Below are 234,253 nucleotides of genomic sequence, written 5' to 3'. Positions count from 1 at the left end.
GGGAGGGTGGGGAGGAGTGGGTGAGGGAGGGGGTGGTGAAGAGTGAGGGGAGAGAGAAAGAGGGGGAGGTGAGAGACAGAGGGATGTAGCCCGTTTTAACGGGCTTAACGGCTTGTGTTAATATAATATACATAGAAACATAGAAGTGACGGCAGAGGAAGACCAAACGGCCCATCCAATCTGTATTCAGCTTGGAGAAGAGACGGCTGAGGGGGAATATGATAGAGGTCTTTAAGATCATGAGAGGTCTTGAATGGGTAAATGTGAATTGGTTATTTACACTTTCGAATAATAGAAGGACTAGGGGGCACTCCATGAAGTTAGCAAGTAGCACATTTAAGACTAATCGGAGAAAATTCTTTTTCACTCAACGCACAATAAAGCTCTGGAATTTGTTGCCAGAGGATGTGGTTGGTGCAGTTAGTGTAGCTGGGTTCAAAAAAGGTTTGGATAAATTCTTGGAGGAGAAGTCCATTAACGGCTATTAATCAAATTTTCTTAAGGAATAGCCACTGCTATTAATTGCATCAGTGGCATGGGATCTTCTTAGTGTTTGGGTAATTGCCAGGTTCTTGTGGCCTGGTTTGGCCTCTGTTGGAAACGGGATGCTGGGTTTGATGGACCCTTGGTCTGACCCAGCATGGCAATTTCTTATGTTCTTATGACATATAAATGTATCTAATAGATCCAATTAATCATGAGTTTATTTAAATGTTATAACTGATAAGCCTGTGTAAATAAATAGACCTTTAGCATTTTCCTAAAATTAATTGACTGTTTCTTTTTTTTAACTTTTAGATAATGCATTCTACAATTTTGGTCCCTGAATATAAAAAAGACGATCCCTAGATTCTTCTAGACGATCACATTTAAAAGAAGGAACATCTAGGTTCAACTGGGATCCTGACCGGAATGTTCAGTTTGGGTAATATATCTTAAGAACAGTATTCATACCGGGCCAGATTTTAGTATCTACGCGAGGGCATAGATTTGTGCGCGCACTAATCTACGACCGATTTTATAACATGCGCGCGCAGCCGCGCGGATATTATAAAGTCCGGGGTCGGCACGCGCAAGGAGGGCGCATACTTATGCACCTTGAGCACGCCGAGCCCTAGGGGAGCCCCGATGGCTTTCCCCGTTCCCTCTGAAGCCGCTCCAAAATCGGAGCGGCCTCGAAGGGAACTTTCCTTCCGCTCCCCCCCACCTTCCCCCCTTCCCTATCTAACCCACCCCCCAGCCCTACCTAAATCCACCCCCCCCCCACCTTTATTGTCTTATTTACGCCTGCTTCTGGCCTTTTAAAATCTGCCCATGAGGTGCAATGCCTTTCACTCCTTTGTATACTATCATTATAACTCTAAATTTAATCCACCAGCCCACAGGAAGTCAATGGTGTTTTAATAGATATGGGGTAATGTGAAAATAAGAGAGAATTGACTCTGTTATTCTTATGGCAGAATTTTGGGCATATTGTAAAGCTCGAATGGTATTTTTTGGAATACCCAAATAAAGAGCACTACAATAATCAATGGTGGACAAGGCTATTGAGTAATCATCATTTTTAAGTCAGAAACATCCAAAAAGGGTCAAATTACTAAGTATTCGTAGCTTAAAAGTATGAAGTTTGTACTACCTTTTTTATGTGAGGACGAAGTGATAGCTTGGTATCCTTATAAAACCCAGATTTTTCACCTTATCACTTACTAGCTGTACCCTGCCACGCGTTGCTGTGACTGAGCCTGGTTAAGTTGAAAAAACAGAACAGAGCCAGGGGATATCTGTAATATGTTTAATTTTGCAATGCTTGTGGGTATACGACATTTTTATTGTTCCATCGTTAGTGCAGATATACAAATTGTCAGGTTTGCCTACTCGTGAACATGCAACATACAATTGTCCATGTGAGAAGCAATCGGTTTGTAGATGTAAACCGCAGAGGTGTAAAGATTGTCCTTGAGCTTTGTTGATGGTTATTGCAAATGCCAATGTCATTGGGAAATGCAATCTTTTAAATTGAAATGGCATATCTGTTGGAATGATAGGGATGCGAGGAATGAGTACATCTTCACCTTTGAAAGGTCCTGTCAAGATTGTAGCTTCTATGATATTGGTCCTTAAATTTTTGATAGCAACACATCCCCTTTGTTTCTCCCAGAAATTTCATAGCCTTGCAGTATGGACACACGTGTGTCATAGAGCCAATGAGAAAATGCCGTATGAAAATATAATCCTGATGTGGGTTGTATCGGAAAGCAAGTCAATTATAATGTTTGGCCAGTTGATGTGGGATCCATGGCTGACGTTGAGGTGCTGTCGGTGTTAGAGGGATTTCAGCCACTGTCAGCGTTTCATGGGCATGGTGTTGTGAACGAAGGAGATTGTGAACAGCGGAACGTGCTTGCCGTGATCACAAGCGTGCCTCTAGCAGTCTGGATGCACGTTGCTCGGCCGCTTCCTGCTGTCTTCCTACAGCTATTCTTTCCTTGTTGTGCTGTTTTTTTGCTGCCCGTTCCTCCTCCGTGCGCCTAGTTCTAAGGCGTTGTGCCGCTAGCGCAGCACGAGTACGCTGACGTAAGTTAGATTTTCTGCGAGGCATCAATTTGGTGAATTGCAAGAGATGTATGAATGGTGTGTAAAAGGATCAAGGGAAATGGGACTGTAATGTCCGAAGAGCAAGAGAAATGCACAGGGCAAAAATGAATGCCTTCTTAGGTAAGAGGATCCAGACCTTAAAAAGCAGTTACGACGCTGATAGATAAGAAATGAATTAGTGTGTATAAACGTGGTCAGTCAGTGGGAGGTTAAGAACATAAGAACATAAGAAAATGCCATACTGGGTCAGACCAAGGGTCCATCAAGCCCAGCATCCTGTTTCCAACAGTGGCCAATCCAGGCCATAAGAACCTGGCAAGTACCCAAAAACTAAGTCTATTCCATGTAACCATTGCTAATGGCAGTGGCTATTCTCTAAGGGGCGGATTTTCAGACTCCGCGAATAGGCCTACTTTTGTTTGCGCTCCAGGCACAAACAAAAGTACGCTGGACTTTAGTAGATACGCGCGGAGCCGCGCGTATCTGCTAAAAACCTGGATCGGCGCGCGCAAGGCTATCGATTTTGTATAGCCGGCGCGCGCCGAGCCGCGCAGCCTACCCCCGTTCCCTCCAAGGCCGCTCCGAAATCAGAGTGGCCTCGGAGGGAACTTCCTTTTGCCCTCCCCTCACCTTCCCCTCCCTTCCCCTACCTAACCCACCCACCCGGCCCTGTCTAAGCCCCCCCTTACCTTTGTTGGGGGATTTACGCCTCCCAGAGGGAGGCGTAAATCCCCGCGCGTCAGCGGGCCTCCTGCGCGCCGGGACGCGTCCTGGGGGCGGGTCCGGAGGGCGCGGCCACGCCCCCGGGCCGCCCTGGGCCGTAACCACGCCTCCGGGTCCGCCCCCGAAACGCTCCCGGCACGCCCCCTAAACGCCGCGCGGTTCGGGCCCGCCCCCCGACACGCCCCTGACACGCCCCCCTCGGAGAACCCCGGGACTTACGCGAGTCCCGGGGCTCTGCGCGCGCCGGTGAGCCTATGTAAAATAGGCTCCCCGGCGCGCAGGGCCCTGCTCGCCTAAATCCGCCCGGTTTTGGGCGGATTTAGGCGAGCAGGGCTCTGAAAATCCGCCCCTAAGTGAACTTAATAGCAGGTAATGGACTTCTCCTCCAAGAACTTATCCAATCCTTTTTTAAACACAGCTATACTAACTGCACGAACCACATTCACTGGCAACAAATTCCAGAGTTTAATTGTGCGTTGAGTAAAAAAGAACTTTCTCCGATTAGTTTTAAATGTGCCCCATGCTAACTTCATGGAGTGCCCCCTAGTCTTTCTACTATCCGAAAGAGTAAATAACCGATTCACATCTACCCGTTCTAGACCTCTCATGATTTTAAACACCTCTATCATATCCCCCCTCAGTTGTCTCTTCTCCAAGCTGAAAAGTCCTAACCTCTTTAGTCTTTCCTCATAGGGGAGTTGTTCCATTCCCCTTATCATTTTGGTAGCCCTTCTCTGTACCTTCTCCATCGCAATTATATCTTTTTTGAGATGCGGCGACCAGAATTGTACACAGTATTCAAGGTGCGGTCTCACCATGGAGCGATACGGAGGTATTATGACATTTTCCGTTTTATTCCTCATTCCTTTTCTAATAATTCCCAACATTCTGTTTGCTTTTTTGACTGCCGCAGCACACTGAGCCGATCCTTAAGGATAAAAATAGGGGAGTGCCTAATCCACCTAGTAATGTGTCTGTAGAGAAGTTTCTTTTGGAGGGCTAATCCGCTAGCTTTCAGAGATCAGTAAAGGTTATAGTTTGTGTGTTTTTGTTTTTTTTTTTACCCCAAATGAACAGCACCAGCAAAGAATAGTTTAAATATGCAAGCACGCCTTCCTGGCCCCCCCCCCCCCAACCCGGCGAAATAGAGCAACCCACGCTACAGCCCCCCTCTCGGGAGATGTGGAGAATGAGTGCCCCCCCCCTGTGAAAAACATGCGGCGGAAAATGAAAACGGTCCCCCACCGTGCTCCTCCCCGGCTATCTGTGTAAACTGCCAGCCGGTGGCGAGGGTGTGTGCTGGGGTTTGTTCCGCCGGCTGCCATGTCGCAAAACTTCACCGGTGAAAGTGGTGCGTCAGGATTCCTGACCTAGTAAGGGCAAATGTCCGCTGAGGATATGGCGCCGACGGGCTGTTGCCCTTACTATGTCACATGGTGTACCGACGTCATTGTTGTCTCCGTATAGCATAGTAAGGGCAAGGTTCGCGGAAGCCATTTTAGTTGCTGGCATCCGACGGCCCTACTGAATGCGATGTGTCCCGGACCATTCCTGTGGTGCCAGCGGAGAAGCACGGACTTGTTTCAGGTGTAGTGTGTGATCGGAGTGCAGTGCGTGGGTGGGTGGAAGAGGGTACTTTAATTTAAAATCAGAGGGTGTGTGAAATGCGTGGCTTCCCAATGTAGCAGCCAGGAATTCGTGTTTTGGTGTGTTTTGGGAGGGTGGGTGAAGTAAGTGACATTGGCAGGCGTGTGGGTGGGGGTGTGTGGTGTGATGAGTGTGGATTTCTGTGTGTTATGAGGGAGTGTGAATGAAAGACAATAGCCCTGTGTGGGGGTGGGGTGTGGTGTGTGAGTGTGTGAGAAAGGTTTAAGAGGTTGCGCTTGTGCCGACGGCCACCAGATGTTGCTGTTTTGTGTAAGCAATTTTTAAACTTGTATTACCTGTCACAGGTGTGACCTATATGTAATGTAAGTGTATAAGATCCTTCCCGTATGGGAAGTGAATGTTGTGTGCAAATTTGAATGCATTCGGTTAAGCGGTTGGCGAGATTAGCGACGACGTACAAACTATTTAACATTTTTATTTATATAGATATTAATTGATGTCTCATCAATGTCTAAATTCCTTAGAAAATCCCATGTGGGATATCTTACAAGGTACAAAATTTCTGTTTTTGACATATTCAAGACAAGTTTGTTCTTTGTCAACCACTGATTCAAACACTTTAAGCAAAAATAAACTTTCTGCAGGGCTTTGTCTTTGGTCCTACTCACATGTACAAAGAACTGTATGTCGTCAGAGAAAATTCGATACCCAACTTCCAGATCAGCAAGGGCTTGACCAATAGGGGCTAAATAGATATTAAATAAAATATTAGCAACCCCACCCAGTAACCCCCTGAACCAGGTCATGTGTTCCACTCAGGACTAGATATAAAATAGCTGTTTCTCTCATTGGTTCTAGAACCAGCTGTTCCATTTTATTTTATTTATTTATTTAGAGATTCTTATATACCGTGGTACGTATAGATATACATCACCTCGGTTTACAGTAAACATTAATATTAGCAACAGGCTTTACATAAAACGGGTTAAACAGTAAGTAAACAATAAGTTAACAATAAGGAATAAGCAATGGGCTTTACATATAACAGTTTCAAGAGTAATTAAACAAATAATAGCTTAAGGCTATTATTTGTTTAATTACTCTTGAAACTGAATGTCTGGATGTCATAAATGATCCATGAAGTATCATTTATGACATCCAGAAACTAACGTCCAAATTTTAAAAGGCCCGCACGGGTAAAAATCGGGGGTTATGTGCATGGCTGGGCCTTACGCACGTAACCATCGATACACGCACAAGTGCCGGGCCTGCTGAAAGGGAAGGGCAGGGGTCAGGGTCTGGGCAGGAAGGAGTGGAGCAGGAGGCTGGCCAGGACAGCGCTATTACACACTGTCCCAGGGAAGTGTGCGCCGGCAGCGGGCTGGCACTCGGGGATTACTTCTGCTCCAGTGGAGCAATAACTACAAAAATAAGAAATTAGGGATAGGGGTCAGGGAGGAAAGGGGAAGAGGCAGGAAGGATAGGGTTAGGGATAAGGAAGTTCCTGTCTACTCCTTTATTGGAGCGGACTGGGAGGGAACTGGGGTAGCCCTACTCGTGTTGTGTGCGTATTATTCTAAAATTCCTTCCCCCACACACAAGGAGCAGACAACCTGTCCCCACGTGTGTGCAGACATGAAAATCCGGCACGACTGTGTGCACAGGAAATGTATTTTATAACATGCATACACACCTTTTTTAAATTGACCCCTTAAACCTTTCTAGCACGTCTGGATAAGACATTGACACAGTCAATATTGAGAAAATTGAAATCTCACATTATTAAAGTGTTGCCAAATTAATTTGATTTTTTAATTTCAGCTAACATTTCAATGTCTATTGATTCATTTTGGCCAGGTAGACAGTAGTATACACCCACTGTTGTACCCTTACTATCCATAAGGATTTCACAGTGCATTTTGTTTCCTGTAGAATTTTTATCATGCTTGACATTTTTTACATACAGTGCCATCCCTCCAATAATTTGATCTGTTCTATGACATGGATATAATTTATACCTGGTATCACAGTGTCCCATTAGTTATCCTCCTTCCACCACATATCTGAAATGCCTGTAATGTCTATATCCTCGTATAATGCTATATATTCTGACCAATCTTACTGTTCATATTTCTGGCATTCACATGCAGATATTTCAAAGTACATTTTTTATTTGTACTTTGTAAGTGTGTAGTTAAATATCATGGAGTTAAATTATTTTTTGATCCCTCCCAATTGACTGTTTTTCCTAATGATAGACTCCCGCAGGAATCTGCTTCCCCTGCCATAAGTTAGATGCTCTCCTATGATATTGGCGTCAACAATTATTTGAGGGCTCCTTCCTTTCCATTCATTGTATCATTCTAGTTTATATTATTATTTCTTCTCACTATTTCTGACTTGGAATTCCCTTTCATTTGTGGACTGACAGAGTATGAGAGATCCAGTTATATTTACTTATAATGATGTTTCCTATTGTTTGAGGATCTCTATGTGCTGTTTCTGTACAAGTTTATTTTTGCTTGGATTATTTGAAAATTCTACTAATAAATATATTTTAAAAAGGATGTTTTTTATTTGAACTTTGATTTCTTTTTGGTTTCACAAACTGCTTGTTAGCAAATGATAAAGGCAGTTTTGATTCATTCACATTTGGGTACTCTTTGTCTAAGTCTGTTGGGCTACTTCCCTGTTTTCCAAGTATCTTTAGAAGAGATATCCCATTTGCCATTTGCCACTGTGCCGGGGAAGCTCGCGCCGGCAAGTTACTACTGCTCCAAAGGAACAGCAACTTGAAAAATTAAAAAAATAAGGTAGGGAGGGTTTAGGGGGTAGGGAGGAAAGGGGAAGGAGAAGGAAGGTTAGATGGGGGGGTAGGGAAGTTCCCTCCCAGTCCGTTCCAGCAGACTGGGAGGGAATTGCAGAAGGTCAGGATGCGTCCCGCATGGGAATTTCCTAAATCTTCCGTCCACACATGTGCACGCAGATTACAAAATCCAGTGCATATGTGTGCTTGGCATGATTATATAACATGCGCGCCAGGTAGCGTGCGCACATGGACTCGCGTGCACTTCTTTAAAAATCTACCCCTAAATTAATAAATGTTCATAAGTCACTGATTTACAATAAACTAGGCAGCACCAGGTCATCGGTGATATGCACTACCAGTCCTGGTTTTATCCCACTGAATCTCTAGACATTTAGTTCCAATTTTTCTAAGGAAAGCAGGTGCTTCTAATCTCTAGATGCAATAGGGTAAAACCAGGACTGGCTCAGCTGTTTCCTGATGACATGGAGTTACCTGATCACTTTCAGTCTACCTGCCAAATTACCTGGCTTAGACAGCCAGCAGAGCAGAAATCTGGCAAGCATGCACAGGGGGGTGAGTTGCCAATTTTCTATTTAATGTTTCCAATTTTGTGCATTCTGTTATAAATCCAAAGCCAAGGCATTCACTGATGTGTTGTATTGCAGGACATCTCAGTCAAAGGAGGAGAATAGGGATAAGGTACAGCTGAATAATGAGTTCTTGAATTCATGGGTTCCCTTCTCAATCCGATCTTGTATAAACAGTGCCACATGAGGAGAAAACCTGTGCTGGGGATACTGTTGGTATCCCATGGAGTACACAGCTCCTAAGGCACAGCATTCATGTAGAATATCTTTAGCGTGGGCGCACACAAAGCAGATAAGGGCGTGGTGCATTGCCTGAACTCAGACCTGAGCTGAGGTCAATGTCCTTTGGCTCCTTTGTAGTCGTCAGAGTGAGGTTCTGCAGGATGGTAGTGATGATCAGGAAGAGCTCCATGCGGGCCAGGCCTTCCCCGAGGCAGATCCGCTTTCCTGGGAAAGGACATCAGACATGGATAAGGTGCTTGGCATAGTGTAAAATCACTGAGCACAGGATCATGCATTGTATTATCACATTAGATTACTCCTGCAAAGACTTTCTGCATGAGGGAGGAGAAGATGTTATGAAGCAATGATGCTCAAATCAGTCTTTGTGCCCCTGTAAACGGGTTTTTAGAATATCCCTCATGAATTTGCATGATATACATTTGAATCAGAACCTCCAATATATTTCTTTCATATTCATTAGGAACAGCGTAAAATCCCAACTGACTAGGGGGGTCAGAGGACAGTTTGAGCAGCTAAGTGCCTAGCTTTTTTACCCCACCTTAAATCTGCCCCCATAGCCACCCATTTTTTAGGACCCTAAATGTAGTCGCCTAGTGAAACTAGGCACCTAAATTTAGGAAGTCAGCCCTAGCAAACTTTTAAAAGGGCCAATTTAGGAGTCCAACTTAAAGTTAGGAATCTAATGTTATGCCCGTCGGTCGCAGACGGCTGTGACCATGTCTACCTACATCCTGCACCGTTCTCCTGCCCTCCCCGGGTCTGCTCGTGGCGCAGGCCAGTCTCCACTGCCACATTCCCCATGGTTCCTCATGGCGGCCAAGATGCCGCCGCCACCCACATTGACGCTGGGCCTTCAAAGGCATGCGCATGCGTGCCACCGGGTCCTTCTTTGAAGCCTCTTCGGCGGGAACCTCGGGGCGTCCCTGATTGATAAGGTCATCGGATCAAGGTACTTAAGCTCCACCTTCGCCCCCAGCTAGCCGACTTGGCAACGAGTTCCATTCGTCTCTACAAGCTCCTGTCTCTGTGTTCCTTGGTCTTTGGACTTTGTCTGGTACCTGCTCCTCGGGGGCCAGTGTGCGCACTCTATGGGGACTTGGTCTCCTGGCCTTCCCTGCTCCTCGGGCTGGCCCTGCGCCTCCTGAGGTCCTACCCTGCAAGGCTCCCCGCTCCTCGGGGCTGCCCTGGAACACCTTTACCACTCGTGAGTTCTACCTCAGTGCTTCCCTGCTCCTCGGGGCTGCGCCTATGTGCCATACTAGAGACTGTCAGTGCTTCCCACTCCTCGGGATCTAGCACACGTCATCATTGGAGATCTGACTCGAGCTTCCCTGCTCCACGGGGTTGGCGTATGTCATTGCATCAGCACCTCCTTCGCTGCGCAGCTCCGCCCCTCGGGGTTGCCTCTCCGGAATACCTCCTGCAGGGCCAGTCTCACGTCTCCCGCTGTGTGGCCTGCTTAGCACCTTCCCCCTCAGGGTCTCTGCCCAGGTATTATCTCCAGCTTGTCTGCCTACTGTGGGAATCCCTCCTGGCTCCTCGGGACCTCTCCACTTCTCACCCAGAGCTCCCTGCTGTGCCTGACCTCACCTCCCGATGGTGTGGATCTATGGGGGTCCTCCCCACAGGTGGTAACAACTCTGATCTCGGGCCAAGGGTCCACATACCCACAAACCATAACACCTAAACCCTTTGAAAATCGGTCCCCTAATTTCACTAACTGAATAGGTCAATAATGGGGGGAGTCTGCTTTTGCCAGGCTTTTCTCACCGCCCCTCCAATGGGTCTAGGTTTTCAAAGAGAGAATGAGCAAGTGCTGGGTTTTCCCTCATTGCATCTATGGATATGAAATTGAGAAGTATTACATTTAAAAAATAGACAGGAACTATAATTCCATAAATGCAATGGATGTAAACAAACTGACTTAGTTTGTTCCTGATAACTTGTAGCGCTCTTCCCTAGGGTCCTCTATGATGAAAAACCACATAAAGATTCCTTTATTTCCCTGCATGAATCTCAGAAGGTCATAGCTTCTGCTGCTCCACCCATCCAATCCAGCCATGGAACACTAAAGATGGGGAAATGCCCCAAAATATCTGTCTTGGGAGCAGGCACAGATTTCCCACTAGGTAGAGTAGGCAGCTGTCTGGAGGTGCAGTGCTGAAAAAGGCTCCTCCTCCTCTATCCCACTAGCAGTTTCTGAGAAGCTCTGCTCAGTATTGTCCCATCAGCCCCCCCCCCCCCCCCTTAAAGGGGCAGTGGCTTATGGACCAATCATATTCCAAGCATTGTAAAATGGAATCACCACCAGGCCAACCCTGCACCATTAAGCATGCCTGAGAGCATGGCACACCCAGGCTGAGCATTGTCTGTGAGAAAGTGCCACCAGTACAGAGGAGGAAAGCCTCTCTCACCGAGGTGGCAAATGTTTGGTAGGGTTGAAAGGTTTAAAAAATATATTTTTTAGGTCGCCGCTGTCTTAGATAGTGGCGGGAGTTGGGTGAGAGTCTCCAAAGACACACTGGGAGAATTTTATCACTTTGAGAAAGAGAGGTGATTTTAGGGACTTGGGCCCTTTAACGTGATGGCAGCCCCATTTCACCATGGGATTTTTGAAGTGCGTTTGTCTGGTGAAAAAAAAGTTTGCTGCAATATTTTCTTGGGGAGGAGCTAAATATCTCAGGGATCCCCTCCTTGCAATTATTTACCTCTCCCAAATAAAAAATCACGGCTTAATAAATCTCCCCGTTAGCTGGATAAATTAATCAGCTAACTTTACTCCAACCTTGAAATCACCCTGAATGCTTCTGACTTATCCAGCTAACTTTTATCCAGCTAGAAGTTAGTCAGATAAATTGGAGGCTGTCAAAGCGATGGGAAATTTAAAACCAGCAGTTTGTCCTGCTTAAGTCCCACACATACAAGCCAATGCAATACCGACTCGCTAAAAATGCGCGCATAATATCCTCTTCTGAGCGCTCGATGCAATACGTAAATGGGCCCCCATGCTAAAGGATGCGCTAGGGATAAATTGAGCGACACTAGTGCGTCCATGGCATCAAGCGCCTAGGAGACGTGGCAGGTGCACAGGTTAGGAAAATGGATGCCGAGTGTCTCTATTCCTAAACTGACCGCTTTAAAGACCTTTTTTTTTTTGCTGCTTTTGTTTATTTATTTATTTTATTTAAAAACTTTTCTATACCGTCGTATAGTAGAGCACCATCACAACGGTTTACAGTTAGGCACAAATATGTCGTTTCTAATTTATCCAAGGGTGCCATTATTATACGGTTACATAGTTCGATAATATACTTAATTTGTGAGAGGGTGTGGTTACCATTTACTATTAACTGTCTTTATAATTTAATACTTAGATTGTAAGAAAATAACAAAAGTAGGCAATACTGCTTTATCTTGGCGATTTCCTATTTTGTGCATTTGTTATTCCGTTACCTCACTGTGAAATGCTTTTTTGAAGAGCCAAGTTTTTAAGCCTTTTTTGAAGAGTTTTATTTCTTTCATTAGTCTTAATTCTAGTGGTAATGTGTTCCATAGTACTGGTCCTACCAAAGACAGTGCTCTCTCTCTAACTTGGGTCAACTTTGCTGTTTTGACTGAGGGTATGGTTAGTAGAGCTTTATTGGCCGATCTGAGATTTCTTTGGGGGACATGTAATCGTAATTCGGTGTTTAGCCAGTTTGAGTTTTCGTCGTTAATTAGCTTATGAACTGTGCATAGTGCTTTATATTGAATTCTCTGTTCTATTGGGAGCCAGTGCAAATCTGCAAGTGTTTGGGTGATATGATCTCTTCTGCCTTTACCAGTAAGTATTCTGGCAGCCGAGTTCTGTAGTATTTGCAGTGGCCTGATAGGGGTGTATGGCAGTCCTAGGAAGAGTGTGTTGCAGTAGTCCGTGCTGGCAAATATTAAAGCTTGTAGTACTGTACGAAACTGTTCCTGATTTAATAATGGTTTTAGTCTTCTAAGGATCATAAGTTTGGCGTAGCCTTCTCTTGTTTTTATTGATATGTGTTGCTTAAGGCTCAGTTCCGTGTCTATAATTACTCCTAGGTTTCTAGCTTTATCAGTTAAGTCTACTGATTTGTCATTTTTAAGTCTAATGGGATTTTGAATTCTTTCGATGTTTTTTCGCTCTAGATGTATAAATTCCGTTTTTTCAATGTTGATTACAAGTTCCATTTGGTTTAATAGTTGTTTAATTATGTCTAGGTATAGCATTGCAAAGTTTAGTGTTTTTTCAATTGATTCTTCAATTGGTAGAATCAATTGAATGTCGTCAGCATAAATGTAGTGTATCGCAGCAATATTAAGTCAGAGGAACCACAGAAAAAAAGTATTTCTGCGTTTCTTTGCATGGCTTGGGGGCGACTCAAAAATTAACAGCAGCTTTGGGGCTGGCGTTAATTTTTGAGCGTAAAAACGTTCGCCTCCTTTTTACATTGAGTGTACTATCTAATAGCCTTAAGGACATACATTTTACATCTGATGAGCATTGTTAGCTACACACTGTTTTGGACACACTAATCCCAGTATTGCATTGGGCGTAAGTATAGCACGGCCAACCGCACGTTCAGCTGCGCCCTGACCTTAGTGCCCAATATTGCATCGGCCTGTTAGTCAGACAAACTTGTGTAATGAATCCCCGCCTCATCCCCCCTCCCAGTGTTTAAATACAAGTAATGGCAGACTCTGAAGAGCAGGAAATGCCTCCCAGCTTTTTCATGTTGTGTATCTCGGTGTGGATTTCCCTTTTACCCATTTCTCGCTCTGGCTTTTCCAGAGAACTACCTGCTGAAAAGGGCATGAAGGCGTCATTCTTCTTAAAAGCACCGTTCTCATCCAAGAAGTGTCCAGGGTCAAAGCTGTAGGGGTTCTTGAACCACTTGGGATCCTTTAGAACTGTAGTCAATGCAGGGAAGACCATAGTGCCCTGGAGACAAGAATTTGAGACATAACAGATCAACCAACTGTGTCAGTGGCAAAGCTAGATATAGCTGCACCTGGATTTCCACTCCCCCTCACCCTTCCCAACCAGGTTTCCTTCCCATTATGCTAATGCCACCTTCCCTCACCTTGCAGCTCTTAAACTGGGCCTGGCTGTAGCAGTAACAATCAGGGAATGCCAGGACTGAGCCAGCGCACACTCACAAGCCCCAGGACCCCTTCCCCTCTCCCCTATTAACTATAACAGCTTCATGGCCTTAAGGGAGCTCTGAACGTGGTGGCTGCGCTGCTCTCTCCATCCTTCTTATCTCACTGTCTAAAGTAGCTATTTACTAGTTCAGCCTGAACCCAGAATCAGGCCGATTCAGTAAAATCCGCGGGAGAGAGGGCGATGGCACGCGCATAGGCCACTCGCCTATGAGCGCGATACAGTATTTAAATGAGGCTCGGTGGCTGTCAGTGGGTTTGACAGCCGATGCTCAATTTTGCTGGCGTCGGTTCTCAAGCCCACTGACAGCCACTGGCTCGGAAACCGGACGCCGGCAAAATTGAGCGTCCGGTTTTCGACTCGACAGCCGCCGGCCGACTTCCAATTTTTTTTTTCATTTTTTTACTCTTCGGGACCTCCGTCTTAATATCGCCATGATATTAAGTGGGAGGGTGCACAGAAAAGCAGTTTTTACTGCTTTTCTGTGCACTTTCCCGGTGCCGGAAGAAATTAGCACATTTTACTTTCTCAATCGCGTGCGAATACCTAATAGGGCCATCAACATGCATTTGCATGTTGAGGGCGCTATTAGGTTCGGCAGGTTGGACGCACGTTTTCCGCCCCTTACTGAATAAGGGGTAAGGGAAAATGCGCGTCCAATGGTAGGTTAACAGTGTACTCCGTCGGAGCGCATTGTACTAAATCGGCCTGTTTGTGCTTTATAACTAGCTGCCTCCTACAAGCTACTCCATGTCTGCTTCAGGCTCTCTATCTGTGTTTATTCTAGTGCACATTAGTGAACTGAGAGAGAAAGTGGATCAAGAACTAGTGGATAATCCATATATAACTCTCTTAAAATGATACTTATTTGCAGGGTTGGGGGGAGAGGGTCTTGATGACAGTGGAATTCAATAATTATTAGCAAGCCTCAGGATTGTTCCGCCATGCAGCTGACCTTGGGGATGGTGTAGCCACGGAACTCAATGTCTTGGGTGACTTCATGGGGTGCGCCCAAGGGAGCAATATCTGCAAAGCGCTGGACCTCATGGATGACAGCATCTGTGTATGGCATCTTGCTCCGATCCTCCACTGCTGGAGCCCTTTCCTGTCCAATCACAAGGTCAATTTCCCGCACTACATTTTCTGTAAAATATATATATATATATATATCTGCATATAGCTAGGAGAGAGAAATATAGAAAAGTGTGTTTCTGTACAGGCTGCCTCTATTCTTATTTAACCATAGGCCCAACAACTATTCATATTCCCATATCTCATCATATTCCCACATCTCAAAAAAGATATAGTCGCGATGGAGAAGGTACAGAGAAAGGCAACCAAAATGATAAAGCAGATGGAACAGCTCCCCTATGAGGAAAGACTAAAGAGGTTAGGACTTTTCAGCTTGGAGAAGAGACGGATGAGGGGGGATATGATAGAGGTGTTTAAAATCATGAGAGGTCTAGAATGGCTAAATGTGAATCGGTTATTTACTCTTTCGGATATAGAAGGACTAGGGGGTACTCCATGAAATTAGCATGTGGCACATTTAAAACTAATCGGAGAAAGTTGTTTTTCACTCAACGCACAATTAAACTCTGGAATTTGTTGCCAGGGGATGTGGTTAGTGCAGTTAGTGTATCTGGGTTTAAAAAAGGATTGGATAAGTTCTTGGAGGAGAAGTCCATTACCTGCTATTAATTAAGTCGACTTAGAAAATAGCCATTGCTATTACTAGCAAAAGTAGCATGGAATAGACTTAGCTTTTTGGTACTTGCCAGGTTCTTATGACCTGGATTGGCCACTACTGGAAAAAGGATGCTGGGCTTGATGGACCCTTGGTCTGACCCAGTATGGCATGTTCTTATGTTCTTATTCTTCCTTTTTTTTGAGCCTCCCAAATTTCCCTCCCTCTGACACATTTTTGATGAGCATTCAGATCTATCACCTCCTCTCTCAAAGGGCTCTCAGTCTCAAACATTGACATGGATCGCTCCCCTCCCTAGCCAATGACTGAAAGTTGAGCCTTTGAAACTGAACTTCTCAGTGCTGCTTGCATAAATCATCCTTAGTCCCCCCCATCCTTGATCTCCCCTGCCGCATAACTCATCTGTGGTCCCCCCATCCCAGGATCTAGTAGGTGAGGGAAGTATGAGTATGACACATCCCAGACCTCGGTGGCCCCACTGAACCGGAGACTTAAACCGATGTTATCCTAAGCAATGGCATCTCTCAGAAACATCTCTGAAGTTAGACCCTGTGGTGGTTGGGTCCACAGTGTAATTGGACATTCTGAGAGAAGGATCCAGAATCTTTCCTCAGAGAGGGTGGAGAGGGGAAGAGACTAATCAGTATGGGTTGCTGATTAACTGCCTTGCAGAACTGCCTCAGGCTTCAGGGGATGATGGTACCACCTCAATGAAGAACTTTTGTGTTTTGGAAGGCATATTACATGTCTATGAACCAGGAGAGGTGCATTTCAGGAGTTCAGAGGCAGCAAACACTTGATAAAGGTCAAAGTATGAACTAAGACTTCCTAAGGGTTGAAAGGAGTAGTAAGGAATCTGAGTCAAATGCTCAAAGATATCATAATTAGTGCTGATGTGTGAAATACAGATGGTGATAACTCCGCTCAATCGTTTTTACTAGAGGGGAATCATCCTTCTGCAAATGATGGAGGAGGACTTTTGTGAATAATGTAAAAAAAGGTTGCAGGTTGCAAATGGAAGTGCTCTACCAACAAATCCCATTACACACGGAGTGAATTTTCAAAGTAGATATGCATGTAAAAGTACCATATATCAAAGCAATTTTCAAGTGCCCATTTATAGTAACATAGTAAAACATAGAAAAAGACCAAAATGGTCCATCTAGTCTGCCCAGCAAGCTTCCCAAGGTAGTAAGTTCCACTCCATGCAGTTTACCCCATTTTTCTGTTAAGGGTAGTAACTGCTGCTCCGTGCAGGTTACCCCCAAGCTTTTTTTATTTATTCCCATCCTCTAGCCTTTAGGGATCCACAGTGTTTATCCCATGCTCCTTTGAAATCCTTCACAGTTATGTATGTAAAATCTTTGAAAATTCAGTAAAAGTAGCAATTTTCTAAAGTCCGTAGGTCACGCAGTTTTATGTGCAAAAATCCATTGGAAAATGACCTCCATAGTAATTAAAAGCATCCAAGCTGGGAACATGATCACTGCCTAGTTTGCATTTTTGGAAAAGTATGTCAGGATCTGAATACATCTTCTTCCTCAGGAAGGTGCACTTTGTGTTTTCCCTGCCACCTGCATTACTTCACCAGCATGACCTCATGATTTAAAGACTCACATAGCCATGTCTGAGGTTCTGCCACTGGATGACAATGCCCAGATCTCTTCTTCCATAAAACTCATACAGGACCAACCAAACAAGTTGTAAATTTGAAAAGCAAACTCAAATGACAATAGGTAAATAATTCTAAGGCCTATCCAATCTCTGCTCATTCTTTCTTCCTGCTGCAATACTGCTAACATTACTTGCTACCACGACTGAAGATCCTCTGTGTCTATCCCAGGCTTTATCCTTCACTCCACTACTGCAGAGGGTTCTCTGTGTCAGTCCTAAGCTTTACACATCTCTCCCCTGCCATTACAGATACTCTGCACCAATACCAGACTTTATCTCTCACTCCCCCATCAGTGAGAATCCTCTGTGCCCTTCTCAGGCTTTACCCCTTTCTCTCCCATTACTGAGGATCCTCTGTTACTGTCCCAGGATTTACTCTTTACTTCCCTATCACTGTGCCCATCCCATGAATTTTTTAATTTTGATACTATTTTTGCATCACCATCTCTGCTAGGCGTCTGTTCCATGTATTGCCTGCCTTTGCTGTGAATATATTTTGGCTTTTCACCTGTAATTTCGGGATATTTCAGGAGAATCAGGAAGGCATATCTCAGGGTTGCGCTGGTAGTCTCAGACCCTGCGAAGAACAGATTTAAGGTGCTCATCACCAGATTATCATCATTGAACTCAGAAGCCGGGTTCTGCTTTTCCTGTGGAAAGGTAGGGGACAGCAAATATTTCCAGGTAAGAAAAGACTAATTTTTTATACAAAACTCAGCGATGCTGAAGATTTATCATTGACCAAAATTCAAAGTGGAGCCTCTACAATTTTCCCAACAAAGTATGAATCTGAGGCTGGGCTACATTTCATTATTTGCTTTCTTGGCCTTTGTAAATCTACTGTCCTGGGTCACCTTAACTCCTCTGAGAACTTAACTAGGAGATGACTTTAGTTGCTTGCTGTACTGTCAATGTTGTGTTATTTCTGGGCTAATACATTTACTAATGCAACTTAGTGACTTAGGTGCATATATTAATTTAAAATGTTTTTTTCCTCAGCATAGTTAAGGTATAATTTAAGTAATTAAGGAAGCGGTTTCTATCCATTTCTTTTGATGTCACAAAATGCCTAAGGGTAGAAAACAGCACATTTTCTTTTGAAAGACAAAAGAAGAGTAATCAATTCATGTTTATGATGGGCTATTGAGGCTTTGAAGTTTCTGGGAAAGGGACTTTGGTCCTAGCACAGGGTCCTATTGGCTGGAAGCCAGTGCTGTGCAATTTGCTGGCCAAAACTGCTACTATGAGGATTATAGCAAACCTTTTTTGGTCAGCCCATCAGACATTGTTTAATTTTAAACTGGTTAATTGCAGGCTTTTGCATCAGAGCTTAAGTAAGCGATACATTAAGTATTCATCCCTGGAGCCAATAAAAGGGATTGAATAGTAATTAAACATCTTAACTAATTACATATAAAAGAATAGGTCTCCTTTGTTTAGTAAAAAGAAAGGGGGCAAAGAAGTAAATCCTGTATCTCAGCCTTTTTGGCTAAATTAAGAAAAAATGGAAAAGGAGAAAGGGGGTTCATTTTTGTTGCAGGAAGTTTGCTGTTTGGTTGCTCTCTTATTCAGTCAGCTGAAATATGCATAACCTTTTTGCTGGTATTTTTTAAAACAAAGGTTATTAAAGTGATTTTTAGATAAAGTTTAGTTTATTTTCCAGTTTCCTTAAGTATTAATGTGGTCCTTACACCCTATTAGTTTTAGGGATAATGATTTTATTCAGAATAGAGAGGAAATTTTTATTTCATTTGATGAGGTTTTGGACATTTCTTCCATGATGCAAAATTTAGAGCATAAAATATAAGAATTACCATACTTGGTCATATCAAAGACCCATCAAGTCCAGCTTCCTGTTTCCAAGAATGGTCAATCCAGGTCACAAGTATCTTGCAGGATACTAAATAGTTATACATTCCATGCTGCTTATACGCAGAAACAAGCAGTAGTTTTCCTAAGTTTACCTCTACTTGGATAAATATGGTTTATGGATTTTCCCACCAGGTACTCATCCAAACCTTTTAAACCCAGCTATGCTAACTGCCTTTACCATATCATCTCGTAATGAATTCCAAAGCTTCATTATACATTGAATGAAAAAATATTTTCTCTGATTTGATTTTAATGTAAAACTTAGTAACTTAAGTAACTTCATGGAGTGTCCACTAGTCTTTTTATTTGTTGAAAGAGCAAATAACTGATTTGCATTAACCCATTCCATTCCCTTCATAATTTTATACACCTCAGCCGTCTCTTCTTCAACCTGAAGAGCCCTAAACTCTTTAGCCTCTCCTCATTGGGGAGCTGTACCATTCCCTTTATCAGTTCTGTTGCCCTTCTCTGTACCTTTTCCACGTCCGCTATATCTTTTTGAGATGCAGTGACCAGAATTGCACACAGTACACTAGGGGGTAGATTTTAAAAATTTGCGCGATCGCGTACTTTTCTTCGCGCACCAGGCGCGAACAAAAGTACGCTGGATTTTATAAGATACGCACGTAGCCGCGCATATCTTATAAAATCCGGGGTCGGCGCGCGCAAGGGGGTGTACATTTGTGCAACCTGCGTGCGCCGAGCCCAGCGCGCACTGCCTGTTCCCTCCAAGGCCGCTCCAATTTCAGAGCGGCCTCGGAGGGAACTTTCCTTCGCCCTCCCCCCACCTTCCCCTCCCTTCCCCTACCTAACCCACCCCCCCCCCGGCCCTATCTAAACCCCCCCCTTACCTTTGTTGGCAGATTTACGCCTGCTAAAAGCAGACGTAAAGCTGGGCGTGCCAGCGGGCTGCTGGCGCGCCATCACCCGACCCGGGGGCTGGTCCGGAGGCCTCGACCACGCCCCCGGGCCGGCACCACACCCCCGGGCCCGCCCCCGAAACGCCATGTCACGCCCCCAAAACGCCGCGTCGCTCCGGGCACGCCCCCCCCCAACACGCCCCCTCCCCGCCCCTTTTACAAAGCCCCAGGACTTACACACATCCCGGGGCTCTGCGCGCGCGCCGGGATGTCTATGCAAAATAGGCTCACCGGCGTGCGAGGGCCCTGCGCGTGTAAATCCGGCCGGATTTACGCGCACAGGGCATTTAAAATCTGCCCCTAGATGTGGTCACACCATGGAGCAATACAGAGATAATATGATTCTCTATTTTACTTTCCTTTCCTTCCCTAATAATTTCTAACAGTAGGTATCCTAAAGCCATTGAGATGGATAACTCACTAGTTATCCATCTAAATGTTTAGTGCGGCATATTTAGCCACTTATCTGGTTAAATTATAGCCGGATAACTACTTAAGCTGTGGTGACTTACTCTTCTGAGGATAATTTATGCTTCCAGCTCTACTTCAACAAACAGAGCAATGGATTGTCCTTGCAGGGCTAGTTTTTTATCATCAGGGGGTGGGATGGAGTGTCCGGAGGTGGATGGGCAGTTTGGACCAGCCTATTGATGCTGCTGGTGAGTAGAAGGGGCTGGGGGAACAAAGCTGGAATCCTACCAGTTTGGAAATGGGAATGGGTTGGGTCGGGGAGATGGGGTGAGGGGGCAGCGATCTGCTGACTGCATCAATTTCACATATTTCAGGAAGGGGTACATGGCCCAACAAACCATATGTGAAATTTGGGGGTGGGGGAGAATCAGCCTCTTAACTTCTATTTTTACTTGTCTGCCAGTTCCAATTAATTGGATATCTTTTAAAGATATCTGGTTAAGCTGCAAGTTATCCGGTTGCATGTAACTTTAGGTTCGTATACTCTCCATACCTTTCCTAATAATTTCTAAATGTGATCACTTGGGCCACGTAGAGAACTGAAAGTCATTGCATGTCCCCCCAAGAATCTTGCAACTGCATTCATTACCCATCTGGACTGCAGAGAAATTCATCTCATCCAGAGCATTTGACAATCACGTGAGATTGAAATGAGAACTCATATGCTAATATTCTGAGCAGAATTTAGATGGGGATTTGGGAACTCATTGCTTGAACTGAGAACTAAGAAACAGGGCAAGGCTTTGGGTTTCTGGATAAAAGTTGTCCAAAAGCTATTTTTTCTATCTTTTCCAATGCTAATAAATTCTTCTTTTACTTTAATGCCATGGGTTTCTGTCTCCTATAGAATATAAGAGTATAAATGTGTTATGCACGTGTGTATGCACTGATTTTGCTTCTATTACTTGTAATAATAATATTTTTGTGGGGGTTTTTTAAATTTCATTTCATTGTTTTCTGCTCCAGCCTGTACCCGTCATCCCTGGAAGATCCTGTAGTTGTGTTGGCATGTTAGACATGTCCATTCTAAATCACACGGCTGAGAGCTGGAGTCATTTATGTGGTCTCCCCCATAGGTGGAGATTTACACTAAGGGGTAGATTTTAAAACCTGCGCGTGGGCGTACATGCACGCGCATGTTATAAAATCAGGGGTCGACGCGCGCAAAGGGTGCACAGTTCTGCACCTTGTGTGCGCCGAGTGCACACCGAGCCCGCACAGCCGCGCTGCCTTCCCCCCCACCCCACCTTCCCTTCCCCTACCTCCCCCTCCCTTTCCCCCTCCCTTTTTCTTTTTTTTACTTTTGTTTGAAAATTTACTTCAGCCCTGGGGCAAATGGCCGCTGTGCTGGGAGCCTCTGACCCCACCACCACCCCGCGCACTGACGACCCCAACCCGCCCCTTTAGTAAAGCCCCGGGACTTAGACGCGTCCCAGGGCTCTACGTGCATCGCCGGGCGTTTATAAAATAGGCCCAGTGCACATAGGGCTTTTAAAATCAGCCCCTAAGATTTTTTTCCCATTTATGTCTGTAGGAAAAAGAAATCTTAAGAGTCTGTTTTCAAAGAGGCTACCTACATGACTTCCAGAATTAGGCAGCTGGATCAGCCTCTTTGAAAACTGACAAGGGCTCAATGACTAAATTTAGTTGCCAGACTAGACAGCTCAGTTTAGCTGCAGTAAATGTAGGAAACAAGAGTAGGGTCAGGTCAGGTATGGAAACTTAGGAGTCCAAATATAGGGGCAGGGATAGCTGCCCTAAATCTAATCAATTATCCCTGTGCTCCCAGACCAACATTCAGCTCCCCTCCCCACTAAAGTCCTGATCTTAAAGTAACCCCCCCAAGCCAGGGCAGATCTCCCTCCTCCAATTCAATGCAACATAGAGCCTTTAGTGGCTTCCCCTCCTCTAGAAGATTCCAGTCCATCTCTGCCCCCCCCCCCCCAGATCCCTTCCCCATTCCCTAATTCAAAAAAGACGCATTAGCACCCTTCTCCCTTCCTCCCCTACCTGCCAAGATGATCTGTAAATCCTTCGAACCTACGTTCTTCTGTTGCAGCTCTAAACACTATGCCAGCCCACCAAAGAGTATCCCAGTCCCCAAATGGTCTCCCCCCACCCCTCGGGAATCTCAGTTCAGAATTATAGAGATTCATCTGTTTTTTCCTGTAGGAGGGGTGCGATTGCCATCCTGTGTTGAGTTTCCCACTACAAATGTCTATTTTTGACATTTTTTATTTTTCTTTGGCTCCTTTTCTGATTATTCTCAGCCACTTGGTAATGCTAGGATGAACAATGACTTCCATTGCAGGGATCACTCTAGCTCAGGTTATCATGTAGGCTGAAAAGACTCTGATTGTTATAAAGACCATTACCATCTCCCTTTTGATGAGAAAACAGTCGATAAAATCCCGGGGGCAGTTGGGATCCAAGGACTCTTCATTCATTTTCTTCTTCTCTATGATAAATTCTTTCAAGCGTGTCATGTTTTCCATAACACGCAAATGAGGTCCAGGTACATACTGCATAATATGTGGAAAAATATTAAAAATCTGCAAAAGAAAAAGTTGATTGTTACAAATATTCTACAATTCATCATTAATCCCACAGGGAAGGGGTGTGGAGACTTATTATTATAATTATTCAAAGGTATTTATTGTATCTGTTTTCACCCAGACAGGATCCTATGCATATTACATAGTTACATAGATGTTTAGGTTAAATAAGAACAGAAGCCAATGTACTTCATCCTTCTCCTGATTGCCCAATGTCTCTCTCTATGGGGTATTCCACAGGAAGACAAACTCCCTTCCTTGACCTCCTCCTTTGAGCATCTATAACCGATTCTGCACCAGTGAAACAAATTCTATCAAACCCCAAATCTGGCAATCATCTCAGGAGCACCCGGTCAACATTTTTCCTTAGAGGTTGTTGTGTTTGAGGCATATTGTGGACTTTTGGCCGTAATAGCGATGATTCTTCCCATGGGGAGTGGCCCCGTGGGGAACCACAACAATAGGCTAAACTCAGTAGTAAGCGGACACAGAGGAAAGGAAATTTTATTGTACTACAACGGTGCTGTCCGAGGGGCGGACAGTGCCGGTATATCTGTGATATCGCTGTAAGGTTCCAAACACTCTGGAAGTAGAATGCTCTCACCCAAGCTGTAGATGTACGTCCAGTAGTGGTCCACAGAGTGGAGTAACCCGTGAACCCGGTTCCAGCTGAAGGTTGGTGAAGACAGATCCGATAGTGGTCCGCGGTGCAGACTAATCCAGGAATCTGATAGGGTGAAGCAGAATGAGAGTTCGAAGAGCAGAGGTACTCTCAGGATGGTAGCTGTTGAAGAGATGGTAACCTCCTCTGGATAGCTGAGCTGTGAAGGAGGACCTGAGGTCCGTGGTGCAGGATACCCCAGAGAGAGATTAGGCCCTCGAGGAACGAGTACCTAGAGTAGTCCGTGAGGGTACCTGAGAAGAGAGCAAACAAGACCCTCGAGGCACGGGTGTCCTGGTGGTTAAAGCGAGGCAACCCCGGAGGGTAGATAGAAGCAGAAGGACCCCCGAGGAGCGGGTACCCAGAGCTTCCAGGAATCAGTGATACCCCGGAGGGTAGGAGGTGTTCCAAGCGGGCAGCTTAGAAGCGGTCAGAATTAGCTGGACCATAATCCTTGCAAACTTGTACCACTAGTGGTGAGCGGAGGCTAAGTACCCGGAGGTAGTGATGTCATGCGGTGGGGCCGCCCCTGAGGTTCCCGCCATGACGCATTCAAAGGAGAGGGCGGCATGCGCGTGTGCACCCTAGGAGGCCTCAGGAGACTCATGGCGAACACAATCGCCCATGCCGATCCGGGGACACCGGAGAGCTCGGCAAGCAGCAACGGAGGCAGCCATCTTTCCCAAGGGAGAAGCAGAGGATAGAAAAGAGGTAAGGCAGAGAGGACGCAGCCGTCTGCGACCGACAGATGCAACAGAGGTAGATTTTAAAAGCGTTGCTTGTGCAAAAATGACCACATATGCGGGCCGCGCAAATTTTAAGAAGCCAGGAAGGGCACGCATACATGCATGTACATGTGCCTAGATTAAGGAGGAAGAAAATGGGCAGGTCATGGGCATTCTGGGAGCGGGACCAAGACTGACGCGCAGAACCACAAATGTTGCAAAGGCAACATGCGTATGTTGCCTGCGTAACTTTGCTACTGCTCCTCATGAGGCGCAGGAGAGGGGTGGAGAGAGAGAGAGACAGAAAGTAGCTAGCACTGCAGTGTACAAATCAATGCCTCTTATAAGGGCTATAATTCTTTGCTGTTATAAATTTTACTATGAAAATCTCTGAATGTGTCTGTACTATCACTCCCACTAACCTCCCGAAAACCAACCCCAGTTCAGAGTGCCCCTCTAGAGAGGTACCTATATAGAGAGTATCAGACTGAACCTATACAAAGGCGCGCTCTCTCTCTTTTTCTCTGAGTGCAGTGACAGTATTTGAAATGCCATGTGCGTGCTTTATAAAATGAGGCGTATTTTTGCTCACACTGCAATATGTACATTCCAGTGGGAGCACTGAGAGGAGAGGATCACCTTGCTGGTGGCTGAAAGGAATCAGTAAGTTTTTGCTTGGGACATTGTCTTTTTTAAACGTATTGGGGTAAAGTTAACTATTTGGGAATACTATTTAGTGTGTTTGTGTGTTTGTGCCTTTAATAGTCAGAAAGGCAGTGAATAAACAAGTTAGACTGTTTGTATTTTTAAATAGTCAGTCAATAAGATAGCAGTAGGTAGGCAGTGAATAAACAAGTTAGACTGTATTTTTAAATAGTTAGTCAATAAGGTAGCAGTAGGTAGTGTGTTTATTTTTAAAAGTTTGCAGAACTGAGTGTTCTCCAGACTTTTAAAGAACTGAGTGTTTGTTTTTAATACTAACTGAGTGTTTGTATTGAAAAAAAAAACCCACAAAAAAAAAACCAACCCAAAAAGTAGCCAGAAGCTAGAAATAAGCTAGGAGCAGTGTATACTGAAGTAAAAAAGTTGAATAGTTCAGCTCAGTTACTCACCTTGGAAAGCTGTTGAGGTAGTGTGATTGGGTTTGAATAGGGACCAACATTTGTTAATCAAGAGAGCAGTGAGTCACTCAGGCTGACTAACTAAGTGTTAAGGTTGTGTGTTTGATGTGAATAGGTACTATTCTTTGTTAATCAGCACAGCTGTGAGTCACTCAGGAAAACTAACGTAAGTGTACATCTCCTAAGGGATTGTTTTGCACTAATTTACCTTAGAAGCACATTATAAATTAGAAGGGAAGAGCTCAGTAACTCACATTCCAGTGGGAACACTGAGAGGAGAGGATCACCTTGCTGGTGGCTGAAAGGAATCAGTAAATTTTTGCTTGGTACATTGTCTTTTTTAAAAGTACTGGGGCAAAGTTAACTATTTGGGAATATTATTTAGTGTGTTTGTGCCTTTAATAGTCAGAAAGGCAGTGAATAAACAAGTTAGACTGTTTGTATTTTTAAATAGTCAGTCAATAAGATAGCAGTAGATAGGCAGTGAATAAACAAGTTAGACTGTTTGTATTTTTAAATAGTCAGTCAATAAGATAGCAGTAGGTAGGCAGTGAATAAACAAGTTAGACTGTATTTTTAAATAGTCAGTCAATAAGATAGCAGTAGGTAGGCAGTGAATAAACAAGTTAGACTGTTTGTATTTTTAAATAGTCAGTCAATAAGATAGCAGTAGGTAGGCAGTGAATAAACAAGTTAGACTGTTTGTATTTTTAAATAGTTAGTCAGTAAGGTAGCAGTAGGTAGTGTGTTTATTTTTAAAAGTCTGCAGAACTGAGTGTTTGTATTTAATACTAACTGAGTGTTTGTATTGAAAAAAAAACCCCACAAAAAAAAACCAACCCAAAAAGTAGCCAGAAGCTAGAAATAAGCTAGGAGCAGTGTATACCTAAGTAAAAAAGTTGAATAGTTCAGCTCAGTTACTCACCTTGGAAAGCTGTTGAGGTAGTGTGATTGGGTTTGAATAGGGACCAACATTTGTTAATCAAGAGAGCAGTGAGTCACTCAGGCTGACTAACTGAAGTTAGACTGTTTGTATTTAAATCCATAACCTCCAGTGTCACATTCTCTGAAATGCTCCCTGTTCCACGCGCATAAGAACATAAGAACATAGGAAAATGCCATACTGGGTCAGACCAAGGGTCCATCAAGCCCAGCATCCTGTTTCCAACAGTGGCCAATCCAGGCCATAAGAACCTGGCAAGTACCCAAAAACTAAGTCTATTCCATGTTACCATTGCTAATGGCAGTGGCTATTCTCTAAGGGGTAGATTTTCAGACGAGCGCGAACAGCCTACTTTTGTTTGCGCTCCAGGCGCAAACAAAAGTACGCTGGATTTTAGTAGATACGCGCGTAGTCGCGCGTATCGGCTAAAATCCTGGATCGGCGCGCGCAAGGCTATCGATTTCGTATAGCCTGCGCGCGCCGAGCCGCGCAGCCTACCCCCGTTCCCTCCTAGGCCGCTCCGAAATCGGAGCGGCCTAGAAGGGAACTTTCCTTTGCCCTCCCCTCACCTTCCCCTCCCTTCCCCTACCTAACCCCCCCCCCCGGCCCTGTCTAAACCCCCATCCTACCTTTGTCGGGGGATTTACGCCTCCCGGAGGGAGGCGTAAATCCCCGCGCGCGAGCGGAACTCCTGCGCGCCGGGCCGCGACCTGGGGGCGGGTACGGAGGGCTCGGCCACGCCCCCGGGCCGTAGCCACGCCCCCGTACCCGCCCCCAAAATGCTGCTGACACGCCCCCGAAACACCGCGATGACCGGGCCCGCCCCCCCCGACACGCCCCCGACACACCCCCCTCCGAGAACCCCGGGACTTACGCGAGTCCCGGGGCTCTGCGCGCACCGGGAGGCCTATGTAAAATAGGCTTCCCGGCGCGCAGGGCCCTGCTCGCGTAAATCCGCCCGGTTTTGGGCGGATTTACGCGAGCAGGGCTCTGAAAATCCGCCCCTAAGTGAACTTAATAACAGGTAATGGACTTCTCCTCCAAGAACTTATCCAATCCTTTTTTAAACACAGCTATACTAACTGCACTAACCACATCCTCTGGCAACAAATTCCAGAGTTTAATTGTGTGTTGAGTAAAAAAGAACTTTCTCCGATTAGTTTTAAATGTGCCCCATGCTAAATTCATGGAGTGCCCCCTAGTCTTTCTACTATCCGAAAGAGTAAATAACCGATTCACATCTACCTGTTCTAGACCTCTCATGATTTTAAACACCTCTATCATATCCCCCCCTCAGTCGTCTATTCTCCAAGCTGAAAAGTCCTAACCTCTTTAGTCTTTCCTCATAGGGGAGTTGTTCCATTCCCCTTATCATTTTGGTAGCCCTTCTCTGTACCTTCTCCATCGCAATTATATCTTTTTTGAGATGCGGCGACCAGAATTATACACAGTATTCAAGGTGCGGTCTCACTATGGAGCGATACAGAGGCATTATGACAGTTTCCGTTTTATTCACCATTCCCTTTCTAATAATTCCCAACATTCTGTTTGCTTGTTTGACTGCCGCAGCACACTGTACCGACGATTTCAATGTGTTATCCACTATGACACCTAGATCTCTTTCTTGGGTTGTAGCACCTAATATGGAACCCAACATTGTGTAATTATAGCATGGGTTATTTTTCCCTTTATGCATCACCTTGCACTTATCCACATTAAATTTCATCTGCCATTTGGATGCCCAATTTTCCAGTCTCACAAGGTCTTCCTGCAATTTATCACAATCTGCTTGTGATTTAACTACTCTGAACAATTTTGTGTCATCTGCAAATTTGATTATCTCACTCGTTGTATTTCTTTCCAGATCATTTATAAATATATTGAAAAGTAAGGGTCCCAATACAGATCCCTGAGGCACTCCACTGTCCACTCCCTTCCACTGAGAAAATTGCCCATTTAATCCTATTCTCTGTTTCCTGTCTTTTAGCCAGTTTGCAATCCACGAAAGGACATCGCCACCTATCCCATGACTTTTTACTTTTCCTAGAAGCCTCTCATGAGGAACTTTGTCAAATGCCTTCTGAAAATTCAAGTATACTATATCTACCGGTTCACCTTTATCCACATATTTATTAACTCCTTCAAAAAAGTGAAGCAGATTTGTGAGGCAAGACTTGCCCTGGGTAAAGCCATGCTGACTTTGTTCCATTAAACCATGTTCTGTGATTTTGATGTTTAGAACACTTTCCACTATTTTTCCTGGCACTGAAGTGAGGCTAACCGGTCTGTAGTTTCCCGGATCGCCCCTGGAGCCCTTCCTGGATCGTCCCGGATCGCCCCTGGAGCCCTTTTTAAATATTGGGGTTACATTTGCTATCCTCCAGTCTTCAGGTACAATGGAAAGAGATCTAGGTGTCATAGTGGATAACACATTGAAATCATCGGTTCAGTGTGCTGTGGCAGTCAAAAAAGCAAATAGAATGTTGGGAATTATTAGAAAGGGAATGGTGAATAAAACGGAAAATGTCATAATGCCTCTGTATCGCTCCATGGTGAGACCGCACCTTGAATACTGTGTACAATTCTGGTCGCCGCATCTCAAAAAAGATATAATTGCGATGGAGAAGGTACAGAGAAGGGCTACCAAAATGATAAGTGGAATGGAACAGCTCCCCTATGAGGAAAGACTAAAGAGGTTAGGACTTTTCAGCTTGGAGAAGAGATGACTGAGGGGGGATATGATAGAGATGTTTAAAATCATGAGAGGTCTAGAACGGGTAGATGTGAATCGGTTATTTACTCTTTTGGATAGTAGAAAGACTAGGGGGCACTCCATGAAGTTAGCATGGGGCACATTTAAAACTAATCGGAGAAAGTTCTTTTTTATTCAACGCACAATTAAACTCTGGAATTTGTTGCCAGAGGATGTGGTTAGTGCAGTTAGTATAGCTGTGTTTAAAAAAGGATTGGATAAGTTCTTGGAGGAGAAGTCCATTACCTGCTATTAATTAAGTTGACTTAGAAAATAGCCACTGCTATTACTAGCAACGGTAACATGGAATAGACAGTTTTTGGGTACTTGCCAGGTTCTTATGGCCTGGATTGGCCACTGTTGGAAACAGGATGCTGGGCTTGATGGACCCTTGGTCTGACCCAGCATGGCATTTTCTTATGTTCTTATGTTATGTTCTTATGGGCACATGCATGTTCCTTTTAAAATTTACCTGTTAAATTATAGTTACATCATCAAAATCTTACTCATCCATCCATCTTATTGGTTAACCTGCTTTATAAGTGGTATATTAAATTTAAATAAACAAATAAATAAATGAATGAATAAATTAAAACTCTAGAAACCAGGAGCACCGGATCAGCATTTTTCCTTAGAGCGTAGCTATATCATCATTAGCTTTTTCATCCAGAAACTTGTCCAGTTTACTTTTGAAATATTTAGTGTCTGCTAGCATAACTCTCCATAATTTCACTGCTCTTTGGGTAAAACATCTTCCTAAGAAGGCGGTGAAATCTATTACAATAACCTCAGCTGTATTAAGTTTCCAAGAAGACTGGGGTGACCTGCATGGAGCGGCTATGATTACAACCTAACAGCGGCAGTACAGCTGCTGCCTTATAGACTCCAGAAAGGTCCTCTCATAAGGCTGGACAGAGCTGTAACTAGAAATGTTAGCACATGGGGCAGACAAGCATACGTTTGCCCCTCCTCTCCCCCACTCCTTTCCCAGCCTCTCTTTCCCTTCATCCCCTCCACTGATCCCCAGTCCTCCTTTCCTCTCCCCTCCCCCTTCCCCCCCCCCCATCTTTTCTTGCAGTTATTTTTGTATGGGCCCCTGATATCTTTCTCTAACAGGTTGGCCCCACCTTAACAACTAAATACCACAGGAAGAGAGGAGGGGAGAACGAGTGAAATAAAAGTAAGAAAGATGTACCCTGTTAGTTTACAGAAGGAAGAATAAGAATTGCTGGATGGGATGTTATTAATGAAGAGTTAGTGGATTTATGTAATCTGCATTATGCTGATGTTCTACAAGAAAATATGTCCCCTGCTGACAGAGAGAGAAAGGTATGCGCTGTCTGGAACAGTAGATTCACCCCCCCCCCCCCCCTTTGTGTTAAAGTATAGGGGATGATATTCATCCATGCACGAAAAAAGAGTGGGATCTGGCACTGACCATATCTGATGATCTTAAGGTGGCCAAACAGATGTGTAAGGTGATGGTAAAAGCCAGAAAGGTGGTGCATAGGGACAGGAATGGTCAATAGAAAAAAGGAGGTGATATTACCTCTGTATAAGTCCCTGGTGACATTGTATTTGAAATACATTGGACAGTTCAAGAAACTTCATCTTCAAAAGATTGGAGCCGGTCTAGAGGGTGGCTACTAAACTGGCCAGTGGTTTTTACTCTGTTGCGCAGGAGGTGGACCTTTGGGTCGAGGTAGGTTTGACGCTACCCGCAGGACAAGCCCTACGGGTCCCCATCGGCAGGCAGAGCTGGTTGACTGATGGAAGCCAGCTGGAGCTTCGCCAGTACCAGCCCTCATTCCCTGCAGGTTGAGCCCTTGGGTACCAGGGCCAGCTGGGCTTAGGTGGGCCTCCGTCCGAGGTCTTCTCAGGGTCGACGAGGAGGTAAGCCAGGAGCCAGCAGTGGTAGTTGAAATAGGTGGTCCAATCTGGACGAGATGGAGTCCCGGAGACCCGGGCGCCAATGAGGACAGGAGGCAGACAGTGGGTGCCCAAGTTAGAACAAGCCGAAGCCTGAAAGGCCAAGTCCAGAATGGAGACAAGTGGAAGAAGAACCTCAGGTTACAGATCCGGTAGTGGCCTGCAGCATGGGGTATGCTGAGGAGTCTAAGCTGGTAGTGAAGGCTGAGGTATAGGCAGTCCAAGGAATTGTAGCTGATGCGGCAGGAACTTGCTGCACAGGATGAACAGGAAGGCTTAGATGGGAAGAAGCAACAGTGGCCCGAGGCACGGGGTACATGGCAGATGAAGCCAGCAAGTGGTAGAATAGAATTCGATTAGTACTCACAGATGGAAGTCCCAAAAGCTCCAAGGCAGTGGGTCGGCAGAATCACGAGCAGGTAGGCCTTCCAAGGAGCGGATAGCCAAGAGTGCAGATGAGCCCCCGAGGAGCGGGTACTCAGAGTGCCAAAAACCCACACAGGAACAGGAAGTCTAGGTATCGAGTGGTTTCAGCAATAAGGAACTCCTTGCTAGTTTGTCTTAGCCAAGGGCAGGACAAGTTAAGTACGGAGGATGACTGACGTCATCGGGAGGGGACACCCCTGAGGTTCCCGCCATGATATGTACTTAAGAGGCCCTTGAGTGCGTGCACGCACCCTAGGTAATACCAAGTTCAAGAAGGCAATCGACAGCACCCACGCTGTCCCGGGGACGCCGGGGAGTTCGGCGTTGATTGGCGGATGACGCCATTATTCCTAAGGTTGACGAGACAGGGAGAAAAGAGGTGAGCATGAGAGGTCGCAGCTGTCTGCGTAACAAGGAGCAGGAACAGGTACCAGGAGCAGGAGCAGGAACACAGATGAGTCAGGAACATGGAGGAGTCAGAGGAACTAAGAACTATGGACACAACCAGCATGGAGACCTGTTGCCAAGGCAAGGAAGCACTGGCTGGGCCCGGCCTTAAATACCGGGACCTAGTGACTTCATCATCCGGGGGCACGGGTAAGTTTCCCGCCACGGCCCCTTTAAAAGAACAGCTGATGCGCGTGTGCATGCCTAGGGAGGGGCGCAGTGTGAGATGGCGGTGTCTCTCTGCGGACCATGTGGGGAGGCCCGCCGCGGAGCTGGGAGCAAGCGGAGCGGCGCAGGGTCGGAGGCCACCGGTTGCAAGAGCAGCAGAACCAGGCGCTGGAGCAGGCAACCAGGGGTAAGAGGGCCTGGCCGCTGGCCTGCCGTGGCCAGCACACGCAACATACTCTAAAGCATATGAGGAAAGACAAACTTGGGTACCCGAAAGGAAAGGAAGTAACGAGGAGATAGGATAGAGTCTTATTGTACCTTCTATTCATTTACCTAACTGTAGGGATCCTTGAAACACCTCGCATTATTCCCCTAATTCGCCATTTACAGTGCAATAAACAGTGTTTATCGCACGGCAAATGGCCTAACATGGCATAGAGAATGAGTCCCTTAGATTGTAAGCCCTCTACTGATAAGGAAAAACCTACAGTTTCTAAATATATTCCAATCTGAAGTGTCACAAAAGACTAAAAATAAATTTAAAAAAAATTATTACATTTTTATTATGTTCCATTTGAGTTGACAAGTGAACCATCCTCCTCAGAATTGACTGCAAAGATCTCCCAATGCCCCTTTGAAACATACTAATTACAACATTACCACCTCTTTATAAAGCTCAGCTCTTTACCTGAGTAAAGGGAGAATCGAACAGCTTTGAGAACTGATTTAGCAGTTTCAGTAATGCAACGAATTTCTCTTCCTGGTAGTCAAAACGATTCCCAAAGATGACAGAGCAGATAATGTTGGAGCTGGACCGGCTGAAGTAGAAGGTGGGGTCGAAGGGTGAGCCTGAAGCAGGGAGAGAGAAGGGCATCAGCATTCCTCAGAAAAATACTTATCACAGGATGGGCCATTGTGGGGTCTTCAATTCTAACATCAAGAAGTATGAGGGCCATCACAGGAAGCTTCTTGAAGGAGGGGAGATCCTGCATGAGGGGGCATCTGCTGGTTGGCACAGCTTCCAATTGAGCTCACTCTCGGTGAGAGTTGCCAATACATTGCATATCGAAGAGCAAGCTGAGCCAGTCCTGGTTTTATGCCAACCACACTGACCGTCTCCTACCTTTCTATCTTTCTTTTCTTTTTGGCCCAGCAGTTGAAAATAAAACATTTAGGGGCGGATTTTCAAAGGCCTACGCACGCTGGGCCCATTTTAGAAAGGCCCAGCAACACATGTAAAGCCCCGGGACGTGTCTAAGTCTCGGGGCTTTACTAAAGGGGCGGGGCCAGAGGCCTCAGACACAGTGGCCATTTGCCGCTGTATTGGAGGATCGCGTGCCGGTAGGCTGCCGGCGCGCTCAACTTGCACCTGCCCGGAGGCAAGCGCAAAAGGTAAGACAAAGGTCAGGCAGGTTTAGAGTAGGGCTGTGGGGGGAAAGGTTAGGGGAAGAGGTGGGAAGGTTAGGTTAGGGGGAATGGGGGAAGGCAGTGCAGCTCGGTGCGCACAAGGCACACAATTGTGCACCCCCTTGCGCGCGCCAACCCCCGATTTTATAACTTGCGCGCACAAATTATAAAATCAGGCATACATGTGTGAACGCCGGGTAGTGCGCGCACCTTTTAAAATCCACCTCTTACTCTCATAGGGAAGTAGAGCCAAATGTTCAAATGCTGTCAGTTCCCTACTACAGGAATTTTTAATGGACAGACACTTTTTAGAAAAAGCCTTTAAGTTGTAGGTATTGAAACACAAGAAGGCTATTAGTATTTCCTAATCTTTTCAGCTGATGAATTGAAAGGATTTCCCCTTTTGTATACATCTGACTGATCCTGTCATGGACCTGATTTTCAAAAACATTTGCACACTCAATGCTAGGTTCTAGACATGTAAATGCACTTTACCTGTATAAATGGGTTTTTGAAAATTGCTATGATATATTCCATTGAGTTGTCAATAGGTTTTACCTGCATTCAGTGCGATTAATATGGGTAAATGGGCTTTTGAACATCGCCTCAATAGTATGTTGCATTTACATGTGTAACTCCTTTTGAAAATTCACTTGAATTCGGGTAAATGTTAAGCCTAATCAAACCCTGCCCCTCAAAATGCCCTCTTTTAAATCTGTGTAAAAATATGATTGTGCAGGGAGCACATTTTTACCCGCAGGAACAGTAACTTTGAAACAGCTGCACGTGTACATGCGTATGCCGGCTTGCCTCCAGAGACGCGGCCATTTTATAAAATATGCGCGTATATGTGCGCATGGTATACAACAGGCTGAAGGTGCGTACATGTGTGGGCACTTTTAAGTGGGTGTGCGCACGTACGCGCAAATGCCGCATCTACTGCGTAAGTGGGGGGATTTTATAAGGGACACGCACCAATGCTATAGCTAGTTTTCCCAGTTCACCCAGTTTAGGGAGGTTTGTAAGTGCTATTCCTAATTCATAGTCTCCCTTTCCCCCTGGTTAACCCTAACCCTTAAAACCCCACTGAGTAGCCTAGATTCTTTGTTTTTTTTAACTTATACACCATTCATAGCAGTAGTAAAATTACTGTGCGCGTATTTATGTGCACAAATCTTGGCCTTCCCCCGACACGCCCATGCCTTGCCCAGACCACAGCCATACCCTGCCCCTTTTCCTGAAATTTTGATCCTTTTGAAATCCGCACAGTGCGCACTGGCCCAATTTGTGTGCGTGCCTCCTGGCTTTGGCGCATGTCGGGCTTTTAAACTTTGCCTGATACTGAGCAGACAGTTTTTCAAGAGGCCATTCATACCGCTGAAACACAATTATCCCCACAAAAATCCATTTGAATATGACTGTGTTTAATAGGTGAAGTTTAAAATCCCGGCGTGCGCATCGATTCGGGGATGCATGCACAAGTTGGGCTCGTGTGTGCCTACCGTATTTTAAAAGTTGCCTGAATACGTGCGCATCTCCTGCTGCATGTACATCTTGCTCCAATTCAAAAAGGGGCGGAGTCTGGGCAGAATCTGGGTGGGGCATGGGCGGTCCAAGGCTGGGCCGAGATATACAACGTGCCTGGGCACACTCCCAGGTCTCGTGCCACATAAGTTTTCTTCTGCTATGGAGGAGGTGTGAGTTTTAAAAAACAGAAAACTAGCCATATCTGAGGGGGTTTAAGGGTCTGGGCTAACTGGGGGAGGGGGGGTGGTGAAGGCTATTAAACTAGGAGGGGTTTGGAGGACCCAGCTCTTAAATGGACGAACTGGTGGACAAACTGGTGGAACTGGCAATGGCATGCACGCGCATCCCTTTTAAAATGCCCTGACTTACACGATATAAGTGAGATTTGCGTGTCAGTGCTGACACCTATTTAAAATTAGGCGCACTTGTGTGCGCGGTCAGGCTATTTTATAAGATAAGCGAATAAATGCATGTAATTAATAATAGGTCCTAAATTTCAGATCTATTAGTAATAGTTTGTAACCTATCATTTAAAATCGTCCATTGTATTTGAAGATTGGAGGGTGGCCAATGTAACCCCAATATTTAAAAAGGGCTCCAAGGAAGATCCGGGAAACTATAGACTGGTGAGCCTGACTTTAGTGTTGGGAAAAATCATGGAAACTATTCTAAAGAAAAAAATCACAGAACATATAGATAGACATGGTTAATAGGACACAGCCAGCATGGATTTACCCAAGGGAAGACTTGCCTCATAAATCTGCTACATTGTTTTGAAGGGGTGAATAAGCATGTGGTTATAAGTGAACTGGTAGATGTGGTATATTTGGATTTTCAGAAGGCATTTGACAAAGTCCCTCACAGGAGGCTTCTAACAATACTAAAAAGTCATGGGATAGGAGGCGATGTCCTTTTGTGGCTTGCAAACTGGTTAAAAGACAGGAAATAATTGGATTAAATTACCTGTTTTCACAGTGGAAAAAGGTGAACAGTGGAGTGCCTCAGGGGTCTTTACTTGGATCGGTGCTTTTTAACATATTTCTAAATGATCTGGAAAGGGGTATGGTGAGTAAGGTGATCAGATTTGTGAATGATACAAAATTATTCAGAATAGTTAAATCACATATGGATTGTGATAAATTGCAGGAGAACCTTGCAAGACTGGAAGATTGAGCATCCAAATGGCAGATGAAATTGAATGTGGACAAGTGCAAGATGATGCATATAGGGAAAAATAACCCTTGCTGTAGTTACACAATATTAGGTTCCATATTAGGACTTACCACCCAGGAAAAAGATCTAAGTATCATAGTAAATAATACATTGAAATCGTCAGCTCAGTGTGCTGCAGCAGTCAAAAAAGCAAATAGAAAGTTAGGAATTATAGGAAGGGAATAGGGAATAAAATGAAGAATATCATAATGTCTCTGAATTGCTCAATGGTGAGACAGCATCTTGAATACTGTGTGAAATTCTGGTTGTTGCATCTCAAAAAAGATATAGTTGTACTGGAGAAGGTAAACAGAAAGGCAATATAAATAATAAAGGAGATAGAATGACTCCCTTGTGAGGAAAGGATAAAGAGGTTAGGACCTTAGAGAAGCGACGGTTGAGGGGGCATATGATAGAGATCTAAAATATCATGAGAGGACTAGAACAGGTAAATATGAATTGGTTATTTACTCTTCATGACATGAAGTTAGCAAGCAGCACATTTAAAACAACTCATAGAAAATTCTTTTTCATGCAATGCACAATTAAGCTCTGGAATTCGTAGCCAGAAGATATGGTTAGGGCAATTAGTGGAGCTGGGTTTAAAAAAGGTTTGGATAATTTCGTGGAGTAGAATCCATAAACTGCTATTAATTTGAGTTAGGGAATAGCCACTGCTATTGCTGGCATTAGTGGCATGAGATCTAATTGGTGTTTGGGTACTTGCCAGGTATTTGTAACCTGGATTGGCCATTGTTGGAAACAAGATGCTTGGTTTGATGGACCTTCAGTATGACCTAGTATGATAACATCTTATGTTCTTAAATGGTTGTGTATTTGAGTGAGTGCTGACACACACGTGCCAAAGTGTTCCCATGTGCTGGATTAAAAGCTACCATCTAAGTAAATAAAATGAAAATGAAATTTAGAATTACTCTAATTTTATATCTCCTCCCAATACAGCCCAGCCAATGCAAAGAAAGTCCTTAGCCAGGTGCCACTATTTGTCGTTCCCTGCAGAAACTGGATACATGTGGACCCTAAGTCTAAACACTTGGTGTCACTGTTGAGCAATAGCTGAGATGACCTCCTGCCACATAACTGTGAACATTGTCTTTGCAGCATCTCAGCCATCCAGGGTGCAGAGGTCTGGGGGGATCAAATCCTACGTTATCCACCTGATAGTGCACATTTGCCACTGAGTCAGCCCAGTTCCTGCCTTTCTTAGAGAAACTGAAAATGCATGTCCATAGAAGTAATGGGGTAAAGCCAGGACTGGACCAGTCTGTCCTGTATGACACAGAGATGGCTCTGATCCCTGATGTCTACTGTAAATCTTCACATTGTTACAGAAAAGGGCCACCTACTGAGCTGCATGGGGCTCAATGCTTATTCCAGATAATGAAATTGGCCCCTACTAGGGCAGGTTCTGGCATATTTTTCCCATAGAAGTCAGTACTGGAAGATTGAAGAAGATTACAAGATTGGAAGATTAACTGTGATCTGAAAAGCGATTTATAAATTATTTTAAATAAATAAATATGCTGTATTTATGAGTGACCCTATGGACCAGATAAACATACACAGATACACACACACACTTGCGCACACACCAACCTTTTGTTTTTTTGAATTCCTCCACCAGGAACTTGGCTTCCTCCTGGATCCGCTCCTCAATGCTCCTCTTCCCCATCCCAAAATTCCTCAAAGTCATGAGCGCAAATCGTCGAAGCTGTTTCCAGCGCTCCCCATTGCTTGAAACTATTCCTGAAAAGGATAAAGACAAAATTGACAAGACCCAGGCAACTCAATGCTACAGGTCAGCTCCTGAATATTCAAACATTAAACAACTCTGTGAGAAAATGATGCCTTATTCTTTGTCCAGTAAGCCTAAGGGTAGCATTCCTTATTGATTAGGAGGTCTCCTTCCTTTCTCTTGTTCTCCCAATCCAGAAGGAACTTGTTGTAACCTCACCATCCATCATTAAGATCATAAGCCAGGCAGCATTGATTAGAAGGTTTTCTTCCATCCTCACGGGCTTCTAGCCCAATCATAGTCTTCATTAGCCTCACTTTGACAATAGTCCAAGCTAAGGCATCGTAAGCCAGTCTTAATGATGAACATCACCACAGTTTCTTTATTACAGAGTGCATTATCCAAAAAGCACAACATTTAACAGAGTTTGAGAAGCAGCAGGAACCAGAAGAAAAAAAGATAGAATTGATGGAGAGGGAAACCATATAACTGATGAGAAATGCATAGAGAAATGAGATTTTAGATAGAGAGAGAGAGAGCGAGCGCACCAAAGGGATGCTAAGAAATAAGCTTATGGATAGAGGTGTAAAGGACAGAAAATATGAGTGTTGCCATACAAGGTATTATGAAAAGGACCCTTAAGATTCTGTACTGAGTAAATGTGTCCTGCCCCATTTGGATCCCTACTAAGGAGTATGACCCAGTAGTTAAGTCAGGATATTTTAAAGTAAAGGAATGTACCACCTAGGTCACATCACCCCCACTAGAGGTTACTGTGTTGGTTTATTCCTGCTTGCATAACGGCAAATGCATGGATTTTTAATTTATATATCAAGAGAGAAGGAAAGTTTCTTTTCAGTTCTCTTAATTTTTGAAAGACCCAAAGCTTTGGTTGAGGAGCCTTACAAAACAGAGTTTATTTCAGCTCAAACCCAGGAGTTTGGGAGTGGTCCGAGGGCGGGGCCGAATCCTCCAGCACAGCGGCCAGTGCTGGGGGATGGCGAGCTGGCGCACGCAAGTTACGCCTGCCTTGGGCAGGACCCCCGCTGGACCACCAGGGACTTTTGGCAAGTCTTGGGGAGGACTTCTGATCCCCCCAAGAGTTGCCAAAAGTCCCTGGAGGTCCTGGAGCAATCTCCTGCACACGGGTCATCGGCTGCCAGTATTCAAAATGGCGCCAATAACCTTTGCCCTTACTATGTCACAGGGGCTACCGGTGCCATTGGTCGGCCCCTGTCACATGGTAGGAGCACCTGACCAATGGCGCCGATAGCCCCTGTGACATAGTAAGGGCAAAGGCTATCGGCGCCTTTGGGTTTTGGGTTTTGAATACTGGCAGCCGACGACCCGCGTGCAGGAGATCGCTCCAGGACCCCCCCCCAAGATTTGCCAAAAGTCCCTGGTGGTCCAGCGGGACCAGATATTGTTTAAAAATACCATCTTGGTAGCCCAGATAATATGCATTCCAAGCATTAAAAAGGTCAAAGGAAGCCAAACAATTGCCAGCATTAGTGAGCTGAAAGAGGCAGTTAAAGCCAAAAGGGCATCTTTCAAAAACGGAACCAGACAGAAATGAGGAAAATAGGGAGGAGCTTAAGCACTGGCAAGTTAGATGTAGAACAATAATAAGACAGGCCAAAAAAGAATGTGAAAAGAAGCTTGTCATAGAGGTAAAAACTAATAGTAAATCTTTTTCAAGTATATTTGAGGCAAAAGGCCTGTGAGGCAGTCATTTGGACTCCAGATAACCAAAGGATAAAAGGCGTGCTCAGGGAATAGAAGGAAATAGCAGAAACATTGAGAGGTCCATATTCAGTTACAATCTAACTGAGCTAGTTAGCCAGATAAATATATACAGCTAACTTGACTGGGCTATTCCACGGTGCCAGTGCATCACAGAAAATGCCCGGCTAGCCTAAGCGAGTGTAATTAGGATACAGGCATAGAACTGAGAGGAGGAAGTAAAGAGAGAGATGGCATCCTTAGCTCTTCTCTACTTGTCTGGAATGCAGATGTGGCTGCAGGCTACTTCTTGTATGTGATATTATTTCTGGCTTTTCTATGTCCCTGTTAAGAAAAGCTGTCCCCTCCTCAGACTTGAGATGTGGTCTCACTCAGGCCTAACAGAGTTCTAGGCTAAGATTGCCTGCACTCCATTTTTCTGGAGGGTCTCACTGCCCACATAAAGAATGAATTGGTGGCTTGGGAGCTCCCGACTTCCCTCGATGCCCTCATCGAATGGTCCAGCCACATTGACCATCGTCTTCAGGAGCGATCAAGAGAACAGCAAGCTTCCAGGAGGCCTTCCTCATCTCTCTCCCATCCATGGTGCTCACCATCTCCCAACCCCTGGTAGACTATATGATTGAGTTCCGGACCTTGGCCACGGAGCTTCACGGGGCTAAGATTGCCTGCACTCCATTTTTCTGGAGGGTCTCACTGCCCACATAAAGGATGAATTGGTGGCTTGGGAGCTCCCGACTTCCCTCGATGCCCTCATCGAATGGTCCAGCCACATTGACCGTCATCTTCAGGAGCGATCAAGAGAACAGCAAGCTTCCAGGAGACCTTCCTCATCTCTCTCCCATCCATGGCGCTCACCATCTCCTGGCAGAGCAACTCCACCAAGGCCCCCTTAGGAAGAACCCATGCAGCTAGGCCAAGGCAAGTTAATTCTGGAGCAGCGCCGTTGACATCTACATACAGGATTGTGCCTTTACTGCGGAGAAGCTGGACACGTCTTGTCATCTTGCCCAGTGCGTCTGGGAAACTTCCAGGCCTAGGTGGTAGAGAGGATCTCCTCCCGGGTCTAACGCATTCTGCTCCCTCCCTTACGCTTCTAGTGACACTTCTGATGCCCGACCAGGACTTCCACACACTGGCCCTAATTGACTCAGGGGTCGGAGGGAATTTTATCATGCGGCAACTGGTCACACACCGCTTACTCTGCTCCAGTTCCGCTCGTCTTATCATCCATCCAAGGAGAGCCCTTGTTGGGCCGAGTCTCTCATGTCACCGGACCAGTTAAGTTCCACATGGGCGCCTTGCATAAGGAGACCTTGACTTTCCACATTATCGAGAAGGCGATCCACCCCATAGTCCTGGGCCTTCCCTGGCTCCAACGGCACTCTCGCCAATTTGACTGGCCGTCTTTACGTCTCTCTCACTGGGGTCCTGCCTACCATGGAGCCTGCCTGACGGCCACATCCCAGCGATCCTGCCTAGCCAACACGCTCCTTCTACCGGGGCTTCCACCCCAATACGCATCTTACGCGGATGTCTTCTCCAAGGAGGGCACAGACACCCTGCCGCCACACCGTCCGTATGACTGTGCTATAAACTTGTTACCTGGGACAGATCCACCCAGGGGTCGAGTCTATCCCTTATCCATAACCGAGACCAGAGCCATGTTGGATTATGTAAAGGAGAACTTGTCCAAGGGATTTATCCGGCCTTCCAAGTCCCTGGCAGGGGCAGGATTCTTCTTTGTAGCCAAGAAGAACAGGTCGCTACGACTGTGTATCGATTATTGCGGCTTAAACGCCATTACCCAAAAGGATAGATATCCACTGCCCCTCATTTCAGAGCTCTTTGACTGTCTTCAGGGGGCTTGTATAACCTGATCCGCATCAAAGCGGGCGATGAGTGGAAAATGGCCTTTAACACAAAAGACGGCCATTATGAGTACTTGGTCATGCCGTTTGGACTCTGCAATGCGCCCGCTGTTTTCCAGGGCATGATGAATGAAGTGTTCCAAGACATGCTCTATGACTGAGTGGTCATTTACCTTGACGATATTCTGATCTTCTCCCATGACCTTCAGACCCATCGTCAGGATGTTCTACGAGTCCTTCAATGCCTCTGAGACTATCAATTATTTGCAAAGCTGGAGAAATGCTCCTTCAAGAGGGAGAGCCTACCCTTCCTTGGCTACATCGTCTCCCATCATGGGTTTCGGATGGATCCAGAAAAACTCTCCAACATTCTGAAATGGCCCCAGCTGGTGGGTCTCAAAGCCCTACAAAGATTCCTTGGCTTTGTCAATTATTATCAAAGTTTCATACCCAACTACTCGACCCTGATGGCACCTCTGACTGCCCTGACTCATAAAGGAGCTAACCCAGGCAATGGCTTCTGTCGCCTGAAAACAGCATTCCTCAATGAACCCTGCCACCAACACCCGGATCCCCTGAGACCCTTCATTGTGGAGGTGGACGCCTCTTCCGAGGGAGTAGGGGCTGTCTTAAGCCAACACTCATCCACTGGGACACTACATCCCTGCTCCTTCTTTTCCAGACGATTCCTTCTGGCAGAGAGGAATTACGGTGCCCTTGGTTGGAGGGGGCCCAACAGTGCATCACTGTATATTCTGACCACAAGAATCTAGAGTACCTGCACCAGGCCCAACTCCTAAATCCTCGTCAGGCCAGGTGGGCCCTTTTCTTCACCTGCTTCGACTTCATCTTATGATACCGGCCTGCGACCAAAACATCAAAGCTGACGCTCTCTTCTGCTCCTTCATTCCAGACGACACTCCTGAACCACCGAGTCATATCATCGACCCAGCCCGGGTTCAACTTCTGGCCACCACTACGGTACCTACTGGGAAGACCATTGTACCCTGCAAACTCTGCGAGAAGGTCCTTCGATGGGCCCATGATGCTCAAACTGCGGGACATCCAGGGCAAGCTCGCACTTTAGCCGCCATCCAGCGATTCTATTGGTGGTCTACCCTGCGTAAGGATGTTCTAAGTTATGTGGATGCCTGCCACATATGCACCCATTAGAAGACGCCACCTGGACGCCCCTGGCATCTGCTGCATCCTCTACCAGCCCCCGAAGAACCCTGGATGCATCTCTCTACAGATTTCATTGTGGATCTGCCACCATCGGAAGGCAAGACTACCATTTGGATAGTAGTTGACCGTTTTTCCAAAATGGCACACTTTGTCCCGCTCCCAGGCCTACCGTCTGCTCCACAGCTGGCACAACTATTCATCCAAAACGTCTTTCGGCTCCACAGACTTCCCAAATCCTTAGTCTCTGACTGGGGTACCCAATTTACTGTCAAATTTTGGAGATTCCATTGCAAAAAGTTTGATATTTCTCTGGATTTTACCACAGCAAACCATCCCCAAGCGAATGGCCAATCTCAGAGGACAAACCGCACCCTGAAACAGTTTCTCCGTGCTTATGTCAACCTGCAGCAGAATGATTGGGCCACATTATTACCCTGGGCTGAGTTCGCCCTCAACTCTCACGTCTCCTCCAGTACGAAGTCGTCTCCTTTCCAAATAATTCATGGTAGACAACCACTCCCTCCGTTACAGTTCCGTCTTCTACAGCACAGTTAACCGTGCAGGCGTTGAGGCACCTTTGGGAATGCACACAGCGCTTGTTACAAGAGGCTGGTCATATAGCCAAGCGGAACGCGGACGCCCATCGTAGACCCGCGCCTCAATTTCAGCCTGGCAACAAAGTGTGGCTCAGCACGCGGTTTATCTGCCTGAAGCTCCCATCCATGCGCCTGGCCCCAAGCTACATTGGTCCTTTTCCGATGCTCCATCAGATAGGCCTGGTGACCCATCAATTCCGGTTATCATCATCCTTGAAAATCCATAACTCTTTTCATGTCTCACTGTTGAAGCCCTTAGTGCTTTCTTGGCCAACACAGAAAACCCTTGCACTACAGCCGATAGCATCAACCGACGATGCCACATACCAAATGCGGGAGGTGCTGGACATAAGAAAGAGGGTCCGAAGATGGAAGTACCTTCTCACCTGGGAAGGCTTTGGGCTTGAGGAGAACTCTTGGGAACCACTCGCCAACATCCTGGACAAGGGTCTCTTACAGCAATTTCATGCCTCGCAACCCAACAAGCCCAAACCCCCTGGGGTGAAGCTCCAGCTGGCCCCTGTCTTCATTACCTCTGCCTCCTGTCGTCGGGAACCTGTGGCAGGCCTACCTCCCAGGTAGAGTCAATCCCGACACAGGCCATGGGTGCACACTTCCACGAGGATCGCAACACTCTTTCTGGCAAGCCTATCTTGGTCATTTATTAATTTCTTACAAACCTGCAAAAACGTTTATATTATCTCAAATGGAGCTATTGAGATTACCATCGCCTTATGAAATTGTAATAGAAGAAAGAAGGGACTGTATCTTTTAATATGAGGCCCATCTTATTTGGAATTCTCTGTCACTGGATTTCTGAACTGAAAATAACTTTCAGGAAATTGGTTAAGTCCTGGTTTTATACTCAGGTTTCACACTGACTGTGATTTTTATAAGACTTTTAGTATGGATACTAGTTTTCTTTTTCTTTTAGGTTTTAATTAATTTGTTGTTATTGTCTTGCTTAATTTTTGTTAATTTACTTTTTGCTCTAATATTGTATTTTAGGGAGAGAGAGAGGATTAGAGCAGGAGAACTGCTTCGTTTACCTTTGACTATTTGCCTTTCTTACTGACTGTCTCCTTTGCAACCGGGGGTGAGGGTGTGCCCCTGGCCCTGACGGAGAGTGTCCACTGCTGATGACATCATGGGCTGGAAGGCCTTAAAAGGAACGCCCCCAGCGCTGGTAACTCGGGGAGAGAGAAAGGATTAGAGCAGGAGAACTGCTTCGTTTACCTTTGACTATTTGCCTTTCTTACTGACTGTCTCCTTTGCAACCGGGGGTGAGGGTGTGCCCCTGGCCCCGACGGAGAGTGTCCACTGCTGATGACATCACGGGCTGGAAGGCCTTAAAGGAACGCCCCCAGCGCTGGTAACTCGGGGAGAGAGAGAGGATTAGAGCAGGAGAACTGCTTCGTTTACCTTTGACTATTTGCCTTTCTTACTGACTGTCTCCTTTGCAACCAGGGGTGAGGGTGTGCCCCTGGCCCCGACGGAGAGTGTCCACTGCTGATGACATCACGGGCTGGAAGGCCTTAAAAGGAACGCCCCCAGCGGCGCGCAGTCGAAGCCGGGCGCGCGGCTTAGCAGTAGTTTGTTGCTTGGAAAATTCGTTTACTTCTTAGAAGAACTTCTATAAAGTGAGTAAACAGTTTATTTTTGCGCGTATTATCCTCTCGAAACTCTCCTCTCCCTCTACACCAGGAAACAAATAAGAATACTTCCTCTTCAGAGAAGCATAAAAAAGGGATTTTGTTCGTTTCTTGTTTACCATATGCCGCATACTAAAAGAAAGGCACGGGTGAGGGAGGCTATTACCTCGTCTCCACTCCCCTTATCATCACAGCCTGAAATTGATTCCTTTTTTATGATGCAAGCCACTTCGACGCCGGTGGAGGGTGCCGCAGGGGATGCCACTATAGAGCGAAATGTGGCACCCAGGGCAGAGGTCATCTCTTTGAGTCCCGGTGCTCCTTCTACTCCTTCCCCCCCAGCAAAAAAAAAATTTGATAAATGTTACTAGACCCATCTTGTTAGATGAGAGTCTTAATAACTCTATTACTGAAAAGGGGAAGGAGGACCTTGCTGTAGGGGAGAAAGAAGACTATAAGGCTGAGCTTGGAGTGATACTTCCTTCAGAGGTTCCGATTACATTAGAAACTCTTTGGATGGCAATTAAATCCCTGGAAAAGGCAATCATAAATTTAACTCAATCGACATCAGAATATCAAAAGAGACTTGTGGAATTGGAAAGTACTAATAACTTAAGTCAGAGTAAAATTGATAATACTGTAAAGCGTTTGGATAGTGTAGAGTCTTTACAATTAAATATTGTTAAAAATGAAATGGTAAATGTAAAGAAATTAGAGTATATAGAGAATACTTTGAAATACTCCAACCTAAGGGTTATAAATTTTCCTTTCCAAAATTTAATATCAGCTAAAGATATGTTTACAGATTATTTACAGAATATATTAAAAATGCCCCAACAGGCAATACCAGCGATAGCTAAAATATTTTATATTACAAATAGGGGGAAAAATGAGAATCAAGCAGCAATTCCTCAAGTAGAAGAAATGAACCTGACGGAGGTATTGGAAACCTCCATGAGTACTGAGATTAGATCACGATCTACTATGTTTGTACAATTCCTATTTCAATCTGAAAGGGACACAGTGCTAAGAATGTTTTTGAGACATAGAGGGGAGAAATTTCATGGACAGCAGATTTGGATCTACCCAGATCTAGCTAGAAATACCCCAATTAAGAAGAAAAGAATTTTTGAAATTTAAACCTGATATAATAGCTAGGGGCGCTAGATTTATGCTTAAATACCCATGTAGATGTGAGTTAGTATAAAGAACATAAATATGTATTCATGGAGGTTTCGGGTCTTCAGTCTTTTTTAGATTCTCACCCCATAGATACAGCTGATGGTTAGGAGCTATTTAAGGGTAGTGGCTTAATATCTCTGAGAATAAGAGGTAGGGGGATTCATCCCCCTAATGTTTTTCTTTAGACTCTTTGTAGTTAATTTCGCTCAATTACTTATGGTTTCCTGGATTACTTTTATGACGATAGATATTGTTTAACAATGTAAGTAAGAAAAGAAATTCTTGTTTAAATTAAGATAACAATATGGATATGGTATAATGTTTGTCATTATATTTGTGAAAATTCATAAATTAAAAAAAAAAAAAATATTGTATTTTAGAAAATTATTATTGTACACAGTTTTGAAAATTTTTCTTGAAAAGCAGTATAGTAACATAAACATTGCTATTATCATTACAAATTGGCTGCCAGAGAGGAAATGCATGCAGTAGCTTTTCACATCTGATCAAGAGAAATATTTGTTTTTCCTCACCATATTCAGTGAAGAACATTTTAAATCCTGGAGAGCTTCCTCGTGCACCAAACACATCTGCATTGTCGATGAGTGCCTCCTTCACAGCATCATAACCATTTAGTATCAAAACTGGCAGGGTTCCTAAATATATCACGTATGCTGGCCCATACGTCTTGTGCAACTGTAAAATACACACAGAACGTACCAGGTGAATTTGTAAAGAAGTTATACATGTAAATGTAACATACTATTGTAGCAATTTTCAAATGCCATTTACCCACGTTAAGCGTACTTAATCCAGGTAAAACCCATTGATAATTCAATGGCATATATTGTTGCAATTTTTAAAAGCCCATTTACACAAGTAAAGTGCATTTACACATGTAAAACCCAGTTTTAAGTGTATAAATGCTTTTGGAAATCAGGCATGAAGATAAGAAGTGCGATGCTGGATGTTGGCTTGATGGCTAAATGGCAGTGGCACACTGCTAGGTGGAGGATTTAGGTTTGATTCCCAGATCAAGTCTTGCCTCTACAGCATTCCCAGGTCTTCTGTTCTTTAGGCAGTCCAGGATTGGGGATTTTCAGATGCAGGCTCCATTGCCCATAGTCCAAGTCAGGCTGCACAGTTAACAAGAATTCACTATTTCACCTTACAGGCACAGAAACACATTTTCTTCAGATCCTCACGGCTCAGCCATCTGCTCTTGATTGCCTGAGGACCAGTCTGGATCCTCAGGAGCGTGGTTGCAAATCTGGGCATGGGGTGTGGCAGACCCTTCTGGTCTGACCACTAGATGCCATTATTCCCTTTCCTTATAATACACTTAAAGGGAAATTTTAAGACCTGAGAGTGGTTCCCAATGCGCGTATGTTATAAAATCAGCTACCTGCGCGCAGATGCGTGTCCAATTTTATATCGGCACGCACATGTGTACGTGAATGCTGATTTGCATGCGTAAGTGGGGGAGGGGATTTTACAAAATTCGTGTGGAGACGCGAGAGGCCTTAATCCCAGTTCCCTCCCAGTCTGGAACCCTGCAACCATGGACCCTGAAACTAGCCAATAGGTGTTGCACTTAAACAATGACCTCCACAGCATCCCCAGCTCCAGTAGACGTAGAGAGCAGAAGACCCAACTGGGGGATCAACAGAGGACCTTCCACATGGCAGTGCACAGCGCAGCTGCTGGGCCAGCCAGATTTACTCTTATTTGGTGTAGAAGGTGATTTCTGATATTTTAAATCTTTATTGTAATATTGCATATTAAATTATTTTTAAGTGTGCTGTATTTTATAATCTATTATCCAATAATCAGAAACTACTTGTTATATTGTTTTCCTTTGCAGGTAAATAGATCTTGAATAATAGCCCACACATTTGTACCTGGAGACTTTAGCCCGAATTTTCAAAGCAGACGTACATAAGTCTGCTTTGAAAATTCCTGGGTTACACAGGTACATGTTTTCCACACACATGGACAAAGATGCACCTGCTCCCAAATTCCTGAGCAAGTGTAACTTTCTGAGTGACATTTACATGCATTAGTTTGAAAATCCAACGTATGCACATAAATGCTTTTCCCACTACAACTCCAACCCCTGGAGCATCTAATGCAAGTGTGTAGGAAAGCACACATGTAATTGAGTTGTAAGAGCCTCTGTACATGTACTCCTCTCCTCTCCATACAACTTTCCCCTGGATCATTTTCCAAAGCCGATTTACATGCATAAACCTTGTGAAAATTCCCCCATATGCATTAACCTTTGGTAACACACTCTAAATATGATTCACAAACATGAAACCTGGCGGATGGAAAGCAAAGTAGAATAAGTAAATGTCTTGAAATTTGGAAACTTGTGGAGCCTTATACTGGATCAGAGGCTTGAGGGTGAGTTTATTTTATTTAAATTATTTCACGCTCCCTCTTGTTGCAGGGATGTTATTTTGGAGTTATTTTCTGGTTTTGTGTTTATTTCTCTGTATTTCCTACATTTTGTATAACAAAAAAACACCTGGACTTAAAAAAGCAATATTAATGTTAAACACTGTGCAGATAAGATAATGAGATGTAAAATATGCAAATTGCCCAATTAGCTATTACTAAAGAAATAACAGACATGTGTGAAATATCATTAAATAGATTAAATGCAGATGCAAACAACTTAAGTGCCACTCCAGAGATACAGTTCAGTTTTAAGTAGGTGGTGAGACATTACTTCACACATGTGTGTCTTGCATTCCCTTAGTTAATATATCGTCATACCTTATGCATGCTAAAATAACATTTAGATAGTAACATAATAAGAATGGCAAAAAAAGCCAACAGTCCATCCAGTCTGCCCAGCCAGCTTCTCATGGTAGTAACTGCCGCTCCGTGCAGGTTACCCCATGTTTCTGTTGTTGATAGTAACTGCCCCTCTGTGCAGGTTGCCCCAAGCCTTATATTAAAGGCAGCAGTAATTACTATTGAAACCAAACAACTGTCAGACCCATTACAAAATTATTAGCAATGTTTATACAGGGTAAGGAGCCTTCGTGATAATTCAGACAATGCTGCTTGAACATGCTTTGCTTTTTGACTTGGCCGTAGAAGTGGTCCTGTGTTTTACCCCTAATATCTGCATATCAGTACCCTGGACTGTAATAGGCGGGACCCAGCATTATCTGTCATCTGAATCCTGAGCTTTATCCCTAATGTCTGCATATCAGTACCCTGGACTGTAAAAGGTGGGACCCAGCATTATCTGTCATCTGAATCCTGAGCTTTATCCCTATTCCCTAATGTCTGCATATCAGTAGCCCAAACTGTAAAAGTCGAGGTTCAGTGTTGGCTGTCGTCTGAATCCAATTCCCCTTTTTCCCCTAACGTTGAAGCACAGAGCGAAGTTGCATTTGTGTCACAAGCAGCAAGGCTGACTGGTTAAGGGACATTAAGAGAATATTAACTGTCCCTTGGACAGTTAATATTCTCTTGCGTAATACTTGATTATTAATACTTTATGGTTATTATAGTTAATGATGTTAACATATTACCCATGAACCCAATGTTTCTGTAAAGCTTGTTGCGGTTAAATGTTTTTTACTGTTTAAACTGTTATATGTAAAGCCTGTTGCTAATTTATTGTTTCACTGTAAACCGAGGTGATGTATATCTATACGTACCGCGGTATAAAAGAATCTATAAATTAATAAATAAAATAAGGGCGGTAATCTCTGTGCCTTCTGTTAAGGGTCGTAACTGCTACTCCTTGCAGGTTTCCCCCATGCAACCTTTTCTTCATTTCCAACCCTAGTCCTTAGGGATCCACAGTGTTTATCCTGTGCCTTTTAAAATTTGTTTGCTGTTTTCATTTTCACCACCTCTTCCGGATGGGCATTCCCGGCATCCACCACCCTCTCCGTGAAGAACTATTTCCTGATGTTGGTCCTGAGTCATCTTCCCCGGAGTTTCATTTCATGACCCCTAGTTCTACAGTTTCCTTTCCAATGGAAAAGGTTTGAAGTTCATGCATTATTAAAACCTGTCAGGTATCTGAATGTCTGTATCATATCTCCCCTGCCCCTCCTCTCTTCCAGAGTATACATATTCAGATCCTTCAGCCACTCCTCATAGGACTTCTGATACAGACCCCACACCATTTTGGTTGCCTTTCTCTGGACCACCTACATCCTATCTCCTGGAATATTGAACACAATACTCCAGATGAGGCCTCACGAAGGATCAGTACAAGAGCATTATCATTTCCTTTTTCTTACTGGTTATTCCTCTCTCTATGCAGCCCAGCATTCTTCTGGCTTTCGCTATTGCATTGTCATATTGCTTTGTTGCCTTCAGATCACCAGACACTATCAAAGTAAGGTCCTTCTCCTAATCTGTGCACATTAGCTGTTCACCCCCCATCACATACAGCTCATTTGGATTGCTGCTCCCCAGATACACGACTCTGCACTTCTTGGCATTGAATCCCAGTTGCCAAATCTTTTACCACTCTTCCAGCTTTCTTAAATCACTTTTCATTCTCTCTACTCCCGATGTGTCCACCTTTCTACGGACCTTAGTATCATCCGCAAATAGACAAATGTTACCTTCTAGATGCATTAATGCCTGTTCTGAAAGCAACTTATTAAATAGCCCCACAAAAGATTATTTTTCCCTGTTATGGTTCTGAGAGAATGTGAACACTGGGCTGAAGTGAGAGATGACTCCGCCCACAGGGAGGAGCCCTGTGGGCCTCACCGTCTGTAAGCTTGGTCTCGAGAATACAGGACACTACTGGAGAGAGACTTTATTATGCGGAAAAGAGGTAAAGCCCACAGAGTGGGAAAGAAAGTAAACACAGTTCTGAGCAGTGGAGGTATACCCCAATGATGCAGCTGATGATGATGGAGATCTAGTAGTGGCCCACAGAGCAGGGTATGCCAGGGTGTTCCCACGGTGGAATAAGTACTTCAGGTTGCAGATCCGGTAGTGGCCCGCAGTGTGGGGTATGCCGAGGAGTCGAAGCTGGTAGAGAAGGCTGAGGTATAGGCAGTCCAAGGAACTGTAGCGATGCGGCAGGAACTTGCTGCACTGGATGAAATAGGAGAACTTGCTGGAGAGAAGCGGAAGTGGCCTGAGGCATGGGGTACACCACAGATGGAGCCAGCAAGCGGTAGTGTAAAATACGAGAGGTACTCACAGATGGACATCCCAGTAGCTCCAAGGCAGTGGGTTGGCAGTTACAAAAGCAGGTAGGCCCTCCGAGGAGCAGATAGCCAAGAGTGCAGATAAGCCCCCAAGGAGCGGGTACTCTGAATGCCAAAGGCCCCACACAGGAACAGGAACAGGAAGTGCAGGTATCGAGTAGATTCAGCAACGAGGAAACTCCTTGCTAACTCATCTTAGCCAAGGGCCGGTTGGGTTAAGTACGGAGCATGACTGACTTCATTGTGAGAGGACACCCCCGAGGTTCCTGCCATGACGTGTACTTAAGAGGCCCTTGTGCGTGTATGCCCACCCTAGGTAATACCAATTTGAAGACAGCAATTGGCAGCGCTCACACTGTCCCGAGGACATCGGGGAGGTCGGCGTTGGTTGGCGGATACCGCCATTCGTCCCAAGGTTGACGAGGCAGTGAGAAAAGAGGTGAGCATGAGAGGTCGTAGCCAACTGCGACTGATGGGCGTAACATTCCCTAAGTGTATCACTTTGTACTTGTCCCCATTACATTTCTTCTGACTTTCAATTTGGTGCCCCACCTATTATTGATTGGTTAATTTGTGTCTGGGAGGAATACATGATGGAAAAATGTAGAATGCCTTCTGAAGTTGGGGCGATATGGAGGCCTTTTACAAAATAGTGGACTTTAAAGAAAGAAAAGCTTTGCGTCTAATCTGAGTACTTCTGGCAAGGTCATAGTGGTTCTTCCCTTGAAGTCCTTTTTTGTTGATATTAATGTTTTGATACAGTTAAGAAAAAAGGTGATCTGTAATATGCTTAAGATGATATCTTTTTATTTTGCTCTGCAGCAGTCCATCATATCTATAGACTTGTAGTCCTGTTTTTTCTTACAGAAACTGAAACTAGGAGGCTATAGATGTAGGTAGAGGGTAAACCCAGGAGTGGCTCATCCTTGCCCTTGTGACTTACCTTTCTGAAGGAATTCAGCATGTCAGTGGGCTTCACCTGCAGGATGTTGCCTACGAAAGGCAGAGGGGTAGGACCCGGAGGCATCTTCTTCCACTTCTTGATGCTCCTCCATGCTGAGAAAAAGATGAGGAAGGATATGGAGAAGATGAGGAGTAGGAATACAGAATCTCCGAGGACCATTTTGCCAGCTGTGGAACTTGTTAAGTTTAATGCTGAGCGCTGAGGGAGCAAGGATCTTTTTGTAGCTTGCTAGGGCAGTCAGGATCAGCAGAGTTCATGGGAGGAACTTTAAACACGACACTCCTTGATATAGAGACGCTGGCAGAGTTCCGCTTCCTTGTTCAATGCAGGCAGGGGGAGGGCCAGATGAATTCAAGCACCCAGGTCAGAAACAGAGATAAAGATAACAATATCACAAATTAGCAGAAGCAAAGCAATGGCCAAGAGTGAAAAAATGGCTGGAATGCCTTGTATGGTTAAGTCGTGCTTCACCTGGGCTTTCTCAAACATCAGCAAAAGCAAAATGCCTCCCCTCCCCCGTGGTTTTACAGCGTTATGCAACAGCACAGGGACATTTCAACTCAGCTGACTTCTGAATTGCCCATGTTCACGTGGTTCTTTAAAAACAATCTGTACTTCTATGTATTACATGAGATATCAAAAGTCCACACTGTGACATTCACCCTCCTCCCATGATTAAATAAATTGACATTCAGAATTTTTTAGCTCCACCGTGTCCCCTAATTTTTTTGTGCTGTGTGCACAAACAGTTCTCGTGTGCATAGAAGTCAGCTTTTGAAAATAGTTGGGGATGTTGAACCCAATATAAATTACAGCACCTCCAGTAAAAAAGAAAAAACAAAGCACAGTGCGTGGTGAGTGTGACTGACCAGCCTGTATTAAATGTTCAGAGAGAAGCAGATAATGTGGACAAGGGGAGGGCTCATGTCACCAAAACAAAAGCTAGGGAAGACTCATAGTGCTCTCAGTCATTCTTCTCCCCAATCCCAGCTCAGCCACACCAGTCTCCTCCCCCTCCCCTCCCCCCCTTCCCCATCCCCTGCAGCTCATCCACAGTTTCTCCCCCCATTCTCGCTGTCTCTACCACTCTCTCTCAAACCCCCTTTTCTCTCACCTCGTAATCTCTTCTTCCTCCTCTCCCCATCTTATCCTCTTTCCCCCTTCCTCTCCTTACTCCCTCTGCTTGTTTTAATTCTCCCTCTCCTGCAGGGCATACTTTGAATTTTCTATGGCCATGGCCATATAAAACTCCTTCTTATTTCTCCAGATAACGGTGACCACCACCAGCAGTCACACTCCAACACTCTAATTACACAAGCAAGAGATCTGGGAGTTATAATCAATAGCCACCTGAGTTTAAAGAAGTTCAAAAACCACACTACCAAGGATTGCCTCTATAAACTACAGGTGCTGAAAAGACTCAAGCCTCTGCTACACTAGCACGACTTCAGAGCTGTTCTCCAGGCCATTCTATTCTCTAAAGTAGATAACTGCAATGCTATTCTACTAGGCCTCCCAGCATCAACCACGAAACCCCTTCAGATGCTTCAAAACGCAGCCGCAAGAATCCTGACAAACACTAATCGGAGAGATCACATTATGCCCATCCTCAAAGATCTGCACTGGCTCCCAGTTAGCTTCAGAATTCTTCACAAATCCCTCACTATTATCCACAAATCCACTCACCACCAGGTCCCCCTTGACCTACAATTCCCACTCAAACTTCACACCTCTGCCAGACCCAGCAGGGAAGCTTATAAAGGATCTCCTAACAAAGCGGCTCACTAGTCAACTACCAGAGAACGGGCCTTCTCAGCAGCGGGACCTTCCATCTGGAATGCCATACCCCGGACCTCGGACAGGAATCCTGTCTTTTGACTTTCAAAAAAAGACTTAGGACATGGTTATTCAGACAAGAAGGCTAGCATTAGCCATGTCACAGATCAGATGTAGGCTTCTCTAGTACCCACCATCGCTATAGTTGTAATTAGTTACTGAGTTTTCTTCCCCCTCTGCTTTTTCATCATCCCAGTTACATCCCCCTGTTTTATTGTAACTTTTCGCTCCTTCTGGTTATGGTTAACGTTATAATGCTTCTGTTCCCTGTAAACCGATTTGATTTGATCTGTATCATGAAAGTCGGTATAGAAAAACCTTAAACAAATAAATAAATAAATAAATATGTGGGGCCTGCTCCATTCCCTGTATCCCCTTAGCTTGCTCTGCTGCCCTCTCTTCTCTTCCCATTCTTCCACTGCACAACAGGTTCCTCATCCCTCCTTAGCCAGCTCCCATCCTCTGCAGGCTTGGTTCACCCCTCCCTACACTGCTCCCCACCCCTCACCCCTTCTCAGCACATTAGGCTTCCCTTTATCGACAGGCTCTGCTCACCTCTCAGTTTGTGGATCCCCCTCCTCTAGAGGCTGGGATAACTTTGTAAATCTGCCTTTCTGGAGCCCAGGTACATCTTTTTTTTTTTCTGCAACTGGTCCTGCCTCCCCATTCCCTGCAGCCCTTCTCCTGGCACTCACAGATTCTAGGCCAGAACCAATCTCATGCCTGCAGAGTCCACACAAGACAGCTTTGCCACCCGCATGCCCCAAGCCAGAGGCATAGCGTGCCTATGGCCAATATGGCCATGGTCATAGGCGCCACTACCATAAGGTGCCAAGGAGAGTTGTGTGGCTGGCGGGTCCTCAGCAGAAGAAAAAGCAGAACTGCCCCATCGAAATCAACCGCGTAGTCGGTGTGGCCTTAGTAAGTGGAAAATCAACACAGCCCTGCTGGCAATGCTTCTGATTCTGGAGGGGCCGCGCTGCTTTTCCACTTGCTAAGGCAGCGCTTAAGATGCCATCGATTTCGGCGTGGCCGCACTACTTCAAAGGAGGAGGAGCGCGCTCTGCCGGAAGTAGTCCAATGCTCTGTTGCCGGAAGTTGTTCCCTTGGCCATGGAGGCTTAAGAAGGAGACTGCTTCTGCCTGCTAAGTCAAGGGAAGTGAGTGAGAGTAAGCATGTGTGTGAGATAGTGAGAGAGCATGTGTGTGGGAGAGTGAGAGAGAGCACATCTGTGTACAACTACCCTAATTACTCTCTGCCTGCTAATCCATGACAATTTCAGGGCATCGGAAAATCAAAAGATCCAAGGTATGGATAACAGGGAATTTTTTAAAATCCTTATTTTAATTGTTGGGTGTTATTTGATGTGTCTGTTTTGAAATTTTTTTTGATGTTTGGAAGATTTTTATATAAGTATTTAATTATTGAATGTTATTGTATTCATTAATTGTTTTGAATTATTCTTTTTATTGGTATGGTTTTACTAACTTTGTTTTATGAGGAATAGTAATGTTTCTGGTTTTTTCATTGTTGCAGTGCATACAGAATTTGGCTTGTTGCAGTTTCCAGTTCAGTTTTTGTCTGTACATTTCTATTTATACTGTATGGTCTCTTTATTCTGTGTTTGAGGGTCTATCTGTGTTTTACATATGTGTATGAAGTGAGTAATTCTGTTACTTTGAGCTTTCTGTGAAGGGATCTTTAGCAGCTTGGATTGTTCTGTTTTCCTAGTAGGGGGTTTATTACTGTTTTAGGCCTGGTGTAATATTTATAGAATTAACTTTCACAGGTAGGGTTGTTGCTGTTTGAGTGCTGGCAGTTAGTGTTGTTTTGATATAGAAATTATTTTTTTCTCATGGCTCTCTGAGGGTTAAGCCCATGCACAAGATGCATTATAGTAGGCCTAATACCACATAACTTCCAAGTATTTTTTCCTTTTTTGCAGGGTTTTCTGGTTGGCACCTCAGCAGTGCATGTAAATATACTGGGGTAGATTTTTAAAGTTATGCGCGGGTGTAGCTTTGCTCAGGCAACCCGGTGCGAACATATCTACGCCCGATTTTATAACATGCTCCGAGGCCGCTCCGAAATTGGAGCGGCCTCCGAGGGAACTTTTTTTCTGACCCCCCCACCTTCCCCTTCCTTCCCCTACCTAACCCACCCCCAGCCCTAACTAAATCCCCCCCCTACCTTTGTTAAGAAAGTTATGCCTGCCCGAGGCAGGTGTAACTTGCGTGCGCCGGCAGGCTGCCGGTGCGCCATTAACCGACCCAGGAGCTGGTTCGGAGGCCTCGGCCACGCCCACGGAACACCCCCGGGCTGGTACCACACCCACGGACCCGCCCCCGAATGCCGAGCTGCCCCCGGCATGCCCCTCAAGCAAAGCCCCAGGACTTACGCTCGTCCTGGGGCTTTGCGTACGCCAGCGGCCTTTGCAACATAGGCGCACTGATGCGCAAGTCCCCTGCGCGCATAAATCTGGCTGGATTTACACGTGCATGGCTTTTAAAATCTGCCCCAGTATACATATGGTAAGTGATATTTTTACCTCAGAAGACTGTGCTTTGAATGTTCTTTTTCAAGTAAAATCTGTTATTACAAATGCATAACTTTTAATTCTGTGTGAGGAAGGTGTGATGGGGTGGGGAGTGCAAGGCTGTAAAGTTTTACTAGGGCACCTAATACTCTTGCACTGGCCATGGGCATTGCTGTACAAACACTGAACAGAGTCTCCCAACTCCTGGTGTCATGTGCTGTGTAATGGGTGAGGGCACAGTTTTCACTTGGTCATAGGCGCCACATTGCCTGGCTACAGCTCTGCTTCGAGCCCTGGTAGCTCAGCGGTCAGCATCTCCCTAACTGCTCTGGGGTCACAGCTGCATGGTGCTGTCCATCCTCAGTGTGGGAGCCCCAGACACAGCTGCTGTCTCCTGTGGGATATAACAGGGGGATGGAGACGGTGTTCCCCTCACTTCTAGCCCTGACAGCAGCCCCCGTTAATATTGCAGCTGCCAAGGGGAAGACATTTTTAAGAGAGATTTTCAGCCTGTGGCATCGCTTGTCACCACAATGTTCTCCCCCTTTCCCTTCCTTCCAGTAAAATATTTTAATTCTCCTGGTGACTCCAGGGCTAGAAGAAATGGACAGATATCACCTTCCCCCCACCCTAGATCCTGCCCTAATAGCAAAGAAATCTTCACCAAACTTACACTAAACAATTTTACAGCCTTTGTGTCTGTAGCTGGAATTTATCCTATCCCTGCTTGCTTCTGGCATTCTTTTAGCTTCCTCTCTTACTCCATATTTCTTTTCTGGTCTTCCTCTCATCATTTTCTCTTATCTTCCCTCCACGTTTTCCCTTCTTTCTATCTGTTGGCTGTCACCTTCTCCTAGTCTCACTCTCACCTGTCACTTCCATCTCTTCCTCAGGCCTTCATGCCTCTTCCCTCCATCATGTTCCCCTCTCTTCTCACAGTCCTTCTCTTGCTTTACCTCCCCTATCACAGCTCCTTTCCCAGTCCTCTTTACCTCTCTCTTCCTTCACCTAACCATGCACCCCTGCTCCTCTTCTCCTCATTGCACATACCCTCTTCTCACCTCCTTTCCTCTTCTTACAGATCTGTCCCCCTTCTCATGTAGAAAACCCCACTGGGTCTCTTCTAGTAGGATTATAACAACATTGTAGGCAGAATAGAAGTATCTTTAGTTGGTGTATAGCTTCCCCATGTGGATTGCTGTAATGGTAATGTCCTAGCTTTATAAAAAAAACAAACCCAAAACCCAAAACATCAAAGAATCCAGAAGCCCATATCTCTATCCAATTGTGATGGCAAGGAAAAAGAATGGGGCCATCAGAGTTTAGAGTATCTTTGCAAAACCATAATGTCAGTTTTTTGTACATTTAGAGACAAATGATTGTAAGACATCCAGCTCAGAGGCAGGCAGTAATCAGTGCAAAAGTGGCAGACCAAGCAGAAGAAAGTGGAACAAAAAATTGTATGTCATCCACATAAATCTGGTAGCCCATGTCAAGGCCAAATAGCAACCTGAAAACAGGCATAATAAAGATGTTAAAAAGGGAATCTGTCAAAGTTCAAGCTTGAAGACTCTTTATCAAATGCTAGGCACAAGCATTCACTATTCAGCACATGTAAGCAAGTGAAGATATCCACTAATTAAGGTGAGCATATTTTAGCATTGATTTTGGCCTGATCTGCAGTTATACATAAGAAGTTATTTGGGACTATAAAACATCTTTATAAGGTCATGGAAGATATGTTACCTTGATTTTAATAATTGTTTTGTGTGATCATTTTTTAGGATGTTTATGTGAGGAAGGTGACTACAAGAATAACTGGACACATTCTAGTCAGATAAGTTGATCTCAAACATTGGAAATTTCACTTCCGAGGAGGGCTATAGAGACGAAACAGGGGTTCCATTTTAGGGAATGGGAATGTGGTACTGATAATTTGGGAATGTAGAATTGATCATTTAATTAAAAAAAGTGTGTGTGTGTCTTGGAACATAATAATTAGCTAAAGGTCACTCAAAAAGAGTATCAATTTCTTTCTACTTAAATGCAGTGTATCATGAATGTTCCAGGTCTTATTCTCTCTAATTCTGTTATGTAATCTTTTATATAATGGCTGATGAATCATTATATTAAGTGATTTAGCATCACACAGAATTTTAAAAGCCTGGTGCGCTCATCAATTGGGCGATGCGTGAAAAAGTCGGGCTAATGCATGTCGATCCTATTTTAACAAGCACCCAGATACACACGTAAAACCCGTTGGGCGCCCATCTGAAGTTTTCAAGAAGGGGCGATGCATGGGCTTTTCAGGGCTGGCCAGGAGATGTGCACGTAAATACTTACGCATCCCACTGCGCGCTGAGGTCCCCTTCTGTGTTACTATATTTCTGCTATGGAGGACGTGTAAGTAATAAAATAAACCAATTGAGCCGTTTCCGAGGGGTTTAAAGGGTCTGGGGTAACTGGGGAAGTGAAGGCTATCAAACCAGGACAGTTTGGAAGACCTAGCTGTTAACTGGCAAACTGGTGGATGAACTGGTTAAACTGGCAATGCTGTGGACACGTGACCCTTTTAAAATTCCCCGACTTATGGAATAGAATCGGAATTTATGCGCCTATGCGCACATCCACTTAAAATTTGGCACGCATGTGTGCAAGGCCAGACTATTTTATAGCGAATGCACATATGTGCACCCATGTCATAAAATGATCACATATCTCGGCGCGCACACATATATGCACCCGGACAACGGTTTGAAAGTTACCATCTAATAGTTTATATTCGCTTATCGATGTTACAAATGATTTCAAATAAATTTGTGACTTCTCAAAGTCTTGTTTAAAGTTTATGATGGTAAAGACAATTCATTCAGTCTTTATTTTGATGTTTTTCCCATCCCATTGGCATAGGGCAAGTTTAGTGCTTCCCTCCCATTATGAATGAAATATTAAAGATAAATGACTGTGTAACAATTGATTTAATCTCCTTCCTCTCCATGCTGCCTTCTCATGCTCCTTAGTCTCCTCACGGTACCGGAATGGCATCAATTATTCTCCTCTTCTCACTTTTAGTATCAGAACAAAATTGCTGTTACTCCTCTTCTCCCAAAATCTCCAGTAGATGTGCTTGGGCCCTGTTGGGGTCCATCCCAACTCCTTTCTCCCCTCTCTCCTTCTTTACCTCTGCTGGATACTGACGATCTTCAGGTTTCTTCTCAATGAAGCAACCTCCCCATTTGATGTTAGAGCAGCAACGAAGTAATGTAATTGAGTCCATAGTTAATATGCACTCAGAACTCCAATAAATCAGCATAAAAATTTAAAAAACGGATAGGGAGGTTGAAAAGAAACTCTCATCCAAACTAAGAAACTTCATGGAGGCGTTTAACGTAAAGAACAGAAAAATCAGGGGACAGCTATAGCATGCCGGCCCTGCAAAAGGAAACAGAAAATCCCTACTTTATGATGGTGGTCTCAGTATTTATATCTTTGTTTGATTTATTCTGCTTTTTGGTACTTCCAAGCAGATTACATTTAGGTAGTGTAGGGTTCGCCTAGAAAGTCTAATACCCCTGCACCGTCAGGGTTTTCCGGGTTGGGAGACGGAATTTAGGCAGTTAAGGAGTTGCATGGACCCTTTATTTTCTGAGGGGCCTGGGAAGAAGACCCACCCTAGAACTGCTAGCCAACTTGAAGATTTAGAAAAATAAGCACAAGAGGAGGAGGACCCCTAAGTCCAGACCCAGACTTCCTGGCCCGCTAGGCCAGACCTCAGGGAGGGAGTTCAGCATGCTGGGGAGAGAGGGAGGACTTGTTTTTTTTAATGCAGATTGGCATGCAAATAGACCACAAGTTAAAAAAATGTGCTTTTTCAGTTTAGCTTGCTATTTTTACTCCTGATGTACATGCATCTCCTTTGCTTAGTGCATCCCATGGGGACTGCGAATCGTAACACCCACATTAAATAAAATCTAACTCTGATTTTAGTGTGGGTTTTATTACATCAACTCTGTTGATATTTCATTTTTATTCTTGAGTTAGTCTGGGATTTTTTTGGCTTTATTATTTTTATACAGGTATTTATGACATGAAGAATTTGTACACTCCGGGGCGAATTTTAAAAGGGTTACGAGCGTAATATACACTCGTAACCCTTTAAAACTCCTCCTGCACACGCCGAGCCTATTTTGCATAGGCCCGGCGATGTGCACATGCCCCGGGATGCACGTATGTCCTGTGGCGTGAAACAGGGGGCGGGCATGGGCAGGGCAGTCCGGGGGTGGGGCGGGGCTGGAGCCTCCAGGCACAGCGGCCATTTGCCGCTGTGCCCGGGATTCTGGGCCGGCCGTTGGCCACCGTGCGCAACCTACACCTGCCCGGAGGCAGGCGCAACTTCTAAGTTAAAGGTAAGGGGGGGATTAGGTAGGGCTGGGGGGCGGGTTAGGTAGGGGAAGGTGAGGGGTGGAGGGAACGGAGAAAGGCTGAGGGGCTCGGAGCACACAAGGTGCACAAGTGTGCACCCCCTTGCGCGCCGACCCCAGATGTTGTAACATGCGTGCGGATGCGCGCACATGTTATAAAATCGGGCGTAGATTTGTGCGCACTAGGTTGTGCGCACAAATCTACACCCCGCCTAAATCTTAAAATCTGGCCCTCCATGCATACATGCACTGAAGTCCATAAGTATTTCTTAAACCTTCTGGCAGTGATTATAATTATTAAGGACTATTTGTTACATATTTACACTAACAATGAAATTACAAAGGGTGTGCAGTACCCCCCGAAAACCTGCCCCAAGCTCCCCCTCCGCGCTCCGAGCCTATGTAAGTCCCGGGGCTTTCCTGGGGGGCGTGTCGGGGGCGTGTCGCGGCGGCATGTCATCCGGGGGTGGGGCCGCGGTCGTGGTTCCGGCCCGGGGGCGTTTCGGGGGCATGGCCGAGGCCTTTGAAACTGCTCCTGGGCCGGGGAATTGCACGCCAGCGGCCGGCCCAGCGTTCGCAAGTTACGCCTGCCTCGGGCAGGCATAACTTTGCCACAAAGGTAGGGGGGGTGGGTTAGGTAGGGGAAGTGAGGGGAAGGTGTGAGGGGGTGGAAGGAAAGTTCCCTCCGAGGCCGCTCCGCGCGCAGGCTGCCGATTTTGCACAGCCTTGCTTGCGCCGACCCTGGATTTTAAAGGATACGCGCATATCTATTAAAATCTGGTGTACTCTTGTTTGCGCCTGGTGCGCGAACAAAAGTACGTGCGGGCGTACTTTTTAAAAATCTACCCCTAAGTGTACACATACCACAAAGAAACCTGAGGTCGGCAAATAAAGCGCTTTTAACTATTCCATCTGTTAAAACAGCACAACTTACCCAAGTCAGGGACCGTTTTTTTAAATGCCCTGGGCATTTAAAAACCGGCCCTATATGTGTTTATTGTAAATCCCCTAGAATTGTAGATAGGCAATAAATCTATAAATAAATAAGCAATAACGATCATAATGCAATCAAATTTGACATAAGAACATAAGAACTTGCCATGCTGGGTCAAATCAAGGGTCCATCAAGCCCAGCATTCTGTTTCCAACAGAGGCCAAACCAGGCCACAAGAACCTGGCAGTACCCAAATACCAAGAATTAATAGAGATAGGACATTAAGTAAAATTATTACAGTAGCATATAACTTTAAAAGAGAAACTATCTCAGAATGAGAAAAAAAGAAAAAAACTAAAAGGAGTGAGTACAAGGGTTAAAACTTTTCATGAAGTGTGGATATTGTTTAAAAATACCATTTTGGAAGCATAGATAAAATGGGTTCCTTGCATTAAAAAATTTGAAGGAAGGCCAAACAACTGCCAGGGTGATTTGGAATACCCAAATAAAGAGCACTACAATAATCAATGGTGGACAAGGCTATTGAGTAATCATCATTTTTAAGTCAGAAACATCCAAAAAGGGTCAAATTCTTCTACGTATCTGTAGCTTAAAGTATGAAGTTTGTACTACCTTTTTTATCTGAGGACGAAGTGATAGCTTGGTATCCTTATAAAACCCAGATTTTTCACTTTATCACTTATAGTAACTGATGTCTCATCAACGTCTAAATTTCTTAGAAAATCCCATGTGGGATATATTACAAGGTACAAAATTTCTGTTTTTGACATATTCAAGACAAGTTTGTTCTTTGTCAACCACTGATTCAAATACTTTAAGAAAAAATACATTTTCTGCAAGGCTTCGTCTTTGGTCCTACTCACATGTACAAAGAACTGTATGTCGTCAGAGAAAAATCGATACCCAACCTCCAGATCAGCGAGGGCATGACCAATAGGGGCTAAATAGATATTAAATAAAATATTAGCAACCCCACCCAGTAACCCCCTGAACCAGGTCATGTGTTCCACTGAGGACTAGATATAAAATAGCTGTTTCTCTCATTGGTTCTAGAACCAGCTGCTCCATGAAGTATCATTTATGGCATCCAGAAACTAACATCCACATTTTAAAAGGCCCGCACGCGTAAAAATCGGGGGTTATGTGCATGGCTGGGCCTTACGCATGTAACCCCCAATACACGCACAAGTGCCGGGCCTGCTGAAAGGGAAGGGCAGGGGTCAGGGTCTGGGCAGGAAGGGGTGGAGCAGGAGGCTGTCCAGGACAGCGCTATTACACACTGTCCCGGGGAAGTGTGCGCCGGCAGTGGGCTGGCACACGGAGATTACTTCTGCTCCAGAGGAGCATTAAGTACAAAAATAAAAAATTGGGGATAGGTAGGGTTAGTTTAGGGGTCGGGGAGGAAAGGGGAAGAGGCAGGAAAGATAGGGTTAGGGATAAGGAAGTTCCCTCCCTGTCTCGTGTTGTATGCGAATTATTCTAAAATTCCTCCCCCCACATACAAGGAGCAGGCCACCTGTCCCCACGTGTGCGCAGACATGAAAATCCAGCACGAATGTGTGCACAGGAAATGCATTTTATAACCTGCATGCACACCTTTTTTAAATTGACCCCTTAAACCTTTCTAGCACGTCCGGATGAGACATTGACCCAGTCAATACTGAGAAAATTGAAATCTCACATTTATTAAAGTGTTGCCAAATTAATTTGATTTTTTAATTTCAGCTAACATTTCAGAATCTATTGATTCATTTTGGCCAGGTAGACAGTAGTATACACCCACTGTTGTACCCTTACCCACCACAAATAGATTTCTATCCACAAGGATTTCACAGTGCATTTTGTTTCCTGTAGAATTTTTATCATGCTTGACATTTTTTACATACAATGCCATCCTTCCAATAATTTGATCTGTTCTATTACATGTATATAATTATACCTGGTATCAAAGTGTCCCATTAGTTATCCTCCTTCCACCACATATCTGAAATGCCTGTAATGTCTATATCCTCGTATAATGCTATATATTCTGACCAATCTTACTGTTCATATTTCTGGCATTCACATGCAGATGTTTCAAAGTACATTTTTTATTTGTACTTTGTAAGTGTGTAGTTAAATATCAGGGAGTTAAATTATTTTTTGAACCCTCACAACTGATTGTTTTTCCTAACAATAGACTCCAGCAGGAATCTGCTCCCCCTGCCATAAGTTAGATGCTCTCCTATGAATCTCTTCCCCCCATCTTGCGCCTTGAACCATGCTCCATTAAATTTAAGAAGAAATTAAAAACCTGGTTATTCAAACATGCCTACCCAGAATAGGACCTTGTTTACTTGCGCCCCCCCCCCCCCCCCCCGGTCTGCTGCCCCAAGATACTGTACATTAAGCCTCTACTTAAGTCTCTACTGAGTTACCTCTTGTTGTTTTAACTATTTCTTCCATGCTGTTCTCAAGTTATCCCCCCTCCTAGTTACGCCCCCTTGTTATCATGTAATTTCAGTTCTGTGTTTAATTGTGAACCGGTATGATGTCCCTACTAATACCAGTATATAAAAAATGTTAAATAAATAAAATATTGGCGTCAACAATTATTTGAGGGCTCCTTCCTTTCCATTCATTGTATCATTCTAGTTTATATTATTTCTTCTCAATATTTCTGACTTGGAATTCCCTTTCATTTGTGCGCTGACAGAGTATGAGAGATCTAGTTATGTTTACTTATAATGATGTTTCCTTTTGTTTGAGGATCTCTATGTGCTGTGTCTGTTCAAGTTTATTTTTGCTTGGATTATTTGAAAATTCTTCAGATAAATATATTTTAAAAAGGATGTTTTTTATTTGAACTTTGATTTCTTTTTGGTTTCACAAACTGCTTGTTAGCAAATGATACAGGCAGTTTTGAGTTATTCATATTTGGGTACTCTTTGTCCAAGTCTGTCGGGCTACTTCCCTGTTTTCCAAGTATCTTTAGAAGAGATATCCCATTTGCCGCTGTGCCGGGGAAGCATGTGCCACCAAGTAACTACTGCTCCAGAGAAGCAGCAACTTGAAAAATAAAAAAATAAGGTAGGGAGGATTTAGGGGGTGGGGAGGAGAGGGGAAGGGGAAGTTCCCTCCCAGTCCGTTCCAGTGGACTGGGAGGGAACTGTGGAAGGCCAAGATGCGTCGCCACGCGGGAAATTCCTAAATCTCCTGCCCGCACATGCACGCGAATTACAAAATCTGGTGCATATGTGCGCACAACCCAATTTTATAACATGCGTGCGCCGGGTAGCATGCGCACATGGACTCGCGTGCACTTCTTTAAAAAGCTACCCCTAAATTAATAAATGTTCATAAGTCACTGATTTACAATAAACTAGGCAGCACCAGGTCATCAGTGATATGCTAAACCAGTCCTGGTTTTACCCCAGTGCATCTCTGGACATTTAGTTCCAATTTCTCTAAGGAAGCAGGTGGTGCAAATCTCTAGATGCATTAGAGTAAAACCACGACTGGCTCAGCTGTTCCCTGATGACATGGAGTTACTTGGTCAGTTTCAGCCTACCTGCTAAATAACTTGGCTTAAACAGTGAGCAGAGCAGTAATCTTGCAAGCATGCACAGGGGGGTGAGTTGCCAATTTTCTATTTAATGTTTCCAATTTTGTGCATTCTGTTATAAATCCAAAGCCAAGGCATTCACTGATGTGTTGAATCCAGTTCCTTCCCTGAGAGTTGTCTCTGCAAACCTCACAGTCCTTTACTTGTACTGCAGGACATCTCAGTCAAAGGAGAATAGGGATAAGATTCAGCTGAACAATGTGTTCTTGAATTGATGGGTTCCCTTCTCAATCCGATCTTGTATAAACAGTGCCACATGAGGAGAAAACCTGTGCTGGGGATACTGTTGGTATCCCATGGAGTACATAGCTCCTAAGGCACAGCATGCATGTAGAATATCTTTAGCGTGGGCGCACACACAGCAGATAAGGGCGTGGTGCATTGCCTGAGTTCAGTCCTGAGCTGAGGTCAATGTCCTTTGGCTCCTTTGTAGTCGTCAGAGTGAAGTTCTGCAGGATGGTAGTGAAGATCAGGAAGAGCTCCATGCGGGCCAGGCCTTCCCCGAGGCAGATACGCTTTCCTGGGAAAGGACATCAGACATGGATAAGGTGCTTGGCATAGTGTAAAATCACTGAGCACAGGATCATGCATTGTATTATCACATTACATTACTCCTGCAAAGACTTTCTGCATGAGGGAGGAGAAGATGTTATGAAGCAGTGATGCTCAAATCAGTCTTTGTGCCCCTCTAAACGAGTTTTTAGAATATCCCACATGAATTTGCATGATATATATTTGAAAGCACTACCTCCAATATATTTCTTTCATATTCATTAGGAACAGCCTAAAATCCCAACTGATTAGGTGGGATCTGAGTCAGTTTGAGCAGCTAAGAGCATAGCTTTTTTACCCCACCTTAAATCCGCCCCCATAGCCACCGATTTTTTAGGACCCTAAATGTAGTCACCTAGTGAAACTAGGCACCTAAATTTAGGAAGTCAGCCCTAGCAAACTTTTAAAAGGGCCAATTTAGGAGTCCAACTTAAAAAGTTAGGAACCTAATGTTATGCCCATCAGTCTACCTTCATCCTGCACCGTTCTCCTGCTCTCCCCGGGTCTGCTCGTGGTGCAGGCCAGTCACCACGGCTCCTGCGCCACGATGGCGCCCAAGACGCCACCACCACTCACGTCGACTCTGGGCCTTCTTAGTCATGTACTCCTAACAAATTTAAATATATCGAATCTACCCCTGCAAACTGATATTTACCTATGTCAATTATACTAAATTGAAATGATTAACTAGTAGACTGGTTTAACTGTGAGGTAACTAGTGGACCTGATTAACTGTTAGATAATGGACATATTAGAACAGCCATGATACACATTGTGTAAAGTTGCTTTTATTTACTTATCTATTTATTTTTGTTGCTGTATTCAGTTAACATATTCATTTTCGTTGCTGTATTTGTTATGAAAATCATTATTATATCATTGTTATTCTAACTCGCATTTCATTGTAATAAGTTGTTATATCTGTAAACCGGAGTGAAGGCATGTTCCAAACTTCGGTCTATAAAATCTCATAAATAAAATAATAAATAAAATAAAAAAATGTATAAATATATTGAAAAGCACGGGTTCCAGTATAGATCCCTGAGGCACTCAACTGCCCAATCCCTTCCACTGAGAAAATTGCCCATTTAATCCTATTTTCTGTTTCCTGTCTTTTAACCAGTTTGTAATCCACGAAAGGACATCGCCACCTATCCCATGACTTTTTACTTTTCCTAGAAGCCTCTCATGAGGAACTTTGTCAAACGCCTTCTGAAAATCAGGCTCTTTTTTTTCTGGTAGGGGGTGGGAGGAGGGGCTTGGAGAGTCCACTAGACCCCAGGGAGTTTTACAGATTTTGACCATGGAAGAGGAAGAGTGGTGGGGGTTGCTGCTGTGGGGGTTATTGGGAAGAGGAGGTTTTGCTTGGGGTCGGGAGTTGGTTTTATGACAAAAGACAGGTTTGAGAAGGGTTGAAGTGTCACAAGGTCTTGAAGGGTTTAAAAAATATTTTTTTGAGGTCGCCGCTGTCTTAGATAGTGGCGGGAGTTGGGTGAGAGTCTCCAAAGACACCCTGGGAGAATTTTATCACTTTGAGAAAGAGAGGTGATTTTAGGGACTTGGGTCCTTTAACATGATGGCAGCCCCATTTCACCATGGGATTTTTGAAGTGCGTTTGTCCGGTGAAAAAAACGTTTGCTATAATATTTTCTTGGGGAGGGGCTAAATATCACAGGGATCCCCTCCCTGCGGTATTTACCTCTCCCAAATAAAAAATCACGGCTTAATAAATCTCCCCCTTAGCTGGATAAATTAATCAGCTAACTTTACTCCAACCTTGAAATCACCCTGAATGCTTCTGACTTATCCAGCTAACTTTTATCCAGCTAGAAGTTAGTCAGATAAATTGGAGGCTGTCAAAGCGATGGGAAATTTAAAACCAGCAGTTTGTTCAGCTTAAGTCCCACACTTACAAGACGATGCAATATCGACTCGCTAAAAACCTGCGTCCAAACTAGATGCACTTTTTTTTTACGTGCGCACAATGGGGTACATTTTAAAAGACAGCGCGCGCGTACTTTTGCTCGCGCATCAGGCGCAAACAAAAGTACACTGGATTTTATAAGATACGTGCATAGCCGCACGTATCTTATAAAATCCGGGGTCGGCGCGCGCAAGGGGGTGCACATTTGTGCAACTTGCGCGCGCCGAGTCCTGCACGCGCTGCCCGTTCCCTCCGAGGCCGCTCCGAAATCAGAGCGGCCTCGGAGGGAACTTTCCTTCCACCTCCCCCCACCTTCCCCTACCTTCCCCACCCTCCCGGCCCTATCTAGACCCCCCCCCACACACACCTTTATCTGAAAAGTTACTACTGCATCCGAACAGAAGTAACTTACGCACGCCGGCATGGCAGGCCCCGACACAGGCCACTGTGTCGGGGCACTTGGCCACGCCCCCAGACCGCCCACATGCCCCCCAAACACGCCCCTGATCCGAAGCCACACCCCCTGGCCACGCCCCCGACCGCCCCTTTTTGCAAGCCCCGGGACTTACTCGCATCCTGGGGCTTGCGCGCATCCCTGAGCCTATGCAAAATAGGCTCGGCGCTCGCAGGGAGGTTTTAAAAGGGTTACGCGCGTACCCCTTTTAAAATCCGGACCAATATCCTCTACTGAGCGCTCGATGCAATAGTTAAATGAGCCCCCGCACTAAAAAGGACGCGCTAGGGATAAATTGAGCGACACTAGTGCGTCCATGGCATCAAGCGTTTATGAGACGTGGCAGGTGCTCAGGTTAGGAAAATGGACGCCGAGTGTCTCTATTCCTAACCTGACCATTTTTTTTTTGCTTCTTTTGTGATTCCTCCTGCTTAGTATTGCAACAATATTAAGTCGGAGGAACCACAGAAAAGCAGTATTTCTGCGTTTCTTTGCATGGCTTGGGAGCAACTTAAAACTTAACACCAGCTTTGGGGCTGGCGTTAATTTTTGAGCATAAAAACATTTGCGTCCCTTTAACATCGAGCGTACTAGCTAATAGTCTTACCAGCATACATTTTACATCTGATGAGCACTGTTAGATACGCACTGTTTTGGACACACTAATCCCAGTATTGCATCGGGAGTAAGTATAGCACAGCCAACCGCATGTTCAGCTGCGCCCTGACCTTAGCGCTCAATATTGCATCGGCCTGTTAGTCAGACAAACTTGTGTAATGAATCCCCGCCTCATCCCCCCTCCCAGTGTTTAAATACAAGTAATGGCAGACTCTGAAGAGCAGGAAATGCCTCCCAGGTTTTTCATGTTGTGTATCTCGGTGTGGATTTCCCTTTTACCCATTTCTCGCTCTGACTTTTCCAGAGAACTACCTGCTGAAAAGGGCATGAAGGCGTCATTCTTCTTAAAAGCACCGTTCTCATCCAAGAAGTGTCCAGGGTCAAAGCTGTAGGGGTTCTTGAACCACTTGGGATCCTTCAGAACTGTAGTCAATGCAGGGAAGACCAAAGTGCCCTGGAGACAAGAATTTGAGACATAACACATAAACCTTCAGGCCGATACAGTAAAGTGCGCTCCGGTGGAGTGCACTGTTAGCCCGCGTTTGGCCGTGAGTTTTCGACGTGCTATTTTTACTCCTTATACAGTAAGAGGTAATAGCGCGTCGAAAGTGCGCGGCCAACCCCCCCCCCCCCGAAACTAATAGCGCCCGCAACATGCAAATGCATGATGATGGGCCTATTAGTTATTCCCGCGCGATACAGAAAGTAAAATGTGCAGCCAAGCCGCACATTTTAGTTTCAGAAATTAACGCCTGCCAAAGGCTGGTGTTAATTTCGGCCAGCACCGGGAAAGTGTACAGAAAAGCTATGATATTAAGTCAGAGGGTGTACAGAAAAGCAGTTGTTTCTGCTTTTCTGTACACCCTCTCACTTAATATCACAGCGATATTAAGTCGGAGGTCCCAAAATTTAAAAAAATTAAAAAAAAAAAAAAAATCTACCCTCGGCCCGCGGGTTGGAAGACGGACACTCAATTTAGCCGGCGTCCATTTTCCGAACCTATGGCTGTCAAAAAGGAGGCGCTAGGGACGCGCTAGTGTCCCTAGCGCCTCCTTTAACCGTGGGCCCTAATTTACATACCTGGGCTTTCTGAATCGTATACCCAGAAGAGTGGCCTGTGCGGGCATCGGGAGAGCGGGCGCTCGCCGGCTCTCCCGTGCGTTTTTCTGTATCGGCCTGTGTGTCAGTGGCAAAGCTAGAAATAGCTGCACCTGCGGCTCCACTCCGCCTCGCCCTTCCCAACCAGGTTTCCTTCCCATTATGCTATTGCCACCTTCCCTCACCTTGCAGCTCTTAAACTGGGCCTGGCTGTAGCAGTAACAATCAGGGAATGCCAGGACTGAGCCAGCGCACACTCACAAGCCCCAGGACCCCTACCCATCTCCCCATTAAATACAAGAGATTCTTGTGCCTTAAGGGAGCTCTGAATGCGGTGGCTGCGCTACTCTCTCCGTCCTTGTTATCTCACTGTCTAAAGTAGCTATTTACTAGTTCAGCCTGAACCCAGTTTGTGCTTTATAACTAGCTGCCTCCTACAGGTCACTCCATGTCTGCTTCAGGCTCCTTATCTGTGCTTATTCTAGTGCATACTGCGTACCGAGAGAGAAAGTGGATCAACAACTGGTGGAAAATCCATATATCAAGCTCTTAAAACGATACTTGTTTGCAGGGTTGGGGGGAGAGGGTCTTGATGGAATTCAATGATTGTTAGCAAGCCTCGGGATTGATCCCGCATGCAGCTGACCTCAGGGATGGTGTAGCCACGGAACTCAGTATCTTGGGTGACAGCATGGGGGACGCCCAGGGGAACAATATCTGCGAAGCGCTGGACCTCATGGATGACAGCATCTGTGTACGGCATCTTGCTCCGATCCTCCACAGCTGGAGCCCGATCCCGTCCAATCACATGGTCAATCTCCTGCACTACATTTTCTGTAAAATGTATTTATAAATATCTGCATATAGCTAGGAGAGAGAATTTTCGGTACAGGCTGCCTCTACTCTTATTTAACCATGGGCCCAACAACTATTCATATTCCCACAACTGAAAACAAGTGAGGGGGCTCATTATCCACTTTATCACTGCCATTCTACCTTCTTTTCGAGCCTCCCAAATTTCCCTCCCTCTGACACATTTAGATGAGCATTCAGATCTATCACCTCCTCTCTCCAAGGGCTCTCAAACATTGACGTGGATCGCTCCCCTCACTAGCCAATGACTGAAAGTTGAGCCTTTGAAACTGAACACCTCAGTGCTGCTTGCATAAATCATCCTTGGTCCCCCCATCCTTGATCTCCCCTGCCGCATAAATCATCCTTGGTTCCCCTGTCCTCGGTCCCCCCTGCCGCATAACTCATCCTTGTTCCCCCCCATCCCAGGTTCTAGTAGGTAAGGGAAGTATGAGTATGACACATCCCAGACCTCGGTGGCCCCATTGAATCGGAGACTTAAACCGATGTTATCCTGAGGCTAAGCAATGGTATCCCTCAGAAACATCTATGAAGTGAGACCCTGTGGTGGTTGGGTCCACAGTGTAAATGGGCATTCTGAGAAGGATCCAGAATCTTTCCTCAGAGAGGGTGAAGAGGAGAAGAGACTAATCAGAACTGCCTCAGGCTTCAGGGGATGATGGTACCACCTCAATGAAGTAATGTTTTATCTTGGAAGGCATATTACATATCTATGAACCAGGAGAGGTGCATTTCAGGAGTTCAGAGGCAGCAAACACCTGATAAATGTCAAAGTATGAACTAAAACTTCCTAAGGGTTGAAAGGAGTAGTAAGGAATCTGAGTGAAATGCTCAAAGATATCATAATTAGTGCTGGTGTGTGAAATACAGATGGTGATAACTCCGCTCAATCATATTTACTAGAGAGGAATCAGATCTTTCTGCAAATGATGGAGGCGGACGTTTGTGAATAATGTAAAAAAGCTACAGGTTGCATTTGGAAGTGCTCTACCAACAAACCCCATTACGCACTTAGGAGTGAATTTTTTAAGGAGTTTTTCATGTAAAAGTACCATATACCATAGCAATTTTCAAGAGCCCATTTATGTATGCAAAAGCTTTGAAATTTCAGTAAAAGTAGCAATTTTCTAAAGTCCGTACGTGCATGTAGTTTTATGTGCAAAAATCCATTGGAAAATTACATCCAAAATAAATAAAAGCAGCCAAGCTGGGAACATGATCACTGCCTAGTTTGCATTTTTGGAAAAGTATGTAAGGATCTGAATACATCATCTTCCTCAGGAAGGGGCACTTTATGTCTTGCCTGCCATCTGCACTACATCATCAGCATGACCTCATGCTTTAAAGACTCACATAGCCATGTCTGAGATTCTGCCACTGGATGACAATGCCCAGATTTCTTCTTTCATAAAACTCATACAGGACCAGCCAAACAAATAGTAAATTTGAAAAGCAATCTGTTGCGACCGTCACTTCCCGACGGCTTCACTCTGCCTACCTTTCCTTGTTTGCGGCTCCTCCTGCTCTTCACAGACGCCTGGCTGCCGCAGCGTCCGCCTGCCATCCTCTCCGCCGTCCCCGGACCGGCTTGGGCGCTGCCTCCCGCCATGTTCTACAGGTACCTTAGGGCGCGTGCGCTGCGTGGCCCTCATTCTTATTTTCTCATTGGCGCGTTCCTCAGGGGCGTCCCCCTGTGATGACGTCATGCTGCCCGGATATTTAAGCCTACAGTTTATTGCTAGCCGTTGAGTTAGCAAGGGGGTTTCTTACGGATGGGATTCGCTCTCCGTACCCAGCTACTCTGCCTCTGCAGCTTCCATTGGACTTTTTCTGCTAACGGGGTACCCGCTCCTCGGGGGCCTCTTTTGCTTCTTTCAGGTCGCTATCAGGTAACCGGTACTCGCTCCTCGAGGGCCCATATTCCCTGATCCGCTGCCTGCATCTATCTCCTCTTCTACTTGGAAGAATTTGCTACAGACACCATCAATGAGTACTACTATCATCCACTCCTCAGAGCTGTCTCCCTGGAACCAGGTACTCGCTCCTCGAGGGCCTGCCTCTGTTCCAGCGCCAGTGCCATCTCCTACGTGGAACCGCTGTGTGAGTACTTTGCCAACAAGTCTATCTGCTCCCAGTGATCTGGTACTCACTCCTCGAGGGCCATCTCTCCCTATTTTGGGGCTTCTCCATATTTGGGACTCTGTGAATGTTCTATTGTACTCAATCTCTCAGTTCTCTCCACTACAGCACTGCTACCGGAGGAACTGCTGTTCCAGCGCCCTGGGGAATACTAGCCCAGCCGGGCTACATATTCTACTCACTACTGCCACCTCTGGTGGCTTCTCAAACTGTCTAAATAAAGAAATATTTGTGTTTGTGTGTCCAGAGCTGAGCCTGACCTGTGGCCCCTCATGGGACTTCACCCTGTGGGCGTGGTCAGCTGCCACAGTGTCCAAGGGTCCACCCAAACCTCACTAATTATAACAGATTGCTAACTCCATGGATCCGGCACAGCTCAATGCCCTGCAGGCCATTCTGGGCCTGGCCCTGCGCATTGCTGAACAACAAGACGCACTGGAGAAACTCACTTCTGCGTTCCATCAGCTGCACGCACAGAAGAATCAAGGCGCTGCTTCCCGTAATGAAGGTCAGTTACCTGAAGTAACTATAAAGACTACAGTACCTCTGGCTGCTCCAATTCGTTTCTCTGGAGAGATTCAAAGAACTAGAGGTTTCCTAAATCAGTGCTGCATGCATTTTGCATTACAGCCTTCTCCCTTCCCCACAGCCTATGGCAAGACTACTTATATTCTATCTTATCTTGATGGAAGGGCCTTGTCTTGGGCCTCAACGCTGTGGGAATGTAAGGATCCAATTTTGCAGGATACTGACGGATTTTTGGACTTATTTAAATCCGTTTTTGATGATCTTGCTCGAGTGACTGTTGCTGGTTCTGACCTGGTGGACCTGAAGCAAGGCAATCGACCACTGGCTGATTTTGCAATAGAGTTCAAGACTCTTGCTAAGGAATTATGCTAGGATCCCAAATGTCTGAAAACCCTCTTCTTCAGAGGTCTGGATACTCGCTTGAAAGACGAGCTGGCTGTTCGTGGGACACCTGACTCGCTGGATGAACTAGTCGCTTTGGCTACTAGAATTGACCACCAGCTTCATGATAAGGTGAAAGAACTCAAGCCTAGTAAAGGACCGGTTCAGAAGGAGGTTTGTGCTAAACCTGCACTTCAGATGGTCCCAGCAATACCTGTTGCCAGTGGAGAGGAACCTGTGTGTCAGTGGCAAAGCTAGAAATAGCTGCACCTGCGGCTCCACTCCCCCTCGCCCTTCCCAACCAGGTTTCCTTCCCATTATGCTAATGCCACCTTCCCTCACCTTGCAGCTCTTAAACTGGGCCTGGCTGTAGCAGTAACAATCAGGGAATGCCAGGACTGAGCCAGCGCACACTCACAAGGCCCAGGACCCCTTCCCCTCTCCCCCTATTAAATACAACAGCTTCTTGTGCCTTAAAGGAGCTCTGAACGCGGTGGCTGCGCTGCTCTCTCCGTCCTTGTTATCTCACTGTCTAAAGTAGCTATTTACTACTTCAGTTTTAACCCAGTTTGTGCTTTATAACTAGCTGCCTCCTACAGGTCACTCCATGTCTGCTTCAGGCTCCTTATCTGTGCTTATTCTAGTGCATACTGCGTACCGAGAGAGAAAGTGGATCAACAACTGGTGGAAAATCCATATATCAAGCTCTTAAAACGATACTTGTTTGCAGGGTTGGGGGGAGAGGGTCTTGATGGAATTCAATGATTGTTAGCAAGCCTCGGGATTGATCCCACATGCAGCTGACCTCAGGGATGGTGTAGCCACGGAACTCAGTATCTTGGGTGACAGCATGGGGGACGCCCAGGGGAACAATATCTGCGAAGCGCTGGACCTCATGGATGACAGCATCTGTGTACGGCATCTTGCTCCGATCCTCCACTGCTGGAGCCCGATCCCGTCCAATCACATGGTCAATCTCCTGCACTACATTTTCTGTAAAATGTATTTATAAATATCTGCATATAGCTAGGAGAGAGAATTTTCGGTACAGGCTGCCTCTACTCTTATTTAACCATGGGCCCAACAACTATTCATATTCCCACAACTGAAAACAAGTGAGGGGGCTCATTATCCACTTTATCACTGCCATTCTACCTTCTTTTCGAGCCTCCAAAATTTCCCTCCCTCTGACACATTTAGATGAGCATTCAGATCTATCACCTCCTCTCTCCAAGGGCTCTCAAACATTGACGTGGATCGCTCCCCTCACTAGCCAATGACTGAAAGTTGAGCCTTTGAAACTGAACACCTCAGTGCTGCTTGCATAAATCATCCTTGGTCCCCCCATCCTTGATCTCCCCTGCCGCATAAATCATCCTTGGTTCCCCTGTCCTCGGTCCCCCCTGCCGCATAACTCATCCTTGTTCCCCCCCATCCCAGGTTCTAGTAGGTAAGGGAAGTATGAGTATGACACATCCCAGACCTCGGTGGCCCCATTGAATCAGAGACTTAAACCGATGTTATCCTGAGGCTAAGCAATGGTATCCCTCAGAAACATCTATGAAGTGAGACCCTGTGGTGGTTGGGTCCACAGTGTAAATGGGCATTCTGAGAAGGATCCAGAATCTTTCCTCAGAGAGGGTGAAGAGGAGAAGAGACTAATCAGAACTGCCTCAGGCTTCAGGGGATGATGGTACCACCTCAATGAAGTAATGTTTTATCTTGGAAGGCATATTACATATCTATGAACCAGGAGAGGTGCATTTCAGGAGTTCAGAGGCAGCAAACACCTGATAAATGTCAAAGTATGAACTAAAACTTCCTAAGGGTTGAAAGGAGTAGTAAGGAATCTGAGTGAAATGCTCAAAGATATCATAATTAGTGCTGGTGTGTGAAATACAGATGGTGATAACTCCGCTCAATCATATTTACTAGAGAGGAATCAGATCTTTCTGCAAATGATGGAGGCGGACGTTTGTGAATAATGTAAAATGTAAAAAAGCTACAGGTTGCAACTTGGTCGCAGTCACATGACTTCAAAAGAGAGAAGACTTCGGAAGAGGCATGGCTTGTGTATGTACTGTGGACTAGCTGGTCACGATGTCCCAACATGCCCAATTCATCTGGAAAACGGACGGGCCTAAGTCCTGTGGGAGGATTGTTCTTAGGCCTTACTATGCCCTCTCCTCCGCGCTCTCTCCCAGTCTCCCTGATCTGCAGACCATCCGAATTTCAAACTCTTGCCCTGGTGGATTCAGGGGCAGGAGGCAACTTTATACTTTGATGCCTAGTGGAACATTTGAGGATTCCCCTCCTCACTTGGAAGGTTCCACTGCTCTTATCATCTATCCATGGAGAGCCTTTGCTGGGTGACGTGACCTGTCGCATTGAACTGGTGACCCTTCACACCGGAGCACTCCACACTGAGTCAACTCCCTTCTTTGTGTTAGAGAAGGCCATGCACCCTATCGTTCTGGGGTTACCCTGGTTGCAGTTGCATCAGCCTCAATTTGACTGGGTCAACTTGGAACTCTCCCACTGGGTCCCAGGTTGTCATGGCAATCGCCTTAAGAAGGTTTCTTCTGTCCTCTGCATGCCTACAACTCCAGTGATGTCAGGACTGCCGCCTCAATACACATCATTCTGTGATGTGTTCTCCAAAGAAGCTGCGGACATCCTTCCTCCACATAGATCTTATGACTGTGCCATAAGGCTGAAACCGAACACTGAACCTCCTAAAGGATGTGTCTATCCACTCTCTGCAATAGAGAGTAAGGCTATGTCCGAGTACATCGAGGAGAATTTACAGAAAGGATTCATTAGACCATCAAAGTCTCCAGCTGGCGCAGGCTTCTTCTTTGTGGGGAAGAAGGATGGTACTTTACGTCCTTGTATCGACTATCGAGGTCTGAATGAGATTGTGATCAAAGACCGATATCCCCTGCCTTTAATCTCAGAGCTGTTCAACCGGCTTCAAGGTGCCAAGATATTCTCGAACTTGACCTAAAGGGAGCCTATAATTTAATTCGCATTCGCAGTGGCAACGAATGGAAAACAGCCTTCAACACTCAAGATGGTCATTTCGAGTACTTAGTAATGCCCTTCGGCCTATGCAACACACCCGCTGTGTTCCAGAACATGATGAACGACATCCTGCGGGACCTGTTGTACAAGAGTGTTGCAGTGTACCTAAATGACATCCTGATATTTTCTCAGGACTTGTCTACTCATCTAGAGGACATCAAACAAGTAGTATGAAGACTTCAAGAACATCGGCTCTACGCCAAACTATCCAAGTGCGAATTCCATAAGGACTCTATGCCTTTTCTTGGCTATATTGTGTCTAAAGATGGCTTCCAGATGGATCCCCAAAAATTAGAGTATTCAAAATTGGTCCCAACCTACCTGAAGGCCCTGAGATGATTTTTGGGGTTCACTAATTACTATAGAAGCTTTATAAAGAATTATTCTTCTTTAACTGTGCCCTTAACTGCATTGACCCAGAAAGGGGCCAACGCTTCTAAATGGTCTGCGGAGGCCATTTCCGTGTTCAAGGATTTAAAGACTGCCTTTTCCATTGAACCATGCCTGCGTCATCCAGACCCCAACAAGCCATTCATTGTGGAAGTTGATGCTTCTGATGTTAGTATGGGGGCTGTATTGAGCCAAACTGCAGACTCCAAATCCTTACGTCCCTGCTCCTTCTTCTCGCAACGTTTCTCTCCAGCAGAGAAGAACTATGGGATCGGAGATAAAGAGCTCCTGGCTATTAAGTTGGCATTCGAGGAATGGTGGCCTTGGCTCGAAGGTGCTCAACATCAAATTACTGTGTTTATGGACCATAAAAATCTAGAGTATCTCAGCCATGCGCAACGTCTTAACCATAGACAAGCCAGATGGTCCTTATTTTTTAACCGTTTTGACTTCGTGCTCAAAAATCGCCTCAGAGATAAGAATACCAGAGCTGATGCCCTGTCACGTTCCTTTCTCTCGGAGGATGTTCCAGAAGAACCTCAGCATATTATCGACCCGAAGAAAGTCATCTTGGCAGCTAGGCATACTGTGCCTGCTGGTAAAACCATCATGCCTAAACACCTCAGGAAGAAAGTGCTCTATTGGGCTCACAATTCCAAGCTGGCTGGCCATCCTGGTCAACACCGTACCCTGCTGAAGCTACAGAAGTATTATTGGTGGCCAACTATCAAAGAAGATACACTCTCCTACATAGCATCTTGTGCCAACTGCACCAAGCACAAACCTACTTCTGGCCAACCGTGGGGATTGCTGAAACCGCTTCCAGCTCTGGAACAGCCCTGGACGCATATCGCTACTGACTTTGTAGTTGATCTTCCCTCTCTGGAGGTATGAATACCATTTGGGTCACAGTCGACCGCTTCAGCAAGATGGTCCATTTCGTGGCGCTGCCTGGCTTACCTTCAGCCTTGGAGTTTGCGAAGCTCTTCATAACCCACATCTTTTGCCTTCACGGCCCTCCGAAGCACATAGTCTCAGATCAAGGATCACAGTTCACGGCAAGATTCTGGAAGGCTTTGAGCAAGCTTTTTGACATCTCTCTAGATTATACATCAGCCTATCATCCCCAATCAGATGGCCCAAACAGAACAGATGAATAGGACCCTGAAACAGTTCATTCAGGCCTATGTGAGTTGCCATCAGAATAACTGGGCCAAACTGTTACCATGGGCTGAATTTGCCATTAATTCTCATCCAGCATCATCCACTGGATCAACACCTTTTGAAGTGGTATATGGACGTTCACCATCACCGGCATTTTCACTGAAGCTCTCAGTGATGTCCCCAGCAGCTCAATCCACTGCTGATGATATCCATCAATTATGGACTCAGACGAAAGAAATGTTACTCAAAACGAGTGATCGAGCCAAAAGGTTTTATGAAACTCACCATTCCAAAGCGCCTGTCTTTCAACCTGGTGACAAAGTCTGGCTATCCACTAAGCACCTTAGACTGAAGTAACCCTCCACTCAATTCGCTTCTCACTACGTTGGACCATTTCCAATCCTTCAATGTCTTGGCAACATCACTTACAGTCTGAAGCTACCACCTGGATTAAACATCCACAACACTTTCCATGTTTCACTTTTGAAACCACTCATTCTCAGTGAGTTCTCTTCCAAGTCTCAGGAACCATTTCCCATCAATGCAGAAGATTATTTATTTATTATTTATTTATTTATTTAAGGTTTTTTCTATACCGAATTTCTTGATGCAGATCAAATCAACTCGGTTTACATCGAACAAAAGTTTTAACAATAACATAGTTAATAAACATATTACAAGAGGCAGATATTGGCAGAGTCAAAAGTTACATTATAACAAGGGCGAGCAACTGGGGATTAGGAAAAGAGAGGGGGGAAAACAAGAGTATACAACAATCGGAAACTTTATACAGAGAGTGAGGGTGGCTAGTATAGCCAATCTCTAAGGATACTTCTAAAAAGATGACCTAGAATGCAAGGTCGAAGCTGTCCTTGACGTCCGAAGACAAGGCAAGACTTGGGAATACCTTCTTTCATGGGAAGGTTTTGGCCCTGAAGAAAATTCTTGGGAGCCTTTGGTTAATATCCTTGACAAAGAGATGCTCCATCAGTTTCATCTCTTGCATCCTTGGAAACCAAAACCTGGTACCTGCAGAGGAGACCGCCATTTGAAGGAGAGTACTGTTGTGACTGTCACTTCCCAACGGCTTCACTCTGCCTACCTTTCCTTGTTTGCGGCTCCTCCTGCTTTTTTACGGACACCTGGCTGCTGTGGCATCTGCCTGCTGTCCTCTCCGGCTTCCCCAGACCGGCTTGGACGCTGCCTCCCGCCATGTTCTACAGGAACCTTAGGGCATGCGCACCGTGCAGCCCTCATTCTTATTTCCTCATTGGCGCGTTCCTCAGGGGCGTCCCCCTGTGATGACATTATGCTGCCCAGATATTTAAGCCTACAGTTTATTGCTAGCCGTTGAGTTAGCAAGGGGGTTTCTTATGGATAGGATTCGCACTCCGTACCTAGCTACTCTGCCTCTCCAGCTTCCATTGGACTCTTTCTGCTAACAGGGTACCCGCTCCTCGGGGGCCTCTTTTGCTTCTTTCAGGTCACTATCAGGTAACCGGTACTCACTTCTCGAGGGCCCATGTTCCCTGACCCGCTGCCTGCATCTATCTCCTCTTCTACTTGGAAGAATTCGCTACAGACACCATCAGTGAGTACTACTATCATCTACTCCTCAGAGCTGTCTCCCTGGAACCAGGTACTCGCTCCTCGAGGGCCTGCCTCTGTTCCAGCGCCAGTGCCATCTCCTACGTGGAACCGCTGTGTGAGTACTTTGTCAACGAGTCTATCTGCTCCCAGGGATCTGGTACTCGCTCCTCGAGGGCCAGCTCTCCCTATCTCGGGGCTTCTCCATATTTGGGACTCTGTGAATGTTCTATTGTACTCAATCTCTCAGTTCTCTCCACTACAGCACTGCTACCAGAGGAACCGCTGTTCCAGCGCCCTGGGGAATACTAGCCCAGCCAGGCTACATCTTCTACTCACTACTGCCACCTCTGGTGGCTTCTCAAACTGTCTAAATAAAGAAATATCTGTGTTTGTGTGTCCAGAGCTGAGCCTGACCTGTGGCCCCTCACGGGTCTTCCCCCCCCCCCCGGGCGAGGTAAGCTGCCACAGTGTCCAAGGGTCCACCCATCCTCACTAATTATAACACAATCTCAAATGACAATAGGTAAATACTTCTAAGGTCTATCCAGTCTCTGCTCATTCTTTCTTCCTGCTGCAATACTGCTAACCCTTCTTGATCTCCAGCTATACCTCTCACTTGCTACCACTACAGAAGGTCCTCTGTGTCTATTCCAGGCTTTTATCCTTCACTCCACCACTGCTGAGGGTCCTCTGTGTCAGTCCTAAGCTTTACACATCTCTCCCCTGCCATTACAGATACTCTGCACCAATACCAGACTTTATCTCTTACTCCCCCATCACTGAGAATCCTCTGTGCCCATCTCAGGCTTTACCCCTTTTTCTCCCATTACTGAGGATCCTCTGAGACTATCCCAGGATTTACTCTTTACTTCCTCATCACTGTGCCCATCCCAGAACATTTTGAATTTTGATACAATTTTTGCATCACCATCTCTGCTAGGTGACTGTTCCATGTATTGCCTGCCTTTGCTTTGAATATGTTTTGGCTTTTCACCTGTAATTTCGGGGTACTTCAGGAGAATCAGGAAAGCGTATCTCAGGGTTGTGCTGGTGGTCTCAGTCCCTGCGAAGAACAGATTTAAGGTGCTCATCACCAGATTATCATCATTGAACTCAGAAGCCGGGTTCTGCTTTTCCTGTGGGAAGGTGGGGGACACCAAAGATTTTCAGGTAAGAAAAGATTAATTTTTTATACAAAACTCAGCGATGCCGAAGATTTATCACTGGCCAAAATTCAAAGTGAAGCCCCTACAATTTTCCCAGCAAAGCATGAATCTGAGGATGGACTACATTTCATTATTTGCTTTCTTGGCCTTTGTAAATCTACTGTCCTAGGTCACCTTAACTCCTCTGAGAACTTAACTAGGTGATGAGTTTAGCTGCTTGCTGTACTGTCAACGTTGTGTTATTTCTGGGCTAATACATTTATTAGTGCAACTTAGTGACTTAGGTGCATATATTAATTTAAAATGTTTTTTTTCCCAGCATAGTTAAGTAATAAAGGAAGCAGGTTCTCTCCATTCCTTTAGATGTCACAAATTGCCTAAGTGTAGAAGACAAATTGCACACAAAGAAGAGCTTATTTTTCTATAATTTATTTTTTCAACATTTTATTTATGCAACCACATATTTAACAGCTATCTAGACAATTAAAATTTAACTCACACACACCCCCTCATACATTCAACACACATTTCACATAAAACCAAATAAGTACACATTTCAGACTTATTGTAATTCTTGTAATTTCTATAACAATATTGGTTGTTAATTTGTTATTAATTCAAATAAGTCATCCATGAAACAAATCCTGTATTGAATTTATCCAATAAAATGTTTTTTTATAAAATCATTTCAAAATATCATTTGTTTTTTATAAAAATAAAAACATGTTTATTGGATAAAGTCAATACAGGATTTGTTTCATGGATGACTTATTTGAATTAATAACGAATTAACAACCAATATTGTTATTGAAATTATAAGAATTACAATAAGTCTGAATGTGTATTTATTTGGTTTTATGTGAAATGCATATTGAATGTATGAGGGGCTGTGTGTGAGTTAGATAGGTTTTAATTGTCTAGATAGCTGTTAAATATTTGGTTGCATAAATAAAATGTTGAAAAAATAAATTATAGAAAAATAAGCTTTTCTTTTGTGTGCGACTTACCTATAGTGTTAAAGAAGATTTGGTGATTTCTACCCTTTGTGTTGTTATACAGTAAGGGGTAGATTTTCAGACGAGCGCGAATAGCCTACTTTTGTTTGCGCTCCAGGCGCAAACAAAAGTACGCTGGATTTTAGTAGATACGCGCGTAGTCGCGCGTATCGGCTAAAATCCTGGATCGGCGCGCGCAAGGCTATCGATTTCGTATAGCCTGCGCGCGCCGAGCCGCGCAGCCTACCCCCGTTCCCTCCTAGGCCGCTCCAAAATCGGAGCGGCCTAGAAGGGAACTTTCCTTTGCCCTCTCCTCACCTTCCCCTCCCTTCCCCTACCTAACCCACCCGCCCGGCCCTGTCTAAACCCCCATCCTACCTTTGTCGGGGGATTTACGCCTCCCTCTGGGAGGCGTAAATCCCCGCGCGCGAGCGGGACTCCTGCGCGCCGGGCCGCAACCTGGGGGCGGGTACGGAGGGCGCGGCCACGCCCCCGGGCCGTAGCCACGCCCCCGTACCCGCCCCCAAAACGCTGCCGACACGCCCCCGAAACGCCGCGACGACCGGGCCCGCCCCCGACACGCCCCCCTCCGAGAACCCCGGGACTTACGCGAGTCCCGGGGCTCTGCGCGCGCCGGGAGGCCTATGTAAAATAGGCTTCCCGGCGCGCAGGGCCCTGCTCGCGTAAATCCGCCCGGTTTTGGGCGGATTTACGCGAGCAGGGCTCTGAAAATCCGCCCCTAAATGTAGAAGATGGCACATTTTCTTTTGAAAGACAAAAAGGTGTAATCAATTCATGTTTGTGGTGGGCTATTGAGGATTTGAAGTTTCTGGGAAAGGAATTCTGGGGTAGATTTTAAAAGAAGCGCGATCAGCCTACTTTTGCTTGCGCATCAGACTCAAGCAAAAGTACGCTGGATTTTAGTAGATACGCGCGGAGCCGCGCGTATCCACTAAAATCCTGGATCGGCGCGCGCAAGGCTATCGATTTCGTATAGCCTGCGCGCGCCGAGCCGCGCAGCCTACCCCCATTCCCTCCTAGGCCGCTCCGAAATCGGAGCGGCCTAGAAGGGAACTTTCCTTTGCCCTCCCCTCACCTTTCCCTCCCTTCCCCTACCTAACCCACCCGCCCGGCCCTGTCTAAACCCCCATCCTACCTTTGTTGGGGGATTTACGCCTCCCGGAGGGAGACGTAAATCCCCGCGCGCCAGCGGGCCGCTAGCGCGCCGGGACGCGATCTGGGGGCGGGTCCGGAGGGCGCGGCCACACCCCCGGCTGCCCCGGGCCGTAGCCACGCCCCCGGACCCGCCCCCGGAATGCTCCCGACACGCCCCGAAAACGCCACGCGGTTCGGGCACGCCCCCGACACGCCCCCCCCGACACGCCCCCTCCGAAAACCCCGGGACTTACTCGAGTCCCGGGGCTCTGCGCACGCCGGTAGGCCTATGTAAAATAGGCTTATCGGCGCGCAGGGCCCTGCTCGCCTAAATCCGCCCGGTTTTGAGCGGATTTAGGCGAGCAGGGCTCTGAAAATCCGCCCCTCTGGTCCTAGCAAAGGGTCCTATTGGCTGGAAGCCAGTGCTGTGTTATTTGCTGGCCAAGACTGCTACTATGAGGACAGAGAAAGTAAAGGACGAAAGATTTTATAATGTATTATAACAAACTTTTCTTGGTCAGCCTATCAGACATTGTTTAATTTTAAACTGGTTAATTGCAGGCTTTTGCATCAGAGCTTAAGTAAGCGATATATTAAGTATTCATCCCTGGAGCCAATAAAAGTCAAGGGATTGAACAGTAATTAAACTTCTTAACTAATTACATATAAAAGAATAGGTCTCCTTTGTTTAGTAAAAAGAAAGGGGGCAAAGAAGTAAATCCTGTATCTCAGCCTTTTTGGCTAAATTGAGAAAAAAATGGAAAAGGAGTAAGGGGTTCATTTTTGTTGCAGGAAGTTTGCTGTTTGGTTGCTCTCTTATTCAGTCAAATGAAACAAGCATAACCTTTTTGTTGGTATTTTTTAAAACAAAGGTTATTAAAGTGATTTTTAGATAAATTTTAGTTTATTTTCCAGTTTCCTTAAGTATTAAGGTGGTCCTTACAGCCTATTAATTTTAGGGAGAATCGGAAGATTTGTAATGATTTTATTCAGAATAGAGAGGACATTTTTATTTCATTTAATGAGGTTTTGGATATTTCCTCCATGATGCAAAATTTAGAGCATAAGAATATAAGAATTACCATACTTGGTCAGACCAAAGGCCCATCAAGCCCAGTTTCCTGTTTCCAAGAATGGTCAAACCAGGTCACAAGTATCTTGCAGGATACCAAATAGTTATTCATTCCATGCTGCTTATACTCAGAGACAAGCAATAGTTTTTCTAAGTTTACTACTACTTGGATAATAATGGTTTATAGATTTTCCCACCAGGAACTTGTCCAAACCTTTTAATCCCAGCTATGCTATTGCCTTTACCATATCATCTAGTAATGAATTCCAGAGTTTCATTATACATTGAATGAAAAAATATTTTCTCTGATTTGTTTTTAATGTAAAGCTTAGTAACTTAAGTAACTTCATAGAGTGTCTCCTAGTCTTTTTATTTGTTGAAAGAGCAAATAACTGATTTGCATTAACCCATTCCACCACCTTCATAATTTTATACACCTCAGCCGTCTCTTCTCCAAGCTGAAGAGTCCTAACCTCTTTAGCCTTTCCTCATTGGGGAGCTTTACCATTCCCTTTATCAATTTGATTGCCCTTTGCTGTATCTTTTCCAGTTCTGCTATATCATTTGAAGATGCAGTGACCAGAATTGCACACAGTACACTAGATGTGGTCACACCATGGAGCAATACAGAGATAATATGATTCTCCATTTTACTTTCCATTCCTTCCCTAATAATTTCTAACAGTAGATATCCTAAAGCCATTTAGATGGATAACTCACTAGTTATCCATCTAAATGGTTAGTGCGGCATAAAATATAGAATAAAATATAAAATTCTCACTATCATTCATGGTCTAATAAATAACTCATCTTCCACATGGCTCTGTTCACTACTTCGCATTTATAAACCAGCAAGACATTTAAGATCTCTAACCCAAAACTTACTAGATATTCCCTCACCACGACAGGCGAGACTAGACATCACCAGAAGAAGGGCCTTCTCAGTAGCAGGCCCTCTCTCTGGAATTCTTTACCCAATCCACTTCATCTATTATCCAATTCTCAACAATTTAAAAAATCATTAAAAACATATCTATTTCAAACAGCATTCAACATCCCTTCACAATCGAATCAACAACACTCCACTACCTAGTATCCTTCTCGGCCTCCATAAGTTTATCTCATTTTTCTCCTCATTTCAAAACCCCCCCCCCCACCCTTTTTCCTTTCCATGATTACAAAATGAACCTTGGCCCAGCCCCACTATTAGTTAGACTTTTGTTAACATTATTACCTTTTAAGGTATATACCAGTTTTTGTATTTTAATATTATTTTAATTTTATTTTATTTACTTTTTATTTTCATTTTGTAAACCGTTTTGACAAAATACCCTGTTTTGAAAAACGGTATATAAATACTTTTAAATAAATAAATAAATAAATAAATATTCAGCCACTTATCTGGTTAAATTATAGCCGGATAACTACTTAAGCTGTAGTGACTTACTCTTCTGAGGATAGTTTATGCTTCCAGCTCTACTTCAACAAACAGAGCAATGGATTGTCCTTGCAGGGCTAGTTTTTTATCAGGGGGTGGGATGGAGTGTCCGGAGGGGGATGGGCAGTTCGGATCAGCCTATTGATACTATGGTGAGTAGAAGGGGCTGGGGGAACAAAGCTGGAATCCTACCAGTTTGGAAATGGGAATGGGTTGGGCCGGGGAGATGGGGTGAGGGGGGCAGCGATCTGCTGACTGCATCAATTTCACATATTTCAGGAAGGGGTACACATTCCGACAGGCCATATGTGAAATTTGGGGGTGGGGGAGAATCAGGCCACTGGCCTCTTACCTTTTTTTTTTTTTACTTGTCTGTCAGCAGTAATTAATCGTCTATCTTTGAAAGATATCTGGTTAAGCTGCAAGTTATCCGGTTGCATGTAACTTTAGGTTCGTATACTCTCCATTCCTTTCCTAGTAATTTCTAATATGTGACCACTTGGGCCACATGGAGAACTGAAAGTCATTGCATTTTCCTCAAGAATCTTGCAACTGCGTTCATTACCCATCTGAACTGCAGAGAAATTCATCTCATCCAGAGCATTTGACAATCACATGAGATTGAAATGAGAACTCATTTGCTAATATTCTGAGCAGAATTTAGATGGGGATTTGGGATCTCATTGCTTGAACTGAGAACTAAGAGATAGGGAGGGGCTTTGGGTTTCTGGTTATAAGTTACCAAAAAGCTTTTTTTTCTTATCTTTTTCAATGCCATAGGTTTCTGTCTCCTATAGAATATGAGTATACATGTGTTATGTTCCTGTGTATGCACTGATTTTGCTTATATTACTTGTAATAATAATATTTTGTAGGGTTTTTTAAATTTCATTTCATTTTTTTCTGCTCCAGCCTGTACCCGTCATCCCTGGAAGATCCTGTAGTTGTGTTGGCATGTTAGACATGTCCATTCTAAATCACACGGCTGAGAGCTGGAGTCCTTTATGTGGTCTCTCCCATAGGTGGAGATTTACACTTTTTTCCCATTCTGTGTCTGTAGGAAAAAGAAATCTTAAGGGTCTGTTTTCAAAGGGGCTACCTACATGGCTTCCAGAATTAGGCAGCTGGATCAGCCCCTTTGAAAACTGACAGGGGCTCATTTAGTTTGGTCTTTTTCTGATTATTCTCAACCACTTGGTAATGCTACGAATAACAATGACTTCCATTGCAGGGATCACTCTAGCACAGGTCATTGTGTGGGCTGAAAAGACCCAAATTGTTATAAAGACCATTACCGTCTCCCTTTTGATGAGAAAACAGTCGATAAAATCCCGGGGGCAGTTGGGATCCAGGGACTCTTCATGCATTTTCTTCTTCTCTATGATAAACTCTTTCAAGCGTGTCATGTTTTCAATAACACGCAAATGAGGTCCTGGTACATACAGCATAATACGGGGAAAATTATTAAAGATCTGCAAAAGAAAAAAAATAGATTATCACAAATATTTTACAATTTACCATTAATCACATACAGGTCAATCCAGTAAAGTGCGGCCGCATTTACCCCGCTCCTAACCTGCACTTTCCGGCCGCGTTAGCCCTTCCTGCGATCCACAATCCCTTTTAACCTACTCTTACCGCGTCCTTAAATCCCCGGGTAACCCCTTCTGCCAGCGGCATGTATATTACATGTAAACGATCGAATTAGCTATTCCCTACCATCCAGTAACGCGTGCCCCGACTATCGCTTTTTTACCCTGCCTTTTTGCCGCGCGTTTAACCTGCTAACTTACCGCCTACCCTTACCCCTGCGTTAGAGGCAGGGGTAAGGGTAGGCGGCAAACTTTCCCCCAGCCCCCGCTCACCTGCCCTGGCCGCGTCCATGGGTGCTGGTCTCCGGGGCAGCCCCAGTCCTCTCCCCCTCCTCCCGAAGCAACAAAAGCGAAAAAAAGCGAAAAAGCAAAAAAAAAAGTTGCAAGAGAGAGAGGGGAGAGAGGACGGGCAATCCTACGCTTGGGATTGCCAGTCCTCTCTCCCCTCCTCCCGAAGCAAGGCGTGAAAAGCAGCCTTGCTCCGGGAGGAGGGGAGAGAGGACTGGCAGTGTAAAAGCGACGAAGCGACTTACTTTTTTTGCAGCCCCCCTCCGGAAACGGACATCGGCGAGGACGACCGCGGCTCCCCTGCCTCCAGCTGCCCGCGAAGATGGACACCTGCACGGGCAAAAGCGGCCCCTGTTCGTGCAATTGGGCCGCTCAAGGCGTGATGTCATGACGTTTGGCGTCACGGCATGTGACGTCACGTCTTGAGCGGCCCAATTGCACGCACAGGGGCCGCTTTCGCCCGTGCTTCCATCTTCGCGGGCAGCTGGAGGCAGGGGACGCATGGTCGTCTTCGCCGATGTCCGTCTCCGGAGGGGGGCTGCAAAAAAAGTAAGTCGCTTCGTCGCTTTACACTGCCAGTCCTCTCACCCCTCCTCCCGGAGCAAGGCTGCTTTTCGCGCCTTACTTCGGGAGGAGGTGAGAGAGGGCTGACAATCCCGAGCGTTGGAGAACCGTCCACTTCCTGGTATCTGTCATTTCAAATGTCATTTGAAATGACAGATACCAGGTGCTGTATAGCGCTCTATACAGTAAAATGGGTTGCGCGGGCCTAACGCTTCACGGACGCTTCTTAGACGCAGCTTGCATTTGCAAGCTATTTACATACAGTATCGAGCGGTAGGTGAGCTGGACTGTGCGTGCGGCAACCGCGGGTGCACCGGGCACTAACGCAGTTCTTCCTACCACTCATTACTGGATTGACCTGATAGGGAAGGAGTGTGGAGGCTTAGACCTCTGGTGGAAGGTAAGTCAATAATTATTATAATTATTCAAAGGTATTTATTGTACCTGTTTTCACCCAGACAGGATCCCATGCATGTTATATAGTTACATAGATGGATAGGGTTAAAAGAAGAACAGAAGTCCATCTACTTCAACCTTCTCCTGATTGCCCAATGGGGTATTCCAGAGGAAGACAAATTCCCTTCCTTGGCCTCCTCTCCCGTGCATCTATAACCGATTCTGCACCAGTGAAACAAATTCTTTCAAACCCCCAAATCTGGCAATCATCGCAGGAGCACCCGATCAACATTTTTCCTGAGAGGTAGATTTTAAAAGCATTGCTCGTGCAAAAATGACCACATATCTGGGCCGCACAAATTTTAAGAAGCCGGGAAGGGCGCTCATACATGCATGTACATGTGCCTAGAATAAGGAGGCAGAAAATGGGCGGGTCATGGGCAGTCCGGGAGTGGGACCAAGACTGACGCACATAGCCATAAATTTTGCAAAGGTAACATGCGTTTGTTGCCTGCGTAACTTTGCTACTGCTCCTCATGAGGCGCAGGGAAGGGGTGGGGGAGAGAGAGAGAGCAGCTAGTACTGCAGTGTACAAATCAACGCCTCTTATAAGGGCTATAATTCTTTACTGATATAAATTTTACTATGAAAACCTCAGAATGTGTCTGTACTAACACTCCCCCTAACTTCCCGAAAACCAACCCCAATTCAAAGTGCCCCTCTAGAGTGGCACTTATAGAGAGAGTATCAGCCTGAACCTATACAAAGTGTCTCTCTCTCTCTCTCTCTCTGCGAGTGCAGTGACAGTATTTGAAATGCCATCTGCATGCTTTATAAAATGAGGCTCGTATTTTTGCTTGCGCTGCATTATGCACATTTATGGGTGCATGCGCGTTCCTTTTAAAATTTACCTGTTAAAAGTATAGTTACATCATCAATATCTTATTCATCTATCCATCCGATTGGTTAACTTAGTTTACAAGTGGTATGTTAAATTTAAATAAATTAAAAACTCTAGAAACCAGGAGCACCGGATCAGCGTGTTTCCTTAGAGCGTAGCTATATCATCATTAGCTTTTTCATCCAGAAACCTGTCCAGTTTACTTTTGAAATGATTTAGTGTCTGCTACCAGAACTCTCCATAATTTCACTGCTCTTTGGGTAAAACATCTTCCTAGGAAGGCGGTGAAATCTATTACAATAACCTCAGCTGTATTAAGTTTCCAAGAAGACTGGGGTGACCTGCATGGAGCGGCTATGATTACAACCTAACAGCAGCAGTACAGCTGCTGCCTTATAGACTCCAGAAAGGTCCTCTCATAAGGCTGGACAGAGCTGTAACTAGAAATGTTAGCACATGGGGCAGACAAGCATACGTTTCCCCCTCCTCTCCCCACTCTGATCCCTGCATCTCTCTCCCTTCATCCCCTCCACTGATCCCCAGTCCTCCTTTCCTCTCCCCTCCCCCCCCCCCGCCCCCCCATCTTTTCTTGCAGTTATTTTTGTGTGGGCCCCTGATATCTTTCTCTAACAGGATAGCCCCCACCTTAACAACTAAATACCACAGGAAGAGAGGAGGGAAAACCAGTGAAATAAAAGTAAGAAAGTTGCACCCTGTTAGTTTACAGAAGGAAGAATAAGAATTGTTGGATGGGATGTTATTAATGAAGAGTTAGTGGATTTATGTAATCTGCATTATGCTGATGTTCCACAAGGAAATATTTCCCTGCTGTCAGAGAGAGAGAAGGGCATGTGCTGTCTGGAACAGTAGATGCACCCCCCCCCCCCCCCCCTTTGTGCTAGGGGATGATATTCTTCCATGCACAAAAAAAGAGTGGGATCTGGCACTGACCATATCTGATGATCCTAAGGTGGCCAAACAGGTGGATAAGGTGATGGTAAAAGCCAGAAAGATGGTGCACAGGGAGAGGAATGGTCAATAGAAAAAAGGAGGTGATATTACCTCTGTATATGTCCCTGGTGAGACCGTATTTGAAATACATAGGACAAGAGACCGAACCTTAAAAAGACTGGAGATGGTCTACTAAACTGGTCAGTGGTCTTTACTCTAAAGCATATGACGACAGATTTAAACTTGTTTTCTTGAAAGGAAAGGAAGTAACGAGGAGATATGATAGAGTCATTTAAATACTTCAGTATATGATTGCACAAGTGATGGGCCTCTTTCAATGGAAAGGAGGCTCTGGAATGAGGTAAAATGGGATGAGGGTGAAAGGGGGTAGACTCAGAAGTAATCTAAGGAAATATTTCTTTACAGGGTGGTGAATGCATGGAACAGCCTGAATTAAAGACAGTATGGGATAAGCATAGGGGATCTCGGAGGCAGCAGTCAGGTTTGTAAAGCAGAGCAGTTGGTTTGGATGGGCAGAGTAGATAGGCCATGTGGCCTTTTTCAGCTGTCACATTTCTATGTTTCTATGGAGTTGCTGGCTAATGAGAGAAAGAGAAGCAGGACATGAGGAGGTGCCAAGGTAAAATACCTGGGACGCCCATGGTATAAGGCTATGCCAAGACAGAAGAGAGCAAAGGCCTGGAGCGTATCCAGTCAGGGGAAGGACTGAGGACTCACTGAGTGCTTCTCTTAGTTGCATTGCATGGAGGAGGAAGGTAACTTCTTTGCTACAAGAAATGTAATTGTTGGGTTACATTGGCCAAAGATTTGTTATTGCCAAGGAACTATTAATGAGTTGAATAAGATTGCTAGAAGGACTGATCATAAAATAAAGTGAATGCTGGAACAACAAACTATATGTGGTCTGTTCCTTTCTGCCAGGAAACCCTTGGAAATAGAGAATTAAGAATATAAGAACATGCCATACTGGGTCAGACCAAGGGTCCATCAAGCCCAGCATCCTGTTTCCAACAGTGGCCAATCCAGGCCATAAGAATCTGGCAAGTACCCAAAAACTAAAATCTATTCCATGTTACCGTTGCCAGTAATAGCAGTGACTATTTTCCAAGTCAACTTAATTAATAGCAGGTAAACACAGCTATACAAACTGCACTAACCACATCCTCTGGCAACAAATTCCAGAGTTTAATTGTGCATTGAGTAAAAAAGAACTTTCTCCGATTAGTTTTAAATGTGCCACATGCTAACTTCATGGAGTGCCCCCTAGTCTTTCTATTATCTGAAAGAGTAAATAACCAATTCACATCTACCCGTTCTAGACCTCTCATGATTTTAATCATCTCTATCATATCCCCCATCAGTCATCCCTTCTCCAAGCGGAAAAGTCCTAACCTCTTTAGTCTTTCCTCATAGGGGAGCTGTTCCATTCCCCTTATCATTTTGGTAGCCCTTCTCTGTACTTTCTCCATCGCAATTATATCTTTTTTGAGATGCGGCGACCAGAATTGTACACAGTATTCAAGGTGCAGTCTCACCATGGAGCGATACAGAGGTTTTATGACATTTTCCGTTTTATTCACCATTCCCTTTCTAATAATTCCCAACATTCTATTTGCTTTTTTGACTGCCGCAGCACACTAAACCGACAATTTCAATATGTTATCCATTATGACGCCTAGATCTCTTTCTTGGGTTGTAGCACCTAATATGGAACCTAACATTGTGTAACTATAGCATGGGTTATTTTTCCCTATATGCATCACCTTGCACTTATCCACATTAAATTTCATCTGCCATTTTGATGCTCAATTTTCCAGTCTCACAAGGTCTTCCTGCAATTTATCACAATCTGCTTGTGATTTAACTATGCTGAACAATTTTGTATCAACTGCAGATTTGATTATCTCACTCGTCGTATTTCTTTCCAGATCATTTATAAATATATTGAAAAGTAAGGGTCCCAATACAGATCCCTGAGGCACTCCACTGCCTACTCCCTTCCACTGAGAAAATTGTCCATTTAATCCTACTCCCTGTTTCCTGTCTTTTAGCCAGTTTGCAATCCACTAAAGGACATCACCACCTATCTCATGACTTTTTACTTTTCCTAGAAGCCTCTCATGAGGAACTTTGTCAAACGCCTTCTGAAAATCCCAGTATACTACATCTACCGGTTCACCTTTATCCACATGTTTATTAATTCCTTCAAAAAAGTGAAGCAGATTTGTGAGGTAAGACTTGCCTTGGGTACAGCCATGCTGACTTTGTTCCATTAAACCATGTCTTTCTATATGTTCTGTGATTTTGATGTTTAGAACACTTTCCACTATTTTTCCTGGCACTGAAGTCAGGCTAACCGTTCTGTAGTTTCCTGGATCGCCCCTGGAGCCCTTTTTAAATATTGGGGTTACATTTACTATCCTCCAATCTTCAGGTACAATGGATGATTTTAATGATAGGTTACAAATTTTTACTAATAGGTCTGAAATTTCATTTTTTAGTTCCTTCGGAACTCTGGGGTGTATACCATCCGGTCCAGGTGATTTACTATTCTTCAGTTTGTCAATCAAGTCTACCACATCTTCTAGGTTCACTGTGATTTGATTCAGTCCATCTAAATCATTACCCATGAAAATCTTCTCCAGTACGGGTACCTCCCCAACATCCTCTTCAGTAAACACCAAAGCAAAGAAATAATTTAATCTTTCTGCGATGGCCTTACCTTCTCTAAGTGCCCCTTTAACCCCTCGATCATCTAACAGTCCAACTGACTCCCTCACAGGCTTTCTGCTTCGGATATATTTTAAAACGTTTTTACTGTGAGTTTTTGCCTCTACGGCCAACTTCTTTTCAAATTCTCTCTTAGCCTGTCTTATCAATGTTTTACATTTAACTTGCCAACGTTTATGCATTATCCTATTTTCTTCTGTTGGATCCTTCTTCCAATTTTTGAATGAAGATCTTTTGGCTAAAATAGCTTCTTTCACCTCCCCTTTTAACAATGCCGGTAATCGTTTTGCCTTCTTTCCACCTTTCTTAATGCGTGGAATACATCTGGACTGTGCTTCTAGGATGGTATTTTTTAACAATGACCATGCCTCTTGCACACTTTTTACTTTTGTAGCTGCTCCTTTCAGTTTTTTTCTAACAATTTTTCTAATTTTATCAAAGTTTCCCTTTTGAAAGTTTAGCACGAGAGCTGTGGATTTGCATACTGTTCCTCTTCCAGTCATTAATTCAAATTTGATCATATTAAGATCACTATTGCCAAGCGGCCCCACCACCGTTACCTCTCTCACCAAATCCTGTGCTCCACTGAGAATTAGATCTAAAATTGCTCCCTTTCTCGTCAGTTCCTGAACCAAATGCTCCATAAAGCTATCATTTATTCCATCCAGGAACGTTATCTCTCTAGCGTATCCCGATGATACATTTACCCAGTCAATATTGGGGTAATTGAAGTTCAGACGCCGACAAGAGGAAATGACGGCAAGGTTTGAGAGAAACTAACATGGACCAAAAACATGAAAAAGTAATGTGGATTTAAGAAATGTACTTCTTCTGATAAATATTGCCTGGAGAACACCGTCTAGTACAGTCCCTGAAGCAGCAGCCCGCGAAACGTGGACACGTCAGACTGGACTTGCATTTATAAACTCTGGATCTCCAAAGTGCCGGAGCGCCACCAAAGGGAAGTACCTTTCCACATTTTTTAAGAAAATAACAAACAAAGAAAAAAAATTATTGTTGCAAATAAAAAGGACATTGGGGTTATGGACCGATGATTAAAAAAGACCCGCAGCAGTTGAAAACACAAGTTAATATACTTGCAAACCGCGGGTGTTATGATGGTCCTAAATATTAAGAAATTGACACACTGAAAGTTAAAAATCCTTTCGATACAACGTGATTGTTTGAGGTATTCTGTATTGTTCGTTATATACCGGATCAATTGACACGAATATACTGTGGTTTTCACCAGGTAATTGAAGTCTCCCATTATTACTGCACTACCAATTTAGTTAGCTTCCCTAATTTCTCTTAGCATTTCACTGTCCGTCTCACCATCTTGACCAGGTGGATGGTAGTATATTCCTATCACTATAGTCTTCCCCGACACACAAGGGATTTCTACCCATAAAGATTCAATTTTGCATTTAGTCTCATGCAGGATGTTTATCCTGTTGGACTCTATGCCATCCCGGATATAAAGCGCCACACCGCCTCCCGGGTGCTCCTCTCTGTCATTGCGATATAGTTTGTACCCCGTTATAGCACTGTCCCATTGGTTATCCTCTTTCCACCATGTCTCTGAGATGCCAATTAAGTCTATGTCATCATTCACTGCTATACATTCTAATTCTCCCATCTTACTTCTTAGACTTCTGGCATTAGTATACATACAAACATTTGAAAGTTTGTTTTTTGTTTGTATTTTCATTCTGCTTTTTAATTGATAGTGATAAGTTAGAATTTTTTTAGCTCAGGTGGGTTTTTAGTTACAGGCACTTGGACTACTTTTCTTATTATTGGAACCTCACTGTTGGGATGCCCTAATTCTAATGCATCATTAGCATCCTTTGAAGATACCTTTCTCCGAACCATGCGCTGCTGAGCGACTGTCAGATTTCCCCTTTGTTCTAGTTTAAAAGCTGCTCTCTCTCCTTTTTAAAGGTTAGCGCCAGCAGTCTGGTTTCACCCTGGTTAAGGTGGAGCCCATCCCTTCGGAAGAGACTCCCCCTTCCCCAAAAGGTTCCCCAGTTTCTAACAAAACTGAATCCCTCTTCCTTGCACCATCGTCTCATCCACGCATTGAGACTCCGGAGCTCTGCCTGCCTCTGGTGGCCTGCGCGTGGAACAGGGAGCATTTCAGAGAATGCTACCCTGGAGGTTCTGGATTTAAGCTTTCTACCTAAAAGCCTAAATTTGGCTTCCATAACCTCCCTCCCACATCTTCCTATGTCGTTGGTGCCCACATGTACCACGAGAGCCAGCTCCTCCCCAGCACTGTCTAAAATCCTATCTAGGTGACGTGTGAGGTCCGCCACCTTCGCACCAGGTAGGCATGTTACCAGGCGATCCTCAGGCCCACCAGCCACCCAGCTATCTACATTCCTAATAATCGAATCACCAGCTATGACAGCCGACCTAACCCTTCCCTCCTGGGCAGTAGGCCTTGGGGAGATATCCTCGGTGCGAAAGGACAATGCATCACCTGGAGAGCAGGTCCTTGCTACAGGATTCTTTTCTGCTGCACCAGGTTGATGCTCTCCAATCATGAGACCTTCTTCCTCCAAGGCAGCACCAGGGCTGCCAGTCTGAAGTTGGGACTTGGCTACTATGTCCCTGAAGGTCTCATCTATATTCCTCTCTGTCTGCCTCAGCTCCTCCAGGTCTGCCACTCTAGCCTCCAGAGATCGGACTCGTTCTCTGAGAGCCAGGAGCTCTTTGCATCGCATGCACATGTACAACTTCTTACCGGCGGGTAAAAAATCATACATGTGACACTCTTCCATTCAGTGAAGCTGAACATTGGGGTAAGCAGAGTAACATTTGCATCCTGTGCAGCTGCCCCTGTCACCTCTAGTCATGGTCCTGGTGCTAGATTATGTAAATGGACTCTACACATCCAATACACAATTAAAGGTGTAATTTTCAAAAGGATTTAAAACTGGATTTTACATGTATAAAAGCACTTTACTTGTGTAAGTGGACTTTGGAAAATTGCTATGATATGCCATTGAATTTTCAATAGGTTTTACATGGGTAAGTGCACTTTAAGCACATAAATGGGCTTTTGAAAATTGCTACGATAGTATGTTACATCTACACGTGTAACTCCTTTGCCAATTTCCTCTGTAATACAAACACCTTATAGCCTTATAGTAGAATGATGAGAGGGTGATAGAAGTGGGTTATAATGCCCTGAACTCTGTTGTCCTTTGACATTAGTTTTGAAGTATTGGTCTTTTTAATTTTGGATGCCTTACATTCCTAGATACTTCTGAATTTCCCTGTTCATCTTATATATTTTTGTTTCTTGACCTTCATTTCTGCACATTCAGGTGGACTAATGTGGTCTCCAGACTGCTTTATCCTAGAAAGCTGGCATAACCTGCATGAACCACTATTTTATTTATTTATTTATTTAAGGCTTTTATATACTGATTTTCTTGATACAAATCAAATCAACTCGGTTTACATCGAACTAGGCAGTAACTATAACCAACCAAATAACATGAGACAATTTGAAGGAGAATAAAGTTACATTATAATAAGAGTGCCTTAACTGGGAGTAGGAAAAAGAAAGGGGGAACGAAGATAAAGTGCAATATACAAGAGAATATGTGAGGGGCAAGGTTATAACCCAGTATCAATGAGCATGCTTGGGGTAAATGCAGACAATAGTAGTGGGAATCTTTAATGTAATTCACCTTGAGACTAACTTGGGAAAAGACGGAATGTGAAATGTTCATAAATAAATAAAATAACTAGGATTGAGAGATCGGATACAAGACATAAAGGGAACCGGTGTTGGTTTATGTATAGGAATTTATACATTCATCTACCCCAAAATGGTAGAATATTGGAGAGAGAGACAATTGGGCAGACTGGATAAGCTGATTGGTTACTACCTGCTGTCTTTTATTATTACTTCAACGGCATTTTATGAACTTAGTGCTTGGATCAGATTATCTTGTTGTATCTGATAGGATCTGACAGTGCCACTTTCAGTCTGATTCCAGCTCTCAATGAAGTGTAAATTTAAGTAAGTGTAAACTGTTTTTTTTTAAGATACACCTTTCATGTTCAGGGACTTAAGAATTTATTGTATAAAACCATTTGATTTACTGACAAAATCAGCGATTCTCAATGCTGGTACTTTAGAGCTTACTTGAATGTTTATTGTACAAAACTATTTTAATTAACCGACAAAATCAGTGATTCTTAGTGATACCCATTGAGACTGTGTTAGAAGTATCAGATTCATGTGATTATTTCAACCTGATAGTATTCTGGAATCTTCTTAAATGAGAGAACTGGCGGCTCATGCATTTGACTAATGATGAAGACACCTTTATGGTTTCCTTAGAATTTATTTAAGGGACAATACACTTCATGTGAAGAACTCATTAATTGTATCTAATATGACTTTATAAAAAATTGTTTGCATAAATTACTGTAAAAATGTAGGTTCATATAATATAACTTCAAATAATATTGTAATTTAAAATAAGCCCCCTGGGGAAGCTTAATAGCGAAACAGGGGCCTTTGTCAGGCTTCTAGTGTTTCTATATGTTGTAGGTATGAGTTATGAATGATGTATGAGTATTGTGCGGCGCAGCCGTGCAGACGCACAATCGGCTCAGCTTACCAGCGCGGGCGGATCTGCGGTCATGCAACGAGGCATCCTGGACATCTCCTCCAGCACGATCTCAGACGTCGCTGAACGCGGGCATGAGCAGCCCTCCAGATGCTCGCTCCGCCTCTTAAAGGGGCCAGGGACCAGGAAGTGTCCCGGCCCCAGGAAGTGACATCAGTGACAGCCTCCTTTAAAGCCTGGGACCTGCCTGCCGGTCTTTGCCTTGCAACAGGTCTTCCTGCCTAGCTGTCTCTCTCTTTGGTTGTGATTTGTGGACTGTCCGACTCTGCTTGCCTGCCTGCCGCCTGCCTCTGACCCGGTTTGTCTGACCCTGCCTGCCGCCTGCCTCTGACTTGGACTGCCCGACTCTGCCTGCCTGCCTGCCGCCTGCCTTTGACCCGGATTGCCTGACTTTGCCTGCCTGCCTGCCGCCTGCCCTGATACGGATTACCTTTTGAACTTTGCCTGCTTGCCTGCTGCCTGCCTTTGACTCGGATTGTCCGACCAGCCTATTTGCCTGCTTCCTGCCCTGTTCTGGACTACACGGGACTCTGTCTTCCTTCTGCCAGTCACTGACACCAGTCCACACCCAGATTCCACCTACTCAGGTGAGGGGATTTCCTATTCACTGTTGATTCTGCCTTCCGATGGTGAGGGTTCGTGGGGTCATCTTCTGATAGCCCCATCTCACCTCGGTCTGGGGGTCCACATTCCGGCTGGCTACAGCCAACAGTGAGTGATAGTATCCCTATTAGAATTTTCCCTGTGTGGAAATGGATAAATTGTAAGCTCCTCTAGCACATAAGGCCTTGCCACTATATTACCATGTGGATTCTCCATGGAACATTTTGTTTGGATGGGAGTTTCCACTCTCCCAATCCATGTTGTATTTTTAACTTGGTATATTTAAGTTTGGGGTATCCATTAACTTGGGACTCAGTTAAGCTAATTTAATTTCTGCTTTTCCATCAAATGGGAAAGGTTCCCATCACAGGGGTTAGTTTATACTGAGGGAAGCACCTCTTCCTTTGGTTGTGGTTACTTTGATAACTAGATCATGTGGTAGATTCTCCAAATGAGTTAGTGTTGCACCTACCAAGTCAGAGTATATTGGATATGGTCTCAATTTCTCAGATTTACTGCTAGTGTTCATATTTTCATTGTACCAAAGAGGTGCTCCTTCTGGAGATCACTTGTGAGATCCCTGTAGGCTCCTCATCTTGGATGTTTCCTCCTACTCCTTTGGGCTTCAACTCCATCACAAGTGGTCTCCCCTGGCCCGATGGAACAGCAGTAATCCTGCCCCAGGATTCAAACCCAGGTCCCTCTGTATGGCAAGTCATACACTTGCTGCTGACCTTCAGGCCGGCCCGACTGGTTCTCATTGAGTTGGAAGTCCAAAGAAGCAGGAGGAAACTGCCAGGCCAAAAAAGGAATATTAATTACAATGTGCAGACATAACAAGAGACCCTACAGGGATGTCAGAGGTGATCTATTTACCTTAACAGCTATGAAAAAAAGAATAGGGCATTCCCTAAAATTACCATAGTAAGCAAATGACAGAGGTACAGGAGAAGGAGTCTTAGCGATCGCTCAGCAATGCCCATACTCAGGGTTGAAGGTAGCCGGTTTTTGAAAGGAGCTTATTAGGTCACAGCTCAGTTGAGACCTGTTTTGATTCTTCCATGTGATGTGGATTAGCCACCATCGGAGACAGGAAGCTGGGTTCGATGAACCATTGGTCTGACCCAGTATGGCAGTACTCATGTTCTTATCTGCTGGAAGCCCAAAGGAGCCACAAGAGATGCAAGGCCCTCCAACCCCCTAAAAGAGAACCTACCTCTACTGGAGATATGCTGTCAAAAACTTTCATTTCCAACTGCCCGGGTTGGCAGGGACAGGTTCCCCTATTTCTATATCCCCCTCCTAACTCAGCACAATCGTTGCAGTGACACTTTGGCCACAGACTGTGGACTCAATAGCACTGACAATGAATCTGGCTTCTAGGTCTTGCCATTACGCAATGACCGAGACTCCCTCCTCAAAATGACTATGAACACTATCACTGCAGCACCCCCAGCCTTGCCCAACCCAGCAAGCAGAAGCCACAAACTGGTTCAGTTTATCTCCTCTAAAACAATTTTTCTTCTAACTTAAATGGCCCCCCATATAGACAAACCCTCATGTCCCCTTTATTAACTTATTTATTTATTTATTTATTTATTTAACATCTCTTCTATACCGATGTTCGTTCGCACATCGCATCGGTTTACAATAAAACGAAAACTTTTGGGCGGAGCCCTTACATATAACAGATAAATTAGTGAACTAGGAATAATATAATTAACTTTTGGGAGGAGTGGCCCTTCTCTTTACATTTCCTAACATTAGAATCTAATATTTCAGAAATAGGAAGATGATTACTTCTGGAATGGACTGCAAATATTGACATTTATTCTGTGTGAAGTCTTACCAAAAAATATGGAGAGAGAATGATTTTATTGCTACGGCTACCCAATTACAGTTGGGTAAGCTGAGGCACAAGTTGATGAAGTGACCTGCCCCAATATCACACACAGATAGTCAGTGGCAGAGCTGGGGATTAGAACTGAGGCTCAGGGGATAAGGGCGACTTACCCCAAGATCACACACACAAGGCGTCAGGAGCAGAGACTGCTCTGGATTTCCAAGACTTTGGAACTCTTTTTGGTTTATAGATTCCTGCTTTAACCATTCAGTCAAGCTTCCTGTCAGACTCTAACCCCTCACAGTGTCAAGTGCCACCTCTGCAGTAACTACAAACTCATGATAGTATTTAAAAAACACGGTCAACCATTGGGCAGGTGTAAACTTAGGAACTCATTCACTAAGTAGGAGTCACAAAGCAGCAGTAAATTGCTCTGCCACTTTGTGAATCCCATGGTGTTTTTTCCTGGGACTGTGGAACCTCCATGACTTAAAGGGTCTGATCAGCCCCAAGTACACCCCCTGCCCATGAAAAAAGGTTTTAAAACCCCAGGGTTCTGCCACCCCCAAATCCCAACCTCTACCCATCAGTGCAAAAATCTGATCTCCCGAGACCAGGACCCCATGCTCCAGGACCCTCCTTTACTCATTATTTTGTCCTTGGTCATCTACTGGGGAGCAGAAGTACCCCCCTAAGCTCTAGGCCTAGTGGTGGTCCGTTGCCCCTATCATGTGATGGTGCAGCTGGCACCAGTTTGAAAAATGGCCATTGGCAGGCCCAGAGCCTAGGGAGCTCAGGACCACAGGGACATAATAGTGAGTAAGAGAGGGGTCCAAAGGATGGGAGTTCCAGCTTAGGAGGGCCAGATTTTTGCCCTAATGGGGAGGGGTTGAAGGCAGGGTCTGTGCCACATTTTTTAAATGATTAAAAATTATTTATTCTGTTATGGTCACCTCCAAGGCCACCACCAAGGGGAGGATAGGTGGTACAGGGAGGTCTATGCAGACCCCCAGAGTGTTTTAAACTGTTTGGAGGGACCTGATTCCGGGCCAATCAGCCCCTTTAAGCCTAGGCCCCAGGAGCATCAGGACATGCATGAGAATCCTGGAGCTTCCGGGGGAAGTTAGCTACAGCTCCAGAGCTAACTCAAGAGTTGAAGCTAGCATCACATCAAATGATGCCACTTGTGATTTTTCTGTTAAGCTGTGTTATTTGATTTGCATCATTTAGGGTTTTCATTTAAATATGAATGGGGAGAGGCCAGAATAACGCGAGGTATTTGAAATACCTAACATTATTCCCCTAATTCGCCATTTAATGTACGGTAAACAGTGTTTATCGCACGGCAAATGGCCTAACATGGTAAACTGAATGAGCCCCTTAGATTGTAAGCCCTCTAGTGATAAGGAAAATCCTACAGTTTCTAAATATATTCCAAACTGAAGTGTTACAAAAGACGAAAACAAAAAATTATTAAATGTTTATGTTCCATTTGTAGTTGACAAGGGAACCATCCTCCTCAGAATTGACCGCAAAGATCTCCCCGTGCCCAATTAAAACATTCTAATTATTTCTACATTATTCTACATTAAATAGTTATACTGCTTATATTAAATAATATAATTTTTATGTATTACCAGTTAAACTATAATTTATTTTATCACTATGTTAAATTGTCATCTAGTTAAATTGTCATCTAGTACTACCAGTTAAACTATAATATTTATTTATCACTATGTTAAATTGTCATCTAGTTATATTGTTCCATATGTTCTACTGTTCTATGTAAAGCTCCGCTCTCTGTTGGGCAGTTCATTGTTTTATGTAAACCGGAGTGATTTGTAGTCCCTACAAGAACTTCGGTATATAAAAATTAAAAATAAATAAATAAATAAAATAATTACAACATTACCACCTCTTTATAAAGCTCAGCTCTTTACCTGAGAAAAGGGAGAATCGAACAGCTTTGAGAACTGATTTAGCAGTTTCAGTAATGCAAGGAATTTCTCATCCTGGTAGTCAAAACGATCCCCGAAAATGATAGAGCAGATAATGTTGGAGATGGACCGGCTGAAGTAGAAGGTGGGGTCGAAGGGTGAGCCTGAAGCAGGGAGAGAGAAGGGCATCAGCATTCCTCAGAAAAATACTTATCACAGGAAGGGCCATTGTGGGGTCTTCAATTCTAACACCATGAAGAATGAGGGCCATCACAGGAAGCTTCTTGAAGGAGGGGAGATCCTGTATGAGGGGGCATCTGCTGGTTGGCCCAGCTTCCAATTGACCTCACTCTCAGCCAGAGTTGCCAACAGCTTGCATATCAATAAGCGGGCTGAGCCAGTCCTGGTTTTATGCCCACCATTCTGACCGTCTCCTATCTTTCTTTCTTTTCTTTTTGGCCCAGCAGTTTCCAGCTTCCAGCTCAATCAGAGCTACAATGCCGTATGCATGGGAAATGCTCTTTATGGGGGTAATTTTCAAACAGGAGTAAAGTCTGCGGCTAACTTTCACCTGCATACTTTACACTCATTTTCAAAGCAAAAGTGTGTGCATACTTTCACTTTGAAAATTGCCCCAGGAAAAGTACCTGCATGCATTACCATCTGCTAATGTGTTTGGATAGCTGTCTTGGGGAAATTTACACACTAGAACTAGAAGGTGAGTTTTAAAAGCCCGTCATGCACCAAAACCAGGAGATACACGAATGTGTCAGGCTGGTGTACGCTGAACAGATTTTAGAAGGCTCCTGTGTACGCGTGTATTTCCTGCTGCGTCCAAAAGATTTTCCCATAAAAGGAGCAGGGCATGGGCGTGGTCTGGGCGGAGCATGGGCGTTCCTGGATTTCACACTGAAACCAGAGCGAAAAACACTTACGTGAACACGCGTGCCGGGGTCTCTTGCTGTGTAACTTTACTTCTGCTATGGATGGCGTGCAAGTAATAAAACTAAAAAAATTACACAGATCAGCAGAGTTGTAAGGGTCAGGGCTAACAGGGAGGAAGGAGGGCTATTAAAATAGGGGTTTTGGAATTCCTATGCCTTCTTGGCGAGCTGGGAACAAACTGGTAAAACTGGCAATTGTGACAGCGTGCGTCTCTACTAAAATCCCCCCACTTATACGGTAGAAGCAGCATTTGTGCGTATAGCCGTGTCCCTGGGCGCGTGCTGGCAAAAACGCGCACATGTACACCCATGCGCCTGTTTAAAAGTTACCGTCTTTGCATATATGATATGTACAGGTTATATAATATGCACGTAAACATGTGTGTGCATGTAAAGATGCATGCCAGACAAGTTCCAAATTATCCAGATGAGTAGCGGCAGTTACCCAGATAACTCCTCATTTATCCAGCTAAGTAATCGCACAGCCAGATAAGTCTGAAAAAGCACTACTTGTACATCTAAGCAGCCAGTTAATACATCTGGTTAAATAAGATAGCCTGATAAGCCTGGGAAAAATGCTACTTAGACAGATAAGTCTTAAATGCTGCTGATCCGACTGTCAGATAGCCATAAAAGAGCGGGGGTTTTTTCTGACTTATCCAGCTAAGTGGCACTTTTCAGACTTATCAGGCTAGGCAGCGAATTGAAATTACCAGGTATAACATTTACTCCACCAGTTTGCCCAGTTCTTCTCCAGGCCATCGAGACCCTCCTGGTTCTTCAGCCTCAGTTCCCCACAGTTCAGCCAGATCACCCACCCAGTCCATAGTACAGAATAACACATTTACTATCACTTACGCAGCATAATTAGCAGGTGTAAGATTAGGTCAGTAAGTCGGTAAATCTGGACGTGTAAGAGTTTTTCAAAATAGCAACTTACGTGCACAAACGTGGGCCTTAGACTGCCCCATTTTTATGCACGTATATTTGGTGTTTATAAAGTAGCATGTGAGCCAGTAAATGCTACTTACACATATTTATGCTAATTTTTACATGCGTAACTCTTTGAAAATTCACCCCTTACTTTTTTAAATTGAAAAAAGTGTGGGCCTAATTTCTTTTTTTTACTGATTAAAATGCATTACATTATCAAATGCAGTCTGCAAAAACAAGATATGATAGAGGTCTTTAAAATCATGAGAGGACTAGAACAGGTTAATGTGAATTGGTTATTTACTCTTCATGACATGAAGTTAGCAAGCAGCACATTTAAAACAAATCAGAGAAAATTCTTTTTCATGCAATGCACAATTAAGCTCTGGAATTCGTAGCCAGAAGATATGGTTAGGGCAATTAGTGTAGCTGGGTTTAAAAAAGGTTTGATAATTTCGTGGAGCAGAATCCATAAACTGCTATTAATTTGAGTTAGGGAATAGCCACTGCTATTGCTGGCATTAGTGGCATGAGATGTAATTGGTGTTTGGGTACTTGCCCGGAATTTGTAACCTGGATTGGCCACTATTGGAAACAGGATGCTTGGCTTGATGGACCTTCAGTATGACCTAGTATGATAACATCTTATGTTCTTAAATGGCTGTGTATCTGAGTGAGAGCTGACACTCACGTGCCAAAGTGTTCCCATGTGCTGGATTAAAAGCTACCGTCTAAGTAAATAAAATGAAAATGAAATTTAGAATTACTCTGGGGATTTTCCTCTAATTTTATATCTTCTCCCAATACAGCCTAACTAATGCAAGGAAAGTCCTTAGCCAGGTGCCACTATTTGTCGTTCCCTGCAGAAACTGGATACATGTGGACCCTAAGTCTGAACACTTGGTGTCACTGTTGAGCAATAGCTGAGATGACCTCCTGCCACATAACTGTGAACATTCTCTTTGCAGCATCTCAGCCTTCCAGGGTGCAGAGGTCGGGGGGGATCAAATCCTACGTTATCCACAGCCCAGTTCCTGCCTTTCTTAGAGAAACTGAAAATGCATGTCCATACAAGTAATGGGGTAAAGCCAGGACTGGACCAGTCTGTCCTGTATGACACAGAGATGTCTCTGATCCCTGCTGTCTACTGTAAATCTTCACATTGTTACAGAAAAGGACCACCTACTGAGCTGCATGGGGCTCAATGCTTATACCAGATAATGAAATCGGCCCCTACCAGGGCAGGCTCTGGCATATTTTTCCCACAGAAGTCAGTACTGGAAGATTGAAGAAGATTACAAGATTGGAAGATTAACTGTGATCTGAAAAGCGATTTATAAATGATTTTAAATAAATAAATATGCTGTATTTATGAATGACCCTATGGACCAGATAAACATACACAGATACACACACAACTTGCACACACACCAACCTTTTGTTTTTTTCAGTTCCTCCACCAGGAACTGGGCTTCCTCCTGGATCCGCTCCTCAATGCTCCTCTTCCCCATCCCGAAATTCCTCATGGTCATGAGCGCAAATCGTCGAAGCTGCTTCCAGCGCTCCCCATTGCTTGAAACTATCCCTGAAAAGGATAAAGACAAGATTGACAAGACCCAGGCAATTCAATGCTACGTGTTGGCTCCTGAATATTCAAACATTAAACAACTCTGTGAGAAACTGATGAACTTATTCTTTGTCCAGTATTGATTAGGAGGTCTCCTTCCTTTCTCTTGGGCCCCCAATCCAGAAGGAACTTGTTGTAACCTCACCATCCATCATTCACATCATAAGCCAGGCAGCATACGGCAATAAACATTGCTATTATCATTACAAGTTGGCTGCCAGAGAGGAAATGCAGTAGCATTTCACATCTGATCAAGAGAAATATTAGTGCTTCCTCACCATAATCACCGAAGAACACTTTAATTCCTGGAGATCTCCCTCGTGCACCAAACACATCTGCATTGTCGATGAGTGCCTCCTTCACAGCATCATAACCATTTAGTATCAAAACTGGCAGGGTTCCTAAATATATCAAGAATACTGGCCCATACTTCTTATGCAACTGTAAAACACACACAGAACGTACCAGGTGAATTTGTAAAGGCTCTATACATGTAAATGTAACATACTATTGTAGCAATTTTCAAATGCCATTTACCCAGGTTAAGCGTACTTAATCCAGGTAAAACCCATTGATAATTCGATGGCATATATTGTAGCACTATTAAAAAGCCCACTTACACAGATAAAGTGCATTTACACATGTAAAACCCAGTTTTAAGTGTATAAATGCTTTTGGAAATCAGGCATGAAGATAAGTTTGATGCAGGATGCTGGCTTGATGGCTAAGTGGCAGTGGCACACTGCTAGGTGGAGGATTTAGGTTTGACACCCCGGTCAAGTCTTGCCTCTACTGCATGCCCAGATTTTCTGTTCCTCAGGCTGTCCAGGGCTGGGGATTTTCAGATGCAGGCTCTATTACCCCTAGTGTGAGGGAGTCCAAGTTGTGGCACAACGGTGACACTTAGTGGCAGGAGTTAGGGCCTATGCTTGTAGAGTTCCAGAAGGAGCCTTGATACATGGCACTCAGCCGAGGCCTGTCACTTCAATGAGTGGACTAGTTGAGTTAGGAGGGGGATATAAAACAGGGGAAAAAGCACAATTAGTTGCAAATAAACAAACCCCAGTTCTGATTGAGCTGGAAGCCCAAAGGAGTGGAAGAACTCCTGGGCCTCCCCACAGAACAGGAAGTGCCATGCTCTGTCAGACTAATGGTCCATTGTGTCATCAGTCTGTGTCTGACAGTGGCCAATCAGGATCCCTGTTGCTCACTCCCAGAAGTAAGAGGTGGAGAATCCCAGGTCTACCTGCTTAATAATTATTAATAAACCTGCCATCCAAAAACTTCTCCAAACCCTTCTTAAACATCTATATTACAGGCCTTAACCATATTTTTCGGCAACAAATTCTATAGTTTGTCTATTAACTAAAAAATAATAATTTCTTAAATTTTATATGACAGGATCCTAAATCAGGTTCTGGTAATCAGAGTTCTATTTTTGGAGAAATTCCAAGGAAGGTCACTTAACCAATTATTAGTAGGTTATGATGATGTGTTATTATGACTAAAGGTTAGTGAAAGGTTTGGGTATATTTCTTTAAGGGACCACTAGGAGCCCCTTCTTTGGGTCAATATAAGGAGGAGCACTCCAACTCGGGATTCCCCTTAAGATGGATTTTCCACCCCCCGGGGACAGAAGCAATACCCAGTTGCTCCTGCCCCATTGGTGCTATTTCAGTCCAAGTCAGGCTGCACAGTTAACAAGAATTCACTGCTTCACCTTACAGGCACAGAAACACATTTTCTTCAGATCCTATTAGCTCAGCCATCAGCTCTTGATTGCCTGAGGACCAGTCTGGATCCTCAGGAGCATGGCTGCAAATCTAGGTGTGGGGTGAGGCAGACCCTTCTGGTCTGGCCACTAGATGCCATTATTCCCTTTCCTTATAATACACTTAAAGGGAAATTTTAAGACCCGTGCATGGTTCCCAATGAGCGCATGTTATAAAATCATCAGCTAGCTGCGCGCAGATGCATGTCTGATTTTATATCGGCACGCACACGTGCACGTGAATGCTGACTTGCATGCGTAAGGGGGGAAACTTTTACAACATTTGCGTGGCGACATGTTAAGCCCTAATCCCAGTTCCCTCCCAGTCTGGAACCCTGCAACCATGGACCCTGAAACTAGCCATTAAGTGTTGCACTTAAACAATGACCTCCACAGCATCCCCAGCTCCAGTAGACGTAGAGAGCAGAAGACCCAACTGGGGGATCAACAGAGGACCTTCCACATGGCAGTGCACAGCACAGCTACTGGGCCAGCCAGATTTACTCTATTGGTGCAGAAGGTGATTTCTGATATTTTAAATATTTATTATAATACTGCATATCAAATTATTATTTTTATGTGTGCTGTATTTTGTAACCTATTACCCAATAATCAGAAACTACTCGTTATATTGTTTTCCTTTGCAGTAAAATAGATCTTGAATAACAGCCCACGTATTTGTATCTGAAGATTTTAGCCCGAATTTTCAAAGCAGACGTACATAAGTCTGCTTTGAAAATTCCTGGGTTACACAGGTACATGTTTTCCACATACATGGATAAAGATGCACCTGCTCCCAAATTCCTGAGCAAGTGTATCTTTCTGAGTGTACATTTACATGCATTTGTTTGAAAATCCAACGTATGCACATAAATGCTTTTCCCCCTCCAACTCCAACCCCTGGAGCATCTAATGCAAGTATGTAGGAAAGCACACATGTAATTGAGTTGTAAGAGCCTCTGTACATGTACTCCTCTCCTCTCCATACAACTTTCCCCCGGATCATTTTCCAAAGCCGATTTACATGCATAAGCCTTGTGAAAATTCCCCCATATGCATTAACCTTTGGTAACACACTCTATATATAATTCACAAGCATGAAACCTGGCGGATGGAAAGCAAAGTAGAATAAGTAAATGTCTTGAAATTTGGAAACTTGTGGAGCCTTATACTGGATCAGAGGCTTGAGGGTGAGTTTATTTTATTTAAATTATTTCATGCTCCCTCTTGTTCCAGGGATATTATTTTGGAGTTATTTTCTGGTTTTGTGTTTATTTCTCTGTATTTCCTACATTTTGTATAACAAAAAAACACCTGGACTTAAAAAAGCAATATTAATGTTAAACACTGTGCAGATAAGATAATGAGATGCAAAATATGCAGATCGCCCCATTAGCTATTACTATAGGAATAACAGATGTGTGTGAAATATCACTAAATAGATTAAATGCAGATGCAAACAACTTAAGTGCCATTCCAGAGATACAGTTCAGTTTTGAGTAGGTGGTGAGACATTACTACACACGCTTGAGTGTCTCGCATTCCCTTAGTTAATATATTGTCATACCTTATGCATGCTAAAATAACATTTAGATAGTAACATAATAACAATGGCAAAAAAAGACCAATGGTCCATCCAGTCTGCTCAGCAAGCTTCTCATTGTAGTAACTGCTGCTCCCTGCAGATTACCCCATGTTTCTGTTGATGATAGTAACTGCCCCTCTGTGCAGGTTGCCCCCAAGCCTTATGTTAAAGGCAGCAATAATTACAATCGAAACCAAACAACTGTCAAACCCATTACAAACTTATTGTTGGTAATGTTTATACAGGGTAAGAAGCCTTCATGATAGTTCAGACAATGCTGCTTGAACATGCTTTGCTTTTCGACTTGGCCGTAGAAGTGGTCCTGTGTTTTACTCCTAATATCTGCATATCAGTACCCTGGACTGTAATAGGCGGGACCCAGCATTATCTGTCATCTGAATCCTGATCTTTATCCCTAATGTCCGCATATCAGTAGCCCAAACTGTAAAAGTCGAGGTTCAGTGTTGGCTGTTGTCTGAATCCAATTCCCCTTTCTCCCCTACCGTTGAAGCACAGAGCGAAGTTGTATTTGCTTTACAAGCAAATACAACTTCCCTAATACCGCCCTTAACCAGTACAGCAAGGCTGTACTGGTTAAGGGCGGTAATCTCTGTGCCTTCTGTTAAGGGTCGTAACTGCTACTCCTTGCAGGTTACCCCATGCAACCTTTTCATTTCCAACCCAGTCCTTAGGGATCCACAGTCTTTATCCTGTGCCTTTTAAAATTTGTATGCTATTTTCATTTTCACCACCGCTTCCGGATGGGCATTCCCGGCATCCACCACCCTCTCCGAGAAGAATGATTTCCTGATGTTGGTCCTGAGTCATCTCCCCCGGAGTTTCATTTCATGACCCCTAGTTCTACAGTTTCCTTTCCAATGCAAAAGGTTTGAAGTTCATGCATTATTAAAACCTGTCAGGTATCTGAATGTCTGTATCATATCTCCCCTGCTCCTCCTCTCTTCCAGAGTATACATATTCAGATACTTCAGCTACTCCTCATAGGTCTTCCAATACAGACCCCATGCCATTTTGTTTGCCTTTCTCTGGACCACCTACATCCTATCTCCTGGAATATTGAACGCAGTGCTCCAGGTGAGGCCTCACGAAGGATCAGTACAAGAACATTATCAACTCTTTTTTCTTACTGGTTATTCCTCTCTCTATGCAGCCCAGCATTCTTCCGGCTTGCGCTATTGCCTTGTCACATTGCTTTGTTGCCTTTAGATCACCAGACACTATCACAACAAGGCCCCTCTCCTAGTCCGTGCACATTAGCTGTTCACCCCCCCATCACATACAGCTCATTTGGATTGCTGCTCCCAGATACACGACTCTGCACTTCTTGGCATTGAATCCCAGTTGGCAAATCTTCGACCACTCTTCTAGCTTTCTTAAATCATTTTTCATTCTCTCTACTCCCGATGTGTCCACCTTGCTGCGGATCTTAGTATCATCTGCAAATAGACAAACTTTACCTTCTAGATGCATTAACGCCTGTTCTGAAAGCAACTTATTAAATAGCCCCACAAAAGATTATTTTTCCCTAAGTGCATTACTTTGCACTTGTCCTCATCAAATTTCTTCTGTCTTTCCATTTGGTGCCCCCACCTATTATCGATTGCTTAATTTGTGTCTGGGAGGAATACATGATGGAAAAATGGAGAATGCCTTCTGAAGTTGGGGCGATATGGAGGCCTTTTACGAAAACAGTGGATATGAATACTTTAGAATAGAATGGCTGTTTTTTCCTTGAAGGCCTTTTTTGTTGAAACAGTTAACAAAAAAAGGCAATTTGTAATATGCTTAATATGATATCTTTTTACTTTACTCTGCTCCAGTCCATCATATCTATAGACTTGTAGTCCCTGCTTTTCTTACAGAAACTGAAACTACGAGGCTATAGATGTAGGTAGGGGGTAAACCCAGGAGTGGCTCATCCCTACCCTTGTGTCTTACCTTTCTGAAGGACTTCAGCATGTCATTGGGCTTCACCTGCAGGATGTTGCCTATGAAAGGCAGAGGGGTAGGACCCGGAGGCATCTTCTTCCACTTCTTGATGCTCCTCCATGCTGAGAAAAAGACGAGGAAGGATACGGAGAAGATGAGGAGTTGGAATACAGAATCTCCGAGGACCATTTTGCCAGCTGTGGAACTTGTTGAGTGCAATGCTGGGACCTGAAGCAGCAAGGATCTTTTGTAGCTCACTAGGGCAGTCAGGATCAGCAGAGTTCATGGGAGGAACTTTAAACTTGACACATCTTGATATAGGGAGGCTGGCAGAGTTCCACTTTCTTGCTCAATGCAACAGGGGAGGGCCAGATGCGTTCAAGCACCCAGGTCAGAAACAGAGATAAAGATAACAATATCACTAATTAGCAGAAGCAAAGCAATGGCCAAGAGTGAAAAAATGGCTGGAACGCCTTGTTTGGTTAAGTTGTGCTTCACCTGGGCTTTCTCAAACATCAGCAAAAGCAAAATGCCTCCCCTCCCCCACGGTTTTACAATGTTATGCAACAGCATAGGGGCATTACCTGCTATTAATTGAGTTGATTTAGAAAATAGCCACTGCTATTACTAGCAATGGTACCATGGAATAGACTTAGTCTTTGGGTACTTGCCAGGTTCTTATGGCCTGGATTGGCCACTGTTGGAAACAGGATGCTGGGCTTGATGGACCCTTGGTCTGACCCAGTATGGCATGTTCTTATGACATTTCAACTCAGTTCTGAATTGCCCATGTCCACGTGCTTCTTTAAAAACAATCTGTACTTCTGTGTATTGCATGAGTTGTCAAAAGTGCACACTATGACATTCACCCTCCTACCATGGTTAAATAAATTGACATTCAGACTTTTTTTTAGCTCCTCTGTGTCCCCTAATTTTTTTATGCTGTGTGTACAAAACAGTTCTCGTGTGCATAGAAGTCAACTTTTGAAAATAGTTGGAATGTTGAACCCAATACAAATTACAGCCCCTCCAGTAAAAAGGAAAAACAAAGCACAGCGGGTGGTGAGTGTGACTGACCAGCCTGTATTAAATGTTCAGAGAGAGGCAGATAATGTGGACAAGGGAGGGCTCATGTCACCAAAACAAAAGCTAGGGAAGACTCATAGTGCTCTCAGTCATTCTTCTCCCCAATCCCAGCTCAGCCACACCAGTCTCCTCCCCCTCCCCTCCCCTCCTCCCCTTCCCCATCCCCTGCAGCTCATCCAGTTTCTCCCCCCATTCTTGCTGTCCCTACCACTCTCTCTCAAACCCCGTTTTCTCTCACCTCATAATCTTTTCTTCCTCCTCTCCCCATCTTATCCTCTTTCCCCCTTCCTCTCCTTCCTCCCTCTGCTTGTTTTAAGTCTCCCTCTCCTGCAGGGCATACTTTGAATTTTATATGTGGGGCCTGCTCCACCCCCTGTATCCCCTTAGCTTGCTCTGCTACCCTCTCTTCTCTTCCCATTCTTCCACTCCCCAACAGGTTCCTCATCCCTCCTTAGCCAGCTCCCTTCCTCTGCAGGCTTGGTTCACCCCTCCCTGCACTGCTCCCCACCCCTCACCCCTTCTCAGCACATTAGGCTTCCCTTTATCGACAGGCTCTGCTCACCTCTCAGTTTGTGGATCCCCCTCCTCTAGAGGCTGGGATAACTTTGTAAATCTGCTTTCCTTGAGCCCAGGTACATCTTTTTTTTTTTCTGCCACTGGTCCTGCCTCCCCATTCCCTGCAGCCCTTCTCCAGGCACTCACAGATTCTAGGCCAGAGCCAGTCACAAGACAATTCTGCCACCCGCATGCCCCGAGCCCTGGTAGCTCAGCGGTCAGCATCTCCCTAACTGCTCCGGGGTCACAGCTGCATGGTGCTGTCCATCCTCAGTGTGGGAGCCCCAGACACAGCTGCTGTCTCCTGTGGGATATAACAGGGGGATGGAGACGGTGTTCCCCTCAATTCTAGCCCTGACGGCAGCCCCCGTTAATATTGCAGCTGCCAAGGGGAAGACATTTCTAAGAGAGATTTTCAGCCTGTGGCATCGCTTGTCACCACAATGTTCTCCCCCTTCCCCTTCCTTCCAGTAAAATATTTTAATTCTCCTGGTGACTCCAGGGTTAGAAAAAATGGACAGATATCACCTTCCCCCCACCCTAGATCCTGCCCTACTAGCAAAGAAATCTTCACCAAACTTACACTAAACAATTTTACAGCCTTTGTGTCTGTAGCTGGAATTTATCCTATCCCTGCTTGCTTCTGGCAGTCTTTTAGCTTCCTCTCTTACTCTGTATTTCTTTTCTGGTCTTCCTCTCATCATTTCTCTTATCTTAACTCCACGTTTTCCCTTCTTTCTTTCTGTTGGCTGTCTCTCCACAGCTGTCACCTTCTCCTAGTCTCACTCTCACCTGTCACTTCTATCCCTTTCTCAGGCCTTCATGCCTCTTCCCTCCAACATGTTCCCCTCTCTTCTCACAGTCCTTCTCTTGCTTTACCTCCCCTATCACAGCTCCTTTCCCAGGCCTCTTTACCTCTCTCTTCCTCTTACGTTTGCTTCACCTAACCCACTCACCCCTGCTCTTCTCCTCATTGCCTGTATCCTCTCTCCCAGCCTGTATCCTCTTCTTCTCTCACCTCCTTTCCTCTTCTTACAGCTCTGTCCCCTTTCTCATGTAGAGAACCCCACTGGGTCTCTTCTAGTAGGATTATAACAGCATTGTAGGCAGAATAGAAGTATCTTTAGTTGGTGTATAGCTTCCCCATGTGGATTGCTGTAATGGTAATGTCCTAGCTTTTAAAACTTGAAAAACCTCAACTAGGCAAGGAACTAACTTAAAAAAATGTCCTTAAAATCACAATACTTTAACAAAAGATTTTTTGAAAATAAAGGCATCGAATATAGAGCTTTGGATCAGAATAGCTGAATTTTGACTGCTTTTGTCATTCTAAATATTTAGTACATTTTGTGCAATGCCCTTGCTTATTTGTTTATATCTGAAAAACAGGAAGGATGTTTCGACAATGGATGATTCAGCACCGTAGCTGCATATCCAATCAGTGTTTGAAGGCTGCAATAATTAGCCATCATCTTGAGGAATATCATTTTGTGACTCTTTAAATGCACTGCGTAGAATATGATTACTCCCTCCATTAGGAGTGGCAACATGGATCAACATCTAGTACAGTTAGAGCCACAGTAGATCTACCAGCTTGATATGGTGGTTCTGTGGGAAACAATAAATGTTTTAATATCTATCTTCTCAAAAAAAATATTGATTGGTCTCTGTTTCTTTAAATGTGATTGGTCATATCCTTTTTTCTTCAAAAGTTCTTTTGATTGGTGGTGTAGAGAATATGAGGTCCCCACTAAATGACCCTAGCTCCCAGCCCTTGGTTAGACTAGGGTTGCCAACCAGCTCCAGATTTTCAGGACAGGTCAATCCAATCCTGGTTTTACCCCATTGCATGCTGAGACTTGTTCTGCTTTCCCTAATTGTATTCCCTAAGAAAAGTTCTTGGAGGAGAAGTCCATTACCTGCTATTAAGTTCACTTAGAGAATAGCCACTGCCATTAGCAATGGTAACATGGAATAGACTTAGTTTTTGGGTACTTGCCAGGTTCTTATGGCCTGGATTGGCCACTGTTGGAAACAGGATGCTGGGCTTGATGGATCCTTGGTCTGACCCAGTATGGCATGTTCTTAAGCAAGACTATAAGTACCTGCATGCAGTGGAGTAAAATCAGGCCTATTTAAGGACCTCATTCACTAGGGCATTTCTCCCATTCTGTGTCTATGGGAAAATGTCTTGATGAATCAGGCTCTTAGATTAGCTACAGTCTGATGCCACCTAGTGGTGATACCAGTACAGTACATACAACATTGGATCCCTTTGAGGAAAGCCAAGAAAAAAGAGCAGTCTAAACTAAAATTCATCATAAACCAGTTAATGTGCCTGTAACTCAAAAATGAAATATAATGCACCAGGAAAAATCAAATGTTGACGTGTAAAACATTATCCAGGAGGATAGGGGATGAGCAGAGCTCATTATTTAGTGCCCACTGGCTGGTGAAGGCATCAACTGAGCCAGTAGACACAGTGAAAAAGTGCTCTGCTCAAAGGTGGGAGCGCACCAATGCCCAGAACAGGAGCTCGCAGTCCATGGGTACCTCCCAGTCCAGTTGTTGCCTCCTGCTCTTGTAGATGGCCATTTTTGCAAGGGCCAGGAGGAGACTGATGAGGTGGTCCCTTGCTCTATGAGCTGGGGTCCAGGACATAGTGCAACCAAAAATAAACATGTGGGGAGAGAAATGAAGCCAGAACTGCAGAAGCAGGTTTTTAAGGAAAATAAAAAGAAGTAAGCATGAAAAACAGACTCTGATATTCCACAAAAGGGACAAGATGGTGAGGAGTCCGTGAAATGGGCTAAAACTCACCCATGCTGAGGGCACCATGCAAAATTCTCCAGCTCAGATCCCCGTTGAGCCTTGGAATATACTGGGAATAGAAAGTTGCCCACTGGGGCTTCTCTCTGTCAGATGATAGAAGAACATCCTGCCAGATGGTATCTGGACAAGAGATGAGGGCTAGGATGCATAGTATGCAGCACGAGCATGTAGATCTTGCGCCTCGGGACAGTGCAGAAATGTGCCAGGATGAAATCAGACAACCTGGATGGGTTGTCTGGGTGGGGAGGCTAAAGGGGTTCACAGGGCGTGCAACTGATAAGCAGATCCAGATGCACAGGGCTCTGAGTCTGGTGGGGATGTCCGGTCTGCAGAACCCCCTCAAGGAAGGAGTGCTGATTGGGTGTTATTGTGTTCCTGATCTCCTGGAGCAAATGACGGGTGACATGAGGGGCTGAAAGACCCATGAGATGGGCTAGGTTCTCTGGCATCACCCACTCATGTTAATGGTAGTCCAGGAGATCCCTGACCTTTGTGATCCCGGCCAGCATTAGCCGATGGCAAACCAGAGGGGACTCGATGATCGCACCCAGGCATGGGTTGAAGAGCAGAAGCTCGACTAAAAACTCCACGCTCATGGCCACTGGGGCTTCTCTGGTCACAGAGATCAAGTTCTGGGCTTTAATCAGATCTTGATACAAGACTGACAGTCTCGAGAGGTTCCTGCCAGAACCTCTTGGATGAGTACAAAAAAGCTTCCAGTCATATTGTAGGTTGTACAACTGGTGAAGATACTAATAGGCCAGCATGTGCAACTGCGGAGGTGGATCTGCGTAAAGGAGCTTCTGCGGGGTCTGGAGGCAGAAAGTTTGGGCCTGGTTTTGGATACATATCAGGTCCTGCCTACCCTCTCCCAGTGGCAGTCTCAGAACACCAGCAGAGACCCAGTGCCTCCTGGCCCAGAAGAAATCTAGCAATCTCCTCTGGGTCTGGGCCAAGAATTCAGGGGTCAGACTCAGGGCAATCAACCGATGCCAGAGCATGCTTGTCACTAGCTGGTTGATTACTAAGGCCCTTCCCCTGAAGGATAGCAACTTGAGCAGACACATTCATGACCTCAGGTGAATGCCCACTTTGTCTTCCTGCTCGCACCAGTTGACAGGGGCCATGGTCTCTGCAGTCGACAGGTGGATTCCTAGGTATTGCAAAGTCTCCTCGCTGCAAGCTAGATGACGAAAAGCTTCGGGGAGCATATCCACCTGTCGTCCTTCTAAAATCCCACAACATTTGGCCAGTTGATCTTCACCAAGGACACGGCACAGTACCCCGACTGACACTCCTGCATCCTCACTAGATCAGCTGGGTCTCGGGCCATGAAGAGTACATTGTTGGCATATGCCGAAAGAGTCACCCCATCTTAGGATCCTGCAGCACCAGCCTGGTGAACCTCCTGCATAGAAGGTGCAGGAAAGGCTCGATGGCCAGTGCATACTGTTGCCCCAAGGGGCACCCTTGACACACCCGTTGCCTGAATGCCAGAGGTGCCATTAGGGACCTTCACAAGGCTGTCCCCATCTCCCCTGCTGAAATTGGGGAGATGGCTAAGTCTTCTGCTGATAGTGGTTGCATTGGGGTGGTAGCCACATTCTTATTAGATGCAGTCCCCTGCACGACAGAATTCGCAGAGGTAGCTTCCATATTCCTATCAGTCCCCTGCAAGTTGGATTTTGCAGGGATGGTTGCCAGTTTCTCATCTGAGGCAGTTCCCTTCAAGTTAGAATTTGTGGGGGTGGGAGGAGGGAGGCGAAAGCAGGAGGAGGGAGGCGAAAGCAAGCATTACCTGAGAAAGGCAGCGAAGTCCGGGGGTAAGCGGTGACTTGCCCCAACGGAATTTTGTTTAACATCTCGCTGCTGTTGTCAGATGAGGGGCACTTCCTGCTTCCGCTAGGAGGCGGGACTTGGACTACCTTCTATAAATTTTAACGCTCAGCCCGATTCAGACGAGGAGGGAGGCGAAAGCAAGCATTACCTGAGAAAGGCAGCGAAGTCCGGGGGTAAGCGGTGGCTTGCCCCGACGGAATATTGTTTAATATCTTGCTGCTGTTGCCCGACAAGGGGCACGTCCTGCTTCCGCTAGGAGGTGGGACTTGGACTACCTTCTATAAATGTTAACACTCTGCGGCGCGCAGCAGAGCCGGCGCGCTGCTGAAGCCGCGCGCGCTAAAGGGGTGCGCGGTTAAGCAGGGCTTTGCCGGGATTGCTGGAATTGCTGGTATTTTGGGACCCTCTTTTACTATTACTTGATAAGTATTGGAATTGTTGTTCACCTCCTAACTCCAAGAAGTGTTTCTCTTGAAAATTGATTGTTGTATGCAACTTCCAAAATTTTTTTTCTGTCTCTTTGAGTGTTTAAGGTTTGAATATTTACCGTAAACATGCCACACACTAAAAGGAAAGCCAAGTTGCGGCCTTCTAGTGATATGGCAATAGTAGATGCAGGACAAAAAACTGTTTTGGAATGGCTTGAATCCCAATCACCCCCTAGTGGACTGACCGCTGAAGGTAGGATACAAGGACGGTGTGATCCTCCTCAGGTCATAGAGGTACCATTAAGCCCGGGGGCACCGGTACCACCATCACCCCCTGGTGGAGTGGGTGAGATATCCCAAATACAGACAGGGGAAAGGCAGGAAGAAACATTAAACCCATCGGAAGTAGAAGATAGTTCCATTCAGCAAAAGGAAGTATTAGAACTGAATCAGAAACACCATGAGAAAGCCCAATTAAGTATTTTACAGAATTCCCCTAAAGAGTTTAGTACACCAAAAATAAACAAAATGGATAAAGAAAAGAATGGGAATATTAAGGTAGTTATTGATGTAGAGAATATTTCAAAGCCGGCATGTATCACCTTGGAAACACTATGGAATTACATGGTTAAACTAGACACATCAATTAATAAGTTAACCGAAGTAGTAATTCAGACATCCACGTCATCTGTATCAAATACTGCAGAATTAGAAAAACAGAAAAAGGAAGTGAATATATTAGAGAAAAGAGTATTACAAATAGAAAAGATACAAAGCCAACAAGTTACATCAGAAGAAGTTGTGAGTAGAAGATTGGAAATATTAGAAAATATTGTGAGATCTCTGAACATTAGAGTCAATAATTTTCCTATAATAAGAAAGATTAATCCAATTGAATTATTCAGGAACTATCTGATGCAAATATTAAAAATGTCTGAGAAAAGTCTTCCTGTTATTGTAAAGGCATTCTACTTAGGAGGAAAAAAGGTTAAAGTAGATCAGGATAAGAAAGTAGAAGAAGAAAAAGAACAAAATGAACAAGAAGTTATTAGTAATTCCATAGAATTGTCAGAACTTTTGCAAAGATCTCAGGATGAGATAATAGTTAAGTCTAGGGGACATTATTAGTCCAATTAGCTTTCTCTACAGATAAAGACCTAGTAATGAGATCCTTTTTTCAGAATAGGACAACCACCTTTTATGGGGATAAAATATGGATATTTCCAGATTTAATAAAAATAACGCAAATACGTAGGAAGAATTTTTTTACAGTATAGGAGGAAAGTCTTGGAAAAGGGTGGATATTTTAATTTGAAATATCCGTGTAGATGTGTAGTAAAACTGGATGGTAAAAACTATTCTTTTACGGATCCTGAAGGGTTGAAGGATCTTCTTGCATTATAATGTCCGGTAATGAATAAAAAGGGATCAATGGTGCATAATTACTATATGTATTTTTTTATTTTTTCCTTTTGGCCGTTTGACTCAAGAAGAAGCACTTCAAATTTCCTTCTTTATATATAATCTTATGAAAAGGATAAATAATTTCTCCTGTATGTTAGTTTATTATGTTAAATGTTTATTCATTTGATTATATTTACTAAGATGCATTTAATATGTATTGTTAACTCTTTGAATGAAAACAATAAAAAAGAGAATTCTAAAAAAAAGAATTTGTGGGGGTGACTGCCACATATTCATAGGGGGCAGTCTTATTTGAGGTGGATTCTTCTGATGTGGCTGTCTCATTCTCATCCAAGCATGTTCCCTGTGAAATATTATTTGCAGGGGTAGCTGCCTCAACAGTACTGGGATGAGGAGCAGACCTCTTTGGGATGGTGAGTGGAGAGATTGCATTTTCACCATCACTCTGGCATGTCCTGTTGGTTTTCTTTGTAGCTTTTTTTGGCATTCTAGAGGAAGTTATCAACTGGTTGCCATATTTGGCAGTAGGGGTTCTGGCTGTGATGTTCCTGGGGACCTCTGAGTTGGTTTTAGAGGGCTTCCCTATCAAGGCCTGCTGTTCCTCCACACTAGCAGTTATGTTGGGGTGATGGGCATCTGCAGTTTTGGCGGTGGAGGGGGTAGGCCCAAGTGGTGTCAATTGGACGGGTCCTAGCAAGGGTGGAAGGGATGCTAGGTACAGGTGGAGTTTGGGGTGGAGGATTTTGCAGCTGCCAAGGTGTTAGTAGCAGCTACTGATGAGGGGGCAGCAGAGGAGGGCAGCTCGGGGGTGGCAGACTTATTGGCTTTCTTTGCCTTGGGGCATACATTGCGGATATGCCCCACTTCCTGGTACAGGAAGCACCTCACGTCCTCTGTGCTGTAGTAGATAGTGTATGGGGTCCCTTCATGTAGGATAATAAGAGCCTCTCCATTTCCCTTCCCTGAGGAAGCTTCATGGTCACCTGCACTCTATAGAACAGGAAGTGGCATATAGTCCTGTGCCTGCACCCCAGGGGTATCACAGTGATGAGAGAGCGAACCTTAAGAACATAAGAAAATGCCATACTGGGTAAGACCAAGGGTCCATCAAGCCCAGCATCCTGTTTCCAACAGTGGCCAATCCAGGCCATAAGAACCTGGCAAGTACCCAAAAACTGTCAATTTCATGTTACTGTTGCTAGTAATAGCAGTGGCTATTTTCTAAGTCAACTTAATTAATAGCAGGTAATGGACTTCTCCTCCAAGAACTTATCCAATCCTTTTTAAACCCAGCTACACTAACTGCACTAACCACAACCTCTGGCAACAAATTCCAGAGTTTAATGGTGCGTTGAGTGAAAAAGAACTTTCTCCGATTAACTTCATGGAGTACATCCTAGTCTTTCTATTATCTGAAAGAGTAAATAACCGAATAACATCTACCGTTTCTAGACCTCTCATGATCTTAAAGACCTCTATCATATCCCCCCTCAGCCGTCTCTTCTCCAAGCTGAAAAGTCCTAACCTCTTTAGTCTTTCCTCATAGGGGAGCTGTTCCATCCTCTTTCATTTTGGTCGCCCTTCTCTGTACCTTCTCCATCGCAACTATATCTTTTTTTAGATGCGGCGACCAGAATTGTACACAATATACAGAGGCATTATGACATTTTCTGTTTTATTCACCATTCCCATTCTAATAATTCCCAACATTCTGTTTGCTTTTTTGACTGCCGCAGCACACTGTACCGATGATTTCAATGTGTTATCCACTATGACGCCTAGATCTCTTTCTTGGGTGGTAGCACCTAAAATGGAACCTAACATTGTGTAACTATAGCATGGGTTATTTTTCCCTATATGTATCACCTTGCATTTATCCACATTAAATTTCTTCTGCTATTTCGATGCCCAGTTTTCCAGTCTCACAAGGTCTTCCTGCAATTTATCACAATCTGCTTGTGATTTAACTACTCTGAACAATTTTGTATCATCTGCAAATCTGATTACCTCACTTATCGTATTTCTTTCCGGATCATTTATAAATATATTGAAAAGTAAGGGTCCCAATACAGATCCCTGAGGCACTCCACTGCCCACTCCCTTCCTCTGAGAAAATTGTCCATTTAATCCTACTCTCTGTTTCCTGTCTTTTAGCCAGTTTGTAATCCACGAAAGAACATCACCACCTATCCCATGACTTTTTACTTTTCCTAGAAGCCTCTCATGAGGAATTTTGTCAAACGCCTTCTGAAAATCCAACTACACTACATCTACCGGGTGCGCAGGTGACCCATTATTACTGCCTCAGGAAAATAGGGTGGCACATTTGATAGTACCATCTTGGTTCCAGGGACCACCAGAGACTTAACTGGTCTGAAGACCACCTCTACCACTATGCCCTTTACAATTGTCATATGTCCAGCATACGGAGGAAAAATACTATTCTTCCATACATCCTGCCAGCCACCACAATGGCTGCTGGACCCTCCACGTTGGCCAGTGCGATGACGTAGTCCTCTATAGTTGCCCCTCCCATTGCTGAACACCTTAACCCCATGCCTCCAGGTTAGCCTGTGGAAGGGGTAGGTGACATGTTGTATTGGGTATGGGGCTCTACTGCATGATCCTGGCTATTGTGCTCGTCCTACATCCCTCCTGGCAGAGCCACCAGCTGCTGCGCCTGACACCACTGCCACATAGGATCTTGTTTGCGCAGCAGTTTGACTGCAGCAGAAGTGGAGCAATGACCAAGGAGGAACTTGGGCTCTGAGCTTTGTCTTTAAGGTGTTTTATTAATTTCCCAGTAGTAGGGGCACAGCTTGTCTCTCTGGCTGGTGATGCAGCCACTTCTGAAGTGGAAGGAAGGGTAGTGTCGGCCAGAATGGCTACCTCAGTGGTGGAAGGAGCTGAGGCAGGAATGGTGTTTTCCGTGACTGGTGTAGTGGTGTCAGCCACTAAAGGGTCCCCTAAAATAGGGGTCTCTGCCCCAGCAGATAACCGTGCTGGGACAGGAATATTGTGCCCAGCAACAGCAGAGATTCATTATTAGCTGTTGCTGGGTTAGATGCTGCATTTTGAGGGGGTGCAGCAATAGGAGGTGCTGGGGGTGCAGCTGATGTTGTTGCTGCAGCTTTAGGGGTGCCAGCCAGAAAGTCACAGATGTTTTTCTTTGGTATTGACTTCCAAACGGCACCTTTTTTTCCCCCAGCTTTCTTAGGGCCTGCTTGAGGCTGCTTCTTCCCCATTGCCCAGGCTGTTCTTTCTATTGAGGTATAGGCAATGGGGACTGGGATTGAAGCAGCCTCTATTGAAATTAAAAGGGAGGTGAAAACGGTTGCTTAAAGGTGACTTTTCTTTTCTAATATATTTTTTTATTAATTTAAATATGTAAAAATAAGTGAAATGCCAGTGAAGTTTTAACTGAACAAGTGAACCTGTGCTCCAAAATTAAAAAGAGAGTGCAAAGGGGAGTAAGAAATACAAAAAAAAAAAAAAGGAAATAAAACTTACTTAGAAAAGAAGGCTGCTTGGCTGCTCCGGGAAGGCCTGCAGCAGGTGTCTGATCAGAGCTCAGCAGGGCTTCAGAGCTTGTAGCCCGGCTGAGTAGCTGAGCCCTTCCCCTCCCAGAGTTCCAGGAGCCTCAGTGATTAAATAAAAAGGTAAGAGCTTATTACTCTAACTTATAAAACTCATTGTATTTTCCACCTACCTTTGAGATGTAAACCGATATGATGTGCATTCTAATGTCGGTATAGAAAAGCTGTTAAATAAATAAATAAAACTAAAATAAAATTTTAAAAAGGCAATTGTTGGGGGAAGGGTTGAAATTAAATAACTAAATCAAACAAAACAGCAGAAATAAAACTCTTCCTTCTGCTCCAATGGGGAGGCTGAAGGAAAAAGCACAACAGAACTTAAAACTATAAAGCAAATAAGAAAGGAAATATGCCTTGAAATTAACTCTGTTCTGATTTAGTGAACTATTGCCCATATCTCCTTTCTACCTTTTTTGCTAAAATGTTAAAGTCATAGTTTTACAGCAATTACAGAAGTTCATTGAAGATAATGGGGTTCTTCAACCTTGTTAGTTTGTTTTTTAGAAATTTTTTTAATTCTGTTGACTCTCATTGACACTTTTAGAAGAGATTTGGAGAGGGGCCACGGCTTTATTTTGATTATGCTTGATCTTAGCGCTGCATTTGACACGTTGATCACACAATACTGATACAGCATGTACGTGTTTTAGATTTCGCAGGCCAAGTATTGAGTTGGTTTCAATTATACTTACATGAAAGAAAGCAATAGGTTTGGATTGGAATAAAGGGAAGTCCTCTGTATCTATGGCATGCACTCGGGAGTCCCTAAGGGAAGAGCTTTATCTGTCTCTCTATTTAACATCTACCTTGCCCCCATATGTGAGCTACTGTCTGGCCTCTGTGAGGGCTTCTGGGTGTATGCTGATGATATTCAGTTTTATATTCCAATTTGGAAATCATGGTCTGAAACTTATGAGACGCTGTCATCTTGTATGTGTGCGCTGACCTTCTGGCTTTCTGAAAATCGACTTGCTCTACTGTCTGGTCTCCACTGGTTACCGATCCAATAGAGAAATAGATTTAAATCTGCTCTGCTGGTATACAAATTGCTCACCCAACCATCATTTTCTTTGACTAATATGTTGCTTAAACCATATAATCCCAAAAGAGCTTTACATTCTTCACAAATGGCCCTACTAGAAATTCTATCTATCTGTGAAGCTCATTTGTCCAAGACTCATTGGTGTGCATTTTCAGGAGCAGCCCCCGAAATATGGAACAATTTGCCATCTGAAATGCGTTCATTGAACTGGTAAAGAATTTAAAGACGTTTTTAAAGACCATGCTGATTGCAGACGCCTATGGTGGAACTAACTAATTGACTGAATGTATTAGAACCATTGATCTTATTAAGTTCTTAATTGTGTTATAGTTATTTCTGTTTTAGTGATAGGTTTATATATTTCTGACATTTCTATTTTATGTTTTACCCTGTGTATTTGTTTTTCGATTACTTTGTGTGTGTCTTTGTTGTGAGCAACCCTTCTTCAAATCCCAACTTAATTATCAGCTCTTCCCACTGGAGGTGGTTAGAATATAGATGGAGTCCCAATATAGTATCAGAACTTAGTCCCGGATTTAATACACTTCCAGAATCTTCTTTAAATACCTTAGCTCCTTATACAGTGCCTTGTGGACCCTTCTCACTCCCTTTGTGTAACACTTACTAAAGCAGCAACAAAGTTCTTGTTACCCATGCTTTGTCTCCATTAGTTTCTTTCTTTTACTGCACTTTGCTGGGATCCTTCACCCAGATGAACCTCTCCACACGTCAGCTTCTTTCAGAATGGAAGACTTCACTTTCCCAATGATTTGGTTGCTGAGTCCAGAGTACCAAGGGCCATCAGCTCCCAGTGAGGCAAAAGTATTCCTTGAACCCAAAAGAGGAAAATTCAAGCATGAAGTAGAAAGGGTGGAATAAAACTTCCTTGCCTCCAAACAGAGGAGATAGTGTAAAAGTATTGTTAATTTAAAAATATACTTCCTCTGCAGTGGGTTGCCAGACAGCTTTATCTTCTGGAGGAGAGACAAAAGTTTGCCCGAATCTTCCCTAACACATCATCTAACATTACACAGCAGATACTCTCACAGGGAATCCTCAAAATTGGCATAAAAGAGTACAAAAGTAAGCTTAAAGGCTAGTTAGACAAGTCAAAGGGAGATTGACTCCTAAATCAGAAACTTTCTTACTCCTTTGCATGGTTTAAATAAAAGGAGAAATGTGGGGTTATTATGGCTTGGTATTTTTAAGTACAGTATTCCATGTGCAGTTGTGTTAAATGGTAAGTGCATTATCTAATTTTTAATTTATGTAATAACGACAGATGGCCCATTTCACCAGAAAAAATTAAGGGCTTGAGGACTCTCTATCAAATGCTGGGCAGAAGCATTCAATTTTCAGCACATATAAGCAAATTCTATGCAGCAAAAAAAAATTCCTTTTCTCTTTCTTTTTTGTTTTATTTTCAACAACCCAAAAGCAGACTGCAAGTTACATCTTGTCTCATGGCCAACTCTACCTTTCTGCCTGTCTTCAAAAAAAACCCATGTTTTCAAAGAGACAGCTGTCATTGGTAATCAGACTCATTAATATTTGATCCTTTGCCTATTATTGGCTATAGGGATGTGAATAGATAATGTATTGCTTACCTATGCTGCCTACCCCCCTTTATTGTATATCCTCACAGTGGCCATACTGTCTAGCAATGGCATAGCCTGGCTTCCAACCAATAAAACTCCATGTTTAATATATAATTGCGAGATACCAAAGTTTCTTTCCCATGGGACTTCAAAGGAAGAGTACCAGCCTCAATATACTATCTTAAACAAGAGCTGATTACCCTTCTTTTGTCTTTCAAATGAGCATTTGATCTCCCCTGACAATTAGGCATTTCCTGACTTCAAACAAAATAGCTAAGAGTTATCTCATGTGTTACTAAATGCACTCCTTAATTAGACAAGGGAAAATACAATTTAAAATAATAAATATTCCTAAGTCACTGACTCACAGTAACTAGGCATCTCCAGGTCATCGGTGATATGCTCAACCATTCCTGGTTTTACCCCAGTGCATCTCTGGTCATTTAGTTCCAATTTCTCTAAGGAAAGCAGGTGCTGCAAATCTCTAGATGCATTAGGGTAAAACTAGGACTGGCTCAGCTGTTCCCTAATAACATGGAGTTACCTGGTCACTTTCAGTCTACCTGCCAAATTACTTGGCTTAAACAGCCAGCAGAGCAGGAATCTGGCAAGCATGCACAGGGGTTGAGTTGCCAATTTTCTATTTAATGTTTCCAATTGTGTGCATTCTGTTATAAATCCACACTGATGTGTTGAATCCAGTTCCTTCCCTGAGAGTTGTCTCTGCAAATCTCACAGTCCTTTACTTGTATTGTAGGACATCTCAGTCAAAGAAGGATATGGATAAAGTTCAGCTGAATAATGTGTTCTTGAATTGATAGGTTCCTTTCTCGATCTGATCTTGTATAAACAGTGCCACGTGAGGAGAAAACCTGTGCTGGGGATACTGTTGGTATCCCATGGAGTTCATAGCTCCTAAGGCACAGCATTCATGTAGAATGTATTTAGCGTGGGCGCACGCACAGCAGATAAGGGCGAGGTGCATTGCCTGTCCTCAGTCCTGAACTGAGGTCAATTTCCTTTGGATCTTTTGTAGTCGTCAGAGTGAAGTTCTGCAGGATGGTAGTGAAGATCAGGAAGAGCTCCATGCGGGCCAGGCCTTCCCCGAGGCAGATCCGCTTTCCTGGGAAAGGACATCAGACATGGATAAGGTGCTTGGCATAGTGTAAAATCACTGAGCACAGGATCATGCATTGTATTATCACATTAGATTACTGCTGCAATGACTTTCTGCATGAGGGAGGAGAAGATGTTATGAAGCACTGATGCTCAAATTAACTCTTGTGCCGCTGTAAATGGTTTTTAGAATATCCCTCATTAATTTGCATGATATACATTTGAAGCAGTCCCTCCAATATATTTCTTGCATATTCAATAGGAACAGCCTAAAATCTTATCTGGTTAGTGGGGGCTGAGGATAGTTTGAGCATCACTGTTATAAAGTGTAACGTGGAGGCAGGTGGGAGAGGTCAGAGCAAGTTGTTTCCAACAAACACAGACCTCAATATTAAAAAAAGCTCCAACATTTCAGCACCTAACTTAGGCACCTATTTTCACCCATATTTAGGGGCCTGATTTAGGACGGTTATTCATTTGTCTAGATTTAGGATGCTAGGTTAGGTGCCTAGTGCTGAAAATCAGTGCTAAGTGCCTAACTTTTTTACCCCACCCTAAATCTGCCCCCATAGGCACCCACATTTTAGGCGCCTACATTTAGGAAGTCAGCTCTAGTAAATTTTCAAAAGGGCCTTAATACTCTTAATCTGCTGAATCAAAAGAACCATGTCTTTATTTTCTTTCTAAAAGCTAAGTGATTTGATTCTAATCTTATATCCTATGGCATGGAATTCCACAGTTCGGACTCCCGAGTTACAAACCTCCTTTTCCTATGAGCCGTCATCCTCACTTCCTTTCAGGAGGGAAACACACACAAAATATCAATCTGAGAACGCAAGTTGTGACTTTTTTTCTAGTAGGGGCTGGGAGGAGGGGCTTGGGGAGACCACTAGACCCCAAGGAATTTTTACAGATTTTGACCAGGGAAGAGGGGGAGAGGTGGGAGCTGGGGTTATTGGAAGGGAGGAGGTTTTGCTTGAGGTGGAGGGCTGGTTTTATGACAAAAGAAAGTGGTTTGATAAGGGGCGAGGCGTCACAAAGTCTTGCAGGGTATTAAAAAAATACTTTTGGGGTCGCCACTGTCTGGAGCGCAGCAAGAGATGGGCAAGGGACTCATAAGACTCCCTGGGAGAATTTTATCATTTTGGGGAGGAGGAGGTGATTTTAGGGCCTTGGGTCCCTTAATGTGATGGTGGCCCCAGCACAGTTGGGCCTCTATAGCACGAGTAGGCCCCGTTTCACTGCTCGATTTTTAAAGTGCATTTGTCTGACGATAAAAAATTTTGCTGTAAGGGGCTAAATATCACAGGATTCTCCCATCTGCCTCCCCCTCGCCCCCGCAATTATTTACCTCTCCTGCAATAAAAATCACTGCTTAATAAATCTCCCTCATATCTGGATAAGTTAATCAGATAACTTTACTCCAACCTTGATCGCCCCCAGAATGCCTCCGACTTATCCCACTAACTTTTATCCAGCTGAACGGTTAGCCAGATAAATCGGAGGCAGTCAAAGCAGTGGGAAATTTAAAAGCAGCAGTTTAGCCTGCTTACTCCCAAACTTATAGGGTCATTCATTAAATTGCGATGAGCCGTTATCTCGTGTGTTAGGGCATTATCGCACGCAATCACTCCCTAACGCACAGGATAACTACTGCATCACAATTTGAACATTTAAATTAGGGAAAGGGGAGGAGTTTGGGCGGGGTTTAGGGAAATTAGGGGTCTGTAGCGCTGCTGGCAATAATGTATCACACATTATCACCCACAGTAGTGCTGGAAATAACTACAGCTCTTTCATTGGCACTATGGTGACGATAGTGTGCAGCTCCTTTTTTTATTGCGGCTCATCAATCTGCTATAAATATAAATATAGCGGAATGATGAATCGAGGCCTTAGCTAGACAAATTTGAGTATTTCATCTCCATCTCACCCCCCACCCAGTGTTTGAATACATGTAATGGCAGACTCTGAAGAGCAGGAAATGCCTCCCAGCTTTTTCATGTTCTATATCTCAGTGTGGATTTCCCTTTTACCCATTTCTCGCTCTGGCTTTTCCAGAGAACTACCTGCTGAAAAGGGCATGAAGGCGTCATTCTTCTTAAAAGCACCGTTCTCATCCAAGAAGTGTCCAGGGTCAAAGCTGTCGGGGTTCTTGAACCACTTGGGATCCTTCAGAACTGTAGTCAATGCAGTGATAACCATAGTCTCCTGGAGGCAAAAATTTAAGACATAACACATAAACCAATTGTGTCTGTGGCAAAGCTAGAAATAACTGCACCTGCGGCTCCACTCCCCCTCGCCCTTCCCAACCAGGTTTCCTTCCCATTATGCTAATGCCACCTTCCCTCACCTTGCGGCTCTTAAACTGGGCCTGGCTGTAGCAGTAACAATCAGGGAATGCCAGGACTGAGCCAGCGCACACTCACAAGCCCCAGGACCCCTTCCCCTCTCCCCCTATTAACTATAACAGCTTCATGGCCTTAAGGGAGCTCTGAACGCGGTGGCTGCATTGCTCTCTCCATCCTTCTTATCTCACTGTCTAAATTGGTGCTGGTGCTGAGAAATACAGATGATGATAACACATCTGCAATCATTTTTACTAGAGGGGAATCAGATCCTTCTGCAAATGGTGAATTTAAATAATCTAAAAAAACTGAAGGTTGCATATGAAAGTATTCTACAAACAAATCCTATTACACACTTAGGAGTGAATTTTCCCCAAGGAGATATTAGTTCAGCTTGAACCCAGCTTGTGCTTTATAACTAGCTACCTCCTAAAGGTCACTCCATGTCTGCGTCTGACTCCCTGTTATGTTTGTGCTAATGCACACTGGATTACTGAGAAAATAGAACGACAGCTGGTGGCCAATCTGTATATAACTCTCTTAAAATGATACGTGTTTGTAGGGTTGGGGGAGAGGGTCTTGATGACAGTGGAATTCAATGATTGTTAGCAAGCCTCGGGATTGATCTCGCATGCAGCTGACCTTGGGGATGGTGTAGCCACGGAATTCAATGTCTTGGGTAACAACATGGGGGACGCCCAGGGGAGCAATATCCGCAAAGCGCTGGACCTCATGGATGACAGCATCTGTGTACGGCATCTTGCTCCGATCCTCCACTGCTGGAGCCCGATCCTGTCCAATCACAAGGTCAATTTCCCGCACAACATTTTCTGTAAAAATATATATATATATATATATATATATATCTGCATATAGCTAGGAGGGAGAAATATAGAAAAGTTTGTCTGTACAGGTTGCCCTGCTCTTATTTAACCATGGGTCCAATAAATATTCATTTTCCCACAACTGAAAAACCAGTGAGGGGGCTCATTATCCACTTTTATCACCGCCATTCTTCCTTCTTTTTGAGCCTTCCAAATTTCCCTCCCTCTGACACATTTTGATGAGGATTCAGATCTATCACCTCCTCTCTCCATGGGCTCTCAAACATTGACATGGATCACTTCCCTCACTAACAAATGACTGAAAGTTGAGTCTTTGAAACTGAACACCTCAATGTTGCTTGCATAAATCATCCTTGGTCCCTCCATCCAGGGAACTAGTAGGTAAGGGAAGTATAAGTATGACAAATCCCAGATCTCGGTGACCCCATTGAATCGGAGACTTAAACCGATGTTATCCTAAGCAATGGTATCCCTCAGGAACATCTCTGAAGTGAGACCCTGTGGTGGTTGGGTCCACAGTGTAATTGGGCAGTCTGAGAAGGATCCAGAATCTTTCCTCAGAGAGAGTGGAGAGGGGAAGAGACTAATCAGTATGGGTTGCTGATTAACTGCCTCAGGCTTCAGGGGATGATGATGCCATCTCAATGAAGTAATTTTGTATCTTGGAAGGCATATCACATGTCTATGAACCAGGAGAGGTGCATTTCAGGAATTCAGAGGCAGCAAACCCCTGATAAAGGTCAAAGTGTGAGCTACGACTTCCTAAGGGTTGAAAAGGAGTAGAAAGGAATCTGAGACAAATGGTCAATCATTTTTACTAGAGGGAAATCAGTTCCTTCTGCAAATGATGGAGGAGGACTTTTGTGAAAAATAAAAAACCCTGCAGATTGCACGTGGAAGTACTCTACAAACAAATCCTGTTACACACTTAGGGGCGGATTTTAAGAGCCCTGCTCGCGTAAATCCGCCCGGATTTACGCGAGCAGGGCCCTGCGCGCCAGTAAGCCTATTTTACATAGGCCTACCGGCGCGCGCAGACCCCGGGACTCGCGTACGTCCCGGGGTTTTCGGAGGGGGGCGTTTCAGGGGCGTGTCGGGAGCGTTTTGGGGGCGGGTACGGAGGCGTGGCTACGGCCCGGGGCTGTCCGGGGGCGTGGCCGCGCCCTCCGTACCCGCCCCCAGGTTGCGGCCCGGCGCGCAGGAGGCCCGCTGGCGCGCGGGGATTTACGTCTCCCTCCGGGAGGCGTAAATCCCCCGACAAAGGTAAGGGGGGGGTTTAGACAGGGCCGGGCGGGTGGGTTAGGTAGGGGAAGGGAGGGGAAGGTGAGGGGAGGGCAAAGGAAAGTTCCCTCCAAGGCCGCTCCGATTTCGGAGCGGCCTTGGAGGGAACGGGTTAGGCAGCGCGGCTCGGCGCGCGCCGGCTATACAAAATCAATAGCCTTGCGCGCGCCGATCCAGGGATTTTAGTGGATACGCGCGACTCCGCGCGTATCTACTAAAATCCAGCGTACTTTTGCTTGAGTCTGATGCGCAAGCAAAAGTAGGCTGATCGCGCTTCTTTTAAAATCCCCGCGCGCCAGCGGGCCTCCTGCGCGCCGGGCCGCGACCTGGGGGCGGGTACGGAGGGCGCGGCCACGCCCCCGGGCCGTAGCCACGCCCCCGTACCCGCCCCCAAACGCTGCCGACACGCCCCCGCAACGCCGCGCGCTCCGGCCCCGCCCCCGACACGCCTCCCGACACGCCCACTCCGAAAACCCCGGGACTTACGCGAGTCCCGGGGTTCTGCGCGCGCCGATGAGCCTATGTAAAATAGGCTCACCGGCGCGCAGGGCCCTGCTCGCGTAAATCCGCCCGGTTTTGGGCGGATTTACGCGAGCAGGGCTCTGAAAATCCGCCCCTTAGGAGTGAAATTTCAAAGCACTTACGTGCATAAAAGTACCATATACCATAGCAATTTTCAAGAATCCATTTATGTATGTAAAATGTTTTAAATTTCAGTAACTAGCAATTTTCTAAAGTCCATATATGCACGTAATTTTATATGCAAAAATCCATTGGAGAATTAACTCCAAAGTAAATAAAAGCAGCCAAACTAGGAACATGATCACTGCCTAGTTTGCATTTTTGGAAAAGTATGTAAGGATCTGAATACATCTTCTTCCTCAGGAAGGTGCACTTTGTGTTTTTCTTACCACCTGCACTACATCATCAGCATGACCTCATGCTTTAAAAACTCACATAGCCATGTCTGAGATTCTGCCACTGGATGGCAACACCCAGATCTCTTCTTCCATAAAATTGACACAGGACCAGCCAAACAAGTTGTAAATTTGAAAAGCAAACTTAAATAACAATAAATAAATACTTCTAAGGCCTATCCAGTCTCTGTTCATACTTTCCTCCTGCTGCAATACTGCTAACCCTTCTTGATCTCCAGCTCTTCCTCTCACTTGCTACCACTACTGAAGATCCTCTATGTCTATCCTAGGCTTTTATTATCCTTCACTCCACCACTGCTGAGGGTCCTCTGTGTCAGTCCTAAGCTTTACACATCTCTCCCCTGCCATTACAGATACTCTGCACCAATACCAGACTTTATCTCTTACTCCCCCATCACTGAGAATCCTCTGTGCCCATCTCAGGCTTTACCCCTTTCTCTCCCATTACTGAAGATCCTCTATGTCTATCCTAGGCTTTTATTATTCTTCACTCCATCACTGCTGAGGGTCCTCTGTGTCAGTCCTAAGCTTTACACATCTCTCCCCTGCCATTACAGATACTCTGCACCAATACCAGACTTTATCTCTCACTCCCCCATCACTGAGAATCCTCTGTGTCAGTCCCAGGCTTTACATATCTCTCCCCCAACATTACAGATACTCTGTGCTCATCCCAGATTTTATCTCTGAGAATACTCTGTGCCCTTCTCAGGCTTTACCCCTTTCTCTCCCATTACTGAGGATCCTCTGTGACTATCCCAGGCTTTACCCTTTACTTCCCCATCACTGTGCCCATCCCAGAACATTTTGAATTTTGATACAATTTTTGCATCACCATCTCTGCTAGGTGACTGTTCCATGTATTGCCTGCCTTCTAAATATTTTTTGGCTTTCCACCTTTTATTTCGGGGTACTTCAGGAGAATCAGGAAAGCGTATCTCAGGGTTGTGCTGGTGGTCTCAGTCCCTGCGAAGAACAGATTTAAGGTGCTCATCACCAGATTATCATCATTGAACTCAGAAGCCGGGTTCTGCTTTTCCTATGGAAAGGCAGAGGAGAGCAAAGATTTTCAGTTAAGAAAAGACAAATTTTTACACAAAATTCAGCGATGCCAAAGTTTTATCAGTGACCAAAATTCAAAGTGGTTCACCTTCAATTTTCACAACAAAGTATGAAACTGTGGATGTGCTACATTTCATTATGGGCCTGATTTTAACATGTACGCCCAATTTTATAACATGCGTGTGCATGTTATAAAATCCAGGGTCGGCACACACGAGGGAGTGCACAATTGTGCAACTTGCGCGCGCCGAGCCACACAGCCTTCCTCCGTTCCCTCCGAGGCCACTCCAAAATCGGAACGGCCTCGGAGGGAACTTTCCTTCTGTCCCCCCCCCCACCTTCCCCTCCATTCCCTTACCTAACCCGCCCCCCAGCCCTACCTAAACCCCCCCCCCCTTACCTTTATCCTATAAGTTGCACCTGCCTCCGGGCAGGCGTAGGTTGCGCACGCCGGCCGACGGCCAGCCCGCGATCCCGGGCACAGCTGCAAATGGCTGCTGTGCCTGGAGGCTCTGGTCCTGCCCCCACCCTGCCCCACCCCTTCCCCGTCCCTTTTTTCAAGCCCCGGGGCTTGCGTGCATCGCCAAGCCTATGCAAAAAAGGCTTGTCACACGTAGGAGGAGTTTTAAAGAGTTACACGCGTATATTACGTGCGTAACCCTTTAAAAATCTGCCCCATCTGTTTTCTTAACCTTTGTACATCTACTGTCCTAGGTCACCTAATACATTTACTAATACAAGTTAGTGGCTTAGGAATTTTAATTAATTTAAATTGTTTTTTTTCCCTATTTAGTTAAAGTGTAATTTAAGTAACAAAGGAAACTGCTTCTGTCCATTTCTTTTGATGTCAGAAAATACTTAAGGGTAAAAGACAGCAAATTTTCTTTTGAAAGCCAAAAGAAGTAAAATCATTTTGAGTTTATGGTGGGCTATTGAGGCTTTGAAGTTTCAGGAAAGGGACTCTGCTTTTAGCAAAGGGTCCTATTGCCTGGAAGCCAGTGCTGTGCTATTTGCTGGCCACCACTGCCACTATGAGGACAGAGACAGTAAAGGAGGAAGGATTTTATTATAATAAACTTTTCTTGGTCACTCCATCAGACATTGTTTAATTTTAAACTGGTTAATTGCAGGCTTTTGCATCAGAGCACAGGCAAGCGATACATTATAAGTATGCATCCCTTCAGCCAGTAAAATGTAAGGGATTGGATAGCAATGAAACTTTGTTTAATAAAAAGAAATGCAGCAATGAAGTAATTCCTGTAGCTGAGCTTTTTTGGCTGAAGAGGAAAAAATAGAAAAGGAAGTGAGTTTCTTTTAAATTGCAGGGAGTTTGATGTTTGGTTGCTCTCTTATTCAGTCAGCTGAAACAAGCATAACCTTTTTATGGGTATTTTTTAAAACAAGGGTTATTAAAGTGATTTTCAGATACATTTTTATTAGTTTATTTTCCAGTTGGCTTAACAGTATTAAGATGGTCCTTACACCCTATTAGTTTTAGGGAATAATTGGAAGATTTGTAATGATTTTATTCAGAATAGGGAGGGAATTTTTATTTTAATTGGTGAGGTTTTGGACATTTCCTTCGTGAGGCAAAATTTAGAGCATAAAAATATGCCATAGTGGGTCAGAACAAATGCCCAGCAAGCCCAGTTTCCTGTTTTCAATAATGGTCAATCCAGATCACAAGTATAGTTAGAAATTCCATGCTGCTTACACCCAGGTACAAGCAGTGTTTTTCCCTGAGTCTACATGGATAGTAAACATTTATGCACTTTCTCACCAGGAACACGTCCAAACCTTTTAAACCCTGCTATAATAACTCCCTTTAGCAAATCATCTGGTAATGAATTCTAGAGCTTCATTATACATTGAATGAAAAAATATTTTCTCTGATTTGTTTTTAATGTGATGCTTAGTAACTTAAATAACTTCATGGAGTGTCCCCTAGTATTTTTATTTCTTGAAAGAGCAAACTACTGATTTTCATTAACCCATTCCACTCCACTCATAATTTTAAACACCTCCATTATATCTTTTCAAGTTCTGCTATATCTTTTTGAGATGTGGTGACCAGAATTGCACATAGTACACTAGATGTGGTTACACCATATTCTCCATTTTATTTTCCATTCCTTACCTAATAATTTCTACGGAGTAGGTATTCAAAAGCCAGTTAGATGGATAACTCAGTAGGTAGCCGTCTAAATGGCTAGTGCAGCATATTCAGCCACTTATCCAGCTAAATTATAGCCATATAACTACATATTTGGCTATAATTTAGCCGTATAAAAAGGGGCATTTCAGGGGCATTCCTGGGAGGGGCTGAGATATCCAGCTAAACTAGCCAAATATTGGGTATATCCAGTTAAGTTAGCCGGGTAATATTAGACCTGCTTCCAAGCAGGTCTAAAATTATCCGGCCTAGTGTGACCAGATAACTTGCTACTTAAATGGATATCTTTAAAAGACAGAGAAGTTCAAAAAAGATTAAGGGGGCTATGGCCGGATTTTTTGCCCCCACCCCCAAATTTCGCATATGGCCTGTCAAGCCATGCACGCCCTCCTGAAATATGTGAAGTTGCTGCTCCTTCCCCCACCCTATCTCCCCATCCCAAACCATTCCCATTTCAAACCAGCAGTGGTGACTTCCTCTTCTGCAGATAGTTTACGCTTCCAGCTCTGCTTCAGACAAACACAGCGCTGATCGCTGGGAGCAGGTAAGTTGAGATTTCACTCCTCGCAGAGCTGGTATTTTATTATCTGGAGAAGGGATGGAGGGTCTGGGGGGGGGTTGTGGTGTTCAAACTAATCTATTGATACTGTGATGAGTGGGAGGGGCTGGGGGAACAAAGCTGGAGTCCTACCAGTCTGGAAATGGGAATGGGTTGAGTTGGGTCGGGGAGATGGGGTGAGGGGGCAGCGATCTGCTGACTGCATCAATTTCACATATTTCAGGAGAGGGTGCACGGCTCGATAGGCCATATGTGAAATTTGGGGGTGGGGGGAGAATCGAGCCATGGGCCCCTTAACCTTTTTTTAACTTGTTTGCCAGTTCCAATTAATCGGATATCTTATAAAGATACCGGGTTAAGCTGCAAGTTATCCGGTTGCATGTAACTTTAGGTTCGTATACTCTCCATTCCTTTCCTAATAATTTTTAAAATGTGATCACTTGGGCCACGTAGAGAACTGAAAGTCATCGCATTTTCCCCAAAAATCTTGCAACTGCATTCATTACCCATCTGGACTGCAGAGAAATTCATCTCATCCAGAGCATTTGACAATCACGAGAGATTGAAATGAGAACTCATATGCTAATATTCTGAGCAGAATTTCGATGGGGATTTGGGATCTCATTGCTTGAAATGAGAACTAAGAGATAGGGAGGGGCTTTGGGTTTCTGGTTATAAGTTGCCAAAAAGCTATTTTTTCCTATCTTTTTCAATGCCATAGGTTTCTGTCTCCTATAGAATATGAGTATACATGTGTTATGTTCCTGTGTATGCACTGATTTTGCTTATATTTCTTGTAATAATAATATTTTGTGGGGGGGGGGGGGGTTCATTTTATTTTTTTCTGCTCCAGCCTGTACCCGTCATCCCTGGAAGATCCTGTAGTTGTGTTGGCATGTTAGACATGTCCATTCTAAATCACACGGCTGAGAGCTGGAGTCATTTATGTGGCTTCTCCCATAGGTGGAGATTTACACTAAGACTTTTTTCCCATTCTGTGTCTGTAGGAAAAAGAAATCTTAATGGTCTGTTTTCAAAGGGGCTACCTCCATGGCTTCCAGAATTAGGCAGCTGGATCAGCCCCTTTGAAAACTGACAGGGACTCAGAGACTAAATTTAGTTGGCAAAATTCACTAGACAGCTAAATTTAGCTGCTGTAAATGTAGGAAACAAGAGTAGGGTCAGGTCAAGTATGGGAACTTAGGTGTCCAAACTTAGGGGCAGGGATAGCTGCCCTAAATCTAATCAATTATCCCTGTGCTCCCAGACTGACATTCAGCTCCCCTCCTCATTAAAGTCCTGATCTTAAAGTAAACCCCCCAAGCCAGGGCAGATCTCCCTCCTCCAACCCAATGCAACAGAGACCCTTTAGTGATTTCCCCTCCCTTAAGAACATAAGAAATTACCACGTTGGGTCAGACCAAGGGTCCATCAAGCCCAGCATCCTCTTTCCAACAGAGGCCAAACCAGGCCACAAGAACCTGGCAAGTACCCAAACACCAAGAAGATCCCATGCTACTGATGCAATTAATAGCAGTGGCTATTCTCCAAGACAACTTGATTAATAGCAGTTAATGGCCTTCTCCTCCATGAACGTATCTAAACCTTTATTAGAAGATCCCGGTCTATCTCCCTCCCCCAAATTCCTTCCCCATTCCCTAATTCAATAGGGTTAATGGCCCTTCTCCCCCCCCCCCTCCCCCCACCTGCCAAGATAATCCGAAACCTCTTGGACCCCACTTTCTTCTGTTGTAATGCAGACGCTATGCCATCCCGCCAGCCCCCACCAGCCCCCAAATGCCCCCCCCCACTCCTCGGGAATCTCAGTTTAGAATTACAGAAGTTCATCTATCTTTTCCTGCAGGAAGGACATGATCGCCTTCCTATATTGAGTTTTCACTACTAATTATCTATTTTTCACACTTTTGATTTTTCTTTGGCTTTTTCTGATTATTCGCAGCCACTTGGTAATGCTAGGATGAACAATGACTTCCATTGCAGGGATCACTCTAGCACAGGTCATCGTGTGGGCTGAAAATACCCAAATTGTTATAAAGACCATTACCTTCTGCATTTTAATGAGAAAACAGTCGATAAAATCCCGGGGGCAGTTGGGATCCAGGGACTCTTCATGTACTTTCTTCTTCTCTATGATAAACTCTTTCAAGAGCGTCATGTTTTCCATAATACGCAAATGAGGTCCGGGTATATATTGCATAATACGGGGAAAAAAATTAAAGAGCTGGAAAAGAAAAAAAATAGATTATCACAAATATTTTACAACTCACCATTAATCACATAGGGAAGGGGTGTGGAGGCTTAGACCTCTGGTGGATGGTAAGTCAATAATCATTATTATTCAAAGGTATTTATTGTTTTCATCCAGACAGGATCCCATGCATATTATATAGTTACATTGGTGAATAGATTATATAGTTACATTGGTGAATAGATTAAAAGAAGAACAGAAGCCCATCTACTTCAACCTTCTCCTGATTGCCCAATGTCTCTCTCTATGGGGTATTCCAGAGGAAGACAAATTCCCTTCCTTGCCCCCCCCCCCTCCCCCCGTGCATCTATAACCAATTCTGCACCAGTGAAACAAATTCTATCAAACCCCAAATCTGGCAATCATTTCAGGAGACCCGATCAACATTTTTCCTTAGAGTACAGTTACATCATCAATATCTTTCTCATCTATCCATCCTATTGGTTAAATTGCTTTACAAGTGGTATATTAAATTTAAATAAATTAAAAACTCTAGAAACCAGGATCACTGGATCAGCATGTTTCCTTAGAGCGTAGCTATATCATCATTAGCTTTTTCATCCAGAAACCTGTCCAGTTTACTTTTGAAATGATTTAGTGTCTGTGAGCAAAACTCTCCATGATTTCACTGCTCTTTGGGTAAAACATCTTCCTAGGAAGGCAGTGAAATCTATTGCAATAACCTCAGCTGTATTAAGTTTCCAAGAAGACTGGGGTGACCTGCATGGAGCGGCTATGATTACAGCCTAACAGCGGCAGTACAGCTGCTGCCTTATAGACTCCAGAAAGGTCCTCTCATAAGGCTGGACAGGGCTGTAACTAGAAATGTTAGCACATTGGGCAGACAAGCATACGTTTGCCCCTCCTCTCCCCACTCTGATCCCTGCCTCTCTCTCCCTTCATTCCCTCCACTGATCCCCAGTCCTCCTTTCCTCTCCCTTCCCCCCCCCCCCATCTTTTCTTGCAGCTTTTTTTGTGTGGGCCCCTGATATCTTTCTCTAACAGGATGGCCCCACCTTAACAACTAAATACCACACAGGCTGATACAGTATAGTGCGCTCCGGCAGAGCGCACTGTTAACCCGCGATTGGACATGCGTTTTCGAAGCGCTAGCGTTACCCCTTGTTCAGTAAGGGGTCGAAAACACGTGTCCAACCGCCCCCGAACCTAATAGCGCCCGCAACATGCAAATGCATGTTGATGACCCTATTAGGTATTCCTGTGTGATTCAGAAAGGAAAATGTGCAGCCAAGCCGCACATTTTACTTTCAGAAATTAGCGCCTACCCAAAGGCTGGTGTTAATTTCGGCTGGCATTGGGAAAGTGTACAGAAAAGCAGTAAAGACTGATTTTCTGTGCACCCTCCGACTTAATATCATTGTGATATTAAGTCGGAGGTCCCGAAAGTTACAAAAAGTAAAAAAACAAAAACAAAAAAAAAACATTTTGCCGGGGTCCGGTTTCCGAACCTGTGGCTTTCATCGGGTTTGAGAACCGATGCCGGCAAAATTGAGCGTCAGCTGTCAAACCCGCTGACATCCACCGATCCTGTCCAAAAAGAGGCGCTACCGCCGGGCCTAATTTGAATACTGAATTGCGCGCACAGGTCAACCATTGGGCAGGTACAAACTTAGGAACTCATTCACTAAGTAGGAGTCACAAAGCAGCAGTAAATGGCCCTGCCACTTTGTGAATCCCATGGTGTTTTTTCCTGGGACTGTGGAACCTCCATGACTTAAAGGGTCTGATCAGCCCCAAGTACACCCCCTGCCCATGAAAAAAGGTTTTAAAACCCCAGGGTTCTGCCACCCCCAAATCCCAACCTCTACCCATCAGTGCAAAAATCTGGTCTCCCAAGACCAGGACCCCACCCTCTAGGACCCCCTTTTACTCATTATTTTGTTCTTGGTCATCCAGTGGGGAGCAGAAGTACCCCCCTAAGCTCTAGTCCTAGTGGTGGTCCGTTGCCCCTATCATGTGATGGTGCAGCTGGCACCAGTTTGAAAAATGGCCATTGGCAGGCCCAGAGCCTAGGGAGCACAGGACCACAGGGACATAATAGTGAGTAAGAGAGGGGTCCAAAGGATGGGAGTTCCAGCTTAGGAGGGCCAGATTTTTGCACTGATGGGAAGGGGTTAAAGGCAGGGTCTGTGCCACATTTTTCAAATGATTAAAAATTATTTATTCTGTTATGGTCACCTCCAAGGCCACCACCAAGGGGAGGATAGGTGGTACGGGGAGGTCTATGCAGACCCCCAGAGTGTTTTAAACTGTTTGGAGGGACCTGATTCAGGGCCAATCAGCCCCTTTAAGCCTAGGCCCCAGGAGCATCAGGACATGCATGAGAATCCTGGAGCTTCCGGGGGAAGTTAGCTACAGCTCCAGAGCTAACTCAAGAGTTGAAGCTAGCATCACATCAAATGATGCCACTTGTGATTTTTCTGTTAAGCTGCGTTATTTGATTTGCATCATTTAGGGTATTCATTTAAATATGAATGGGGAGAGGCCAGAATAATGCAAGGCATTTGAAATACCTCACATTGTTCCCCCAATTCGCCATTTACAGTGCGATGAACAGTGTTTATCGCACAGCAAATGGCCTAACATGGCATAGTGAATGAGCCCCTTAGATTGTAAGGCCTCTAGTGGTAAGGAAAAACCTACAGTTTCTAAATATATTCCAAACTGAAGTGTTACAAAAGACGAAAAATAAATTTAAAAAAAAATTATTAAATGTTTATTATGTTCCATTTGTAGTTGATAAGGGAACTATCATCCTTAGAATTGAGTGCAAAGATCTCCCCGTGCCCAATTAAAACATTCTAATTACAACATTACCACCTCTTTATAAAGCTCAGCCCTTTACCTGAGTAAAGGGAGAATCGAGCAGTTTTGAGAATTGATTTAGCAGTTTCAGTAATGCAAGGAATTTCTCATCCTGGTAGTCAAAACGATCCCCGAAAATGATAGAGCAGATAATGTTGGAGATGGACCGGCTGAAGTAGAAGGTGGGGTCGAAGGGTGAGCCTGAAGCAGAGAGAGAGAGAAGGGCATCAGCATTCCTCAGAAAAATACTTATCACAGGATGGGCCATTGTGGGGTCTTCAATTCTAACACCATGAAGTATGAGGGCCATCACAGGAAGCTTCTTGAAGGAGGGGAGATCCTGCATGAGGGGGCATCTGCTGGTTGGCCCAGCTTCCAATTGACCTCACTCTCGGCGAGAGTAGCCAACAGCTTGCATATCAATAAGTGGGCTGAGCCAGTCCTGTTTTTATGCCCACCACACTGACCGTCTCCTACCTTTCTTTCTTTTCTTTTTGGCCCAGCAGTTTCCAGCTTCCAGTTCAGTCAGAGCTACAATGGGAAATGTTCTTTATGGGGGTAATTTTTAAAGTTAAAGTATGCATACACTTTTGCTTGGAAAATGAGTGTAAAGTCTGCAGGTGAAAGATAGCCGCAGATTTTACATCTTTCACCTGCAGATTTTACACTCATTTTCAAAGCAAAAGTGTGTGCATACTTTCACTTTGAAAATTACCCCAGGAAAAGTACCTGCATGCATTGCCACCTGCTAATGTGTTTGGATAGCTATCTTGGGGAAATTTACACACATACGGACAAATTTAAAACATGCATGCGTAAATTTGCTTCCGTATTTTAGAACTACAAGGTGAGTTTTAAAAGCCCTTCATGCACCAAAACCGGGAGATACACGAATGTGTCGGGCCGGTGTGCGTTGAATGGATTTTAAAAGGTTTCTGCGTACGCGTGTATCTCCTGATGCACCCAAAAGTTTTCCCAAAAAAGGAGCAGGGCATGGGCGTGGTCTGGACGGAGCATGGGCGTTCCTGGATTTCCCATTGAAACCAGAGCGTAAACATTTACGTGCACGCGCGTGCCGGGGTCTCTTGCTGTGTAACTTTACTTCTGCTATGGATGGCGTGCAAGTAATAAAACAAAAAAAATGACACAGATCAGCAGAGTTGTAAGGTTCAGGGCTAACAGGGAGGAAGGAGGGCTATTAAAATAGGGTTTGGAATTCATATGCCTTCCTCGTCGAACTGGGAACGAACTGGGAAAACGGGCAATTGTGACAGCCCTCGTCTCTACTAAAATCCCTTCACTTACACGATAGAAGCAGCATTTGTGCGCATAGGCGAATACCCACTTAAAATTGCTTGCACAAGTGAGCACGCTCAGTCTATTTTATAATACGCATGTATATACGCGCATATGTTATAAAATAGCCATGTCCCTGGGCGCATGCTGGCAAAAATGCGCACATGTGCACCCATGCGCCTGTTTAAAAGTTACTGTCTTTGCATATATGATATGCGCAGGTCATATAATGTGCAGAAATATGCACTTAAACATGTGTGTGCATGTAAAGATGCATGCCAGACAAGTTCCAATTTATCCAGATGAGTATCGGCAGTTACCCAGATAACTCCCGATTTATCCAGCTAAGTAATGGCACAGCCAGATAAGTCTGAAAAAGCACTACTTGAAAATCTAAGCAGTCAGTTAATATATCTGGTTAAATAAGATAGCCTGATAAGTCTGGGAAAATGCTACTTAGTCAAATAAGTCTTAAATGCTACTGGACCAGATGGTATACACCCCAGAGTTCTGAAGAAACTAAAAAATGAAATTTCAGACCTATTACTAAAAATGTGTAACCTATCATTAAAATCATCCATTGTACCTGAAGACTGGAAGATAGCTAATGTAACCCCAATATTTAAAAAGGGCTCCAGGGGCGATCCAGGAAACTACAGACTGGTTAGCCTGACTTCAGTGCCAAGAAAAATAGTGGAAAGTGTTCTAAACATCAAAATCACAGAACATATAGAAAGACACGGTTTAATGGAACAAAGTCAGCATGGCTGTACCCAAGGCAAGTCTTGCCTCACAAATCTGCTTCACTTTTTTGAAGGCGTTAATAAACATGTGGATAAAGGTGAACCAGTAGATGTAGTATACTTGGATTTTCAGAAGGCGTTTGACAAAGTTCCTCATGAGAGGCTTCTAGGAAAAGTAAAAAGTCATGGGATATGTGGTGATGTCCTTTCATGGATTGCAAACTGGCTAAAAGACAGGAAACAGAGAGTAGGATTAAATGGGCAATTTTCTCAGTGGAAGGGAGTGGACAGTGGAGTGCCTCAGGGATCTGTATTGGGACCCTTACTTTTCAATATATTTATAAATGATCTGGAAAGAAATACGACGAGTGAGATAATCAAATTTGCAGATGATACAAAATTGTTCAGAGTAGTTAAATCACAAGCAGATTGTGATAAATTGCAGGAAGACCTTGTAAGACTGGAAAATTTGGGCATCAAAATGGCAGATGAAATTTAATGTGGATAAGTGCAAGGTGATGCATATAGGGAAAAATAACCCATGCTATAGTTACAAAATGTTAGGTTCCATATTAGATGCTACCACCCAAGAAAGAGATCTAGGCGTCATAGTGGATAACACATTGAAATCGTCAGTTCAGTGTGCTGCGGCAGTCAAAAAAGCAAACAGAATGTTGGGAATTATTAGAAAGGGAATGGTGATTAAAACGGAAAATGTCATAATGCCTCTGTATTGCTCCATGGTGAGACCGCACCTTGAATACTGTGTACAATTCTGGTCGCCGCATCTCAAAAAAGATATAGTTGTGATGGAGAAGGTACAGAGAAGGGCTACCAAAATAATAAGGGGAATGGAACAGCTCCCCTATGAGGAAAAGCTGAAGAGGTTAGGGCTGTTCAGCTTGGAGAAGAGAAAGCTGAGGGGGGTATGATAGAGGTGTTTAAAATCATGAGAGGTCTAGAACAAGTAGATGTGAATCGGTTATTTACACTTTCGAATAATAGAAGGACTAGGGGGGCATTCCATGAAGTTAGCAAGTAGCACATTTAAGACTAATGGGAGAAAATTCTTTTTCACTCAACGCACAATAAAGCTCTGGAATTTGTTGCCAGAGGATGTGGTTAGTGCAGTTATTGAAGCTGAGTTCAAAAAAGGTTTGGATAAGTTCTTGGAGGAGAAGTCCATTAATGGCTATTAATCAAGTTTACTTAGGGAATAGCCACTGCTATTAAATGCATCAGTAGCATGGGATCTTCTTAGTATTTGGGTAATTGCCAGGTTCTTGTGGCCTGGTTTGGCCTCTGTTGGAAACAGGATGCTGGGCTTGATGGACCCTTGGTCTGACCCAGCATGGCAATTTCTTATGTTCTTATAAACCGGTGAGCAAGATTATAGTGCTGGGAAAAATCACGAAAACTATTCTATTCTATTTATTTATTTTTATTTTTTCTATACCGACATTCCTGTAAAAGTACAAATCATATCGGTTTACAATGAAATTTCAAATTCGCTCTAAGGCAGTACATGGAACAATGATGCCAGTTAACAGAAGAAACACTAAACGTAACCTAAAACTCTAGAGACTCATTTTAACATAATCTAAAACTCATGAAACTCGTCTTAACAGAAAATACAGTAGATAATATAAATAAATCAATATAATTAATGTGTATAAATAAGCTCAGGGGATGGAGGTACAGAGGAGATGGTAGAAGGGGGGAAAGAGAAGGCAAGGAAGAGGAATGCGGTGTATAGCCGGAGAGAGGGATTGGGAGAGTTAGGAGAAAGGCGATGGGGGAAAGTGACTTGTTGTTGGATTGTTGGAAAAACTAGTTGTTGGATTGTTCTAAAGGAAAAAAACACAGAACATATAGAAAAACATGGTTTAATAGGACACAGCCAGCATGGATTTACCCAAGGGAAGTCTTGCCTCACAAATCTGCTACATTTTTTTGAAGGGGTTAATAAACATGTGGTTATAAGTGAGCTGGTAGATGTTGTATATTTGGATTTTTAGAAGACGTTTGACAAAGTCCTTCATAACAGGCTTCTAAGAATACTAAAAAGTCATGGGATAGGAGGCAATGCTCTTTTGTGGATTGCAAACTGGTTAAAAGACAGGAAATAATTGGATTAAATTATCTGTTTTCACAGTGGAAAAAGGTGAACAGTGGAGTGCGTCAGGGATCTGTGTTGCGTCCGTTGGTCTCAGTTGGCTTCGACCTCTGTGCCTCACCTTTCTTCCTTCTCTCTCCTCAAGCCTTGGGAAGATGGCTGCTGCCGCATCTTCATGCCGCTCTCTCCGGCGTCCCCGGAACGGCAACGGCGAGGGTGTTCGCCATGTTTCTCCTGAGGGCCTCCTAGGGTGCTCGCGCGCGTGCACGCCACCCACATCTTTATCCACGTCATGGCGGGAACCTCGGGGGTGTCCCCCTCGAGTGATGTCACGCCATCCGGGTATTTAGCCTGCCCTTCGTTTGCTAACAAACTGAGTTAGCAAGGATTGGAATGCCTCCGGTCTAAGCTGCTCTGCCGCTTCCTTGCTACCGCTGGAAGCTCTCTCTGCCCTTCGGGGGTCATTCATCTCTAACTTGTGTACCCGCTCCTCGGGGGCCCTTATGCTTTCTTTCAGGTACCTATCTGGGATACCTGGTACTCACTCCTCGAGGGCCTGCTCTCCCTGCCTTGGTGCCCACAATTCAACTACTTCTGCCTGCCAGGATATCCATCAATACAGCTATCCACTTCTGTGAGTAATCTAACCTTGCCAGTCTGTCTCACCTTCAGCTCAGCGCTAAGAGCTTGCATCCGGGACTTCCTCTATTACCCTGAGCTGCCTACCATCTAGTCAAGTGTGGGATTGGTCTCCTCCGCTGAGGACCCCTGGACTGCTACTACTGGGTTACCTCACTGCTGCCACCTCCTGGGCAGTACCACCAAGCTGTATAATAAATGCCAATTCTCTGTATGTATAGAGTCTAGCCCAGTACTGCGGTTCCTCCCCGTGGGAGTGGCCATCTCCGCAGTACCCAAGAATCCACTCCAACACCATAACAATCTATGGGGGTCATTTATCAAAATGTGCTAAGGCTTTTTCACATGCGATAGCACCATGCAAATATGGAGGAGTTAGCTCCCAGAGAGAGAGAGAGAGAGAGAGAGAGAGAGAGACTGACTGGCCATAATGTCATCTCCCTAGATAGATATTTGTATCCCTATGGTAGGCCCACCTAGTAACTCGAGGTGGGGTTTAGGTAACAGTGTAGGGGGTTAGGGGCCCCTTTGACATTCAATGTTAGACGTACGAACAGAATAGTGGTCTCTTGTGAACATTTGATGACCCTCGGAGTGAGAAAACTCACTCCAAGATGAGATTTGGGCAATGTTCTCTCAACCTAGCTTGATGGACTACCTGGGTAACATCAAGCTAGGTGGAGAGAACATTGTACAAATCTCATCTTGGAGTGAGTTTCCTCACTCCGAGGGTCATCAAATGTTCACAAGAGACCGCTGTTCTGTTCGTACGTCTAACATTGAATGTCAAAGGGGCCCCTAACCCCCTACACTGTTACCTAAACCCCACCTTGAGTTACTAGGTGGGCCTACCATAGGGATACAAATACCTATCTAGGGAGATGACATTGGCCAGTCAGTCTCTCTCTCTCTGTCTCTCTCTCCCCCAGTGGTTATATGTGGGAAATACAACAGGTCTGGCTCCTATCACAAAGTCTGATAATGTTATTGCAATTTGCACTAACTTAGCTCTTCACATAGGTAATTAGTGCAAATTGCAATAAAATTAATATTTGCATAAACCATGCCCCTTTTGCTATCACATGCAATAGTTACCGCATTTTGATAAATCTAGGTCTATACTTGGATCGGTGCTTTTTAATGTATTTATAAATTATCTGGAAAGGGGTACGATGAGTGAGGTGATCAGATTTGCAGATGACACAAAATTATTCAGAATAGTTAAATCACATATGGAGTGTGATAAATTGCAGGAAAACTTTGCAAGACTGGAAGATTGAGCGCCAAATGGCAAATGAAATTTAATGTGGACAAGTGCAAGATGAGGCATAAAGGAAAAAATAACCCATGCTGAGGTTACACAATATTAGGTTCCATATTAGGAGTTACCACCCAGGAAAAAGGTCTAAGTGTCATAGTAAATAATACATTGAAATTGTCAGCTCAGTGTGCTGTGGCAGTCAAAAAAGCAAACAGAATGTTAGGAATTATAGGAAGGGAATAGGGAATAAAATGGAGAATGTCATAATGCCTCTGTATTGCTCAATGATGAGACAGCATCTTGAATTCTGTGTACAATTCTGATCATCGCATCTCAAAAAAGATATAGTTGCACTGGAGAAGGTAAACAGAAAGGCAATCAAAATAATAAAGGAGATGGAATGACTGCCCTGTGAGGAAAGGCTAAAGAGGTTAGGACTCTTCAGTTTGGAGAAGAGACAGTTGAGGGGGGATATGATAGAGATCTATAATAACATGAGAGGACTAGAACAGGTAAATATTAATTGGTTATATACTCTTCATGACATGAAGTTAGCAAGCAGCACATTTAAAACAAATCAGAGAAAACTCTTTTTCATGCAATGCACAATTACGCTCTGGAATTCGTAGCCAGAGGATGAGGTTAGGGCAATTAGTGTAGCTGGGTTTAAAAAAGGTTTGCATAATTTCATGGAGTAGAATCCATAAACTGCTATTAATTTGAGTTAGGGAATAGCCACTGCTATTGCTGGCATTAGTGGCATGAGATCTAATTGGTGTTTGGGTACTTGCCAGGTATTTGTAACCTGAATTGGCCATTGTTGGAAACAGGATGCTTGGCTTGATGGACCTTCAGTATGACCTAGTATGATAAAATCTTATGTTCTTAAATGACTGTGTATCTGAGTGAGCGCTGACACCCACGTGACAAAGTGTTCCCATGTGCTGGATTAAAAGCTACCGTCTAAGTAAATAAAATGAAACTGAAATTTAGAATTACTTTGTGGATTTTCTTCTAATTTTATATCTCCTCCCAATACAGCCCAGCCAATGCAAGGAAAGTCCTTAGCCAGGTGTCACTATTTGTCGTTCCTTACAGAAACTGGATACATGTGGACCCTAAGTCTGAACACTAGGTGTCACTGTTGAGCAATAGCTGAGATGACCTCCTGCCACATAACTGTGAACATTGTCTTTGCAGCATCTCAGCCATCCAGGGTGCAGAGGTCTGGGGGGATCAAATCCTACGTTATCCACCTGATAGTGCACATTTGCCACTGAGTCAGCCCAGTTCCTGCCTTTCTTAGAGAAACTGAAAATGCATGTCCATAGAAGTAATGGGGTAAAGCCAGGACTGGACCAGTCTATCCTGTATGACACAGAGATAGCTCTGAACCCTACTGTAAATCTTCACATTGTTACAGAAAAGGGCCACCTACTGAGCTGCATGAGGCTCAATGCTTATACCAGATAATGAAATCGGCCCCTACCAGGGCAGGCTCTGGCATATTTTTCCCACAGAAGTCAGTACTGGAAGATTGAAGAAGATTACAAGATTGGAAGATTAACTGTGATCTGAAAAGTGATTTATAAATGATTTTAAATAAATAAATATACTGTATTTATGAGTGACCCTATGGACCAGATAAACATACACAGATACACACACAACTTGCACACACACCAACCTTTTGTTTTTTTCATTTCCTCCACCAGGAACTTGGCTTCCTCCTGGATCCGCTCCTCAATGCTCCTCTTCCCCATCCCAAAATTCCTCATGGTCATGAGCGCGAATCGTCGAAGCTGCTTCCAGCGCTCCCCATTGCTTGTAATTATCCCTGAAAAGGATAAAGACAAAATTGACAAGACCCAGGCAATTCAATGCTACGTTTCAGCTCCTCAATATACAAATATTAAATAACTCTGAGAGAAACTGATGACTTATTCTTTGTCCAGTAAGCCTAAGGGTAGCATCCTTTATTGATTAGGAGGTCTCCTTCCTTTCTCTTGGGCTCCCAATCCAGAAGGAACTTGTTGTAACCTCACCATCCATCATTAACATCATAAGCCAGGCAGCATTGATTAGAAGGTTTTCTTCCATCCTCACGGGCTTCTAGCCCAATCATAGGCTTCATTAGCCTCACTTTGACAATAGTCCAAGCTAAGGCATCGTAAGCCAGTCTTCATGATGAACATCACCACAGTTTCTTTATTTACAGAGTGCATTATCCAAAAGTACAACATTTAACAGACTGAGAGTTTGGGAAGTAGCAGGAACCAGAAGAAGAAAAGACAAAATTGATGGAGAGGAAAACCATATAACTGATGAGAAATGCATGCAGAAATGGGATTTTAGATAGAGAAAGAGAGAGCACCAAAGGGATGCTAAGAAATAAGCTTATGGATAGAGGTGTAAAGGACAGAAAATATGAGTGTTGCCAACACAAGGTATTATGAAAAGGATCCTTAAGATTCTGTACTGAGGAAATGTGTCCTGCCCCATTTGGATCCCTACTAAGAAGTAGTTAAGTCAGGACATTTTAGAGTAAAGGAATGTACCACCCAGGTCACATCACCCCCCTAGAGGTAAGTCACTCCTGGTATCTGCGTGGATTTTTAGTTTATATATCAAGAGAGAAGAAAAGTTTCTTTTCAGTTCTCTTAATTTTTGAAAGACCCAAAGCTTTGGCTGAGGAGTCTTATTTATTTATTTATTTATTTATTTATGAGGTTTTATACACCGACATTCGTGTAGAACATCATGCCGGTTTACAATTAACAATAAAGTTGGAGAAATTACATTGAACAGGGAGGGGGAAGGGGAGAAGGCTAGAAGGAGAGGGAGGAAGAGTAAAGAAGGAAAAAGCAAGCAATGGAAAATTAAAGGAACAATTATATGGTAAGAAGCTGCTATAAGTGATTACAATATCAGAATGAGTATAAGCAAAATTACAATATATACAATCTTACAAAATAAAGAGAGTTTATTTCAGCTCAAACCCAGTGGTTAATGAGACATCTCTAGCAATTTTTGCACAAGAGTATTCTTAAGTTTGGAAGGACGTTATATCCTTCCTGCCCACCCAGAGAGGAGTAAGTTTCCTGGTCAACTCGGTATTACTTAGTCCAAGTGATTCCCTTGCCCATCTGGCAAATGTGGAGGAAGCAGAGAATGGATATCCATCCAGAATTCACCAGAGAGAGAGAGGAAGTAAGGAAAGAGAAGTAGTGGCACCCATTCTATGTTTAACCACGACAAATACCCATCCAGGATACAGAGGAGCAGGGGTGGATTCCCGCTGACAACCGGCCCGGGGACTCGACGCCCCGGCCGGCCCCAGAGATACCACGTGGTCTGCCGCTCGGCAGACCACGTAACTAGAGCGACCGCTCCACCGGGTAATGCCCGATCCCCCGATAGGCCAATCCGCCCCTGCAGAGGGGAATCAAGAAGGCACCTAACTGGTACAACAGAGAAGAAAAGAAGAGGAAACATGGGAGAATTCAAGTTCATGCATTTATATCCCAGGTATTTGAATGGGGAATTAAATTGGAGAGAGGACCCCATATTTCACAGTAATCCATGGAGTAGCCAAGGATAAAGAAAGAACCTTAAGGATTGGATCAAGGGATCACACAACCACAGATTCACAGATTTACTATTTTGACTTGCTTTAGGGAGATTATATGAAAGAGTTGATAAGGAACTGTAAGGATAAGCCAGTCTTCCTAAAAAGAAGTATTACATTTGGTGGTTCACTGGATGCCACCATGAGCCATCACACTCACCCAGGAAGCTGTAGGCCTCTTCCCATGGCTAGGAAGCTGCTGCAGAGGGAGCTTTGTCGAGCACAGCATGCCGCACCAGGACACCGCCATCTGCCTGCTGTCTCACCAGGCCTGCCTACATACGCATGCATGGTGAGCTGTGGGACTTGAAGGGCCCATGGCAGTAAAGCCCCCATGGTGCCCTCTGATGATGTCACTGGCTTTCCCTTTATAAGACTGCTCTAGATGATCCCGTAATGCCTCAGCAACATATCTCCTGCACAGCTATGTGTGTTGCTAGTGTTCCTGATTCCTGCATTCCTTGTCTTCCAGCCTTGCCTCGTCCAGCCTTCTTTATCTAGCCTTGCCTTGCCTCCGTACTCATCCTGTTCAGTGTCTTCAATGTGTCTTTGTCAACACTTGGCTTGCCTGTTTCAATCTTGACCTTTTGCTTGGATTTGAACACGATTGCCTGCTGCCTATACCTGACCCTTGCTTGCACCTGTCCATGTTTTTTAAATCTTAAATCTTGCACCTGTCCATGTTTTTTAAATTTTAAATCTTGTTAAAAATTTATATTATTGTAAAGCTTGTTGCTAGGTTATGTTACATTGTGAACCGAGGTGATGTTTTGCAAACGTGCCTCGGTATATAAAAAACCCTTAAATAAATAAATAAATAAATAAATGTTTGCCTGCTGCCTGGAGCTGACTATTCTTGCTAGCTGCCTGCTTTGATCTTGTCCCATCTCTGCCTCTGTTAACCTTCTGCCTGCCCTGACCCTGGTGTGTTTCTGGATTCTAGTTATCACCAGCACCCTAGGGACCTAACTGCCAGCTGCCAGAACGCATGGGCTTAACCTGCTGGGCAGGCAGCTGGTAAAGGTGAAGCTCCAGACTGTCTTGCTATAGGGCACGTTCGCCAGCTGCCAGCATAGGCCTCGGGGGTTGGAACTCCAGGCTGCGTCAACTACACCGCAGCACTAAGGGCTCACACACCCGCTACCCTTCTCATGGAGTGTGCAACTGAACCAAACCTTGCAGGCCTCAGCAACACAAGTTGGAGGTCCAGCCACATAATGGCCCCTGCAGTTTTAATGCCTGTGGGAACTACACAGAGGGGAAGAAGTTCCTGTTGGTCTTATATCAGGCAATTTGTCTTCACCTTACAAGTTTGTTAGTACAGCCGAACATAAACTTGCTAAGTTGTAGCTTTCACAAACTTTGAGCCCGATATTCAACATGCACTGAACGCTAATTAGCCAGTTAAGTAGTGACTTATCCAGTGGCTTCCAGCTAACTGGAAGCCACTGAATATATTGTATATTTTATGCTGCTTTAATAAAATTATCCACCTCAAGTAAGGTTTAGGCTTTCTGTTCTCTATACATGAACTTGGATCTTATTTTATCCAATTTAACTGTTAGATAAACCTGTAAGACTGAAATCCCTTACAGAACACTAGCTTTGTGTGCAGCTTGGTTTTTGGCACTCACAGATAATTAATGCCGAGAGCCCAGGAGATTATCCTACCAACTCCCTCTCCCCGCCCTTGAAAATCCTGTAGAACCAGGGTTGAAATAAACTGAGTAATTTATTATAGGACACTGTGCCCTAATATTGCTTATGTGTCCTAGAAAGCTCCCCAGTCCAGAGGTTACACATGTTCTTGTAAAGTAAAGAGTTGGTATGGTCCATTTGTAAGATTACCCCTTTGGGCTCAGAACAATATCGAGGACCCGAGAATTTTCTAGGATTCCTGTAATGTAGTGCTAAGGAGATTTCTGCAAGAAACAAACTGCATTATGGATAAAAATTCCAAGTGTGATGGGGAAGAGCTCAGTAGTGGGGGTTGAAAATCCAATAATGATGGGAAATTTTAATTGCCCCAGTATTTATTAGATAAATGTCTCATCAGGACATTCTAGAGAGGTAACATTTCTAGATGCCATAAATGGTTGCTTCATGGAGCAGCTGGTTCTGAAGCCACGAGAGGGAGAAATATTTGAAATCTACTTCTCAATGGAATGCAGGACCTGGTGCAAAGGGTAAAGCTGGTGGATTCACTAGGACCGATTTTATTTATTCTTTAAATTTGTATATCAAACTTGATTCCTCCTTAAGGCCCCAAAGTGAACCACAGACAATAATCACAAAATTAGTAAAAATAAATCTGGCAGAATTGATGACTAGGACAACTATCGACCAATATCCAATTTGCCTTTTAACGCAAAGTTCCTAGAAAAAGCAGCGGTACCTGAATTAGAAAACCACCTAGAAGACAATAATATTCTATATCCTAACCAATTCAGGTTCAGAAAAAATCGTTCAACAGAAACTTTACTCATCTCTTTAATGGACCCTGAACTACAAGGGTTTGACAATGATGAATCTTACATACTGATACAAAATGATTTATCAGCAGCCTTCGACAATGTAGACTTTACACTGCTATGCCAACAGTTGAGAAAAATTGGAATAGATGGAAATGTTCTCATATTTTTCTCTTCCTTCCTAGCAGATAGGACATTCCAAGTAAAACTAGACAATCACACATCTGACACCTTCCCAATCGATATTGGTGTCCCCCAGGGTTCAGCCCTCTCGGCAACTCTATTCAACATATACATGCTGCCTCGTGTAGATTACTAGCGGAACTAGGAATCAATTTCTTCTTATATGCAGATGACATACAAATCTACATTCCATTTGCCAAATCATTTGAAAAAACTGCTTCGACACTATCAACATACATGAAACAATACAAGAAAAACTCTCAACTGAAACTAACTCTAAACACAAAAAAACTGAAATCATGAGGCTAAGGAGAAACTCCTCTACAGTCAAACCACCACCTCTAGACCTGAGTAATTACAACATTACACCCTCATATCAAGTACGAGGCTTAGGAATACAAATCAATGAGAACCTGACAATGAAAGAGCACATAAGCAAATTAATTAAATCAGGATACTCCAAACTTAGAATACTGAATCAATTAAAACCTTTACTAACCTTACAAGACTTCCGCACTGTTCTACAAACACTAATATTTTCAGATATAGATTACTGTAACTCCCGTTTACTAGGCCTACCTTCAGGACTATTAAAACCTCTACAGTTATTACAAAATGCCTCAACAAAACTTTTATTAGGGGTAAGGAAATTTGACCACATCACCCCCTGTTGCACCCATCGGTCGCAGACAGCTGCACCCTCTGTTGCTCATCTCTCTTTATCCTCTTCCAGCAACTCTCGGTAAGATGGCTACCTCCGCCTCTGAACGCCGACCCCCTGGCGTCCCTGGGATGGCGTGGGTGATTGCATTCGCCATTTTGAGTCAGGAATCACCCAGGGGGCGCGTGCCAGTCCTCCTCTTATGCAAGTCATGGCGGATACCTCAGGGGCGTCCCCTCCGCATGATGTCATCTGCCTACGTGTATATAACCTCGCTCAACCTTCCTTCCTACGAGTTAGCAAGGATTCCATTCCTGCTGAATTCCTCTTCGTTGCAGACTCTCGTTGTTCCAGAGTTCCTGCTTGGATGCCTTTGGTACCCACCCCTCGGGGGCCTTGCTGCGCTCCGGTCCTCCGCTCTTCTGAGGTTTTCCTCTGTTCCTGCCTACACCTCTTCAGAGTGAGTACCATTGCTGCTCAGCCTGTCTCTCCACCTTCTCTCATCTATTCAGTGTGGATTCTCAGCGTACCCTGCTCTGCGGACCACTACCGGATCTACCTCTCAGGCCTACCATCTACTGTGTGGATTCTCGGCATACCCCGCTCTGCAGACCACTACCAGATCTACCCTCTACACATATTTGGTGAGAGCACCTTATAGCGTATTCCGTGCTGCGGACTGCTGTTGGACATCATCGCTAAGTATACCTCCTCTGGACTGTGTTTCACTGTCTGCTCCTCGGACAGTATATCTCAATGCATTATAATAAATACATCTCTTGTCTGTGTGTGTTTCTGCTGGGAGTCAGTCTATCGTGGCAAGTCCCCACAGGGGTCCTCCCTGTGAGTGGAGTCATCTCTTGCTACGACTCAGGGCCCACATTTCAAGTCAAATTACAACACTCCCTAACTGATTGCACTGCACTGGCTGCCAGTACAAGCCAAAATTCATTATAAACTATTAACAATAATTTTTAAAATCATCGACACAAACCCCTGCTTAATAGGAGTGAAGATTCAACCATAAACACCGCAACAAACACTTAAGATTGCAAAATAAAGGACTACTAAATGTGCCTACAATGCAGAGTACTCATCTAACACAAATAAGAGACCGAATGTTTTCCATAGCGGGTTCTAAGTTATGGAACTCTCTACCAAAGGGATTACGTTTGATAACAGAAAGAAAGAGTTTCAAACGCAAACTAAAGACATGGCTATTAAAAAATGCTTATGATTTAACTTAGATTATCAATATGCAGATATACAGGTAACTTCACTATAAAAAATCATTGATATTGTTAATAGAATGAGCAAAGAGAAGTAAAGTGGATTATGATAACCTATTGGTTAATAGGTGAATATCATTGACGTAGAACATACTTGTAACAAACTACTGTCCTAGCCCCCAATTAACTTGTAGCTGATGTAGTGTCGACCACGACATTATTTGTTGAAGTATAGATGTAGACTGTGAATGTTGACCTAGAAAATGAATGATGCTTTGTAAATCGTTGTGATCTTCTTTTGGAATAACGGTATATAAAATGCCTAAATAAATAAAATAGTAGAATACTTCACACACTTCTTAATAGTGATCATAATACAATCAAATCTATTATAATCACTGGAGGGAGGACATTAAGTAAACTACTGCAGAAACATTTTATTTTAAAAGGGAGACAATGATAACGTGAGGAAATTAGAATAAAATAACTCTGGCAAGGCAGGAGGTATGGATATTGTTTAAAAATACCATCTTGGTAGCCCAGATAATTTGCATTCTAAGCATTAAAAAGGTCAAAGGAAGACCAAACAATTGCCAGCACGGTGAGCTGAAAGAGGCAGTTAAAGCCAAAAGGGCATCTTTCAAAAATGGGCACAGACAGAAATGAGGAAAATAGGGAGGAGCATAACACTGGCAAGTTAGATGTAGAACAATAATAAGACAGGCCAAAAAAGAATTAAGCTCTGGAATTTGTTGCCAGGGATGTGATTAGTGCAGTTAGTGTAGCTGGGTTCAAAAAGGTTTGGATAAGCCTTGAAGGAGAAGTCCATTAACGGCTATTAATCAAGTTTACTTAGGGAATAGCCACTGCTATTAATTGCATCAGTAGCATGGGATCTTCTTGGTGTTTGGGTAATTGCCAGGTTCTTGTGACCTGGTTTGGCCTCTGTTGGAAACAGGATGCTGGGCTTAATGGACCCTTGGTCTGACCCAGCATGGCAATTTCTTATGTTCTTAGGTAAAAACTAATAGTAAATCTTTTTCAAGTACATTTGAGACAAAAGGCCCATTTGGACTCCAGATAACCAAAGGGTAGAAGGTGTGCTCAGGGAAGAGAAGGAAATAGCAGAAACATTGAGAGGTCCACATTCAGTTACTATCTAACTGAGCAAGTTAGCCAGATAAATATATCCAGCTAAATTGACTGGGCTATTCCACGGTGCCAGTGCATCGCAGAAAATACCCAGCTAGCCTAACAGGCGGATACAGGCGTAGAACTGAGAGGAGAGACAGTAAAGAGAGAGATGGCATCCTTAGCTCTTCTCTACTTGTCTGGAATGCAGATGCGGCTGCAGGCTACTTCCTGTATGTGATATTGTTTCTGGCTTTTCTGTGTCCCTGTTAAGAAAAGCTGTCCCCTCCCCAGACTTGAGATGTGGTCTCACTCAGGCCTAACAGAGTTCTACATGTCCTGTCAGCTTTTCATTTTGACTCCACTTCTGATATGCAGGGCCGGTCCTTCCACTAGGAAAACTAGGCAGTTGCCTAGAGTGCCAAAATGTTGAGGGCAGCAGTATCCCAGAGGGGTGCAGGAGAAGGAAGTGATGTGCTGCAGCCACTGCTGACAATAGATAAGATGGGGAAGAAGGGTGCATGACCCAAAGTTTGCCTAGGCAGCCAAATACTCTTGCACCAGCCCTGCTGATATGGACAAATCTAATGATTGTTAGGATAAAATTGCTAATTGGCTTTCTGACCACAAATTGCAATTAAATCCTCAAAAATGTGAGGCCATTTGATTTGGGAGATGCAAATCCAATATTAAAGTAGCTCCCTGCATGCAAAAATACACCAGTCCTCTTGTAAATATAATCAAAATACTGTGGGCTCACCTTGAGGAGACTTTATCTATGTCCAAACAGATTCCCTTTATATCCAAGTCTGCATTTTATAGTCTCTGAATGGTTTGCATACTGGCTTCCATTTTATCGTGACTAGATGACTGTAATTCTTTGTACCTAGGTATTTACTGAAGCTGATATGAAGCAAATTCAGCTACTTAAAAATACAGCAGTCAGAGTAATATTTGATCATGTTTTGCCACTCTTGCAAGATTTAAATTGTTTGCCTGTTCAATGCAGAGTTTAACATTTAAGACTCTTTCTGACAAGCCTAATTATCTTGGTAATTTATTAATTTCTTACAAACCTGCAAAAACTTTAATATTATCTCAAATGGAGCTATTGAGATTACCGTCGCCTCATGAAATTTTATTACAAGGAAGAAGGGGCTGCATCTTTCAATATCAGGCCCATCTTATTTTGAATTCTCTGCCACTGGATTTCTGAAATGAAAATAATTTTCAGGAAACTGGTTAAATCCTGGTTTTATACTCAGGTTTTACATTGACTGTGATTTTTATAAGACTTTTAGTATGGATATTAGTTTTTCTTTTTCTTTTAGATTTTTATTTGATTTGTAATGTTTTTGTCTTGCTTACTTTTTGTTAATTTACTTTTGCTCTAATATTGTATTTTTAGAAAATTATTATTGTACACAGTTTTGAAAAATTTTCTTGAAAAGCAGTATAGTAAAATAAACATTACCATTATCATTACAAACTGGATGCCAGAGAGAAAATGCAGTAGCTTTTCACATCTTATCAAGAGAAATATTAGTGCTTCCTCACCATATTCACCGAAGAACACTTTAAGTGCTGGAGATCTCCCTCGTGCACCAAACACATCTGCATTGTCGATGAGTGCCTCCTTCACAGCATCATAACCATTTAGTATCAAAACTGGCAGGGTTCCTAAATATATCACGTATGCTGGCCCATACGTCTTGTGCAACTGTAAAATACACACAGAACGTACCAGGTGAATTTGTAAAGGAGTTATACAAGTAAATGTAACATACTATTGTAGCAATTTTCAAATGCCATTTACCCACGTTAAGCGTACTTAATCCAGGTAAAACTCATTGATAATTCAATGGCATATATTGTAGCACTATTAAAAAGCCCACTTACACAGATAAAGTGCATTTACACATGTAAAACCCAGTTTTAAGTGTATAAATGCTTTTGGAAATCAGGCATGAAGATAAGTTTGATGCAGGATGTTGGCTTGATGGCTAAGTGGCAGTGGCACACTGCTAGGTGGAGGATTTAGGTTAGATTCCCAGATCAAGTCTTGCCTCTACAGCATTCCCAGGTCTTCTGTTCCTCAGGCTGTCCAGGGCTGGGGATTTTCAGATGCAGGCTCTATTGCCCCTAGTGGAAGGGAGTCCAAGTTGTGGCACAACGGTGACACTTAGTGGCAGGAGTTAGGGCCTATGCTTGTAGAGTTCCAGAAGATGCCTCGATGCATGGCACCCAGCCGAGGTCTGTCACTGCAATGACTGGACTAGTTGAGTTGGGAAGGGATATACAACAGGGGGGAGAAATCCCAGGTAGTTCCAAATAAACAAGCCCCAGTTCTGACTGAGCTGGAAGCCCAAAGGAGTGGAAGAACTCTTGAGCCTCCCCGCAATACAGGAAGTGCCATGCTCTGTCAGACTAATGGTCCATTGCGTCTTCATTCTGTGTCTGACAGTGGCCAATCAGGATCACAAACTAAGAGATCCATTCTCTTCCAGAAGTAAGAGGTGGAGAACCCAAGGTCTACCTGTCTAATAATTGTTAATGAACCTGCCCTCCAAAAACTTGTCCAAACCCTTCTTAAACAGCTATATTACAGGCCTTAACCATATTTTTTGGCAACAAATTCTATAGTTTGTCTATTAACTAAAAAATAATTTCTTAAATTTTATATGACAGGATCCTAAATCAGGTTCTGGTAATCAGAGTTCTATTTTTGGAGAAATTCCAAAGAAGGTCACTTAACCAATTCTTAATATTTATTTATTTATAACTTTTATATACCGAGGTTCCTGTATGGGATACAGATCACCCCGGTTAACAAAAAAAAACAAAAACTGTAACTTCGCACAAAGGCAGTACATAAAACAAGAAAACAAGAAATGGTATAAGAAACAGGTGTATCAAATAACTGTTACAAAGAACTCAAACTGCAAACTGAATATTATGTAATAACAAAGAACTCTAGCTGAATATTATATACTAAGAATCGGTCCGGGAGACCGTCACAGGGAAATTAATGGGAAAGTGAGAAATAAACAAACATAAAACGAGTACCGTATGTGGGTAAAAAATTCCATACGTTGGGCTGAAGGAAGGGGAGAGAAAATACACTGGGTAAATGAACATTGGGAACTGGACAGGACTAAACATAATTAGACTGAGGCAAAAGTTAAGTGAAGGTACATTGGTCATTGGACAAGGCTGTTGTTGAACCCAGGCCAGGGTTAAGTGTCAGGGAAAGCTTGGATGAAAAGCCAAGTTTTTAGTTTTTTTTTTTGAAAGCCAAGGGGCATGGTTCTAGTCGTAGGTCCGAGGGGAGAGCATTCCATTGGTGGGGGCCTGCTGTAGATAGGGCACGCTTCCTTAGTGATGTTTTCGCTGGAGGTTATAATAGGTTATGATGATGTGTTATTATGACTAAAGGTTAGTGAAAGGTTTTGGTATATTTCTTTAAGGGACCACTAGGGGCCCCTTCCTTGGGGCAAGATAAGGAGGGGCACCCCACCTGGATTTGCCACCCCCGGGGACAGAAGCAATACCCAGTTGCTCCTGCCCTATTGGTGCCATTTCAGTCCAAGTCAGGCTGCACAGTTAACAAGAATTCACTGCTTCACCTTACAGGCACAGAAACACATTTTCTTCAGGTCCTCATGGCTCAACCGTCAGCTCTTGATTGCCTGAGGACCAATCTGGATCCTCAGGAGCGTGGTTGCAATTCTGGGCATGGGGTGTGGCAAAGCCTCCTGGTCTGGCCACTAGATGCCATTATTCCCTTTCCTTACAATACACTTAAAGGGAAATTTTAAGACCCGTGAGTGGTTCCCAACACGCGCATATTATAAAATCAGCTACCTGCGTGCAGAAGCGTTCCCGATTTTATATTGGTGCACGCATGTGTAAGTGAATGCCGACTTGCATGCGTAAGTGGGAAAGTTTTACAACATTAGGTGAGGCAACGTGTTAAGCCCTCCCAGACTGGAACCCTGCAACCATGGACCCTGAAACGAGCCATTAGGTGTTGCACTTAAACAGTGACGACTCCATCCTTCCTATAGCCTGTGCCTCCACAGCATCCTCAGCTCTAGCAGACGTAGGGAGCAGAAGACCCAACTGGGGGATCAACAGAGGACCTTCCACATGGCAGTGCACAGCGCAGCAGCTGGGCCAGCCAGATTTACTCTATTTGGTGCAGAAGGTGATTTCTGATATTTTAAATATTTATTATAATATTGCTTATCAAATTATTATTTTTATGTGTGCTGTATTTTGTAATCTATTACCCAATAATCAGAAACTACTCGTTATTTGGTTTTCCTTTGCAGTAAAATAGATCTTGAATAACAGCCCACGTATTTGTACCTGGAGACTTTAGCACGAATTTTCAAAGCAGACATGCATAAGTCTGCGTTGAAAATTCCTGGGTTATACAGGTACATGTGTTCCACATACATGGACAAAGATACACCTGCTCCCAAATTCCTGAGCAAGTGTAACTTTCTGAGTGACATTTACATGCATTTGTTCGAAAATCCAACGTATGCACATAAATGCTTTTCCCCCTCCAACTCCAACCCCTGGAGCATCTAATGCAAGTGTGTAGGAAAGCACACATGTAATTGAGTTGTAAGAGCCTCTGTACATGTACTCCTCTCCTCTCCATACAACTTTCCCCCGGATCATTTTCCAAAGCCGATTTACATGCATAAGCCTTGTGAAAATTCCCCCATATGCATTAATCTTTGGTAACACACTCTAAATATGATTCACAAGCATGAAACCTGGCAGATGGAAAGCAAAGTAGAATAAGTAAATGTCTTGAAATTTGGAAACTTGTGGAGCCTTATACTGGATCAGAGGCTTGAGGGTGAGTTTATTTTATTTTAATTATTTCACGCTCCCTCTTGTTGCAGGGATGTTATTTTGGAGTTATTTTCTGGTTTTGTGTTTATTTCTCTGTATTTCCTACATTTTGTATAACAAAAAAAACACCTGGACTTAAAAAAGCAATATTAATGTTAAACACTGTGCAGATAAGATAATGAGATGCAAAATATTCAGATTGCCTCATTAGCTATTACTGTAGGAATAACAGATGTGTGTGAAATATCACTAAATAGATTAAATGCAGATGCAAACAACTTAAGTGCCATTCCAGAGATACTGTTCAGTTTTGAGTAGTGGTGAAACATTATTTCACACACTTGAGTGTCTTGCATTCCCTTAGTTAATATATCATATTGTCATACCTTATGCATGCTAAAATAACAATTAGATAGTAACATAATAACAATGGCAAAAAAAGACCAATGGTCCATCCAGTCTACTCAGCAAGCTTCTCATGGTAGTAACTGCCGCTCCGTGCAGGTTGCCCCCAAGCCTTATGTTAAAGGCAGCAATAATTACAATCGAAACCAAACAACTGTCAAACCCATTACAAACTTATTGTTGGTAATGTTTATTCAGGGTAAGGAACCTTCATGATAATTCAGACAACGCTGCTTGAACATGCTTTGCTTTTTGACTTGGCCGTAGAAGTGGTCCTGTGTTTTACTCCTAATATCTGCATATCAGTACCCTGGACTGCAATAGGTGGGACCCAGCATTATCTGTCATCTGAATCCTGAGCTTTATCCCTAATGTCCGCATATCAGTAGCCCAAACTGTAAAAGTCGAGGTTCAGTGTTGGCTGTTGTCTGAATCCAATTCCCCTTTCTCCCCTACTGTTGAAGCACAGAGCGAAATTGCATTTGAGTCACAAGCAGCAAGGCTGACTGGTTAAGGGCGGTAATCTCTGGGCCTTCTGTTAAGGGTCGTAACTGCCACTCCTTGCAGGTTTCCCCCATGCACCCTTTTCTTCATTTCCAACCCTAGTCCTTAGGGATCCACAGTGTTTATCATGTGCCTTTTTAAATTTGTATGCTATTTTCATTTTCACCACCGCTTCCGGAAGGGCATTCCTGGCATCTACCACCCTCTCCGTGAAGAACTATTTCCTGATGTTGGTCCTGAGTCATCTCCCCCGGAGTTTCATTTCATTACCTGTAGTTCTACAGTTTCCTTTCCAATGGAAAAGGTTTGAAGTTCATGCATTATTAAAACCTGTCGGGCATCTGAAGGTCTGTATCTCCCCTGCACCTCCTCTGTTCCAGAGTATGCATATTCAGATCCTTCAGCTACTCCTCATAGGTCTTCCAATACAGACCCCATGCCATTTTGGTTGCCTTTCTCTGGACCACCTACATCCTATCTTCTGGAATATTGAACACAGTACTCCAGGTGAGGCCTCACGAAGGATCAGTACAAGAACATTATCAACTCCTTTTTCTTACTGGTTATTCCTCTCTCTATGCAGCTCAGCATTCTTCTGGCTTGCGCTATTGCCTTGTCACATTGCTTTGTTGCCTTTAGATCACCAGACACTATCACAACAAGGCCCCTCTCCTAGTCCGTGCACATTAGCTGTTCACCCCCCCATCACATACAGCTCATTTGGATTGCTGCTCCCCAGATACACGACTCTGTACTTCTTGGCATTGAATCCCAGTTGGCAAATCTTTTACCACTCTTCCAGCTTTCTTAAATCACTTTTCATTCTCTCTACTCCCGATGTGTCCACCTTGCTGCGGATCTTAGTATCATCTGCAAATAGACAAACTTTACCTTCTAGATGCATTAACGCCTGTTCTGAAAGCAACTTATTAAATAGCCCCACAAAAGATTATTTTTCCCTATGTGCATCACTTTGCACTTGTCCGCATTACATCTCATCTGTCTTTCCATTTGGTGCCCCCACCTATTATCGATTGGTTAATTTGTGTCTGGGAGGAATACATGATGGAAAAATGGAGAATGCCTTCTGAAGTTGGGGCGATATGGAGCCCTTTTACGAAAACAGTGGATATGAATACTTTAGAATAGAATGGCTGTTTTTCCCTTGAAGGCCTTTTTTGTTGATATTAATGTGTTGAAACAGTTAACAAAAAAAGGCAACTTGTAATATGCTTAATATGATATCTTTTTACTTTACTCTGCTCCAGTCCATCATATCTATAGACTTGTAGTCCCTGCTTTTCTTACAGAAATTGAAACTACGAGGCTATAGATGTAGGTAGGGGATAAACCCAGGAGTGGCTCATCCCTACCCTTGTGACTTACCTTTCTGAAGGACTTCAGCATGTCATTGGGCTTCACCTGCAGGATGTTGCCTATGAAAGGCAGAGGGGTAGGACCCGGAGGCATCTTCTTCCACTTCTTGATGCTCCTCCATGTTGAGAAAAAGACGAGGAAGGATACAGAGAAAATGAGGAGTAGGAATACAGAATCTCCAAGGACCATTTTGCCAGCTGTGGAACTTGTTGAGTGCAATGCTGGGACCTGAGGCAGCAAGGATCTTTTTGTAGCTTGCTAGGGCAGTCAGGATCAGCAGAGTTCATGGGAGGAACTTTAAAGTAGACACACCTTGATACAGAGTCGCTGGCAGAGTTCCACTTTCTTGCTCAATGCAACAGGGGAGGGCCAGGTGAGTTCAAGCACCCAGGTCAGAAACAGAGATAAAGATAAAAATATCACTAATTAGCAGAAGCAAAGCAATGGCCAACAGTGAAAAAATGGCTGGAACACCTTGCTTGGTTAAGTTGTGCTTTGCGTGGGCTTTCTCAAACATCAGCAAAAGCAAAATGCCTCCCCTCCCCCAGGGTTTTACAGCGTTATGCAACAGCACAGGGACATTTCATCTCGGCTGACTTCTGAATTGCCCATGTCCACGTGGTTCTTTAAAAACAAGCTGTACTTCTGTGTATTGCATGAGATGTCAAAAGTCCACACGATGACATTCACCCTCCTACCATGCTTAAATAAATTGACATTCAGAATTTTTTAGCTCCTCCGTGTCCCCTAATTTTTTTATGCTGTGTGCGCAAAACAGTTCTCGTGTGCATAGAAGTCAACATTTGAAAATGGTTGGGAATGTTGAGCCCAAAACAAATTACAGCACCTCCAGTAAAAAAGAAAAAACAAAGCACAGTGGGTGGTGAGTGTGACTGACCAGCCTGTATTAAATGTTCAGAGAGAAGCAGATGGATAATGTGGACAAGGGCAGGCTCATGTCACCAAAACAAAAGCTAGGGAAGGAAGACTCAAAGTGCTCTCAGTCATTCTTCTCCTCAATCCCAGCTCAGCCACACCAGTCTCCTCCCCTTCTCCCCTCCTTCCCTTCCTCATCCCCTGCAATTCATCCACAGTTTCTCCCCCCATTCTCGCTGTTCCCTACCACTGTCTCTCAAACCCCCTTTTCTCTCACCTGCCCGTAATCTCTTCTTCCTCCTCTCCCCATCTTATCCTCTTTTCCCCGTCCTCTCCTTACTCCCTCTGCTTGTTTTAATTCTCCCTCTCCTGCAGGGCATACTTTGAATTTTATATGTGGGGCCTGCTCCACCCCCTGTATCTCCTTAGCTTGCTCTGCTGCCCTCTCTTCTCTTCCCATTCTTCCACTCCCCAACAGGTTCCTCATCCCTCCTTAGCCAGCTCCCTTCCTCTGCAGGCTTGGTTCACCCCTCCCTGCACTGCTCCCCACCCCTCACCCCTTCTCAGCACATTAGGCTTCCCTTTATCGACAGGCTCTGCTCACCTCTCAGTTTGTGGATCCCCCTCCTCTAGAGGCTGGGATAACTTTGTAAATCTGCCTTCCTTGAGCCCAGGTACATCTTTTTTTTTTTCTGCCACTGGTCCTGCCTCCCCATTCCCTGCAGCCCTTCTCCCGGCACTCACAGATTCTAGGCCAGAGCCAGTCACAAGACAATTCTGCCACCCGCATGCCCCGAGCCCTGGTAGCTCAGCGGTCAGCATCTCCCTAACTGCTCTGGGGTCACAGCTGCATGGTGCTGTCCATCCTCAGTGTGGGAGCCCCCAGACACAGCTGCTGTCTCCTGTGGGATATAACAGGGGGATGGAGACGGTGTTCCCCTCAATTCTAGCCCTGACGGCAGCCCCCGTCAATATTGCAGCTGCCAAGGGGAAGACATTTCTAAGAGAGATTTTCAGCCTGTGGCATCGCTTGTCACCACAATGTTCTCCCCCTTCCCCTTCCTTCCAGTAAAATATTTTAATTCTCCTGGTGACTCCAGGGCTAGAAGAAATGGACAGATATCACCTTCCCCCCACCCGTGACCCTGCCCTACTAGCAAAGAAATCTTCACCAAACTTACACTAAACAATTTTGCAGCCTTTGTGTCTGTAGCTGGAATTTATCCTATCCCTGCCTGCTTCTGGCAGTCTTTTAGCTTCCTCTCTTACTCTATATTTCTTTTCTGGTCTTCCTCTCATCATTTTCTCTTATCTTCCCTCCACGTTTTCCCTTCTTTCTATCTGTTGGTTGTCTCTCCACAGCTGTCACCTTCCTCTAGTCTCACTCTCACCTGTCACTTCCATCCCTTCCTCAGGCCTTCATGCCTCTTCCCTCCATCATGTTCCCCTCTCTGCTCACAGTCCTTCTCTTGCTTTACCTACCCTATCACAGCTCCTTTCCCAGGTCTCTTTACCTCTCTCTTCCTCTTACGTTTCCTTCACCTAACCACTCACCCCTGCTCTTCTCTTCATTGCCTGTATCCTCTCTCCCAGCCTGTATCCTCTTCTTCCTTCTCTCACCTCCTTTCCTCTTCTTACAGCTCTGTCCCCCTTCTCATGTAGAAAACCCCACTGGGTCTCTTCTAGTAGGATTATAACAGCATTGTAGGCAGAATAGAAGTATCTTTAGTTGGTGTACAGCTTCCCCATGTGGATTGCTGTAATGGTAATGTCCTAGCTTTTAAAACTAGAAAAACCTCAATTAGGCAAGGAACTAAGTTAAAAAAAAGTCCTTAAAATCACAATACTTTAACAAAAGATTTTTTTAAAATAAAGGCATCAAATGTAGAGCTTTGGATCAGAATAGCTGAATTTTGACTGCTTTTGTCATTCTAAATATTTAGTACATTTTGTGCAATGCCCTTGCTTTTTTGTTTATATCGGAAAAACAGGAAGGATGTTTCGACAATGGATGATTGAGCACCATAGCTGCATATTCAATCAGTGTTTGAAGGCTGCAATAAGTAGCCATCATCTTGAGGAATATCATTTTGTGACTCTTTAAATGGACTGTGTAGAATATGATTACTCCCTCCATTAAGAGTGACAACATGGATCAACATCTATTACAGTTAAGAGCCACAGTTGATCTACCAGCTTGATATGGTGGTTCTGTGGGGAATGAATGTTAATATTGATTGGTCTCTGTTTCTTTAAATGTGATTGGTCATATCCTTTTTTCTTCAAAAGTTCTTTTGATTGGTGGTGTAGAGAATATGAGGTCCCCACTAAATGACCCTAGCTCCCAGCCCTTGGTTAGACTAGGGTTGCCAACCAGCTCCAGATTTTCAAGACAAGTCAATCCAATCCTGGTTTTACCCCATTGCATAATGAGACTTATTCTGCTTTCCCTAATTGCATTCCCTAAGAAAAGCATGCATGCAGTGGAGTAAAATCAGACCTATTTAAGGACCTCATTCACTAGGGCATTTCTCCCATTCTGTGTCTAAGGGAAAATGCCTTGATGAATCAGGCCGTTAGATTGGCCACAGTCTGATGCCACCTGGTGGTGGTACCAGTACAGTACATATATCATTGGTTCCCGTTGAGGAAAGCCAAGAAAAAAGACCAATCTAAACTAAAATTCAACATAAACCAGTTAATGTACCTGTAACTCAAAAATGAAATATAGTGCACCAGGGAAAATCAAATGTTGAAGGGTAAAACATTATCCAGGAGGACAGGGGATAAGTAGAGCACATTATTTAGTGCCCACTGGCTGGTGAAGGTATCAACTGAGCCAGTAGACACAGTGAAATAGTGCTCTGCTCAAAGGTGGGAGCACACCAATGCCCAGAACAGGAGCTCGCAGTCTATGGGTACCTCCCAGTCCAGTTGTTGCCTCCTGCTCTTGTAGATGGCCATTTTTTCAAGGGCCAGGAAGAGATTGATGAGGCAGTCCCTTGCTCTATGAGCTGGGGTCCAGGACATAGTGCAACCAAAAATAAACATGTGGGGAGAGAAATGAAGCCAGAACTGAAGAAGCAGGTTTTTAAGGAAAATAAAAAGAAGTAAGCGTGAAAAACAGACTCTGATATTCCACAAAAGGGACAAGATGCTGAGGAGTCCATGAAACGGACTAAAAACTCACCCATGCTGAGGGCACCATGCAAAATTCTCCAGCTCAGATCCCCGCTGAGCCTTGGAATATGCTGGGAATAGAAAGATGCCCACTGGGTCTTCTCTCTGTCAGATGATAGAAGAACATCCTGCCAGATGGTATCTGGACAAGAGATGAGGGCTAGGATGCATAGTATGCAGCACGAGCGTGTAGATCTTGCGCCTCGGGACGGTGCAGAAATGTGCCAGGATGAAATCAGACAACCTGGATGGGTTGTCTGGGTGGGGAGACTGAGGGGGTTCACGGGGCGTGCAACTGATAAGCAGATCCAGATGCACAGGGCTCTGAGTCTGGTGGGGATGTCCAGTCTGCAGAACCCCCTCAAGGAAGGAGTGCTGATTGGGTGTTATGGTGTTCCTGATCTCCTGGAGCAGATGACAGGTGACATGAGGGGCTGAAAGACCCATGAGATGGGCTAGGTTCTCTGGCATCACCCACTCATGTTTATCGTAGTCCAGGAGATCCATGATCCCAGCCAGCATTAGCCGATGTCGAACCAGAGGGAACTCAAGCATGAGTGCACCCAGGCATGGGTTGAAGAGCAGAGGCTTGGCTAAAAACTCCATGTTTATGGCTGCTGGGGCTTCTTTGGTCATGGAGATTAAGTTCTGGGCTTTAATCAGATCTTGATAGAAGACTGGCAGCCTCGAGAGTTTCCTGCCAGAACCTCATGGATGAGTACAAAAAAGCTGCCAGTCATATTGTAGGTTCCACAACTGGTGAAGATACTAATAGGCCAGCATGTGCAACTGGGAGGTGGATCTGCGTAAAGGAGCCTCTGCGGGGTCTGGAGGCAGAAAGTTTGGACCTGGCTTTGGATACATATCAGGTCCTGCCTACCCTCTCCCAGTGGGAGTCTCAGAACACCAGCAGAGACCCAGTGCCTCCCAACCCAGAAGAAATCTAGCAACCTCCTCTGGGTCCGGGCCAAGAATTCAGGGGTCAGACTCTACATGGATGCTGAAACACATTGTATCTGATAGAGGAGTCCAGTTCACGGCCAAGTTCTGGAGGGCACTGTGTCGAAAGTTCACTATCTTCCTGGATTTGACGTCGGCTTATCATCCCCAATCAAATGGGCAAACGGAGAGAATGAAGAGAATCCTTAAGCAGTTCATCCGTGCCTATGTGAACTCTAGGCAGAATGATTAGGCGGAGCTACTACCCTGGGCCGAGTTCACTTTGAATTCACATCCGGCATCCTCAACAGGATCCATGCCATTTCAGATTGTGTATGGCCGTCAGCCACTTCCACCACTTCCTATACCGTTGACTGGGTCATCACCAGCTGCCCAGGCCACTGCTGATGAAATACCACAACTCTGGACTCAGACCAAAGAGCTTTTACACATGGCTGGACAACGAGCGAAAAGATTCTATGATGGCCATCATCGAGAGGCTCCCCAGTTTAAGCCAGGAGATAAGGTATGGCTGAGTACCAAATATATTCGGCTCAAGCTACCTTTGGCTCGATTTGCACCGCGATACATTGGACCCGTTACCATCCTCCGACGTCTAGGACCTTTGATGTATAGCTCGAGGCTGCCAGCTTCAATGAAAATTTACAATGCAATTCATGTGTCCCTCATGAAGCCATTGATCCTCTCGGAATTTTCTCACAAGACTCCTGATCCACAACCCATGGATGCAGAGGATGACATCGCGTACAAAGTAGATGATATACTGGATGTTTGTAAAAGAGGAAAGCACTGGGAGTACCTCATCTCCTGGGAGGGTTATGGACCAGAGGAGAACAGCTGGGAGCCTGCTGCCAATATATTGGATAAAGAGATGCTACATTGCTTCCACCTTGCTCACCCCAGGAAGCCAAAGCCCCTGGGAGGGGCCCAAAGAAGGGGGGTACTGTTGCACCCGTCGGTCGCAGGCGGCTGTGACCTTTGCTGCTCACCTCTTTTCTGCAGGCAACTCCAAGTCTGGGAAGGAGGGCGGCCTCCGCATCCATATTTCGACCCTCATGGCGTGCCCAGGTCGGCGTGGGCGCTCCCGGCAAACATCTTACATCCGGGGTTACCTAGGGCACGCGCGCGCCTGCCCCTTTCTTGAACATGTTATGGCGGGAACCTCGGGGGCATCCTCACCGCATGATGTCACCTGCCTACCATATTTAAACGGGACGGGCCCAGAAAACAGCAAGGTAGGCAATCAAACAACGCCGTGAGGAAACAACAAAAGAGTAGATGCCCAAGAGTCTTTTCCAAATCTTTAATTGGTAGATACGTATGTAATTAGTTAAAATAGCCCGACTCGCGCCGAGTTTCGCCACATTTGAACTGAGTGGAGACCGCACACGCTGACCCGCAGAAGCACGTATGCGGCACCATTAGAGAATGGAACCAGGAGAGGCTTAAGCGCAATGGTATTTAATTAAGATATGTCTGTGCTGCGGATGTTTTTGAAATAAATTGAGATTTATTCAGTGAGCTCTCATTTAAGCCCCTGAGGCAGCCACTGGAATGTGGCGAAACTCTGCGCGAGTCGGGCTATTTTAACTAATTACATATGTCTCCACCAATTAAAGATTTGGAAAAGACTCTTGGGCATCTACTCTTTTGTTGTTTTTACCATATTTAAACACAGTTGACATCTTGCTATTCGAGTTAGCAAGGATTCCCGTCCTGCTACTTCCGCCATACTGGGGCTTCGCTTTCCTTCTGATTGACCCAGGTACCTGCTCCTCGGGGGCCTTGCAACACTCAGCGCTATCTGCTCCTCAGAGGGCCATTCTCTTCTCTTCCTGTGAGTTCCTGCATCGTACTGGAAGACCCAGTCTTGAGTCTCCTCGGTACCTGACCTTCCATCTACCTACAGAGTCTCTGTGAGTACATCTACTGTTCTTCTACCTTCATGGCACGGATTCCCGGGTTACCCTGCTTGCAGGCCACTATCCGCAACCCACCTGTCTTGTACAGCTACTTCACTGACTCTGGCCCACCCCGGTCTGCGGACCTCTACCGTAGTTGCCTGTGCAAGCTACGCCTAGAGAAGGTTTTCTTCGAACTGACTCCTAGACTCATTTCACGGATCATCATTGGCTGTACAATAAAACCTTACCTACTCTGTTGTCTTTCACTGCTGAGACCTCACCTGTTGTGGCGAGTTGCCCACAGGGCTCCTCCTTGTGGGTGGAGTCTACACTTGCCATGCCCCAAGGGCCCACTTATAGTTCAAGACACACAGAACATAACAATCTCATGTGTTACTAAATGTACACCTTAATTAGACAAGGGAAAATATAATTTAAATTAATAAATATTCCTAAGCTGCTGACTCACAGTAACTAGGCATCTCCAGGTCATCAGTGATATGCTCAACCATTCCTGATTTTACTCCTAGTGCATCTCTGGACATTTAGTTCCAATTTCTCTAAGGAAAGCAGGTGCTGCAATTCTCTAGATGCATTAGGGTAAAACTAGGGCTGGCTCAGTTGTCCCCTAATGACATGGAGTTACCTGGTCACTTTCAGTCTACCTGCCAAATTACTTGGCTTAAACAGCCAGCAGAGTAGGAATCTGGGTATCATGCACAGGGGTTGAGTTGCCAATTTTCTATTTAATGTTTCCAATTTTGTGCATTCTATTATAAATCCAAAGCCAAGGCATTCACTGATGTGTTGAATCCAGTTCCTTCCCTGAGAGTTGTCTCTGCAAACCTCACAGTCCTTTGCTTGTTTTGCAGGACGTCTCAGTAAAAGGAGGATAGGGATAAGGTTCAGCTGAACAATGTGTTCTTGAATTGATGGGTTCCCTTCTCAATCCGATCTTGTATAAACAGTGCCACATGAGGAGAAGACCTGTGCTGGGGATACTGTTGGTATCCCATGGAGTATATAGCTCCTAAGGTACAGCATGCATGTAGAATATCTTTAGCGAGGGCGCACGCACAGCAGATAAGGGCGTGGTGCACTGCCTGTCCTCAGTCCTGAGCTGAGGTCAATGTCCTTTGGATCCTTTGTAGTCGTCAAAGTGAAGTTCTGCAGGATGGTAGTGAAGATCAGGAAGAGCTCCATGCGGGCCAGGCCTTCCCCGAGGCAGATCCGCTTTCCTGGGAAAGGACATCAGACATGGATAAGGTGCTTGGCATAGTGTAAAATCACTGAGCACAGGATCATGCATTGTATTATCACATTAGATTACTCCTGTAATGACTTTCTGCATGAGGGAGGAGAAGATGTTATGAAGTAGTGATGCTCAAATTAACCCTTGTGCCGCTGTAAATGGTTTTTAGAATATCCCTAATGAATTTGCATGATATACATTTGAAGCAGTCCCTCCAATATATTTCTTGCATATTCAATAGGAATAGCCTAAAATCTCTCTGGCTGGGGGGGGGGGGGGGGGGGGCTGAGGATAGTTTGAGCATCACTGTTATAAAGTGTAACTTGGAGGCAGGTGGGAGAGGTCAGAGCAAGTTGTTTCCAACAAACACAGACCTAAAAATTAAAAACAGCTACTACATTTCAGCACCTAACTTAGGGGGTCATTTGCCAAGGTGTTATCACGGGAGATAAATTCGCAAATCGCGCTAACAGCTGTTAACACGATTTGCGAATGCAAATTCGTTATCATGTGCCGCCGGCTCATGAGAGAGAGAGAGAGAGACTTCCTATAGTGCCTATGCCCTAGACAGGTATTTGTATCCCTATCGGAGGGCTACCTAGTAACTCGAGGTGGGGATTAGGTATGAGCGAAGGGGGTTGGGGGCCACTTTCACATTCAACATGAGACATACGGAAAGAACAGTGGTCTCTAGTGAAGATTTGCTGGCCGTCGGAGTGAGGACACTCACTCCAAGAAGAGATTTGGGCAACGTTCTCTCAACCTAGCTTGTTGTTGCCCGGGGTTATCGGTGTTTGAATGATTTTAGTATATTTTCTCTCAAGGTGAAGGAATTCAGTTTTGTCAATGTTGATAACCAGTTCCATCTGGTTTAGTAGTTGTTTAATTATGTCTAGGTACATGTTAGCTAGACAATGTTTTTTCAATTGTGTCGTCTATTGGTAGAATTAATTGAATGTCGTCTGCATAAATGTAATGTATTATCCCTAGGCCTGCCAGCAGATGACATAAGGGTAGCATATATATGTTAAAGAGGGTAGCAGACAGCGCTGAACCCTGAGGTACTCCTGTTTCAAGTTTAAATTTCTCTGATAATGTGTTTTTTATCTGGACTTGAAAGAACCTGTTGTTTAGGTAGGATCTGAACCAGTTTATTGTTTTGTCACATAATCCAATTTCTTCAAGTCTTTTTAGTAGTATTTTGTGGTTTACTGTATCAAAGGCTGCAGATAAGTCGAGCATTATAAGGATATAATGTTTACTGTTATCAAAACCTCTTAATATGTTGTCTGTTAGTGAGAGAAGTAATGTCTCAGTCCTGTAGTGTTTTCGGAAGCCGTGTTGTGAAGGGTACAGTATGTTATTATTGTCTAGATGTTCAGCTAGCTGTTTCTGTACTGTTTTCTCTATTAATTTAGCTAATAATGGAAGGTTTGAGACTGGGCGGTAGTTAATGAAGATTAATGGGTCACTGTTTTTCTTTTTGATGATTGGCTTAATGATTGCCCCTTTTAGTGTATCTGGCATTAATCCTTCAGTTAGGGATAGGTTTATGATATTAGTTAGTGTTGGGGTTACTACATTGGTAATCTTTTTTATCTCAGTTGTTGGTATTGTATCGATTTTATGTGGAGCAGGGTTTATATTTTTTATCATTGATTCAACTTCTTGTTCAGATATTTCTATAAATGAGGACCATATGTTAACATCTCTTTTTTGCATTACGATTGCTTGTTTGCTGTTTTTGGGGAGTTTGTTTCTTAGGTTTAATATTTTGTCACTAAAAAATTTAGCTAATTCATTGCATTTTGATTCAGGAAGACTTTGAGGTGATTCTTGTTTGTCATTTGTGAGCTTCGTTACTATGGAGAATAAGGTTCTTGGGTTATTGGCAAACTTTTCTATTTTAGCCAGATAAATCGGAGGCAGTCAAAGCAGTGGGAAATTTAAAAGCAGCAGTTTGGCCTGCTTACTCCCAAACTTATAGGGTCATTCATTAAATTGCGATGAGCCGTTATCTCGTGTGTTAGGGCACTATCGCACGCAATCACTCCCTAACGCACGCAATAACTACCGCATCAAAATTTGAACATTTAAATTAGGGAAAGGGGAGGAGTTTGGGTGGGGTTTAGGGAAATTAGGGTCTATAGTGCTGCAGGCAATAATGTATTACACATTATCGCCCCCCCCCCCCTTTTTTTTTTATTGCGGAATATAGCAGAATGATGAATCAAGGCCTTAGCTAGACAAATTTGAGTATTTAATCTCCATCTCACCCACCACCCCCCCAACCCCAGTGTTTGAATAGACGTAATGGCAAACTCTGAAGAGCAGGAAATGCCTCCCAGCTTTTTCATGTTGTGTATCTCGGTGTGGATTTCCCTTTTACCCATTTCTCGCTCTGACTTTTCCAGAGAACTACCTGCTGAAAAGGGCATGAAGGCGTCATTCTTCTTAAAAGCACCGTTCTCATCCAAGAAGTGTCCAGGGTCAAAGCTGTCGGGGTTCTTGAACCACTTGGGATCCTTCAGAACTGTAGTCAATGCAGTGATAACCATAGTCTCCTGGAGGCAAAAATTTAAGACATAACACATAAACCAATTGTGTCTGTGGCAAAGCTAGATATAGCTGCACCTGCGGCTCCACTCCCCCTCACCCTTCCCAACCAGGTTTCCTTCCCATTATGCTAATGCCACCTTCCCTCACCTTGCGGCTCTAAAACTGGGCCTGGCTGTAGCAGTAACAATCAGGGAATGCCAGGACTGAGCCAGCGCACACTCACAAGCCCCAGGACCCCTACCCATCTCCCCCTATTAAATACAAGAGATTCTTGTGCCTTAAGGGAGCTCTGAACACCATGGCTGCGCTGCTCTCTCCGTCCTTGTTATCTCACTGTCTAAATTGGTGCTGGTGCTGTGAAATACAGATGATGATAACACATCTGCAATCATTTTTACTAGAGGGGAATCAGATCCTTCTGCAATGGAGGAGTATGAATAATCTAAAAAAACTGAAGGTTGCATATGAAAGTATTCTACAAACAAATCCTATTACACACTTAGGAGTGAATTTTCCCCAAGGAGATATTAGTTCAGCTTGAACCCAGCTTGTGCTTTATAACTAGCTACCTCCTAAAGGTCACTCCATGTCTGCGTCTGACTCCCTGTTATGTTTGTGCTAATGCACACTGGATTACTGAGAAAATAGAACGACAGCTGGTGGCCAATCTGTATATAACTCTCTTAAAATGATACGTGTTTGTAGGGTTGGGGGAGAGGGTCTTGATGACAGTGGAATTCAATGATTGTTAGCAAGCCTCGGGATTGATCTCGCATGCAGCTGACCTTGGGGATGGTGTAGCCACGGAATTCAATGTCTTGGGTAACAACATGGGGGACACCCAGGGGAACAATATCCGCAAAGCGCTGGACCTCATGGATGACGGCATCTGTGTATGGCATCTTGCTCCGATCCTCCACTGCTGGTGCCCGATCCTGTCCAATCACAAGGTCAATTTCCCGCACTACATTTTCTGTAAAAATATATATATATATATATATCTGCATATAGCTAGGAGAAATAAATATAGAAAAAATTGTGTCTGTACAGGTTGCCTTGCTCTTATTTAACCATGATGGGCCCAATAAATATTCATATTTCCACAACTGAAAAACCAGTGAGGGGGCTCATTATCCACTTTTATCACTGCCATTCTTCCTTCTTTTTGGGCCACGAAAATTTCCCTCTCTCTGATACATTTCGATGAGCATTCAGATCTATCACCTCCTCTCTCCATGGGCTCTCAAACATTGACATGGATCACGTCCCTCACTAGCCAATGACTGAAAGTTGAGTCTTTGAAACTGAACACCTCAGTGCTGCTTGCATAAATCATCCTTAGTCCCCAGTCTTGATCTCCAGCTCTACCTCTCACTTGCTACCACAACTGAAGATCCTCTGTGTCTATCCCAGGCTTTATCCTTCACTCCACCACTGCTGAGAGTCCTCTGTGTCAGTCCTAAGCTTACACATCTCTCCCCTGCCATTACAGATACTCTGCACCAATCCCATACTTTATCTCTTACTCCCCCATCACTGAGAATCCTCTGTGCCCATCTCAGGCTTTACCCCTTTCTCTCCCATTACTGAGGATCCTCTGTGACTATCCCAGGCTTTACCCTTTACTTCCCCTTCACTGAGCCCTCTGTGTCCATCCCAGGAAATTTTGAATTTTGATACAATTTTTGCATCACCATCTCTGCTAGGCGTCTGTTCCATATATTGCCTGCCTTTATTGTAAATATTTTTTGGCTTTCCACCTTTTATTTCGGGGTTCTTCAGGAGAATCAGGAAAGCATATCTCAGGGTTGTACTAGTGGTCTCAGTCCCTGCGAAGAACAGATTTAAGGTGCTCATCACCAGATTATCATCATTGAACTCAGAAGCAGGGTTCTGCTTTTCCTGTGGAAAGGTAGATGAGAGAAAATATTTCCAGCTAAGAAAAGACAAATTTATACACAAAACTCAGCGATGCCAAAGATTTATCAGTGACCAAAATTCAAAATGGTGCACATTAAATTTTCCCAACAAAGTATGAATCTGAGGATGGACTACATTTCATTATCGGTTTTCTTAGCCTTTGTACATCTACTGTCCTAGGTCACCTTAACTCCTCTGAGATCTTAACTAGGAGATGACTTTAGTTGCTTGCTGCGCTGTCAAGCTGTGTTATTTCTGGGCTAATTCATTTACTAATGCAAGTTAGTGGCTTAGGCATTTTAATTAATTTAAATTGTTTTTTTCCCTATTTAGTTAAAGTGTAATTTAAGTAACAAAGGAAACTGCTTCTGTCCATTTCTTTGGATGTCAGAAAATACTTAAGGGTAAAAGACAGCAAATTTTCTTTTGAAAGAAGTAAAATCAATTATGGTGGGCTACTGAGGCTTTGAAATTTCTGGGAAAGGGACTCTGGTTTTAGCAAAGGGTCCTATTGGCTGGAAGCCAGTGCTGTGCTATTTGCTGGCCACCACTGCCACTATGAGGACAGAGACAGTAAAGGAGGAAGGATTTTATTATAATAAACATTTCTTGCTCACTCCCATCAGACATTGTTTAATTTTAAACTGGTTAATTGCAGGAATTTGCATCAGAGCATAGGTAAGTAATACGTTAAGTATTCATCCCTTCAGCCAATAAAAAGTAAGGGATTCGATAGTAATGAAACTTTGTTTAATAAAAAGAAAGGCAGCAATGAAGTAATTCCTGTAGCTTAGTTTTTTTGGCTGAAGAGGAAAAAACGGAAAAGGAAGTGAGGTTCTTTTAAGCTTCAGGAAGTTTGCTGTTTTTAGATGCATTTTTATTAGTTTATTTTCCAGTTGGCTTAACAGTATTAAGATGGTCCTTACACCCTATTAGTTTTAGGGAATAATTGGAAGACTTGTAATGATTTTATTCAGAATATGGAGGGAATGTTTGTGTATGGTGGTGAGGGTTTTCTAATGTATGAGATGTTGGATTTGGGAGCCAGTGTAGTTCTTTGAGGATGGGGGTGATATGCTCGTTCCTGCGAGTGTTGGTGAGGATGCGTGCAACTGCATTCTGAAGCATTTGGAGGGGGGAGATGGTGATTTTGGGTAGGCCGAGAAGGAGGGTGTTGCAGTAATCAACCTTAGAGAAAATGGTTGATTGGAGTACTATTCGGAAATTGTTGAAATGTAGGAGGGGTTTTAGTTTTTTTAGGGTTTGTAGCTTGAAGTAACATTCTTTCAAGGTGGTGTTGATGAATCTTTTGAGGTTGAGTTGGTCGTCAATGATGATGCCTAGATTTCTTACGTGTTGTGTGGTTGTGATTAAGGGTGGGAGAGGGTTGTGTTGATTAGGGGTGGAGGGAATGTGTTGCAGTGTAATTATCATGATTTCTGTTTTTGTAGTGTTGAGTGCGAGGTTGAAGTTAGTGAGGAGGTTGTTGATGGTGGAGAGGGAGGTTTCCCAGGTTTTGATGGCATTGGGTAGGGAGTCAGTGATGGGAATGACGATTTGTCATCCGCATATATGAGGTATGTTAGACCAAGTTCAGAGAGGAGGTGGCAGAGGGGCAGGAGGTAAATGTTGAATAGGGTAGATGATAGTGATGAGCCTTGGGGAACTCCTTGTAGAAGGTTAATTGCTTTGGAGACATGGTTACCTATTCTAACTTTATATTGTCTGTTTTTTAGGTATGATGTGAACCAGTGAAGAGGTGTCCCTGAAATGTCAATTTCAGACAATCGATCCAGTAGTGTATTATGGTTTATGGTGTCAAAGGCCAAGGATATGTCTAGAAGTGCGAGTAGGAATGAGTTTCCTTTGTCTAGTCCTTTGAGTAGGTGTTCGATGAATGAAAGGAGGAGAGTTTTATTTATTTATTATTTATTTAACAATTTTTATATACCGGCATTCGTAGGACATATCATGTCGGTTCACATTTAACTGAGAAAGGAAATTACAATGAACGAGGATAGAGAGAGTCAACGATATTACAATGAACTAGGAACAAGGATAGAGAGAGTCAACGAGCAAGGATACAACTTTGTAAAACGAACTGGATGATGATTATGCATGTTAAGAGTAGGTATGCATCAGGATGTAAAGGATGCATGTACCCTTAAGAACTTAACATATGAAATTATTTACAATAATAATATTAAATGTAGGGGCAGGGAGAAGGGGAAGGGGGTAGCGAGGAGGGGAAAGGAGAGGAGGGGGTAGGGGTATAGGAGAACGTTAAGGCAATGGCACTTTCAAGAAAAGGCTGTTTGTAGGAAGAGAGGGGAGGGGTAGGGGAGAGGCAGCAGGGTGCTGGGGAAGGGTGGGGGGAGGGAGCAGGGGGGGAGCTGGGAAGGTGAGGGAGCTAGAATGGTAGGGGAGAGGGGGGAGCTGGGAATTTTATTTATTTTGGGATGGCGAAGGGGAGGTTGAGGAGGGGGTGTGTAGGCTGAGCGGGAGCTGAGTAAGTTCGAGACAAGACAATGACTAGGATTGGGAGGAGTTGGGGTATGCCTGTTTAAAGAGCCATGTCTTGATTCCTTTTTTGAAATGGCTCAGGGACGGTTCTAGGCGGAGTTTAGCAGGAAGGGAGTTCCAGAGGGTAGGACCCGCAATGGAGAAGGCTCTGTCCCGGGTAGTGGTAAGGTGCCCAATTTTGAGTGAGGGGGTTTGAAGGGTGCCAGCGAGGGAGTTTCTGGTGGGGCGATTAGTTTGACGGAAATGTGGCATATCCTCAAGCCAGGGGGAGTTGTTTTTGTATAATGTGTTATGGAGGATGGTAAGTGTTTTGTATTGGGAACGGTAGGAAATGGGGAGCCAGTGGAGATCCTGTAGTATGGGAGTGATGTGGTCAGTTTTCCTGGTGTTTGTTAAGATTCTAGCCATAGCATTTTGGAGGATTTGGAGGGGTTTAATAGTGGAGGCAGGTAGACCTATGAGAAGGGAGTTGCAATAGTCGATTTTAGATAGTATGGTGGTTTGCATAACAGTGCGGAAGTCGTGGGCGTGGAGGAGGGGCTTCAGTTTTTTGAGGGTTTGAAGTTTAAAGAAGCCCCCTTTTAGCAGTGATTTAATGTGAGATTTGAAGCTTAGCTGATTGTCAAGGGAAACTCCTAAGTCTCTGACACTGGGTGGTAGTGTGTAAGCTTGTGAGGCGTTTTGATTCATTTGGTGGATCGCGTCGATTGATTGATTTGTTAGGATAAGGATTTCTGTTTTAGAGGCATTGAGTGCAAGGTGGATATTGGAGAGGAGAGAATTGATGGATGTCAGGCAAGTTTCCCAATATTGCAGGGTTTCAGTAAGGGATTTCCGAATGGGAATGAGTATTTGTACGTCGTCTGCATATAAGAAAAATTTTAGTCCTAGTTTAGAGAGAAGGTGGCAGAGTGGGAGTAGATATATATTGAAGAGGGTGGACGATAAAGAGGAGCCTTGTGGTACGCCTTGTGTGAGGGGAATGTGAGCGGATTCAAAGTTATCAAGTTTGACTAGGTACTTTCTGTGGTCAAGGTATGAGGAGAACCAGGATAGGGCTGTATTTGAGATGCCTATCACCCAAGTTCCTGTGTTGAAGTACTTGCGGAAACCATATTGTGATGTGGAAAGGATATTATTACTTTCTAAATAGTCTGTTAGTTGTAGGTTAACTACTTTTTCCAGGACTTTTGATATGAACGGCAGGTTGGAGATTGGGTGGTAATTAGTCAGAACATTAGGATTGAGCTTTGGTTTTTTTAGAATAGGTTTCACCAAAGCTTGCTTTAGTGGTGTGGGAACATGTCCGAGGGAGAGGGATTGATTTATGATGTGAGCTAAGGGTGGTGACATGGTGTTGGGAATAGCGAGCAGATGTTTGATGGGGATAGTGTCATATGGGTGAGAAGAGGGCCTCATTTTTTTTTAGGAGTGATTCAATTTTGGTGGGGGTAGTGTTCACAAAAGAGTCTAGAGTGGCATGTGGGATTTTTTTGAGGGTCTTAGGGGTAGAGGAGGCTATGGGAAAATGGGTCATGATTTTTGCTATTTTATCGTGGAAGAATTGGGCTAGGTCCTGGCATTTGGTTGCAGCTTCTTTGTCGGGTATAGGTGGGGGGGGGGGGGAGTTTTGGTTAGGACAGAAACGTAATCGAATAGGGCTTTGGGGTTGAAGTGAAAATTATGGATACGTTGGGCGTAGAAGTCTCGCTTGGTTTTCAGGATGTTTTCACGGTAGAGGTGTAGGGCGTGTTTGTATTTGGCGAGTTGTGTAGGGGAGGGATCTTTACGCCAGTTCCTTTCTAGTTTTCTAAGGTTACGTTTCTGTGTTTTCAATTCTGGAGTGTACCAGAGATTTTTGGTGTTATGGGAAAGGTTAATTTTCTTGGCTTGCACTGGGCAGTTTGTCAGCAACATTGCTAGTGAGCTGGTTCCAGGTTGAAAGAGCTAGTGAGCTGGTTGAAAGAGCTAGTGAGCAGGTTGAAAGAGCTAGTGAGCTGGTTCCAGGTTGAAAGATCTAGTTTATCAAGGTCATTTGTGAGGGCAGTGATTAAGTCTTCGCTTGAACAGGGCTTTCTAAAGTAAATTGTGTTGTATTTAGTGTTAGTATCGGTGCTAGCTGTTTTGTTTATAGTAAAGTTTGCTTTGATGAGGGAGTAGTCAGACCAGGATACTGGAGTGCAGGAGGGAGTGTCTGAGCGTATGAGTTTGTTTGCGAAAATTAGATCTAGGGTGTGCCCTGCTCTGTGTGTGTAATCTTTTATTATTTGGTTGAATCCCATTGCTTGGAGTGAGGTCAGGAAGGCATCACATGAGGGGGGAGGGGTATGGTGTGAAAGTGAAAATTTAAGTCCCCAAGGATAATGGTTGGTATATTCATTGATATGTTTTCAGCTATGCACTCTATGAGGGGGGATGAGTTTGAGTCTAGGAGACCTGGAGGGGTATATACCAAGCAGATTTGTAGTTGTGGGGATTTGAAAAGCCCGATTTCAAATTTTGGCGTAGATCTAATGGTTTGTGGCATCATTTTTAGTTCCTTTTCTGGGGCGAGTAGGAGACCTCCTCATTTTTTCTTGGGTCTAGGTATGGGGAAAATGTCGTATGTGTGCAATAGGAGTTGATTTAGTAAGACTGTGTGGGTTTCTTTGAGCCATGTCTTTTTTATGGCACATATGTCAGGTTCGTCATCCTGAAGCATGTAGTTGAGTATAGGGGGTTTTTTTGACAATGGATTGGGCATTGAAAAGGAAAAGAGTGAGTGCTATAAGGCTGATGATTTGTGTGAGAGGGATAAGGATGATTGGTAGTAGGTAATTGTAATGGGTGTAGTGGTGTGAGGTGTGAGGTATAAAGTAGTTAGGAAAGTAGTGTTTGATAAGTGGGTATTGTGTGTATCAGCATGTTTAGATGGGGGGAAGGGGATTCTGGGTGAGGTTATTGTAGGTGTGAGCAGGGTATTAAGTGGGGAATTAATTGGGTGGGGTTAAGGAACCACTTGTAGATGATGTACTGTGGGAAGAAGAGTGATTGAGGAGAGTGAAATGTATGTAGGATAAGAGGCAGAGGGAGAGGGGGGTAAGTTGAAAGATATATAATAATGCTGAGGGTTTGAGGGAGAAAGAAAGAGGTGGGTGTCGCAGATGGGGCAACGCTTACGGGCGCAGCAAGGGGCAGGCTCCTTGGTCGCGCTCCTTAGGCGCGCAACACCCGGCGTGCGACGCCAGATGTCGGCGCCTACTTTTATGCAGGTCGGTCGTCCTCTTCTGATGATGTCGTCTGAGGACGGGTTTTCGTTGTGGCGGGCGTGTTCAATTAAGGAGTCCGGAGTCATAGGTAGGCCACATGCGTGCAGAGAGGATCGATTGTGGGTAGGGCTGCACGAGTACCAGTCATGTACATGTGTCTGCACTGATTTTGCTTCTATTTATTTATTTTTATTTATTTATTTATTTTAAAACATTTCTATACCGTCTTTCAAAAGCGAATAGCTGACCAAAACGGTTTACAATAAAAATATAAAAAATAAACAAGAGTTTTTAAAAAAATATAAATAAAATAAAATAAGATAAATAAAATAAAATAGGAGATAGTATCAACTAAATTAAATGAATAAAAATAAAATAAAATAAACTGAAAACAATAAAAAACTATAAAGCAAAAATAGTAGAAGTAGGAAAAAATACAATGAATTCATTAAACCCTAAATCTAATAATTATCTCCTTAATAATTAAAGTTAACTATACTAGATTTTTTACAAAGAATGAAGTAAAAAATCAAGAAGAATAAAAATCAAACTGATGAGAACAAATCTAATGTCCTCTAAAAAATGTCCGCTGCAGTACACTGATGTTAACAACTGTAAATAGTATAAAACAGTGTGTGACGCTTCAAGGTTAATTATGAAATCCTGTACCTGAATCCCCAAACGCTTCTTTAAACAACTGTTCAGAAAAAAACTTAAAACATGGCTCTTCCGACAAGCCTACCCTGATTAAGTACACTGACTTCTGCAAGTATCTTGCCTACGCCTTGTATATTCCTGTAAATAGTCCGTTGCAGTTTTATTTATTGCTTTAATTCCTCCACCTCCTGCTCTTTGTATACTCCTCCTTGTTCGCCCTCCCTGTTCATTGTAATTTCTGCCTTTAAAGTTACATTGTAAACCGGTATGATGTATGCATACTAATACCGGTATATAAAAGTTTTTAAATAAAATAAAAATAAATAAATAAAACAGTGTATGACGCTTCAAGGTTGATTATGAATTCCTGAACCTGAGTCCCCAACGCTTCTATAAATAAGTGAGTTTTTACTGATTTTTTAAATTCGGTATGATTCACAATTTGTCTCAACGTATTAAGGAGCGAGTTTCAAAGTAAGGGACCCGCCACCGAAAAGGCTCTTTCCCTAGATAAGTTCAATCTCACTAATCTCACTGTAGGAACATCTAACAAATTTTTACTGGCAGATCTAAGACTTCTCATTGGTTTATATAACCTAAGTGTGGAACATAACCATGTTGAATCGGAGTTATGAATTAACGAATGAATTAGTGATAAAACTTTATATTTAACACGATATTTAATTGGAAGCCAGTGTAATTCAGATAAGATGGGTGTGATATGGTGCCTCATTGGCGAGCCTGTTAATAAACGAGCTGCAGTATTTTGAATCTGTTTTAGTGGTTTTAGAGTAGAATCGGACAAACCCAAGAAAAGACTGTTACAGTAATCCAATCCCGAAAATATGAGGGATTGAAGAACTGTTGGAAATCAGATTTAAACAGAAGAGGTTTTAACCTTTTTAATGTATGCAATTTGAAAAAAAGAGGTTTTTACTAGGTGAGAAACATGATTTGTTAAAGATAACTTAGAGTCCAGTTGTATTTCCAAGTTACATGCAACTTTTTAAATTTCTATAACCTCATTTCCTAATATGATTGAAGGCGGTGGACTATTTTACCGGGTTTTTTATTACACTTAGTAATAGAAACTCGTTTTTTTTGGTATTAAGTTTAAGTCTGCTATGACTTAACCACTGCTCGATAGTATTTATGTATAATTTACATAAAGAGATGGTATTGGCCCATTAGGATTTATAAGGGACAAAAAGTTGTATATCGTCTGCATAGATCTTAAATTGAATATTTAATGCTGATAGAATTTGACACAAGGGCAACAGATAGATGTTGAATAACACTGGGGATAAAGAAGACCCTTGAGGAACTCCTGTAGTTTGGATATAGGTTTGAGATGATTTGCCCTTAAACCTTACTTGATAGCATCGATCAGTTAGATAGCTGCTGAACCAATTAAATACTGTATTTTGCAGTCCAATCATTTGGAGTCTAGACAAGAGAATCTTATGATCCAGCGTATCAAACGCAGCGGATATATCCAACAGTATTAGCATGAAATCTGTATTCGAATCGAATCCTCTAATATATGTATCAAATGAGGAAAGCAACAGAGTTTCCGTTGAATAGCCTTTTCTAAATCCGTGTTGATTTGGGTGTAGTATATCATGTTCTGTTAAATATTCATTCAGTTGGTATAAGATGCATGATTCTAACGTTTTGGACAGGGAAGTCAATGAAGCAATCGGTCTAAGATTAGAAAAATCGAGGAATGATGCTGATTTTTTCTTTTGAATTGGAGTAATAGAAGCTTGTTTCAATTGATAAGGACAATTTCAGGATTCTAACGATTGGTTTATTATTGAACATATGTTAGGACAATGTTCTCCTAAGCCTTTAAAGACAATACCAGAGCAGAGATTCAGAGGAGAATTAGAAGGCTTCTGCTTATTTATTATTTTTTGAACTGTATCCACTGAGATTTCTTCGAATGAACTCCAATTATACAATGGGGTAGAATCATTACTAGTAATAATAATATTTTGTGTTTTTATTTATTTCATTTCATTTTTTTCTGCTCCAGCCTGTACCTGTCATCCCTGGAAGTCCCTGTAGTTGTGTTGGCATGTTAGACATGCCCATTCTAAATCACACGGCTGAGAGCTGGAGTCATTTATGTGGTCTCTCCCATACGTGGAGATTTACACTAAGATTTTTTTCTCATTCTGTGTCTGTAGGAAAAAGGAATCTTAAGGGTCTGTTTCCAAAGGGGCTACCTATATGTCTTCCAGAATTAGGCAGCTGGATCAGCCCCTTTGAAAACTGACAAGGGCTCAGTGACTAAATTTAGTTGTCAGGATTCACTAGATAGCTCAATTTAGGTGCTGTCAATATAGGAAACCAAGAGTAGGGTCAGATCAAGTATGGGGAACTTAGGTTTCCAAACATAGGGGCAGGTATAGCTGCCCTAAATGTAATCAATTATCCCTGTGCTCCCAGACCGTCATTCTGCTCACTAAAGTCCTGCCTCACTAAAGTCCTGCCTCACTAAAGTCCTGATCTTAAAGTAACCCCCCCCCCCCCCCCCAAGCCAGGGCAGATCTCCCTCATCTAACCCAATGCAACAGAGACCCTTTAGTGACTTCCCCTCCCTTAAGAACATAAGAACATAAGAAATTGCCATGCTAGTCAGACCAAGGGTCCATCAAGCCTAGCATCCTGTTTCCAACAGTGGACAATCCAAGCTACAAGTACCCAAACACTAAGTAGATCCCATGCTACTGATGCCAGTAATAGCAGTGGCTACTCTCAACTTGATTAATAGCAGTTGATGGACTTCTCCTCCATGAACTTATCCAAACCTTTATTAGAAGATCCCAGTCTGTCTCCCTCCCCCAAATTCCTTCCCCATTCCCTAATTCAACAGGGCTAATGGCCCTTCTCCTCCCTCCCACCTGCCAAGTTAATCCGAAACCCCTTGGACCCCACTTTCCTGTCTTGCAACACAGACACTATGCCATCCTGCAATCCCCCAAATGCCCCCCCCCCAGGGGCGGATTGGCCTATTGGGGGATCGGGCATCCCCCAGTGGGCCAGTCGCGCTAGTTACGTGGTCTGCTGAATGCGGCCGTGTCAGAGCCGCACTTGGCAGACCACGTGGTATCTCCTGGGCCGGCCTGGGCAGCGAATCCCTGGGCCGGTCTTCATCCGGAATCCACCGCTGCCCCCCCCCCTTGGGAATCTCAGTTCAGAATTACAGAGTTCATCTGTCTTTTCCCGCAGGAGGGAAGTGATCGCCTTCCTGCACTGAGTTTTCTGCTACTAATTGTCTATTTTTCACACTTTTGATTTCTCTGGCTCTTTTTCTGATTATTCGCAGCTACTCCCTTGCCAACTTGTGTCCCTTATCTCCTGTACATTCTTGCTAACACTTCCATGCATATCTCCTGTAAATACTCCCACACAGCGTTTATTTATATCTTGTTGATCAAGTTACTATGTTACTATTGTTCTACCTCTTCTCTACCTATCCTTCCTCCACTATCCTATCTACCTTCTATTATTATAACTTTCTACTCATTGCCATTATCGTTCAACCAGTTATTTTGTTTAATGTAACGTCTATTCCATTTCCTCCTCTCTATCCGTTCATTGTAAACCGATGTGATGTACATACGAACTTCGGTATATAAGAACATAAGAACATGCCATACTGGGTCAGACCAAGGGTCCATCAAGCCCAGCATCCTGTTTCCAACAGTGGCCAATCCAGGCCATAAGAACCTGGCAAGTACCCAAAAACTAAGCCTATTTAACACTATATAAAAGTGTTAAATAAATAAATACTTGATAATCTTAGCAGTAAACAATGACTTCCATTGCAGGGATCACTCTAGCATAGGTCATTGGGTGGGTTGAAAAGATCCAAATTGTTATAAAGACCATTACCTTCTCCATTTTAATGAGAAAACAGTCGATAAAATCCCTGGGGCAGTTGGGATCCAGGGACCTTTCATGCACTTTCTTCTTCTCTATGATAAACTCTTTCAAGCATGTCATGTTTTCAATAACACGCAAATGAGGTCCTGGTATATACTGCATAATATGTGGAAAAAGATTAAAGATCTGCAAAAGAAAAAAAATAGATTGTTACAAATATTTTACAAATCACCATTAATCTCATAGGGAAGGGGTGTGGAGGCTTAGACCTCTGGTGGATGGTAAGTCAATAATCATTATTATTATTCAGAGATATGTATTGTACTGTTTTCATCCAGATAGGGTCCCATGCATATTACATAGTTACATAGATGGATAGGTTAAAAGAAGAACAGAAGCCCATCTACTTCAACCTTCCCCTGACTGCCCAATGTCTCTCTCTATGGGGTATTCCAGAGGAAGACAAATTCCCTTCCTTGCCCCCCCCCCTCCCCCCCGTGCATCTATAACCAATTCTGCACCAGTGAAACAAATTCTATCAAACCCCAAATCTGGCAATCATCTCAGGAACACCCGATCAACATTTTTCCTTAGAGTACAGTTTTATCATCAATATCTTACTCATCTATCCATCATATTGCTTGTGTTATTCCCCCATTAGGCCATTTACTGTGGGTAAACAGTGTTTACCGCGCAATAAATGGCCTAAAGTGGTTTAGTAATGAGCCCTTTAGATTGGAAGCCTTCTGGGATAGGGAAAATCTAAATTTTCTAAATGTAGTCTGCTTTGAAGTGTCATAAAAGATGGAAAATAAATTTTAAAAACATTATTAAATGTTTATTATGTTCCATTTGTAGTTGACAAGGGAACCATTGGCCTCAGAATTGACTGCAAAGATCTCCCCATGCCCAATTAAGCAATTATAATTACAACATTACCACCTCTTTATAAAGCTCAGTCCCTTTACCTGAGAAAAGGGGGAATCGAGCAGCTTTGAGAATTCATTTAGCAGTTTGAGTAATTTAAGGAATTTCTCGTCCTGGTAGTCAAAACGATACCCGAAGACGATAGAGCAGATAATGTTGGAGATGGACCGGCTGATGTAGAAGGTGGGGTCAAAGGGTGAGCCTGAAGCAGGGAGAGAGAAGGGCATCAGCTTTCCTCAGAAAAATACTTAGTCACATATGGGCCAACACAGGTAGCTTCTTGAAGGTGGGGAGATCAGATCCTGTATGAGGGGGCATCTGCTGGTTGGCCCAGCTTCCAATTGACCTCACTCTCGGTGAGAGTTGCCAATAGCTTGCATATCGAAGAGCGGGCTGAGCCAGTCCTGGTTTTATGCCCACCACACTGAGGGACTTGTAGCTCCTATTTTTCTTTCTTTCTTATCTTGGCCCAGCAGTTTCCAGTTTCCAAGTCAATCAGAGCTACAGAGCTGTAAACATGGGAAATGCTCTTTATGGGGATAATTTTCAAACAAGTGTAAAGTCTGTGGCTACCTTTCACCTACAGGCTTTACAGTCATTTTCAAAGAAAAAGTGTGTGCACACTTTCACTTTGAAAATTACCCCAGGAAAAGTACCTGCATGCATTGCCACCTGCTAATGTGTGTGGATAGCTGTTTCGGGGAAATTTACATGCATGCGGATAACTTTAAAACATGCGCGTGTGCACCCATATATACATGTATATAGGAACGCAAATTTGCTTCTGTATTTTAGAACCTGTCAGGTGAATTTTAAAAGCCCTAAGCATGCCAAAGCCAGGAGATACATGAGTATCTGAGGCCTGTGTGCACCACGTGTATTTTAAGAAGCACTCGAGTGCATGTGTCTCTGCCGATACGCACACAAATGGAAAAGGCACAAAAGGAGGCAGGGTCTTGGCAGGCACTGGGTGGACACTGGGCGAGACATGGTTGGTTTGGGTATGTAACATGAATTGTGTGTGTAAGTATTTATGCGCCAAGCGTGCACCAGGTCCCCTACCACATAACTTTACTTCTGCTATGGATGGTGTGTAATTGTGAAACAAAAAAAACTATGCAAGTTAGCAGGGTTTTAAGAGTTGGGGCTAAAAGGGTAAAATGGAGGCATATTAACTAGGGTGGTTAGGAAGTCCTATCCTTTACCTGGGCAAACTGGGAATGGACTTGGGAAACTGGTAACTGCAACGGTGTATGTATCTAATAAAGTCTCCCCACTTGCGCGGTAGAACCAGCATTTGTGTGCACATGCATGTGATCATATAAAACTGCGTGCACATATACATGCGAACAGTCAAATTGTACATGTACACTCGTGCAGTGTTTGAAAGTTACCATCTGTGCGTATATGATATGCGCAGGTAATATAATATGCACAAATATGCACTTAAACAGGTGTGCACATGTAAAACCGCATGCCAGACAAGTTCCAAGTTATCTGGATGAATAGCAGCACTTACCCGGATAACGTCTGATTATCTGGCTAAGTAATGGCACAGCCACTACTTAGCTGGATAAGTCTGAAAAAAGCGCTACTTCTCCATCTAAGTAGCCATTTCATACATCCAGTTAAATAAGATAGCCTGATAAATCTGAGAAAAGCTCTTAGCCAGTCTTAAATGCTTACTTAACCAGCTAAGGGCCTGATTCATCAAGGTATTTTCCCATAGACACAGAATGGGAGAAATTCATTAGTGAATCAGGCAGTAAGTCAGATGGCAAGATAAACAGCGTTTTTTTCAGACTTAGCTGTCTAGGCAGCGGATTGAAATTACCAGGTTTACCAATTCTTCCACCAGTTTGCCCAGTCCTTCTCCAGGCCATCGAGACTCTCCTGGTTCTTCAGCCTCAGTTCCCCACAGTTCAGCCAGACCTCCCACTCAGCCCATAGTACAGAATAACACATTTACTATCACTTACGCAGCATAATTAGCAGGTGTAAAATTAGGCCAGTAAATTGGTAAACCTACACATATAAGTGTCTTTCAAAATAAGAACATAAGAACATAAGAAAATGCCATACTGGGTCAGACCAAAGGTCCATCAAGCCCAGCATCCTGTTTCCAACAGTGGCCAATCCAGGTCATAAGAACCTGGCAAGTACCCAAAAACTAAGTCTATTCCATGTAACCATTGCTAATGGCAGTGGCTATTCTCTAAGTGAACTTAATAGCAGGTAATGGACTTCTCCTCCAAGAACTTATCCAATCCTTTTTTAAACACAGCTATACTAACTGCACTGACCACATCCCCTGGTAACAAATTCCAGAGTTTAATTGTGCGTTAAGTAAAAAAGAACTTTCTCGGATTAGTTTTAAATGTGCCCCATGCTAACTTCATGGGGCAACTTACGTGCAACTTACGTGCACAAACGTGGGCCTTAGACTGTCCCATTTTTACGCACGTATAAACGTGGGGATATTTAGTGTTTATAAAATGTCATGTGCACAAGTAGATGCTACTTATGCATATTTATGCTAATTTTTACATGCATAACTCTTTGAAAATTCACCTCTTTTCTAAATTTAAAAAATAGTCTGATTTTTTTTTAATTTTATCAATTAAAATGCATTACATTGTCAGATGAATTCTGCAAAAGCAAGGTAAACAATGCAAATTTTAAAAAATGTTCATCTGATCTAAAAGAAGAACAATGGATTGTCAAATGCTGGTTAGAAAGTTAGAAAGTTATGCCATCCTTATTTCATTTCAGAAATGACCTCTAGAGATTAAAACAGGAAAAGCAAATGGTTTATTAGATGTGTCACTACTATATTAACCCACCTAAAGCTCAGTTAAGTGTTATTTTTGAAAGAAAAGGTTTCCAGATCTTGGGCACATTAGGGTAAAAATCCACTGTATGCACACGCTAAAGTAGTCACATCCACCCGATCAAAGAGGCAGAAGACACGCAATATTGCACCTCTTTGTGACTAACAAGTGCTTAGCCAGACAAATACATCCCTTCTTTACTGAAGGAAAAGTCTCCTGCGGCTCACCCAATAGTATAACTGAAGGATCAAAAGGCAGTTTAGTACCTGTGAAGGGATAAAAGCAAGTAAGAATCTCAGAGCAATATCCATGTCCAACAAATATGAAAAAAGGTACCCGTACTCCCACATTCATGCGCAGGGGCGGATTGGCCTATCGGGGGATTGGGCATTCCCCGGTGGACCGGTCACACTAGTCATGTGGTATCTCCGGGGCCAGCCTGGGCAGCAAATCCCCTGGCCGGTCTTCATCGGGAATCTGCCGCTGTTCATGCCAACACGTATCATGACCCATTAGACCTACCTTTTTTAATTTATCTGGGATATAATACCATTGATACAGGATATTATAATCCATTTTCCTGAGTGGCAACCAGGGCCGATGCAAGGATCTGTAGAGCTCTAAAAGAAAAATGTAACACGCCCCTCCCCCCCCCCCCCCAACGCACCCTCAGTTGAATGCACCCTCTGACAGTGGTAGATATATAGAGTTATGGTTTCCACTCCGCTATTGCCCTCTCCATAATACTTTCCCATTTCCTCTTTATTTTTTTAATTGCATCATCATTTTCTTGTAATAGCAAAAGGTTATAATCGTCTAAACCTAAGGAAAATGGTCAATTCAACAACGAAAGATTGCTTTTACAGATTACAGGTCTTAAAACGACTTAAACCTCTCTTATTCTTCCACGACTTCAGGACAGTCCTCCAAGCGCTACTGTTCGCCAAAATAGACTACTGCAGCGCCCTTCTACTAGGACTCCCCAAATCCACTACCAAACCTCTTCAGATGATTCAAAATGCGGCAGCAAGATTGTTGACCAGCACCAGCCGCTACGAACACATATCACCAATTCTCAGGAACCTACACTGGTTACCAGTAAATTACAGAATTCTATACAAATCAATCACCTTAATCCATAAAACCATCCATCATCAACTTCAACTTGACCTAGAAATACCTTTCAAACTTTACTCCTCTAACAGACCAACTAGAGACATTTACAAAGGCACTCTTAATGTTCCACCCACTAAAGCTACACGCCTCGCTACGACCAAAGACAGAGCCTTTTCGACAGCAGGCCCTTCCATCTGGAATAGTATCCCATCAAACCTCAGACTGGAGCCATGCCTATTAACTTTCAGGAAAAATCTTAAAACCTGGCTCTTTCTCCAAGCCTTCCCTGAACCACCAGACAATCACTAGCTGGCCTTCTTTCTTACCCAGTCTGTCACTCCGTTTCTCAAAGAAAAAAAATAAATGGACTCTTAGACTTCAGATTAAAGCACCGTTCTTAAGTTTGTAACTTGTACACTCTACGGTAAAATTACTTTACTGGCCTTTTCTTCTTTCCAGCTTGTTGCAAGCTTCCAAGTTCTCGCCCCCTGTTGATTGTAACTTTGACTTATTCCTGCTTTGGTTATCTTTCGTTTACGTGAATTTGTTACTCTAGTTTTTTCCCTTTGTTAAACTGTAAACCGATCCGATATGGTAATCTACTATGAAGGTCGGTATATAAAATTGTTAAATAATAAAAAAATATAACAGGAATTTTTAATGGACACTTTTTGGAGAAAGCCTTTAAGTTGTAGGTATTGAAACACAAGAAGGCTATTAGTATGATGAATTGAAAGGATTTCCCCTTTTGTATACATCTAACTGACCCTGTCATGGGCCTGATTTTCAAAAACATTTACACACTTAAAACTGGGTTCTAGTCATGTAAATGCACATTACCCGTGTAAGTGGACTTTTGAAAATTGCTACACTATATGCTATTGAATTGTCAATAGGTTTTACCTGCATTCAGTGAACTTAATGTGGGGAAATGGGCTTTTGAAAATTGCTACGATAGTATGTTACATTTCTACATGTAACTCCTTTGAAAATTCACCTGAATTTGTATAAATGTTAAGCTTGCTCAAACCCTGCTCCTCAAAATGCCTCTTTTAAATGTGAATAAAAATACGAGCTTACAGGAAGAATATGTTTACCTGTTTATTGAGCAGACAATTTTACAAGAGACCATCATACCGCTGAAACACAGTTTTCCCCACATAAATCCATTTTAAAATGACCCTGTTTAAGAGGTGAATTAAAAAAACCCGGCGTGTGCATCAGTTAGGGGATGCGTGCACAAGTTAGGCTCGTGTGTGCCCACCGCATTTTAAAAGCCACTTAGATACATGCGTATCTCCCACTGCGTGCACAGCTCGCTACAATTGAAAAAGGGGTGTGGTCTGGGCAGAGTCTGGGAGGAGTATGGGCGGTCCAAGGCTGGGCCGAAATATTTGCACACAAATACTTACTTAGCTGAGCCCACTCCCAAGTCAAGTGCTGCATAAGTTTACTTCTGCTATGGAGGAAGTGTAAGTTTAAAAGCAAAAGAAAACTAGCCATATCTGAGGGGCTTTAAGAGACTGGGCTAACTGGAAGGAGTGAAGGCTATTAAACTAGGAGGGGTTTGGAGGACCTAGCTTTTAACTGGGCGAACTGGTGGAAAACTGGTGAAATTGGCAATGGCATGCACGCGCATCCCTTTTAAAATCCCCTGACTTACATGATATAAGCGGGATTTGCGTTTCAGTGCTCCCACCCACTTAAAATTAGGCACACTTGTGCGCGTAAACAGGCTATTTAATAAGATACTTGAATATATGTGCGTAAGTTATAATAGGTCTGAAATTTCAGACTTATTAATAATAATTTGTAACCTATCATTAAAATCGTCCATTGTACTTAAAGACTGGAGGGTGGCCAATCTAACCCCAATATTTAAAAAGGGCTCCAGGGGAGATTCAGGAAACTATAGACCAGTGAGTCTGACTTTAGTGCTGGGAAAAATCATGGAAACTATTCTAAAGACTAAAATCACAGAACATGGTTAATGGGACACAGCCAGCATTGATTTACCCAAGGGAAGTTTTGCCACATAAATCTGCTACATTTTTTGAAGGAGTTAATAAACATGTGGTTAAACGTGAACCAGTAGATGTGGTATATTTGGATTTTCAGAAGGCATTTGATAAAGTCCCTCATAAGAGGCTTCTAAGAAAACTAAAAGTCATGGAATAGGAGGCCATGTCCTTGTTGCGTCCGTCGGGTGCAGATGACTGCGACCACTCTGCCTCACCTCTTTTTTTCCTTTCTCCACATCCATGGGCAAGTTGGCTGCCTCCGGTGCTGAGAGCCAAAACCCTCAGCGTCTCCAACTCAGCATGGGCGTCCCCGTCTGCCGTGCGTCTTCCCATGGCCTCCTAGGGCCTGTGTGTGCACGCTGCCTACGCTTATCTACACATCATGGCGGGAACCTCGGGGGCGTCCCCACTGCATGATGTTAATACCTCCAGGTATTTAAGCCTCCGCTCTGCTCAGAATGAATGAGTTAGCAAGGACTTCAGTTTAGCTACTCTGACCGCTTCTAAGACTCCTCACTACCCTCCGGGGTATTCGCTCCTGAAGAAGCTCTCGGCACCTGCTCCTCGGGGGCCTCTCGCTTCCAACTAACCCTTCGGGGTCTTTTACTACTATCTGAGACAACCGCTCCTCGGGGTCTTTTCTTCTCTTACAGGATCAGCTGCGCTTCCTGGTATTCGCTCCTCGAGGGCCTATCCAGCTCAGTGGTATCCTGCATCACAGACCGCTGGTCCCACCTTACCAACCAGCAGGAGGATTCCTGCACTACTCTTCAGTGAGTACCTCTATGATCCAGCTCTCCATTTCCACCCACCAGGTTTGGGTTATCCCGCTCTGCGGAACACTACCAACCTTGTACATCTGGGTGAGACTTTCCATCTGAGGCTGTCTGAACTTATTGGCACCTTGATGGACTTCAGTGCCATCTCTTCCTGCATTATTACCATCTATCTATAATGAAATTGGGCCCTACCAGGGCAGGTTCTGGCACATTTTTTCTGTAGCAGCCACTACTAGAAGATTGAAGAAGATTGGAAGATTAACTGTGATCTGAAAAGCGATTTATAAATGATTTTAAATCAATAAATCAATAAATATGCTGTATTTATGAGTGACCCTATGGACCAGATAAACATACACAGATACACACACACTCTTGCACACACACCAACCTTTTGTTTTTTGCAGTTCCTCCACCAGGAACTGGGCTTCCTCCTGGATCCGCTCCTCAATGCTCCTCTTCCCCATCCCGAAATTCCTCATGGTCATGAGCGCAAATCGTCGAAGCTGCTTCCAGCGCTCCCCATTGCTTGAAATTATCCCTGAAAAGGGTAAAGACAAGACCCAGGCAATTCAATGCTACGTGTTAGCTCCTGACTATTCAAACATTAAACAACTCTGTGAGAAACTGATGAACTTATTCTTTGTCCAGTAACCCTAAGGGTAGCATCCTTTATTGATTAGGAGGTCTCCTTCCTTTCTCTTGGGCCCCCAATCCAGATGGAACTTGTTGTAACCTCACCATCCATCATTAATATCATAAGCCAGATAGCATTGATTAGAAGGTTTTCTTCCATCCTCACGGGCTTCTAGCCCAATCATAGGCTTCATTAGCCTCACTTTGACAATAGTCCACGCTAAGGCACTTAACCGGTACAACAGAGAAGAAAAGAAGAGGAAAAACGGGAGAATTCAAGTTCATGCATTTATATCCCAGGTATTTGAATGGGGAATTAAAATGGAACGAGGACCCCCATATTTCACAGTAATCCATGGAGTAGCTAAGGATAAAGAAAGAACCCTGAGGGATGGATCAAGGGATCACACAACCACAGATTCACAGATTTACTATTTTGACTTGCTTTAGGGAGATTATATGAAAGAGTTGAGATGGAACTGTAAGGAAAGGCCAGTCTTCCTAAAAAGGAGTGTTATGGTTGGCGGCTCACTGCATGCCACCGTGAGCTGCCACACTCACCTAGGAAGCTGGAGGCCTCTTCCTATGGCTTGGATGCTGCTGCAGTGGGAGTTCTGTCAAGCACGACATGCCACGCCGGGATGCCTCCATCTGACTGTTCATGCTAGCTGCCTGCCCCGATCTTCGCCCATCTCTGACTCTGTTGGCCTGCTGCCTGCCTTTACCCTGGTGTGTTTCTGGACTCTAGTTATTGCCAGCTGCCAGAACTCAAGGGCTCAACTTGCTGGGCAGGCAGCTGGTAAAGGTGAAGCTCCAGATTGTCCTGCTATAGGGCAGGCGTAGGCCTCGGGGGTTTCTACTCCAGGCTGCGTCAATAACACTGCAGCACTAAGGGCTCACACACCCACTACCCTTCTCATGGAGTGTGCAACTGAACCAAACTTTGCAGGCCTCAGCAACACAATTTGGAGATCCAGCCACATAATGGCCCCTGCAGTTTTAATGCCTGTGAGAACTACACAGAGGGGGAAGAAGTTGCTATTGGTCTTCACCTTACAATTTTGATGATACAGCTGGACACAAACTTGCTAAGTTGTAGCCTTCACAAATTTGAGCCCGATATTCAACATGCAGTGAATGCTACTTAGCCAGCTAAGTAGTGACTTATCCGGCTAACTGGCAGTCGCTGAATATCTGGCTATGTTCAGCAGCCGCCGGATAAGTCACTTACCCAACTAAGTAGTTATCCAGATAGTCAATGAGTAGGCTCAGATGCTACATGCACTCTACTGGGCACAACACTTATGTAAAGATGTTGCTCTTGATTATATTAAAAAACATTAATGTAGCCTTTATATCCTAACAGAGTTAGGGCCTCATTTTCCAATATCGCATTGGTAACGCATTAGGGGGCGTTACCAATGCAAATGAGGCTTCTTTCGTGCAGTGGGGAAACATCGCGTGCGGCGATGTTTTTGCCATTCGCGAAAACATCATCGCCAGAGAGAGAGAGACTTCCTATAGTGCCTATGCCCTACATAGGTATTTGAATCCCTATGGGAGGGCTACCTACTAACTCGGGGTGGGGATTAGGTATGAGCGTCGGGGGTTGGGGGCCACTTTCGCATTCCACATGAGACCTACGGACAGAACAGTGGTCTCTAGTGCAGATTTGCTGGCCGTCGGAGTGAGGACACTCACTCCAAGAAGAGATTTGGGCAACATTCTCTCCACCTAGCATGTTGTTGCCCAGGTTGAGTGACCATCAAGCTAGGTAGAGAGAACGTTGCCCACACCACTTCTTGGAGTGAGCGTCCTCACTCCGACGGCCAGCAAATCTGCACTAGAGACCACTGTTCTGTCCGTAGGTCTCATGTGGAATGCGAAAGTGGCCCCCAACCCCCGAAGCTCATACCTAATCCCCACCCCGAGTTAGTAGGTAGCCCTCCCATAGGGATTCAAATACCTCTCTCTCTCTCTCTCAGCCTGAAACAGGCTGTCCGGAACTATCGTGGATGGCGATAATCCTTTTCTGGCCCGTAGCGCAGTCCATAACGCAAATTTGGAGTTGTAGTTATTAGCCGCGATAGCAGCCGCGCTAACACTGCGGCTGTTTCGCCGCACACGATAAACAGGTTCCCGCTTTACATATGCTCCGCCCCAACTCCACCCCCTGAATACCAAATTACTAATTTGCATTCGCAAATCGCGTTAACAGCTGTTAACGCGATTTGCGAATTTATCGCACGCGGTAAAGTGCTTGGAAAATGAGGCCCTTAGTCTTCAGTAGGTCAATCTTAGGTCAAAAAATTGATAACCAGTTAAACATATTGATGGTAGCTCGAAATTATTGTTTAAAAACATTGGTTTAGAACCACTACCTGCAATTAGTGTAGGTGTACGTGCATTATACTTTTTGACAATAATCAATGGACCAGATATCTATGCGTGGACCAGATAGCTATGTGTGGGCGTAGATTTGTGCGCGCAACCCGGCGCGCGCATGTTATAAAATCCGGGGTTGGCGAGCGCAAGGGGGTGCGTCGATTGGCCTATGCAAAATAGGCTCAGCACGCACAGGAGTGGGTTTTCACGATTACACATGTCATATACGCGTAACCCTTTTAAAATCCACCCCAATATGGGGTAGATTTTAAAAAATAGCGCAATCGCGTACTTTTGTTCGCGCACCAGGCGCAAACAAAAGTACGCTGGATTTTATAAGATACGCGCGTAGCTTCCAGCTGTGTTTGTTTTCATATTCCAGCCTAGCCGGTCGTTCCTCTCAGGATCTCCTCCTGGAGGCGCTGTCATCTACCATCAGCCCAGGGATTCACCATTTCCTCTAAGTGTTCTTTCCTTACACTACTAGCAGATTCATACAAACTGCCACTCCGTGGGAGCCAACCACTATAGACCACTAACCCCGCTTACGGATGTATTATCAGATAGCTAACTCCTCTTTCTATGGGACTTGCTAGCAGATTGTCTAACAAATTGCTACTCCGTAGCGGAAGTGTGATAGATTGCTATCCTTGTAGCATAGTACAATAGATAGCAAACTCTGCCCTCCTGGCGGGTGCATCACTATCAAATTGCTAACCCCGCCCTCCTGGCAAGGTAAGCACTCTCTGGGGAGTAGATCACTAACAGATTGCTGACTCCTCCTCCCTGGCGAGCAGATCACTAACAAAATCTCTGAGGAGCCCAGACAGTTTCAAAGAGTAATCCTGAAAGATCAATATATTCCTCTCCCCCATACAAGGTTGCGCTCCCCTCCTCACCAATTGCAACATCACTGTCTTCTGACTGAAATCTAGACAGCAAGCTATGGCCACTCTAGGCTGGTCACAATGTTCCTGTCTTGGGCCTATTCGATGTGCTCTCTCGATATGCAGGGTTCCCACCATTTCAGGTAATTGGAGTGCAGGAGGCAGCCATTTTTCAAGAAACTCTCTAAGTTCATTGTGGAACAACATTTCAGGATGTCCCACAAATCTTAAATTGTTGCAGCATGCGTGGTTTTCAAGATCTTCTAATTTGATTTCAACCGCCTCCAGCTACATCTCTGCTCTAGCCACCACTCTTTCAGTACTATGGGCACCATCTTTCTTATTGGACATGAGCTGCTCCATAGTCATCAGGTGCTGAACGGCTGTCTCAAGAGAACCTGACAGCGCATCAAACTTCTCAAATATTTAATCAAATTTCCTTTCTACGGTAACTTAGTATTAATGGCCTTTTCTACCGCTCCAGTTACCGCAGCAATCCGTCTGCGTTGATTCAGCCATCCCCTCCATCTTACCATTGGCCATCTTGGGGTTTGCCAGTCAGATCTTTTCTTTTTCTTTCTTGGCAAGCCGGTTAGACATGACCTGTCATAGACAAGCGCAGTCGCAGTAGCACACGTTTGTTAGTGCCAGATTATTCAAAATGTCCACAATTTCAGTTAGCTTCAGCAGGCTGGGGGTGGATGGCGAGCAGGCCTGAAAGGAACTGATCAACAACTCGTCCGGTTCCACTCACAGCATCATGTGACTCTTTCTGGCTCCTTTTTTAAGGAAGAAAATCCAGCTACTTAAAAATACAGCAGCCAGAATAGTATTTGATCATGTTTTGCCACTCTTGTGAGATTTACATTGGTTGTCTGATCAATGCAGAGTTTAAAATTTAAGGTTCTTTCTGGCAAGCCTTATTATCTTCGTAATTTATTAATTCCTTACAAACCTGCAAAAGCTTTAATATTATCTCAAATTGAGCTATTGAGATTACCGTCACCATCTTATTTTGCATTTTCTGCCACTGGATTTCTTTTTTTTTTTTTTTTATTTATAGTTTATTAAATTTCTATAACATTTACAATGAAAAGAAATCAAGAAATCATGGGATACATTTTCAAATTCAAAAACAGAGGAAATACTTACAAGAAATAAAAATTTACATATTATCCCAACTAAACAGTCCACTTTATCTGGGAAGCCTCTCTATAAGATATTTAAAGAAAATATGTCTAAATCTAGACTAATAAGTAGATCCTTTTTTTTGACCAAATTAATTAACCGTCATGTAGACTGCTCACGAACCCCAGATCCCCCTTTATCCAGAAGAAATACCTCCAGGTGTTCTGGTTGAAGAAAAACAAATTTGTTTTTTTGATAGGTAATAATACATTTGCATGGGAATTTGAGGAAGAATGTAGCCCCAATGGCTAAAACCCTTCCTCGCATTGCCAAAAACTGTTTCCTTCTCACCTGGGTCGATCTTGAGACATCTGGAAATATTTGAACAGTTTTACCACAGAATAAGAAATTTTTATTTTTAAAATATTTCTGCAGAACAAGATTCTTTTCAATCTCTAATCCGAAAACCACTATTAAAGTAGCTCTTGATGTTATATCATCCCCAGAAGCTTCTAGGAAAGATGTCAAATTGGGACTTCTATCATTTATTTCCTCCATCCCACTCTCATTTACTTTCCCATCCCTCTTATAATTAGAGATATAATACATATTTGATATTAATAATTCACTACTTATACTCAACACCTCTTTAACATATTTTTTAAACAGCTATTGCGCAGACAACAGTCTGGTATATGGAAAATTTAAGAGTCTTAAATTCTTACTATGAAAATTGTTTTCCAACATTTCTATGTTTCTATAGATTATTAAAGAGTCCTTAATAAATGAAGTCCCGCTAGTTTGTAGAGAGGTAATTTGATTAGTCATCATCTTGTCTGCAGATTCTAACTGCTCTATTCTTTTCCCATGGTCGTCAATCTTTCCTTTAATCTCAGCAGCAAAAACAGTGGACTGGGTCATGGATTGAGAGAGTCTCATTTCCATTTTCGTTACAGCCTTCCATATATCTGCCAGTGAGATGTTATCAGGGTCTGCCAATTCAGCTTTCCCTTCCACTATTCCAGCAGACGGAACAGATTCCAGTACTCTGGTTCCTCCTTCTGCTGAATTTGGCATTTCAGTAACATGGGTGGTATTTAAAACACTTACCACCATATTACTGCGATCTTTGACAGCTATTTGGTCCTGGACGGGACTTGCGCTCATCCCAGAAGAGAAGGATAAATCCTGGGCAATCTCTCCAGTTAGTTGACTCCCCCTACGGATCAAATGATTATCCATAGGGCCTTTCATCTCCTTAGAGGCTGGGGTAGATGTAGTAGGTTTTATCTTTCTTTTCTTCCCCATAGGGAGCTCTCCACAAATTTCCTCCCAGGGGCGCGCCCCTTTGGCGCGCGGCTTCGGCGCGCCAGCGGCTGCGCGCCGCTGTGCCGATCTTTAAATAGCACAGCCCCGTCAGCTGGCAATGACGTCAGGGTTTGGGAGGTGGGTTCAGCAGCTTACCGGAGCAGTCCCCCTCGTCCTCTCGCGATCTCTCTCGCACCCGGAAGGCTTCCAGTTCCCCTCTGCTGTGCCGGTCTTTAAATAGCACAGCCCCGTCAGCTGGCAATGACGTCAGGGTTTGGGAGGCGGGTTCAGCAGCTTACCGGAGCAGTCCCCCTCGTCCTCTCGCGATCTCTCTCGCACCCGGAAGGCTTCCAGTTCCCCTCTGCTGTGCCGGTCTTTAAATAGCACAGCCCCGTCAGCTGGCAATGACGTCAGGGTTTGGGAGGCGGGTTCAGCAGCTTACCGGAGCAGTCCCCCTCGTCCTCTCGCGATCTCTCTCGCACCCGGAAGGCTTCCAGTTCCCCTCTGCTGTGCCGGTCTTTAAATAGCACAGCCCCGTCAGCTGGCAATGACGTCAGGGTTTGGGAGGCGGGTTCAGCGGCTTACCGGAGCAGTCCCCCTCGTCCTCTCGCGATCTCTCTCGCACCCGGAAGGCTTCCAGTTCCCCTCTGCTGTGCCGGTCTTTAAATAGCACAGCCCCGTCAGCTGGCAATGACGTCAGGGTTTGGGAGGCGGGTTCAGCAGCTTACCGGAGCAGTCCCCCTCGTCCTCTCGCGATCTCTCTCGCACCCGGAAGGCTTCCAGTTCCCCTCTGCTGTGCCGGTCTTTAAATAGCACAGCCCCGTCAGCTGGCAATGACGTCAGGGTTTGGGAGGCGGGTTCAGCAGCTTACCGGAGCAGTCCCCCTCGTCCTCTCGCGATCTCTCTCGCACCCGGAAGGCTTCCAGTTCCCCTCTGCTGTGCCGGTCTTTAAATAGCACAGCCCCGTCAGCTGGCAATGACGTCAGGGTTTGGGAGGCGGGTTCAGCGGCTTACCGGAGCAGTCCCCCTCGTCCTCTCGCGATCTCTCTCACACCCGGAAGGCTTCCAGTTCCCCTCTGCTGTGCCGGTCTTTAAATAGCACAGCCCCGTCAGCTGGCAATGACGTCAGGGTTTGGGAGGCGGGTTCAGCGGCTTACCGGAGCAGTCCCCCTCGTCCTCTCACGATCTCTCTCGCACCCGGAAGGCTTCCCTGCCACTGGATTTCTGAACTGAAAATAACATTATGAAATTCAGGAAACCAATTAAGTCCTGATTTTTTACTTAGGTTTTTGTTTGACTGTGAGTTTTATAAGACTTCTAGTATGGATACTTGTTTTTCTTTTTCTTTTTGGTTTTTCTTTGATTTGCTTGTTATGATTGTCTTGTTTTTATTTTTGTTAATTTACTTTTGCTCTAATATTGTATTTTTAAAAATTATTATTGTACACTGTTTTGAAAACTTTTCTTGAAAATCAGTATAGTAAAATAAAATTTAGCATTACCATTACCATAACAAATTGGCTGTCAGAGAGAAAATGCAGTAGCTTTTTACATCTGATCAAGAGAGATATTAGTGTTTCCTCACCATATTCACTGAAGAACTTTGTAAATCCTAAAGGTGTCGCTCGTGCACCAAACACATCTGCATTGTCAATGAGGGCCTCCTTCACAGCATCACAACCATTTAGTACCAAGATTGGCACGTTTCTGAAATATATCACATATACTGGTCCATATTTCTTGTGCAACTGTGAAATACACACACATAACCCAATTTTAAAGGAGTTACACATGTAAATGTAACATACTACTGTAGCAATTTTCAAATACTATTTACCTGCATTAATTTAGAACTTTTTCTATACCGACATTCATATAAAATATCAAATCGGTTTACATGGAACTTGGGTAATTTAACACGGAAGCAGAGGCAAAGTTACAATAAAACAGGGGGGAGGTAACTTGGAGGTGGAAGGAGACAGAGATAGGTTGAGAAGGGGGTAGCAGTGGAATTTATACAGTGATTATGTAACAGAAGGCTTATACAGAGATTATATAACAAAGGCTTAAATACAAGGTTGGTACACCTGGCTAAAAATGCCGAGGACTATATGCAAGGTTTAGATATATATGTATACAGTGGTTATGTAGCAGAGGGTGCTAAACAGGGTCATCTCCAATAGGGAGGGAAGGAGGAAAGGAGGGCATGGGAGAGGGGGGGATTATATGCGAGATAATAGGGTAGGCAGGGGAGGGGGAGTGGGAAAACTAAAAAGGGCAAACTAAAAGCAAAGGGGAGGGGAGGGGAGGTGGGTGGGCAGAGGGGGAAATACTGGGGGGAGAGGAGGATGTGGCTTCCTCCTGAGGGCTGTGGCTAAGAGAAGGCTAAGTGAAGGCTTAAAAGGCTAAGTGAAGGCTTGTTTAAACAGCCAGGTTTTTAGTTTTTTTTTTTAAAGGTTTGAGTACAATGTTCCAGGCATAGATCTGGGGGCACGGAGTTCCATAACTTAGATCCTGCTAAGAAAAAGGCCCATTCCTTGGTGGAAGTGAGGTGAAATAGCTTGGGGGATGGTGTGTGGATGGATCCTTTGTAGGCAGATCTGGTGGGTCTGTTAGAAGTACTATAATGTAAAGAGCCATTTAGCCAGTGAGTGTGCTGATTGTGCAGGAACTTGTGGATGATAATGAGGCTCTTGTGGATTATTCTGAAGTGGATAGGGAACCGGTGTAGGTCCTTGAGGATCGGAGTAATGTGCTCCTTTTTGCGGGTATTGGTGATGATTCTGGCTGCTGTGTTTTGGAGCATTTAGAAGGGTTTAATGGTGTTCTTCAGGAGGCTAAGAAGGAGGGCGTTGCAGTAATCAATTTTTCAGAACAGTGTGGCTTGCAGGACGGTCCGAAAGTCGTTGAAATGGAGGAGGGGTTTTAATTTCTTTAGAACCTGAAGTTTAAAGAAGCCATCTTTTATAGTGGTGTTAATGAATTTTTTTAGGTTCCACTGTTCATCCAGAGTGACGCCTAGGTCCCTTACTTGTTGGGTGGTCGGTGTGTTCAGTGTGGCCGGGGTGGAGGTGGAGGGATGGTTTTGGTCAGGGGAGATCATGAGTAGATCCGTGTTTGCTGGATTGAGAGCAAGATTGAGTTTGGTAAGAAGCAGATTAATTGAGTTGAGGCAGTGGTTCCAAGTCTTAAGCGCTTTGGTAATGGATTCAGTTATGGGGATGAGGATTTGGACATTGTCCACATATATATAGTGGGTAAGGCCTAGATTAGATAGGAGTTGGCAGAGGGGGAGGAGATAAATATTGAAGAGTGTAGGTGAGAGAGATGAACCTTGAGGGACACCTCAGGTGAGGTTTACGGGAGTGGATTCTTCATTACCAGTTCTAACCTTTAGTGCCTCTCATTAAGGAAGGACTGAAACCAGCTGTGGGCGGTCCCTGAAATGCCTATTTCTGTGAGGCGATTTAGGAGAATGTTGTGATTGATAGAGTTGAAAGCAGATGATATGTCTAATAATGCGAGGATGAATGATTGGCCTTTGTCTAGTCCCTTGATGATGGTGTCAGAGAGGGATATTAGGAGGGTTTCTGTGTTAAAGAATTTCCGGAATCCAAATTGGGAGGGGTAGAGGACATTTTGTTTTTCTAAAAAATCGGTCAGTTGGTTGTTGACTACCCTTTCCAAGAGTTTAGCTATAAATGGAAGGTTTGATATCTGGCGAAAGTTGGCGAGGTCACCGGGGTCCAGATTGGGTTTCTTCAATAGGGGTTCGAGGGTGGCTTGTTTCAGAGCTTTTGGGACATGTCCGAGGGAGAGGGAGCAGTTAATAATTTCAGCAAGGGGTTTAGCAATTAGATTTGGTATGGTCAGGAGTAGTTTAGTAGGGATGGGGTCGGATAGGTGTGATGCAGGCTTTATTTTCTTTAGGAGGGTTTCAATTTCAAGAGAGGAAGTAGACTCGAACGAGTTAAAGGAGGATCCTGATAGATTGGGGATGGTGTTGGAGGGAGGGGAAGAAGAATTGAACCGTATCAGGAGCTTGGAGATCTTGTCCTGGAAAAAGGCTGCAAGTTTCTCACATTTGCCTCTGGCTTCCTTATCAAAGATGAAAGGCAAGGTGTCTTAATGAGGTCATAAACGAATGAGAAAAGGGCTTTGGCGTCAAATTGGAAATGATGGATTTTGAGGGCATATAAGTCTCTCTTTTTTTTTTTTTTTTTTTTTAAATAGTGGCTCTGTAACTGTGGAGGGAAGTTTTGTATGATTCCTGTAGGGCAGCAGAAGGTTCCTTGAGCCATTTCTTTTCCTTGGATCTGAGTTCCTGCTTTAGTTTTTATAGTACAGGAGTGTACCAAGGTTTTTTTGTCTTAAGAGCGGGGTTTAATTCTTTGGTCATTAGTGGGCAGATTTTGATGGCTATATTATTGGTATTAGTGTTCCAAGAGGACAGGGCTGATTTGGCATTGGAAAGGTCTAGGTTATTGATATCTTTGGTGAGGTAAGAGATGAGGTCATCCTGGGTGCAGTGTTTTCTGAAATGAATAGTATCTTTGTGGGGAGGGGAGATGTTAAGTTTTTTAATGGCTAGGTGGGTTTTAATGAGAGTGATCAGACCAGGGTACGGGAGTACAAGGGGGGTGTCTGCAGCAGCGATGAGGGAGTTTATAAAAATTAAATCAAGGGTGTGACCTGCTTTATGTGTGGGGCTGGAAATAATTTGTTTGAATCCCATGGCATACATGGATGAAACAAAGGCTTCGCAATTCGGGGATAGAGGAATCTTGTTAACATGGAGGTTAAAGACTCCGAGAATGATGATTGGGATGTCAAAATGTAGGTTATCTGCTATGAATTCAATGAAGGGGGAGGGGTTATTGTCTAATAATCCTGGGGGGGAGGGGCATAAATGAGGCAGATTTGTAATTGGGAGGATTTGAAGAGGCCTATTTCAGTTGTGGGGATGAAATTAATAGGTTGAGAGATTAACTTTAGATCTTTTTTGGCTGCCAACAACAGGCCTCCACCTTTTTTTTTGTGCCTGGGTAGGGATATGATATCGTAGAGATGTGTGGGCAGATGGTTACTGAGAACTAAGTCTGAAGGTTTAAACCATGTTTCAGTTATTGCACAGATCTCTGGTTGGTTATCTAGAAGGAGGTCGTTGAGGATGGGAGTCTTTTTGACCAGGGATTGGGAGTTGAAAAGGATGAGGGAGAGCGCCGTGAGGCCAAGGAATTGATGAGGGGAGAGATCATGATTGGTAGCAGGGTTCTAGTGACAGGGAGATGGGAGGTGGAAGGGGATCTTTTAATGCAGTGGTTGTGGTATTTGATGGTGGGTATAGGGAGAGGTAGCATGGTGGATGGTGAATGGTAGGGGGTAAGGGGGGGGGTTGTCCTATGTAGGGGTAGATTGAATAGAACTGGGGATCGGGGGGAGGGAGGCTAGAGTGATCTAGATTAAAGAGGGGAGGGCTGGAGGCTAATAACAGCTGAAGGAGAATAGGAAGGAAGGGAGGGGAGGTAATCCGAGGTGGAGGTTCTATACGAAAAAGTTCAATAAACTGGTAGCAATGGGTATGGAATAGGAGGGTTATAGGCTTGTAACCAAAGCTGCTAGGGCGAAGATAGGCTAGGTAGGGGGCCGGGATCAGGTACAAACTGGTTGTAAGCGTATGCATATGCTGAAGTACAAAGGGGGCCACACAAAGGGGCGCACTAAGGGGTAAGCCCTTTTGGTTGTGCCCCTTTTGCTCGAGACACCCGACACATGGCGCCGCTGGTGAGGGCCCTACTTTAAAGGGCTTAGTCCTGCCCCAATGCGTCCCGGACGGATGAGGTCACCAAAGTGCCTGGTCTCCGATTGGCCAGGTAGAAGGTAGCTCGGCTGGGGGAGGAGGCTCCGAGAAGGACGTCGGGTCGGCCGAAGGGCTGGTGTTCTTGCCCCGATAGGCAGCGCCGGCCACGCGAGCAATTTTCAAAAGCCCACTTACACAGATAAAGTGCATTTACACATGTTAAACCCAGTTTTAAGTGTATAAATGCGTTTGGAAATCAGGCATGATGCTGAATATTGGCTTGATGGCTAAGTGGCAGTGACACACTGCTAGGTGGAGGATTTAGGTTTGACTCCCAGATCAAGTCTTGCCTCTAAAGCATTCCCAGGTCTTCTGTTCTTCAAGCAGCCAGGGCTGGGCATTTTCAGATGCAGGCTCCATTGCCCTTAGTAGGAGGGAGTCCAAGTTGTGGCACAACAGTGACACTTAGTGGCAGGAGTTAGGGCCTATGCTTGTAGAGTTCCAAAAGACGCCTCAATGCATGGCACCCAGCCGAGGTCTGTCACTGCAATGACTGGACTAGTTGAATTGGGAAGGGGAAATAAAACAAGGGGAAAAATCCCAGGTAGTTGCAAATAAACAAGCCCCAATTCTGATTGAGCTGGTAGCCCAAAGGAGTGGAAGAACTCCTGGGCCTCCTCGCAAAACAGGAAGTGCCATGCTCTGTCAGACAATTGGTCTATTGTGTCATCAATCTGTGTCTGACAGTGGCCAATCAGGATCACAAACTAAGAGATCCATTCCCTGTTGCTCATTCCCAGAAATAAGAGGTGGAGTACCCCAGGTCTACCTGTCTAATAATTGTTAATGAACCTTATAAGAACTTCTCCAAACCTTTCTTAAACTCAGCTATACTTGGGCCTTAACCATATTTTTCAGCAAAAATTCTATAGTTTATTTGTCTATTAACTAAAAAATAAGAATTTCTTAAATTTTATATGACAGGGTCCTAAATCAGGTTCTGGTCATTAGAGTTCTGTTTTTTTGAGAAATTCCAAAAAAGGCCACTTAACCAATTACTAGTTGGTTATGATGATGCGTTATTATGACTAAAGATTATTGAAAGGTTTTGGGATATTTCTTTAAGGGACCACTATGAGCTTCTTACTTGGGTCACTATAAGGAGAGGCTCAGAGCAGATACATTTTTTAAAATCATCTTTAGGGAGAGGGAAAGGGGGTGGGAGACACTGAACCCCAATGAGGCCATTACGACACCTTTGGGGAAGGGGGAGCCAGGGCCGTCAACGCATGGGAACTTTATTCACATTTTTTATTTCTGGGGGGTCAGGGCCACCTCGAATGGCGGCTCCAGGTTGAGTTAGAGTTCAGCACTAACATTGCTCAACCTTTATTTTTGCTGCTGGCTCTTTAAATGTGAAGCAGAAAACTCGGGACCTTTGTTAGCATCCCAGGCCTTCCACCTCACATTTACCGCTTTTCAAAAAGGTATAGTTATTTTATCGCAGCTGACCACCTTCTCGGTGCATTATTCATGCATGCAAATCATATGCAAAAAAGGTCATTGTAATAGGGGAGGGAACGTGAGCAGGGACATAAAAAATTTCACGTATATTGCAGTATCACTGTGATAGTGCTCTACCTCATGATAACACATGTTACAGCACTACTGCGGCTTGATGCATCCCCCAGTAAGATTATGAGCCCTCTGGGGATATGGAAATACCTACAGTATCCGAATATAATTTGCTTTGAAACGCCAAAAATCAGAATATAAATCAAAAAAATAAATACTTCCAGTTCAGTTGGAACCTGGGCTGAGATCTGGTGCCAGGAAACCATCATTGGCAAGTCCCTAAGGATCTTCCCCTATTTTATAATCTCCTCCAATATACCTGGTCTAGTCATTGCAGTGATGGTCCTGGGCTGAGGACCATGCAACAGTGCTCCTTCCGAAACCCTGCAACCATGGACCCTGAAACTAGAAAATAGGTGCTGTGGAGGCCCAGGTCTTCCCTCTCACGGCCTGCACCTCCACAACATCCCCAGCTCCAGCTGACCCGGGGAGCAGAAGACCCAACTGGGGGGTCAAACGGGGGATCTTCTGCATGCCAGTGCATAGCACAGCTTCTGGGCCGGATTAAGGTACAGAAGGTGATTTCTGATATATTAAATCTTAATTATAATATTACAGATCAAATTAATATTTCAATGTCTGCTGTTATTTTGTAACCTATTATCACTCAGTAATAAGAAATTACTCAAGATATTACTCTCCCTTGCAGTGAAACAACTGGAAGGAACTTACTCTTATAGAAGTTCATTTTCAGCAGCCAGTGTGTTTTGTATCTGCAGACTTTAGCCTGAATTTTCAAAGTGGATTTATCTGCATAACGCTGCTTTGAAAATTCCTTGGTTGCACCAGTAGGTATGTTACACATACACACAGAAAGATACACCTGCTCCCGAGTGTAACTTTCCGACTATATATTTACATGCATACATTTGAAAATCCAAAGTATGCTTGTAAATACTTTTCCCGCTCCAATTCCAATCCTTGGAGCATCTACTGAAAGTGCATCGACAAATACACATGCAATTGAGTTGTAGAGCCTCTACGCATGTACTCCTCTCCATACAATATCCCCCGGATCATTTTCAGAAGTCAATTTACATGCAGAAACTTACCCCATACATTCTACCCCATACATTACCCCATACATTCTAACCTTTGGTGACACACTATTGGATCAATTTTCAAAGCTGGTCATGTAAGTAACATAGCCGGTCAGAATTTATCCAGCTAAGTTACAATTTATATTAATATATGCGTATGTGTGCACACTTCACCCGATAAGAAGTCTACCTGGCTAAGTTTAGACCTGCTCTATGGGTCATCTAAACTTAGAAGCACACTTATATGGCTAACTCCGAATATTCGTAGTTAGCCCTAAAAATTAGACGTCCAACTCACTCCGCTCCCGATTCGCTCAGAACATGCCTACTTTTTGTGCATGTATCTTTTAGCTGTATAAGGGACTTACAAGGCAGCCACTGAACATATGCCCATATTCAGCAGCCACTACTTAATTGCATAAATTCCACTTATCCAGCTAAATAGCACTGAACGCACTTTGAATATTGGGCCCCTAATATACAATTCATAAGGAAGAAACCTGGTGAATGAAAAGCAAAGTGGAATAAGAAAATGTCCTGAAATTTAGAAACTTGTGGAGGTTTATACTGGATCAGAGGCTTGGGGCTGGGTTTATTTTATTTAAATTAGTTCACGCTCCCTCTTATAGAGATGTTACTTTGGTGTTATGTTCTGGAGTTAAAAAAGCAATATTAATATTAAACATTGTGCATATGAGATAATCAGATGCAAAACATGAAAATTGCCCTACAAGCTATTACTGCAGGAATAATAAACGTGTCAAATATCATTAAATAGATTAAATGCAGATGCATTAACACAAACAACTTAATTGTCACTCCAGAGGTGTAGGTCATTTTTCAGACAGTGGTGACGTTACGTCACAGTTTCTCAAGCATTTTGCATCCTATTAGTAAATCGCATCATACCTTATTTTTCAATGTGCTCACTAAGGGGGTCATTTATCAAAGTGCTATATGGCGTTTTTGCATGCAAAAAACGCTTTTAACGCATGCGAAAACGCCATTAACGCATGCGAAAGTACCATAACACTTGGAGTGATGCAAATGAGAAAAAGGGGAAGATATTGGGGCAGGAATTTTGGCCAAGTGGGCTCACAGTTTGCGAAGCCATATCGCACAACTTTAATGCAAATTTTAACTACACCTTTCTCATTTGCGTAAAGCCGTGCGATAGGGCTTTATCGCACGGTGTGATGTTTTCGCAAATGCCATTTTTAGTGGTTTTAAGCTCCTGAAGAGCCAGCCTAGCTATTGAGGCCCTCCTACAACCACTGGGGGGGGGAGAGAGAGAGAGAGAGAGAGAGAGAAAGAGGCCCTCACACTAGATGGGTATTTATATCTCTATGGGAGGTCCACCTAGTAACTCAAGGTGAGGTTTAGGTATTAGTGTAGGGGTTAGGGGCCACTTTGACATTCAAGGTGAGATGTACGAACAGAACAATGCTCTCTTGTGAAGATTTGATGACATTCGGAGTGAGGAAACTCACCCAAAGATGAGATTTGTGCAATGTTCTCTCAACCTAGCTTGATGTTACCCAGGTAGAGAGTCCATCAAGCTAGGTTGAGAGAACATTGCACAAATCTCATCTTTGGGTGAGTTTCCTCACTCCAAAGGTCATCAAATCTTCACAAGAGAGCACTGTTCTGTTCGTACGTCTCACTTTGAATGTCAAAGTGGCCCCTAACCCCTACACTAATACCTAATCCTCACGTCGAGTTACTAGGTGGGCCTCCCATAGAGATAAAAAAATACCTATCTAGTGTGAGGGTCTCTCTCTCTCTCTCTCTCTCATATCTGCATTACATTTCATCTGTCTCTCCATTTGGTGCCCCCAACTATTATCCGATAAGTCAGTTTGTGTCTGTGAGGATTGGAATACATGATGGAAAAATGGAGAATGCCTTCTGAAGGTGGTGGGATATGGAGGCCTTTTATGAAAGCAGTGGAAATGAATTCTTGCAAAAGACTTGCACTGCTGAATATACCCGGCCATCTTAAAGTAAAACTGGTTATATCTACCAGCTAACTTTAGGACAGCTCTATGACCCAACCAGAGTTAGCTGCATAAGTTAAGCAGTTAACTCCGAATATCGCTCACTAACTCATCTCTTCCTAGGAGCGCCTCTTGTCTACCCAAGGAATGTCCCCTTCTTATCTAAATATAGCCGGGTAAATGGCTTTTGAATATGGACCTCAATGTTTTGAAACAGTTAAGGAAAAAAGGCAATTTGTAATATGCTTAATATGATATCTTTTTATTTTGCTCTGAACCAGTGCATTGCATCTATAGACTTGTAGTCCTGTTTTTCTTAGAGAAACTGCAACTACGAGGCTACGAGGCTACGAGGGTAAACCCAGGAGTGGCTCATCCTTACCCTTGTGTCTTACCTTTCTGAAGGACTTCAGCATGTCATTGGGCTTCACCTGCAGGATGTTGCCTATGAAAGGCAGAGGGGTAGGACCCGGAGGCATCTTCTTCCACTTCTTGATGCTCCTCCATGCTGAGAAAAAGACGAGGAAAGATAAGGAGAATATGAGGAGTAGGAATACAGAATCTCCGAGGACCATTTTGCCAGCTGTGGAACTTGTTAAGTGCAATGCTGGGACTTGAGGCAGCAAGGATCTTTTTGTAGCACGCTAGGGCAGTCAGTATCAGCAGAGTTCATGTGGGAAACTTTAAACTTGACACACCTTGATAAAGAGACGCTGGCAGAGTTCCACTTTCTTGCTCAATGCAGGCAGGGGAGGGCCAGATGAGTTCAGACCTCGCATCCAAGCACCCAGGCAAGACACAAACAGAGATAAAGATAACAGTATCACGAATTAGCAGAAGCAAAGCAATGGTCAACACTGAAAAATAGCTGGAACCCATTGTTTGGTTAAGTTGTGCTTCACCTGGGCTTTCTCAAACGACAGCAAAAGCAAAATGCCTCCCCTTCCCCCACGGTTTTACAATGTTATGGAACAGCATAGGGACATTTCAACTCAGTTAACGTCTGAATTACGCATGTGCACGGGCTTCTTTAAAAACAAAAAGATGAATTTTAAAAGGCATATTGGCACAAAAAGGGGTATACACATGTGCATGTGTCCCTATTATGTGTACAGTATATTTTATAAAAGGTCCATATACGCGTCCATATGTGCGTGCAGGAGCATTTGTACACTCGCAAGACAGTGATGTGGAAGGGGCATGATGAGGCGTGGCTTGCACATATGTGTGTAGTGACGCATTTTACAAGCGGCACGTGCTTGTGCAAAAGCGCATTTTCACATGTATGCACACACTTTTGCTACTGCCGATTTACGAATGCCAGTGCAACTTTTCATTTTGAATAGCAATTTGCTCTTTGATGGGCGTCTATGCAGGTGAGTGGATAATAAAGCAGATTAGGGGGTGGGAGGGACTATATCAGGGACAGACTGGGAACTACCGGAGCATGCTGGGAAGGCCTGGCTCATACAAAAGAACTGTGGCCTGGTTTAAAAGGTGTTCTATCTCCTTTTTAAATGATAGCACCAGCAGCCTGGTTCCACTCTGGTTAAGGTGAACCAGAGTGGAACCAAGCTGCTGGCACTAACTTTCAAAAAGGAGATAGAGCAGCTTTTAAACTAGAACTGTGGCCTGGTTTAAAAGGTGTTCTATCTCCTTTTTAAATGATAGCACCAGCAGCCTGGTTCCACTCTGGTTAAGGTGAACCAGAGTGGAACCAAGCTGCTGGCACTAACTTTCAAAAAGGAGATAGAGCAGCTTTTAAACTAGAACAAGGGGGAAAGCCAACAGTCACTCAGCAGTGCATGGTTTGGAAAATTGTATCCTTGAAGGATACTAAAGAAACAGGAGAGTTAGGGCATCCCAACAGAGAGGTTCCATTAAAAGCAAACATAGTTCATATGCCTATATGTAAAAAATTACCAAAGCTAATGATTTCCGAATTATCCCAAACAACTGAAAAGTAGGTTGTTAAAACAAGCAAAAACCACACTTTCAAATGTCTGTATGCCAATGCCAGAAGTCTAAGATGTAAGATGGGAGAGTTAGAGTGTATAGCAGCAAATGATGAGATTGACATAATTGGCATCACAGAGACTTGGTGGAAGGAGGATATCCAATGGGACAGTGCTATATCAGGGTACAAATTATATCACAATGATAGGGAGGATCAACTTGGTGGGGGTGTGGCACTTTATGTCTGGGAGGGTATAGAATCCAACAGGATAAAGATCATACAAGAGAGTAAATGCTCAGTAGAATCTATATGGGTAGAAATCCCATGTGTGTTGGGTAAGAGTATAGTGGTAGGAGTATACTACCATCCACCTGGACAAAATGGTCAGACAGATGATGAAATGCTAAGAGAAATCAGGGAAGCAAACCAATTTGGCAGTGCAATAATAATGGGAGATTTCAATTACCCCAATATTGACTGGGTAAATGTTACATCAGGACTTGCTAGAGACATAAAGTTCCTGGATGTAATAAATGATTGCTTCATGGAGCAATTGGTTCAGGAACCAACAAGAGAGGGAGCTATTTTAGATTTAATTCTTAGTGGAACGCAAGATTTGGTGAGAGAAGTAACGGTGGTGGGGCCACTTGGCAACAATGATCATAACATGATCAAATTTAAACTAATAACTGGAAGGGGGACAATAAGTAAATCTGCAGCTCTAACACTAAATTTTAAAAAGGGAAACTTTGATAAAATGAGGAAAATAGTTGGAAAAAAACTGAAAGGTGCAGCTGCAAAGGTTAAAAGTGTTCAACAGGCTTGGACATTGTTTAAAAATACAATCCTAGAGGCACAGTCCATATGTATTCCGCGCATTAAGAAAGGTGGAAGGAAGGCAAAACGATTACCATCATGGTTAAAAGGTGAGGTGAAAGAGGCTATTTAATTTTTAGCCAAAAAAACATCCTTCAAAAATTGGAAGAAGGATCCATCTGAAGAAAATAGGATAAACCATAAGCATTGTCAAGGTAAGTGTAAAACATTGATAAGATAGGCGAAGAGAGAATTTGAAATGAAGTTGGCCATAGAGGCAAAAACTCATAATAAAAACTTTTTTAAATATATCCAAAGCAAGAAACCTGTGAGGGAGTCGGTTAGACCATTAGATGACAGAGGGGTTAAAGGGGCTCTCAGGGAAGATAAGGCCATTGCAGAAAGACTAAATGAATTCTTTGCATCCGTATTTACTAATGAGGATGTTGGGGAGATACCAGTTCCAGAGATGGTTTTCAGGGGTGATGAGTCAGACGAACTGAACGAAATCACTGTGAACCTGGAAGATGTAGTAGGCCAGATTGACAAACTAAAGAGTAGCAAATCACCTGGACCGGATGGTATGCATTCTAGGGTTCTGAAGGAACTAAAAAATGAAATTTCTGATCTATTAGTTAAAGTTTGTAACCTATCATTAAAATCATCCATTGTACCTGAAGACTGGAGGGTGGCCAATGTAACCCCAATATTTAAAAAAGGCTCCAGGGGCGATCCGGGTAACTATAGACCAGTGAGCCTGACTTCAGTGCCGGGAAAAATAGTGGAAACTATTCTCAAGATCAAAATCGTAAAGCATATAGAAAGACATGATTTAATGGGACACAGTCAACATGGATTTACCCAAGGGAAGTCTTGCCTATCAAATCTGCTTCATTTTTTTGAAGGGGTTATAAACATGTGGATAAAGGTGAACCGGTAGATGTAGTGTATTTGGATTTTCAGAAGGCGTTTGACAAAGTCCCTTATGAGAGGCTTCTATGAAAAGTAAAAAGTCTTGGGATAGGAGGCGATGTCCTTTCGTGGATTACAAACTGGTTAAAAGACAGGAAACAGAGAGTAGCATTAAATGGTCAATTTTCTCAGTGGAAAAGGGTAAACAGTGGAGTGCCTCAGGGATCTGTACTTGGACCAGTGCTTTTCAATATATATATAAATGATCTGGAAAGGAATACGACGAGTGAGGTTATCAAATTTGCGGATGATACAAAATTATTCAGAGTAGTTAAATCACAAGCAGACTGTGATACATTACAGGAGGACCTTGTAAGACTGGAAGATTGGGCATCCAAATGGCAGATGAAATTTAATGTGGACAAGTGCAAGGTGTTGCATATAGGGAAAAATAACCCTTGCTGTAGTTACATGATGTTAGGTTCCATATTAGGAGCTACCACCCAGGAAAAAGATCTAGGCATCATAGTGGATAATACTTTAAAATCATCGGCTCAGTGTGCTGCAGCAGTCAAAAAAGCAAATAGAATGTTGGGAATTATTAGGAAGGGAATGGTTAATGGAACGGAAAATGTCATAATGCCTCTGTATCGCTCCATGGTGAGACCGCACCTTGAATACTGTGTACAATTCTGGTCGCCGCTTCTCAAAAAAGATGTAGTTGCGATGGAGAAAGTACAGAGAAGGGCAACCAAGATGATAAAGGGGATGGAACAGCTCCCCTATGAGGAAAGGCTGAAGAGGTTAGGGCTGTTCAGCTTGGAGAAGAGACGGCTGAGGAGGGATATGATAGAGGTCTTTAAGATCATGGGAGGTCTTGAACGAGTAGATGTTGACTCGGTTATTTACACTTTCGAATAATAGAAGGACTAGGGGGCATTCCATGAAGTTAGCAAGTAACACATTTAAGACTAATCGGAGAAAATTCTTTTTCACTCAACGCACAATAAAGCTCTGGAATTTGTTGCCAGAGGATGTGGTTAGTGCAGTTAGTGTAGCTGGGTTCAAAAAAGGTTTGGATAAGTTCTTGGAGGAAAAGTCCATTAATGGCTATTAATCAATTATACTTAGGGAATAGCCACTGCTATTAATTGCATCAGTAGCATGGTTTCTTCTTAATGTTTGGGTAATTGCCAGGTTCTTGTGGCCTGGTTTTGGCCTCTGTTGGAAACAGGATGCTGGGCTTGATGGACCCTTGGTCTGACCCAGCATGGCAATTTCTTATGTTCTTATGTTCATCTCATCAGAATAGGCTCCCCCTTCCTCGATTTTTAACAAATCTAAAACCCCCATCCTTGCACCATCATCTCATCCATACATTGAGAATCTAGAGCTCAATATTGCTCTAAGGTTCTGCATGTGGAATGGGAGCTTTTCTGAGAATGCATCCCTGGAGTTTCTGGATTTCAGTTTCCTATCTCCAGAACCTCTCTCCTGCATCTTCCTATCTCATTGGTGCCCACATGTACCATGATTGTCAGCTCTCTAAAGTCTTATCTAGGTGGCACAAGATCTTCTATCTTCACAACGGGCAGCCGTCCTCATACCCACCAGCCACTCAGCTACCCAGATTCCTAATAATCGAATCACCTACTATAATAAGTTCATATCCTTGGAGAAACATCCTCGATGCAGGAGGATAAAGCATCACCTTGAGAGTAGATCCTAGCTGCAGGATACCTTCCTGCTACACCAAGGTGGTAGTTTCCTACCAGATGACATTGCTCCTGGAAAGCAGCACAAGCGCTGCTTGACTGGAGTTGCGGCCACTCTACTATGTCCCTGAAAGTACAAACTGAGTATTATGTCATTCATGTCTCTGCTGCATTCTCCTGCTCTGGGAATGTGTGTAAATGTATAACTGTTGCACTGGAAATGGACCCTTGGCCTGGTGCAGGATTGGTATGGCCCTCTGGTCGGACCCAGAGAGCACCAGCCACCAGGAGGCGGAGCACATGAGACAGAGGCTAGCTGGAGCTTTGCCAATAGCAATCCGGGGTTTCCGCAGGTTGAGCCCTTGGGTACCCAGACCGCCTGGACTTAGGTGGGCCTCCGAGGGTCTCCCAGAGAGGTATCGGAGAGGTGTGCCCAACACGAGCAAAGGTGAGCGGCTGGTGAAGAAAGGATGGACTAAACCAGGACCAGGATCACTGGAGACCTCCGGAAGGAAACAGGAAATGAAAGTCCTCCGGGCGAGATAGGCAGCACCTATTGGTCTAGTCGGAAGTAGGCCGCGGTCAATGTCCGAGCAGGCTGGTCACAGGAGCAAACAGAGTATCTGAGTGTATCGCAAGGGTCAAAGCCAGGGAATCAGTCCGAGGGTGGTCAACCAAAGCAAGGGTCAGTTCCAAGATCAGTCCGTTCGTAGTCAAAGCAAGCAGGGGTCACAGTTCCAGGCAGCGGTCAAATGTAGTCAGAAGGCAGGCAGTGTTATGTTCCAGGCGGCGGTCAAACGTAGTCAGGCAAGCAGAGATCAGTACCCTGAATCAGTCCGAGAAGGTACGACAAGAGGAGGAACATGGAGCAGGAAGCAGGAGAGACACTGGAACACAGAGGGGACCACGGGAACACAGAGGGGACCACGGGAACACAGGAGCACTGGAACAAGACAGGAACAGAGGAACACCGGAACAAGACAGGAACGCAGGAACACTGGAACAAGACTGGATCAAGGAAGCAGGAGAACACAGGAACATGGAACAGCAAACTAGCTACACCGAAGGTGTCGACCCAATTGCCAAAGTGAGGTTCTGGGGACAGAGCTTCGCCTTAAGTAGGAGCCTTATGTGACTTCATCAGGCGACATCCGAGATAAGCTTCCCACCCTGGGACCTTTAAATGTTCTTGCGTCAGCCGTGTGCACGCCTAAAGGTAGGGCTGAGGAGGCCGAAGATGCGAAGCCCCTACAGGAGCTCCACTGAGAGGCCTGCGGCGTGGAGGAGGCCAAAGAGACCCGAGGTGAGCATCGAGGACATCGGGAGCTGGCAGCCACGGCAAGAGACGAGGAACCAGAGCTGGTGAAGGGGAGCGAGAGGTGAGCAGGCCCGGTTGTGGCACAAATGCGGCCAGGACGTGCAACAATAACAGCCCTTTGCATAAGTCAATGTAACCCCCATCTTCCTACCTATGGAAGAAGCCACATAAATAAATCCATCTTCAGCTGTGTGGTTTAGAATGAGCATGTGGAACACGGCAGTGCAACTAAAGGTTCATCCTGGGATGGGGATGATAAGCTGGAGCAAAAAATTAAATTAAATTAAAAAAATACAAAATATTAACATTATAAGTAATATAAGCAAAATCAGTGCATGTACATTTACAAAACAAATTTAGACATTTTTACTCTATAGGATAAAGAAACCCATGGCATTATAATAAAGGTATTTATTATCATTTCAAAAGATAGAAAATTTAGCTTTTTGCAACTTATAACCAGAAACCCACAAATCTTGCCCTTTCTCAAAGTACAAGCAAATTAAAAATGTGTTCCCAAAATACCCACCTCAGTTCTAACCAAAATATTTGCAAATGATTTTTAAGTTCAACCTCACATGAATGGTAAATACTTTATAATAATTTTTCTGCAGTTCATTTGCTCTAGTTGAGTGAGCGATGCACTTGCAAGATGCTTTGAGAATCCACAATGGCTTCCAGTATTCTACATGGACCAGGCGATCCTCACCAAAATAAAACAAAAATTCTCTCTATAGTCTGAATAAATACGATAACACTTCCGATTATTCCCTAAATTCAGTTTGCTTAATGCTTATAAGTTATTAGGGATTTGCGTTCATCATATCCGTTTTGGCAGGTACGAGCATACCTCGCTGACTTTCTAGTATATGCAAGAAAACCAAGAGTATGCATGTATTCCATTATTAAAAATACATGCACACTCTCCATTTCCCGACTGTTCTAGAAAGTCAACGAGGTACACGCGTATCTGTCAAAACGGATGTGACAGATGCACATCACTATACGTTGTATGGACTATGCTAATATTGTTACCTATACCTATCTAAAAATAAAATAAAACCAAGATTTATCTAAAAAGTCACCTTACTTTCCCTTGCTAACAAAGGTCTACGCTTGTTCCATTTATTGAACAAAGACTTACGAGGGCAGCTTGATAGCAAATTCTATGCAGCAAAGAAAAATTGCTTTTCTCTTTCCTTTTTTTTGTGTTTTCAACAGCCCAAAAGCAGGCTGCAAGTTACATCTTGTCTCATGGCTAACTCTACCTTTCTGCCTCTCTCTGCTTGTCTTTAAACAAAACCCATGTTTTCAAAGAGTCAACTGTCATTGGTAATCAGACTCATTAATATTTGATCCTTTGCCTATTATTGGCTATAGGGATGTGAATAGATAATGTATTGCTTACCTACGCTGCCCCCCCCCCCCCCCTTTACTGGAAATGCTCAGAGTGGCACTGTTGTCTAGCAATGGCACTGCCCTGGCTTCCAACCAATAACACTCCATGCTTCCTTTATAATTGTGAGATACCAAAGTATCTTTCCCGGGGGGGGACGGGGGGACGGGACGGGACTTCAAAGGAAGGGTACCAGCCTCAATATACTATCATAAACAAGAGATGATTACCCTTTTGTCCTTCAAAAGAGCATTTGCTCTCCCCTGAAAATTAGGCATTTCCTGACTTCAAATAAAATAGCTAAGAGTTCTCTCATGTGTTACTAAAATTACACCTTCATTAGAAAAGGGAAAATAAATTAATAAATATTCCTAAGTCGCTGACTCACAGTAACTAGGCATCTCCAGGTCATCAGTGATATGCTCAACCAGTCCTGGTTTTACCCCAGTGCAAATCTCTAGATGCATTAGGGTAAAACTAGGACTAGCTCAGCTGTTCCCTGATGACATGGAGTTACCTGGTCACTTTCAGCCTACCTGCTAAATAACCTGGCTTAGACAGCCAGCAGAGCAGGAATCTGGCAAGCATGCAGAGGGGTTAAGTTGCCATTTTTCTATTTAATGTTTCCAATTTTGTGCATTCTGTTATAAATCCAAAGCCAAGGCATTCACTGATGTGTTGAATCCAGTTTCTTCCCTGAGAGTTGTCTCTGCAAATCTCAGTCTTTTACTTGTATTGCAGGACATCTCAGTCAAAGGAGGAGAGCAGGGATAAGGTACAGCTGAATAATGAGTTCTTGAATTGATGGGTTCCCTTCTCAATCCGATCTTGTATAAACAGTGCCACATGAGGAGAAGACCTTTGCTGGAGATATTGTTGGTATCCCATGGAGTACACAGCTCCTAAGGCACAGCATGCATGTAGAATGTATTTAGCGTGGGCGCACGCACAGCAGATAAGGGCGTGGTGCACTGCCTGAACTCAGACCTGAGCTGAGGTCAATGTCCTTTGGCTCCTTTGTAGTTGTCAGAGTGAAGTTCTGCAGGATGGTAGTGAAGATCAGGAAGAGCTCCATGCGGGCCAGGCCTTCCCCGAGGCAGATCCGCTTTCCTGGGAAAGGACATCAGACATGGATAAGGTGCTTGGCATAGTGTAAAATCACTGAGCACTAGATCATGCATTGTATTATCACATTAGATTACTCCTGTAATGACTTTCTGCATGAGGGAGGAGAAGATGTTATGAAGTAGTGATGCTCAAATTAGCCCTTGTGCTGCTGTAAATGGTTTTTAGAATATCCCTTATGAATTTGCATGATATATATTTGAAGCAGTCCCTCCAATATATTTCTTGCATATTCAATAGGAATAGCCTAAAATCTCATCTGGCTAGGGGGGGCTGAGGATAGTTTGAGCATCACTGTTATAAAGTGTAACTTGGAGGCAGGTGGGAGAGATTGGAGCAAATTGTTTCCAACAAACACAGACCTCAATATTAAAAAAAGCTCCTACATTTCAGCACCTAACTTAGGCACCAATTTTCATCCATATTTAGGGGCCTAATTTAGGACGGTTATTCATTTGTCTAGATTTAGGATGCTAAGTTAGGTGCCTAGTGCTAACAATCAGTGCTAAGTGCCTAACTTTTTTACCCCCTCCCTAAATCTGCCCCCATAGGCACCCACCTTTTAATTGCCTACATTTAGGATGTCAACCCTAGCAAATTTTCAAAAGGGCCAAATTAGGAGCACAATTTCACAAGCTAGAAACCTAAACCCTTTGGAAATTGGTCCCCTATTTTCACTAACTGAATAGGTCAATAATGGGGGGATTTTTACAGATTTTGACCAGAAGAGAAGGAGGGGTGGGGGCTGCTTCAGCAGGGGTTATTGGAAGGGAGGTGGAGGGTTGGTTTTATGACAAAAGAAAGGAGTTTGAGAATGGTCAGGGTGTCACATCGTCTTGCAGGGTTTTAAAAAATAGATTTTGGGGGTTGCCACTGTCTCAGATGGCAGTGGGAGGTTGACGAGGGTTTCAAAAGACCCCCGGGGAGAATTTTATCACTTTGGGGAGGAAGAGGTTATTTTAGGGCCTTGGGCCCCTTAACGTGATGGCGGCCCCTGCACAGGTGGGCCACTGTATCACGAGTAGGCCCCATTTCACTGCGCGATTTTGAGTTTAAGAGCTGCAAGGTGAGGGAAGGTGGCATTAGCATAATGGGAAGGAAACCTGGTTGGGAAGGGCGAGGGGGAGTGGAGCCCCAGGTGCAGTTATATCTAGCTTTGCCACTGACACAATTGGTTTATGTGTTATGTCTTAAATTCTTGTCTCCAGGACACTGTGGTTATAGAACTGTTCTTGAAGCAATTCGCAAGTATACCTGCGAGACAGAGCCACTGATCTTAATCAATCCTATTCATCAATTCCAGGTGGAAGACTCTGTGTGGGTCAAGGAGTGGGATGAGTCTGACTTCCTTAAACCTCGATGGAAGGGGCCATTTACTGTGCTGTTAACCACACCCACCGCTGTTAAGGTATCTGGATGCCCCACCTGGATCCACTGGACCCGCGTCAAACCAGCCACCAACACTTGGCAGGTTTCTAGGACTGGTGACAACACCTTGAGATTTACCCGAAATACAGCAAGAATTAACCTAGAATAAGAGATTAATGCAGTCTTCAGAACAATAATAACATGTTTATTTTTCTCCTCCTTCACAGGCATTCTAGCACATGATTTCCATACTCTGGAAGTGGGCCGTCGGTGCTCTCTTAGTCACTGCCCTAACTGTCATATGCCCTTCCAACAGTGACTGGAAATGGTTCATCAATATCCTCTACATTATCATCTCTGCTCAACTATGGCTCATCTACTCCGTTATCAGAGATTCCTATGGTTCTTATTGATGCTCCAAATTGCTGAACCAGCATCCTCCCATACTTCACTCAGCCAGAATTGCACCGAATGTATCAAACAAGTGCGCACCACTACTGAAGATGGATACCAGCTGGTTTTTACAATCATACATCAATCTCAACCACCACCTTCCTGTGAAGAAAAACCTGCTTGTGCCTTAAATACCACCCAAGGACAGCAGTCTTTCCATCGATGTGTCCTTAACAACAAACTCATCTGCCATTCACCCAAGACGCCCAAGTATTATAATATAACGCTCACCGTTGGACTGCCAAAGGCCTATACTTCTGATATCATCCCAGAAGGAAAAGGAATATTATATTACATCAACTCAACGAAGGTCCTGATAGGAGGACAACCCAGTGTCTTCCTTACCTTTGATGCATGCACCGCCATTGGCAGACACCCAAGTGCGGTACATTGTGGCTCTCAAGCATGGAAGAAAGCATACACTTTCAATCATAAATATCTTTGTCCATATGATCGATCTAGCAATCCTTCTCATTGGCTGCCATGTGCCGGTGATAAAGAGCTCTCCGGTTGGAATTTGGTGTGTGACTACACCGGAGGAGGATACTCAGGCTGCCCAGGAGTGGGCAGACTAAGTAAAGGAGCTGGAAACCTCATCACTATAGAATGGCCAGTCAGAACTGAAGGATCTCCTTGGCAGGACACTTGGGGTTTTGGGATTGATGGAACAGGAGGAGATCCCATGACCTACCTCACCATCACTCAGCGGCGAGAAAAACCATCTCCAATCATTCACCAAACCACTGTGGTGGGATACCAATCTTTCTTCGATGAAATTTCCCAGCTCAATGAGGAACTTAAGAAACATGCAATTTCTCATCAAGCTAAAAACATGTTTATAAACCTAGCCGAAAACATAGCATTGTCTCTGGAGGTACAGAACTGCTTTGTCTGTGGTGGCACCAACATTGGAGAACAATGGCCATGGGAAGCTAAAGAGATTTTCCAGGCTGACTTGGACGCTATGAATACCACCACAACATACAACCGTAAACACAATCCTTATGAATGGGCTCTTCAGACCGATGTCATCGGAAGACAATGCTTATCACGGCAATTCTCCAAGTTATATACGGTACCTGTTGGAAATTCGCCATGTACGGGAGTCCTCACTGTTACAAATAACAATCATACATGGTGGCAAACTGAAAATCAAACCATACCTACCCCATTTTGGACAGAGTCTACTTTAAATGCTACTTGGAAAGCTGCTGGTCAAAAAACGACCTCATTCATAGCTCCCGATGGATACTATTTTGTATGTGGACGACGAGCTTATGAACAATTACCTTCCTAATGGTATGGCACCTGTTTCCTCGCCACAATACGCCCTAGTTTCTTCCTGTTACCAGTCACAGCAGGTGAGACTTTAGGAGTGCCTGTCTATAGCCCCATGAAGCCAAGTAGACGACGGAGGCAGCATAGAGTCTCCATCGGAGATTGGTCTGATCAAGAATGGCCACCAGAACGTATTGTAGAATACTATGGGCCAGGTACGTGGGCAGAGGATGGCTCATTCGGATACCGAACTCCAGTTTATATGAATAACCGCATCATCCGACTACAAGCAGTTCTTGAGTTCCTTACGAATGATTCAGCATTGGCCCTTAATATTCTTGCCAAACAGAATACCAAGCTAATTACTGCGGTATACCAGAACCGATTAGCTCTGGATTATCTACTCGCTCAGGAGGGTGGTGTGTGTGGGAAATTTAACCTCTCCAATTGTTGTTTACAGATTGATGATAAGAGCAAGGTTATCGAAGAAATTACAGATCGCATGGTGCGACTAGCTCATGTCCCTGTGCAGACTTGGTCCGGAGCTCTTGATTGGACAGCCTCACTGCCTTCCTGGCTCTCCTCTGTTCCTGGACTCAAGGAACTTTTATTTCCTTTATTGTTTTTCTTACTTTCTTGTGCTCTACTTCCCTTGTGCTTCCCTTTCTTACTCAGGAGTCTGTCAACCATGATGGAAAAGATTGCTGATCGACGAGCCGCAGCCCAAATCATGATGCTGAACCAGTATGCCTCAATCCCATCATTTCCTTCCTCTGATTCGTCGGACTCAGAAGATGAATCCTCTGTATACTATGACACTAACCTTTAATGCAACTAACATGCCAGGCCACCATGTCTGCTTGAGTCAAGTCTGGCTACAAAGGGGGGGGTGCTCCACTAGGGACCCTTCGTCTCAACCCCGGTGAAGAAACCAACAACTCAGCAACATGTTAGGGCCTGTTCCAAGTGAATGTAATACTAATTATTGTTTGTCTTTTCAGCTACCTCATGGATGAGAGTGATACTTCCACCTTCTACCAAAGTTGAAGTATCAAAGGGGGGAATGAAGGAGTTCAATTTTATGGACGATCGAAGGATGAGAAAACCTGAAACCCTGTGATTAACACTGCCAGCAGTGACACGCATTGAAACGCGCGGCCATCTTGAATGTACTAACATTTGAAACGCAATGGCATGCATTACGCAATTACGTACTTACGCACTGACATTCGGTGAAACCCACCACCATTTTGTGATGATAATTTGTATTGTATTAATACGATTGCTGCTATAAAATGTCTAACCCGTCAATTAAATGACGAAACAATAAGTCTGATTATTAGCTACACCTACTTGAAAACGCTAGAAAATGCTTGTTCAGCAGTTTTGTAGAACGCATGTGCTCAAGATAAGAAATGTAGAATGTATAAGAGCCAGCTCCTAAGGGGGCGTGGCATGCAGTTGTACTAAGCCTTTGCCTTAGCTGCATCTTGCTGGCAATAAAAGTCTATCTTTACGGATCAGTTGTCTGGGCCTCCTTTCTGACTAAAAATCAGACGGTTACACTTTGAGCTCAATGAGTTGTAATAATTTATGAAAATAATAAATAAGAAAAACATAAGTCAATTTATGTAATAATGGTAAAAAAAAAAAGAAGAAGACTGTAACAGACTGATTAGCAGACATGGAGCCTGTGCAAATCTAGTGGTCTCCCAGGTCCTATCCAGGAGAAGGAACATATGTGGCGCTCTAGCCCTTTAAGAACGGAAGCGCAGGGGATTTTTTTTTTTTTTTTGTATTTACGGATCGTTAAAGAGGTAAGAAGGGATGTAAAAGGAGGCAAGTGCTTGCGCTAAATACGTCTCTGGCGTCTGATGTCATTCCGTCAAAATGGTGGTGGGCGCCTTTCCGATCGCCAAGTTGTTGGTGCTGGGAGTCCGACAGCTGAGCAAGCCCTTAGCCAATCGGATAAAGGCCGGTGCCCGGCGTAGCGAATTCTTCAAGACCTATATCTGCCTGCCGCCGGCGCAGCGTGAGTATTCTCCTCGCGCCTCGGTTTCACCCTTTCGCGCCCTATGCATGGGATGTCTTTTGGCAATGCTGCCAGAACCGCTGTGATTGACAGAAGCTACCGCCAATCGTCTGGACGTACTCGAGCAGCAGCAAACGACGCGGAAGCTGACGGGTCGGCTAGATTTGAAAGGGAAAACAAAGCGGGCGGATAAAGGAGCGAGGAGTGATTGGGGAGGAGCTTAAGGTGACGGACAAGATGGTTAGCCAGTAACTAGGCAGGGTTTTGTTATTTGACGGTGAGGCTGGCCAGTCAGAAGGCGGCATTTGCTGAAGACGTGTGGGAAAAGTTGACGTTGAAATGTGTAGTGTTCCGGTAGTAGAGTTCAGGCTCGTCTTTCTCATGGCATGCTGGGATAGTAGGGCTGGATTTTCGGTGGGGACTGTGACCTCGAAATGCACTAAGGGAAAACTAAAGAGAGGAAGAGGGCTTAATCTACAGAATGACCCAGCCCATCCCCGATTACTGACCTCGGATTCAGATTACGTTATTAGCATGATAATTTAATCGTGTAAAATTTACATACACTGATTGATGTGAAAGGGAGAAATTTAACTTAATAACTCAAAATTTGTTAACTAGAAGGGGTGAAATGCTCAGAATTGTTTTTTATTATTTCACGTGTATAATACAATGAGATAAAAGGGATAAAAATGTACAGGGTTGGTGTTTTATTGTGTTCAGATGTGTTTTTAGAGTGCAAATAGCTAGAGGCATTCAGGAAAGGTCTTTGTGGCATGATACAGTTAGATTAAAATACTAAACCCGTATTTAGGCATTGAGATTTCTTGCACTCTTGTGTTGTCACTCTTGCAGTGTACCATTGGGTGGAGATGCGGACCAAGATGAGGATCATGGGTTTCCGTGGTGCCACCATAAAGCCCCTGAACGAGGAGACGGCAGCAGAGCTGGGGGCGGAGCTTCTAGGGGAGGCCATCATCTTCACGATTGGTGGGGTCTGTCTGGTGGCCGAGTACACCCGGCAGTCCATTAACTCCAAGAAAAAGGAGGAGGAGCTGAGTGGGCGCCTGGCTGCGTTGCATGACCAGATTACAGAGCTCGGCCTGACTGTTGAGATTCTGGACACCCAGTTGCGGGAGGTCAACAGACTTCTGCTCAGTGGAGATGTGCCTGGCAAGAAATGAAAACGTGAGCAGGGATCTCGATGACCTTATGGATTGTTGCTTTCTTCTAAGATGGCTTTTTGCATAGGAATCTGTGCAGTCCCTATGCCAGATGCTTTGAGAAAGCAGCAGTGTGGGTATTGGCATATAGGGTGGGAGCACTGGGACTTTGCTGCCTGGTTTTACCCTACTGTTGGAATTGAGGGTGGTGGTGGAAAGGGTAGCCCAGCTTGTGCACTGTTGGCAGTGGTCTCCCCCATTTCAAGAACATAAATCTGCATTCTTGACATGCTCTATCTCCATGCACAGGAACTATAGGGTGGCAAAATTTACAAAATGAAAACCTCATAATGGTGGATTCTATTTTTAAGACTGTAAATATTTAATGATTAAATAAAAAAGCACTGATAAATGTTTGAGGGGAAAGGTTGTTCTTGGTGAGGAAAGCTAACTGATGCTAGTACATGGACCGTAGAGCCTCATTCTCCTGAGGTCTGTCTTCAGCTGTCTATGCTGTACTGCCTGCTGCTCATCATATCTAGAGTGCTACTGTATGTATACAGCGCTCTGCAGCTACACATAAGAGACAATTCATGCTCTGTGACACCTTCAATTTTGTCAACACGACAACTTTTCTTAAATCTCTCGGTGGGGGTCGGGGCAGGGGTTGAGGCAAGATGAAAGGATGCTGGCCAAGGAAGCGGGGAGAGGGCAGTGTGCAGGTCTCAGGGCTCTGTTGCCTTCTCAGCATGGTAGCTTCATCTCTTGCTCTCCTTGGGTTATGCTGAATTCATAGCGACTGGCCTCATGTGGCACAGGAAACTGATGCACCGCAAAGTTCCACTCCTGCTCAACAGCCACGCAATAGGGGGAGGTAGAGAAAGGAGGTGCAAGAGATGGCCTGCAAAAGCAGGAGACTTGGTGGGGCAAAATGTTGATTGGGCCTTGGCCTGGATGACCATCCCTGTTCTCCTGGTTCTCCACTTACCACTTCCCTCGCACTCATGTATTATTTAGTGGATGATCCTCTATTGCTATCCCATTACCAGTCCATGTGCCTCAGGGTTCTGTCTTAGGCCCTCTTCTCTTTCTACAGTTGTCTTCCCAGGGTTTTCAATCCCATCTTTATGCCAGTGACTCCCAGATCTAAATCTGAAATCTGTCTACCTGTCAAGCATAACTGCCTGAATGTCCCAACATGACCAAGACAGAACTTGTCTATCCTCCCAAATCCAAACTGTCATCCTCCCAGTCCCCTCAGCCTGTAACCATGGGGTGGGAAAGGCTGCTCTCAGGGCTGGGCTTTGAAGTGAAATAGATGTTTTAATTGGAGAGTATAATTTCTTCAGCAAAAAATGTTTTAAAATGTATATATAAAAAATCTGGAATTTGTTGCCAGAGGATGTGATTAGTGCAGTTAGTGTAGCTGGGTTCAAAAAAGGTTTGGATAAGTTCTTGGAGGAGAAGTCCATTAATGGCTATTAATCATTTATACTTAGGGAATAGCCACTGCTATTGATTGCATCAGTAGCATGGGATCTTCTTAGTGTTTGGGTAATTGCCAGGTTCTTGTGGCCTGGTTTTGGCCTCTGTTGGAAACAGGATGCTGGACTTGATGGACCCTCGGTCTGACCCAGCATGGCAATTTCTTATGTTCTTATCCAGGAACAAATGATTTATAAAATCACAGAGGAATAAGTATGCTGTACTGATTTTTCTGAGTGCTACTCAGGACTTTACGTTGCTCTTCAATTTGACATAGTATCAGTGGTATTTCTCATTGCCAAAATTCATCCCTTCCTTTCTGAACACACTGTTTATATATCAAAGATTTTGGTAGAGCCCAGATGAGCCGATTGCTCTTTTTTTAAATTATATGCTTTTATATGGCCTTGTAAAGCTAGGCCTGCGATATTAAAGCAAATAAAATATACATTCAGAGATCCAGTTTACAATTTGACATTTTGTAACAGTCAACCCATATCTTTCAAGGTCATAAGAGACATCAGGATGGATTTTCTCACATTTTTTACTTTTAAATGAAAGGAGAGAACTACCATGTCATCTAGAAGTGGGGAGATCCTAGACTATCTGCAAGGAGGACTGGTCTGGCACCTGGTAACAGAATCCACACATGAGGGGGGGCGATACTGGATCTGGTGCTTCAGATAAAGAGCGTGTCTGATGATGCAGTGGGGAATCACCAGATGGTGTAGCTCGGTGTCAAAACATAGACAGAGATGATGAATTCAAAGATGAGGGTCATGGAACTTCAGAAAAATTTCAATTTTGCTAAGTCAACTGGTGAGGGAAAAGTGAGAAGTAAAAGAGCAGTGTGCAAAACAGAAGATGCTATAAGGAGGACAAAATGTTGTTAGGAAGGTTTATAAAGATAAGAGGGAAAAAGGCCATTGGTTTTCTAAACAAATAGGTAAAAAAAAGTACTACTATTTTTACTTCTAGTTACTATACTGATTTTCAAGAAAATGTTTTGAAACTGTATACAATAATTTTTAAAAATACAATATTAGAGCAAAAGTAAATTAACAAAAACAAGACTAAAACATAAAAACCTAAAATGAAAAACTAGTATCCATACTAAACTAAACTATAAAAATCAGTCAATCTAAAACCTGAGTATAAAACCAGGACTTAATTGGTTTCCTGAACTTCATAAAATTATTTTCAGTTCAGAAATTTAGTAAGAGAGACCTACTATTGAAAGATACAGTCCCTTCAGTGCTATACAAAAATATTTGAGACAGTCACTTCTCTGTAGAGCTTAAAATCTAATCAGGGAAAGGGAGAAAAAAAAAGCATTCATAAACTGCAAGAGATCACAGAAAGAGGAAGACAGGCAAACGTAGCTGGAAATGCTAGGAAAGTAGAGTGTAAATGAGAGAAAAAAATAGCTGACAGTAAAAGAGGAGGACAAGACTTTTTTTAACTTAGTAACGTTAAGAAATAAGTTTCCCTATTGGGTCAGATCGAGGGTCCTTCATGCCCAGCATCCTGTTTCCAACAGTGGCCAGTCCAGGTTACAAGTACCCAAACATTAAATAGATCCTATACTACTAATGCCGGTAATAAGCAGTGGCTATTTACTATTGGTCGGATTTTAAAAGGGTTACGCGCGTAAATCCGGCCTTGCGCGCACCGGGCCTATAGCCCCGGGACGCGTGTAAGTCCGCATGCTTTACAAAAGGGGCGGGGAGTGTCTGAGGATCGCGTGAGGCAGGCGCAAAAGGTAAGACTAGTCGGGGGGGGGGTTAGAGTAGGGCTAGGGGTGGGAAGGTTAGGTTAGGGGGGAGGGAACGAAGGAAGGCAGCATGGCACAGCGCTCGCAAAGTGCACAATTATGCACCCCCTTGCGCGCGCTGACCCTGGATTTTATAACAGTGGCACGCATGTTATAAAATCGGGCATACATGTGCACGTGCCAGATAGCGGTAGATTTTAAAAGTGCGCGCTAAGTGAACTTGATTAATAGCAGTTTATGTACTTCTCCTCCAGGAATTTTTGCAAACCTTTTTTTAAACCCAGCTATGCTAACTTCCCTAACCATGTTCTCTGGCAATGAATTCCAGAGCTTAATTGTGCGTTGAGTGAGACAGAATTTTTCTCTTTATTTTGTTTTAAATGTGCTACTTGCTAACTTCATGGGGTGTCCTCCCTAGTCCTTGTATTATCTGAAAGAGTAAATAACTGATTCACATTTACCCATTCTAGTTCTCTCATGATTTTTATAGACCTCTATCATATCTCTCCTCAGCTGTTTTCTCCAAGCTGATCAGCCCTAACATTTTTAGCCTTTCCTCAGAGGGAAGCTGTTCCATCCCCTTTTTCAGTTTGGTTGCCCTTCTCTGTACCTTTTCCAGTGCATATATATATTTTGGGTTGGTTTTGTTTTTTGGTTTTTTTTTATTAAAGATTAAGCTCCATTAGTGACAGAAGGGAATGCAAAGGTGGGATTTTTTTTGTTTTTGTTTTGTTTGTTTTGACATATTCTATGTTAATGCAATACAAAGAACCTTGAAGCCTTCATAGGCAAAATATATTGAACTTACAGAGTATTAATTCTGTATTAAATTACATTTTCTAGATTAACGTAAAACATGACAAAAAGACAAGTATTCATCCTGGAGTAACCAGTAGGCAATCTCACCCCTATTTTTACAGAATAGTGGACATTCTTGAGATTACCCTGTATTTGTGTAGGTAGTACATTCTAATAGCATTGCCGAGCTTATTGATAGTCAGTTCTTAGGAACAATTCAATGAGAAAAAATTCACATCCAGCTCTCCAGCTATATCCATTCTGCCATTTGCTGATGTCATAGGATTGTAAGAGGAAGTAAGAGGAATTCTTTGATTCAGAATTCTTGGTCAATAAAATGGCAATTTGGACCCATTTTATATTGCCCTTGGTTAATAAAGTTGCCCACATCAGTTATCCCAATAATAAGTGTCTCCTTGGAAGGGAGATTTAATAACAATAATTTGTAGCCACTGCATCATCAACGTAGTGCCTAGCCTGCAGATATGCATAAAAATGTTTGGCCGACAGACTGTAATCCACTTTCAGTTGATCAGAAGAAAATATGGCATTTAAAGCACAATAAAAAGATAGAAAAACAGATCTCTGGCTTCCATTCTTGAAATAGTCCACTCTCTTGTCCTGCAAGGAAATTAGCATTACCCAACAGAGGGGAAAGAACTTGAGATTTCAAAATCATGCCCCACGATTTAAAGAGAAACCTCCATACCGGCATTATAGGCCTCAATAATGGGTGACATTGAATTTGAGAAGGAATGACTGAATCCTTCAGATGTAAGACACCTACAGGTGATAAAGGGGCAATAACCTCCTCCACTATACCCAAAATACATTTATAACTCCCAGTGTACCACTCCCACAAAACGGACAATATCAAATCTAAAATCGGGCATATTTAAGCCTCCATGTGCTGTATTTCGCATTAAGTTTGATAGATTATACTAGCCCCTGTAGCTCTCCAAATAGACTGCTGGACTCTGGAGCAAAGCTTATTAACATTTTTAGGTGATGACCAACAAGGAAGCATTTGTAATTTATATAAAAGTATAGGTTGGGCACCAGTTTGAACAGTGCAAATTTTGAAAAAAAAAGAGGGATGGTTCTGTGCATAACCTTTGTGATCTGGGATTGCAGAAAAAGCAGAGCCAATATTTATATTAATAAGTAATTCAATATGTAATCCCAGACAGCTAATCACATAGTGGCAAGCAACCTCTCCAAAGTATTTGATGTCTTTGAGAAGAGGTAGGACTTCTTCTAATTTAAAAGGCTAATTTTAAGGCCTCACATTTTTACAAGAAGTTGTAAGCATAGTTAATTTTAACCTTGCTCCTTAGCTGCTATATTAACGGTACTGGAATGTGACAAGGAATTTGGGTGGTTTGGCCCTCCCAAGTATTTGATTTTTATAATGTGGCTTGCGTTCTTCGTTATATATGAGATTGGGTCTCCCAAAAGAACAAATTCTGATATTGAAAATCTGTTATCAGTTTGGATTTATCCTTATTTACCCGTTAATCTGCTTCATTTTACCAGTAGACGGTGACCTTACACCTGTCTGATTTGGGGCTAGAGATCTTCAGAAGGGATAGATGTGGTAGAGGGAGCTTTCTCAGAGAGTGGTCTAAAAAAAAAAAAAGTGTATTGCAATTGTATTGGTAAATAAGCTGTCTTGATACCCTGGAACAGCAAACAAGAGCCCACTTCTAATTACTGGAAAGAATCTATGAAGGAATATGCTTCAGTGGAATTATTGTGTCAAAAAGATCTTACTAAACATGAAGTTAAGGGGATATTTTTTTTTTTTAATTTATTAAAGCATGAACCTATATTCAATAACAATCATCATAATGCATAACAGATAAAGTTCAGATCAAGTTAACACCCCGAAACCTTCCCCCCTCCCTCCAGAATGACAGAATCCTCCGGAACAATCCAAATATAATTGCAAGTACAGTTAAATATAGATTTGTCTACCACATAGCAATATTAACATCAATAAATCACATGGTGAGTCTCTCTATGAACCAAAACCCTTGTATGTCTTCTTATTCGCTATGGTGAAGTTGCTTGTGTCTGAGAGGCAATGCATGAAAGAGAAAAAGAATTGAAGAAATATTATAGTCCTGTGATATATTCTGTAAAAGGCTGCCAAAGTTTTTGGAAGGAAGCATGTCTGTTATGTTTGTCAGCTGTGAGGGATGCCAGATGACAAAATGAATGCAATTTTGCAATAACCTCTGTAACTGTAGGTAGTTGGTCCTTCTTCCATCTGAGAGCCAACAAACTACGAGCTGTTATGAATACCTGAGTACAGAGTTTCTTCTGGAATTTATCTAGAGTTTCAGGCAACACATGCAGTAAGGCCGATTCAGCCATCGGGTCCAGTGGCACCCCAAGAATGTCACTGACCCTGTGGAATACCTCATCCCAGAATGACTTAATGCGTGCCTTCAGCTCCGCATCCCCGTCAGCATGTATCTGAGATATGAGAATATAACCTGTGTATTCTTTCCGGAGTGAAATACCACCTGAAAATCATTTTATAACAGTTCTCCTGTAACCTGGCAGATATAGAGCAATGGTGTGCAAGAGAGAGGATTTCTCCCCACATCTTCAAGCTTAATTGTTTGCCTAAATCTCTTTCCCATTGAACCCTATAATTGCATGTCGCCAATTCAGGGGGAAAGAATAATTGATAAAGTTTGGAAATTGATCCCTTCAGGACATCCCCTTTAAGAAAATATGCTTCCAGTAGCGTTCTACCTGGTCTCAGTGAGTTGTTTCGAATAATGCTACGAATAAAGAGAGCTACTTGTTAATACATCAAAAAGTCCCGGTGGTCCAGGTTATGTAAGGCTGATAACCGCTCTCTAGTAAGAAAGAAGTATGCCTTGTTGGAGTAAGTGGCCCACCGTGGAAATTCCTTGTTCCCGCCAATATTGCATATAATGAGATTGAAACCCAGTAGCTAACCATATATTGTTCATTAAGGAGGATTGATACAAGTACTGATATTTACCCACCAGCTTTTTAATATGTGCCCAAATCCGCAAAGTGACTCACAGGGGCCAAGGGATATGATTGATTGTGTGCCAGGTATTTCGTGGTTGCCATAGTAGAGCTGATATCTCCATGGGGCCCACTATAGCTTGCTCAGTGCAGACCCACTGTTTAGGGGCTACCTGTCGAG

General features: G+C 43.9%; 4 protein-coding genes across 10 annotated transcripts; 1 reads left to right on the top strand and 3 right to left on the bottom strand.

Moving 5' to 3' along the window:
- Positions 1-5,385: 5,385 nt before the first annotated feature.
- Positions 5,386-111,955, bottom strand: LOC115100865 (cytochrome P450 2G1-like). Of its 3 annotated transcripts, none has more exons than XM_029619873.1 (10): positions 111,683-111,955; positions 46,775-46,937; positions 37,874-38,023; positions 32,799-32,959; positions 22,759-22,935; positions 17,629-17,770; positions 14,694-14,881; positions 13,375-13,516; positions 8,647-8,769; positions 5,386-5,671 (listed from the first exon to the last, which is right to left on the bottom strand). In XM_029619873.1, the coding sequence occupies exons 1-10, from the start codon at positions 111,860-111,862 to the stop codon at positions 5,388-5,390; spliced, it is 1,710 nt and encodes a 569-aa protein (XP_029475733.1). In that variant the 5' UTR covers positions 111,863-111,955; the 3' UTR covers positions 5,386-5,387. The 3 variants fall into 3 exon arrangements, with proteins under 3 accessions (XP_029475733.1, XP_029475732.1, XP_029475734.1); XM_029619872.1 differs by lacking the exon at positions 111,683-111,955 and adding an exon at positions 52,389-52,867; XM_029619874.1 differs by lacking the exons at positions 5,386-5,671; positions 8,647-8,769; positions 13,375-13,516; ... (4 more) ...; positions 37,874-38,023; positions 46,775-46,937 and adding exons at positions 65,771-66,281; positions 69,622-69,763; positions 75,134-75,321; ... (3 more) ...; positions 106,176-106,325; positions 106,646-106,808 and having other exon boundaries at positions 111,683-111,933.
- Positions 111,956-125,404: 13,449 nt separating this feature from the next.
- LOC115100867 (cytochrome P450 2G1-like) lies at positions 125,405-165,058 on the bottom strand. Its single transcript, XM_029619880.1, has 9 exons — positions 164,017-165,058; positions 158,407-158,569; positions 149,234-149,383; positions 141,532-141,692; positions 138,462-138,638; positions 133,500-133,641; positions 130,181-130,368; positions 129,260-129,401; positions 125,405-127,197 (listed from the first exon to the last, which is right to left on the bottom strand). The coding sequence occupies exons 1-9, from the start codon at positions 164,194-164,196 to the stop codon at positions 127,019-127,021; spliced, it is 1,482 nt and encodes a 493-aa protein (XP_029475740.1). The 5' UTR covers positions 164,197-165,058; the 3' UTR covers positions 125,405-127,018.
- Positions 165,059-171,653: 6,595 nt separating this feature from the next.
- Positions 171,654-225,978, bottom strand: LOC115100866 (cytochrome P450 2G1-like). Of its 5 annotated transcripts, none has more exons than XM_029619879.1 (13): positions 225,961-225,978; positions 220,121-220,694; positions 218,340-218,448; positions 212,169-212,242; positions 211,866-211,978; positions 202,584-202,746; positions 195,046-195,195; positions 187,949-188,109; positions 186,990-187,166; positions 176,499-176,640; positions 175,524-175,711; positions 174,602-174,743; positions 171,654-172,165 (listed from the first exon to the last, which is right to left on the bottom strand). In XM_029619879.1, the coding sequence occupies exons 5-13, from the start codon at positions 211,947-211,949 to the stop codon at positions 171,987-171,989; spliced, it is 1,386 nt and encodes a 461-aa protein (XP_029475739.1). In that variant the 5' UTR covers positions 211,950-211,978; positions 212,169-212,242; positions 218,340-218,448; positions 220,121-220,694; positions 225,961-225,978; the 3' UTR covers positions 171,654-171,986. The 5 variants fall into 5 exon arrangements, with proteins under 5 accessions (XP_029475739.1, XP_029475738.1, XP_029475736.1 ...); XM_029619878.1 differs by lacking the exon at positions 225,961-225,978 and adding an exon at positions 225,669-225,800; XM_029619876.1 differs by lacking the exon at positions 225,961-225,978 and adding an exon at positions 222,876-225,406.
- Positions 225,645-227,419, top strand: OPA3 (outer mitochondrial membrane lipid metabolism regulator OPA3). The gene is made up of 2 exons (XM_029619881.1): positions 225,645-225,840; positions 226,696-227,419. The coding sequence occupies exons 1-2, from the start codon at positions 225,699-225,701 to the stop codon at positions 227,022-227,024; spliced, it is 471 nt and encodes a 156-aa protein (XP_029475741.1). The 5' UTR covers positions 225,645-225,698; the 3' UTR covers positions 227,025-227,419.
- Positions 227,420-234,253: the final 6,834 nt, after the last annotated feature.

Source organism: Rhinatrema bivittatum, chromosome 11 (genome assembly GCF_901001135.1).
Source record: "Rhinatrema bivittatum chromosome 11, aRhiBiv1.1, whole genome shotgun sequence".
In the NCBI taxonomy this organism is placed as follows: Eukaryota; Metazoa; Chordata; class Amphibia; order Gymnophiona; family Rhinatrematidae; genus Rhinatrema; species Rhinatrema bivittatum.
Note: the sequence above shows the minus strand (reverse complement) of the source record. Positions and strands in the feature narration are given on the sequence as shown.

What these genes read in the sequence shown, in the direction of transcription:
- LOC115100865 (XM_029619873.1), bottom strand. Translation starts at nt 111,862, where the DNA reads ATGGTCCTCGGAGATTCTGTATTCCAACTCCTCATCTTCTCCGTATCC. An exon ending in TTCTCATCAAAAGGGAGATG is followed by an intron (nt 17,771 to 22,758) that starts GTAATGGTCTTT and finishes ACCTTTCCACAG; the next exon opens with GAAAAGCAGAACCCGGCTTC. An exon ending in GTGGCTACACCATCCCCAAG is followed by an intron (nt 13,517 to 14,693) that starts GTCAGCTGCATG and finishes TCTTGTCTCCAG; the next exon opens with GGCACTATGGTCTTCCCTGC.
- LOC115100867 (XM_029619880.1), bottom strand. Translation starts at nt 164,196, where the DNA reads ATGGTCCTTGGAGATTCTGTATTCCTACTCCTCATTTTCTCTGTATCC. An exon ending in AGTGTTCTTCGGTGAATATG is followed by an intron (nt 149,384 to 158,406) that starts GTGAGGAAGCAC and finishes TATCCTTTTCAG; the next exon opens with GGATAATTACAAGCAATGGG. An exon ending in TTCTCATTAAAATGCAGAAG is followed by an intron (nt 133,642 to 138,461) that starts GTAATGGTCTTT and finishes GCCTTTCCATAG; the next exon opens with GAAAAGCAGAACCCGGCTTC.
- LOC115100866 (XM_029619875.1), bottom strand. Translation starts at nt 212,349, where the DNA reads ATGGGTTCCAGCTATTTTTCAGTGTTGACCATTGCTTTGCTTCTGCTA. An exon ending in AAAGTTCTTCAGTGAATATG is followed by an intron (nt 195,196 to 202,583) that starts GTGAGGAAACAC and finishes TACCCTTTTCAG; the next exon opens with GGATAATTTCAAGCAATGGG. An exon ending in GGAACTGCAAAAAACAAAAG is followed by an intron (nt 188,110 to 195,045) that starts GTTGGTGTGTGT and finishes TCCCTGCTTCAG; the next exon opens with GCTCACCCTTTGACCCCACC.
- OPA3 (XM_029619881.1), top strand. Translation starts at nt 225,699, where the DNA reads ATGGTGGTGGGCGCCTTTCCGATCGCCAAGTTGTTGGTGCTGGGAGTC. An exon ending in CTGCCTGCCGCCGGCGCAGC is followed by an intron (nt 225,841 to 226,695) that starts GTGAGTATTCTC and finishes TCACTCTTGCAG; the next exon opens with TGTACCATTGGGTGGAGATG.